We start from the raw sequence: 286,297 nt of genomic DNA, 5'->3' as shown, positions 1-286,297 counted from the left end.
GTGCCTGAGGTAACAGCAAACTTCTTCATATTAATTAGCAGCAGTTAGTACTCCTGCTTCAAAGCATTAGGAGTTTAAACAAAAAAAATCACATTAGCAATGCAATCTTTTTCTATTACAGTCCCCCCTGCTGACAAATAAAGAAGTAGTAGCATCACCAGAAGCAGAAAAACACTCAAAAAACCCCAAAAAGCAGCCCCCAAGCCCTTGAAATGCTAATGAGTCATGGGGGACAATAAATCAAACTGCTGGTAGGAGAGATACGTGTAGATATATGTGCGGAACTTCTGACTCATCTAGTATCAGACTTAATGACCATAAGTGAGATGTGAAGAAATAGAAAGTTCAGCATTAAATCTAGTGACAGGACCAGTTGTACAGTTAGAGATATATATATTTTTTAATATGAAACTCAGTGAATTGATTTAGGAAGATAATGGAAGACATGAAAAGAAAACTTGACATGCTGAGTGTTTAGCAAAGATCAGTTCTGAATCAGTCTAAGAAAGGAAAGGTATTGAATCAAAGGAGGTCTTAACATGTTGTATAAGTTATTGAATTAAATTATTATAGTTTGAAGATTAAAATTAAAGCTGAATGAGACTTTATGCCTTAAAAGTGAAGACTCTGCCAAAAGAGTGTAGACTTTGTTATTATTATAAAAATAATATTTTGACAAAAAAAAAGTGTAATAGTGCAACACTGACTTTGTTTTGGTGCTGGATGTGTACCCTGGGATTAATACTGGCATAATTATTTCTGTAGTTTTACAAGTGAAAAAACCCAGACCTTGAGAACCCATTAGTGACTTGCTGGGGTTTTTTTAAATCCATTGAATGATGTTCAAGCTCATCTGTCGCCTTTTGTTTTGTTTTCACCCATTGACCTTCATGCAAATTTGATTAGAAAGTAAGAAGGTAAAGGAAGAGAGCTGATCTCATAGATAAGCTACCTCATCTTTATCACTTCGGGCAACATAATAATTCAGTCTCTAATAGGCTGCTAAATTTTTAGTATTTGAACAGATATTGGTGAAGAAATGCTGTGTTTACTTGATCCTTCTGCGCATTTTCTGTCTGCTTAGAAAGGATTCATTATGTTTCTGCGTCTTGGTATGAGTCTAATGAATGTTGCTTTGAAATAAATGACAGAACACGTGTTTACTGGTAATGTGCTAGCTGGCTTGTTACAAGCAGGGGTTTAATTATGAGGAACTTTTTAATTCAGAGATTTTACAAATGGTTTACAGAGTGGGCTATGCATTATTTCCTTGCAGACCTTCTCCTTACCATTTATGTCTGCATCATAGATAGCTCTTTGGCATCTACAGTAATGGCCAGCTGGGAGAAGTTACCTTATTCTACTGTTGCAAATTGTCTTGTCAGAGTTAACTGAGAATGGTGAGGGTTTGGGGTGTGGTGTTGGTTTTTTTGGTTCAGATTTGAGATAAACCCTTCTTCCCTTCTCTAGGCATTAAGAACTTTATCTAGATTTAAAAAATGGTGTTGCTGCATGACTCTGAATTTAGTTTAGAGTAATGTCAGGTCTTTGCATTGTGTCATTGCATTCTGTATGCTACAAGTCATTGCCTGGATGTTTCGGGACAGCTTTGCAAGTCCCATGAGCGAATAGCTAAATGAAAGTATGAAATCCGCAGTCGCTACGCATAGAGAAATGTGTTCAAAGTCATGAGAAAATTTCTGTCTCTCTGCGGCGTGGCATGGGTACAATCAGGAACAGTGCAAAGACGAGCACTTCAGCTGGCTGCTGGAGCAGGACAGGCGAACGGTGCTGCAGTAGCTGGCGTGCGGCTTCCTCCGCTCCCCTGCGGTGCATGCTGCGAGGCTTCTGGTGGTGCCATCTTGTGCACCAGGGAGCTCTCAAAAAGTGCCAACCACCTTCTCGTAATCAACATGCACAGGAAATTCTGTCATACCTCTTCTTCCAGTTGTTACAGGAAAGGCTTTTTTGTTTGAGTATCAGTTAGCTGTTTCTTGTCAGTTAACACAGGCAGATGCAGGGTCCCCTGCCAGGCTGGGAGGCAAGGCTGCTGCTGTGGACCTTCACCTGGTCCAGTTGCCATTTTGCTCTTAAGATTCTTTAGATCCAGGAAGCTATATCTTTGATCTTAGAGCCTTTTGCTAGATTTAATGGCAAAATCAGTGCTTTAGTTAAACCAAAAAGGTAAGGGTGTTCACCTGCAGCTCCTGCTGTTTTGGCAAGGGGGGAAATCTGGCCGTTCTAATGGGTTTTTTTAATCATTTTAAATTAATAAAACTTTTTTTTCTCTTTCTTCTGAATCTGTGAAGACCTGAGTATCTGACAGTTTACATTTCAGAAAGGGTGGGGAAACCGGGCTGTGTCTCTAGAAATGATGTGACATACCAAATGTGAAATTTTAGAAATGAGAGAAATGTCCCTTGATTTGTTCCAGTAGTAATTGGTGGTTCTGACAAGTAGCTGAAAATACTTGTGTTAATTGTGACTTTTATCTAGCTCATGTAAAAATAGCTTTTTGTAAGTAGTTAGTCCAGTTCCTTTACAGTTATACTGAAGTGCAACTTCCAGAGCCAAAGTGATCTAAAAGATCTGTATACATATCTGCCATCATCTCTAATGTCTATTCTTTGGCATACATACCGAATAATGGAATTCGATTACAGGTCTTGCTTATTTTCAAAAGACCTTGTGCACATGTTTTTGACTCTTTCCTGTAGTTTTTGTTACTGTATCATTTAAACACCTGTGTACAACAGAAAAGGGATTATAAAGCTTTCACTTTTCCAGTTGATTTTTCAAACAAAGTTTGGGGACTAAAGACCTCGGGTGCAGAGAGGTGTTGTGTCTATGGCATTAGTTTTGATTGTTGAGCTTGGTTTTGTTTCTTTGTTTCACCTCTTATTCCTCTCCTTGGTTGTTCTTAATTATTTCTGTATGTCTTTGGAGTTGTGGTTGGGGTGTGATTTCCCCCCCCCCCCCCCCCCCCCCCCCCCCCAAATTAAAATAAGTCCCTTTCATGTATTTTACTAAATTATAATTCAATATATTTAACCTTTTGTTTTTAAGGTGAAAAAGAAAACTGTCTAATCAAAGAGCAAAGATGCAGAGCACTTCAAATTACCTCTGGCTGTTGTCTGACATTCTAGGACAGGGAGCTACTGCAAATGTTTTCAGGGGACGACATAAGGTTTGTGAGAAATTACTAATCTGAGTAACATATAAAATTGAAATTTTTTCATATGTGAGTAGTGTCATCAATCAACGAAAAACCGTTCAAGATTTAGGCCTAAAGCAAATATATCTTTGTAACTATTCATCTTTAGTTTTTAATTTTTAATAAACATCCATTGAATTAGAGTTCTATACAGTTATTTCTGAGGATTTGTTTTTAATATTGTATTATTTGTCCTTGTAAAATATTAACTGTTATTGATTCTTCATTCCTCCATTCTTCAGTTTGATAGAAAAAATACTCCTTGCTTAAGAATTTAAATAGGAATAAAAGTCTTATCAGATTTTATTACATGATACGTTATTTTTGTCTTTGTTAAATTCACTTTTCATAGTTTTTCCCTGTTCTTTTAAAACCTGTTTTTTGTGATTTCTATGATTTTGTACCATAAGTGAAATATTATTAACATATTATCGTATTGGATGAAGTTGCTGTTAGTGTTTGTCTGTAAGTCAATGCTTCATACATGTCTAGGACACCATCTTCTTGGTGACATGCCTTGAGTAATCAGTACAAAATAGTACACCTTTGAGCAGTTTTGCCATGTAAATGATTTACTGATGTGTATGTTGTAACCTGAGTGAAGGGCTAAAATGAGCTTACTTGTGTAGGTCATTCTGTTCCTATGAATTTCACGGTATATCTCACAAATGAAGATAAGCCTAGTTGTGAAAGTAATGTTCCCTTATAGTAATGACAGTCTGTGTGAAATCAATATGAAATTATATATAAGCTACAGTGTTTTCTATGTTTCACGTTTAACTGTGAAGCAACACTAAGCAATAATTTAGCAGTTCATGTGCTTTTCTGGGTGAGTGAATTTCAACACGGAACGATTCCCCTGTAAAGCTTATGGTTTCATGGTTGCACCTCTCATCACCCTCACTAGTCTGAGTGCATGACCTGCAGCTCATTGTCAACGGGAGAAAACTTTTACCTGGGCACCAGTAGTGCATGTAAGTGTGCCGTACAACACACCTAGTCTAAGCACAGGAAGGCTTTGTCCTTAGAAAGAATCTGTCACACACAAGACTGCTAATGTAAGCTTATTCCTAGAGTGGGCGCAGGGAAGTACTTTGCGGTAAGAGGGACAGAAGTTGCACTCTCAGCTGGTGCTGTGGGCGCCTGAGCATGTTGGGGCTTAGTCCCACTTGAGAATTTAAGTTTCTGATTAAGCTCATGACTGTGCTCCTGTCACTTCTTATGTGGGTTTGATTTGCTTCAGGATTTTGCATGAGTGGTATATAGTGCTCGACACTGCGTTCTTTGAAAAAAACAAAATACTGCTTTATCAGTATAAACAGAACAATAAAGAAAGAGAGAGCAATGTTCAGCTTCCAAAAGTTGTCTCTTAACTTAAGCAAGCCAAGATTTTCAACTGTAGTATGTGCGTGTCTCTTACTGATTTGTGCAAGTGGCTTGCCTCTTACTGAAAAATTATTTTTCAGCTAAGTTTATGGGTCATTCTTACATGTGTAGCCCTTGTTATACTAACTACTCGTTTTTTTAAAAGCACTTAGATTTTGTGGGCTAATGAGTTTCCATTCTGCTAGTCTGTTTGCTTCTAGCCTATATTAAACTAAACCAATCTATACATAATTTTTTCTAGTAGAATCTTAATTTCCACCTTAATACAAAATACTAGTTTGAACTATTTCTGATCTGGGTATGCTTGTATGCACAACAAAGGATCTCAAAATGCTTGGATAATGGGTATGTGTACATTTACAATCTTATGCTTCTGTTTGATTAGTAATTTGTTCGTTTGTTTTGAACAGAAAACTGGGGATTTATATGCTGTCAAAGTATTTAACAGTATAAGTTTCCTTCGTCCTGTGGATGTTCAGATGCGAGAGTTTGAAGTATTGAAGAAACTAAATCATAAGAACATTGTCAAATTGTTTGCCATTGAAGAAGAGGTAATGAATTGTTGTAGTTGTGATTTGAGATGCATGGTGGTAACCACAGTAACTGTCTTTTTGCTTTGTCCTTAACTATAGAGGATAAAGTTACATTTTTAAAGAATGGTAGCACATATGATGATATGAATACTCTGACCCAACCACCACCATTTTTTGTTTTTCTTTCTTCTTTGTTGTTGAAAGAATATGCTTGCTTTCAGTGTTTAGGCACAGGTTATGATTCTTCAAAGCCATCTTGAGAAGCCGCTGTCCTAAGCTTTATCTTGAATTAGGATTTTTAAGCTATCTACATGTATGAATATTTAATATGAATATGAATAAATATGATAAATGTAAATATATAAAAATAAATATGATAAATATATTTTATTATAAAATATAAATAAATATGAATGAAAATGATAATACACACTGATAGTTGGAGATGTTTCAATAATCCTGACAATTTTATGCTTTTGCTTTGCAACCAACTAAAATAATGGCATAGGACATATAGAACTGTATGTTAGTATGAATTGCTGTAGGTGTGCTGAAATTGAGACTGATCAGTTGAAGTGACCCAGATGCTGAGATTAGTAAAGAGGAAGGAAGGACAATTGCTGCGCTCTGCTCTTCTGTGCTGTAGTTTCTCATTTGTCCACCTATCAATGCTGCTGCTGTCTACCCTGTAAGTGCCTAGAACTTGAGGCTTTCTTAATTTTTTCCCCCTCTCCAAGTTAGAATACATGAAGCAATATAAAAGTTCACCTGTGTTTCTTTTGAAGAAGATCACCAGAATGGGATTTATGATATAGCTACAGATTTTATTTTTCTTCTTTTTTTTTGAAAGTAAGATCCTGTGATTATATGTAATAGCTGACATTTTTTTCACAATAATCACAGACTTATCTTTTTTAATTTTTTTCCAGACAACGACTAGACACAAAGTACTAGTTATGGAATTTTGTCCATGTGGGAGTTTATATACAGTTTTAGAGGAGCCGTCTAATGCCTTTGGTTTGCCAGAGTCTGAGTTCTTAATTGTTTTGAGAGATGTGGGTATGTAGACTTTGCTCTTTAGTCTAATTTGTTGACTGAAATTAACTCATACTTGTTTTGTTTATCTTGAAACAGCAAGAGATGAGGAATTTGAATGACTGTCAGCTAATTGAACAAATTAATATGGTCATATGGAGTCACATCTTTTATTTAATGTCTATATTGGTATAGATAGCTGCATTAAGAAGCCATTTCTTTTTAAAGCATTGCTATAATTCTTTTTATTTGTTTGTTTCAAGATTATTTGTCACATGTTGGACTGATTCCTAGTGATAACTTATCTCAGAAGAGTAAATTAGAAAAAAAAGAGGATTACCTGTGTCTGCCTGTTATAAATTTTCCTCCATTACTTTATGGGAAAGGTGTTGCTGAGAGCAAGAAATACTGTAATTTAGCTGTTTGAAAGAAAAAAAGGCAAAAATGCTCAGAATATTCTCTGGTCCTGGTCTTTTTGTTAATTGAGTGTCACTTCTCATTCCCATTTCCCAAAGAGAAAGTAAACACGTCTGTCTTCCTAGCCTGTTACAGTTCAGTGCTTGTGCAGTCTGTGTCAAGACGTATACAGAAATTCTGTTTTGTTTTGTGTTTGTTTTTTTTTTTTTTTATTGAAGTGGCTGGGATGAATCATCTCCGGGAGAATGGAATAGTGCACCGTGACATCAAACCAGGCAATATAATGCGTGTTATAGGTGAAGATGGTCAGTCTGTTTACAAACTTACAGACTTTGGTGCTGCAAGAGAACTTGAAGATGATGAACAATTTGTTTCTCTCTATGGCACAGAAGAGTATTTAGTAAGCCCATATGATTTCACTTTCTGTTGAAGAAGTGTTTGAAGCCTGGGGCCTTTTGTGATGAGAGTTGAATAGGTGAAGGTCAAACTGTTGGGAATTAGTATTTAAACCTTTGTATTATAATTGTTTTTATAACTTCCCCCTTTTTCACCTTGGGTCATGCCAGTTGTTCTTCTGATCTGACCACAGTAGCCTTTAAATAATTTCCAGGTCCAACTTCCACTGTTGCCTTGTGTGAAAGGAAGAACAACAGTATTTTGGTTATGAATGTCTTTGCCTTTATTTCTGTAGATATTTTTCAGTTTGTATTTGAGCTACTTGGATGATGTTAGGTGTAGTTAAGATTCACTTGACATCTTAGTTAACCAAAGAGAGGCAGGCAGAGAAGCATCAATACAAGCATCTTAGGCATCATTTTCTTCCTGCCATGTTTTCCACGTGTAGTATCATAACTGATGTTCTCCTCTGTTATGGATCTTTTTCCAATTTGGTTTCTGTTGTTTCAAAATCATCTGGAGGAATACTGGCTTTCTCCTCTTCTTCAGTGGTGTTTTATTCTATTTATTTAGCTATCTATTCTATTAATTTAGCTAAATTTTAATGTATTTTTTGCAAACCTTTAAAAAAGTGGCTATCATACCTAGGAACACTTTCGTGATATTCTGTCAGAATAACTTAAGCAAATTCTATGATACAAGCTAACTTTGCTTTTTGATTAAAGAGCTGGAAGTTTAGAATGACAAATTATCTTGCTGTGAAATGATAGATTGGGGTTTTGTTCTTTATATTGTTTGTAAAGCAATTCTAACTTCTTTTTTTCTGTTTTTTTTCTCTTTAGCATCCTGATATGTATGAGCGAGCAGTTTTGAGGAAAGAGCATCAGAAAAAGTACGGAGCAACAGTTGATCTGTGGAGCATAGGGGTGACCTTTTACCATGCTGCAACAGGGAGTTTGCCTTTCCGACCTTTTGAAGGACCTCGTAGAAACAAGGAAGTGATGTAGGTAATTTAGAAGGAGAATTTTATCTGTTCATAAATTAAGTCAGTCCATGAAATGCTTTTTATCAGGAAATCCTACACACATATAGTAAATGTTAAAATAGTGAAAGTATTTAAGGAAAAACATTCTTTAACTTTGTTGTGGTTTAACCCCAGTAGGCAGCTGAGCACCACACAGCTGTTCGCTCACCCCGCTGCAGTGGGATGGGGAAGAGAATTGGAAGAGTAAAAGTGTGAAAACTCGTGGTTGAGATAAAGACAGTTTAATAAGTAAAAAAAAAAAAAAGAGAAAAAAAGACAACAACCCCCACCCACCCCTAAACCCAAAGGAAAAACAAAACCAACAAAAATCAGTGATGCAAAAAAAACCCAAATTGCTCACCACCAGTCAGCTGATGTCCGGTCAGTCCCTGACCAACTGCCGCCCTGGCAAATTTCCCCCTCCAGGTTTTATTGCTGAGCATGATGTCATATGGTGTGGAATATCCCTTGGGGTCAGCTGTCCTGGCTGTGTCCCCTTCCAGCTTCTTGCCTGCCCCCAGCCTACTCGCTGGTGGGGCAGTATGAGAAGTAGAAAAGGCCTTGACGCTGTGTAAGCACTGCTCAGCAATGGCTAAAACACCCTTGTGTTATCAACACTGTTTTGGTCACAAATCCAAAACACAGCACCATATGAACTACTATGAAGAAAATTAACTCTATCCCAGCCAAAACCAGTACAAACATTCTGCTTCAACAAGGATTTTACTGTGTGGCACCTTAAGACCTGAATTAAGCATCAGAGCTCCCCCAAAATACTGACGTTTTTCCACACATCTTTCCTTCACCATGGCACTAGGCTGGTCTGTTGCAGTGTGGTGTATATAACTTGGATATTCAGGCAAAATTATGATATTCTGAAATGGGTTTTCAGTGCTGCAAATTTTTGTTGTCCTTTAAATGATTGTCTTCCCAGGCAGTCTTGAAATGCATGCCCGACCCATGAGACTGACATTTTTGAGTAGCATAGTTGTGGACTGTGGCTGAAGATAACAGAGGTAGCTCCTGAATGGAAAACAGAAGTTGTGTCTATGACGTGCTGGTTGGAATTGATTCCTGTTTCATCTTAGTCTAGTTCTATTTTGTTGTTGTTCTGTGTGTTGCATTTAAAAAATAAAGCAAGGTGGTACTTGGGAACTCTAATAGGCCAATAACATCTCTGTTCTGGTACTCCTTGCAAAGCTGACTCCAGTTTTCTTGGTTTAAGGAACTGCCCATCCTGTCATTATTCCACAGGCATTCTTGTTGTATCTGCTTGAGAAATAAGCAAGGAACATATGTTTTGTATGTACCTCGTCCTCCAAAAAGAGAAAGCACAACTGAAATTTTTCTGTTGCAAAAAGCCTAGTGCTCCTGATCCGTTTAATGAGAAATTTGAGAAATACTAGCCTGTTCAGTACAAAGTTAGACAATGCCAAATTGTATCCAAATTGCTAGATGTTTCCAAGTTAATTTCTCAAAGCCCACCTCCTGTTCCTTCTTTATCCCCAAGTGAGACTGTGGTGGCTAAATGTCTTCTCTTGCCATGGAACATGCTAGAAGTTAGTCAAGTAAATGCCTAAATTGAACTGCCTTGGAAATCTGACTTTGATTTATTAGCACTTGTGCAAAAACTTCAGCTTCCTTCAGTGATGCCTGAAATCTCCCCTAAATTTTTCCCAAATCTGAGGTAGACAAAGTTGCTTCTCTAACATAGCCCAAAGTGTTTCCTTTTCATTGTTTACTATTTTAGCACCACTGTCTGTCAGCTTGTAAGTGAAGCTTCCTAATTATTGCACCACCTACAAATCTAGGCCAACCTGTTGTTTAGATTTATATTATTGATATCCCTTTGAGGATTAGTTACTAGACCTATGTATGTATAAGAGGTAGTAGCTGAAGTCTCTATTATTTTTATAATGTCTCGCAGGTATAAAATCATCACTGGGAAGCCTTCTGGTGCTATTTCTGGAATACAGAAAGCAGAAAATGGACCAATTGAGTGGAGTTGGGAGATGCCTGTTTCTTGTAGTCTTTCAAAGTAAGTTTGAACTTCTCACAAAATGTTTCAATGCTACTTGATTGGGCTTTTCCAGTTATTCTCTCAGGACTGGGTCTTTGGAACAGAGATCTGACTGTTGCAGTTGTTTTCTTTGAACTCTTCAGTAGATCGGTACAGTCTACTATTAGGTTATCAAGCGGTTTTTCTTCCCATCTGTCCAAATAGTTTTACAATTGCTAATTTACAAATGAGCACCTGAGAATCTGAAGTGGTATGAGTAGAAGAAAGATTATTACTATATTTTCTCCACCCTCAGGAAAGAGTATGAAGATTTTATAAACTTTGAATTGATGGCCCCCCTTTCTTGCAAGAATCTGACTTCAGACATTACAAAGATTAGGCAGTAGGAAGGAAATTATAAGAAAAGACAGTTCAGAGACTTGCATTTTTGCCAGAAAAAAATTCACGTCAGCACATTTTAACATATTCTCATAGTATCTTTTAATTTTTTTTATCATCATATTTTTGCTTCATACGTCATAATACTTAGTAGAAAGAGCCATGGAAGATCTAATTCAATATGATCTTAAAAACACCTCCCATAACCCATTTACCTATTTATCTTCCCGAGACTTCTTCAGTACTTTAAAGTTACTACTCTTTCATGGTAAAGGGAGAAAGAAATTGTTCTGTGAACAGACTCTAGAAAAAAACTTTTCTGAAAGCCAAATATGTAGATCCATAAGGGGTGTAGAGTGAAAGTCTGGTTTATATCAATTCATTAGTTTATAGCATGCAGAACTTGCAATTTATATATATTTTTCATGATACTGCTCAGTTGTTTCGTCCGCTTCTTCCATATAATTGAAGTGCTTGAAATAATGAAGCAGATTTTTTTCATTAAACATCTATTTACAGTAATATTTTCAAGTTGCATTTAAACAGTATTTACTGTTATAAGTTTAGTACTAAATTGAGTTTGAGCACAGCATCCACTGACCTCTAATGGGGCTGTCAGTGTGCTTGTAAGCCACTGGAGCTTGCTTCAAAATGTTACCAGTTTTACCACTGGATTCAGGTTTGACGTGTACAAAATGTTAAAACTTTGAAGAAGTTGTTCATGATAACATGTGAGTAGGATCCATAAAATTCCTTGCAATTCAGATTCTCAAAGTAGAAATACAAGAAATTTAAGCTGGCCTTTCTCCTGGAATAGTAATGACTGTAAGGCAGTAGTTGCACGTTCTTCTTTGCAGCAGTTGAGCTGCATGCGTGGAATACTTATTTAGCCCCATCTCAATCAGGATGAATTCTGTTAGTGTTGACAATTTAAATAATGAGGCTTTGCTAACCCAGCTGATTTTGATTGAAAGCAACATAGTGTGCTCACACAAGCAGCTCAGCCAGCAAACCATAAATGGTAGTAGCTTCCTTCAAAGTGATAAACTGTGGTAAGTGTGTGGGGTGAGCTGGGTAAAATACTACTGCCCAGCAGTGGTAGAGGGTGACCTTTGCTCTACAATGTAGACTTTTTAAATTGCATGCCAGTTTCCAATGTCCATGAAATTTGTCAAATACCAAGGAAAAAATATTTGATAGTTGAGCCTAAAAAGGCAAGAGATAAAGTATGTGTATTAATGAAAAACAGTGGACGTTACCATTGAACATTTTGTTGTTCAGTAGAGAGGAAGAAAAAAAGCACTGGAGTATTCTTCAAAGGATAATGGATTTGCATTCATGAGACAAGTCAAATGAAGTATTGCAATTGGTTACAAGGTGAAAAGATCCAAGTTGATCCAAGTTGTCTTATCTCTTCCTGGTGTCCTCTAGGGGTCTGCAAGTACTGCTCACACCTGTCCTTGCGAATATTCTTGAAGCAGACCAGGAAAAATGCTGGGGGTTTGACCAGTTCTTTGCAGAGACAAGTGACATACTGCACCGAATAATAATCCACATCTTTTCACTACAGCAGATGACCTTGCACAAAGTTTATATTCACAGCTATAATACGTAAGTGTTCTCTCTCTCTCTCTATTTTCATTACTTTGCTGTTATTCGGGCAAACAGTACTGTGACCTCAGATCACCAGTGTTACAAATTCAGTAGCCTTTCCTTGGCAGTTTATCTGAGAAAGTGAAAGCTTGTAATTCTCCTATGTAGTCACAGTGTGTAGAAGCATGTTGACCAAAAATAAAAATAAAATCATCGAAGGTCAAATCAACTGATCTTAAAGTTGGTCTTAAACAGTGACAGAACACAGACTTAATCCTTGATGTGTTACAATGTGTCTGTGTTCTTAATGGATACCAACTCATCCCACATTTGCATATGTTACTTATTTACAAAGTAATTTTCCAGAAACTGTGTTCAACTCTCGCTTTTCTTATCTTGTCCTCAAGAATACAAAATGTGCACATCATCTGTGTCTGACATAAAACTCTCACAAGGGTTCTGAAATTGTAATTGGTACAATTTAGGATCATGAGTTACGTGGAGTTCACTTTATGGTCATTAAGTGCTGATGTTAAAAGCTGTAAAGTCAGGTTTACAGTTTGATACAAAAATAAGTGCCTTTTCTCTGCCTTATTACAGACAATACAGAGCATGTATTATTCTCTAATATGCAAACAGATACAGTTATTTCATCAAATGTGTAAATACTGTTCTGGCCTTTTCCAATTTTTCTATTTTGTCATTTGTATTTTGAGAGAGCCCAAATACTATTTTTGCAGAGAAGTCTTGCTTGTAGCTCAAACCGCTATTTGTACTTCAGTTTTTTAATTTATTTTATTATTATTTACCTTTATGATGGTTTATATACTAGCTTTAGTCTTAAGAAGTGACAGTGTGCTAGTGCTGCACAGGAGGCAAATCGGTCCTTCCTGTTAGTGTGCTTAAGGTTTTTCTTCTTTGTGGGAGGTTTTGTTTGTTGGTTGGTTGGTTTTTTTTTTTTTGGTGGGTGGGTGGGGTGTTATGCTTTGTATTCATTAGTTGCTGGAAATAAAATACCAAAGTGTCTTTGGTCTTCCTTATCACTGCTGTTTTAGGAGATAATCTGGCTGTCTGTTAGCTTACGGGCTGAATTTAAGGTGTGTGCTTTTTGACATGTAAAACACTAGACTTTTCTCTTCGAGAGACCATCCATCTCCTTTGAAGAAATGGGTGTGCCTGAAAAAACTAAAGTGTGCTTCCTTCCTCTCATCTGGTGTTGCCTGTTTTTACTGACCTTCAGACTTCAGGCCAAAGCAAGTTTGTTTACACAGACGTGCTTTGGTGGAAAATCAGAGGTAGAAAGGGAAGTTTGATATTTTGCAGGAAATAGCATTTATTTTTGTAACAGAGCAACCTGGAGCCTTAGGCAGGGTGCTGCTCTTTGTTCTGCATATAAGTCAAATGCTTTATGTGTAAAATCAGTTCTTAATTAATCAGAAATAAAAGGGATTTTTATTTAAGTAATACAAAATCTGAGTTGTTGAACTCTTGTAATGAGTCTAACTACTACTGAATATATTGTTTGTATTATAGAGCTGCTATATTTCATGAGTTGGTCTACAAACAGACAAAAATACCATCTCAGAATCAGGAACTGATATATGAAGGTCGGCGTTTAATACTAGAGCCTGGCAGACTGGCACAGCACTTCCCCAGAACAACTGAGGAGAATCCTATCTTTGTAGTAAGCAGGGAGGCTGTGAACATTGTCGGATTAATCTATGAAGAAGGTATACGAAAGTCACTTCCCCTTTCTTATAGCTATCTTTTGTAAATAGTTTGGGTTATTTAATTATTGTTTTATGTCTGTTATGTCTTAGAAATAATGTTTGAAAATTTTTTCTGCTGATACCTGAAGTTTTAAGCATGCAGTCCAGTTTTTTTCAAAAACGCTGAGTATCCAGCATATTTTTACAGAAACAGTAGCTGCTTGTAATGTTCCTAGTGCTGTGAACCTGAGCATTTGTGTGTTAAGATGTAGTGGTACATATGGGGTTCTGAAATTTTTTGAAGCATGACACTTTTAACGAGTAGAAAGGAACATTCTAGAACGTAATTCAAAGCTGGTTCTTTTGTTCCATTACTTACTAAGTGGAAATTCAAGTTTTGCTTTTTTTTATTTGTCATGAATGTGGTTAGCCTTTCAGTTAACAGAGGAGGTCTTAAAAACTTACCTGTGCTTAGAAGATAAGGTAATGCCATAACAGGGAAAAAGGAAATTAAGTTTTTTCATTTCCATTTATCATTGAGAGGCGCTTAGGGGGCCCTATGCCAGAGCCCTTTTTTATAAGAGATGAGCTGGAGGACATGCCTCCAGTTGAGAGGTCAGTGTTGCTTTTGTCAGTGTGTCCTACATACTGACTGCTCCGGCCAGGTGGCACTCACACAGAGGTGCTGAAGAGCGTGGGTAGGTGAGCTGTTTGTGGAAGAATCAACAGGGCCTTTATATTGTGTCAGAGCTTTCTGAAGGAGTCAATGAGCATGAGAACAAAGGAGATTCAGCTGATAGAGGCTACCCTAGGTTTTAAAAAGCTATTTGGTGAAGTCCTGCCCTTAAGAGTCTCAGTGAAACTAAGCAGCCATGAGATAAGAGGGAATGGTCTCCCATGCGGGCAAACATAGGGCTGAAGAACAGAAATAAATGGTTGGCTTTCTCAGTGGAGAGAGATCGCTAGTGGGGACCTGCATGAAATCTGTGCTGTGCAGCATGTTCAAAGGCGAGACTGGAAAAGGAAGTGAAGTTTGCTGAAGATACCAAGTTATTTAAAGTGTTTAAGACAAAGGCTGGTTTTGCAGGTGTGCATGAGAACCACACGATATTAAAAGGCTTGGCAGCAACAGATTAGATGAAAATCCATGTAGATACACATAAAAACGGTGTACGGGGAAACAGTCTGAACTTGTGAAGTCTCTTATGGAAAATAAGAAAATACAGATGTTTTGTTTTATGTTTCAGTTTTACTTCCTAAAGTACATCAACGTTATGATTTGGATGGGGATGCCAGTATGGCTAAAGTGAGTAACTATGATTTTAATTTTTATACCTGTCTCAGATAATGGTACTGAAATGAAAGCTACTTGATTTTCAGATGAATAATGTTAATGAAACTATTTTTAATATGCTAGTCAGGATTCTGATTGACAGAAATGTATTTGTTAACAAGGGCTCCAAAAGTGTATTAAAGCCATACTTTGTATACAAAATATGTTTGTATATTTTAAAAAAAAAGAACAACCCCCCAAAACAGCCTTCTGAAGTTGATTACTGCGTAATTCAGTGATGGGAGGAAAGGAGCCTGCCACTTTGGAGTCCTGAAGTTAGCTAGAAGAGTCGTAACATCCCCTGTGATGGTGCAAAACTTAACATAAGAAAAATAACTTCCATCTTTCTTTCAATAGAGAGGAGTCTCTAGGACTCTACAGAAGAGTGGAATTTCTGTTGCCTCTCTTGCAAATTTTCAGAATCTGTGTGTCCTGGTTTCGGCTGGGATAGAGTTAATTTTCTTCTTAGTAGCTGGTACGGTTTTGGATTTAGTGTGAGAATAATGTTGATAACACACTGATGTTTTAGCTGTTGCTAAGTAGCGCTTATCTTAAGCCAAGGACTGTTCAGTTTCCCGTGCTCTGCCAGCAAGCAGGTGTGCAAGAAGCTGGGAGGGAGCAGAGCCGGGGCAGCTGACCTGAACTAGCCAAAGGGGTATTCCATACCATGGAACGTCATGCCCAGTATATAAACTGGGGGGAGTTGGCCGGGAGGGGCGGATCGCTGCTTGGGCATTGGTCAGTGGGTGGTGAGCAATTGCATTGTGCACCACTTGCCTTTTCTTGGGTTTTATTTCTTTTTTTTTTTTGTTATATTCCTTTTTATTACAATTATTATTTTATTATTATTATTATTAGTTAGTAGTATATTTTATTTTACTTATTAAACTGTTTTTATCTCAACCCATGAGTTTTACCTTTTTTTTTCCGATCCTCCTCCCCACCCCACTGGGAGTGGCTTTGTGGTGCTTAGTTGCTGGCTGGGGTTAAACCACAACACTGTGGGAGACAAGTAGAGGACGTTTCATTATTTTGGTCATTTTTCTAAAATTACTGAATGTATGCATTGCCATGCTTTCACTTTGTGACCAGCATTTATAGTATGCCTATAAAATACTGGCTGCTGAGGAGCCGTGTATTCAGGCACGGTAGTCCTAAAAGCGTATGTCTCTCTGAATACCAGCAGTCTTTAAACTAATAAACAGAAAGTCATCAGTTGATATTATTTATTTATTTAAAATATTGTAAATTATAATTTCTGAAACTTTGTTCACAATTCTAAATAATGCAGCAAACTTGTAAGTGGAATTAGGTGAATGAAGAGAGTCCCTAGCCTTAGAATTAAAAAATGTCTCATTTTTTACAAGTTTCTTTTAATGTATGTGTTTAATTCCTAAACTACTGAAGAAATGTACTTGTGACTTCCCAGAAATTAAAGTAAATCCAGAGAGTAAGTGATGTCATTTTTGTTTATAAGAGACTTATTTTCATCCCTAACAGATATTTCAGCATAACTGGAAAAACTCACTACCATGTTTAGCTCTGCCTCCATAATGAGTGCAAAGTTATGCATTTTAAACTACCATCTTCATGTTGCTCTTTCTTTTATTAATCTGTGTTGCTTTATTGTGATTAATTGACTCGAAACAATTGTTAAGAGAATGCCAGATTAGTACTAATGTTGTTTGTTTTTTCCACCAGGCAGTAACAGGTATCGTATGTTATGCCTGTAGAGTGGCCAGTTCTTTGCTACTTTACCAGGAGCTGATGCGAAAAGGAATACGATGGCTAATGTAAGCAATTGATTGAATTTCATTGTGCCTTTTTTTTTTTTTAATTGAGATATGCCTTGATTATCAATACATAATTCTGTGATCTCCCAGTATCTTGGGAGGTTTTCTTTACTCCTTGAATATGAATAGGCTTTCTGAATTTTTTCTTTCTTTCTGTCATTAAGGAAACAAAAATCATTTTTTCTGACAATAAGGTTTAGGTATTTGCAATTTCACTTTCTTCTGTGGCTAATTTAAGTCTAACCTCTGGTAACATGCAGGTACAATTGAGCAGCTTGCACAAGATAGTTTTATATGAGGATTATACTAATGCATCTCTAACTGAAAGCAATTCTTACTAGCAGTTATTACTGTAGGTATATTATTGTATTACTGATTGCTGGTAAGATGGCAGTTGAATACTTTTGTTATAGACTAATGCTTCACTTTTTTAGTGAAATAATCAAGGATGATTACAATGAAATGGTTCATAAAAAGACAGAGGTTGTCATCAGGCTGGATTTCTGCAGCAGAAACATTGAGAAAGCTGAGAAAATGTGAGTAGAAGTGCTACACTGAATGCATTGATTTTTCATTATCTTTAATGACAGCGGTATTTTAAAGTTATGTTTATTTACAGGGCTTTTGCTTACAAAAATTAAATTTGAATCGGCATGGATTTGCTGATGGCAGTGACTTAAGCAGATTTAGTAATATGCTTTATTCAAATTAGGGTGTTAATTTTGCTGCTTAACCTAGTGGGAACAAGTAATTACTATTGGGTAGTAATTGTATGTGTTCTTTTTGTCCTTTCTTCTCTGACTCAGCTCATTTGCTGTTGTTGACTTTAGAAGCTCTAGTAAAGCCCGGACAAAGAATCGAGTAGCTTTCCTTTCATTAGTGCTTTAGTACTTTTGTCACTGAGTTTGCGTGTGTGTGTTTATTAAGGATGACTTTAAATACTGCCCCTTTCACAGCTTTAAGACTGTAGCATTTTCTGCATGGAGGGAGTTTTAATGTTGAAATATAACATAGAGCAGCTGCAAAAAACAAAACAAAACCAAAAAAACCCGAAAAAACCCTCCAAAACCACCAAAAAACAAAGCTGCATTAGGATATCACTAGATCACGGTGCATGCATATAGGGATGCCAAAAGTAAACTACACAGGAAATTCTACTTTTTGTCATTTTTTTAAAGTGCCTGACTATTATGTTATTTTTGTCTATTTTGGTTAATTCAAATGGCAGAGGCCTGTATCACAGAATCTCACTGTTGCCCATATGGACCCATTTAGATCTATATGGTAGAAGGTGTTTTAGAGTTTCTTTAAAACTGACAAAATTTATATTAAGGAACAACTAAAGAATTGTTATTTTTTAGCATAAGAGACTTCCAAGTTTCAAAGACCACAGGAGACACTTATTTCTCTTGTTTTTCATTCCAAGGAAGCAAATGTTTTCCAGTGGTCAGACTCTTCTGCCCTGCCTCTTTCAGTCAAGTGCTGTCTGTAGGAGATGAGATTGCACCATTGAATTCTCCCTCCAAGTTTCATTTTTTCTCTCTCCTGATCTTTGTTTCATCTCCGAGTCCCACTCAGTGTCCAATTCTCAGTCATATTCTTTTCCACTTTTAAAGTGTCCTTGCAGTGTTTTGTTCAGTCTTTCCACAAACTAGCGTTAGCTCCGTCTTTAAGGTGTGTTATGCAGTCTGATACAAACTTTAAACCCCAGCTCTTCATAGGATTCTCCTATGGGTAGTTGTTTTCCTATTCAGCCTACTGCTAGTCTCCCCCAATTGCTGTCTTGGCCATAGGATTCTCTAAACTTGCTTCTAGGCTGCTCTGAAAATGCAGATGCCCGCAAGATGACTAACACACACATGTAGAGCCATTGGGTTTGCAGAGTAGACTTCAGCCATGTTGGAGCTGCTATGCATGTGCGAATTGAACAGTTTGTATGTAGTAATTACGGATACCCAAGGATTTGTCAGATTTGCTGTGTGCATGCCAAACGTACAAACCGACACACCTGGGCTTCAAGGTACTTGCTTTAAAAAATAAAAAAAGCTCAGCAGTGAAACTGGCAAAGTTGATAGCTAGCAAGATAACAGTATACCTGTGTAGCCTAATTACAAATCATCAGGGCTGTAATCCAAACTCTTCTTCAAGCCAGTTTACACTAGTTGACAGAACTGGTTCTCGTTCACTCTGTATTTGGTTCAGATAGCTTCTTCCTGCATTCTGCCAGGTCCCCACAGAAGAAAGCCACTTAGAGCTCAAAAGAAACCACTGAAGGTTCTGATTTGTGACTCTAGTGCATTCAGCAGTATCTCAGAGCAGCAATTTGAAAAAAATATGTTTACTTGCAAACTGGATTAGTTCTCATGTGAACAGAAATTTGCTATGTGTTTGCACATGGTCTTTTGGCCTCTTACAAAGGGGCAGGATTTTCAGTTTATTTGATTCAGAAGACTTTTATGGAGTTAGCAAAGGACATGTCCTCTTGTTTGTCCTCCCTTTTCAAGGCTGTGCTTCAAAGCATGACAATGTAAAGCTTTTATTTGAAAAAGTAAACAAAGTATTGAACTTGAGCAGAGTATGTATTTTTTGAAAGCAGCTGAGCTGGTTTTGATGGTGTTTTTAAAAATAAACTGTGCCTGAGACTGAACAGGAAAAATATCGTCCCGAATGATTTATTTGGCACCTGAGCTATGGTCATATGGAAAGTATCAATATGAACAGATGGTGCTACCAACCCAGACTTTAAGGTTTTGGTAACACAACTAACCCAAGTGTCATGGTTTAAGCCCAGTGGGCCACAAAGCACCACGCAGCCGCTCGCTCACTCCTTCTCCCCGGCGGGATGGGGGGGAGAAAATACAACAAAAGGCTCGAGGGTGGAGACAAGGACAGGGCGGGATCACTCACCACTTATGGTCATAGGCAAAACAGACTCAATTTGGGGAAATATAAATCAATTTGTTACCAATCGAATCAGAGTAAGATGATGAGAAAGAGAACCATATCTTAAAAACACACCTTCCCCCCACCCCTCCCTTCTTCCTGGGCTCAGCTTTGCTCCCAATTCCTCTACCTCCTTCCGCCCCCCAGTGGCACAGGGGGGCAGGAATGGGGGTTGTGGTCAGTTCATCACACCTGTTTCTGCCACTCCTTCCTCCTCAGGGGGAGGGCTCCTCACAGTCTTCCCCTGCTCCAGCGTGGGGTCCCTCCCATGGGGGTCAGCCCTCCATGAGTTTCTCCAACTCAAGTCCTTTCCACGCACTGCAGTCCTCCACGAACTGCTCCAGCATGGGCTTTCCCACAGAGTCACGGCCTTCTCCAGGCCCAGCCACCTGCTCTGGCGTGGGGTCCTTCATGGGCTGCAGGGGAATCTCTGCTCCACCGTTAACCTCCATGGGCTGCAGGGGGACAGCCTGCCGTCTCACCACGGGCTGCAGGGGAATCTCTGCTCGGGCGCACCTCCTCCCTCCTTCTTCACTGACCTCGGCGTGTGCGTGTGGTTGTTCCTCTCACATCCCACTCCTCTCCTCACTATAGCTCCTCTTTTTCTTCTTCCTCGTCCATCATCATCTTCCTCCATCCTGTTACTCTCAGCAGTCTTTTTCCCCTTCTTCAATATGCTATCACAGAGGCGCAGCCGCCATTGCTGATGGGCTCGGCCTTGGCCAGAGGTGGGTCCTGGTTGGAGCCAGAGAAGCTTCTAGCAGCTTCTGACAGGAGCCACCCCTGTAGCCCCTCCCCTGCTACACAAACCCAACACACCAAGGTTTTGGTAACTCAGCCTTTCCAGTAAGTTTCCACAGAAGAGCATTTTGGTGCACTGGAGTATTAGTTTGTTGTGTGTCATTGACTACTTGAAGTAACTTTAGTTTGGTAACCTTTCAAAAACGATTTGATGAGAGGAAATAATAGTTTTCCACTGCATGTCGAGTACAAGTAATGAGAATAGAATAAAGAAGTCAGGAATGGAAGTTTTAAACTTCTTTTTAACAGTTCAAATGTAGGAAAAAAATTCAAGGAATTTTTTTTCATGACTAAAATATTTCCATTATTAATGGCCACTTAAGGTTGTCAGTGTTTCATGGTTGCTGCTTGACAGATACTGCATTTCATATAAAAGAAAAGATGGTTATTGTTACACTCTAGATTCAAGGAATATTTTGAGTGTATTCACTGCTTGTTTATTTTCTTTTTTAATTGTGCTTTTTTTTTGTGGTCAGATATGAGAATTTGATGCAGATCAACTTGGAAGCATCAGAAGTGGATGAAATTTCAGAGATACACACAAAATTGTTGCGTGTAAGTATCTTACAAAGCCTGTGTCATTCTCAAAATGGTGTTTCTAAAGAAAAAGCCAAATACACGATAATACAGGTTTTTCTGTGAATAACAACTCTGAATTTTCAAAGTCATTTCTAGACTGCCAAAGGTTGTTAAAATGCCCATACTGAGATGTGGATATCTTTCTGAAAACAGAGTAAATCCTTTTATTAGCCCAATGTAGTGAAAATAATAAGTAGTTCCTGAAAATACATTCTCATTTTCTAAAATACTCAAGTAAAAAATTATAACCACAAAATATATTTTACTTTGCAGTTTTTCCCTTTCCTTAAAGAATTTTAAACTACTTCATTGGCTTTCTAAAATGATACATACACAAACACCCTTCAGAGTGATCTGCTTTGAAATTTGCATCATGTTTCCAGACAAGTAAGGAAAAATTGAAAATAACTACACACTGGTGTCCTGGGAGCAGGTATAAAGTTCTCCATTCTAAAAGCAAAAGGTGATTAGTGCATTTTTATTTTGAAGGTTGTATGAACTGCGGAGAAAGAAAGGTATGAATTATGTGGATAGTCATTATATGAATTCTTAACAAACCAAAAGAACAAGTGTAGAATTAAATAGGGAATATATGAAAGGTAGAAACTTATTGTTGAAAGAAAATAAATATTAACTAACAGAAATGCCAGCATCAAAGATGATTCTTTCGTTAATAATACCATGCTTTATCTGCTTTTAGCGAAGCCTAGGCAGATAATTTGGCATATTTCTTCAATGGAGGTCAGTGAAACAAATGGGTCTATAGTATTAATGTGCTCAGTCTGTTTTCAGCCTCAAGTAATTTTTAACTTTACCCAGTGGTAAGATTGAACTTTCTTGCTCTTATGTAGCTCTCCAGCTCTCAGGGCACAATAGAAACTAGTCTTCAAGATATCAAAACCAAACTTTCTCCTGGTGGTTTACTGGCTGACACCTGGGCAAATCAGGAAGGCATGCATCCAAAAGACAGAAAGTGAGTAACTGCATTAATTGTTTTAATACGTATTGAATTCTACATTGAGTTGTAGTTCATAAAACTCATTAATAGGTACTTAAGTTTGTATATAAAATACCTCATTTTGTTCCTTTTGTCACTCTAGTCCAGAAAGGCTGCAGGCGCTGCTATGTTCCATCACAGATATTTATTATCAGTTCAAAAAAGACAAAGCAGAACGAAGTAAGTAACTTATTTGATTCACTTTTAACATAAACTGTAATGTAAAGGACAGGTCAGTCCTTGTTCCACTAGGATATTTGTGATAGGAATGGAGAGTTAGTCAGCAACAGTGAATATGTCCGTAGGTCTTTCTTAGTGAAATACTGTCTTAAAGCCCATATGAATGAAACACCACTATTAATCTAATAAATTTGAATTGCAAGACTGGAGAGGAGGGGAAAAAAAGTAAATTACCACTTTTACCTGTCAGGATAGGAGAAGGAAACCATATAGGAAGTGGGTAAACTTAGTGGAGTTTTACATAAATACAACTAACAGAATTAAACTGGTAATGTCTGTCATCTGCTCTGATCCTAGGGCTTCCTTATAATGAAGAACAAATTCACAAGTTTGACAAGTAAGTTTTGAAGTTACCTTTGGGAAATACCATGATTGCTTTCAGGTCCTTCAGGTGCTCTTGCCAATAACCTCTTCTGTTGATTTTTATTGTAAATTATAACCTCTTTAGGATTGCTTTGTAAAAAATTTCCTTTAAATATCTTAAATACGTAGGGGTGCCAGCATATGATAATGAGGTGCTTTTTGGCAGTGGAGTTTCTTCACTGATAGACCTTCTAAATGTAGGTGTGAAATACCTGTTAGTTATCTGGGCATAACTATCTTACAGGAAGTACATTTTTTTTCCTGTTTTTTTTAGGGAGGAAAAAGCCCTCAGTAAGAGTGAAGTGACTTTGTAACTAACGTGGAGATAATTTTCTACAGATGAATAAACTATGGGCTAGCTGAATGAAATTCTAGAATGATTTAATCTTCCAGGAAATATAGCACGCGAAATAAATTTTAATGCAGTTCTCCATGCCTGTTTAAAATTGTCACTTATGAGAGGTGGCCACATTAAGTGTCTGTATGTAACCTGGGTATCTAGACTCCCATTAGGCTCCACTGACTCTACTGACTAACTTGAGCAACTGTAAACAGCTGCTCTGCTCATGCTGCTGTACTTGTTTCAGGATCGATTCAGTTCCTCATATGCAGATGCCTAATACTGTTTAAGTTGCCCTAAGGTATCTGAGACATGCTTTGAGACTGGGAGGTAGGACACAACACAAATGGGAAACCTACACCTTTCTGGATAGACAGTCGGAAGCAGGGCAGGATATCCTTGTGCATCTCAAATGATGCTAGATGCTTATGTTTAAGTCATTAAGTTATTATCCTAGTGGCTGAGCATTTGAGTGGTTCGCTAGACTTTGCCAAGTGCTATATGAATTTAGACACCACTTCTGTAATTTTCTAAAAATTCTTGCTGTTGCTACCACTAGTGTGGCTTCACTGACAATTACAGATAGAAAGCTAACATGCAGAAGGCACTGGTATTCTCACAGCCATGCCACTTGATTTTCCCATAGTGAAAGCTAAATGGGGTAACTGCCAAGTGGAGGAGAGGTTGCCTTAAGATAAAGGACAGTCGGGGCAGGAAACCTGTAAGACAGATCTTGATACCCTGAGAGAGACTTGGACGCATCATTGCCCTGCAACAGCAAGGGACTGAACTTAATGTGAGAGATAATGTGAGCGATAATTTTGTCATATGTTCTTGAGGATATGGTTGGCAAACAGGCAAACATTGGGACACAATCCATAGCTCATTTTAAAACTGCACTCCCTTGGGCAGATTAAAGAAATTTTAGGGCTTTTTCTACTACTCAAACTGTGTCCTTGCATTAATAAGTGAATAACTTCAAATAAACAGGCTTCATTTTCATGGTTTTCAGTACTGGTATATTTTCTACCACAAGTGTCTCCTTGGGATTGTCCAGGTATCTTTGAGATCCTGACTACATCTTATTTTACCTGATTCACCCCCGAGAGAAATGGCAGCGTTTTTTGTTAAGAACTGTGTGCCATTAGCAACAGAGGCTGGCCTTTGTAATATTTACCACTAGATAGACAAGGGAGCAGCACTCAATTCAGATTTTTTTTCTGGTTGAATGATAGGTATGCATGCCTGATGGCAATCCAGCTACACTCTAGCCAGATTGGATTAACCAATAGCTATCATGCAAGACTTAATGAAATACCAGAAGCAAGTGTTAGACTGCAGTGTCCCAATATCCCTTAGTTTCGCTTACTGGTGCAATGCATAGCATGGTAAGGCAGTTACACTGGGATTACTGTATGCAACACTAACCAGAACTGGGTTTTTGTTTTGCTTTCCTGTCCTTATCTGCTTCCTTTTTTTCTTGTCATAAATTTAAGCTGTCATTAAAATCCTGGTTTTTTTCTTGAGTGTATATGACTCAGCACAAAGGATTATTCATATATGCTGGAAGTTCCAAGTATCTGCAGAAGGCAAATAAGAAATAATAAGGATTTCTGTCCTTTCCATTTAGAATCCCTTTTCCTTAAATATACCTGCTCAGATAAATACTGACTCAGAGAAGACATTTGACCATTTGTTCATATACAAATAATTGCAACTAAATGCTTCAAATAAATTTTTTTCCCTCCCTGCTAGGGAATATTTTTGAAACATAAACTGTCAGTTCATGCAGTGTGTTGAATTCTTACACATTACAACAGCATGAATAAAGGTGGCTGAAGGGATTTTAAGTCCACGTACGTCTTCTCCAAGTTTCAGAAAGTAAGTTAGAGGAACGGGGTTTTGAAAGCAGTATAACACTGTTCCGGTTGTTTCTGTGTTGCAGGCAGAAGCTGTATTTGCATGCTACAAAAGCCATAGCTCTATTCAAAGATGAATGCGTCAGCAAGTATGATACATTTTTGGACAAGGCTGAGGACTGGACAAGGCAAGCTATTGATTTCTTCAATATTTGGTAATGTTCATTGCACCACTTTTATAAAGGAAGCTCTTAAAAGAAAACTTTTTTTCTTTTAGGAAAATGCTTCACACAAGGAAGCAGTTACTGGCTCTCACCAACCAGTGTTTTGATATTGAAGAAGAGGTATCCAAATACCAGGATTATATAAATGAGGTAGAATGCTTCAAAATTATGTAGTGCTTGCATAGATAAAAGACTATTCCACATTGTTTAATGTCAGTAGTGTTGTTTATAATGAGTCTTACATTAATGCAGTCATATTAAAATATAGGGCTGCATGGATATAGTATTTGGTCTATAGTAGCTTCATTGCTGATGTCGGAGTGGCATAGAAAGTGGTGTGATTTTTTTGAATCCTGACTTGATTTTGGAGTTTGGTGGGGTTTTTTTTGGTTTTGGGGTTTTTTGGTAGCATTAGCATTCCCCCCAAAGAATCTGTGCAAATGGATGTGGGTTCATTGAGAAGCGTTCTGTGTAACTGTTATCATAATGGTATCTGAGCACCTAGAGGATTATCTTAATGCTGTTATGAAGCATAAAAACACTACTCCCGTATTCATGATTAGGGGATACGTGCTTAAGGATACATGCTAAACTAATGCTGCTGGTGACGTGAAAGAAAACGTTTTGTTAAAATTTGGACAGTGACTCTGCAAGATGCAAACTTATCAGAATTACCTCAAAATTGAGAGAATGACAACACTGTCATGCAGTAAAATTATTATTCTTTATAAAGGAAATATAAATGAAAGAAAAGCACTTGATAGGTGTAAAAGGAATTAAGGAATGGTGGAGAGCAGCATTTTACTTGTTATTTGTTTGTATTTTAGTGGCACTACCAAAGTCAGTTATTGATTAGGATCCTGTTGCCTTAGGATATCTACAAACATAACAAATAGATAATTTGTCCTTTTGAGAGTTTATTATGAAAGTATAAGACAGTTAAGAAGATGGAACAAATGAAGGAACTATAGGTCGTGTCAATACAAAACTTGCCATGATGACCTCGACTTGGGGAATATCAGCCGCCTTACTACTGTAATGATTTTATGAGGCATCACAGCAATGGAGAATTTAAAGAAGGATTTTAAGGTGGACATCAAGATACATACGACAACTTATATTGTAACTTGCATTTCCTTTTTATCTATTACAGTTACAAGATGCTCTGCCGCAGAAAATGTTTGCAGCTTCCAGTGGGATGAAACATACAATGAATACAGTCTATCCAAGCTCAAACACATTAGTGGAAATGACTCTTGGGTGAGAATTTCTTAATTGGATTGATGTAATATCCTATACCTGTTATACAGGCGAATTGAAAAAAAAATAATTTACAGTTGACTTAGTGATTGCTGTATTAAGATCAAGATTTTTATATTGCAGAAATAACTTTATATTGCTAAAGTGGTGGTACAGATTTGGAAGCAAGTAGGGGACAACACTAATATATCATCTGTCACTTTTAGCAAATAACCAACCTGTTATCTGTCCCTTATTTTGTATGTAATGACAAGTTGCTGAAAGCTGTGTGGTGATGGGTGATCATAGCAGATAACTGTCCCTATAAAAATTGTAACCTTTCTTTCGCTTCTTGTTACTACAGTATGAAGAAACTAAAGGAGGAAATGGAAGGGGTTGTTAAAGAGCTGGCTGAGAACAATCACATTTTGGAAAGGCAAGCAATTGTTTTCCCTTTTTGGGCTGATACTAGGAATGGGCTTAATTTGGTACATTTTGTAGATCCAGAACTTAAACTAAGGGGCAATTCTATAATCTCTTTAACTGTTAAATATATTTTGAACTGTTGATCTGAGGTGTAACCAAAAAAAAAAATGTATTCAAAACCTTGAAACATTACTGTGAAATCATTCTGACCCAACAATCGTGGCATTTTTGTTTCATGTTACTTATGTTTAGCTAATAAAAATATCTGTTGCACAGACAGATTAATTCTGAATTTAAACACAATACTGTTGCAGCAATCCAGTGGTGTCTTTTAAGTCCTCACTTGTAGACATAATTTTTAACAACTGTGGAATTATACCAATCTGAATGAATGATTTAGCAGTTCTCAGATTGCGTAAATCAAGTGAAGAGAATGAGGCCAACATATTCCTTACAATCCTGAGAGGGTATTGTCATTACCACATACAGACTGACTTTGCTTTTTTTCCTATGATGTTGATAAAATATATAAAAATAATGATCTCCTGAAAGCTTCAGGGTAAATCGCTGGTAGAGCTGAGTTTAGCTTTAAGCTGAATTGGTTTTGTTTTGTTCCCCACCCCGAGTCCCATCCTTGGGGCATAGTATCCTCTCATCTATTGTTTTTTCACATGCAAAAGTTAGATACAAATGCATGTGTTGGCATGTAGCAAGGGAAGGGAAAAACCCATAGATAAATTATAACGAATTAAGGATTGATTCTATAATCTAGTCAATCAGCTAAGAGTATACTGTTCTTTCATTTTAGATTTGGTGCTTTGACTATGGATGGTGGCCTGCGGAACATGGACTGTATTTAGCTTTCAAAGGACCTGAAGAGGATTTGTAAATTTTTTCAAAGGGAAAAAAATACTGTTGGGACATTTAAAGGCAGAGAATAAATCTGTATCCAGGTTTTTTTCCCCTCTACAACTGTAGTATTAAAAAAATGTAAATATGTATAATATGTAAATATAAAAGAAATATATATCTTTTTTTTGGTCAATGTTAGGATAGAATTACTCCTGGCAGGGAATTTAGACCCTTGGAGGATCTCTGACGAAATCCTAAAGGAAAAAGTGTTGTTGATGAAATTGACGTTTTTTTGCTTTGAATATTGCCCTTTTTTTCCCCGAATGCAGTTTAGTCTTTATTGCAAGAGGACTTGCAGAACTCTAAACATTATGAATCGTCTTTAAAAGGTGTTTTGGATTTCCTTTAACCACCACTGTTATTTTGGAGTCTAGCTGAATGACTGTGATCATCACAGAACATGACAACTGTTTTAAATTAGATCTTTTTGAATAAGTGTGAATAGGGCCTAAAAGTGCAGATAGGACAGAGTGGAAATGCATTTCTCTTTCCTTCACATTCAAACTGTTAGTTCTCTTCTACTTGAGAAAACAAATTCACGATATTTTTTTTAAGTTTCTCTCCATATTTGGTGCCATGTTGTCTGTAATCATTTGACTGCTCTGTATATGGAAGTTTTGCACTCCAGGTTGTCAGACTGAACGTAAAAATTCCTTTTTTAGAGTACAGCATTTTCAGAATTTCCCTGAAATCTTGTTGCTCACCACAAGAGAAGCGGGTTCTTAAAATAAAATAGCTTTTTCATAATCCTGTTTGCAGGCATAATTTTTAAAAAAGGTTAAAAATTGGTATTAGGAGAATTTGTGGGCAGTCAGTAGACTAGATAGCATCATGCCTTAGTAGTAACTGATTATTGGAAAGATAAGTTACAGGTCTAGATCTTGAAAAGGGACCACACCCACTGCTGACTTACGACTGAGATATCAAACTTAGGTGGAAAATTTAGTAAGACTGTGTATTTATTTTCCAGTATCAGTAGTTACTACTTTCAGTACTACGCGAGTTGCAGAGATGCAGAATGAAACAGTCTGCTCCAAAATACGTAGGAGAGGAGAAAGAGGAGAGGAAAACAAACAACAAAAACTCAGAAAATATCCCTTGCTTTGTTTGGATACTACAGATGTACTTATTTGTTTCAGATGAAGAGCATGCAACTATTGCAGGACTCATTCTTTCCTTGTGGAAACCTGGCCATGGATGTTCAATGGTGTCCAATATCACTTCTAAATGCTATATTACATCTGTAAGAAGAGCTGGACCAACTATATTTAGAATTTTCCATAATTAATGGTGAAACATTTAGGTATAAACTAAACAGCGGTAACCTGTGATAGCATCTGATAGTTTTGTGATGCTTATTCCGTGCTTATCTGTCCAGGTCAGAATACAAAACGTTTCCATTGCTTTTTTTTTTTTTTTTAAATATTTGAATAGAAACTTATGAAATTTATAATTGATTCTTTCATTGTTAAAAGAAGAGGAAATTCACTGCCTTGATGTCCGAGACCTGCTTTCCAGTGTTCTTGGTGAGAATCAAATATTAAAAGGGAATTCAGATATTTTTACACCCACATGAGCAGCTTCTTTCTTTGCAAGCTTTGTCCCCCAAAAAATCTAGCTATGCAAAAGGAGTGCAACAGTTTGTTACATGTTTTTCCTTGGTTAGCCATGGCATTCTTAACTGTTCGTTTTAAAATACTGGAATCATGTCTAACTGGAATGTTTTAATGCCTGCTTGTGGATTTGTTCATTCACGTCCGCAGTCTCACTGAGTGTCAGTAAAACACATGCATAAGTGTTAAAAGGATTGGGCTCTCAAACTGTGCATAAATTGTATTTTTTTCCCAATATTATGTCTGTAACACTTTGTTGTTTCAAAGGTTCTTAATTTTGAAAGAAATCAAGTGTTAGCTGGGATATATCATTTTCAACTTCTTTATACTGAAGCAGTCTGAAAAGAAAGTTAATTGTAATGACAACATAGTCTGTATATTGAAGTGTGTGCAGCATTCTTTTACATGGTTGAAAATGTTTTGTTATATTTTATGTTAATTTTAAACATTGCTGGTTTTAGTGTTGCTAGATACATCAGTAATCTTGTTAAAATTTCTTTTTCTAAAGCAATTTTAATTAAGCAGTAGCTAAGGAACTTGAAGTAATCAGTTCGTAATCTACTAATTACATTCTTATGAAGCAAATATATTTTTCAAGTCAAAGCGTAGCGTATAGTACCATGAATTTTTGGCTCAACCTAAGTGTCCTAATGCTATCAGTCATGCTACTGATTTGCCAAAAGAAGTAATAGAAAGTAATATATGGTTCTTCCTCCTGAAGCTGGTTTACTGTTTTGGGGGGTTTAGCTTAGTATATTAATTATCTGTTACTTGAACAAACCTGTCTTCATATGAATTACGAAAATGCATGAGTGAATGACTTAATGGCATAAATACATCATCAGCCACTTACTCTATGGTGTGTACTTACTTCTGTGTCTTTCCATAATTTCACTTTCTGTTCATTTCAGTATTACCTAATAATCTTTATTTCCTCCTAAGTACAATACAAAGCCTGAAATCTGAAGTAGCAAATTGCAGCTTAGCTTGCATTAGCCAGCTGTCCGGAAAACGTGTCCTGTACAATGGAGTCGCTGGCATAGGCTGTACAGTAGAGCCACTAATCCTTTTTTTTTTATTTTTTTAACCACTCTGCTGACGTGTGTTCTGAACAGTATTAGTTCCCTGTAACGGTGGCAAAATTCCTAGTCTCTGCTCGGTGTGAAACAGGCCACTGGTGGAGCTCAATCAGTACTAATTTAGTTAATCACTAATTAGTGTTCAAGGCCAGGTTGGATGGGGCTTTGAGCAATCTGGTCTAGTGGAAGGTATCCCTGCCCATGGCGGGGGGGTTGGAACTAGATGATCTTTAAGGTCTCTTCCAACCCAAACCATTCTATGATTCTGGATATAATACTATGGCAAGGATTAAAAAAGGCTGAATGGAAAAGATTACTTTTTGGTTTTTTTAAGCTTGAAGCCTAGAAGAGGGGAGATGTGAAATAAACTGTAGTTGCATAAACTTGTTTGGGTAAAATTAAACACAGAACTATTACTAAGTAGTTGCATAGCCTGCTGTTACTGTGAAGACCCTTCCAGGGAGAGCATGGTATTTGGTTTGGCTAGCCACATTTGGTTAGCTAAACCAGTGATGGCTTCTAGCTAGGGACCTGAAAATCAGTGGGATGGACGCCAACCCCAGTCTGTGCAGAGGAAAACTTGGTTTACCTGTGACCAGCCTGATGACGAGCACTTTTAAACTGGCTTATAAAAATTAAAAAAGATACTGGACACCTGAAGATAAGTTAGGGGAGAAAAAAAAGAATGGCTAGGGTCTGGAAAACTCACCTGAGGGGGACTGGGAAAAAATGGGAGTTGGCTGGCTGAAAGAAGAGAAGATTGGAAGAAGGGGGGAGCAAAAGTCTTCGGTTATTTAAAGGCTGTTAGAGAAGATCAGCGTTCATCACCATGGCTGTGCTGAAAGGGTTAGAGATTATGAATATAAACTGTGCACAAAACAAACAAATCCAGACTATGAGTTTGGAAAAATCTTTCTAATAGTGAAGAGAGTGATGTGCCAGAACAGGTTGTTCTGGGAGCTGAGCAATATCGGTTGAAGAGGGGTTTTAGGAACCGGTGAACTGTTGGGAGCTCGTGTGGCCAATTCTGCCATTGGCAAGGCTGCATGACCTTTTAATTTTCTGTGCTCTAAACAGCTTTTTTTCTGTTATTTTGTTCCATTGATTGCAAAAAAAAATGTGGTAGGGGTAGTATCCCTCAGCGGAGTTTGCTATTTTGACACTGGTACAAGCCCGGCCAGTGGTAGTTGTACTTGTAGATGCGCATCTGTTGTGGTTTAACCCCAGCCGGCAACTAAGCACCACGCAGCCGCTCGCTCACTCCCCCCCACCCAGTGGGATGGGGGAGAGAATCGGAAAAGAACCTTGTGGGTTGAGATAAAGACAGTTTACTAGGACAGAAAGGAATGAAAAATAATGATAATAATAATAATATGACAATACTGAAAGAATTAGACTATTGTCGTGGTTTAACCCCAGACAGCAACTAAGCACCATGCAGCCGCTCGCTCACTCCCCCCCACCCAGTGGGATGGGGGAGAGAATCAGAAAAAAAAGAACCTCGTGGGTTGAGATAAGGACAGTTTAATAGGACAGAAAGGAAGGAAAAATAATGATAATAATAATATGACAATAGTAATACTAAAAGAATTAGACTATACGAAGCAAGTGATGCACAATGCAATTGCTCACCACTCGCCGACCGATGCCCAGTTAGCTCCCGAGCCGTGATCCCCCCTCCCAGCCAACTACCCCAGTTTATATACTGGGCATGATGTCTTATGGTATGGAATATCCTTTTGGCCAGTTTGGGTCAGCTGTCCTGGCTGTGTCCCCTCCCAGCTTCTTGTGCCCCCTCCAGCCTTCTGGCTGGCTGGGCATGAGAAGCTGAAAAATCCTTGACTTAGTATAAACACTACTTAGCAACAACTAAAAACACCAGTGTGTTATCAACATTATTTTCCTACTAAATCCAAAACACTGCACTATAGCAGCTACTAGGAAGAAAATTAACTCTGTCCTAGCCGAAACCAGGACAGCATCTTTTGCAGAACTTTGCTTCCTGTTGACAAGGAGGACTGACAGCAACAGGTAGAGCTGCTGGCGTGCTACAAACACGGGCATACTGCAGTTGTTCAGAGTTGTGTTCTGCTCCTGAAAACTTAGACGAGCGTCGAATGCGGTCTGTGACTACCCAGGCTTCCACAGCCTTCCCATCGAGGCACGGGTTGTGTCACCGCTGCCTAACCGCGTGAAACATTTCCCGGACCAGCTGCTTTAAGTAACTCAGGCAGATCGTTTTAATCAGAACCTACTGAAGTGCATCACCAGCTCTTGCCAGCTCCCCCTGTGCCAGCGTGAGGGTTGCTTCAGCACCCTCCGGTACATTTACGCGGCACGATGCGGGGTTTGTTGGCAATTGCAGAGCCGGTTGTGAGCAAGCGCGTCCGGCGGCGTAGCCCTGCGCCGTGCTGGGGAGAGCCGAGCTTGGCACCTCGGTACGCGAGCCGTTCGCTTTGCTTGGCAGGCCCATTTGCTAACTCACGGTGAAAGAAGATGACGCTGGCACAATCCTGCTGCTGCTCCCGTGGTGACGGCCACGGGAGCCCTACAGCAGTTTCAGATTTAAGCCGACAGGAGCAGTTTACAATCTTTAAAGAGAGAGGTGAAAAGACTTCACTTTTTTTTTTTGGCACTTTCATCCCTTGGAACCCTCTGCATGAATGTGCAGGTGAATTGTTCATAAATCCTGTATCTCCACATCCTGAAAACGCTGGGCTACATCCCACTTTATACCACTTAAAATCTGTGCAAGGCTGCATTAAAATAGACGATGTTTCTAATGCCTAGGAGACGTAACAGTCAAACGTACCAGTAAGCTCACTGACAATGTTTTCTGAAGCTGTAGGTTTGATTGATCCGGGCTTTACCTTGCTTACAGTGCTGTGACTTGCTGCCAGCTTGCTACAAAAAGGAAGGCTGGGCTCGGGGGAGCGATCGGCGGGGCCGGGGCCCGCCCCGCGCCCGCCCCTGCCTCCCCTCCGCGGCCGCCGCTCGCTGCGTTCCCGGCGCGGAGCGGCTGCCGGCGGCAGCGGCGGAGCTTACGGTTCTTGCCTCCCGCGAAAGCGACTCCCTAAAACGCTTCCCGTGGCAACTTCAGCATGGGAAGCAAAAAACCAAAATCGCCAAGCAGTGTATTATTAGGTCTTAATTGTTTTATCTACGGTAGTAAAACGTGCCTCCTGGAAACGCTTCGCATCTTCTGTTTGTAATATACATTGTTAGTGAAAGCCTTGAGAACGGCAGATAAAAGTGCTAGTGACATCAGCTACTTTCTGCGGCGGCGGGCCAAGGGAACGGGGCCGGCAGACCGGGAGGGCTTCAGAGCCCCCGGCTGTGGCTGTTCCTCCCCGAGACGTTTCATGGTGAGAGGACTCGGGAAGCGACGCGGCGACAAAGCGGCGCTGAGGGGAGCCGCCGGCGGCCACGCCGCGCTCCCCGGTCCCTACCCTCCCCGGCGCGGCGCTGAGCCGAGCCGAGCGGTGGCCGCCAGGTCGGGGGAGGACGCGGGCGCGGTGCGGTGCGGTGCGGAGCGGCGTCCCCCCCTCCTCTCCCCCCGCCGCCACCGCCGCCGCCTCCCCGCTCCCCTCGCCCGCGGGTGTCATGTGCGTGAGGCGTCAACCGCCGCCCGCCCCGGCCGCTCCGCGGGGAGAGGCAGGCAGCGGCCGGCGCACCCCGCTCCGCATGGCGGCGGCCCCGGGCGACGGGCGGGGGAAGCCGCCGCGGGGCCGGGCGGCGCGGGCGATGTTCCCGCAGCCGGACGCGCCCGCCGGCGTCCCGGGCCCCGCGTACGGCGGCCACCGCCGCCGCCCGGCGCCGCCGCGGCCCCGCCACGTCCGCACCATCTTCGAGGCGCCGCCGCCGCCGGAGCCGCCGCACCGCTTCGGGCCGGCGGCGGCGGGAACATGGTGCGACCTCTGCTGCCGCTTCGTCCTCTCGCAGGGCCTGCGCTGCGCGGGTGAGCGCCCCGGCGGGCCCGCCCGACACCTCTGGCGGGAAACGGGCGTCGGGGGTGGGGAGCGGCGGGGCCGCGCTCCCTCGCTGGCGGCGGGTTCGGGGGAGCGGGGAGATCCCGGCTTTCACAAAACTGAGGGTTATGCGGCTTGGGGGGGGCTCGGCCGGGTGTCTCCCGATCCGCGCCAGTGGCGCTGGAAACGTGTTCCTCACCCGGCCCGAACGGGAGCCCGGGTTTCTCCACATGAAGCGTGGGAGCATGAGGGCTGCCGAGTGGGTGCTGTGAGCCGTGCCCTTCCTGCTGTATGGCTGGGGCGACGGCGTAGCGTGGGGTGACAGCATAGCATGGGGCGACGGCGCAGCATGGGTGCAGGTGTGATCCAGGTGAAAGCGCTCCATCTCCACCCAACGGGAAGGTCATACATGTTACAGGGGGGTGTGGGTCGTGCTGCTCCGAAGGGTTCTTGTGGGCTCCCACCCCTGGCAAAAACCATGCGGTCTTCGCCCTGGTCCTTGAGGTAGGAGGAGGAGGCTGTGTCTTGGAGTATCGCACGCCCCACGTACACACCACGTACATGTCCGTTCGCTCTCTGGGCTCTGATTCATAGTAGGCAAAGGTGCATTTTCCTTTCCCTGCGTAGAAAACAACTTTCCTGCTTTCCAGCCCTTTCATTACCATTGCTATACTCTAAAATACCATGATTTCATTCACCTGCTAGCTCCTGTCCTTTACGGTAGGAGAACGTACATAATCTAGTGCTGGTGAAAAGTCCTCTTTTGCCATCCCTTGGTTTGAGAAGCATTTGGCCACATTGTTGGGTTTCATGGTGACCCCGAGAGTGGCTTCAGCGTGGAACCCTGCAGGCGTGCTCGCTTCTCTGGCTGTTCCTGACCCACGGCTGAAGTGCTGCTGTGCTTTTTAGGACAACCTAGTGCTATCCCTAGTGGAGTGAAGTGTTAAGGTGTGTGGTTTGCTTTTGATTTACGTCACTGAGCCTTTGTTTAACAGATGATATTTGAAACCCAAGGTGGGACAGAAAGGTCAATCTTTTCCTATTGTTTTGTTCTGGCTTAAGGAAATGTAATAACCTCATACTGTCCTCTGCTGAGACATAAAATTTCTGTTATGATATAATGTTGTCACAATTACGCTCACTTTCAATAGCTCTATTTTTGCAGTTACTTTTGGAATGGAAATACTTTGGCTGTGAAAATAAAATATTTCTTATTTATCATTTAAGTTAGTGCACCGTTTGTTCTGACAGGGTGTATAGTGCACTGATGAGAAAACAGACCTTAAAAATAATATTTTTTCTTTTATGATCAAATGCTTCGTGCAAGAACTTCAAGTGTCATGTTGGATTATATATCTTCCAGCAATGTTTTCTCAGAACGGTTACAGCTTACAATGTTTTTCCTTCTCCTCCACGACAAGCTCCATTTTTATAAGGCATAGTACTTCAAGCTGCTCTCTTAAATTGCTGTTTTAGTAGCAGAGGAAGCGTTCAACATTTATGACCTAGCATGAATATAGTATTTAAAAGCTGTAAAGTGCTATGGAGATGAAAGGAAACAATAGCTAAAGCACACAAGGATTGCTGCAAGAACCTCTGTTCTTTCCCAGTTTGCAGGCACACCAGTGAGCCAGACTGATGAGCAGATCTGGCTGAAAAATTGGCTGAGGGCAACAAAAGCAGTGGCTGTGTCAGGACAGCTCAGAGGCATGGAGGAACGTGTGGCTGGCTGCCCTCACAGCCCAGAGCTGCTAAATCCGCTCTGTGGCCAGACATCAGTCTGCACCCATAGTCATCGGCTCTTCTGTGAGTAAGTGAATACAGAAGAAAAAGATGTCCCTCGGTTTGGAAAGCCGGCAGACACAGCTGTGCTCAACGTCTAAAGCGTGTCTAAACTGGCCTTGAAAGCTGCAGCAGGACTGCATCCAGGACTACAGCTGAATTTGTGGCCACTGTGGTAGCCTCCGTGAAAATGCCATGGTCTCCTTTGGGTATCCCTTGTGAAGCAGAGATTACAACTGAGGTTAAAATTGCAAGTACCTTTCAAAGATTTTAATCTGCCTGGCAAGGTGTGACAGTGCCAAAAGGTTCCCAAATAGCTCTGTGTTTTCCAGAGGCCACAAGTGGTAGGGACATCCATTTTATGTCATCTAAAAAGCAAAACACAACAGCATCTTCCAGATGGTCCACTGCTGATAAAGAGGGAGCTACGTACTAAATTGTCATGATTCTGAGTCACAAAGACATAGATATTCTGTTTATTTAAGTTACCCTGTTTGAGTATTGGTTGAAGTCGGTTCTTACTAGATCGTTGCCCTCAGACAAGATCAGAGTCAGAGGTGCTGAATTTGGTGATAAGAATTAAAAGGCATGAGAAATTCCCTCTGGGATAGGAACGTAGTCAAAGGGCACATCAAAGGAGTAATTTTAAAGTATTTAGGTGCAGGCTTTTTTCTAAGAGAAAAGATCTGTGACGTCTTTATCGGAGCGGAGGTTTCTTTTGAGTGTCTCTGTCCTGCCTTCCCCACAGGGATGGGGAAGATACCCGAGCTGAGCTTCAGCAGAGGCTAGACTTTCTGTTCGTCATTTCGCAGTGGGGCCGTGGTCGTCTTTGGGTTTTTGTACATTCCTTGGTACACATCATAAAGGGAGGCGGGATCCCTGGAGTGAATAAAGAACTACTGAGAAAGGGTCTTTCTGCCTTTTGTGAGATTTTTGTTTGTAATTCACAAGTTTGTTTTCAGGCTTCTGCTAAAAATTTAAAAAATACTTTCATATAACTCAGGGAAGAAAGATCAGAATGGAAAAAAAAATTCAAGGAGATGAATGATCTTCTGTTTCAATGCAGTGCACAAGGTGCACATTATTCAAGCAACTTATTTCTTGGAAAAAAAATAAGGTAGCGCTGATATTTCTGGACCGCAGTCCAGGAAGAAAGCCAAGTGTAATGAAATACCTCTGAAAAGGATGCTTTGTAGTATCTAAGCTGTTGCTGGTTTTTTTGATTCCTTTTCAAGAGAGACTTAATTGGTTTAGCAGTCCAGACTTGCTCTGCTATTCACCTTTTCACCTCTGTTATTTGGGGTAAAAACCTGATGATACCGTGCAGATGCAGAATGCCATTGCCTGGCCTGACTTCTCTGCACAAGGTCGTTTGAAACAGAAGCGGTTGGGATTATTCCAGTTTATACCAATGAAATTATGTACAGTAAAGCGTGGTTTTTGTTTTCTAGCATTCAATTTTTCTTTCAATCTGAGAGTGCTCTGGAGTGAAAATTCTCAGTTTCTTATATCATATTGATGGTTTCATGGTGTGTACCATTATGTAGTGTAGGAGCCCTGGAGTTGTTGTTTCACCGTATCATTTGGTATTTGAAAAATGGGGCATTTCTCATGATTTTAGATGAAAGTCTATGCTGCCAGGCTTTGGAATATGGTTTCTGAACAGTTTTACTTTCCCCATAGTCAGGTCAACGGACTGGGTGTACATAGGTGGCAGGGGCATGAAACGAATTATTTTGTGGACTACTTGCTCTGCACTTCCTAGTCCATTTCTGTAGCTTTTCTTTTACCTTGCATTTTGACACTTTCATTTCTGATGCACTTTTTCATTGAACAAAATGGAAATGTTGCTAGGCCTTTTCAGAAGTTTTACTCTTCATTTAAGAGAATATAGAGAAATGATAGATCCTACATGACTTTTGGTTCAAACTTTCTGAAGATATTTAAGCAGATGGTATTTAGAGGTACCATGAAAAACAGGTTATCCCTTTCCAGTATTTAGTGATGGGACACGGCTGGGAATTCATGGATGCTTTTTTTAAAAGCATGACCTTGATGAACTGATATTTATTACTCTTACCAACTGTACATTGCCTGTGCAACAACATATGTATTGGTGTATGTATTGGATTTACGTGGCAAGGTTGGTGGGGCTGGAGGAGTGAGAAGACCAGTACATTGTAATACTGTAAGGACCTTGTGAAGCAAAGATTCACAAGTATTTGTTAAGTTGCCTGTAAAAAGTTGCCTGCTAAAGGACAAAACAGAATATTTCTGTCAGATTTCTGGTGGTTGGAGTCCTTTATGAAGGTGCAATCGATGAGCATCGAGTCAGTGAGTATCCTTTAAATACTAGTTGGAAGTGATGTCCCTCAGCCTGTTTCCTCCTTGCCTACAGTGTTACTTTCTATACCTGCGGCATTGCGCCTGTCATGTTATCTGGGTGTAGTGTGATCTGTGCGCAGGCAGACACCCCTGTCCCGGCATAGAAGCCTCTCCAGTTGCAAGGTGCTCTGCAGAGGTGCAGAAGCCCATGGGAGCAGATAAGACTGCAAGTGTCCTCTTCCTCTCAAATCTACCGGGCAGTCCTTTCAGCTTTGTTCACTGAATCTTCTCTACATCTTTTTTACCCATTTTTCAGACTTTGTTTTTTGAGCGACCTTCCCTTGTGAAGCGTGTAGCACAGTTTCAGGGCCTAACAGGGCCTTCTAGTTTTTTTCTCTGCTGAAATAGGTATTTTCGTGGGGGCCTTGTTCAACCTCTAACTTTTTTTTTATATTGGCTCTGAATATTCAATAGCTGACTCCTACTTTAGTGCAGTTGAAGGACAGAGGCGTTACGTTTTAATGTGTGGTATAGCTCTCTCACTACAGGGCTTTTTAAGTATCTGTAAAACCAAGCAAACCCCAAAACAAAAACCCAAGCCCTTATCCCCTTAGAACAAATTAGGATGTATTATCTAAATGCCTCCTAACTGTCAGGAATAGTAAAGAAATAGATTCCCCCTTACAGAAATGAGGGTAAAATGTGGAGGGAAGGAGCAAATGCAGGGATAAGTGATTTTTTTTTCTTTCAGAAGGATATTTTTTTGACCATCAAATTTGTGTAACTTACTTTTTCATGTTTTTAAAGAAGAGGATAAACATTGTCCGCTATCTCTGCAGTAGGAGTACGTTCATATTTAATCACATGTAATGAGGGGGTTAAGTTGCTAAAGCTACTTCTAGAGTTACGACTTGAATTACCAAAACTGTTCAGGGTCAAAGGAGCCTCTGAAAGTTTTATCTGAAGAGTGAGAACTAGGGGGCAGATTAGAAATAGCAGCGGTGGGAGCCTGCTTCCCTTTCCCGTTCTTTCTGCGGAGAGTTGTTTAACAATGCGCAGTTCCCAAAATTTTCTTTATTTTCTTTTAAATCCAAAATTACCAAATTTTCTCAGAATCCATAGGGGCTGGAGCAGCAGGAGGCAACAGGGTTTGGGTTGTGCCGGTGGAGCTCGGCTCAGAGAAAGCCCTGGGTTCCTCCCTGTTGTGTTTGAAGGAGCGCGGGCGATCTGCTGCCCCAGCGGGGCATTTGCTGGAGCTCACAAGGCTGGTGGAGCTGGAGGCTGCTGTGCCTGGTGCAGGGAGGAAGGAAGAGGTGTGGGAATGGAGAGCAAGAAGCAGGTTTGATGGAGCTTGCTCTTCAAGAGTAATGCTTGCTGTCTTCCTCTGTTTCTCTCCGCCTCCTGGGGCATTTCTGTGGTCTCCACAGCCACAGCAAGGCTCCCACTGCTGCAGAGCTGAGCCCTTTTCCCCACTGTTTGCAGAGAACAGTAACTCCTCACCGAGTTCCTTGGTTACTGTGGGTCCTGTTTTCTTGGCCTCTGACATTTCTCTTCCTGTGTGAGTCCCATCTTCCACCCCTAAGCCATACACTGTCGTACATAGAGGCTTTCACCCATTCTCTGAGCATCTCTTTCTTTGTTCTTGTTTTCATCATCTCATGAACGGTTAATTATTAATTATGGTGTCCTTCAGAGTTTGGGTGTCTCAGATACAACCCTAAGAGACTACAGAGAATACAAGCAGTTGTTGTTCAGGTTGCGTAGCAGTGAAGAGAAAAATGTAAAAAATTACCCTATGACATTCAGATGCCAACACTGAAAGGCTCTGAAATTGCTGCGTGGTTTTTCCCGCTTGTCTTCCTCATGTGCTTTGGAGGAGCTCTGTAGGGAGCCTCTGCAGAGACTGTTGTGAGTGGGCAGGAGCCCTCTCTGCCCAGGGCATCTTGATGTGGAGATACCCTGTGTTTCTTTTCACATGCAGGGTGGAAGGAGACCAGATGCCGTAAGGCTTGGTTTCAGACAAACCGGTATTTGAGAGCTGATACGGGAGTAGAAAGGAGTCTGCTAATGAAAAAGTGATAGAACAGGTGAGGCAGTGTTCATAACCTAGGATGTCTTCAAGATGTGTAATAAAACGTTGAAGCAATGATCTATTTACAAAAATAAGAAGAAGATCTTAGTAATAAAAATGTCGCCATTACTCGCCAGCATGATACCTCCTGGTGGTCTGCTTGCTGAGAAAGCCTTGGGGAACCAAGGAGAAACTTGACCTTGTCACGTGAAAGCTTGGGAGAGCTTGCTGTGTCTTGATGCCTGTTTTATACAGCCCTACCATGCTCAAAGTTCAACAGATGGTTAGCACTGCTTGGCCAGGAGTTTGGAGCATTGTGGGAAGTAACGATACAGGTGCCTTTTAAATTACATTGTGCCTGCATACTATTTACATATTGCTAGTATCTGTGCTTTTAACACACTGGGGAAAAAGGTAAAACTGAAGTTTTTACTGGATCATGTATTTTTTGATAAATTGATAACATAGTTCATTGCTAAGGTTTTTTGGGGTTTTTTTTTTGCATTTGCTGTTAGCAATAGGAGCTGTCGGCCACGCTAAGTCCTTAATAGACAGTATGCTTGCACAAGAAGCAGCAGCCCCCACTCTTAAGTGCTATAAGCAAAACAGACACAGATGAAAGCACTGAGAGGTGAAGTGACTTTTTCAGGGTTACGTGGGAGGTCACTGGCCAAGCCAGTGTTAGAGCTCAGCTTTTGTCCAGGGACCATAGTCATCTCTTCTTTCTGTTTCTAAGTAGCATTGACCAGAACCTCTAGCCTGCTTGGATGGATCTCTTTATCTAGACACTTAAATGCAGGTCAGCAGTGTGCACAACAGAAAGAAAATAACAATGCTGTTTTTGGCCAGGTGGCTTTATGAGCTGCTAGACATGTCTGTTTTCTCCACGCTGTACTGAGTACTGACGAATGCCTTTTTGATGTTGCTTGGTAAAGGAAGAGCACATCATGTCTAGTAGCTTGGGTACAATAGCCTGACAGTGAGTGTAGGAGCTTGGAAGAAAGTATGAAGGGCTACAATGAAAGTTGAGCTCTGCAATAACTCTTCTGTGTATTTTTCTCTTATACTCCAATTCTAAATATTCGCCTATTATCTAGTAGCTGCCATGGCTGAAGTAAGAAACATCCTACTCTTCTAAGAGAGAATAAATGTACACGGTGCACCCTTGTTAATCTCAAGTGCAAACAGCATGTAATCATTCATACTACATGCAGAGATCTAAAGAAGGATGCTCACAGCTTTCTTATACCCTAAAAAATGATCAGGCTACTTTTGTTTTAAGCAGCCAGATTAGGATGAATAAACTTATTGTTTTAGCAACGTTTAACACATATTTTTACTTTTCTGCCTCTATCTGATTTCCCTTAGTGATAGTTCCATGAAAGCTCTCACTGAGAAGTCTACTAATTTTGGCACAAAGTCACCCAAAGCCCACAGGCAAGTTGGTCTGTCATCCGCTGAGTCAAACCCTATGTGTCAAACCATGTTACAAGGCAACTCAATATCTTCTCTCCAGTTTTAGCCTTGAGTTTTGCTTTCCCTGTACTCTAAAGTGTAGCTGTGTATGTTCAAAAGTGGTTTTCCTAAAGACTGTTCAATCATTTTCCTGAGTTTACTGCTACTAGTATAATATCTACTAGAAAGCTAAAATTAACCGTAATCTGTTATTTTCGCATTGCACTACTGTTCACTGCATTTAGCTTTTTAAACTTATATTCAGCTTTAATTTTGATGCGCAAACCTACCTACATACATACATACAGTAAGCCTGTAACCAAACTACATTAAAAATGACAAGGTGCATCTCATTGTACAGGCAGCAGTCTCTGGGAAGTGGTGCATTATCTTCGCGATGCTCAGCTGGACCAGGACAGCAATGCCCTCTCTCACACACTCACTTCCGTCACAGTACCGTGCCGGTCCTGTCTGCCTCTGCTCATTTCCAGCACCCGGAAAAGAACATAAAGCAAATTACAACAAATTTTACAGGTTGAAGTATTTGAAACGAAACAGGGAACAGCTATACAGTACGACAGACGATACTGAAAAGAATCAAGCAGAAATATTGCTGAAATACACAAAGAGATACTCTTTTTCATGTAACAATGTATGAAAATATTTGATGATAGTGTAATATATTGTAGAGTGAAATGAGAACTAACCGAATGTGAACAAATGTGCTTTGGTACTGTGATTTTCTTCCTCAAAATCCAGGATGTGTTTCATTGGAGCTATTGCTCAGAAGAAACCTTCCTACTCCTTACTTCTTAAGGGGAGAAATCCAGCTATTCCCCAATAGATAGCCTGTAGAAGAAGTAAGCAATTATCTCAGAGGACTATGAGACATGATTGATAGGCTGAATTTGTGTTACATATTTTATTTTGAATAAACAGCACTTAAGGCCTGAAGAAAATGAACCGAAATCCCACTGTATTTGGAGAGTGCTTCTGTGTGTTTATGTCAGAGCTCTGAAATGAGACCTGCAGTTGTTGGTTGTCTGCTCTGGGTTCAGTCATTCTGGGTTCTGTCCTCCATCCCTGACAGAGATGGCATGCCTGAAAAACCCCAGGGATTTCCATTTAAGATGCGCTCAGTGTGCCATAGAAGAGTCAGGACACCACTTCTTGTCCCTACTGATGCTCAGAGCGAGCACCGAGAAGGACTAATACTCTCCCAGCCTCCGATCTGCTTTCCACGGTGGCATCCTGGCTTCTCCAGAAACTGTGCAGGGCACAGTTCATCTCATGGGTTTTACAGCTTTACTGCAGGATGGGAATAAATGCGCCCAAGAGGCACTGGGCTTTCTCTACTGACTGTACAGGGAGCCATGACAACCAGCTCAGCTGCGGACATCTGTATTCCATTAGACGAAGCCCAACTACCTGCTCGTACAGAGAGGCTTCCGTAGGCCCATGAAAAAGGGTTGAAACTGCTCATGCTCGTTTAACGTTCATTTGCTTCCTCTCCATTTTGGATGAGTTTTGTCCAAATTTCATGCCAGTTTACTTAAAAAGTCATTCTAATCATAGGAATGTGTCTGGACTAGAAGCACTTTTTGCAGAAAAAAGTGTTGGATGGGAATTTCTAGTGATATAGATCTGGTAGTGGTTCAGTTTGACATGCAGCAAGGTTTGGGTTGTGTGATCTTTTTACGGTATTTTTGTCTCTTAGCATAACTGTCATCCGTAGTGAATTGTGTAAGGTTTTCAACAGTTTTCCCCTTCTCTTTTGTCAGTTTTCTTTACTGTCATATCACATTTATTACCTATCAGTGTATAAATTATTGGGAGCCTTGATAACAGAGGATTGAACAAGTGAAATACTTTTGATGTCACAGCCAAAAAGGTGTCTATACAATTCTATTTTAACCTTATTTATTTATCTGCTAAGTAATAGATCATTAAATCTGATGACAAATGTGTTTTACATCAGTTTGAGTACTACAGTTCTTCAATTTCCGTCTTTCAAATGGAGGCAAGGTTTTGGAAGTTGCAGATTGCCAATCACTGGTTAATTTTTAATCCCTTCTTTTTGTGTAAGTGCAGCTGCTGAGAATCAAAAGTTTTTTTAGAAAGCTCACAAATATAGCTACTTACATGGATTAGGGAGGGATGAACAGCTGAGCTGGAAATCGGAAGTATTATGCTAGTTTTGCTGAACTAAGCTCAAATGCAGCAGTTTTTTGTTTCTTTACTTTTAGTAGCTGTATTGTGTTCTTTGTAAGCTTCCTAGCAACTGCATAGCTTTGTCACACATGATGATGTTATAAATTGTGTTTTGGTATGAAATCTGTGATACTGTGCCTTGACAGTGTCATGCAAATGCAGAAGTGCTGAATCCCAGGGACTAGTTAGGCAGGACCCCTCTCTTGCTACTTGCATAAAATTTACTCTGACACACAGCTGTACAGGGTTTAAGGAAGGTCACAGCTTTTGTTTGTAATTTCTAGATAAATATGTTTCACACATTCAGTTCTGTCCAGTGCATAGTTACAGTGTTTCTCTGTGTAAGTCAGTTCTGAATTGCTAAAATCTTGTAGTCCATTTCAGATCTCTGTCAGGCAAAAAGTGAAGGGAAACAGTCCATGGAGGTCTGCAAGTCTCTTCCTCCTTCTTTGAAAGTTCAAGCTCCATCAATACAGAAAATATCCATGTGAAGACTGGCTTGTGAATACCTCTGCACACTGAACTCTGCCTGTCGGTGTGGCATATAGCAGTGTCACATACCCACACTGTGACACGTTGGAAAGACACCACCTCATTTTCCAAGTACATTATTGTTTACAAAGAAAGCAACAACTCATTTTGAGCCCAGCTAATAGGGACATTTGCTAATGCAGGCAGGCAGATATTCCTTAATACATTTAGCTTTTCCTACACACAGTTCCCACTGTGAATAGGTGTGTGGTGATCTTTGTTCCTGAAACCAGACTAAATGGAGAAGTTCCAGTTAAGTCAAAGCAAATGAAATCCTTTCCTCATCCCAGTTATTTGCTACCTAAGAGCTGGGAGGAATGGAAATGGCAGTAACTCCTCACTGAGGAAAAATGCTCTTCTGCCCCAGAGCAGAGAAAATTCTGCAGCTGCCCCCCATCTGGTACCACTGTCTGTGCTCCTCCTCATTGTTAGACTTCATTTTTATGGTACCTCAGCACTGCTGCGTTGCTCTAACAAATGCTTATCAGCAAGGAATTTGCTTTAAAACTGTATAAACTCAGCACACTCCAAGAGAATATTCCCAGTCAGACACCGCTGGTTGTTTACAGTTCATCGTTTAAGAGTATTTTACGTAACAGCGGGGGTTTGTTTGGGTTTTTTTAGTTTTCTCAGCTCCGGCAGTGGGCATGGGAGGGCTACAGTAAGGCAGCCGCTGCGTCATTGTGTAGCTCTGCTCAGAGCTGATCTGCCTCGCCCTGTAGGTCGGGGTAGACAGCGATGTGTCTAAACTGCTGGATGTTTCGTGAGCACCCCTTTGCTTTCCAACTGGTGTGCACAGGTTTTCATGTGGAAAGCGGGTTGCGGAGCAGATGCTGAGAGCAGCGTGGCGTGCCCGGCTCTCCTGCCAAGGCGGTGACTTGCCACACATCCCAGCCCGTGGCTGGAGAGCACGTGGGATGGGCAGCACACGCGTGGAGCCTGTGCGTGTGTCGTGGTTTAACCCCAGTCAGCAACTCAGCACCACGCAGCCGCTTCCCCCTTCCCCCTCCCAGTGGGGTGGGGAGGAGGAAAGAGGAAAAAAAAGTAAAACTCGTGGGTTGAGATAAGAACAGTTTAATAACTAAAGTAAAATATAATACTAACAATAGTAATAATGAAATATAATAATAATAATAGTAATGAAAAGGAATATAACAAAAAAGGAGGGGGAGGAAGGGAAAAAAAAAACAAAGCAGTGATGCACAATGCAATTGCTCACGACCCACTGACCGATGCCCAGTTAGTTCCCGAGCCACGATCTGCGCCACCCGGCCAACTCCCCCCAGTTTATATACTGGGCATGACGTTCCATGGTATGGAATACCCCTTTGGCTAGTTCGGGTCAGCTGCCCTGGCTCTGCTCCCTCCCAGCTTCTTGCACACCTGCTTGCTGGCAGAGCACGGGAAACTGAACAGTCCTTGGCTTAAGATAAGCGCTACTTAGCAACAACTAAAACATCAGTGTGTTATCAACATCATTCTCACACTAAATCCAAAACACAGCACTGTACCAGCTACTAAAAAGAAAGTTAACTCTGTCCCAGCTGAAACCAGAACAGTGTGCCGTTTCTGCCCTTCGCAGAGGCCTGCTGAGATCTGACCTTTGCACCGTTGCGGGGAGGCAGGAGGTCAAAGGCTGCCCGCATAGCAGAGGGGACAGCTGCTCACCTCCCTTCCCAGGCAGGTGGGACGGCAGCGCGGGCAGCAATCATTCCCTCCCCTCCTCCAGCACACTGCTTAGATGAGCGGAGGATGACCTGGGGGTTGAAATCTGCTGCAGGAAAAAGCCTTGAAATCTGCTGCAGGAAAAAGCCTTACAAGGGAGGCAGGGATCAGGAGTGTGACTCTGCTCACATTTCAGGTCCTTCTGTCCTCCTTGGAAAGCACCTCCATGCGCTGTCTCTTTATTAGGGTAGATTGAAAGGTACACATGTAGCCCTGTGTAGTACCTTTTTAATACAGTGAATTCTTAACTTTAGTAATGCTTCAGTGTAATGTAAGCAATCGGAGTTGTCTTAGGAGGGGTGTGTGAACTCTCCCTAGCCCAGCTGATGCAGCTGATGCAGGCTGACAGCGGTTTGTTGCTGTGCAGAGCACAGTGGCTCATATTCTAAAGCTGACAGCTCAGGTTGAGAGAAAACTCCGTCATCATCACAGACCCCTCATCCGTGAGCTGTGGGGGACAGGCTGTCATCCATTAGCTCTACATTTTGGCCTAACTAGAGCCTAGAAATCTAAAGTGGTGGAGGAGTCATGAAATTATTGCAAAGCTAACTACCAATGCTGTTCAGTTCAGCTTGAATTCAGGTCCATGTTCTCATCTGTATTAGCTGGTTTGTTGCATAGCATAATTGTCAGATTCATCCAACTGACTTTTTTTGTATAAAATGAGTTCTGTTTGCCTCAAAATAATATGCAACGTTTTATGCTCTTGCCTATTTTTTGTTCCAGTAAGGCACTAAACACTGTAAGGTGTAAACCTCCACAGGTTTGTTATTCTCATCAGCAAGGTCAGTTTACCCTTTTATATTGTTATATTCTGATGTGTTTTACTGAATATTTTTTTAAGCCTCATAAAATACCAGTATAACAAAAATACTGTATCAGCATTTTCTGCTAAGTGAAAAAAAAATATTTCTCTGCCCTTCATATCCTGCAAAAGATCATACATATCTATATGGATTCTATGGATCACATTATAAAACTAGACATCTTAACATGTATTCACTTATGGTCTGAAATAGTATGGTGTTTTTTTAATGCCACTTTGATTTTCATTAGATTTTTATATGTATAAATTTCAGGAAAAAAAGTCATTGTTTGATTCAGTGTTTGGCAGATGCTCTTAAACATTCAAACCCATGCTATTTCCTGAGAGAAGCAAGTTGGCTGTTGGGCCTTTAACTCTGCTCCTTGCATGTGCTGAATTGGGTGGCAGACCTCCTACTTGTGCTAAAACTGTCACTTTGCTACTAAATTCCTGCTGGTATGGCAGGGTGGAGCTTGAACAGGAGACAAATCTGGCGGCCTGAGTCCTGCCTTCTGCTCTTTCATTGACACTGGCTGAAGAATTGTGGCAGATACAGTAAAAATGGAAATGTTTATTTGTTTTCAGAGACATATTGACCAGAGGAAATGCAATCTATCTAGCTTGGTCCTGAGAAGCAGCAGTATGTTAAAAATGTCGGATGTGTAAAATGGGGTTAAATACTTCACATATTTCAGTGTAGAAAAATACATTGTGAATTCTAGAAGAGTTATTAACTGCATGCTGTGAACGTAGCTGGTGTAACAAAGCCCTTACTTTCTGTAGTTTAAAGGTTGATATAAAAGGATCTTTGTTTTGTAATGACATTAGTCTTGATTTTCAGTGTTTTCTACTGATTTGACTCTTATGTTTGCCTTAAAATCCATTAAGAGTAAAGTCGCATTTTTAACACTGTGTGTCTATAGAAATCTCTGTTAAATTTGCTGCTAAGAATGTTCATAAGAAGGTCTTTGAGAAACACTCTCTCTAGAGAAAATCCTGTTGATTTAAATCAAGGGCTTTTGAAAGGAGACTTGTCCCTGTCAGTTTGGGGGTTTATTTGTTTACAGCCTAGAAGAGGTAGCTAGAGATGAACAAATGAGCCCTTCGAAACCTTTCTGTGGAAAACATGTCTTGTTTTAACATCATTGGAAACACAGTACCAGGTTAAGACTCACTGGTCTTTCTTTAGCCAAAGCATCTATTAATATAGCTGCTTCTTGTAATAAAGAGGAAGGTCTGGAGGGCTCGGAGCGGAGTGACGGAGAGGGAGGGGATTTAGGACTAACAGGTGGTCCTGAGCCGTGCTGGCTGACGCTGAGCTCAGAGCGAGCGCACTCTATGTGGGTATTCATGGGCTTTCCTCTCTCCGTCTGGATACATGTGTCTGTTGTTCCTGGTGTAGCTGTGCAGCCCTTTCAGCTATGGCAATAAGAAATGACTTGAGGAAAACCATCAGGAGGATAGCACGGTTTTTTTACTGGTTTCCTAAGTCATTGAGCAGTTCGAGGAGGAGGACAGTAAAACTTCTCTGGAAGTCTGCTGGTAAGTCTGCTGCTATGTTTCTTAAGACATTTTTTCCTGCTAAAAAGAAATTCAAAGGGAAAAATAATTTATTTCCATTCAGCTGGTTAACTTTTCCAGGCCAGCATTGTTTGCATTTTTCCATTCTCTGAGGCTCATTAGGCAAAACTGTAAAAATATTCTGGAAATGCAATAGAAGGTTCGTTAGGCTTGCTTGGATGAAGAATTCTCTTGCAGCCGTATAATTTATTCTAATTAATATTCATGTCAGTGACATTTGGTGTCTTGTTTTTGTAGACCTTGCTTCTCCCTTAGGTATGTATATAGGAGCTCTAATATGATCCAAATACCTGCTAGAAAATTATTTGGAATTGCCTTAACCTGTTCATTGGAAGTTAGAAGGCTGTGTGAAGACTGAACTGACTAAAGACCTTAACCCATTGTGCCAGTGTTCACACAAAGTGATGAGCGGCTTAGAGAGGGCTTGTGTTCAGCAGTGATGCACTGTCCTTCACTTCCATTTTATCAGCTGAAATGCAGCACCGCTCAGCTCACCAGTTAGTAAAAGGCATTGCTCTAACAACAACTCTGTGCTCTGATCCTTGTCCAGTCCTGGCAGAGAAGCGTTTGCATCTCTCAGATTAACATTCTCATAAACACCCTTAAAGCCCAAAGATTGTTTTGACCCTTTAGCATGGTCTGTTAAAGCTGGGGCTGAGGCATATTCTCAGGGGTTTGAAGGAACGTGCACTGCCATAGCTTAGGAAGCTGAGTTCTTTCTGTTTTTCTTAAAGGACTGATTGTACAAGATCAGTTTTCTTTTGATGAGGACTCTTTTGACCAAAATGGTGAACTTGTCAATTCTGCAAGTTTTACAATGTTAATACCAAATTTCTATTTGTATGGGATGGGATTTGGGTCAGTTCTGCAGTTGAGCAATTTAGTGTTGTACTTCAAATAACAGATTTGTGACTCTGAGAGGGGAAGGACAAGTTGTACCATCTGAAATCTGTCGCAGAAACGTTGTTGGGCCACATGTCTAAATGACATGTGACTTCTTCCCATGTGAAGGAGTTCAAGGATTTCAAATATCCAGAGGGAAATCCCATCTCATTGAAGTCTGTAGCAAAACTTCCCTTGACTAAAACTAGAGCTTTGATTAACCTCTGTTTGAATATTGTTAGTCTCAAGTCCTCCTAACACATCAAGTCATCATGAGTCCTCATAACACATCAGATCATTCCTGCATCTCTTATGTTGCTGTAAAAGCATAAGTGGCTAAAAAGTATCAATTAATGTTATTGAGAGCTTTAATTGCTAGCTGTTACACACATGTGAAAATGTTTACATGCCAGTTATCTTTTCCCTCAGTACTACAAAAGAATAATTGCATCCATGACTTGTAACAAGAAACAACGTGAACTTTGAGTGCTTTAAAAATAATACTTTTTGTGTTTTTTCTCCCATCTCCCTCTACATCTAGTGGTTTGAATAAGATTTGCCTTTCTGCCATCATTTTAATATATGTATTAGCATCTCTTTTGAACTGATTTTGTGAGTAGTGTCAGAAGTGCCCTACGTGTCCCATTCTACCTGTGCAATGAGATGATTATCATGAAATTGTGTTTTTGGTGGAAATGTGACATTCTGGCAGTAAGTTGCATCCAAGCAGAAAAAATCTCAGTGTGAAAATTCAACTCAAACTTCTCATAACTTTACAGGAACCAATCTCATTGAGTACATCTGTAATAAACTGGAAGCTGAAGCCCTGGTGCTCCTGTCACAGGGGAGGGGATACAGCTCCTATTTGCACTGATGATTGCTGTTTAGTCTTTACAAAGACAGCAACTGGCATGAAACCTTAGCTACACTGAAGTCCATGAACATTTCTGCCTTTTCCTTGAGTGGCCAGAATTTTCCTTGGGTTCTTGAGGAATTACCAAATTATTCACATGCTTCCTTAACTCTGAAACACCATGTTTTGGTAACTCTTAACCAAGTTGCCCTTCTGTCCTTCTGAGAGAGTGCTCCAACACATAAGCCTAGTCTAAGCAGTACTGACCATCTAGTTACCTTGGTAACTTTCATGATTTGGATGTGTTAGGAAGAGGAGAGATTACATTCTCTAATATGCTTTGTCATAGATTTTGTGTGATATCATACATCATTTGAACCAAGAGAAGGGCACTGTGTCTCTGCATAGTACCCTCAGGCTTGTTGCTTTCGTTCTGCTTCTGTCACTCTGTGTCTCAAGATGCCCTGTCCTCTTTGCCTGACCCAGAAACAAAATCTGCCAAAGCACAAAATGAGTTTTCAAGTATGACAATGAATTTAGTACTGTTGTAGGTCACTGTGTTCAGAAAGTTGCATTTGATGCAATTTTGGAAAGAGCTAGCAAAGCATAATTAGGTTGCTGTTCCTAAAAATCCTTAGTTTTCCAGCGTGTCCTTGGATCGATACTTTGGGATTGTTGGCCACAGACTATTGCCTACAGCGAACATGCTCCTTTCAAAGCTCTAAAAGAAGGAAGAAAATTCAAGGGTGCTCCTCAGTAACTGGTTTTGATTAAATTACTTACTGAAGGACTGAAAAAATATCTTAGACATGGTTCAGAATATACTAAATGTAGCTGATAACGTTTTAAGTGCATTTAGTTTAATCAAGGGTACATAACATTTTATAAGAGGCTTAAACTGAGGGATATAGTATTTAAGGTTCTGGAGCCTTTATTTCTTTGAAATATGTTTGGTTTTTTTCCTACGTCATCTTCATAGAATTTGTGTTGACACATCATGTGACTAGAAGTTTTACCGTGATAAAGTACATACGTACAGGGAGGGGTATTGAAACACAAAGGAATTAGAAAAAAATATCATAGAGGGCCATGATAAGACTATAGAAAGCAATGATAAAAAAAATCAAAATAGACAAGTAGCTCCTCTTTTCTCTGTCTTATAGCAGAGGAATAAGTTGAGAGGTGACAAATGTACAGCAGATAAAAGGAATTTTTCTTTTTTTTAAATCCAGCATGTAATTAAATTGTAGAACTCATTACCAGAGGATGCTGCTGAGGTCAGGAATGTAACAAGATTTAAAGAGGGTCTGGAAGAATAAGAATATTCAATATTATGACAATTGAAGCTACAAGAAAAGCTTTGAAAGAGACACAAATCTTCTTGCTTCAGGGTTTAAGCTAACAATTAGGGATTTGTTTGAGATAATTTTGTGGCTCAGATCCCACAACTGTTATTGTCTCTTGCAGTTTCTTCCGAAGCAACTAATGCTCACCCCTGGCAGAGATGATCTTATGATCTGCATTGATTTAAACCTTTATGACATTTTTCAGGCTTATACAGGAGAAAAACAGATTTTAGACCTGTTCAGAAAAGCATCCCATAATATCCTGTGGAAAACATGAAAAGCATAAAGCTTGCTGTCATTTTTTTTACTTTGACTAAACTGCCCCAGTGGCAAACGCTGCTTGCTCTGAAGCCATTATAATAAATAAATAAATACAGCGAATTAAGTCAGTCTGAGGTGGGCGATTTTGTATAGTCGTGTTTCTTGCCAAATCCTACTGGGTCGTAAAGAGCTTTATTCTCAGCTCTCTGCTGGGGAGAGTTCTCATCAGTTTGAGCTACTGTGCTGCTGGGCATGTAGGAAGGCTCTTTTGGAGGGCAGAAAGTGAGAATTTATTGACAAAATCTTAAACTAACTGTATTTCACACAGCCTGAGGTTGATTTTTATCCTTTGCTGTTGGTTGGGGTTTTTTGCGACTTTTCTGCTCTAGTCAGTTACCCCTTTAGTACTTCTCTAACATTAAAGTTAGTATTTTTATTGATTTTGAAGGATTTTTGGTCAGAATGGTCAAGCGTCCACTATAAAATCATGTTTATGTAAGAATATGTGATATGCAAAATAAATGGAAACCTGTACAGAGTTATGGTGGTATCCCTTAAACTTCCTGCCTCCTAAAAGAATTCACATATAAAGGTTTAACTGATCAGACAAAGAGAAAAGTCAACCTTTGAACTCTCTCCCCAAAATATATCCAGCTGACAAAATAAATCTATAACACATATGGGAAGGGAGAACATAATTTTAGTGTCATATGTCAATTTAGAGTGGCTTAGTTTAAAATATTTGTGAATTGATTTCTTACTTTCATATTTGGCCAGCTAACATATGATGGCTTATGCTGTAAACGCCTGTGTCCTTACATGACCTGTTTAATCAGGTTATTCTGGGAAGAATTTGGGTATGTAGAGGTAGCATACCTAGCATTTATGAGACTACGTAGCTGGGTAATGAACAGATGATGTCACTGTATTTCTGTGTTCTTGTCAAAACCCAGTTGGTGAAAGCCACTGCGTCCCCTGCTCTCTCAGGCCAGTGGCATGTCACACCTCTGCAGTCCCTATAGTTGGGTCCGTGTCTTCTGCGCAGATACCTGCAACTGTCCAGTGAGCACCTATACCTGTCTTCTGGGGTTTTAGTTAAAAAAGTTCACCTGGCCATCCCCACAGTTCACTGGGACCCCAGTTCTCTTCTGAGGATCAGCTGCGCTGTGCATAGGTGCAGTGCTCTGTGGTGTGATGGATACAGCAGGCCAAGCGAGGGCTTGCAGAGCTTGCAGAGGGGTACTCAGAAGGAGAGTGTCCATCTCTGGGAATGATGGAGAGAGTTTTGGCCCAACACAGATGATAAATGGAGTGTAGGGGCTTTTGGGAACTGTGGCGCTGGAGCATTCAAGCTCACATGGGTGGACAAGATGGTTGCCTCCAAGGGAATATCATTTGAAGGATTAATTAGCTGTGTTTAGGAGAGAGAGCAGAAGGACACTGTCTTAGTGGAAGTCAGCTTGGATGTAAATCAGTTATATTTAAACCTAATGTGGTAGCAGATGAGGTGAGCTTATGACTGCAGGTGGCTGTTCTGGAGCATGGATCCAGCAACCCAAGGTCGCATCTCGCTGGGACCTGCTGGGGTGGGTAACCAAGGCTTCTGATCCAACTTTTTCAGACTGCTGAATCTGTTTATTTCCTGAATGTCTAGTTTATGGCTATGATTTATATAGTGCTGGAGATGAGTAGGATACTGCAGCAGATTGGAAGCAGGTAGGAGATGATGGCCTTTTACATCAGACCATACATACAGGTTTTCTGCCTGCATTAGGACTGGGTGCAGTCCTTTCAGTTCATACTTGTTCATCTACTTCGGACATCTCAGCTCATTTGATTTGAATGTTCTTAATCATCATGTAATATCCCGTGTCCAATGTTCATTTAAGAATACATAGATTATTAATGGAAGTGTGCCATTTAAAGATCCTTTGTATTGTGAAAGCATGATTTTAGTTTCTAGTCTCCTTTTCAAAAAACATCTCTATATGTGCATTTCCTATCTCTTTTCATTTTAAGCATATATATATATTTAATTTTTCTGGTATTTGCTTAGAAGTGCATTTACGTAGTTCTAGAGGAAGCTGTGCTGGCATCTGTAATAAAAAAGCATTTATTAACAAAATGAAAAAGAAGATGGGTGTGGGATGTCAGCGTAAACAGGTCATCAGGGTAGTTTAAAGTTAATTGTAGAAGGCTGTAGAAGAAACACATCATACTGAGTGACTGGACAGTAAAACATAATTCAGTGTTGATAAATAGGAACTAAACCATATGGGGGAAAAGCTGACTGCACATATAGAGCAGTGGCTTCTATAGCTTTTATCACTTGGAAAACAGAATTAGTCATGTGGACAGTTCTCTGAAGAGACTCTTCTCAATGTTCAAGCTAAAAGGGAACTGAATATATGGAAGCATTAGGAAAGAAAGAAAGTGAAAACCCAGAAAACCGTGCTGTGCCCACATGTCATATGAAGCAGTTTGATCACCCTGCCCTCTTAAAAAGGGTGTAGTAGTATTTGAAGATACAAGAGAAGACTTTGGATTATCAAAGAGATTAGTAAACTCCTACAGACCAGGGCTTTTCCACTTGGTAGGAGGCAGCTGCAAGAGAATATGCTTCTGTACTAGTAAGAGCAGTGTGGAGAATTGAAAACAGCATAGTTATTTACCATTTCTCATAGCATGAAAGTCAGGGCCACGCCATGAAATGGCCAAACAAGGGGCTTAAAACAAACTACTCTTTCACATACATACGCATGCACGTAATTCAGTTGTGGGACTGGCTGACACAGGATGTTTAGGAGACTAGGAGTATAAATGTATTCAAGAAGGGATTAGATAAATTCATAGAGGAAAGAGCCATCAAAGGATATTAAATAAAAAGATGCAGATACAGCCTCTGGCTCATTTGCTTGTTTTAAGTTGCAGATTGCCAGAGAGCAGAAAAGCATAAGGGGGAAATATCACTCAAAATTCACTTTTTTTTCTCATACGTGTTCCCTAAGCATCTGCTGGCAGGCTCTTCCCAAGACAGGCTACTGGCCTAGATAGATCTTTGGTCTAACCCAGTCCATCTGTTGTTGTGTTTTCCAAGTGCAATACTGACAAAGGCTAGGGAGTATGAAAGCCTCTCTCACTATTGTTGATTTCTGTGTAATTCTCCACCCATTAAATAACTGTTTAGTTTTTCTGTTATTTGTGAGTCTGTATTTTTCCAAGGGAGATGCATTCTGTTAGTGTCCGGATAATCCATGGTATGTTTTTCTCTATAGTGGTTATCATTCACAGCTCTTACTAGTCGTGTGGTTTTTGCAAATTGCATCATGTGTTGTCTTATTCCATTTCTCAGACAAGTAGATGAGACGAATGTGGCATCCCACTAAATTCCTTTTTCCTTGGCTCTACCAGTTTTAAATGAGACAAGACGAATCTCTTTGCCTACTCTGCCTCCCTTCCAAAAGAAAATCCTGATTTGTACCTGGAGAGTTATTAAGATTTTCATAAGTCTGTAATAAATGTAAGAAAAAAAATCTGTTCAGAGACTGAACTTTATCTCACAGGCCCAATTGCTGCTTGGATCAGGATTACCGAAGTGAATGTCCACAACACGAGAGATGTCAGCATCACCAGGAATTGCTAGTACTATGCCTGTTGTGGGCTGCTTCTTCTGAAGTGCTTTGGAAGATTTAATTTTACTGTCCATTTTTCTGCTGCCACATTTTTTCTTTCCTTTGCCAATGTCAAACAATAGCTGTTGGAAGATGCTGTTTCTCTCCACTGCATCTCTTTGCTGCCCTGGGACCTCGTAGGAAGACAAGACGAAGAAAAGATGACCAACTGTGTGCATTAAACTAGGCACCTCCCCAATATATCTCCTTCAAGGTCCACTATCAGGGTGGGAATGATGACCTATAACATCTGAAATAAAAGCTGTGGATTGGTCATTTATGAAGAGGAACATTAATAAATCAGTAGTGTGGAATTACCTGTTTTAAAGAGGTAATGTAACATTAGAGCCTGGTATGTAAACATAGACCGAGCTTGGATGCAGCATGCTCAGAATTGAGCTGTACTCAGCATCAGAGATGATCAATACAGAATACTCTGCACAAGCACAACTATTTTTGTATTAAGCTTCATTTAATTTGATGGGTTTAATTCAACTTTTTTCTCATCTCACATTTAAACATAGCAGACTGCAGGTTTTGTTTGGCAGAAGGTTCAATTTTTTAAATTTCATGTGATCTGTCAGTTAAACGTCTGGCATCTGTCCTGCTAGGATATAATTGCTGTTTTTATCTCCCCTAATAGAGTGATCATTGGTCCTTCAGCACCAATTCAGAATGAACTCCCAGTGTTGCGGCCAGGTAAAGCAGGTAAATCAGGTCTCTTCTGAGCTCTCGGGACCACTTTTCTATAATCCATCCCCTCCGTGAACTGAAAGTGGTACCTCTTGTCCGCTATTAATTCCAGCGAGAAGAGGGAGTTTATTAACTCAGGTCCGGTCAGGAACTCACAGCTCCTCGCCAGCGCAAGCAGCTAGACCTAAACCATACTTTTCTTTCCAGTTCTTACTTTTTGGCCAGGTTTCTTTTAAAGGAAAACCAAAAAGTGCCAATTTGTGAGTTAACTTTATGTTGGCTGTTTTGGGGGTTCAGCAACAGAGGGCACTAGTGTAAACGCTTTCAAAAAGCAGTATTTTTACTGGGTTTGCATACAGAAGAGAGCGCTTACTGTTTTTTTTTTTACGTGGAAGGGTTTTTCTCCCCATTTGTTTAGTTTTTTAATGTTGGAAAGAGGCTAACAGTCAGAGCAAGTGGAAGTCCCAAAATACCAGCGTGACACATAGTGGAACTGTGTAAATACTTTGGACCAATTTTTGACTTTTTAAACAGAAATTCTTCTGTTACTTTCCATCACATTTGCAGTGCAGAAATGTATGCAGCCGTGAGTTTACTGAAGATAAAATCTGATGCCTTTAATTCTGTCAAAGGTGGATTTCAAATGCATTTTCTGATGCCGCCACAAAAGGAAAACCAGGCGTGAGGAGCTGGTGCACCCACGTCCCTGTCCTCGTTCAGGCTCTGTTCCCTTGGAGGTCGGGAATTCAGCATGTGCTCTGGGCTGCTGCGTTTTGTGGTTTCCGTATGAAAACTTAATTTAATTTAAAGACAACCTAGGCTGCTTTTAAGCGATTGGTAGAATGTACTGGGTCCGGTGGATTAGGTTGGTAGTTAGGGTCCAAATGCCAGTGGGCAGATTTGCCAGAGGGAAGGAGCTGTAGCTCCTATTTTAGCATCGTAGCCACTCTGCTGCCACATCGCTGCTGCAAGCGTAGCTCAGTACAGCTCCATGGCTCCTCTCCAGCTGCTTGGCCTTATGGAGCAGGTGGGAAAAGGCAGAGAGAAGCACCCAGCACTCGTTGGGCAGCCGCTGGTGTCCGTCCCTCTGCCCGCTTCCAGCCCGGCTCTGGGGGCTGCGTGTGGGACAGTGCAAGGCTGCGAGCCGGCCGCTGGCCAGGGGCTCGGCCCTGTGCTCTTCCCCCGTGCTGCTCAGTGATTTGTAGAGATACCTAACGACTACTGCAGTCTTACACAAATAAGCATAAAAGGAAGAATTACTAGTTCCATGGGAAATCAAATGTAAATAAATTATTGTAAGTTGCTTTCCAGGGCACGTCGAATCTAGGATTTTATCTACAGGGCACTTTTTTCTTTTTGTGGCATAACTTCACTGCAGTTTGTTAACATCAGAAATGGAGAATAAGGTTTGTTTTCTGTTCCAGAAAAGTAATCCTTTTGCTCTTGAACTGAAGAAGAAATACAGCTGCTTTGTGGTACCTTGGTTTTGTCACTGCCACACGTGGTCAGTAAAGCCTGTCACTCTCCACGTCCATCAGATTTTCGCTGGCCTTTTCTCCCGTGAGCCTGTATGTGATGGGTGCATGGTTCGCTGTGTCAGCAGTACAAAAGCATTCTCTGAAGTCTGTCATGAAAGGACAGACAAGGTAATACATCAAGATATCTGCCGAGTTTTATTTCTAATCCCTTGTTTGAAGTTAATGCACAGAGGAATTTGGCCTCCTCACCCCTATCTGGTGTGGAGAAGTAGGAGCTGTAGGCTCTGTCTGCTGGCTGGAATGAGCAGTTGTCTCTCTGAGGTCTCGTCTCTGGAAAGGTGCTAGCAGGGGCTGAGCGCTTAGTCATTCCCTTTGGGTTTGCTGTGAAGCGTGGGTATGATTTGCTAGTCTTTACATTTATTAACAGGTTGAGTCTTACCAGGTCTCGCCGTTTTCATGTGTGGAGCTTTGGAAGACAGTAGGAATTGCAGTGCTACAGGGTGTTTAAAAAATCTACTAAATTTTAAGGTTATCTTAAGGTTTTTGGCAGAGTGTGACAGTGTCCCTAGAAGGGGACCTCAGAAAACTAGCCAGGAACATGGGGAGGAGAAGTTTGCTTGATTGAAACCCCCCTTTCCCAGTTTCATCATTTCATGTTTGGTCTCAAAGCTCAGGGCAGAAGGAATGTTATCAGCCTGAGGAGCTCGTTTCTCAAGGCGTGCATTGCAATTCAGACCATTTTTTGGAAGGCTGTACAATCAGAGTCAGCTTAAAGCTGCGGCCTGGAAGTTAAACTAACTAAAGAATGCCATAGATATGTGTATATCAAGAGGACCTAAGGAGGAAGGAGAAATGAGGTATCTCCTCTCCTTCACACACTGGCATTACTGTGTGGTGTTCCCATGCCCAGTTAACTCCAGGGGAGCCCTTACAGGGAGGAGGCATTTCAGGCTGGGGAAGGAGAGCTCAGCCCTGTACCCCTCAGTCTGCCTCCCAGAAACAGGCAGATCCAAGAGCTCCCAAAGGCACGATAGCCCTGGGGTAGCCTCAGGAGGAGATGTGGCCCGGCTTTCCAGCTAGTTGTGATGCTGAAACAGATAAAGGAGATGACTGTGAGAAGTAAATATAATCTAAACTTGTATTTTCTTGTCTTGTGCTTTTTTTTTTTAAAGTGTTTCCACTATTGCAAATTTAAGTTTTAACCCTTACCTCAGTTGAATGAAGTAAACATTTTCAGCCTTGTCTGCAAACAGATTTTGTGATTACTTCAGGGTGGTCTGGCAAACACTGGGTGTTCTGTTTCTGTGGGAGTGGTGACTGTAAACAGGACTGCACACAGAGCGTTATCTGCCCAAAAGAGGTGTAGTAGTTTTCAGGAGCCCCGGCCTGTTTATAGGCTGGTTGTATAGGATCCCAGGTTTGTGCAAGAGTCTCCTGTGATAAGTCTTAGCTGGAGCCTGTTGGCAAGCACGGGAAGGAGGGAGAAGAGCTGAGACTGTTGTCATGTTGATAAAAATACAAACGAGCTTTACAAACAGATTAAATTGACTTTAATTCTTCAATAGCTCCAGTGCAAATCAATGGGATTTATGTTCCTACGTCACTTAGGGCCAGGTGCTCAGAGACATTTAAGCATCTGAGAACCACGGTAGATTTTAGTAGCTGAAGATAGGCATTAACCCTTCCTCACGCATGGTTTTTACAGTCGCTGGCATGAAGAGTGGACAATCCTCTCTCAGCAGTCAGGGACCTTCTCTGTGGCCGCTGCCAGCAAGCTTACCTGGCTAACAGTGGTCTCTCGAAGATGCTTCATCCATGCCAACTCCTACATCCCAGTTCTTCAGCGTGCAGCTAGATGGCAATGTCTCCTTCCACTCTTCGGGTAGGCTGGTGAGCTGCCCTGGCATGTCAGTCCTGGTGAGCCTGTCTCACTGCCCCCCCGGCTAAGGGTGACCATGTCCACAGAACGCATGTGTCTTGGTGTTTACCAGTTATCTAGCAAACCCTCTGGCACAAACCAGGTTAAGATAAGCTCATACAAAAATAAGTATTTAAAAGCTCCAAAATAGACTACAGGATTGTAGAGGTTTATAAAAGTACCAGCGGCAGAAACTGAAAAAAATCTGGTTTAGGCTGTTTAATCTAAAATGCCTGTCATTCCATCCTGTTTTGCTCTTTTTCTCCTCATAGAAACCAATTGAACTGAGGATGTTTTAAAGTGCCATGTCTGCATTTGATTTATATTGTAATATAAAACCGGCTCCTGTACCCAGTATATCCTCTTTCATCAAGGACAATATTGGTACAGTCAGTAACTGGTCTCATTTTAGTTTTTCAGTATGACTTTATCTGTTCAAAATTATTCTGTTCACTAAATCAGTATTAAAGAGTAGTGTATAATTTGATGACTTTTCATGGACTAGTATTAAAAAAGCTGCAGTTCTTTAAAGTCACTGATAGATCATGGTTTAACTCTTCTTGATAAACCACCTATCTGTAATTATATTTCTTTGATTTTTAGCTTCAGTTTTAGGGTTTTGTCACAAATAACATTTTATAGACTATTATTTAACTAGTAAAATGTGTGAATATATTAGATGTAGTGATAGATGAGCGTTTGAGAGGCTTTTGTTTGTTTTTTACTAATTGAAGATTGTAATCCAAATTATATTTGCCAGCTGCGTGAAAACAGAAGATGAGGATTTTAGCAAAACTGAATAAAAAATGCATTTATACAATGAAGGCTGTTCTATCAGCTGACCTCCTTCCACTTTCATTTGCTTCTTTTGCATTCTTGTTCAAAGCGTCATGGATTTCTGTGCTCTTTCTTCTGCTTTATGAGTCTACCATCCTTTTGATACTAAGATGCTACAAATGTTAATAATCTTTGAAGTTTGGTGTAGTACTTCTCTAAGAGTGAACATCACTTACGTTTCTGAAAAGCAGTATATCAGATATTCTGTTCTTTGTTGTTATTCTGCAAGGAAAGGATGAATAGGGATACTTCACCTATGGTCGCTTATCCATGGCAGTTCATGTATTTGCATAAGGAAGGGAACTGAGGCTGATTTTGTAGCTTCCCATGCTCTGCAGTGCAGGAGGAGAACAGGCGACGGAAAATTTGACACAATGGCTGCAACTTTCCAACCATGGCACTTCCATAATAATGGCTTCATTTTTCCGAGATATTGAGCACCCAAAATTTCTTTTGAGTGCTCTGTAAGCAGTGAGTGTCACTGCCTCTGATGATGACTCCAGTGCTGTGTGGGTGTTTAAATTATGCATCTGGAAGCCTAGTTTTAGCACCAGCACTTCGAAAGTCTTCATCCTTTGCTGTTTCTATCCCTGCTTGCCTGGTAATATTTTCAAGTGGGTTACGACAGCTGTAGGAAGCAGGAATTCAATGAGAGAGACCACCTGCTTTCCAGCAGACAGTAGTCATCTGCTTGAAAGAGAAGGCACATCTGGTTACATCTTCTGGTCTAATTCAGCCCCTCCAGTGCCACTCCAGAAACAAGATGGTTTCACTCTCTGTTTAGAGATACTTGTAGCAGGCTTCTTGGAGCATTTCCCTAGGAAGGAAATTAAGCCAGTTCTGTGGTCTTTCTGTGCTTGGGAAAATGGTAGAGGATCCTGTCTATGGGAAGTGTGTATCGCATATAGGGCCCCATGGCCAGTGGACACGGCAATGGCCAGTGTACCTGTTGAAAGGCGAGTCTAGAGAGAAACAGCAGATTAGAAGACCTTAAGTGGCAAAGTGGTACTTGTGGATAGGCACAGCTTTACAGGGGTTTGGAAGATGTGGGCTTTGCTGGACTACAATCTGATCTAAGCCTTGCCTAGCTCCACAGCGGGGAAAGAGCACAAAATGTGCACAGAGATCCCTTGGGGAAAAGGATGGCCATAAGGAGCTCGGAAAGTCTGTCTCATCTGTAATGATTGTGATCCCTTAAAAATCCACCATGACTCACTAATTGGGAAATATGGTTACAATGAGCTTTATTTTAATCTCAGACTGATGTTAAGTGAGATTAATAAATAAACAAATAATCAGAAATAAAGAGAATTGCATAGAGATAAAACTGATGTTACAGCAGATGTCCACCCCCTAGCAGCTGTGCTTAACGCTTTCTGAAGGCTGTTTACCCAAATAGGTTTCTTGTTCCATTACAGCTTCTAGTGAAACTGCTAAAAAAGATCTTGGTAGCAGCTTTAGCATCAAACTAGAATGTAGACATTTGAGCATCAGCAAAAAGAAGAACAACACAACATACATTAAGTACAAACCGAAATGTGAGATGTTGCTATCAATGTACTGTAGAAATACAATGTAATTCTGCCTTGCAGGAGAAATATTGCTGAACTTTATTCACCTTCTGTTTGTGACCTGCTGGCTGAAAATGGATTAAGAATTAAAGCATTAAGCACCTGACGTAGTTTGAATATTTTTCCAAGAAGCTTTACAGGCATACTTTCCGTAGAGCAAGGACAGCAGTTATCTCTCTTCTGATTGCTGGGAACCGAGCCACAGGCTCTCAAGTAAAGATGATTTTACTTGCTAACTTCCTAACATACACAGTAGCAGGACGAAGTTGTATACCCTCCTCATGCTTTCTAATAAAGACTTCTTCAATCTTACTGCGGTTGATAAATAATGCAAACATAATACAAATTTGGCTTTGAACTTGCCATGTGCTTCAGTTGCTCAGGCACAACATACATTTTGCATATGCATTTGCAAGTTAAATTTGTCTGGGCCATCACAAAAATGAACACACATATTTCCTAGGCAGGGAAGACCACAGCAGGATAGAGAGACTTTGCTGTTGAGCCTCTGCCTGCCTCAGCCTGATTCAGTAATGCTCAATTACTGGGGTCTGATGTTGGAGCATCCATTGGGTTGCCTTGCCTGTTCACTTGCTTGCTTTCTGCTGCGCCACCCTGGAGCAAATCAGTTATGGGAACAGCTATTTACAAGCTATCACGCAAAATCAAGTTTTGAGTGAAGAAAACCCAAACATCAGGTAGGGACTATTCATGTAAAATGAATGTGTTGAAGTCTTACAGTTCACCCTTGTGAAGGCAGCATAGGAGTAGTCTTGATTTCATGTAATTGCAAAATTTGCGAAGTTATTTTTTTCTATGACTCTAGTCAAGCCATTGTTGCAATAGAATAATGAATAATAAGGTGTTACATTATGTCTCAGTAGTTGACAATGCAACTTTTAAAGCATAATATTTGTATGTTTAATAAATACATACTTTGCATTTCCTAACGATGCAGGACAATTATGCATATTCAATGTGCATTGATGCATCACTTTCATAAATAACTTCAGTCTACAGGACAGTCTGAGCGTTAGTAAAATAAACCTGTTAGCTTTTCTAGATGTCAGTGAATGCTTTTATCAACGGTGCCCAGTTAAAGCCCCCAGATCTTTGAATTCAAAGGACAGCATTCATTTCAGACCACATCAGGAAAGAGCACCTGGTTCTGATTGCTTTCCAAGCAGAAATAATATGGCAATCCACAATCTGATGACCAAAACAGTCTTTCTAGAATAATAGCTACTTTTTGAACTCATGGCAATTTTGGGAGTGGTCCAGTAGAGGATCACCAGAAAAAGATAGTATTTTTAATTTGATGCTACCTGGACCTTTGTGAAACATTGTATGCCATGAATGGAATAAAATAATGTGTTTAAAGCTAAAACACATAGGAAAAAAAGTTTAAGTATTACTGTTCTAGAAAAAAATCATCCTTTTTTCTTTTCTTGCTCATTAAACTTATAATCAGTATGTTAAAATCTAGTTTATGATCGAAAGAGTTTCAGAGATGAAGCTTTTACATTTTTTGCAATTATGCCTATAATAGCCAGGCAGAAATTATGGGCTTGTCTTACAAATGACATTACGGACTCGCAAATTAAAATGAATATAAATGACAAACAAAATAGCATTGAGAGATAATGTTTCCTAACTTAATTAGTAATCCTGTTTCAGAACACTGTTTAGCTAACAGATTTTTTCCTAATATTATTTGTGAAAATGCATCTTTAGAATTGGTGCATGCTCGATATATATGTTTGCATAAGCCTAGAAGGTTGGGGAATTAGTGAAGCCTGGTTTCCTGCAGATTTGTTCCCCATTCCCCATAACCTCCTCACCACAGAGGTGATGTGCCGTAGCGGGTTGTCCAGACATTGTCAGACAATGGCGTAACGGCTGAGTTTTGCCTGCCTTGCCCTGAGCGTGGGTATTGGTTTGGGTCTCCCTCCTTCAGCCAGGAGATAAATTTTATAAAGCTCATATGAACTTAATTAGCTTTTAGACCATTTGTGGTTGAAATTGGTCAGGTCTCTCGGAATTACGGGGGGAGAATAGAAAGGTAGACATGCAGTGCGATCTCATAAGCATTTTTTCTTAAGAAGAAGAAAACTCAACTTGCAAAGTAAAGAATTCAGAAATTAAGAAAAATAAGCAATTCAAGTATTACTTTAATTTGACCTTCTTTTGTGTATGCATTACAATGTCATTTTAATTAAGTGCTCCCATCCTGGTTTTCCCATGGAGCTGCCCTGCTCCCTCACCCGATGAGCAACGGCTCTGAATTTTATTTAATCCTGTCAGGTATGGGTGAAGCTTTTCAACTGCGTCTTATGGGGTCCCTTCCCAAATACAACATTATTCTCTTCTCAAGGGCTCCACAAACGCGAGTGTCCTTTCTTCTCCAGAACTCCTCCGTGAGGTGCGTGAGTTGTCTGAAAAATAATCCCAGCTGCATAAGCATAAAACAGAGCCTTGGAAAAAACCTCATTTGGGTTAAAAGCACAGTTCTCCCTGACTTCGGTTGTGGTTGTGAATGCTCCATGTTTCCTGCAAATCGGATAAAGTAGCTCAAACGTGGCACCCAGGAGAAACTGGGCAGCAACTGGGGAAAGTCTGGCATGGCTTGCCAGCATCACACAAGGGTGCAGGGACAACTATTGTTTCTCCTGGGCACCACTCAGCTGCCTTAACCATCCTTTTTTTCCCCCTGTAGTCTTCTGCCTATTTTGCTTCATGTTTTCCAAATTCTGCATTAAATACAGTGATGGTTTTAGAGAGTTAGAGCCTTTTTTCAGTGTTTTGATTTATACTGCAACAAGGTCCTTCTTGCTGCATAATTAGCTGGAGGCTATTTGCGGATGTCCCAAGAGGAGTGTGACTTGAGACATATTGTAGTGATATCAGTCAGTCTGGTTTAAGATCAGAAACATCCTAGTTATCTGATCCAGAGTGCTGATCCAGTACGGACTCACTCTGCTGGGTCACTGGTGTTGGAAGAGTTTTGACTGCTTGACTTTGTATTGGCAGACTTTGTGCCAAATAAAATATGTTGAATCTTGCCTTAATGCAAGTATAGCATAAATTCTGTACAGGCACAGAAATGCGATTGCATGTTTACACCTTATCCACATTCTAATTTTTACTTTTGGATGATCTGCCTGTGCAGGGATTTTACATTAAAGATCCAGTCCCTAGCCAAGAGGAGCAGCATTTCCGGGAACACTCTGCTGCCTTGCCCCATAACACCGCTGATGAGTATGGATTGAAAATGGGAACCTTCAAGAATTTATTCTTCAGGAACTGTAATGGGAATCTAATCAAACATGAGGGAAACTGAGATTTTTGAGAGGCTGACAAGGGAACAAAAAAAAGCCCATCCAGAATTCAGCTTTTGCTGTAAATCTGGAAAGTGTGAAGCTTTGTAGCAAAAAAATATTTTTCAGTCTAGTTTAGTTAGGGAAAATGAAAGCATTTCCTCCAAAAGTCATTCTTGGAAATGGCTGAATTGTTTTAGCCGAAATGTTCTAAAACAAACAGCATGATGTTCCCCAGCATGGAAACTTGAAGTACAAGTGGTTGCCCTTTGGCAAAATTATAAACAATTTAAAACCTAAAAATAGAAAGTGACATTCAGTGCTAGACAAAGGTGGTATCATGAACTCTGCCCAGCTTACATAGAAAAACAGCAAATGCAACAAGGCTTCAGAGCAAATACAGGTTGTTTTTGCAAACACTGTTAAAGTGATTCTCTCTCTGAGATTAGAGGCCATATGAATCACCTGATTTCTTTCTAGAGATGGGGCCATCTGCCTCTGTTACCATGAATTTACGTTTCTAATGGCCATCTTAGTTGACTTAGCTAGCCAGCAAGTGAAATTTCTGAATTGTTCCTGAAGGCAATTTTGTGATTTACCAGGTTAATTACAGCTTCAGATAAGCTTCTCATTCTGTTTTCAATATTCATGTGCATATTAAGAGAATCTAGAGCTTAAAACACATAGAACCATGTAGCAGTGATAGTAGGTGCGTAGAATTTTTTATCTGTAAATCATAAACGTGTCTTTTCTGAGAACAGCCCCTTTCGTGTTTACATTACAACAGCTAATACCTGGTTTGTGGCACAGACCTTTTGCAAAAACATCTCACTGAGGCAGCCCCAATCTAACTAGCGAACTGCATCACTGCAGCCGTGTCAGTGTGACACTGGGAGGTGTGCTGCACTGTCACCTTCGCTCCAGTGAATTTACATCTCTAATAATATGTAACTATTATTATCTTTACGTACGGACGGGGAGATTCAGTCGAGAGGTGGTAGTTTCTCTGAGGTCACGTAGCAAATGAGGATGTGTCTCACTCCTAGGTTCTGCCTGCAACAACTTCATTTCTAAACACCACTTCTATTTCTTTTTTTCTCTTTGGTGTCTGTGTGCATTTTTCAGATTGCAAGTACACCTGCCATGCTCACTGCCGAGATCTGGTGCACCTGGGCTGCCGGCGGAATGGGAAATTAATGGACTGCCTCGCTCCACATGACACCTTAGATCCATCTTACAACAATGGTCAGGTAATAGATCTCGTGTTCATGTAATTACTGCTTTCTCTTGTCAGCTCTGTAATGAAGTGTGGTCTGCCTGCCTCACCTGGCTGCTTGGGAAGAATGTCTCACTTACTTAGGCATGGCCAGCAAAGCTAAATTTCCCACCCGGTGCTGTGATTTTACAGTACGGCTGGGTCAAGCTGCAACTGGTTGCTGCCAGCTGGGTTGCTCCTGCTCCAATTAGTTTTCAGCTAAACTGACTGAAAAGTAGTCCCACAAAAAGGTATTTTTGCTGTTGGTTTGGGTCACTGTGGGGTCAGAGCAGGCACGTACGGCAAGGGATGAGAACATGAGGACAGAGCTCCTCTTCAGATAGACTCCGCCATACCACGAAGCAGCTCACAAAGTGAGCTTGATGACCCAGGTGCCCTGTGCTGCTGGGTGTAGTGCCACAGGGAGGCAAATAAAACTAAGGGCTTGGCTATTTGTAACCATTAAAGATCCTACTGGGTTTGGTGTTAATCCCCCAGTTCTCATCAAATCCCTCTTAGGGTAATTTCAAATTTCCTCGCCTGGATTCCCCAGCAGCTTCAATGGGTCACAATGTGCCTCCTCATTTCCTTCCTTAAACCACCACAGAGCGTCACTCCTTGCATTTCACCCCTGACATGAGGGCCTTTCTCTTTGTTCAGGGAACACATCAAAGCAACACATTTCTGCAGACAGAGCGGGGGTCCTCTGAGAAGGAGGTTCATACAGTGATAATGAGCCCTGCGGACCTTTAGTGCTGTGATAAAGGTTGTATTGTGCTAATTAGCTCATGCCTCTTTGCATTTCCACATACATTTACCTTTTGTCCTCCACAAAAGTCCACCCAAACATAATCAGATGTTAAGCCCTTGAACATTTACACTTAACCAGTGGAAACTTCTGAGAGGGCACCAAAATTTCTCTGTGCCCTTGCTGAACTTGCTGCATGTGCTCCAGGTCAGTGCTGAATTTTCTCTGCAAGTGCAACATTTATGTGGTAGGGGAGATGCTTGCTCCAGCCACCCAAACTGCGACTGAGGACACAGTGTCTTTTGTGAGCTCCTCATGACCTGCTGTTGGGAAGAGCGAAGGGGGATAACTCAGATGCTGAAAGGAAGAGTAGCCAAGGTAGGGAGGAGGAAGGACATGGCAACACAGGTTTTGGAAGTGTGAGGACTATTAGCAAGAAAATACCTCAGGAGCAGGAAGAGAAGGCCATTAAAAGCCATTTATACTCAAAAAGGCATATACAGCTTGGCCATGAGAGATCTAAGAAAGAGCTAGTGCTGTCTTGGGTAAAGTGGCTATGAATACTGAGCAAGGAAACTGTTTCTTGCCGTTTGAGCCTTACAGTACTCCGGGAAGCCAAATTTCGTGTCTGTGTCCAACAAAATTGCATCGAAGAAGTACTGTTTTTTTCCTACTGATTCCTTCCTCTTGGAAGAAGTCACAATTTGGCTGGTTGCTGTGGATGGCAGTTGTTGCAAATCTCCATTTTCCTCACTAGCTGTCTGGGTCAGTGTGTGTCTGCCAACTGATACATGTAAGATGAGGATTCAAATGCTATTTTCAGCATCCGTCATCCATTGGTTTTGAAGCAACAGTCATTTATATGCACAAAACCTGGAATGTTTCCTACTGGGTGAAGTTGTTTTCTTTGTGCACGGCTGTCCCGCATGCACAGCACAGACACAGCTACTGCTGGAGGCTGCAAGGTTGGAGTTCACTCCTTCCCCTGCTACTTACCTGCTCGTACCGCTTTGTCTTTCTAGGACTTACCTACTTTTCTTGTAGGTAAAAAACGAATTAGAATTTTTTAAAATAATTTTAAGATCTCTGAATGGAAACATTGTTACAAGAGCTGGCATTTACAGGTTACTATTTAATGAAATACAACTCTCAGCTCAGCTACCTTTTCAAAATTACATTTCCCTTCCATGCTAAAATTTTATGGACTTAGTCTCAGCCTTAAGGTGATTTTTCCCTTCTGTTTAAAGTTTGAACTTCCATCTCACATATACAACTGAGTGTTTAGTGTAAGATAGTGAAGGAGTCAGAGGATGGGAAAAAGGCTGAATCTATTTCCTTTACAAAATTATTCTTGCATTCTTATTCTGTGGATGGCGTCTAGTCTGCAGAGTTTTAGTTAGACACAGGAGTGTGCTTTTCAAGCAAATCTTCCAATTGTCCTCACTTCCCTTGTTTTGGTTGATATCAGCGAGCAGTCTTAGAGCACATAAACTTAATTCCCTTTCAGATGAAAATTAAGCTGTTTCCTGAAACCTCTGAGAAGAGGCCTCCATGGGCATTCAGTCCACAGGATCAAAACAGAGATTGTCTTAAGTAAAACCTGTGAAGTGTTTCTATTGAGGACTTCAGGTTCTCAGCACCACTTGCTTTGCTTTACAGAGCTGCCTGTGTTACACCACAGTATTTGCTAACGTAGTAGTCAGATATTTGGCACAGAACAATCCCCAGCGAGAAGCAAACCGATAAGTGTTCCAGTGATGCCTGCTTTTGCTTTATCTACATCATGACTTTGAAAATCACATGGTATGAAAAACCAGTTAGTAAAATGCATAGCTGCAAAGATGACGCATGTATTTGGGGATGTCTTACCCATACAGTGAGTGTTGACCTAAAATGTGAAGGGATTTTGCAGAACTACTCAAACTTTATAGTATTTATGGAGAAGAATGACTTGCTAACAAGCTTTAGTCCTGGGCTTTGTGCATTTTCTTCCTACTGGGATAACCATTTTGTTTTGAAGTGTAATTTTTTTTTTTTTTAACAAAATAATTTTATGTGGGCAAAGCACTAGTTTGAAGTTGTTATATTGGCATTCTAATGCTGGTACAGCTTAGATCTTTTCTTGTAAAGGGACATGGCACCTTTATACTTGCGTAACTTCCTCCACACAGGGAGATGATTGCTCTGAGTATGATGGTAGACAAATGCTTTGAGACCTAACTCTGTACGGCCTAAGACCATTTTAGACTGGTCAGGCAGTGTGAATATACCTCCTACTTGATCCGGGTGATATAAACGGCACTTTGTCCTGCTGCAATGACCTTGCGGCGCCTTGAGTGCAGCAGAGCTTGCGGCTCGGCTGTAGTTCCCGGTCCTGGATGCTCATTCGTGCCCGTACACTGCTGCATGTTCCCCCCTGCCCTTCCACTCCCAGCGGTGCCAGTACTGCTGCTTTTGGACAATGCTGTTTTAATACGGGTCAGGGAAATGTTGTGGCTTCTAATGTTTGCTCTTGCAAAGCCCGATCAGCTCTTTAGTTCGCAACACAGCTTGTGAACAGCGCTGTCAGCCCAACAGGGGCTGGGTGTCGTGGTGTGGCTGGAACACCTCAAACTCCAAATAACCCTGAACAAACCTCTTGTTGAACCACAGTTTGAGAACCTGGGCTTAGGATTTCCCTTATGGGGAAGAGAAATTTCTTACAGGCTCTTAACTGCTGATTTTGCAAAAGCATTCAACAGATTTCCAAGGGATTTCCATCCTATGCAATTCTGCCAGTGACTGGAGCACTTTGGTGCACCCATGAGTGGTCAGATAGAATCTGGAATATGGACACGCTGCTTGACTTTGTTAACAAGTCACTGGAGCTCAAAAGGCCTGAACTTTGAGCTCCTTTCTGTGTGTGTGTGTGTATATATATATATACATACACATACATATTTCATTATAAAAAGGTCTAGGATCACTAGGGCTGCAGGGTTAAATACTTGTAAATGAAACTCACAATTTCAAACGTACTGCAAGTACCCGATGGCAGAAATATATGGCTCAGGTGAAAAGGGGATGGTGTTTTGCTAATTGTGTGGCCTTAAATGTTTCTCTCCTGAAAAGGCTTCCTATAGAGATTAAAGAGGAAATGATGGATATAGGTTCTCTGTGATCTTGCAACAGAGCACTCAGAAAGAGCTGCGGAAAAAGCTGCCAGTTTCCTCCAGAAACGAGCAGAGGGGGATGAATAGAGCCCCTTTCCAGCAGTCCTCTCCTGTGCTACCACATTTCCCATTACAGGAACAACACCTTCTGACTGACACTGCCAAGGGCTTCTCAAAGTCTAAGGAGCATCAAAGCCGTTATGTGGACTTCCATTTTTTCATGGTTTTTTTCACCACAGATGGATCAAAATGTTAAAATTTCTTATGTATGAGCCACAGATACAATTTTTTTTCTCCTTCAAGATGGCATGCCTTCCCAAAGAGGTCTCACTGCACTCAGATTTTCCCAAAGACAGAGGGTGGTCAGAGATGAGGTTTGTACAAGACCTGAGGCACTTGGTAAAGTATAGAAAGGGATATAGGCTGTCCCAAATGGCTTGGATAATAACACCCCCCAGACTGCTTCAAAATGCGTGAATCTCCTGTGGAGAAGACTGAGAGGATCTCACAGTGCAAATACAGAAACTTCTGGACCTGGATGGGCACTGAGGTTATCATCTAAATGTAACTGGAACTGAAAGTAGTTTCAGTTCTTCCCACTCAGAGGTGAGGTGGTTTGACATCTCTTTTCAAAAATAACCCCTTTGGGAAAAAATTGACAATACAGAGCAAAATATCACGATGGAGATGTGTACAGCTCTTTAATAATGAAAGCTACTGTTGAGTGATTGATTGCTCTCCTCTACTAACTCTTGGTAGTTGTGTGTACTCAGTACAACAGGCATGGTTTTTACAGCTTGTGTATTTCAAATCTCTGTTAAACCTGGTTATGCTTGGTAGTAGTTGAAAGGAAAAGAGGAAAGCTGAATTATGTTTGTTTTGGCAGGTGGAGCATGATTTCATTTTTGCCAGTGATAGGGAAAACTTTTAAACCAAACCTGAAGCTAATTTCAGTTCTAATTGTGTATATTGCTCAGGCTACTTTCAGGGAAATCCATTTGGCAAAAAAAAAAGCCTTGACAGATTATATAAACTAGAAATTAGTCCCAAGTTTTCAGAAAATAATTTGAGAGTATCCACAACAGTTCTTGGGGCACTACCGTCTGCAGCCTTCCTTCACAGGGGTATTGTTAACATGGGCTTTGCACAATACTGACTTAAGATCTTTAAATTATAAATTAATTGCAACATTTTTAAGAAGTCTAGTTTACTATATCAGATATTTGGACTTCTTCAGTATTCTCTGGCATAGGCATCATGGAATAGTCTGTCGGGTTTGCTAGAGCAGACCGAATAAACGCTTGGGCCAATGGTGACTGAGGCAGTAGTTGAATATTGCAAGCAGGACGAATCCAAAAGATGCATTTAAACAAGGTGGGCTTTTTAAAATTAAAAGTGGATCTCAAAGCCCAATAAGTAAAGACTGGAGGAGGCACGTGGTGAAGGCACCTGTGTCATCATACCACCAAATAACGTAATACTAGAATTAATATTTTTAATGGAGTGGACTTCAGCTTGTTGGCACCTGGCGGGAATCTTCAGCCCATAGAAGCAATGAGAGTCATGTTGTTACACCACTGTGGTTTTTAAACGTTATTTAAAACCCACACATTTTGATCAGTAAATCTATCTTTAAACTTTTTTTCTTAAGTTGGGGTTGTTGGGTTTTTTTTCCATTTAAAGTACTTGGATACAGGCCTGACCTTTCAAACAGACAGGTAGCAAGCTCACTGCTTAAAGAACACATTGCTGAAACCCAGAGAATATCAATTATCAGTTGTTTAGCAACCAGATCAACTCCAGTCAAACAGCTCTGATTTTCTAGTTACGTAGAAGAAGGAGACAAGACTTCAAAGTACAGGAAAATACTGCTATTAGACAAGGGGAACATTTAAAATGTACTTTTGATTTTTGCACAGTTACGTGTTTTCATATTCAAGAAGTTTGTATAGTCTCCCTAGAAAACAATACGTGTTTCCCTAGTAATGTGGCCAGCTTCAACCTGCCATTTTGTCAGCTGTCATTATAAGATCAATGTTCTTCTTCCACCACCATTTATTTCTAATACAGACTATTCTTACCACACACATTTTTCCACAATCCTTTCCAGTTCCTGCTGTCAGTGTTGTGCCAGGTGTAGGATGTACAATACCAACTGCATTTTTTTATTGTGGCAGTTTTCTTCCTAATTCAAAGTTATTAATATCTTCCCAGTATCTCAGCAGGCTCAGCAGAGCACAGATGATCACATTACAAAGTTAATACAAGTAATATAGGCTTGCACATCCTGTGCGTTCCAGGTGGTTCTACGATACTCAAACAGCATTGCCTAATCGTGTTGGAGAAAAAGTTCAAGGAGAACCGATCCTCTAAATCGTTAAGTTTTGTGTGTTGTGTATGTTCTATAGCATGATATAGCTGCACACTGATGTGAGGGGTGGCCAGGCTCTGCCTGAGCAAGTGGAGGGGGGGCTGGCAACAAGCCAGGATCCTGAGGGTTGGGCTTGTGATAGTTTGCAGCAAAGAGAACAGGGCACCGTTTCTTTCTTATCTTTAGGGTAGATTTTCAACATGCAGATCAGGACAACGATCCCTAGGACGATTGTTTTTGATGGGGTGTGTGTAGGCAAATGGATGTTGGCTGCCTGCCATCAAAACGTGCATGCTTGAAGAGGGGTATTTTGCTGGTATATGTTGGAGATTATGATTGTACATGGAAGTTGCCCAGTTGGTGGGTGATAAATCACTAACTGTGATAGTGTCTTGAGTGCCTTACTCAACCCTCAAAACATGCAAAGAAAATGAGGACTGGCTGGGAAACTGGTAAGTGGGGGGTGAACGCCGGCCCCTGCGAGTCTGTCCCGGTGCAGTCCTAACACTGACTTTTCTCAAAAGTCCATGTGCCATAGATGACAGATGGACAACTAAACTTCACCTTTCTGTTAGAGATAGGCTGGTAAACAGGGTGACAGTGGCTTTCGTTCCCCCCTTCACAGGCTGCCTGATTATTTACTTTATATCCATAAAACACCTCAACCTAAATGGAATTACCAGCAGCCGCGTCAGGCCTGTCCTAATCTATTAATCCACAGGGGTGACTGGTTTCCAAGCAGGACGAGGGTCCAAAGAAATATTTAATATCACTCACTTTCTAGTGCGCTTATTCACGAGGCTGATTTTATTTTGCATTTGAATGTTCAGGAAGGTAGCTGGGCTGGTGACATGACTGCAGACTACTTAATTCACCCCACGTAGACCTGACCTAAGCAAATAACAAGATGGCAGCGAGAGCTGATTAGAAGAGAGAGTCATAACTGTTGTGAAACTCGCATCCTATTTTCTCATCCAGATCGCCTAAAATATTCTTGGAGCTTCACACTCTCTCTCTCTTTTTTTTTTTTTAACAGTATCAGGCTTCTTTTGTTGACTTATGGCATTAGCAGCTGTTGGAAATGTACAGAGAAGAGATTGCTGCTGCCTTTTGACTCACTGCAGGAAGGGCATGATGCAAAACCTTCCCTGGTGGGGAAGGAAGGTGGAGAGCGGTTTTTGATTATTTTTAATGATAACACTGCTGGGTGAAGATATGAAAATATTTGTTCCCAGTCTTTGATCCAAGTAGCTTGCCAACCAGTACCTCCACAGACAGCTGTTAGGAAAACAGGTAGAGAACAGAGCCCTGTGTTTTTCTGATGAAGTCCTGTTTATCTTACAGGAATGTAAAGCCTTGTTTCCCAGAGAGTAGGAATCAAATGACAAGAGGTAGCGTTTTTCCTTACTGATTTGTGGCTTCCTCTAACTGGGGACGCTGCCTAAAAGCTGCCCTCCTGACTCTTCCTCAATGCAGAGGAGCCTGCCTGTGTGCATGAACCTGGTTTCTCCCCAGCTCCACATGTGCTGCGTGGCGGTTCCTCTTCTCCCAGGGATCTCGTTCTACAGTGAAGCTCCATTCTTCTATGTGTTGTCTCACGTTGGTCTGCTCCATGGGAAGTGTGGGTAAGAACTTACATATTCCCCATTTGCTCTGCAAATAGTGTGTGTAAGTGCATAAAAATTCAGCGATGGAGTAAGTGTTAATGCTTCACTATACTTACTGGGAAGGAGGAAACTGTCACCAGTCATATGTCATTTAAAAGCAATGGCAATGAAGTCATATTAGTCATACTTCTGGGGAGTAGTCCTCTTGTTCCTACCCAAAGCGTAAATAAGTAGCTGGCTTTCCAGGATCAAAACATACTGGGTTCTCATAGCACTTGTGGGAGATCTCAAGCAATAGTCACTTTGTCATGTTTCCTTCTCCCTTTTTATTTAAGCTATTGTAAGCCTCCATTTCTGCAGCATAGGTCCCAGTGGGGACCTTGCATCTCTGGTTCCTGTGACCTTCTGATCCTTTACTGCCGAGCAAAAGAAGCTTCCCAGATACAAAAGGCTGTTGTGTTGTTTCTTCTGAACACAGAGACAGAGCTACAAAATGTAGATTCCTACAAGCTTTTTAGATCTGCTTTGTTCTACAAAGAATATGCTGGTGATCAGTTATTAATTTTTTTATTTCCATGAATGTTTATTTCACAAGTGATGTAACAACCCTTTCAAAAATGAGATTAAGTCCCTTCATCACTTCATTCAAGATATACACCTTACATTATGGTTGTGATATTCCAGATGAGATTTTTTTCCAGAGGTAGTTTTGCATCTTGATCCCCTTTTACCTGTGACCTTTAGATTTCTTATGACTCTTGTTTATTTTGTATCTATCTACATCTGTTTTGTCTTGCCAAGAAAAGAAATTCACATATTATGTGGAAGAAAAAAGGAAGAAAATATGTTTGAGAGGTTTGACATACTTAGCAAGTAAAGTAGTTCTTCACTGAAACCTCTTTTATTAAGCATATCTTCTGTATATTGTCTCAGCAAACATTTTGCATGTAATCTGCAAGCATGTTTCAGTCAGACTGACACAGAGAAGCCTACATGACTGTTTCCTCTGTGTGTGTACAGACTGGGGGATGCAGCCACTTCCACTTCACTTCCCATCTCGATTCAGGTTTGGACCACCTGCAAAGTCAGGATCCTCGTCATAAAGTGAGGAGGCTGCAAGGTGGAGCGGTGTGTTGTTTCCCCTATAAAATATATACAGCATCCTGAATCCTCCAGCCACTTCTCTTTTCTGTGACCCAGTTCTTAATCAAGAGGCCTCTCCTAAGGATGAGTTTTGGATAATCTCCTGGCCCAGATGATCATGGAGCCATGCTGCTTGGATGCTGGATGGTGCCCGGAGAAGATAAACCCAGTAGGTCTTTGCATGCCTGCCCTTTGTGGCTATTCCCTAGAGAAAATTGAAAAAATCATCTTCCCTTTACCTTCAAGAGGAAAACTTTCATCATGGGACCCCAAGAGGTCTTCAAGCACATACATTACAACTAGTCCTGTGGACCAATGGAGAGCTGCAGATGCCCATCTCAGGTATTTTGCCTACTGATGTGCTGCAGTCAGCTGGATAACTGGATAAAATTATTTGCTTTGCCTAAATCATGTCCTGTGCTTCTCCATCTCTTTCTCTGCCAGTGCTTCCAAGTGTGTACGTAGCCATGGTCAGTCCCCTTTTAAGGCTTTGTCTTCTCTGACAGAGTGTGTGTTTACAGCAAGATAAATACCATCGTTGATTATTTTGCTTTACAATCCTAAGTGAGAACAAAGCCGTGGTGATACTTACCATGGTGTCCTGGTTTCAGCTGGGATAGAGTTAATTTTCTTCTTAGTAGCTGGTACAGTGCTGTGTTTTGGATTCAGTGTGAGAATAATGTTGATAACACACTGATGTTTTAGCTGTTGCTAAGTAGCACTTATCTTCAGCCAAGGATTTTTCAGTTTCCCATGCTCTGCCAGCAAGCAGGTGTGCAAGGAGCTGGGAGGGAGCAGAGCCAGGGCAGCTGACCCGAACTAGCCAAAACGGTATTCCATACCATGGAACGTCATGCCCAGTATATAAACTGGGGGGAGTTGGCCAGGAGGGGTGGATTGCTGCTCAGGCATCAGTCAGCAGGTGGTGAGCAATTGCATTGTGCATGACTTGTCTTTTCTTGGGTTTTAGTTCTGTTTTTTTTGTTATATTCCTTTTTATTACAATTATTATTATTATATTATTAGTAGTAGTAGTTAGTAGTGTATTTTATTTTACTTTAGTTATTAAAGTGTTCTTATCTCAACCCATGAGTTTTACCTTCTTTTTCCTCCTCCCCACCCCACTGGGGGAGGGGTGAGTGGCTGCGTGGTGCTGAGTTGCTGACTGGGGTTAAACCATGACACATGGGGCAGCAGGATGAGGTCAGCACCATGCATCCTGCCTGGGGCTGACCTCACCTAGCTGACTTCAGGATAAAACTATGTTGTCTTGATTTCACTAAGCTTTTCTATCACAACGATCTTATCAGACAATTCTGCAACATTATTCTCTGGGGAAGGAAGACCTGGGTATAGCAAGGCTGACCACTACTTTTACATTTCCCAATACTCCTAAACTTCTGTTTAGAGGAACATTGCTCAGTCCATGCTCCACTCTGAGTTTTCCATTTGCACTGTCCTCTCCCCTCGACCTTCCTTTTGCCATCCTGACTAATATTTTCCTTTACAATAACCTTGGAGAGAGATTTCCTTATCTGCATATATGACTAATCAGTAAGGTCTTACGATTAGTATAAAGCAATTTGTTGGAGGTAGGAATTAGAGCGTGAAACTGGGACTGAGGAAGCCAGATTTGCAGTCCTTGCTCTACTAATGACTGATTAGATATGGCCTTCAGCAAGTCAATTTGGCCTTGGTTTTCAGATGTGCTGATTTAATTTTTAGTCTCTTGCCTCCAGCTTCCTTTTCTTCCTTCTAGGGGGAGGGAGGTGCCCACGGTATGCAAACCTGCTATTTCGTTCTATCTCAAATATGTCTCAGTCTGGGGAGTCAGAAATGGAAGAAGTTTTTGGAAATGGTGACACTGTGAATAATGTTCCTTGCTTATCTGCTGCTCATAGTCACACTGAGGATGAGCTCTTTGTTGCAAAGTATTATAGGTGAATAAATGCACTGTGTGGCACAGAGTTACGTTCTGAGAACTTGATTGTTTCTTCTTTATGCTTTACCCATAACTTCTATGAGTATTCCTGAATTTGTTACAGAATCTGTAATCTGGGGAAGGAAAGCAGGGGTGAATTCTTAAAATTGAGGATTACAAATAGGGTAAATTCAGAGGTAACTCAGTATGAGAGAGTGGAAGGAGTAATATCTCTGACAGCTGCATTTGTGAACTATGATTTTACTGAGTTCTTTATATTCTTTCCCCCACAATTAACAGATACAGCTAGAGACAGGAACAATTTATTGGAGTGAATGAATACAAGAAGTGTTTTGCAAATACATAGAATCTATATTTCCAGTTGTAATTAGGCAGCTGCTGTCTGTCTGAGAAGTGTCCTTCACATTACTTTTTGGGGGTAGATCAGGGGTCCTTTCCTTTGGCTGAACCATCTTTCTGAGATCCTGCGCTCTGTCTCCCAGCAGGAACCTCCCGAGCTGTGCTGGGCTGCACAGCTCCCACAGCTTCCCCTGGATCAACCTGCACCCCCCGAGCTGCTGGGCTTCACCCCCTTGCTGCCAGGTTCTTCTGCCCCACGCGGGAGTAGCTCATCCCATGTGCGCATCCCCCATGGTGGGGCTGGAGAGAGGAGCGACCTTCACTGGTAGAGAAAGAGGAAGAGAGAAAAGGGACAAGAGGGGCTGACACGAGCCATCTGGATTTTTTATTCTTGTCTCCCTCTGTCTCCCGTCGTGCAGTCTGGGCCTCCCAGGGCAGCCCTACTCTTGGGTTTGAGAATCATTGCATTAGGTTAGACATTGAAAAAGGAGATGTAGGGTCCAGCGGAGTCAGTGAGAGCAGTTTTGCCGCAACAGATCCAGTTTCACTAACAGTTTGTAAACATCTATTAACCATCTTCTTTTTTCTTTAAAGTGTCCTCAACTTGCAGTTTGGAGCCTTCTTTGGACTGAGATTGTCTGCTGGGGAGTCAGCACAGTGTGTCCCAGAGCTGGGGACAGGAACTGCCTCGCATCCCAAGCCAGAAAGAGACGTTAGCAGACACGGGCCTCTGATGCGAGGGAAGTGTGCGTGCCTCCATCCCACCCATCCCCAGGCTACCCGAATTTTAAGATGAGTTGGCCGTGGTCCAACGGTTGGCAGCATTTCATAGACAAGTCCTCTAGACTGTGCTAAAGCACTGTGCGTAAGAGCAGTCTTTCCTGGTCATTCCACGCTCTTCCCCACACTTTCATTTCTTTTAAGTCACCTGTGGTTTTTGGCTGCAAGTAAGAAGGAAAAAAATTCTGGCAGTTCTGCTGTAGTCGGATTTGGCAGTTTCACCGGTTACTTCCAGTAATTATCTCCATGTCACAGATATGCCCTCGGTGCCAGTTTTAGGAAAACCTTCTACCTTTCTGGTGTTTGAGTAAGGAAATGGATTCTTTAGCAAAATTGCTTTCCTCTGAGAACAGCCCCTTCTTTACAAACACTCTTGCTGTGGTCTTTTGGAAAAGGCTGCATATGAAATTTGAAATATGCTGATGTGCAAATCATTTCAATAGCTGACCTGCAGAATCTCTTGGCAGGGCTGATGGAGGCAGTTTGCTCTGCTTCCAGCCGCCTGCTTCGTTTTGGCAGCCGCACACCTTCTGGCCCAGATGCCTGCAGCCTCTTGTCCAAGTTAGGAGCTAGACGATTTTTACACGCTGTCCTGTAAATGCACCTCAGCTTATTATCTATGCGAAGAATTAGACCTAAAGCTCAGGCTGCCTTTTGCCTCCTAAAGTTATTGTAAATGGACCCAGTAAAGCTGGATTACGGATTTACAGTGGTGGATGTGCCTACCGGACTCCCACCGAGGAGGGGGGCGAATCATTGCATTTCCTTGTAAGGGTATCTGCTCGACCGCAGAGCGGTGGTGAACACTGCCAGCCGGCCTGAGCAATAGCAGGCAGGCTTTTGAAAGCAGCAAAGCGCATAGAGGCAGATCCTCCCGAAAGAGCAGATGCCGAAGCAGATGTTAAGGCCACATCGAGGACCACTGAGCGCAGCGTGGGGGGGTTGTGGCAGGAGATTGCTTCCAGGACGTGTATGTGAAATTCTTAGGTACGACTCACAGCATTGGTGTGCCTCTCTGTTTCAAATCCTCACAGCCCTGCCACAAGCCTCTTTTAAAAAGTTTTGCAGAGTTTTCCTAAGTTTATTTAAAAACAGGTCTTTGAAACAGTTTTTAAAAAGACTTTCAGACCCAAACGAAATGAAGGTAGATGCCCTAATGCATATAGCAAAGAGCATAAGCTTTTTAGCACTGTTCTGCTGTGATGATACATGCAGTGACGTTTCTGACACATTTTGAGGTCTGCAAGTAGGCTGCAAGTTCACTGATTACTTTCTGACCTTGAGGTACAACCCATCTTTCAATTATCCTGTGATTCTGCTAATTTGGTTGCATGTCAGGGGAGGGGAGGAGCACCCGCAGTGTTAAATTACCTGCACATATGGACATATGGACACGTCTGTACATCTGTTGAGTCACACGAACATAACCTCTCTTTGGCAATGCATTGCTGTGGTTTCTCTCCAGGTCTGGCACTCCAGACACTGAGTGCAGGCGGGAAGACGTGGTGCTGCCCCACGATTATGTGGGGGTCTGGTACTGCCCCTGCAGGAGACAAGAGGTAGAGGGTAAATGATGGAGACAGCGTACAAATGATGGGAATAAGCACTGATCAGCAGAACTCGAAGACAAGGTGTGAGGAACAAAGACTGTCCCTTTTAAAACAAAAGTCATGCACTGTTTTTGCCAGATGCAGTTTTTTAACAGTTGGCGTTGGTGGGATTGCCTTTGTAATGGCAGCTACCCGGACAGATCTGGGATCCAGCTGGTGTATAGCACAAAAGAAAGTGCTTGTGGCTCACGCAGGCTGGTGCTTTGTGCCCCAGTGTACTTAGTGTTGCTCTCCTACATGGAGCTTTCCAGCCTCTGACCAGTGACATCTTACCTTGGTATCGCTACGGTAGTCCCCCCCTGCCCTGGTGCCCAGCCTGTTTTCCTCTTGGGGAGCTCTATTTCGCCTGGAGGGATGGCTCAGCTGATGAAGCAGCTGCTCTACTGTGGCAGATTTCAGCCTGGTGCTATTAAAAAAAAAAAAAAAATCAAAATTGGTTCTAGTTTATCCTAACCATCTAAGCCCTAAATTGAGGCAGTTCAGCAGCTGCTTCACGAACAGCTGAGCTGCCTGTGCAGAGGGGCCGGGAACCTCTGGGAGAGGGGCACCTCAGACTGATAGCTAAGGGCAAAAGTAACTACTTGTGTCAGACCTCAGTCTCTAGGTGCAGCGGTTGTGTGGCACATCTCAACATAGCAAAGAAAATCAGAGTTGCGGGAGATGTCTCTGTGAGTCTGTAAGAGAGCGTTTTTATGTCAGTGACAGAAAAGAGAACATGTTGAAACAAAGTGTTCAAATGTTGTAGGAAAACAGCTATATTTAGCTGCTCTAAAAATTGCTTAGTACCAGACATGAAGGAAATGGCTGTGGCAACCTACGCTCCTCCAGTTTCACCTGTTGCGGTGTTTCTTAAGCCTAGAAATATCTATAAAATAAGTAACAAAACAGTTAAACCTTCCTCAGAAGAGGCGTAAACAAACTAAATTCACTTGCTGAAGCAGCTATTGCTGAACTATGAATTGACCTTGAGCTGTGTCGATTTGCTGTAATGCAAACCATCTGCACGCTGAAACAATTAAAGCCTTCAGATCTCCTAGGAGTTTCCTTCCTCCGATTATAACTTATGTGCTGCGGTAGAAGCATAGAGGTAAACAGCTAGTTAGCATGGACCTCTGTGTCTGTAATTTTATGGTGCAGCACATACAAAACCATTTTCATTTGAAGTGGCAGTCGGCTTTCAAGTAGAAAATATAGCATATGCTTGGTACCGAATGCTGGAGTCATAGCTTGTAAAACAGCCTGAGTTGAGACACATCTGCTTCGCCTCCTCTGCTTCCCTTCCCCCAGCTTCTCCTTTGGATGTACCATTTTCTGTGATTTTTAACCAAGTTTCCATAAAGCGCAGGTCTTGCTGGAAAGGCAGTGCTCAAATACAGACCGTTCTTGTGTAACACCCCTGTGCACGTGCCTAACTTAAACCCGCCTGTCTTCTCAAACAGCGGTATGCTTCTGTGCGGTGAGTCTGTGGCCGTATCTGAAGAAAAAGGATTGGATAACAACTACAAGCGATTTTATAAAAATCTTGCTTACTTTACAACTAGTTAGGTTTCCAGAAGCTCAGAGTTTACACCTCTTTACAGCCTTAAAAAATCAATCTACAGCCCTGGCATCAGAGTTTGGACATTGCTGCGGTGGGAAAATACCAGAGACGTTGCTTCTGTAGGATCTCTGTACAATTTGCTATGTCCCGCAATTGGCAAAATTTCATATTAAAAGCTCTGCAGTGTAAAATCTCTTTTTACACGTTCTTCCACCATTTCTGTCCATCCAGATGATAACAGCATTAAAATCTCAGATCCTCCCTTTTCAAATCACAGGGAAGAGTAATCGTGCAAGCTTAGTAAAATAAGAAAAGAATTTTATTTTGTAAGAATAGGAGGGTTTTTTCTGATTTTAGAAACCAAGTTTAGACACAAGTTTTAGAAACTTGTTTTTAGAAAACAAGCTTAACATTATAAACAATGTAAACATAAGCAATGACTGTAAAATTAAATTAATTAAATATTTTGCTTTTAAAGTTAAGACTGAAAAATAATGAGTAGATGCAGCACAGCTTCTGAGCCAGCCGTGACTATTCATCTCTGTGGCCAAAGGCCTCCATCCCAGGGAGTGACCCCTGGCCTCGGGCCACGTAGTGCAAAGCAGCTCAGGTCCACATTTCTAGGAGCCGGCTATGTCCTACACCCCCGTACCTGTGGACTCAAGATACAGCATGTGTGTTTTATCAGTTCAAATTGCCTGGAAAACGTGAGGGGAGGCTGAGGGGGCGACGCTGGCTGGGACAGTGTAAGAAAGAGGATGGTGAAGAGCAGAGGAAGGCTGGGGAGTCCACGCTGCCAGGATGGCGTGATTTCTGGTGCTAACTACCTCTGGAAGCACCTCTGGGGTTTGTTTTGAAGGAAATGCACTGATTTGCTGTAAAAGAGGGCCCGCAAATGAACTAACGTGTAAAATAAGACTATCACAGCACCAGACCCTGAGACCAAGCTGCGAAGCTGAATTATTTGGCAGTGTAGGTCCAAGTTCTATAAATTCTAGGTCATATATATGTTATGTATAAAAGGTTATCTATAACAAAGAGACAAAAGTGTATCAAATGCCAGATTTACAGTTTCCTTTGTGACCCAAATACTGACCCATGTCTGACCTATGCTGTAGGCTATAGAAGTAATGAGGGTCTTGGTCATGCCCTGCATGCAGGGCTGGGGGGACATGTTAAGCTCCAGGCAGTCAGTCATGAAAGAGGCATTACCCAGCTTACAAGTACATGCCTTTGAGACCCAAATATATCCCCTTTGTGTTTTAGTTTTTATAACATCAGGGGGTTTTCGTTAATGAAACAGATAAAAATAAGTAATGTCCACTTCCCTGCATCAGCCCAGGGCTCAGGCTCTGACCTCCTCACCCATCGTAGGACCAGACATGGCAGCAGGCGGAGGCATAAATAGCTTCTTTCCCTCAGGGTGGGATGGTGCTCCTACTGCATCTAAGTGCAAATGTTGCTTTTTTCCCCTCTGATCATCTTTTTTTTTTCCCCAAAGTGCTGTCTCTACAACTGATTGTTAAAATGTAGGCAGACGAGAGCAAGAGCTGTATGGAAGCAGGACGCCTCTGACAAGGCTACAGCCCCGTGCGGTCTGCAGCTCTGCTGGACTTCTCATTGATGTAAGGCGTCCGCACCCTCCCTTCCTCTTTCCTCCATATGTGAAGCCATGAGACCGACTAAATCTCCTAAACTGAGGATTTGAGATGCTGCGTGTACATCATTCCACAATTTGGAAAAAAAAAAAAAGCAGCACCATATTTTTCTTTTTTTGTTTTCTCTTTTCTAGTTCTCCAGTCTCTTCTCAGTCCTGATACATATGCTTTCTTTAGCTGCCCTTTCATGTAGAGTACTTTTCCCATCATTTTCCTTCCTAATTTTTCAGCAAATTTTTTCTCTAAATCTTCCTTCAAAATTAGAAACATTCATCTCAGCTTTCCTAGACGTGTGCTCTTTTTCCGCCCAGAAATCTCCCTGGTTATTTGTTTTGGGATTTTCAGGAATTCTGGAGAGAAAAATCTGATTCTTATTTCAAAATATCACCTTTTTTCTTTGGTTTTTACTTTGACGATTTGCCTATTTCTCACTTCTGATTTTTTCCACTCCCTGCACTCCTGTCTCTTCTTTAAACTGCCCTACTTTTTTTTCCCCCTGCACCAGTGCTCTTGCAGTGGGGGAGGAAAAGCATGACAGCAAAGGTGGGAATCAGGAAGCTCTTGGGCCAGTGAATGGGACACGGACCAAACGTGAAAGGAGTTAGTGAGATTTAGCTAAAAGAAAGCCTGATTCAGGGCAAAATTTTCAAAGGCAGTCACATCCTACTGAAAATGTGAAAAATGTTCATCTTGTGCAGCACTGCAGAAGTACAGGGGGAAAAAAATTAATTACCTTGCATTAGCAGCTGGCAGCTCCTCCGTTGCCTGCTGGGCTTGCAAGCTGGGGAGCAAGTGGGCAGGCACGAACACGCAAGCGGGGCTGCCCTGCTGCAACCCCCAGCATTTCAGCTGGCAAGGCTGGCTCAGCAGGCGTAGGGCACTGCACTTCGAGGCTAATTTTTTCAGATTTTTCCAGCTAAGGGTGGACTGGATGGATTAGACAGGCATTTCAGCAACAAGTTGTCTGATCTGTTGTCCTGTCAAACAGCACTGTCTTTCTGAGATGCTTGTCTTCACGGACTGTTGCCAAGATGATTTAGTAGAAAGTCCTAAACTTGTGCAGACAGTTTCTAGTAGTTTCTACTATCTATCGCAATCAGACTTACTAAACAGGCAAAATGTCCTCTTGTACACAGTATGACAGGACAATTTCTTGTTCTTTGTCTGGGAAATGACAATGTGGACGTGATTCCCTGACCAGAAGGTCCCTTCCCCCACCAATTCAGCAGTTTGAGGACAGATGCTGGGAATCAGATTGCAGCTACAGTGCATTAGGGCTCACATTTTCGTGTATCCACAAAGCATGCTGAGCTTCCACAGTTGTGGTTTCTATAGTTAAAACAGAAGGTCCTAGTTAATTTTACCGCCCGGAGTATTTTTACATACTGTTAGCAATTAGGAACAGAATTAAAAGTAGGAGAATGTCTGTTTTCTGTACACTTTATTATATAACATTTCCTTAAGATTATATTTTCTCGTATAGTAGCTCTACTGCTTACCCTGGCAAGGCGTGGGTGCTTACAGAGAATTAGATGACAGCACTCCCAGGTCTCTGAGGTTCCCTTATGCCAACCTTAGCTTATACTTATATCTGACTATTTGCATCAATGGGACTGTGCGAGTAAGGATGAATTCTTCACCTGTTTATTGAGTCGGGGCTTCTGGGCTACATCTGGGTGCTGACAGACTTGTGATCTGACATCGTTAGGGCTGGCTACAGTATAAGCTAAAAAGGCCATTGCTGCAGGGAACGGATTGCCAGATGTAACATGGCTCTCAGCTTTGAACTCTTACTACTACTGGCACATCCACTGATCTGTCTGTGCCACAGAAATCCAGCCTTTGAAACAAGAGTGAGGGGCAGGGCAAGACTCACTTCGGTACATTTGCACAGCTCTCTGAAACCCTCTGATTAAACATATGACAGACATACAAAATATTTGTTCATCATTTGTAATATAAAATCTACCTTTTCATATCTGTGACAAGAAAGTACCTGTTTAATAATGCAGTTTATAGTCAACAGGAGAGGAAGAAAGGAAAATTACTAGCAAATGTATCTGTTTTGGAGAGCACTTCTGCCTAGCTGGGATGCAAATAACCGGAAAGAAAAATGCACACAAGTAGAGCAGAGCATTGCTTTATGAGCTTTATCAAAATCCTTTCAAAGGCAATGGGAGTCTTTCAGTTGGTCCCGGTGGGTTTTGGGGCAGGGCAGGATGTGGGAGGGTTGGTGCTCGCACCCCATGATGAGGCCAGACTCCAGGGCAGTGTCTTCAAACTGCAGAAATACTCCCTTGGTGAAGGTTGTACTTGTAGTCTTACACTGGCCAATCTTGAGTCACCTTGCTAAGCTGGATCGACAACACACATATTTTTGAGGTAAAAAGGGGTATTTCTTGAGTATTCTGGGAAACCGTCAAACTCTAACCTGAGGATGATGGTAATTCCAAAACTGTCAGGAAGGTACAGTTTTATCTTTATAGCTTTAGGTAGCAACCAAGATAAAGTCCCCAGTCCTCCAAGCTATGTGCATGTTTAAAATTATGAGTAGCTCTATTGATTTCAGTAAGACTGTGCCTGTGGGTAGGTGGCCACATGTATGCAGCATCGTAAAAAAGGAGACAAGTGCAGTCTCCTCGTTCCATCCCCTTTCTATCCCCCTTCAAAATAATGTAGGTCTGAGTGCTCCGAGCACAACCCCTAGATGGGATGGGGGAGGTGAACTTGCTCTGAGTTCTGTTGTCTTCTGGCCAGTCCAGGTATGGTAGATGAAGACCACAGATTTGGTGCGTGACTGCAAGTGTGTGAACATGTTAGTAAGAAAGCGATTACATGGGTTATTTTTAGTTTCCAGGTATCCCTTTTGTTTTGAGGATTTTGGATGAAAGAGTTGCACCAAGGGTGCTTAAGGGTTGGGCAGAATTAAGAACGTTAGGAGCCAGAAAAGGATTCCTGACAATGCTGTCTAAGGTTGTATCTGCCATAGCAAGTACATGTCCCCATGGCATTTCTTCACCAGGAGATGGAGAGAGGCTGTTTAGCTGGCTCCTGTTTGTTTTTAGTCTGCACTCTTGTGCCTGTGTGGCTGGAATGACCTTGTTTGAAACAAGTCGCTGAGCATGAATCAAAGGGTAATTGTCATTGCTGCCAGTGGTACTAAACAGACCTGAGCTATTAATTCAAGACAAATGGGAGAAATGAGTACACAGAAAGTTTACTGGTGTAAGGAAACTACAGGCCTGAGTGGATGTTCTGTTGGTTGTATTTCAACTTTATTGCTTTGCTTTGATCATTTGAAATTACTACTGTTTTCAGCTGAAATGTAGAAAAAACTAAACCCACACGATTTCTGAATTATTTATTCTGATTTTAAAGGGACAGTCTGTTACAAACTGTCTTTCTTCCTCTGCAACTTGTTTTTTGGTAGTCTTTGTTATACAGCCATAATTTACGTAATGAACATCATGGAATAATTAATTATATTTCCCTGTAAATATGTTACCAAGAAGCCAAATCCAACACGCTATTAGGTAGGAACCCTTTTGAATTTCAGTTCGAAGCATATCTTAAGATTTAGTATGTCCCATAGGGACTAATCATCGATAAAGCTTGACCATCCATGGTCAAGCCTTTACAGGATCAGGGCCAGGGCTTGCAAAGACATGTGAAGGCAGAAAATGAGAGGGAGAGAGAGACCCGCAGGAGTCCAGAAGTGACCAAAAGGGTTCCTGAAGCAGCCAGGGTCTGGGGGCATCTTGCAAATTCATAGCAATTATAAATACTGCTAGGGTCGTTAATGAAACTCTTCCTGCAAAACAGTGGTGAAAGCGGGGGGGGATACTAATGCAGGTTTAGAGGGGGGTAAGGAAGTTTAGTCCCTGCGCTGACCCTTTCCCTCCCACAGCCCCTGTCCTGCTTCCCTTCACTGCTCCCACCCCGCCAGAGGCTGCTGGGGGCCACCACAGGTCCTGCTTGCCGGAGCATGTAAGCACCCTTGCAGGGTTTCACCCAGGGGGGGGCTGAAGTCAGGACAGATAGGAAAGGAGGAATCTGTAGACTCTTCGCTTGAGATCTCCACATTACTGTTTTTATTTTAATAGAAATGTAGTCTTAAATGCTACAGGACTCTCCAAGCCCATGCCCTGTCTTGCTTTTAGCTTTCCTGCTCCTTTGACCCAGTGCCTTTTGATGTAGTCTGGCAAAAATCTGGAGAAAAGACCAAGGCTTGGGTGCAGAAGTGAGCATCTTGGTCCCGGGGCTCAAAGCAGCATTACTGGCTGAGTGAATGTTTAGTAGCTTTCCCATTTTAATGAGTCCTCCCAGTTTCTATGTCAGAGGGCTGAGGGGATGTTTTAGAAACATGTAAACATCATGCAGTTGCTGATGGAGTTAATGTAAACTCTATAGGATGTTTTATCAGTTGTCCCTTTGTTTAGTCTGGGAAGCAGAAGAATGGGGGGAACAAAAAGAGTCCTCAAATACCCAAAAGGTTGCTATAAAAAACAGGGATAGACTGTTCGCCCTCTCTTTCTTTTGCTAAGGAGCGAATGGGCAAGGTTAAGGATTTAAAATGGGATGTTAAGAAAAACCTTCTAACTCAATAAATACCATAAACACTGGAAGGGATGACCTACAGGGGAGGTGCTACACTACTGTACTGTGTTTCAAGAATGGGTTAGCTAAAGGTCTATTAGGAATGGTGTAAAGTCCTTGGTTTTTCTTCAGAGCGGGGGATGAATTTACTGAACTACCCCTTGTAATCCTGTTCAACCATACTTTCCTGTGGTATTGTGATCACTTCAATAAAGTGATATTTTAATACAAATAAACAAATGAAGCTGCAGGACCTTGTGAAGCAGTCCACCTTTATGCAATTCGATGTCTGGTTCTAAGGGTTATTTCAGTTATGGTAGTTGAAAGTCCTAACCCTTGCCAGATTCATAAAATTATTCACACCTGTTTTGCCATTTAGGCAGTTCAGCTTTCATTTCCACTTTTCTGGAAGCTATGCTTGATGTTTCATTTCTCTGAACTGACTCTCCAAAACCACAAAGTGATTTAAAGCTGAATTTTATCCTTGAATGTAACAGTGATTTTAAATATTGTTTTTCCCCCTACACAACAAATAACTGTATATCACACAGGTTATCTTTGCCTGTGATTGCTTTTTTTAATATTTTATTCATGAGACTCTTGCGTTGGAACACAAAGTGCCCATTACTATTTTTGGTTGTGTTACTTGAGTCACCACTTTTAACTGGCTTGAATGGGCTATAGTTTAAAAATATTCTGAAATTCTATCTGCATCGTCAAGCTTTAATAAAAAACAAAAAAAGTTTATTCTTTTCTTCACAGGTGCATTTGTAGCACCACTTGCTACTCGAACTTAATTATTCATTTTAAAAAAACCCATCTCCCTCTTCTTGCCAGCTGCCTGTGTGATCCTATGATAACTGATTGCTGGCTTAATTTCTCACTGGATTGAATTATTTTTTGGAAGGACTGATTGAGAGCCTCATAGTACTCGTCTATGTTTTAAATCTCTCTCCTGTGCCACATTCCTTGGCTTTTAACTTCATTATTTTTACCTAATGCTTCAATAATTCTCCTTAAGAACAAGTATGCTTTCAGAAAGCTTATTACTAACTTTATCTTGAGACATGGCTGTCTCAACATGAAATGTTGTTTTCATTATGCAGTGTTACTTTTTTTTGGCTGACTATTTAAGAGGCCTGTCAGAGTGAACAAAAAATAATGCAAGGCTGGTAGCATAGAGGTTTCAATGCAGCACCTAACAAAGAGCCTTGGATGAATCTTAGCTAGGTAAGATCAAGAAGTCAATTTGAGAAGGTGGAAAAGTACTTGTCTGGGGACAGAGACCTTCTTAAAAATATTAACAGAGAGTAGCCTGGGAACAGTGAAATCCACAGGGGTACCAATTAATCTTTAAGTATCGGCCATGCAAAATACTTGATAGGATTTGGATATGTTATTTGCAAGCACCAAGCAAATCAAAATCGAAAGGCATCACATCTGTTCGTACCTTCATGTGAATTGTTTGATTCAGTGTCATGTCTGAAAAAAACTGAAGTAAAAAAATCACTGTCAGATTAAAAATTAAAAATCAAAGAAAAAACCACTGTCAAAATTAGTAGGCTTAAAAACAGAGCTATAGCTGAAAAGTGAACTCATATTGGAAGATATATCACAGGGAACTTAGACCTATTTTCTCCATCGTTCTTTGTTGCAGCAGGAGAAAATGATACTGTAAATCTTTCAGTGTTATCAATATAAATGATGCTTCACAGACAAGGTGAATGCAATGCCTTGCTGCCAGAGAACATATAAACTCGAGCCCAGGACTTGCAACTGATCTTGCACAGATGGACTCAAGCTCCCTTGCAGCAGCTTATTGTCTCAATGATCCTCTTTACCGGCTCGATCGTCCACCCACGCACTATCAGGTTTGAGGCTGCAGCCAAGCAAACAAGCTATACACACAGTGCCTTTTGTTGCTGGGGAGTCCATCAAGTGTGCCAGCGGATAACATTTAAAACACCTTTGTAGTCTGAAAACACAAATCCCATTTTGTAGCACACCCGAGTCACTTACTTAAAATCCTTCACCTTAATCATGATCATGGGTAGGGGCGTTTTATCCAAAAGCTTTGTAAACTGAAGTGACTGGGTCTTGGACAGGTTTAGAGGCAAGCCCAGCAGATCTCTGGTGGGACTTCCTTTTGGCACGGGGCTGGTCTTGGCGAGCCAGGTACCACAAAGCTCATTTGTCTAAAGCAAGCATTTTAGTACGTTTTAGTCGCATTCAAGTAACTTGGCATTCAACTTAAAGCTATCTTGAATACCATGGGGCTTTACAGTGCCAACAAGTAGGTTCAAGATCTGACACATTTGCATCTACGCTGTTAGACTCAATTATTTGTTTTTAAAAGCTATGCAACCTTCTAATCTGCCCAATGCCGAACTCCATACAAAAATCTGGGAGAATCAGAGTTGATGGGAAAGTAAGACTTTAACACCTCCCGAACTGATTAACTTGTTTTTTGTTCTCAGTGCAAATTGTTTTGCTGGCGTTGGGGTGTCTTTATCAATATGCACAGCATACTGGTGTGGGAAGAGCACCTAACTGGCAGAAACAGACCCAGTCCCCACTTGGGTGGGGGGATAGGAACGGACGCACACAGCAGATGAGGAGTTTGTGAGGGGCCAGCGAGATGGGGATGGGGAAGAGGGAAAGGAGACATCAGCTAACGGTGTCCCAGATAGATCTGTGGCTGAGTACTGAGACCACGGGAACTGATGTATTGGCTTAGACCGCGGCTTGGTAAGCACGCAGCTTCAAATCTGTTTAATCTAAGGCTGTGCTGTTGCTGAAAGGTGTAGCCTGCCCTCCTTCCTGATCCCCACAGCCCCGTCTCCGGGGGTTTGCTCCGGCAGCGAGCGGCTGGTGTGACTCACTTCCCCCCGCGGGACCACTGCCGTGGCACAGGGGACGGCAGGAATGCTGGGCTGAGGGCGTGCAGGAAAGGCAAGTCTGCTTTTTCGGGCAGCTGCGTAGCCTTAGGAAGCCGTACCTTAAACCCAGTATCCTGTCTGTGACAGTGACCAGCCCTAGATAAATTAAGGGAAGACATGAGAAACTCTGAAGCAGGTAATTACGGAGTGACTTGGCCTTCAGGCATTGTCTGTCATTTCCCCCATTAATGACGAGTTTGATGTACGCCCTGCATCTTATCAGAACTTTTGTGCTTTTAAATATGTTTCCCAGTTGCAGCTCTAGATATTCTTGCTATCTGTACACATATCTAATCTCTGCTGAGTCTTCACAAGCCTCGCTCCTTGCTACCTCCTCGGGCAATGAATTCCATTGACTTAATAGTCCGTGGGCCTGATCGTGGGAGGAGAGACCAGGGCCAGCCATCCACAGCAGCTGCGGGAATTCAAGGTTGTTATTGCTCAGCACGATTGGGTCTGCTGCCGGTTGCAAAGCTTAAATTCAAGGATTAGAAGAACAATACAGGAAAGGCTTGCAATTATTTTGCCATTGGTTATTTTTTAATAACTTTGTTCTTACAGGCGCATAGGAGAGTGAGATCGGGTAATTATTAGGGAGAAGTTTGGGAACTTCTTTCTTTAGCAAGGCGCCCCGCAAACTGCCTCGTTTCTTGTAATTACTGAGGGGGGAGGGGGTGCTGAGGTATCAGCACAGGGCCGGGAGGAGGATCAGTAACTCCAGCCCACGCCTGTGCTTTCAACCTCCGCCTCCCCCCTCGCCGCCCCACGGCACTCGGGCTCCGGCACCCGGCTGCTGGGCTCGCCGTGCTGGCGGGACCCGCTCCCCCCGCCTCACGCCGGGCCGGTGTTTCGGGGCCCGGAGGGCGGGAAGCGGTCGGCCCCCGCCCCCTCACCTGCTGCCCGGGGCGGGCGTCCCGCGGGGCGGGCGGGGCTCGGAGCGGCGCTGCCCGCGGAAACTTGTGCGGCAGGAAGGGAGCGGAGGGCGGGAGCGGAGCCGCCAGAGCGGCAGCTCCTCCTCCTCCTCCTGCGCCCCGGGCCCGGCGGCGCTGGGAGAGGAGCGGCAGCGGCGGGGCCCCATGCGGCGGCCGGGACGGCACTCTCCGCCGCCCGGCTCCAGCAGCACCCACAGCCGCCGCCGCCGCCGATGACCTGGACCAGCAGCATGAGCAGCGGCTACAGCAGCCTGGAGGAGGAGGAGTCCGAGGAGTTCTTCTTCACCGCCCGCACCTCCTTCTTCAGGAGGCCGGCGGGCAAGACCCGGGCCGCCCCGCAAGTAAGTGCCGTGCGCCGGGCTGAGGGGCGGCCTCGCCCCGGGGACAGCTGCCGCCGGGCCGGGCCGCCTCCCTCCCTCCCTCCGGCCTCGGCCTCCACGTGTCCGCCGCGCCCTCCCCCACGGGGAAGGACGCGCGGGGGCCGCCCGGCCGCACGGGCCCCGGGACGGAGCGGGGAGGAGGCGGCGGGAAAGGGCTTCCCTCCCCGGGCTTCGAGCGGGGCTCCTGCGCGGGCCGAGGGTCTCTCTGGAGGGACCCCCGCCAGCTCCGAGAGCCCACCGGGGTGGCCCGCTTGGAAGCCGGCCGGAGGGAGCCATACTGCGAGTCTGACCCCCCGGAGTCCGGCGGGCTGGGGATGTGATCAAAAATCACATGTTTCTGTGGTGAGTAACCGTGCTATCAGCCCTGCTGTCGGCTCTGCTGTCGGCTCTCTGCTGGGGTACGGCAGGGTCTGCCTCTTCACTCCTCTCAGAGCTCATTCGAGATGAATGACAGCCTCTTCAGCTGTTTTGTTGGCCGAGAAAGGCCCTCAGAAGTGTTTAAGTGTCTTGGTTTAAGCATTCAGGCTCAGGAAATCAACTGCAAGTGGGCTTTGAAGTGAAGAACTGATTAAGAACAAAGCAAAAACCCAAAACCAACCCGTTTTGTGGTCAGCATTGAAATTTCAGTGGAGGACCTACAGGGCTGCAGGCAGAGTGAGAAGTGTTGGTGTGTTGAGGAAGCCTTGCCATAACAAAACCGGTCCCTCTCCTAGGAGCAAAGCTCATGTCAGGGATACAAAATGGAACAGTCCCTGTCCGATTCAGAGCGGTTGTTAAACCATATAGGGTAAATGTCATGTTTCTTTAGCTAAGCACTCCAGCCCCTCTCATTTTTCTCTTCCCAAAGCGCAGGGTCTCTTTCTAGAGGTGGTTTGTATCTTTGGAAACTAAGCTAGTGAGCCTGTTTTGTTCATGCTAGCTCTTCTTCCCCTGCTGCCACCAGCGTCTGTGGTTTCTCTCTGTTCAGCGCCTGTTTCTTTGTACAAACTTCTGGTGTTTTTTCCTCACTGGACTTTGGTGTCAATACTGCTGCTATGGAGACCTAGTTATAAACTTGCTTGTCAAAGCCTGGATACCTCGGGTGCCCTCTGGTCCACCTGTGGGGCTTGTCAAGACCCATCGTTCGTTGCCCACAGCCATTGCTCTAGGCTATGTTGTGCTGCAGAAAGCCAACCTTGGTTTCTGTTTCTCCGAGGTTCTCCATCTGTTATGCCCTGTTTGTGATTTCCTTAAAACTTAAGCCCTCTAACTGCCCCTCGGGAAACTGCTGCTCCCATTCGAGGAAGTGCACAGAGCTTTCTTGAGCTTTAGCTTCCTTTGCAGAGTTTGGCAGGGAGCCTGGGCGCACCCTCTCCCTGCACCTGAGCTCGGGCACCTTGTGCAAATAGGCCGGGACCAGCTTTTTATCAGGTCATGGCTGCTTCCTCAGGGTGCTTCTCGCTGCACCCCTCCTCAGAGGTCGCCTTTTTCTTATCCATCTTGAGTTTCAGCCTCCTACTAACCTGAGGGACTCTGTGGAAGTTGGCAAGTCCTGCTGAGTGTCCTTGAACTTCATCTGCTAACCTGTTTGGCCGGCGTTGGCTGCCACCTGGCCATTGCAGAGAGGACCATGGCGTGACAGTACTGTGCCAACAGATACCTAGCTACTGTCAGGCTGTGTGTAGCTGCTGTGTCACGAGATGCAAGAAGGCCCAGGTCTTGATTCAGATCCTAAAAACATATGTGTGTCTTTATAACGCTGTTGTACAAGTTGTCTTACTAAATACTAGTTGTGTAAGTAGTAAATTGTGCAAACAGTGAATCGCTGTATGTGATGTTAACGTTTCCAAGCAAGGGGGGATGGAAAAAACCCCTAAAACTTGATATTGTGCTCTAGTAATGTTTCCCAAAAGAATACTGCAGTGAGGTGCTGCAGGGTACATGTTTAAGTATGTATTGAGTAGCCTGGAACAAATTCATCTGTATTGCTGACTCTGCAGCATCAGAAATGCTCAGCTAAATGTTTCTAGTCATAAAGTTATTACCAGTTGCTCTGAGCTGCTGAGTTACAGAGGAAGGGGGGAAAAAAAAATCTCCAAACAATGCTGAATGTAGATTTCAACAGTCATGTGGCCAGTAAGAGTGAGTTTCCCCTTCCAGCAATAACAATCATAATAAGCCTCTTTGTACGGATGAGGATGTTACTTTTGGTTTGTATTTGAGGTTTAGTCAAAAAATGCATACTATGTCCCCTTGAGCAAAGAGAAAAGAGGGGAGCTGTTAGTTATTGTGTCTGTGTCTTTCTCAACTATACAGATACTAAGTTTTGCAGTGTGGTGGTTTTTTTTCTTGTAGAAGACTTAAGTGCTGGCAATTACTTTTATCCCTCTGTCTTAGCTCCCTCTGCCTGCCTTTCTCGTGGGGAAGAAGTGGGTTAGAGCGTTTGGCTTGCAGCTGTGCCTGCAGAAAAACTCAGTAGTAGTGTTTGGACTTGTTTTGTATGGATTTCCAAAGAAAAGAAGGAAAAAAGGAAATTAAGTAGCTGGGTGAACTTTTGTCTTCCATTTAATGGGGCAGGGATGGACTTTCTTACGTATCTCAGTTTCTGCAGCTAAGACAGGATTAATGGATTGATACCAATTCTGGTGTAAAAATCTTGACAGTACCTTCGGGCTTTGCCTAAGACAGCTCATTTGAGTATCGGAGGCTAGATTAAGCTCAGTGTGGCCCTGTTGCATGTTTGCAGTGACTCATTTAATAAATGAAAAAGGAGGAACTGTAAATATTTTTGTCCTGCCAGTGTGACTACTCATGTGAGGTAAAGTTATCCATGTGCATAGGCTTTTGCAAGATCAGACCCGTGCTTCTGTATGATCGAGCTTTTGGAAATTGTCCATTCCCTGTAGAGAAAAATACCAAAAGATGTTTTGCAAACTTTTGAAAGCTGACCCCTTTCTCTCCCTCTTTCCTCCCACCCACCCCCATCCTTTCCGGAAAAGTAAGAACAGTCATGCTTGTTCCTCCAAGCCCTACCATATGTTGGAGGGATACGCATCTTCCTGCGTATGTTTTCTGCGCTTCCCTTCCCTGTGCTAGTTCCCCGTATTCTCCCACTTTGAACAGGGTTGATGTAAATCCTCGTAATACTTCTCCTTTCTCAGGTGGCTTGATGGACAGTGGCTTTTCAAGCGTTGTGGTTGGTGTGTGGGTTAGTTCCCAGCCTTGCTAAGCTCCTGTTTTCTGTGAGGATCACTGCAAACACTTGGGGACATCCGTGTGCTTGATTTTGCCTGCTCTGCGTTTCAGTGTCCCCTGTCCCTGCAGCTATAACGGTTAGAAACATGAGATATCTCTCTAACTGTGCTTACACGTGAGGGGTCTGCAAGAGAGGACACCACTGTGCTTTGGGAAACACTGCTTCAGAAGCTGGTGGTGCTGTGAAGATCATGGATCCCAGCTGTTGGAAGAGGGCAAATGCTGCAGCTTGTATTCAGCATCCGATTGTGAATAGTTTGCATGCAAAATGTGAGAGAGCTCTGCTTGAAGTCTAGTGTAAAATAGCTTGGAGGTATGAAGGTTAGCACTTGGATACTGCTCTTCTCTTTAAAGGAAAAAGCAACTGTGTGTTATGCTCTGTTTTTCACCATTTCATACAGGGCTTTCCAAAAGTGCTTGCAAGAAAAATGCACTCGCTTCTGTTGGCAGTTTCCAGAAGTGCGCGCTTTCCTCCTGCACCCGAGAACATGCTCGTTGCCTTGCCATCGACACTGGTCCTTCCCCGTCTGATTCCTCCCTCTCTCTTCCCCTTACTGGTCTCAGTCTTCATGGCTTCCAGACCCGCCGTCTTAGTTCCTTCCCCTGCACCCACACCCGGTGCCCCCTGCCATGACATTGTTTTTGTGGCCGTCTTTTCTGTGCATCAGTGGAATTTGCAGGTGTGGTAATGGGGGTGGGAAAGGAAATTCATAAAAAAGCTGGAAATGGAAAGCGTATATAACAGAACAGGGGTGGTATCAAGGGGAGAGGCAAAAGGCAGAGGGTGAAAGTCTCATCCGTAACTAGTCCTGGCAAGGTAACTAGCCATCTCTCATTCCACTGTCAGAAGAGGAGGTTTGCAGGGAAAGGTGTAGCAATTTTTTTTTTTTTTTTTTTTTTTTTTGAGTGAGCTGGTGCAAGTGTGAAAAAGCAGATGAACTTCTGGGTGCAGAAGCCCTTTTTTAGGTCTGTTCCATGTGAATTTGCACAGTGGGTCGAGGCATTTCATTGAGAGGAAGAGAGACAAAAAAAGCATTTTGTTTGGGAAGAAAACGGTTTCTAGGGGTAAAATGCAGTTTGTAACTGCTCAGGTCTAGTTAGGATGGCTTTGTGTTACCAGTGTCCGTTATTAATAAGTTTCACGTTGTTTGGCCATTACAACTTTTCCTGGGTTTCCTTTCAGTAACATTCCCTAGGGAAAATGGCTCTCCTGACTACCAGAACAAATGAGGTTTCTAATTATAGGCTTGCTTTGGAGCCAAAAAGTTTAGGTTTGTGTTTGACGTGTAGTCATGAAACTTATTTAAAAAAAAACAACTAAAAATATCCAGTAATGTTTCATTCTTTTTTTTTTTTTTAATCCATTTGGCAGTCGGTGAATATTATGGGATAAACATTGTCGCAACTGAAATACTTGAAAGTTAAGAGTAGAAGGAATGAGCGGGGTAGAGATTGTGTCTATTTTAAGCCCACGTCACTGTTGCAGCAAACTAGCAGTCTTTATTTATTTTGTGTTTCTGCCTAACTCTTCTCTTGGAGTGCTTGATGTGGTGTGTGTGCGTCAGTAGCTTGGAGGAGCGTGGTGGCCGTTTTGGGGTGAATTCCGAGTCCCCTTCTGGTGTGTGACAGCCTCTGGAGGTGAGATGAGGTTTATGCTCTTTGCAGAGGACGCTGATTGCTGTACACTGGTTTATCGTTGCAGCTGGTTCTTAGAATAATCAGTTTAAATTTTGGCGACTTAACTATATGAAATGGTAACTAAACTTAACACACAAAAACTTAAGAAACAAGTTTGAAAGAGATGGATTAACGTACTGTCCCAAGAAGAGTTCAAGTCACTAAAACATCTAATGAGTGCTGTTACATTCAGCAGTTTGTGTCATGAGTGCAGCAACAGTGGCAGGTAATATTCAGACTAAGTGACTAACTCTTTTCTTTCCACTTTTTTCTTTAGTCTATTGTATTAATACTATATTAGGTGCATCTTGGGCAGTTGCCTCTCTGTTAACATAAACTTTTGGAGCACCAGCAATGTGTTACTAGCTTTGTTATTGACATTTGTTTGAATATCACCAGATAAACACTGCATTTTTTTCCTTTTATTTGGACAAAAAAAGACTTTTTGATTCACCTATCTGAGTGTTGGAGTACAGTAGCTAGGCTTCTCACTGGTAAGATCAGGAGTACTTAGTATGTGTGAGTGTTTTGTGATTTAAGTGATGTAATTGAGTTGGGATAATCCTGTGGCTTTATCTAAGTGCAAAGGCAGAAGGGCAGAACTGCTGGAGCTTTGTACTTTCACTGAAGTCAGAAAGTATTGGGCACCTGTAGCTTTATGGTCCAACATCTTTAGACTTAGGCTTCTTTAGACACGTGTGAATAGACATGCAGACACAAGGAGTTTTGTTTTAACTGAAGAGTCTGGTGAATTCAGGGCAGTGCTCTGCAGAGCAACTGAGCTCAGAATCGTCTGAATATATTAAAGAGATTTAAAAAAACCCCCGTAAACAGTTACTTAAGGAAGGAGAGAATTTGGTACGCAATTTTCATGATCTCTTATTTCAACTGTAGACCTGTATGTAAGAACAATATCAGAATAACCATTTTGGAAGAGGTTCTTGCTGGCTAACATTTAGCCACTGCAAGAGCAAAATTATGAAGAAAAACTGAAGTAAAAACTGATACTGCAGTTTGTCCCTTGTGTAAAAAGCCAGTGGCACCAGTGTTGGATTAAGTTGCAAATAAACCGATTAACAGAGGATTTTAGATGAAGTGGTAGATCTGTAATGCAGCGTTTGCCTGTGACAGTATACTTGTGAGCCAAGCCAAGCAACGTAAGCGTCTGGAAGAGAGAAGTGAGAGTGACAGGTCTCCGTTGTTCAGCTCTCCTCACAGACAGACAGCTAAGGCCCTGGGGACTTCTACAGGCAGCACGCTGGGCCAGGCTGTTCAATATGTACTGCACTTTCCTACCAAGTAGAAATAGTAGGGGTTTTATGTATGTATGCATATATACACTCACATTAAAAAAATTATATATATTTTATATATATATATATTAAAAATATACATATAAAATACAGCACACAGATTTGTACCTTTTCAGACCAACATTCAGGAAAGGTCTTAAAACCAGCACGTCCCACAGACTTTAGGGGTGTGCCTCAGTGGGACTGAAGCTAGCACAGCATGCTGTCATCCCCTCCAGTTTCGGTGCAGCGCTTACCTGGCTACAATATTGTCAAGCTTTTGTATGTGTTTAGGTGCCTGTAACAAAGCGCGCACGTTTCTCTAGGCAGGTATGAATTGACTTGGGATGAGTAATTGCTGCTTTCCTTCTGTTTTTTTGGCGCACTTGCTCTTTTGCGAGGTTGATGAAATACTGCAGACAGTTTTGAGGAGAGTGCTTCCTATGCAGACATGTATTTGGCTGTGCTAAGTAGCCACATGTGATTTATGTAGCAATTAAGATCACTTTCTAGTTACTCATCTGTGTGTGTGTGCTGGAGAGGAATTTGTGTTCCCGTATACGGAGGAATCTATGCTGTGCTGAAAATAATAGTAAAAGCAGCAGTGGTTCATCTGCCTCAGAGGAAGCATCGAGTGTTAATGTTGGGTATGTAGGAGTACTTGGTGTGCTGGTTGTCAGCCTCTCCGTCTCGTTCTTTACCCACTAAGTAATTGTGGAAAATGCTGTTTGCAAGTGCGTTTCTTTTAGAAATTATGTACACTAATACAGTAGGGGCAAATTACAAATGCAGTTGTCTGTAATCTTTTATAGTTATCCCTGTTGTCCATAACTAGGACTGCTTGGCTTGTGCTCTGTCTCCTAATTGATCTGAGGTGTGATCAAGTGCATGGATGCACAGTCTAACCATGCTGTACTCTCCCTCATAGTGCACAGTCCTTGTATCTTGTGTTTCCAGTACTCAACCAGAATGGTCTCTCTAAAGCCTGATTAGCAATAATAAAAACTGAAGATCAAGTTCTGCTCTGACTGAAGATGATAGTTTGCTAAATAATTAAGTGCTTAATCTAATTTCCACTGAAGCAGGGATCCCATGATTTGGCTTGTCCCCCCGAAGAAATGTTTGGGATAGATCAAATTTGTTAATACTGCAAAAGTAGCTTAATGCCTTTATTGATGGCTAATAACCTCTATTGTAGAGGACTTCCTCTCAGTGACTTCTTATACATAGTTGTGCCTAGGATCACACTAGCCTGTAAACTTGGAAGAGTTTAGCTCAGATGTTTTATTTAGAGCATTACTTTACTGGGTTGCTCTCTTTGAAGAATTCTGCTCCTCAGGAACAAAACCTGCTCATCTTGCTGTTTGATCCATGAGCAGCTTGATTTACTGTGTTCACTTATAGATACATAAGCTAAGATTATGGAAGACTTTTTGTTCAGAGCTACTAATTTCATTGCAAAATATCTTCATGGTTCATCTGAGAAGCATCTGGTAAAACTGTATAAACTCTAGCAACTGCTCTAGGGATTTCAGCATCACCCATAGTGCTTATGTATACAGAAACTGGCATATTCTTTGGCACTGCTTAAAAGATGAAGAATATGCTGGTTGCGTGTTGCATAATGGGAGAATTGACCTGCATTGTTTGTCCTAATGTCTGAAATGAGTAAGTTCAAGGTTCAGTGCTGTTGTGAGATCAGCACAAGTCAGTGCAATTTTTTTCACAATAGATGTAATTTGAACTACTATATTATGATTTTTTTATTATGTTGTTATTGATGGGCACAAAGATTATGTAGGGTAGGCATAGACAGGCATCTTGTGTTACCCTTTATGAAGTAAAGGGTAGAACAAAAATTGTTTTTTTGTGTCTCTGGGTAGCTTACTAGTAGTAGAAAAGTTGACGTGTGGCAAGTGACCTAGGCTGTGCCTTAAGTGCACAGCAGGTATGTGCTGTAGCCAGCTGTGGGAGCTGATCCCCCAACTATCCAGACTGGTGACTTAAAGATGGGTCAGCCCCTTTTTTTTGTTACTGTGCATGTGTGTTTAACTTTGAAAAGCAGTGTGGGGAGAGGGTTTCTGCAGAAGTGTTTCTGGATCTGTCAGACTAGACTGTTTAACCGAAGTGTTGAAGACCAAGGAACAGAAATACGAGCAGGAGAAAAGTTCGCTTTAATCCTGTCAAACATGCAGGCTCCTCATTTCCAGCAGCAGGAGTACCTGTGATCCAAAAATTAGGCCCAGGTGATGGCTCTTGTTTCGTGATGTAGTACAGGGGTAAATGCCTCAACAGGTGGTGCTCCTGAAAACTGCTGAAATCCTTAACTCTCCATGAGGCGTGGACCTGGCAGCTGAAGGCTTGAAGTAGGTGTTGCTTTCATATTTGGTAGTTAAGGAATGGAGGAGGAGAAGGAAGGAATCTTTGCGTAGAAGATGTGCTCCATCTGTTGCAGGATGATAAATAGGAACACTTCTCTGCTGCTGAGAGCAAATTGGAGCAAATTATCCTGGTTGCATGTGAGGCATGGTAGAAGTCTCATTTGAGATGGGGAGTTGATTTGTGACTTGGTTGTCTTTCAGGAGCTTCGACTGAAAGAAGGAAGAAAAAGTATTATATCTGTCCTGCTGTAAGTGTAGGCTGAAAAATAGCCTGTTCATATTTCTGCACCAGGGAGCAATGTCTTGTGTCTTGTACGGTTGTGTCTTGTACGAAAAATGGACGGTTTCATCAAATGCTCATACTTGGAGCAGTTGCTGTGTCGGGTGCCTGTATACACCAGATGCAGAGTCAGGGGAATATCACTTATGTAGGCAGCCTGATGCAAGCAGTAACCAGACTCCCATGTAATCTGCACAAGAGAAGTCTGCTTTATTAAGGAGAACTTGATCTTTCATTAAAGAAATCTTCCTCTGGTCATGATACTCCCAGCTTTCATGGAGCCTAACTTAGCACAGCATTACTTTTCTTATGCAGTGTCCACATAAACTGTAGCCATGTAACTCTAAAATTTTGTTCTCTGTATTTAGAAGTATTCCTAAATCTTTGAGCTAATTTTGATGTAAAATCTAATATTAAGGACAGTTTGCAGTTTTTGCATGAATTAGCAAGTCAGGTTAAAATAAACCAAATCCTGGGAGTATTTAACTTGATATTCAGGGGCCCTTTAGTTGTTGAATTAAGGGAACACCTTTTTCTCCTTCAAAGAATATGCAATGTGGGGTGATGACTAATGACAGGAGTCTTAATCAACTCTTTCTGTAATGAAAACCATTTAGCTGCTCTTAGAGAGCCCAGTAAGTGGATCTCAGGATCTAAGTGGATGGATTCACAGTAGCTAGATAAGATATTCTCATGGAGTGGGACCATTGTAGAGTTCAAAGACTGGACTATCTTTTTCTGTTTGCTAATATAGTTTAGTTATTTCCCTGGGGAAGTGACTCTTAAAATATCATTGAATTACTTTAGTTTCCTACCACTACAATGAATTAAAAGGTGACTACTGCATGTACCTATGGCTGTCTGAGGAGACAGCAAGTGCTTCTGGACATCAGTCAGATAAACCTCTGAATTGGATCATCACATTATTTTCAACTGCATCTTTCTGTTCTCATTGAATCTAAAGTAAATTAATTTACGTAAAGAGTTGCCTGCCTTAAGTTTGTTTCTTTGGGCTCCATAACTGACAGTATGTAAAGAATTATTCCTGAACAGAATGATTCCCCCCCCCCCTTTTTTCTTCAAGGTCCTAGCCAAGTAAGAACCTGTTTTATTCTTTGGGTACAAATTACTTTCCCTTCTTTTAGTCTGAGACTGACTTGCACTGCTGTGGTTTATAACAGAATTGTTGACAAATCTAAATACTTTCTCTCAGCATTCTCTGTATTAGCTGCAGAGTATTGCTTTGGGATCTGATTTGGCCTTCATGGGAACAAGTTTGTTTTCATAGAATTTGAAAAATGGTATTAGTGTTCAGCTGACCATGTGATCCACTTCTCTGAACTTCTGTTGGTCCCTTGCTTGCTTAGGAGGTATTTTTACCGCTTTTTAAAAAGTATAATGTTGGCAAAATAAAATTCAACTTACCTAAACCCACCATGTTTTAATTAAAGTATACTAAAGAAAATATCTTCTACAAGATTTTTAATTCTTTGCTGTAAGTTACAACTTTATTCTTGAGAAAATACTCAGTAGACTGTGTTATCAAAGAGTAGAATAATCGGGAGAATGCCCTTATTGCTAGCTCAAGCCTATGTGCAAGGGGACTTGATGAGGTGGATTTGGCTGTGGGATTTCTGGTGCTTTGTCACCCTGGTCAGAATTCTTGATCTTCTGTAAAATGAAGCACACAGCTCGTGCTTAGTATGGTGAGAGTTTTATATTCTGGATCAGGCTGGGTGCCAATTAACCAGCATACAGTGTAGACAGGTCTTATATCTTAGACCTGATCACAGCATACATAACGCTATCCCAAATAAATGCCAAGTATTTAGGTGAGGAGGAGAACCAGTGATGCTTCTTAAGTCGATGGATGTCAAATCAAAGTGGTTCTGTTGCTAGTGGAGCATATTCCATCAGGATTTCCTCTTTGGTTTATTAAACCATAGGACACCTGTGGTTGCCTTGATGTTGTGATGGCAGGTTTGTTACACAGGAGAAATAATTCCTGGTATACACCTTTCTTGAGTTCTGAATAAGAATGGAACTATCTGTAAAACAATAACCCTATAGAAGTGCCCAGCCGTCAGAAAATCAGATAAGTTGGCTTGAAACATGGCAGACAGTGTAATGCAAGTTGGTTTGACTTCTCTTTGATCACCAAATTGCAGTGAGGTTTCTGGGAGGTTAATCCTGCATTTTGTCACAAAAAACCCGCTTTGTGCTCACCTGTGCCTGCAATGAACTTGTGAAGTGTGTTTTCAGTTGAAGTTATTGGCAGCACCCTCTTGTTTTGGCTCGCTCCTCTTGGGTGTTCTTGGTTCTCCAGTTGCCATTACCGTGTCCTCCAATGGCAGCAGTGGGCATGGAAGCTTTTGGGAGGAGCGTTGCATCTGCTGAGCTGAATCCTAGGAAAGAAATAATTTTCTTCTCTTAATATGCTACCCTGGAAGGGGTTGTCCCACTTGTGGGGGCTTCAGGGACTCTTCTAGTGAAGACCTTTGCTATGATGGTCGTAGGAAGACTTTTGGCGTTTCGGATATCCAAACTGTTATTCCATTGCTTCTCATACAACTGAGAGGTTATAAGATGTGCCTTAATATGTATGTCAAGGGATTTAAATAAGTTACAGATTATTCCAATAGAACAGAAGTTACAAAACACCTGTAGTATCTTTCTGAATGTCTTCTGCTTATAGCATGCATTTGCCCAGTCATGGGCAAAAATGATTAATAGTTATATCACAGGCTATTTTGTTTTATGGGTAGAGTTGATGGGTTTGTCTAAGTTGACAGCTGCTTTTGATTTGGTTACATGTTCACATGATGTGAAGCTTATCTCAAGATGCGGGAACATGATTGTTTATACTGTGCTAAAAGGTTGATATTATGTGAAGTGAAACATCAAAGCAGTTTCTAATGCTCTGAACTTTAAAACTCACAGCTGATTTAATTAAAAAATAATTAAAAGGTACATCTTTCCCCACCCCTAAATACAGACCCCAAATATTCTTCAAAGCATATTTGATTTTAACAATTTGGTGATTTCCTCCCTGAGGCACTTTTTTAAGTTACCACTGGAATATGAGGATGCAGCTTTGAGTTGTGATGATAATAGACCATTAGTGAAGTAGGTGTTTGCCTCATAAGACGATAAAATGATATGTTCTGTGAAAATAGCCTGGTATTGCAAAAAAAAAAAGTCATAAACCTACTGATTTTTACTGCAACAGCCAAAGTTGATGGCAGACTTCTTTTTTAGCGATTTATAGCTCAAAACAGCTCCTGAAGCAGCTTGATGAACCACATGGTAAGGATGCTAGTATGCCATCCTTGCTTTTTTATTTTTTTCCTTCTTTCTTTCTTGCTGCGTGCCCCCCCCCCCCCCTCCCATTTTAATCAAGGGTCCTGTATTCAAATGAGTTTGGTTTTAGCTAGGCCTTTATGGCCAATGCTGGAAAAATCTTGTAATATGTAATACAGCTTTTACTGCACTATCTAGTTGTGAAAACGCTATGTGGAGAATTCAAGATGGGAGCTCCATGCTGCGTGTCTGGATTTAACCTCTTATACAAGTAGTAACCTGTATGTTTTCATCTTCAGAGATAGATCTGGAAGATACAGGGAAAAAAACATCTTTCAGAAGGCGTTTCACATTTGGTAGTGATTGTGTCAGAAACAAAAGGCAGTGGAGGAGTATTTATTATAAGGATTATAGAAGCAACATTGTTAGTACTAGCATTGGTATTTTCATTATCTTGTAGGTTATGAGCATTACAGTGTGCCAAGCACAATCATTAGAAACGTGGTGCCATTCACTGGATGTGCGAATGAACTGCTTTTTTTAGGTACTTCCAGAGATCCTTCCTCATTCTTCCCTGTCCCCTCGCTATATGCTGCCAAATGAACCTCAATACTGCCCTCCCAGAGAAATCCAAACTTTGATCTGACTGTTCCCAGGAAAGGCGAGCAAAAGAGTTTGAAATACTGTGGGGATGCCCTACTGAAACTCTGAGCTGGAATTGGATCCCATTCTCTTTCAGACGTGTACCAGGACATACTTCCCTGGGCAGCGCATGCTTTGTTCCCTCTTTGTTCTTCTCGCAGTCGCTGTGCGGTTTCATGACAGCAAGCTTGCAAAGAAGTCTTCTAACTCTGGTATAAGTTGTTACCCACATTAGTTATTGGATTGCTGATCCACACAGGTTACCTGTAAATAGGTAGGTAGTATTTTCTTTCGGGTTTATAACTTCACCGTAGTCCACTTTTGTTGAAGCATATGTATACAAAACATTTTGGTGAAAACATGGTAAACTAAATATTAAACACAAGTTGGTTCACAGGATGTAACTTATGTCAAAACACAAGCCTGGTACAACTCTCAGTACTCTTTTTGTTTGGACATTCTGTAGAGGGTGCTGAGCACAGCCAGGTTTCCAGTCACCTGGATTTATCCTATGAACCAAGAAAAAAAAAAGCGATGTCTTGCAAGGTAGAACACAAAGGGATTATCATGGAGCAGTTCATCCTACTTCCGTTGGTCATGCCCTGTAACATCTCAGCCATACACCTACAAGGTGGATGCTGCAGGTCTAAGGCTGTTTTAGAGCGCGGCTGCCATCACTTGAGCAGAGGGTGTGGTTCCACTGCAGCTTCAGTTTAAACTAATTTAGTTTTTTGCCAGATGCCTTCCTTGAACCAGATCTCTGTGTGGTTGCAAGAGGAGCAGTTCTGGCACTAGAGCAGATGTAGGAATGTGCAGGTGGAGAGGCTGACAGGGAGGGTGGGACCTCAAGAAGCCCTGTCTGGGCTTGGCTTACCTTGTAGAGCTGTGCTTTGGGAGGAAGAGCCTCAGTAGACGGTGCAGTGGAGATGTGCCTTAGAGTGTTTGGACAGATTTCTTAACTGGATAGAGATGCTACAGGTAAGCAAAAAGTGGGAAAGTCTGGGCTCTTTGGTTTTGTACGGTTTTGGTTTGTCTTTTTTTTAATGAATAATGCTTCTGCAAGGAGAAAGCAGTAGAACTTGCTGAATGGAAAAAATGGTTTGTGCTTTAGTATCTGACAAAGTAGTGCAGCAGATAGGATTGCAATGTAAACCTTGGATTTACTTGCAGATGCCTGATTTTAAAAATACATGCATTTGTGTATTTCTATCTCCTCATATTTTCTGTGGCTTTAGAATCCTCCCTTAATGGTTTCCTGTAACAGGTTTAACAGGCCAGTTCATCCATTTAGAGAATAAAGTTGAGGGCACTATTTTAAACATATTGACATGTATTTTAAATGTTATGCCACACCAACAGGTAACTGTACTCTTTCCTGTGCCTTGACTAACTTCAGTCTCAAGCAGTTATAAGAATTTTCCACTGCAAGTGTGAGCCTGTTAATGGAAATTGAGTCTTAGTTCTTTACTTGCTTTTTAAAACTGCAGGTAAGTTCCCTTGTCCGTTTTGAGAGAAGGTTGTAAGGGATTTATTAATCTGGTTGACAAATGTATCATCAGTATCTATTTTCATGCCACTTCATAAAAAGTTTCACAGCTGAAACTGTCTGCCTGTAGTAATTATTGCAGTAATCAACCTTGTGCCATGATTTTACTTTGTTATTTTGGGCTTTATTGATCATGGCATGACAGTTACTGCTGTTTTCACAAGTGTAAATATAGGCAGCTTTTTGAACACCACGACCGCTTGAGAGGAATAAAGTGTCTTTTACTGGATGGAAGACAGAGAAATACAGGTGAAAAAGAAGCTACAGCATGAGAAGAGGCAGCTCCTCTTGGCAGGAGGTCTTGCTCTGCCGTTGGATCACTGGAAGGAGAGAAGGCTGGGCTGTGCACTCCTGCCTTTCTCTAATTATGAAATGGGAACATTTGAGCGTCTTGACTCCTGACCATTTAGTAATTTATTTGCTCATTTCAAAGCGGGAGAGCATCACCTGATAAGCTTCTGGACAAACTGGAAGGCAACATCACCATTCCTTTTTTCCTCCGCCTCCCACCCCCCCCCCTTCTTTTTTTTCTTTCTTCTCCCCCACAAGACCAACAATGAAAAATAGGACAGGACTCATCTGAGTAAGGCACTAGTATAGTCAGGATCATGGTAAATAGCAGAGCTGTGTATGCTATTAATGTAAGAAAAGTACCAAGTTTAAAAAAAATATGTAAAATTATTATTTGGCAGATTAGATCTGGTTTTTACCTTGGTTATTTTTATTGTATGAGATATGAGACGTTCCCTCCCTTCCTTGTTCTCTTAGATCTTTCTCTTACAAATGTGTGAATCTGCTTTGGGTACTTTGTTAAAACAAACAAGGAACAAGAATGGATGGCTACCAGTGGACTGGGTAGCACCAGCAGGAGAAGAAGGACCAAAGCCTCGCTGACATTGCTGAGACCTGAAAGCACTTGGCAGTTTGAAGGCAATCTCTTTTTGTAATAGTCTCTGAACTCAGCCCTTAGGTGAATGCAATGCAGTGGGATGCTGAGAAACAGGTATAAATATTTAGATTTATGTACAATGAATTTTGGTTCTGCAAATTAGTAATATCCCTTAGGAATTAATTGTGAAGTCCCTTGCATTTTATTGAGAGCTGAAAAAGGGAGCAATGCCCATCAGCAGCCATCGGACTGGGAGAGCATGTGTGCGTCTGGCCCTCCAGGGACATGGCATGCCCTGGTCAGGGGGAGGAGACCAGGGGAAATTGCGTGGCCTCTGTCTCTTTTTCTTCCCTGGCTCAAAGCTTCTCTGTGAAGCACCTACGTGAAGAGTTAAAACATCTACCCTGAGCAAAGGGGTTGATGTGAGCAGAGGTAAGAACCCCCCTTGTGTGCTCCAGCCGGCCTTTGTGGCTGTGGCTGAGCCTCCGCTCCTGATAGGCTCTTCCCCCATGCCGGTGCAGTGTGCCAGCATTAACAGGGAGAGAGGCTGGGACAGGGGGTTGCTGCCACGGCCTTGGGGAAAAGGCCACTCTCCCTGCTCTCCAGAGAGCTCTGCCATGAGCTGGGTGGGGGATAAAGCATCTGTGCGACCAAGCCGCCTGGAAAGAAGGGGCGAGCCCCGGGTTGGCTTCTGTGTGGGCAAAGGGATGCTGGGGCTGGGAGGAGGTCGTGAGCCCTGTAGTTCGGGTGTTCAATGCACTCTGGTTAGCGGTGTGGGGAGCTGGGCAGGCAGTGTGCCGGGCCCCGTCTCCTGGGTGAGAGGAATCCAGAGAGCTGAACAGCAAGGAGAAGGATGGCTCGGGGAGCTCCCGCTGGGAACTGGAGCAGAGACTTGCATGGAAACTGGGTGCTGTGGGTAGTTAACCTCAACGGGGCTTGTGGCCAGGTGGAGGTGGTGGTGTATGTTGCAATGGTGCAGGTGGCGGGTTGGTGGGAGCTCTGAAGATGAACAGTGACCTGATCTGGAAGGAACCATGAGTCTGTGCTGTACAAACAGTGATGCTTATGAGAGCAGCTTATGTATGGGGAAAGGTGTGCCTTTTTTTGTCATCTTTTATTCCACCACCTGTTTTGTTTTCTTTGTCTGCTGGAACTGGCTGGACTGGCTTTGAGCTGATACCATCAATTCAACCTTCAGTATTTTGTGTGTTCTTTTAAACCTCTTCCTTCATGGCTATGATGCCTGAAGAGGTCACAAAACAATACCTGGCTGCATACAAATGCTTTTCAGATGATGTTTATCAATACCACTTACCAGACATCTGTTAAGCAAACCTACTTGTAAACACCGATATGTTGGGTAATTATTAACTGTAAATCCCTCGTTTTTGGCTGCTGTTCTCTTGGAGATTTGAAGATGGTTGCTGATAACGGACAAGTGGTTAAAATACTTGTCCATGCTGGTGTCTAGCAACCACAGCCTAATGCTAGTCCCTTGACTTTCTTTGCAGGATGAAGTGGATATACTTTAGAGTTTAGAAGTAGTTTGAGACTGAATTGGAAGCTCCTTTTATCAGAGTGTGACTGCGCTGGGAATCCAACTGACTTTCTCCAGCAGGTTTCAGGATGCTTTGGCTGTTCTCCAGAGAACTTGTTTGAAAGTAAATGTAGAAAGCAAGACTTTTTTTCTTCTTTGGAATTAACTCAACAGATACATGAAGTATATACTAAGTGTAACAGTATTTAAAATTTGGGTGTTGACATACAGTGATATTGTGTGAAAGTGAGAAACTGAAATTTGTAAAGCTGCTGTCCACTTATTGCACTTTTGTGTTGCGAGTTTGCCAATAAAAAGAAAAAAGTGCATCATTTAATTTTTGGCTAGACAGGCAAATGCAGACCAGTTGCATAGAAGTGTTTGCTCTGGCACCCTCCATTGCTTATGAGAATCTTTGGTTATGACCTGAATTCTGGGAAGGTGTCCAAGCCTTATGCAGGCTGAAGTGCTTATCTCTTGAGGGTTTTTTTTTTTATTTTGCACAACAGAATACACAGATCTACTTAGCAAATGCAGACCTACTTAGCAAATGCCCGTGCAATTATAGCTCTGTGTCCCGTTTCAAATTCTTCCCCCTCTCCCTGCTGCAAAGGCTGTGTAATTAAAGCTCTCCTTCCAAGGAGAAGCTCTTGTTCTTCAGTTCCACTTTGTTCTTTTGCCTTGAATCTTGATGGTGTCTCTTTTTTCCTCTTAATTTGAAAATGTTCTGTGTTAATGATATGACTTATTTTCAAGGTGACCTGTCATTTTACATTCATCTCTGGAGAAAAAAATAATTCTCTGAGTAAAATAAGTTGTCTTCTGTTTTCATTTGAATATTTGCACAATTTACAAAAGTGCACGAGGAATTTTTGCTTTGTGCTTTTGTGTCCATGTTACCAATGTAACAGTAGCCTCTTGCAAGAAGCAGCTACAAGGGTGGTGTTTCTGAAACTCTTAAACTCCCTTTTCATTGCTGTAAGAGTCATGTGGCATTAACAGATCTGCAGCGTTTGTGCAGAGCCCTTGGCTGGTGCCTGCGGAGGCTGAAACCTGTTTGTGCATGGCAGAAATACAAGTGGGTTTGTGCTGTCTCTCAACGTAGTGTGTGGCTATTTCAAAATCAGCCATTGCTCTAGTGGAGGTATAACTTAACATGAACCCTATTCTGACTTGCTGCTGGTGGTAGGATCTCAAAACTATGCTGGCTGCCCGTTTTTAGCTCTGCCGCAGAAATGAGACTTCTTGCAATCTTTCCACTCCCTCTCCTAAGCTTAGATAACAAGTTGACTAGATCTCACAAAGGGATGGAAACGTACAGGTACTGAAGCTTCTACAGATCTTTAGTTAAGCTGTAAGCAGGTTTTGCAGTGAGACCCTGGTGGTACTCCGGCCAAAAGAAAGGCAGCAGAGGGAGCAGATGCCATTTGAGGGATCAGGGCATCTGCTCGAAAGAGAAGCTGTATAATCCATACAAGGGAAAAGAACTTCAGTCACAACTTGCCCCTTCGTAGCCATCCATGTGGAAGTCTTTTGCAGTTGAGTTTACAAGTAGGTTGTACGCAAGACCGTAGCAAGCCAGGCTTCATTAGTTCCTTTGCATGCAAACTGTTGAGGGTTTTTTGTTGCCCTTTCAGAGGCTACTGGAACAATTTCCAGTATTAAATGGAGCTGATACTGTCCCTGACCTTGGGTCATTTGAGTCAGAAAATCTTTTTAGAACAGCCTTGCTTTTTCAGAACAAAGGAGGACCTGGAAGTTTTGAAAAGTTGTGTAAATAAGACACTGTTTGTATGGCCTGCAGCAGCTTGGACTCTTTATGGCAGGGACTATAGCAGGAGCATTGTTTTACATTTGTGTTCTGGCTTGCATCTCCAGCCCCCTTCCTCTGTTTTCCCTCTGGCCTTGGTGGCACCCTGAGTGCTCCGCGTGGGGAAGGGAAATGGGTTGTGTCCATTGCTGCTGACTGAGGCTGTGCTGTTGTCAGTTCTGTGTGTTTATGTAGAGAAGACTAAGTGTCCTATGCGTGTTTACTTTCTTACACAGTTGTTTGGCATAGTTCAGTTCTTGCCCTAGACAGTCCAGGGTCTGCCTTGTTAGAGAAGGCCATCTGCTTTTAACTCGAAACAGTGGAGAGCTGTGAATGCTCCCAGTGAAGGAGACTTGGCGTTACCTTTTCCCTGGACTTCTGTGTATTTATTGCAGTACAGAGGTTACCCCTTTACCCTCTTTCCCTTTGGAGTGGCAGATGCTCAAGCTTCCTTCCCATCCCCAAGTTATGCCTCTCAGCACTTGCTCTCCTGGGATGAAGTGCTGCAGGACTTCCTTCAAAGAGCTTTTTTGGCCAGGAAGCTCCTGGACTAGCTGTCCTCAGCAGCAGGCCCGTTCTGGATTCTGGCAGGATTATGAATGCCTGCTTTCCACTAACCATTCCTATCACAAGACACAGATAAAAATGGACAGATACATCTAATGAATTTATAAACCTCAAAGGATTCGGCTTTCTTTTAAAGCAGACATCTGGCTTTCCATCCTGTGCTTTGGCTTCCCTTGGTTACTTCAGAATCGCTGCACGCTCCTTCCACTGACTCTCACAGCACAAACGTTTTGCATGGTATTTGGAGATGATTTCCAATGAGGAGTGGGATTTAGGGATGATTTTTAGAAGCAAGGTAGTTTGTTTCTACAGAACTAATTTTCTGGAACAGCTTAATCTGTTAGTCATCAGTACCTTAACCTACGATACCTTTTGTGAAAAATCTGTGTGTAGGTCCATTTCGCAGTGTATGGCAGAGACCAAAGGGCTCTTCATCAGACTAGTTACCTCGAGATGGAGCAAACCATGGAAAATCCTTTGTTAGGAAGAACAGATCAAATCTGTCTTCATCCTATTCACATCAGTCTTTTCTAGAATAAAACAAAGGGAAGAGCATGTCTTGGTTTTTGCGATTATCTGACCTGAATAAGCTTTATTTTTTTTTTTAAAGCAGCAATTGATGTAAGAGGGACGAGTTTGAGAACTTTGTGGTTTATAAGCAAATATACAAAATGTCTTTCCATTTGATGCAATCTTTTGTATTTCAAAAGGGAGAAAAAAGTTTTCATTTCAAAGGTTACGTATGACCTAGGGTTTAATTATACGCGATAGAGACTACATGTCAGAGCAAAGGATGCTATTTTTTTCTCCTCTCTGCTGCTTTGCCACTTCAATCTTTGGAAAACAGGATTCCTTTTGAGTTCTTTGCTATTGTAAGCAGCTGATTACATGTCTTAGCTGGATCATGCAAATGACAATGTTTGTCCTTAGCAGCGAGTTGATACGAAGCATGTTAAATTCTTACCCCAGAGTACAATTAAAAATAAGGTATCAGTAAAGTGAGAGGCTGTTGAGGAAAGCTGGAGTATTTGTAGTTTCAGTAAAAATACCTTAAAGCAGGAAAGTAGTTTTGAATAAAATAACAGAATATTCAAGTTTGTCATCCGGCTCAATTTCAGTATCTTCTGCATGCCTGCCTTTTATAGCCATACTTCCTTTCCCATTGCGGATGTGTTGCTTCATTGTCACATCTCATCAACCGCATAAGATGACTCTGATGCTTTAAAGAAAGATGGCTCATTCTGCAGGGTGGATTATAAACAAATGATTTATAGGCAAATCATGAAGCACAGTAGGAAACTTTTTAAACATTAAGTCTGATTAGAAAGATTAATAAAGGAAATAATTCTTCTGAATGTGAAAGGACAGTATGACATTTGCAGTTCTGTAATTTTAAAATACTTTCTGGATAAGCGTTTCCCATTATTTGTTTCCAGTAGCAGTTGTTTTTAATGTTAATAGTCAACTACTGGAGATGTGAGATTTGCATTTAAATTCATTAAGCATATAGCTTTCTAAGTAAGTGTGTGAAAGTTTTGGAATGCATGAAACTTAGCGACCCTGTAATATCATAAAGGGCATGTGGTGATTTGCGTCATTTCAAGTAGCATTTTCCCATACTAATTCTCTTCGCTGCAGGCCCCAAGTCAAAATTTGAATGGTGCTTATCTAATAGACTTCACAGCTGTCCCTTGCTGGAGAGCTGGCAGTTCATTCTGGTTGCAGAGGAAATGTATTGTCTGACTGAAGAAGTGTTACGGACTAGAGTGGGCAAAACCACACAGGCTTGACTCTGTTCTGGTGCAGAGGTAACCTGTGAGGTTGTCCATTAGCTCCCGGTGAAAAAAATTCAACTGGGGGGGACTTGCCAAGTTTGAAGGTGCGTGTTGAATTTCTAAGGCTGTGGTTTGTCTGCTTAGGCATGCCTAATAGCTCTGGCCTCAGTAGTTACAAGTTCTCGTGCTGTTTCGGGCTTTCAAATGTGGATGAGGATTGTCCATACACAGGGGCTGTTGCAGTTGATGTCGTCTTCCGTTATTGTTTGGGCTCTTGGGCTGTCTCCTGTTGACGAGACAAGCAGCTCCAGTCCTGGTGTCTGTTGTACTTTCCTACTAGAGCTGCTCTTTGAGACCGTCAATCTCTCAAGTTGAGAAGAATAAAATAAAACTAGGAAGGAAAGAAATCTGCATGTGTAGTCAATATGATGCACTTTCCCAAATGGCTTCACTGGTGGTGAACAAATTGTCTTTCGAAACCCGCATTAGTATGCCTGAAGTCTGAATTCCTTTCTGGATCTGATGGGTCCAGATCCTTAGATTTAAACTTGCACATACTGAGTTTTTGCCATACTGATTTGCTCAGATAGCATTTCAAACTCTTCTCCAGGAGGGGAATAGACTCTTTGAAGAGTAAGGTAAAGGATTCCAGTGAAGACTAGGGCGTGTTATCTCCAGTTTTGCATGGAAATGCCTTTAATTTCTTGCTTTTAAGAAGCGACCAACCCAAACCCTAGAAACCTTGTTATAGGACATTTGGCTCGCATGGTGTAAGTGGGTCAGGAAGTCGTTGACTGGGTAGAGCAGCTGGAAGCTGCTGAAGAAAAATCTTATATGCTCGGTCCATGCACTGCCTCCTGTACTGCTTGGACCTTGTTTTGCTAGCTTAGGTTTTCTTCCAGAGTTAATTTCCTGACAGGTTAGTGAGCTGAGTTTCCCTCACCAAGGACTTGAATACATGCTGAGAGCCAGGGAGGAGGGGAGACGTCACAGTTGTTGGGAAGGGGAGTGAAATACCCCATTTGTCCTTGAGAGAAGCAAGTCGTTGGGTTGTGTCACATCTAGGAAAACTTAACACTCATTTTTTGACCAAGTCTGGGCGATCATGCTTTAGTGTTTGCTCCCTAGAGCAAATAAAAGCCATTAAGAGTATGGTGTGATGTGAATTGGTGGCTGTGTTGCTCAGTGTAACACTGGTTCCTTCTGTCCCTCACTTACACCAATACAGCTTTTGGTAGTGCTGTAGTATATAAGATCAGGGAACTCCAGTAAGATGACTCATCTAGGAAGAAAGAGGGAGTGGGGCTGCTTGAGTACATCTGCCAGCAGAAAAGAGTATATCTCCATTTGGAGCTTTAACCTTGCCAGTCAAGATGCCTGGGATGTGAGAGGGCCGGTTGGGGTGTGGAGAGTTTTGCAATGTGTAGACTAGATCCTGCACTGTAGCCCTTGGCAGTGACGTGTTGCAGGGATGTCTTGGCAGTGATGTGTGTTGCAGGGATGCCTTGGTGTCTGTGGAGGAGCTGACTTAGGTTCAGCAGAGCTTACTGACAGTAGCTCAGTACCAGCCATGTCAGACCATAGAGACAACTTATGTGTTTTTTTTTTTTTTTGCATCATACTGTTCACTGCTTGTGCTTTGCCTGTCCCCACATTCTCCTCCCAGCTCCCCACAGTAGAGGATTGACTATACAATGTTTAAAAAACAAACAAAAAAAAATCTAATTTCTTTCTTAATGGTGTTTTAAAGTGATGCACTACACCATGTAGTGCTGCCTACTGCTCGTAAGTCTTGAGCATTAAGAAAATAAATGGTAGCTTCAATTTTGAATTACTTGCTGTTGGGAAATCTTAAATTGGATGCACAGCTTCAAGTCTGAAGGTGTTATCTATCTTCTGGAGAGATCTAATGGAAAGTTGTCTCTTTTCCAGAAGTAACTTCCACTGCTAGTCTGAATTGATATTCTAATACATACCTAATAGGTCCTTCGAAGCATTTATCAGCTCGTAAACAGCTCTTGTAAGTGCTTTCCATCTTCTCTCTTGGCTAGTCAAAGTGACAGACTGAAGAGGAATCTTCTCTTAGCAAAATGAAACTAGCAATTGATAACATGTTAAAAATGGCAAGAAATCTATCTTTTTATTGTAAAGCACAAAAAATTGAGGCAAACCTACCATGTAGTCTTTTTCCATATGTTTGTTTCACTTTTGCCACTGCAAATGGCAGCTAATCAGAAAGAAACCGTATTTCATTGTTGAAGTCTAACCATTCATTGCTTATTACTTAGAAAATATGTATCAGCAGCTAATCTACACTATGCAGAAGTAATCTGTAAACATACTGAGTCTGTCTGCCAAAGCTAGCTTAAATATGTTTTGAGAAATATGAAATATACACTAATATCAAGCTTGCAGCAAGTGATGAGGGATGTTTCGTTTTCAGTGTTATTGCAGGCACACCATGGTATTAAACGTAAAGACAAGACTAAGTATTAATTTTTAAATTCATAGTCCTTTTGGACTTTACTGTGCAAATAAGTTTTGTTACTGTTTTGTCTTCTATGGAAAGGGTTAAAGGTTTTTTTTTTTTCTTCAGTGCAACTGACAGCTCTTTGTCCTACACCTTCAGAAAAGTTGATGACAACTGCAAGCACTTGACACCTGTGAAAATCAGGCTTCAAACTCTTGAAGTTTGGAAAAGCCTTTTCATACTCTGACCTGTTGAATGTGATATTGAAAGGTAATTTGGAAGAAGCACTTGAGGTCTGTAAGTCTCAAGTTTTGCACTGTGTTTAGCTTATTCTTTTTTCTAAGCCATTTCCTAAAATAGCTGTTGTGACAGGTACTTTTTAAAAAAATGGACTTGACAGCAGTGCTTTCTTAGAAGCTTGCTTTACATGTAGCGATAGGAACAGCCTTGCTTTTTGACTTGTCATGCTTTAATTTGAAGTTAGTCAGTGACACCCAGCAGCTTCCTCCAAGACACTTAGTAGGTGCAGTATGTGCATGCTAGAAGTGATGGCTGCCTCTAGGTATTTGAGGACATTGGGTGAATTAAAGTGCACCTCTGTAGGAAAAGAATTGGCTTTCCATTTCTTCTTTAACATGCGCTTTAAATCCCTTCAGCTCTTTAACTGTCAAAGTGAAGTGCTGCTTTTTTTCCCTTGGCTTTCACAGAGAGGAGAGACAGACTCATCTCCATCGTTATTAGTTAGCGGCAACTGACTTTGCTGTTACTTTTGTTGTTGCAGTCAGCTGTTGACTAGTTGCCGTCAGTTCTTTATCTCCATTTCCTTTTTTGCTTGTTATGCAGTGTGAATAGTATCTTTAAAGAAAGGAGGATTGAAGTGGTGTTTTTGCAGGCCAGACTGCTATAGCTACCTTCTTCTGTGCCCTCTGAGTGGGCCAGGAAGGTCAGGAAGACAGCAGCTGCTGCAGGGAGATCAAACCACATTTGTTATGCTAAACCAGACAGCAAGGTAAGCTACTAGCCAAGGCAGAGCCTTCCCTGGGATGGGGTTGGCTTCTGGAGAGCTGGAAGTCAGAAGTGTAGCACTCAGTTTCCTGGCATTCTATAGCAAATCCTTAACCTGAGTTGAGGAGAAGTTATCTGTATGTCCTGGACCAGTGAGCATTTATACTGGGATACAATATAAATGGCTTCCCAAATGTTTCTTTAAAGTGTTTCCTCCCCTGGGCATGGAGGCTGTGGTGATGTGACTTTGCTAGAAGACAGTTTTGTTTGATGTGGTGGACCATTGCCATGTCCAAAGAGCACCCTGATGCTGAGACATTTGTGGTGCTGGGAAGTGCTTGTGATGTAGGAACAGTGACTGTGTTTGCCTTCCGCTCGCACCAGTGGCTTGTATCTTTTCTTGGTTCATCTTCCCCAGCCCTGCCTTGGCTGGTTTTTTGCTCCCTGTGATGATTTCTGCTCACATGTCTCTTGGGTGCAGCAGGACTCCCTTTTCCACCAGGGCTTGAACTCTCCCTGGTCTTTTCCGTGCTGTTGTACTGACTCAGCCTGGGTTGGGTGGGTGTCTGCAGCTCAGCCCTTTAATCTCCTCCCTGCTCTACTTACTGTATCTTTGATCTCTGGTACCTCCTACAGCCACTCATTTCCCTTGTCAGATAACAGCTATTTACCTGCTCTCCATGCAGGTACTTGCTGCCCTGAGTACTTACTCTCTGTAGCTGCTTCCTTTCCCCAAATGCCAGTCTTAATCCCTGATAGGTCAGATGATTATCTGCACTTTCTTTCTAACCCGCCCTCTTTTGGGACAACCAACTAATTTACATTCATAAAGTCTGTGTCTTTCAGAAGCTCTGCGTAGGAGACCACTGTTTTTTCAACCAGATGAATTTGCAGGAGCCTTTGCTCCCTTACTGTGTCAGTACAGCCACATCACAGGTTGACACACCTGCACTTGGGCTTCCTGGCTTCCCCAGATCTGCTCTGAGGAGGTGGGCACAGAGCCAATTGCTCTGTGGGTGGCTATGAGAGGTCCTTCAGAGCTCTGCTGGTAAAAACAAGATGCGGCAGGAGAAGCCTCTCATGCGGGGAGGCTGTCAAAGAGACTTCCACTCCCCTTCCTGCTGTGGGAGAGGAGAGGTGTTAGGCATTCCCCATCCATGTCTTTCTGTAGCTGCCATCACTGGGGGCGGGGGGTTCAGTTTACCCTGTCTCCAGGTAGTATATATTGCCCTTCTGACCTGCTGGCAGCTGCTTGGAGCAGCACCATCCTGATGCATAGCCTGCTGTTTACTTCAGGAAAAGTTAATGTTCCGTCGTCTCTCCACGCATGCCTCAGCCCAAGGGTTTTCTGTGGGGAAAGTTGCAAAATCGGGGCAGTAGCAGAATTTACAAAATGCTGAGAGACACTCACTGACTTCAGATAAAATGGAACATGTTTGTCTTCCTATATCTTCTAATTCCCTGGGATGTAGCTATGTGTTGGTGCTACTCAAGGCAGAATTCTCGGAATCGTACAAGAGGGGCCAGTGAGAGGAGCAGCATGCCTCGGGGGATTGTATGGTTTAAAATACATCTCTGCTATAAATTGCAACAGATGGTGGTGGGATTCTTTGAGGTGGATTTTTATTCAAACAGTACTTTCAAACAACTTCCCCCCCTCCAGCTTCCTCATCAATGCGAATTTCTGGAAAAAGTGTGAAAATGAACAAAGGAAGGTTGACTTTGTTTTTTGTTTTGCAGCTTCAAGGGAGAGGCCATAGGACCTTCAGTTACCTCTTTCTGTGGTGCTAGACGTAGCTTTTTCGCCTTTACCAGTACTGCTCTGCTGTATTACCCAATGAGGGAAATGTAAACAAGTGTGCAAGTGGGGTTTTATACAGAGTCTCTGTGTATTTTTGACGTGTACAATGTATGTTGTAGGATCTGCATTCATTTCTCTCATTAGTGTTCCTTTCAGTTATGAAAAGGTCTGTCTTGCAAGAAAGGTATTGACTCTGCTGATTAGCTGCAGGCTGTGTTTGAGGAATTGGCTGAGGGTTACCTTGCAAACTGGGTTTTGGTCCTCCCAGTACCCAGGAACACAGAAGCTGTCCTGTTAGTTTCCAGCCAATAATTTTTTGTTTACTCAGGAAGGGCATCCTGTTATGTTGGCTTCCACGCAGTATCCGATTACCCCATGAAACTTGAATGTGGTCTTGAACTTTTGACCAGATACCCTATCTGCTCATACTTTTCTCTATTATCCTTTTAAGTGGGGTTTTTTTGGTTTTTTTTTTTTAATATCCTTTGCAGCAAGATGGATGGTAGTTCAACCAATTTTTCTTTTGGGTCACTCTTTATTTGGTATCCCTACTTAGATAAGGTCATATATGTTATGGGCTTAACTTCCCACATTTCTCCTTGTTTCTTTCTCTGCCTGTACTCAGGCAGAAATGGTGCCCTTTTTTTTTTTTTCTTTGTCCTTTATAGAAGGCTGTTAACACTTGCTGCAATTGAAAGACAGATCTTAGGAAATATGAGTCTCTGTCCTCCTTGAAAGTTGTAAACAGAGGGGGTAATTCTTGCTTTTCATTTTGCCCTGGCCGGATAGGTTAATTCTCGTATGCCGTGAATGTGTAGGATTTGCAGATCTCTCTTGACCTGTCAAAATGAAAGCCAGCTGTAACAATTTTGTATCTGCCTCTTGGGTTGAAACAAGAGCTGGCTTCTGTGAAGCTTGTCCTGTTATTTGGAGTGCCAGGCTTTCTTTGGGAGAGTGGAGGTCTCTTTGGCAGACTTTTTTTTTTTTTTTTAATTCAACAGAGACCTCTGAACAGCTACTCTCTAAAATGTCTTCTGTATGTGTGGTGGGTTGACTGTACTTTCTCCAGACAGGGCAACAGAAAACTTGTACCACTGCTTTCTCTGTGGGCTTCAAATAGAGCTCTGAAATAAGCCAAGGGTCTTTTTAGTAGTAAAACACTGACTTCAGATTCAAGACTTGTGCTTGAAAATTGTTCATGCAACTCCAGCAGGAGAGGGAAGAATGTTACGGTCTTGCTCAACTTGTAGCTCCCATCTTGTCTGGTGGCTGGACAATGCACTAATGCACTGCTGAGAAGGAACAGAGGAGAGCATTAGTAACAAGAAGAAATCAATTACTATAACAGTGTTTCATCAGAAGCAACTATGTAACTAATAACTAAATAAAACATCTATAGTAAAGCAATAAACTGTTTTGAAGACAATTAGTGCAGAAAGCTAAATAAACTCTTCCCCCAAGAGGGGAGCTCTTGAAAAAAGTCTGCTTAAGAGTTACGTATGCTGCAGTCTATTTTAATAAGGAGGGAAGCGAGACAACATGATCACTTTTTGCAGTGTGTCATCTGTTCTTGTGGTTATTTTTTCATTCAAGCCCAACTCCCGTGTCTTTTAGTTTATCATAAATCTTTTAAAAATAAATAGTAGTTTAGCAGAATTCTTGTTGAGGTATGAGAATATATATATGCGTGCCAGGGCTTAGTCATGTAAAGTTAAGTGTAACTGTTCTCATCTGAAAACATCTCATTGTCCTTAAGTGTAAAGTCTCATCATAGTCTTCCTATTTTTTTGATGAATCCTAGCTCCATGGTACTCTAATTCTGGATTGTGCTTTCTAGGTAATAAAATAATTCTTTTCTAAATGACCACATTAAAGTGTGTGTTTGTTTATTTTTAAAAACACTGGATAACTAAGTCAAGTTGTCTCTAGTTTGGAAAAGCCAGCGTTATTTCTCCTTGTTTCTCTGGGTTAGGTTACAATTTTTAATTACATTATTGCTTGCCAGCATCCCTCCCACAGACTCTTTGCCTCATCCAGCACACAGAATATATGGTGCTAATCTTGATGAGTCTTTCCCCTTCTCCTTTTTGTGGAATATGTGGCATAAGGCCATAAATTTCCTGCACGGTACTCAAAGCTTGCTTTAAAAGAAGAATTAATCATTTCAACATGGATTTTTTTTTTCCCTATGATATTTCACAAATGTTTGTGAACGTGCCTTCCAACAATAACATATTAACAACAGCTTCTTCCCATCTGCAAGTGCACCACTACTCATGTTTCTGGCTTTAAGAAGTCCGCTTTCTGTTAGGGTTGAATTGAGTGATCCCTAGCTGTTCACCTCGGGCTCTGTGCAGGTCTTGTCTGGCAGTCACCTTGGTTAGCCAGGCCTCAGTTTGGGACCCGCTGTTTGTTTCTCTTTCTCTCATGCAGTGGCAATAGTCCCATTCCATAGTGAATGCTGAAACATAAGGGATGTTTGAATACCTGTGCAAAGTCAAAAGCAAGATCTGTCTAGACCAGTATCCCATCTGGCAGTTGCTAATGGTAGGTGCCGGGGAAGAGTAGAGAAACAGGGCAAATACACAGTGGTGTTTTGCCAGAACATTTTTCTAGCTTCTTTGATTTGCAGGCTAGTTTATTTTCTTCTGTGAGTTGTCTAGTTGCTTTTGCACCCATGTAAACTTGTAGCATCCCCAGAGTCCTGTGACATGGAATTCCACAGATTAACTGTTACTTGTAAAAACCACCCTGTCTTTCTGTGTTTGAGTCTGCCTCTTGCTGGTGTCATTGGGGTAGGAGTCGGCCCTGGACTAAAACACCTACATGCAGGTGTGTGAATGCAAGTGTCTCACTGGCAATGCTGGCAGTGGAGCTGAGAGCAATTCAGCTCACCACCAAGTCAACATATAGATTGGGACTCAGTTGCTGAAACCAGAGGTATCTGGTGTCATTTTGGGCACTGTGGTAATGTGTATCCTGCCCGGTCTCCCGTTGCCACTTGATGGGTTGCAGGTGTCCCGCTAAACCTCTGGCACATTTGCCAGCCCTGTGCAGGCATCTTGGATGTGCTAGGGTTTCTCAAATGTGGTGTTTGGGTTTATCTGGTGGAATTGGCGGCTCCTGTCTGGCTGTATCACCTGGCATGAGAATGAAACTGTTCAGGTGTTTTGATCCAGATCAGTGTTTCGTGTCTCATCCTGTCCCCCTCTTTGCTCCCTCCTCTGTGTAGTAAGAAATGTCTTCTGCTTCTGATCTGGTTAGATCTATAGCTGCGACAGACTTCTGCGCCTACCTCACATTGCAGAGAATGCACGGATCGTGCGTGTGCTTGCTTTGCTTGCAGATGTGAATGTTCATGACCCAGCAAATCCTAATTACTATCAGGTCTCAAGTCAGCTCCACTAAAAGGAAAGAACCTGCCATTAGCTATCATCTGTGGATATTTTTGTACTTAAAACTCCTTTTCAGGGCAGGGGTGGGACCTGTTCCTGCCAAGCCAAATTCACTCAAGAGGTTCCTCCTGCTGTTCCTGCCTCCTTTGCTGGGCTCTTTCCAGTTTCTGCAGCAAAAGATCTTGCAGACCCAGCCTCACAGTTACAGTTGCTTGATGAAAATATTGCCACAGAACACCTAAAAATGCTCGTGTTTGCAAGTGTGTGAGGAAAATAGTGCTGTGTGGAGAAAAATATACTGATGATAAACCATGAATGAATTAGTTTGTTCTAAGGTTTTATTTGGTTGTTGATAAGAACGAGTATAACGATGCTGCTCAAAAAGAAGGATGCATTTATTTAAACAGTAGGTGGTCCTTGAATTGAGCAACAATTCTGAAACACAGCTAAACGCATCTCCTTCAGCACATGGTCCTGACTTGCTGTGCCTGCGCTACCTTTCCCCGCTGGTTCCCTGTCATCCTCCTGGACTCCACAGCTCTCCCTTTGCAGTTGCAGCTGCTCCAGAGACACTCAGATGAATTTCTGTCATGGACAAACCCACCATTTCCCTGCAGCTTCTCCCTCTGCTGCAATGGAGCAGTTTTGGCTGGAGTTTTGAGAGGAGAGTAATATCTTCTTGATACATAATATTGTGAACCTCGGCTCAGGCTTTTTAACATTTGTCAAAGTTGTGATCAACTAAAAAATGACTGAAGTTGTGGCAGACAGCAACAGCCAATACATACTTGGGTGTCATAGAGGTAATAATCTGTTTGCAAATTATTGTTGCATATTTGACACTTGGATGTGTGCTGTATTTGTTTCCTGAAGGCATTTTCAATACCTTTCCATAGCCTTATTTCCAATGAAATGTACTTAAACCCATTACTTAGTGGTCATGTTCAAGTTCATAGTAAAGCTTATAACCTACGCTTTGCTCAGCACTTCACTTCCAAGGCACACAATTAAAGACTCCTAGATTAAACCTCATGTCCTTAAAACTACATGTGTATTCATGGTAAAATCTGAACTGGCTCTTCATTCCTGGTTTGAGTGCAGGAGTGAAAAATAGTGACTTTCCCCATTATCCAGCTGCAGAGAAAGTAAATGAGAGGCCTCTTAAGGGGCCAGGTGTCCCTTGGCAGCATTTTGATGGCTCTTGTTTCTAATAAGCAAGCTGGATGTTGGGAGTTTCTAAGTCTGTCTGGGTGTGGGGGAGAGTTGTGTTCTGTTATTTATAAATCTAAATGAGGATTGCTGTGCTCTTTTGGCTCCTCTTATGTTAATTCTTAGTTTTTAATCTTACTGTACTGGGTTTGTTCAGTGCTTTTTCTACTCTAGAGCTACCAGCCACATGCAGTCACTTAAACAGCTTGGATCAAGACAGCAAATATCAGTGGGGTTTTGGATGCACACAGAGATCACGTTTTGCAAACAGCTGTCGTGGTGGAAGGCAGCAGTAGCGCTTTCAGCGGGAGTATTCTTTCTGAACCGAGGCAGTCAGATCTGGAAGATCTTGTAATGTTAGAAAAGTTTATGTGAAAATCTAGTATCCTATTGCCAGCATTCCTGATAACTTGGTATTTCAAAACGTCCTGTTAAACAGATATATGGGACTTACTGTAAACTGACATGCAAGAATACTGAGGTTATGTGCGCAGAGATAATGTTTCCTTGTTACGTGTAATATTTAGAAAGGGTTTGCTAAGCCTACTGTTTACAGCTGATTTGCAAAATATTCTCAGGAATCTCCAGTTGTGCTGGCAAATTATTCTCTTAACTGGTAGTAGTTTGCAAAGAGATCCCAGAGGGAGTAGGAGTGCAGGTTATGAGCAGTCCTAATACACAGAAGTGTGTTTGATGCCCCCAGTTTGTGGGCAAGACCCCGCAAAGGGCTGGTACTCCAGTGCCTGCTGGCAGGGAGCCGCTCTCCACCCACCAGCTCTGAGCGTATCACCAGTTAATAGCAGTCACTTGGTCATCTACCTATCATATGTTACTAATATATAAAAGAATCTACTTCTGTGGTGAAAATTATTCTGTTACCCGTTTTATTGGCAACATCTGAACTAACAACAACAAGAGCATGACTCCTTGACGGCATTACACCTGCCTGTTTACACGCACATGAACTCCCTTCAAAGCGTTTTGAAATCAGGTTGGATGCAGGTGTCCTGCGTGGGCAGGAAAAACAAATAGTGGTGGCTGATGGACTCCCGAGATGTGGTGAGCAGGAAAGGAGTACAGCTCTGTACCTGGCACTCAGTAGGGTTAATTCTGTTGGAAAATGTAAATATTTCTTGCCCTGCTTCATTCTTCATGGCTTGGGGCACAGAGCTGGGAGTCCGGTGGTAGGAGGGGACCGCGGTGCAGGGTCTGCACAGTGCCTGCCCTTCTGTTGGGTGCAGAGGGTGTTTTGGGAAGCCATATCCCAGAGCAGGCTCCTTGGCTGTCCTGTGTATGGGCTGTATGACCCGAAACACTGCGTGTCCATGTGGGAGGATGGCTGGAAGCAGGTGTGCTTCATTACTAGTATAATTATGCGGCCATGTAAAACTGCTTAGGAGTATGAAGAGGGGAGAGCACACTCTCCTTACATTGCCAGTAACATCAAGATGTTGCTGGGTTTGATCAGTGTCTTTCCTTAGGATAGGACTAAGCTTCTTATGACTTACTAGAAATATGGTATTTCCTAGTCTGGTTAAGCCTGTAAGATGTTTGGAGCTCTTGTTAATTTTCCAATAATGTAAATTAGTAAGATGTACTAGATTGAGAAATTACAAACAAAAATGCAGCTTACTGAAGCAAAACTGGGAGGTGTGGTGGCATCTCAAGTTGTACACCCCACAGCATTATCTTTTCTTAGGATCACTTGCATCCTTTGTAGTTTGCTTGTTTAGATTGCCTCTGCTCTTTTTCTGAAACGCTGATTTTATAATACGACAGCCAGCTGTGGCTGGCTTCTTCCCACTTTGCGTCACAAAAACCATTTGATTAAAAGCATGTAGTAAGCTCCCTTTAAGTCCTTGTGTTTCCACACTTTGATGTTGCCGTGTTATTTTTCTAAAAACATATCTTTCCTGTGTGTGTGCACGCATGGGCATCAGTGTGTGTCACCTTGGTATGTTTATAGAGCCGACGTAACTAACTACACTGATTTTCATTAAGATTTACTAACTAATTACTCTAATAAATGACTGCATGAATAACCCTACTGGTTTCATTAGGACTTACTAATGAATGGTCCTAAAAATCAAGGACCAGGCTCTGCCATCTTGAGAGAACTTTCTTAGGCTCAGGGATGCCTTGTAGTTTATGTGCAAAGGTGATGCTTTTTACTATGCTACTGTAACTTTTGGCATTTGTAATACAAGTCGGTGAAATGGAAATGATTGTTTGGATGCCAGATGAATGCCTTTTAAAAAATGGAACACTGAATACCTTCTCTGCCCTGTTCTGTTGTCTGCAGTTTGCAGGTCTGCTCCTTGTGTCTTGCATTATGATATGGTATTGCCTGGCCAGGATGCTGTATAGGAAACAACCGTGTGTTCCTCTCCCCCTTCCCTACCCCATGCACTAGGCATTACAGAAGAGTTTTTTACATGAACCTATGACGTTTGTTAATTTGAAGAGTTTTTGTAATAAGGTTACACAAAAGAGCTACTGATAGAAATTTGGTTGAATTTCAGTGTTCTGGCCTGTACAGGTTTCGAACAGAAGAAAAAACCCCAACTTTTTAATTCATTACATGTTCGGTTGAGGTGTGTACAGCTGAGGTCCTTCACACACGGCAAGTCTGCAGTTAGAGAGGTCTTGTTAGTGGACCTATGTTATATATGCTCGGTGGAAGAGTAGATGTGAACTGACTGGTCTGTTTACAGGACTAATGCTTTTGTGTTTGTCAGAAGTTCCAGGTATGTTCTTATTTTTTCCAGCTCTTGAAGAGATTCCCCTTGACTATGTAGTTTTAGGTGTGCATGTGTATATTTGTAAGCTAAGAATGGCTCCTGAGATTGATAAACTTCTAATAAGATCAGTTAGTGGTATAATTTAGTAACTTAACAAGTTTAAGTTTATAGGCATAGATAAACGCTGTGTTCCCAGTTGTGTGATGGTCTTTTTTTTTTTTTTAAACTTTCATTTTGATCCCCTGTCAAAATGGAGTTGATACCAGGTTCCTTGCTTTATTTTGCCCCCTAAAAATGTGTATTAAACTTAAAGTACAGGGAATGTTAATGGAAGTATTTCAGGGACTTTTATTAAAAGGCAATTAATTTGTGGTTTTGCTTTGCAGAATTTGTTGTTTATTTGAGGAAACTTTGATTCTACTGTTTTCAGCTTATCCCATGCTTGTCCATAAGGTGACCCATCCTTTTTCATGTGTCATGTCTTCTGAGAGTGTTTTTTCAGAGAGTGTGGTGGGTACCAATTCTCCCTATTCTCTTTAACAAGGGTGGGATTTTTTTATGAAAAATTCTAGTAGGCTCTCTTCTCCTTCCACCTGAAATGCGTATCAGCTCTAATGCCTTCATGAGCTTCATAATTACATTTCCTGAAGCAGAAGTTGGGCGTAAGGAAAGGTGGAGTAGCAGCAGCGTTTCCTTGTGCCTGTAACATCCTGCCCATAAAAGCATGGAAATAGATGTTTGGAAAGAAAAAAAGAGCAACTTTTGAACTTTTTGTTGTAAAATCAACACATTCTCCCATTTGCTGCTTAAGAACAAAGCATGTAATCTTTTTTCCCCTTCTCTGGTTTCCTGGTGGCCATTCTCCAGCATGGCAAAGTAACTTGTGTTTGGAGTCTGGCCATAGCATCAGGTTGTAAGCAAGCAAGCCCTGTTCTCCAGTGCAGCCTAATTGCTGTTCTCCTGACCTTTTCTCAGAAGAAAAGTTTGTTTATCCAGCTTTTCCAGTGGGATATTCATTAACCATGTTCTAAAGTCTTCTGTTCACACCTCCCTTGAAAGCCTACCCATTGTGACCTCCTACTTGGTTCTTCTTTCTCCGCTGTGTCCTGCCAGCGTTGATCTAAATAGCACTGGTATCACCCCACTCTTTTATTGATGTCATTAAAAAAAAAAAAAAAAAAAAGTCTGATTGTAACAATTGCCCTGTAATTCTGAAGTGACTCACTACTACAGAATTGTCTGCCCTGAGACAGAAATTGTGAGTTGATCGGGAGGGAGCGGCATGCTCATATCACCACTGGAGATGTTAGTGGTGTAAACTGTCTGCTGATGCATGGCACCAGGCTAGCACAGTGTTTGGGTAAGTTGAGACCTGTGTGGTAAAGTGTTTATTGCACTGTAGTTCTCTATGCTGCAGACTTGTTTAATGGTTGTTTATATAATCTGTGGGCTTTTTTTTTTTCACCTGTACAAAAATAAAACAAAACCCCCACTTTCCTTTGCCAGTTCTTTTGTTTTCAATTTGTTTGTCCTGTTCTTTTTCACCTGTAAAAAGAAAAAAATACTATGTTTATCCTAATTAAGAAAGGAGCCTCCTGGATTTGTGGAGGTTGTCTGCAGCCTGGTAGTGGGTCTGTTACTGGATGAGGACTGTGACAGCTGACACTGGTTTCTGAGGCAGCGGCAGCATCTAGCAGAAAGCAGGCATACAGCTAAAAGCAGTAATCTTTTAAATTGTCCCAGCATGGATGTCTACAACTTGAGGCATCTGGATTCATTTGTAAGAAATAAATGTGTGTGTGTGTGTTCTGGAAAACAAATTCATACTGAAACTAGGCAGCACGTGTATTTTTGCAAAAAGGGTTGAGTCAGTAAGTGGGTGGCAGTTTTCCATTTTCATAATGGTGGTGGTAGTAATAGTAGTTTGTAGTAGCGTTTTGTCTTTCTTTTTAGAGAACATAAGAGTTTCTTCAAAACTTGTCCTTTTGTCAGTCCCACTCTGCTTGCAGCTGAAGTGCTTGGTAGCCTGTTTAAATGTATGTGTAAGTAATAAAAACAGGGTGTAGAAAAACAAGGGATTAAAACCCCTCAGAAAGCAGGTTATGTTTACCTGATATTAATGAGTTTATTCAAGGCGTAATCTTGCAGAATCAATTGGTCAGTTTCCTCACAATGCAGAGATCTGAGGATCGAGTACCGCCTTACCAATGTGAGCTTGAGGTCACTAGGACGTGGACTTTAGTGGGTGGTGGCATGGGGCTGGATGGCTGCAGTCCAGCAGCCCACTGCCTTTGCCAGTTTCTTCTCATCTAAGCTGCTCAACTATTCATCATCTGCAAGATGAGAAGAATAACTTAAACCAGGGAGTTGCAGCAAAGCTGGATCCAAGACTGGTTCAAGCCTTTTCTCTCTTTATTTTCCTTCTTACTGGAACAGCAGTCACATCTGAGCTCTGAAGCTTTACTAAGCTCAAACTGGAACTTGGGTAAAATTGAATGAAGGTGGGTGTCCTGGTTTCGGCTGGGACAGAGTTAACTCTCTTCTTAGTAGCTGGTATAGTGCTGTGTTTTGGATTTAGTGTGAGAATGATGCTGATGGCATGCTGATGTTTTAGTTGTTGCTAAGTAGCGCTTATCTTAAGCCAAGGACTTTTCAGTTTCCCATGCTCTGCCAGCAAGCAGGTGTGCAAGAAGCTGGGAGGGAGCAGAGCCGGGGCAGCTGACCTGAACTAGCCAAAGGGGTATTCCATACCATGGAACATCATGCCCAGTATATAAACTGGGGGGAGTTGGCGGGGAGGCGCGGATCGCGGCTTGGGAACTAACTAGGCATCAGTCAGCGGGTGGTGAGCAATTGCATTGTGCATCACTGGGTTTTTTCCTTCCCCCCCCCTTCCTTTTTTTTGTTATGTTCCTTTTCATTACTATTATTATTATATTTCATTATTACTATTGTTAGTATTATATTTTACTTTAGTTATTAAACTGTTCTTATCTCAACCCACGAGTTTTACTTTTTTTTTTCCTTTCCTCCTCCTCACCCCACTGGGAGGGGGAAATGGCTGCGTGGTGCTGAGTTGCTGACTGGGGTTAAACCACGACAGTGGGGAAAGAACTAAAAAATTCCTGTTTGCTGCAGCCTTGAGATAGATAATTGACTAAAGGGTTCTGGTATTTATTTTTCAGCATTTGACCTCTTAAGGCTGGGGATATAAAAGAGAGGTAAAATCCTATCATTAAGGTCAATGTAAGTTTACACTGTAGTAGGACATGGTGGTGGTGCTGAGATGGTCACCTAGTTTGCCCCCTCTCCATTTTTCTTTCCTGAAACACTGAACTGAATTTTTGCCAGATCAGATCTGGCAGTAGTAGGTAAAGCTAATGATTGTAGTGTGCTGCTTCAGAAATGTCTTTTGGATACTACCCTATTTTTAATAAAACATGCTAATATAAAGGCTGTACAGGAGGGTGCATTCATTACAGTATTAGCTGTTAATGAAATGTGCCAGGTGATATAAATTTTCTGGAGTGTAAAAGAAGAAAGAAATCCTTCATGCAGGCTAGACTGCAGGGGTGCATTCTTTTGTCTAATTTGGATGCCTCTTTGAAGAGACTGGTTCCTTTTTTAATATTTCTGTGGAAGCTGTGTAGAGTGTTAATTACACAAAGTGCAGTGAGAGAGGTAGTGTTGGTGTAAAAATATTTCCTACAGGCTTATTTCATGAAAACCTAGCTTGCTCTGTTCAAGGAGAGCTGCAGTCACTGAAAACTTTATTAGTTTTTAGATGGAGTTAGTTATTAGCTCTTACCATTTGATATGTGTACATATATAAAGCAGCAGTTATATAAGTTGACTGTACATGCATATGACGGTTTTATCGTGATCATATTCAACAGACTAAGAAGATACTTCAGCTTCTTTGGCTTAGAGGATGTGTACTTTACTAAAGGTACCAGTGATTGCTTATAACTTTTAACATCCTGCCTGTTCCCCCCCAAGGTTATTTTTATGGGCTTTTGAGGCCTTTAAAATGCAGATTTTATTTGAAAAGTAGGTAGTTGTACTTCCTAAATTTTGTGGGGTTTTGAGATGCATGTGTGGTAGAGGAAGGATTTTTCCCTTCAGAAGTTTCAAATATGAGATGAGCACCAGGTTGACCAAGAGAGAGACAGTAACAGTAACTTCTTGAATTTTTTAGGGAACTGTGTGTTCCTCAAACAAGGAACTTCCCCCCGTGACCAGTATTTGCTTGAGAAGACCATGCATCTTTTTGAACAACATTGTTTTCATTGTAGTGTCTGTGATAAGGGGGAAAATTGTCAGGGTTGTGCTATATCCGAAGAGCCAATGCGTTACATGATGTTTCCTAGATGAGGGTTGTTACTGTGCAATTTTTAAGAGGTTTGGTTTTTTCTTTTTCTTTCAAGTAGAACAAATCCAAACAAAAATGACTTGGTTGGTGGGACCGTGACCATGTGCAGGCTCACCATTTCTGTCTAACACCAGCCCTGAAGCTGGGCCTGGTTAGGAGGTTGTTGCCTTTTCTCGATACAGGCAGGTTTTGTCAGGAGGCTTAAAAAATAATTTGATGACACAATCTTTGAACTACCCAGCCAAACCTGGGAAGGGAACATTGCTCTAAAGATAAAATGGTGTTTGACACCCATGGCGAAAGCCGGCACATCACCCAGCTTCTGCTGAGACAAGGCCCATGACTGAGCTTGCCTCAGACTTGAGAAGTGCTGGCAGTAACCATGGGGAGAAGACTGCGCACCTTGGCCTGGCACGGGGCTTGGTGTTCCCACACTATGCTTCCCCAGGAACGGCTGGTTGGTTTCCAATATCAGTGTTAATGTAAAATTTAGATAGCTGCATTTGAAGACCTGGGAGGTTGTCGTTGCAAACAACCTCTTCCTGCCTTCTGTTAGATGGAGCGTGTTGGATTCTTGCATTGCAGGGTCAAATGCAAATACTGTGGTGTAATGACCTAGGGTCCTAATATTACTTAATTGTCTGATTGCTAACTGTATTAATAGCTCAGGTTCCAGACCATACTTAACCTTCTCTTCAAGATATACTAATTAGTTTTCTATACGATATCTTGTATAAGGTTGTTTCCTAACTGTCTGCTGAAAGCTAGACTTTGTTGTACAGGTCACAAAGAGGCTGGTAATCCATTTTACTTCATTAAACCCCTTATCTGCTTAAATAGTCAGCAGTCAAAACTCACACACTTTCTGGAGAGGAGACCTGAAGGAGGTTATTTACTGTTTGTGATGTTTCTTACATCTAGTCTTACTGAAATTTGCAAAATTGAAACAGCTATGAAATGTTACTTAAATCATGTAACGTATTGTTTTAAAAATATTTCATAATATGGAAGAAAAAAAGTACAAATCTGCATAAAACTTGCTGTGTCTTTGGGGCCAGAATCTAATGCCAAGCCTCAGATACTATTCTTCATACAGTTAGTTTTCACTTTAAACAGATGACTGGCTTTTTAAAACTGGGTTGCATGCCAGTAGTTAAAAGTACAGCCATATAGGGTATGACAGGGTTTGTAAGTAGGGGTTTTCAGAGGTGAGGTCATGATAAACTTAAATGAAACTTAAGCAGCAATGTTAATGTCACCAACAAATAGATTCCTTTTTCTAGCCTTCCTTTCACAATGCCTGAACATTAACTGTGTTTATATTGCCTCTGTTTGAAGGAAAATAATTTGTTAAAAGGAATAAAGGGAAGTTAGAGTTCTTGGTTTGTTTCTCTGCTGCTTAAAAATATTCACCATATAAACATCTGAGTGTTTACATCAGAGCGGTCAGACAGGAGCCATAATGCTTTACTTTACCCTTTGTCATTCAGTGCTTTCATTAGCATGCCAAGCCACACGGTGTGGTGGTACTTGGGAAAAACTGAAAATAGTGTGAAACTAACAAGTCTTTACTTACTAACTGGAATGCCTGTACCTTGTAAAATTATTCTAAAATTATAAGCTGTGGTAGTTGCACGGGGATTTCTTTAACCACTATGGAAGTGCCCTGGAGGAGAGACCACGTTGTGTCACAGATATCTTACGTAAAGATTTTTCATAGACCTGTAGTGTACAAATTAATAAACAAAGAGCACCTAAGCTTTGGTGCGCCGATGTCATGAGTTCTGCATGCAGCTGTGGTCACCGTATCTCAGGAAGGGCTTACTGCAGTTAGTCGCCTTTCTCTAAAATGATTCAGAGGATGGAGCAGCTACCTTAGGAGAGACTAAGGAGTCCAGGGCTCCTCACTTTGGAGAGGGAAAAAAGGAGGTGTGTGATCATGGTTTACAAAATCACAAAGGTGATGTATAAGCTGAATGTGAAACTCAGGTTCACCAGGTCCTGCCATATTAGGATTAAGGGGCACTCAATGTATTTAGCAGAAGTTGTCTTCTGTCTTAATAGAAGATGAGCTTAAAGTAGACAGCAGTACTTCTTCACACTGTAGTCATGAATTTCTGGAACTTGCTGCCACAGGAGGTGTAGAGACGGGCAGTATCGGCAGGTTCAAAAAGGGTTTATGTGCATGCATAGGCACCAGGTCCATAAATGGACACTAAACAGACTCGGAAGGGAGGTGCCCTCTGAATTCCTGCTACACCACTTGTGGATGCCAGCAGAGAGGCTGCAGAAAAGGCCCACGTGCTCACTCGAAATAGCCTTTATTTTTGCTGCTGTCAGGGGCAGAATACCAGGTTGGATGCACCATACACCTGACCTGGGAGGGCGCTGCTTCTCTTCCTAGCTCAGGAGGGCATGGTGCGACTGTCAGGATAATTATGTAAGACTCAGGTCAGCCAAACCTGCTTAGAAAAACAAAATCTTTTTCTAAAAAACAGACTGCTTCCTTGCCCTGTGTGCCACTGGCAGGGGTGGGAACTGGATCACACTGAGTGCAGAGAGCAAAAGGTACTGAAGAGGATCCAGAGATTATTCTGCCCACATCCATTCTGTCAGAAAATTCCCCTTTCCCTGACCCAGAGAGCAACCTCATCCCATTCGAGAGGACGCAAACATTTCAATGTGCAGCTATGTGAGAAGGTGCAGTACTTGGAGCTGCTTGGATGCTAATACTTCTCCCTGGCCACCCTGCCCCCATTTGGTCTTCTCCATACCTTTCTGGCTACTGGTGTCTCTGACTGTTTGTGGATGGACATGACCAATAGCTCTACCTGGTGATTCTCAGGCTTTCAAATGAAGGAAGAGCACATCTTCTGTGTGCGGGCTTGCCCCAGGATGGAAGGAGAAATTGCTGTTGCTGGCAAAGCTGCTCTGCTCTCAGGAGAGTTAGGATGAGGAAGAAGCAAGATGTTTGTTTCAAAATAATTTAATTGCAAGGTTTCAGTTTCTTTCTTTCCTGTGGGAGTGCTGGCAGGCTGTAGGAAAGAGAGTGTTCTTGCTTGTAGAAGTAGCAACAACTGAGATCAGAAGTCCCTTTCTCTGTTTTCCTTCCTGTATTCTCTGCTGGGCTTTTTTGTTGTATGATAGCACAGTTAGTTAAATCCTTTCTTTAATGCAAACATGATGTAAGTAGGATGCATTAGCTGCAATTTTTATGACTAAACAAGACTTAGATTTTTTTTTTTTCCTTTAATATAGATTAGGCTGCATTTCTCATTTGTCAAAGCCTCAGTGCTTTACTTCAAAAATGATTCCTGGCCACAGTTTACAGCAAGATCAGGGCATCTTCATTCATCTGACTGAATCAAGGGTCACTGTATGTGTGGGATTAATATGAAATGTGCCGGCAGGGGATAGGGACTGACATGGCTTAAGTTGGCTTGAGCTCCCACAGGTCTTTGGTTCTTTAGATTTCTTACGAAAATACTTTAATATGTTGCTGGGGATAGGTTAACCTTTCTCCATTGTATTTTCCTTTGTCTGTCAAGCTGAAATGTTAAGAGGAGCTTGGTTCCCCATTCCTCAAGAGACGCTAATTTCTAGAAGTTTTGTGAAAATAGGAGATTAGATAGAAGAGGGAGACTTTCTTGTATCCCTCCATAAATAGAAGCCTATAGTAGCAGTTTGGGGAAGCCATGCATCTGTCTCAAGGCAAGGATCCTGAGGAAACAGGCATCAAGGTTTGTGGAACTTTTTCTCAGCCTCATCCCATAGCAGCTTGCTAGCTGTTGATCTTAGCACTTTCTTACTGCATGCAGGACTAGGGTTTGGTAGTAACCGTGAGACTTGGACTTTATGAAAGTCCCAGATGTGATGCGATTCTTCTTTTTGGGGACCACAACTTGATTTGCAGTTCATTTTAATTGTAATCTGTGCAGTTTTAATTGTGTTCCTTGAGGATTCATGTTGAGCTAGTCTCTGGGGGGCTTTGCATTGAGCATAAATGTTAGAGAGTGCTGCTTCTCTAAACATCTGCGATACAATAAATGAAATGTGCATGGGGGGTGGAGGCAATAAAGAAAAAACATTTTCTGCCCTTTTTGTTGAGAGGAAGCTCAACTGTGAAGAGGCATTGCATCATGATGAGCTCTAATGAAAGACCAGCTATTCCCCTTGGGAAAATGAAAGCACTTGCCTCATTTCCTTCTCACTGGCAGGTGTTGCTTAGGAATTTCATTTGAGAATGAAATGCTGCTTTTGTTGACCTGAGGAATGGCTTTAATACAAGTGACCGCCAATGGTGTGCGCTGTAAGTGTTGGGAAGGACAGCATGATTTTCATAGAAGTTAATAGCTCGGACTAGAAGTAGTGTTTTGCACCCGCATGTATCATCTATATGGATTCTGATGTATTCAGCTGTCTCCTTGAGATTAGTTTTTATCTTTCACATCTGTGCTGGGCTGAGGAAGTAGCAGATAAGATGAGAAGAAGGGAATGGAAGGAGACCAGGAGCTCTGATGAGGAAAACACACTTAATTAGGCTGGGAGGAGGAAGGGGTGATGACATGGCAGCTATTACTGAGAATATCATTTGGCTCAGTGATGGAGGAGCCACACTTAACTCAGGTTTGATTTTTTTTTTTAATGAAAATAACATTGAAATGTTTGTGCATTGTTTTGTAGAGAAAATTCCTTTTTTGAACACTAGCACTCAGAAGTGCTGTTGTTAAGCCCAGCAACATCTAGGTCTTGGCTGACAGAAGACGACACAGTGTGAACTGCTCTGCTGACTGTGCTTATACTTCACTCTGCTGCTGTGACATACGCAAGGATCTGTGGTTAGGAAACTCATCACCAGGCCTAACTTTTGAAGAAAGGCAGTTTCACAATTCCTAGCATACAGATTTTGCGAGGCGTGCATGCTGGGCGTTTTGTAGGGAGCTGGACATGAATCAGCTGCATCTGAATTGGCCTAGAGATGAATTGGCTGGCTGGAGCATGCCGCCCCTCGCCCCTCAGCAGTGTGCTGGCTCTGAGGAGCTGTGCCAGGGGTTGCAGAGCACGCATGGGAGGGCCACGGTGGACAAAGCAGCTTTTGTCCTGGGCTGAGTGAGCCACCAGGTGACAGAGTGGCCTCTCCTCTCACCAGACCAGGCAGTACTGTCACAAGAACCGATGATAGACGTACTTGGCCGTAGCATCTAAATCTCACCTCTGAAACGCCCTTGCTCCTTTGTTTAAAACAGCTGAGGTTGGAGTAATTGCTTTCCCAGTAGTCCCACCCTGACTTGGTGGCCATTTCAGAGCAATGTGATACAAGCATATTGTAAAGCATGGTAGAGATGACTTAATTACTGCTGTTACTCTGCTGTTGTATTGGATGACTCAAGGTCTTCTCCAGGTAATAAATTTACCTGCTGAGATAACAAAGTGGAATTTGATCTGCTGGACCTAAGCAGAGTTAGCAAAGGACTTTTCTTTTAGTGGGCCCTGTTATGAGATGGCATGTACAGAAGGAAATGAGAACTGTGGGAAATGAGTTTGCCAAGTCTTCCTCCACCCACCTAAGTATGCTGGTCAAAGAAGACTAACTTATTTTAACTTAAAGCATGGCTAGACAGAGCTGTATGGCAAAAGTTAAGTGCCACTGTATACTGAGAGCAATTCAGCTCCAGGAAAGTTGGGGGAAAAAACTGTATACCATCTTGTCAGCTTCTCTTTGCGTGTTGGTTAAGTATAATTAGGAAAATGAAAATACACAGATGCCTCAAATCTGTGTGTGCTACTTAGTGATACTCACTGAGAGCAGCTGACCCAGTGAATCATAGTGGGCTGAGGCTTTCTTGTTCATAATAAACTCAGTGAGGTACTACTTTGTTGGCTTTCTCCTGACAGCAGTCATGTGGCATTTACTGTCTCTGCAGTCTGTGTGACAGAAATGTGATTTTCTATAGGCGCTGGTGTCTAGCTAGCAAGGAGTTTTTGTTTGCTTGGTTGAAGTAATGTGCCCTGATGTGTGTGCAGTTGCAGTGTTTTGAGCTTTTGTTTGGGAGCAGGAGGGTATCTCCAGATTAATTCATGAAGGTCTCGGGCTTAGGTTTCCAATGGGATAGTTATGTTTCCTTTCCTGTGACAGGTATCTTCCACTGTTCACTGTCTGTGGTCTTCATGGTCAAGGAGGGTGGACTGGAGTGAAAGTGATGATTGAAGTAAACAGCGTTTCTGTCTGTTGTGTATAGCATTTTTCTTGAATGGGTTTGGGTCTATTCTTTAATGTTTTAATCCTAGTAGTCCTTTTTTGTGTTCAGTTCATAGTTTTGCATAATCCACATAATCTACATTTTAACACGCTGTTAAAATCAGTTGAGGCACAGGCTTTGGTTGTTTAGAAAATGAGTTATAGCTGCATTTGTTGGCAGTATGCTACAGAAGGAGGTTGCCTCAGCTTTTGCGTAAACAGGGCTCTATGTTTTCTGTGTGCTTAATTGAACTTTGGCAAAATTGCCTGGCCTCTAGTGCCAATGCAAGAAGGTGGAAATTCCAGTGGTATGTTCAAGTATGGAATCATGTCTAACTCAGGGAATGACAGCTCCCCTGGTGATGCCTGGTGACCCACAGCCCTGTAGCAGGGCCACACCTGAGAAGGCTGGCATTACTCTGAACATCAGTTGTTTCCCTGTCCCGCTCACCACCAGCCTGATGGAGCTGCTACCTCTAGCTCATCACCAACACGTGCAGCCACCCCTTTCTCTCCCGTTGTTCCCGTCAGTTCCAGCACCCTCAAGCCCACTCTTGCAAACGCATTTGGCTCTATCAAGAGCCTTTTTAGCATTTGGCGCTGTATTCTCCAATACACGTTACAGACCTGACTCGAAGACATCACCAGAGCGAGTCTGTCAGAAATTAGCTTGCTTAGGTGCTGTGCTTGGGTTTCGCTCGTCATGCCCAGTTCCGTGGCAGTCCACAGGACCAGAGCGATCTCGTGGGGTTGTGTCTTTTCTAACCTGACCAAATTTCTATCACTTTGCTAGAAAAATGTGTCGTCTTGGGAGAACAGAAATATATATGAAAACTCTCCTATATGAAAATAGGAGAAAGTTACTTGCTGTCTGTTCATACTTACTGATTTGTTTACCAAGTTTTCTCTCTCTCTTTTTTTTTTTTTAAATAATGCATACAGGTTGCTTTCTAGCTGTCAGCCTTGTGAACTTACCCTGTGCCATTAAAGGCAATAGGTTCTTTTTGTCATCTACAGTTATTAAAAGTCCTTTTTGTGAAATTAACTTCTGTGCACCTCAAGAGTTTTATGTGAAGTGGGTTGGTTTGTTTTAGACAAAGGTTGAGGTTTGAACATAGGAAAGGTGGTGAGTGTTTTCCTCTTTTGTGATTAGTGTTTTCTCTTGATGATAATGGATATTGTAGATTACTTCAGTAATCATGGTGACAATGAGCTCCAACAGGGTAGATGAGAGGTACCTGCTTGTACAACCAGCAATGGAATAATGATATATATTAAAACTGAGGTGTCCATTATTGGAAGTTCAGTGTCAATAATGTTAGCAGATTGGAGAGGTATGAACTCCACAACATGCTCGTCTCTGAGAGATGAGTCTTGGCTGGTATCCATGCGAAGGGGCTTGTCTGCAGCTACACAGGCTAGGAATGTTCCAAGCTAAAGCTTGGGTTCTTGAAATCAGTCGTATAGATGGCAAATGCTCTGCCAGACCTTTATGGCCAGAGGCCTGCAGACTGCTCCCTGTCCCTTCGGTATCCACTGCTAAGGTTGTGTCGGCCCACTCCCACAACATTATTTGAAGGCAATATTTAGAGTGCCCATATTTCCAGACTCTGACTGTGGGCCGTTGCTTTTGATATTTATTTTAAGCATGAAAACAGCAGTAACATTTACTTTGATTTCAGAGAAAAAAAATTACTACTTGGATTTTTTTTTTTCCTCCTGTGCCTGCTTTGTTTTATATGTATTCATTTGCCCCCAAATAGAACACTACAAAGCTGTCAGAGCCTCTGGGGAGATGAAGTGAGCAGTTTAGATGAAGCTGTGTCTGTCATTATTATGGCAGTTCGGGGGAGGGGGAAGATGAAAAATAGAAGGGCAAGAAAGCTTAATTTCTCTAGTGAGAACAGAGACTTGAATTCTGAAAACATTTAGTAATTTGGTATTTTGTAATAGATTAGGTGGGGTCTGGCAACTGTGCAAGATGCTACATGATCTTAGCGTTGTGCCTAAGGAACTAATAGGAGAGTTGTATTTTAGTGGTGTTCCTTTTTGCCTCAGTTTCCTGATCTGTGAAATAAAGGTGTGTTCTCTGTGTTATGCAGGAAATCAGTATCTGAGCCCAGATCAGCACTCAAGGTTTCTGGCTTCCAGTTCTCCATTCAGACCACACCTTTCTTTTTATAGCTATGGGAAAAAAGTCCGCTCCAGCATGTCATTTAGTAAAATACCATATAAGAAAAGCAAAACTAAGCCCAAAAGAGCTAAAACTAGCTGGTTTTAAATTAGGAGAGAGAAAAAGTTCTGCAGATTCTGGCAAATGGAGACTTACAGTTCCACACCAGATGTGCTCGTCTTTGGGGTCGTTTCTGGCAAACTGAAGTGCCTGCAAAGGTGTGTGCTGAGTGGTGTCCAAACCGCTGTGATACAGGACTGGCCACTGAAGTCAGGGAAATCCTTTCTTAGCATAAGCTCCGCTGTGCTTGTGAGGACAGATTGGAGCACTGTGACTTGACGGTTTGTCCATACAGTGAATGTATATCTCTGTGTGCAGATGTACCCTGAAAGCTTCAAGCTTCTTCAAAGCTTCTCCCTTTCTAAGTGAAGTCTTAAATCATTAAAGCTGGGAGCTTAAACTCTTTCATACTATATATGGCGTTTGTGCTAGTGGTAGAAACCGGAGTGTATTTATAACGCTAGTTTGCTGCAGGAATACGGATTGGGAACAAATGTTCGTTTGGATAAAATCCAGCTCCAGGGATTGGTTTTACTGCTGCATGTAAAATCCGTAGCAAGCTCGTAAAAGCAGCAGTTGAAAAATCTAATAGAGTCTTCCCCATGGAAAAAACATGAATTTGGTGTCACGTTACATAGCTAGAGAGTTACTTGTGGTGGTTCATGTCGTAGTCTGTGACCCTGTGCGTAACATGCTGTCTGTCACGCTGGAATGCAGGGATGCTCTTATGTTGTTGGCACACACGGGGATTGTTGGTGTTACTTCCTAGTATGTGCTGCTGTTCTCATATATATTCTTCATTTGTTTAGAAATACCCATTTGTGCCCTAAGTAATATTTCATGAAAACTGCAACTGTATTCTTAACTGTATTCTTAACAACATTGCATAGCACTGACATGAGCAAATCAAGCCATAAAATTAGCTGAGCTGTTTTACATACTGCTGATAAATATTTGAATGAAAACAGTTGGCAAAGGACACAAGTGTCTTTGGGTGTGTGGATTTATCCGTCTCCATTCAGTTCAAGTGTTCTGTTTGATTTGCCTAACATGTTAATCCTTTCTGTTGCTGTACAGCTAATTACTGTATGTTGAGCCTCTGTGGAATAATTACCATTTGGACTAAGAATGGTCATATCCAAAGTCATAAAATAATTGGTTTTTATTTTGTTTTCTAAAACTGCTGTCTCTTGTTGTTGAAGGATGTTCAGAAGGAGGGAGAACCTCATGTTTATCTCAGTAAAGAAGAAGTTAAAGAGAAGATACAAAGCTATAATTCATCTGTTACTGATAAATTAAAGATGACCTTGGTAAGTTTTGCATAGGATTCCTGTAATTTTTAACAGGAGCAATTGAACTGTAACTTTGTAGTGCATTGTGAATCATTTTGTTCTCAGCATCTTACATATGAAACTCTCTCTGCTTTAATGACTTTGTAAGAGGCTCTTAGATCTGGAAATTAAATCTCACGTCTGAAATGTTTTTATCCACTAGCTCTTTTATATGGATTGAAACAAACTGTAGTAGAAACAAACACATGTCATTTGAAATGTGTTTAAGATAAACTCTCAGTTGACACTAAGATGTAAATTTGTCAGATGAAAACCCTCAGCTGGTAAACATGAAGATATCTTCATCTGATTTGTGTAGATAAAATTTTGTCAGGTATCTCTCTGATAAAGATGCTCAACCAATGAGAAGTTAAAACACGCAATATTTATTATAGGAGACTTAACTTTCAGAGTAGTAATACAGGTCTGCAGCATGAGGAGACTTCCTTCCCCCCACCCCATAACACAGACAATACAGACAATGGAACACATATAGACTTTTTTTATTTCCAAGGATTGTGGACGAGGTCTAAGACTCAGTCCGGCCTACTGCAGACCATACTAATAAAATTCACATCTACCTGCCTAGCAAGCTGTTATTCGGTCGTTGCGTTGTCCAGATTTTCTGATATGTGACGTTTTCCTGTGAGTGTATCGTATATGGAAATTTTGAAATTCCATTATATCCTAAACCATGTAAGTACAACTATGTACTAAAAAGATTTTTGTTATGTATTTGTATGTGGGTCAGGACTTACTATGCCTAAAACCAGATTGCCTGAAGTTTTCTAGATCAGTACGGTTTGATCAATTTTGCTATTTTGTCTTTCAGAAGCAACTGGAATAAATAATTTGAAATGTTGATTAGATTGGCAATTATTCTGGTTCTTTTTTAATTGCAACACAATTTGAGCCTTAGGCTAATTTGACAAGCACAGCTGAAATGTAGGAGATAATTTCTGTATTTCTACATAAAAATCTGTTATTAAAGATGTGTTAGTGGACTTTTTCACTTCATAGTTGTCTCCTAATGTGAAAACTTATCACTAGTTTGTAGTACCTTTTGCTTTGAGATCCTAATACCCTTAGAATTCAGTAGGTATTAAGAAAAAAATTAATATTCAGCAGATACACCAGCAAGAATAAATGTCTGAATTACTGAAACAGTATGTTTCCTACGAGATGTCACGTATTACAGTGGCATTTAAATTGTGTTCACTATGACCGTTTTAATCTGCCTACTCCACTGATATGTCACAACTGGTCATTACTAATTTTAACAGTTCGATACTTTCCTCCTGTTGCAGAATGCGAATGGGATTTACACTGGCTTCATCAAAGTTCAGATGGAACTATGCAGACCGATCACTGTGCAGTCTTCCCAGAGCCAGGGGAGGTGTGCTCACAGCAATAATGAAACTGCTTTTTACTTGCCGGACGGCTGCGTGAATACCCTTCACATCAGCAGCACCAATACTGTTCGTGAAGTTATTGAGGCCTTGCTCAAAAAGTTTTTCGTGGCTGACAACCCTGCGAAGTTTGCACTTTATAAACGCTGTCACAAGGAAGACCAAGGTATAAGTTAGGCTTGTGGCATTTTGGTAGCAAAGGGGTTTGGGGAGGGACTTGTGCTATAGGAATACTTGAAATAAGCAAGGTGGAAGAACTCGGATAAATGGAGGTGACAATCCTGCTCTCTTGTCTTTTTTCCTTATGAGAAGTAGCATGTGTAAGAGAGTAAATGATTTGGGGATATTTCGGGATAATTCACGAAAGACAAAGTAACCCACTGAACCATCTACACAGATCTCCTGTGCCTTGCAGTTCATTATATTTGATTTGACATGCTCCCTTATCAGACTCTAAATTGACCTGCATTGTATTTTTTTTCTTGTGCTTTTTCCCCTGCGTGTATTGAGATGGTGTACTGTGTTGACTAGAGGCCATTTCATTCCTATGTGAATGTAGTGTTGCACTGTTACCATTAGTCATCTGCTCAGCTTCTCCCTACAACTCATTTGCTCAAAACCAGTATGTAGACTATTATGTAGACAGTATGTAGAATGTGTAAATTTTGTGGCTACACATGCATATCTTTGAAATTTTCTAACATTAGCTAGCGTCCATCATTCAAAGCACTTGAAACATCATTAGTAAAGATGATAGTTACTGTGATTTCTTCTCCTGCAGTTTATACATGCAAGCTGTCAGACAGAGAACATCCCCTCTACCTGCGTTTGGTGGCAGGCCCCAGAACAGAAATGCTCAGTTTTGTTCTACGTGAGCATGAAACTGGAGAAGTTATGGTATGTTACACTCATGCTGTTCTTGTGTGTTTGTTTAACTTCATGGATGAGTGGGCTTCTGTTTGATCTGTGCTGACAAGACGATCCATTTTTTTGGAAGCAGATTTTTTTCCCCCTTGTTATATTTACTTTCTGCCTTTTGTAAACACTTCATTTGTGGTTAGACTGACCCGTTGTTACTTGCAGAACAAAAAACAGTTTAAAAGAGTACAATGTTTTCAGATCCCTGAGATTTGCAAGGAGGGTGCCTGGTACTGTTTCAGTTTGAAATTGTTTTGAGTGTCTGAGGTTTTGTTTAAAAATACTGTATATATAAATTATTGGTGTATTTTCTATTCATCTCATCCATCCTTTTCTCTTTCCAGTGGGAAGCTTTTAGTATTCCTGAACTGCAAAACTTCTTGCGTATACTGGACAAAGAGGAAAATGAGCAACTGCAAATCTTAAAGAAGCGTTATGCCGCTTACAGAGACAAACTTGAAGAAGCCCTTGGTGGGGTGTGGAAACCTGGTTAAAAGGGGGCCAAAGGACACTCAGGAAAAATGCACGCTACCAAATGTCAATATAGCATGCCAAACCCAACGTACAAAGAGCAGCAGAGAGTAGTTTTCTTTATTCGGAAGACTGTTTTGTGATGCCAGGGTACCTGAATTTTGCTATAGACTTAGTTCCATAAGCCAGGTCACTTAGCATCTTACACCCACAAGTAAGGGATTCTGCATGTTTGTACATCAGTTTGCAACCATCTGTGTGCCTAGAGAGTTTTCCAAGTTATCTTGGTGCAAGCTGTGAAACTGTAATCAATTTTCTATGATGCTATGAAATAAGATTTTATTTTTTTTTCTTCTTTGCTTTAATGGTAGCTTTACAAGTAAGGATGTGCAAATTGATGGGTTAAAAAAAAGAATAAAACCGTCTGGACAAGAATTAGTTGGAGCACTATCTTTGAGATGAAATTGATTTGCACTACCTTTCTGTTTTCAAATAGTTACTGTATAATTTGTGAGAGAACTGTTATAGATGGAAGGCATATGAGATCTTGTGGTTTGTTCTGTGAAATTTGTGGAAGGCTTTAAAGTGGTCTTTCTGGAGAAGGTAAAGAGAAAGTTGAAAAGAAGGTGAGAGTTGAGGGAGGAGAACTCTAACAGCTGACAGAGGAGGTCTGGTTTTAAATGGAAATAGTATTTATACAGAGGAAAGTTAAAATACTAATTCTACAAGATTAAAGTTTTAGGATGTTATAATATTGTGAATAAGTTTTTTATGGTTTTTTAAATGCATAAATCCACACTGGAAAAGAAATAAAGATAATAGAAATAATGGGAAGGAATGAGAGGCAAAAGCTAAATAAGAATGGAAATGGAGCTGCACATACAAGTCATTATTGGAGAAGCTGGTTCCATAAATGCATAGTGGGGGTTTGAAAAGTGCAGCAAAGCTTAAAAGCTGCTTACTTGAATTCTGAAAAGTGGTCAATGTCTCAGATAACTCTGTGAGAAGTACCCATCTAGCGAGTGTTTAGACATAAGCTATAACTACAGATGCTTTTGGTCTTTATTGTAAGTCAGATCTTTCCTCTGGCTCAGTGATTCATTTTTAGGCTGGATAATTTTGAATTACCATATCTGAAAGACAGACATAGCTTCCTCCGCTTCTTTGTTAAAGGCTCAGTCGGGCAAAGAAAGTAGAATTTCTTACTCGTGTTTCCAGCTTAGCAGAAAGTTAACATTTATTGGCTGTGTTGGTGACTGAGCTTAGAAACTCTTGCTTTTAGTAATTCAGAAGGTTTTTTCCTTATGGTTTTTAAATTCTTAATTGAAAAACTGATTACCAAATTCTGCAGACTGCTGATTTACTTGATTTAAAAGTAGGAAAAATGTAGCAAGAAAACTTTTTACTTTACTGTAAATATAATTGTAGTTCTTTCAGAGTTATTTATCTAAAAAAGCACGTTCAAAAGAAACCAAAGAAGTGGGTGTGCAATAGAAGCATGAGGCAAATTTGAATAACTGATACTTTAGTCATTATCACGCCAGAGAGGAAATGAGTTATATATTGGGGGGAGGTGGAGGAGTGCTTACGATTTAAGAGCAGCAGAAGTTGGTGGGGGTTTTTCCCCTCCATTCTTAGGGTGCTCGTTTTAAATTCCCAAGGAATTGTTAAAACTTTGGTGACATCTAATGGATACTCTGTGAAACTCCCAAGATGCTTCTGTTCTTCCCCTTAATTTGATGTAATTGTGCCTTTGTTTCCTTTCCTTACCTTAGTAAGACTTTTTGTTTTTAAACTCTTCACAGGTTTTTTTTGGTAAAAAGAATTTGCAAGCTTAATGAGACAATCATAATGTTTTAAAGTGTTAAGAGAAATTAAGAGTAGGACTAACTATAAAGTATATATAAGGCATATCTTGTTTGTTTTTAAATTTCACATGTAACATTGTAGTGCATGTGTGAGTTAGTAACGTTATCCTCAAGTGAGACACTTTATAATGGTTCAGGGAGTGCTTTTATGTTTTGTTACAATTTGTTTTTCTATGAACGCAGCAGCATGTAGGTGGGCATTCTGTTAATATCTACTTAATTTATGTATCTGCCCATAACTATGTAATCATTACATAATCGCTGTCAATGTTGAACCATTTGTTGCTCAGATTTAAACACTGTTTGAGTTTAAAAAGTTTAAAAGTGGAGTATAAAAATATGTGAATTTTATTTTTACTTGAACTAAACTATCAGTCTTTTGAGTAGGCGCATCTGCATTTACTTTAGCCAAAAACCTCAATCAGTGTTGTATGCACTATGAGTCTTGATTTGGGGTGAAGGGGGTGGGGGTGGGGGACCAAAATAAACTTATATTTTAATTTTGTCTTAGTCCATGGTTAATTATTGTAAGATGTCATGTGTGACGTTAATTTTTTTTTTACACACTGGCAATTACAACAGCTTTAATTTAAAAGAAATGGTCATACCTAGTCAGTTTTTCTCTTTTTTTAATTTTAGCATCAAATTGAACTGTCAAAGCTTTTGTCGCAAAACTGTTTTCATTTCATTATATGATGGTACCAGAATGATTAAATGATATGGGCAAGGGGGGAGGGGCAATGCAGGGAAACATTAAAATGTATGTCTTTAAAAACAAACATTTAAACTATTTATAATTTTGACAAGCTTAGTTTTATTTTTGTAGGGAAGTTTTTATTCCCCTTAAAGTTATTACTGAAATGGCAAAAAAGTGATGGTTCCATTATTAAAGTTGAAGTTGGCAATACTTAGTTATGTGACGTGTGGTTATTTTTTTTTCTGTTACCTGAAGCTTGTGTTGTGATCACTTTGATGCTGAATGAGACTTCGTCATAGCAATAAATCGTGTGGGGAGATGCAGCTTGCATTGAGCATAAATTAAGGTTTGCCTGGAACAAGAGATACATTTTAGTGTATGTATCCCAGTCATACTTGTATACATATTTTAATTTTGTCTCCTGATTTTGGTAAAGAAGAATACAGAAAAACTAAACCAATCGATTTTCTCAAATATACCAAGGGGGAAAAAAAACCCAACAAACTTTGAAATTTACACACACACACCCCCCTTGAAATTTACCTTTTCTTTCCCACATTTACCTCACACTCGGCCTCGCCGGAGGGGCGGAGGAGCTGCCGCTCCCGCCTCCTGTTTCCCGCCCGGGCGGTGCTGAGGCGAGCAATTCCCGCCGCCGGGACTGCCTCCTCCCTGAGGAGGGCGGCCGGCCCCCGCCTCGGAGGACGGCTCGGCCGTGGGCGGGCGAACGCCCGCCCACGGCCGAGCCGTCCTCCGAGGCGGGGGCCGCCCGCCGCGACGCCATGTAAGCGCTGGGCTCTGTGGGAGGGAGGAGGGAGGTGGCGTCCTCCCTCCCCCGTGAGGGCCGGCGGTGGTGCGTGAGGAGAGGTCTCCCCCAGGCGGGCAGTGGTGGGGGATGCGGAGAGAGCGGAGGGCAGCGAGCCCGCCATGTTTTGCCTCACGAAGACAGGTGGGCAGGGCCGGAGCGCGGCTTCCCTCTACCCTCACGGAGCCGACTCCGCCATAGAGGGAGCGCAGCCGCGGGCCCGCAATGGGTGCTGTCCCAGGGTAGTTGGGTGGGAAAGCCCACGGGCGAGTGGTTCCTTCCTGTAAAAAAAAACTCTTGCAGAAACACGAGGTGAATACAGCGAGGTAGTGTCCTGGGCTGGAGGTGATACCCAGGTCCTCCCTCCTCAGGAAACACCTTTTGCCTCTTTTTATCTTTAAAGGCTTTTTAGTGGTTTTCTCTGGATACGTGTATGTTTAATCTTCTGGTTACTTATTTTGTGTTTCTTAAAAGCGGTTTAATCCTCCCTAATTGAATTGGTAGAACGGAGCTACTTTGCTGCTCACTTTGGTCTCTCCGTTGCTCTTCCCTGGGCATTGCAGCCCTGCAGCAGAGGAGATGATAATGGTTTGACCAGTTCCTTGAAGGTTGATTGATGTGAGACCTGATAGCATCATATGTGCAACAACCACATTATGACTATGTATGCACTTGGTAAAACTCCTTAATAGCAAATACTCTAATACTCAGCCGGGGTAAGGTTGGTAAAAGGCCTTAAAGATACTAGAGTCAGCAAAGATGCTCACCACACAAGTAACTGGCCTTGTGTCTCTGCCTACAGCAGTTATGTACTACTAGAAACAACTTGGCAAAAGAAACCTTGTGGGTTTTGGCTGGTTCAGGGGCTGGATCACTCGTCTGGAGACCGGAGGAGCTCCAGTGCGGAGACAGAGCAGGACAGCAGTACTGCCCGTGGAGCAGCCAGGCCACTCCTCTCCATGGCAGGGATCACCAGGTTGTTGTCGTCTGCTTTGTCTTCCTTCAGTCTTAATTTTTAGCACTGAAATTTTTTAACTTTTGAAAAAAAATTGACTCTTCTTACTCCCCTCCTGCCCTCCTGCTGTATGTGCATGAGTATACAACTGTTTTCTTTTCCTCCCAGGTTCCCAGCATGGGGGTTTCCAGCTGCAGTCCTTGCGATTTTTGCTAGCATTTACTTTTTACCATCTCCCATTGATCCAGAACCGTTCATGTATGTTCCCCTGCTTAATTTTAAAGTTCAGTAGCATACTTGTGTTTGTCAGGAAATACCTGTGCTTTCAAAACTTCTCCTATACTTTTCATCCTGCAGGAGCATATAAAGCATGCTACTTAAGTTCATATGCAGGAGAAACTGTGTTTCTCATATAAAATTGGAAAATAGAAACACTTATTTAAACAAGTGAATTTCAAGCAAAACAATGCTGACCAGTGCAGTATTCATACATACATGTAGAGAGATTGTTAGTAGATCTCAGACTAATGATAAGGAATAAAACACTCTAGGATGATGGCAATTTTGTGTTTGTATTGATTTCGGGGGGGGTGGGGGGGTGGGGGAATCTCCTAAAAAGCCTATATTCTTTTTAGCCCAGGCCTGTAAGATCCACAGAATTGTTATTTTAGTTTGAAGTAATAGTTTTAACAAATTATTTTAAAAAAGATAATACACTGTTACTAGTATCTCTGGAATAAAGTCCTATTACTTTCCCTTCAAATAATTTTATAGTCCAATGGTGTCTTGTGTCCTACATCTTATTTATAATTCATTTGATGCAGTTTTGAAAAGCCACCTCCTGCCTTAGTTGGATCATTGCAAGTGAATAAAAAGCTTCAGAGTGGACAAAGAATCTTCACAGGACAACTGAAAGGTCCCGAGTCTTTTACTGTCGATGATGAAGGCAAGTAGATAACTTCCAAATGGATAAAGTTATACATCTGCTACATGTTATACATCTGCTTGGGCAAGTTATTAAGGGAGAAGACTTAAAAAGTTAAATCCCAGACTTAAGAATTAAATCCAAAGAAAGAAAAATAGGAAAGTGTGCTAAATGATTGCTCCAAAAATATTATGATAATTGTATGTTCTTCCGTATCTTCACATTTGTAAACATTTCCATGGAAATATTCCAGAACGTTTTGTTATCTGCTGCTGCCAAGGACACAGTGAATGTCCTACTGCTATATTAAAAAACATAGACCCACAAATTGGTGACATATTAAGTCTTATTAAAATATAATTTTTAAAAGGTATAAAATGGCATACTCTTTAAAAGTAACATGCAAAAACAGCTAAAGATTTTTGTGGGAATTCTTCCAAATGTGAGTCTAAGCTTGGGCTTTTGACACAGAACTAGTGATAAGCTTGCCTTCTTTTTTGTTGTTTTTTCTGTTTCAGGTCTCCAAAAGCAGTGTTAATTTGCTGCTTGAGCTCAGTCACTGAGTTCAGCACGCTCTTATTTCAAAAGCTGTTATTGAACATGGAGCCAAAGAGGGAAGGCAAATGGAGTTGTTTTAAAATTTGCATAGTTCTCAAAAACATATTTTTAGAGTAGCTTGGAATATAAAAGGACTTTTCACTGCAATATAAAACCTCCTCATACCTATCCACGTAATTCATCCTGGTTGTCTGGCAGCTGTAAGGTGGCAAAATGGTAGATGCAGGAACCTTACAGATGGTGGGAAGCAGAGGGCTGAAGCGGTGTCCAGTAGCACGTTTTCTATCTTTCCAACAACTCTCTTACCCAGAGTGTGACCAAAGTAGGGACTGCGATGAAAGTTCAGGCCAAATAGAGGAGAGAGACTGTGATCTCTTTAGGACACAGGTTTAGTGCTGTGGACTCAGGACTTACCTGTTCTGGAGGAATTATTTTCCTCTTGATGTGCAAGTGGAGAAAATAGATTCCTGCAGTAGCCAGTACAGAGAAGTAGGCAACTCCCAGTCCAGAGCAGTTTGAGCCAGGCAGGTCAGACACCCTCCCTTACTGCTGGTGCTAGTTTTCTGGTATTTTTCAAGGAAATCTTGAATAGCCCAGGACACCTTTGTCTGAAAGATACCGTCTTGTGTTGTGTGCTACAGAGGAGAGGTAATCATCTGGAACTTTCTTGTTTGCCATTGTGCAAGCTGAAATTAGAAGCGTTTTCAGTTGTAGCAGCATAGGCCGGGAAGGGACCTAGCTCAACACCTTGCATTGAGGCAGCCATTCCTAGCAAATGTCTTTTCAAAGCTGTCTCCTTCCTGCTTTCCTCAAAGGTGCTATTTTAAATTGTCTTTTTATTGCACTTTTTGTTCTCCACCTCTTCCTCTACAACTTTCAGAAAGGGTAGCGTTCACAACTGGAGTTTTGCAGAGTATATTTTAAATATGAGGACTAATCCCACAAATGCTGTGTGTTGCCAAATTTAACCTCTTTCATGATGCTGTATAAAGTACTGTTTTCATTCTATTTGTCTTGAGTGTGTTAATTCTACCGTGGATTTTCTCTGAATTTAAGGATGTTTTAGGAGACTGGATTCAGTCAGTTGAAATCATACAATATGACCAAGGTTGTAGTAAGTGTTGTGGTGATGTTACCTGATTTAGGTAAATGCTGTTTTCCATATGAGTAAGACAGACTATTACAGGTAATTAGAGTAGTTCTGTTTTGCCTTCACTTTACTACAAATACCCATGAGAGAAGTCTAGTGCAAAACCCACTTGCATTAGCTATATAAATCTAAATATAGCATCATAGCCTAGTGCATAGCATGATAGAAAATAGCATTACAAGTCTAAGATTCTCTCTTTAAATACAGAATCTGGTATGTGATCAGAAGTTTCAGCTGTTTCCAACATGCCTCGGGAGGCATTAGAATGCCAGTATATTTTATGACAGCAAAGTTCAGCCTCTGTTTTTTCCCAGGCAAAGTTGTTGTATTGAACAGTGGCTCTGAAGTTCTCCCTTTGGATAAACAGGTGCTTTCTGTATGCCAGTAATCCCAGACAATTCTTTTAATCTAGATCTGACAGCTGATACTTTGAGAATCTGTCCTATTTGCTCATAACATTTTTCCATAGACGTGAGTGAGCAGATGCTAGGCATTTTTATATCTGTTTATCTGCTCTGGTGTAAGTGCTCATTAGACAAAGTCAGACTCCATGCTTTTTTAGTAATATTGGCACAGAAAGGTGGCATAACTTCTATGGAGTATCTTTTAACACCTGTCACCAAGTGACAGTGCACATTTTTAAATGTAAACAAGGCTAGGATGAAAATGCAGGCCACACGTAAAGAAAACAATGTCTACTTTAGTTCAACCTATGTAAATAAAAGACACATCAGAGGAATGTTTCCAGACAGTTAACAGACTTTACACTAAAAGTGTATTTTGTTGAACAGTAAGTCTAGGATTGGTCATGTGCATTGTACTATTCCAGGGCCTGGACTAGTCAAAAGGTAGGAGGATGCTATTTGTCAAAGGTGGGGCTTAATCACTGCTAGTGTTTTTCCTTTGATGCTCTACACAGAAGTTTTTGGAGTTACAATACAATGTCAAAAGATCTGAAGACTTCCTGTGAGGTTTTTGCCTTGTTAATTTAAACACTTTAAAAGCAGAGGAGAAAGCAACTGCTAAGCAGGTTTCCAATAAAAAAAGTGCTTAGTCCTTTAATGCAAACTTACACATTTTTGGTATTATTCTGGTGGTTCAAAACCAAAGCAAAACATCACAGCTTAAAAAAAACCCCACCACACTTGGTTTTTTTGCTTAGGATTTTAATGTCCTAGGAGAAGGGTTACTTTCTTGTTTTGGATCAGTCATTGCAATGTTTTCCTTTTGTCTACGGAACATTTTAGCTAGTTGATAACATGGCAGAACCCTCAGGATAAAAAGGTAGATTGTGTGAGCTCTGCTAATGCTTTGACTGATTTTCACTGACAGTATGAGAATATCCCTATGAATCTTTAGTCCCGTCCTTGATGCCTTTGTTTGCTGCTAACCCAGAGGAGTCTTAAAATAGCTTTTAATGTATTAGATGTATTTAAAATAAACATATGAAAAATTCGTATTTTCTCTAATCTCCCATTTATTATTGCTCTTTCTGCTTTATAAAAATGTATTTAAAGCAAGCTGTATGGTTTCCTATCTGTTCCGTTGCTTTGTGTGTGCGTAGAATATATAAGTTAGGAGCAAGAAGGGCGGGCTCACAATAATGAGGAATGTCCTTTTATCTAAGTTTTATTTGCCTTGGTCCCTTTTAAAACAGTCTTCTAATATACTTATTTTAAGGTAATATCTACACTGGTACTGTGGATGGGAAACTGTGGATGATCAGTGGCGACCAGCTACATTTCATTACTCAAATGGGGCAGGATATGCCTGAATGTGGTGAGCGACGGTTTTGATGTGAAAAGGACAACAAACTTGTTCATATAAATGTCACTGAATGAGAAATTGAAGTGCTATTTTAGCTACTGTTAACGTTTTCTGATTCTTTTATGCAAATTTGCATAGAGAAGCCTACTGCTATCATGTAGTTTTTCCTAATGTAGGCAGGATTAAGGCATAGTGGCACACTTCTCTAGCTCTGGAGACTGACTAGCCATGGACTGCCATTTAAATAAAGAACAACATTTTACAGAAGTCCTTCTATACAAAGCTTTTTGAGGGTGGTCTAAAGACATGATTTATCCAATTATTTTCCTGCCTCAAGATCAAAATGTATTTTAGAAAAAGTTCAAATCTTACAAAGGAATCAGAGACTCAAGAGTAGCACGTCCTGGTACCATCACCAGTAACTGGACTGCAAGGTTGCCTTTTCTTTCATTACTTGTAAGTCAGGAAGACAAACACTGAAATGTTTACATTTTTATCCTGTTCCTTTTTGATGAATCAAGCAGGCCTGAAAGGCCATTAAAATAGCTGATTGGCTTTAGCCTGGTTTCCTAAACATGTGACAGTTAGGTAGGTGCTTTCCCTATCCCTGAAGTCCCTGTGCTATGGGCTAGTCTCGACTGAATTTGAAAGAATTCTCAAAGATTACTGAACATTTTTGAGTCTTACGTAAATAACTGACCATGTGGAAGTTAAGAAACCAAAAATGAGACCAAAATGATCGATCCATTCAGAGTGCGACTGGAACTCAGCTGTTAACTTTTTGGCAGCTGTCAGTCAGTCAGCTTGTGTTACTGATGTGTTACAGCTCTAGTGAGCTGTAATGGATGTTGTCCCTTGCTTACTGGAGTACTGGGGGAAAATACGTATTTCAAAGTAGAGGGCATCAGGGCACAAAACTGTAGGTTGTCAAGTTTTACTAATTTCACTGCTCTCAAATCTTTCCTGAAAGCGGTTTTCTCCCATCTTTTTCTTGGGGGTATAAAATAAACAGCAGCTAATCCATTTTGTTTTACTGATTTACTAATCCTACCAGTTCTTCAGTCATGTTTAAAGTTGTCTGGGAAAACAGAGTAAAGCTGAATTTCTTTGAAGGTTGGGAGCAAATTTTTTCTTAAGTAATATGGAACAGAGATGACTAGATTGACATTATACTGTCACTTCCTTTGCAAGTTACTTTTAGAGACAGTTTAAGGAAGCTTTTAAGGATCTGGTTTATTCAAGGATGATAGTTTAGTGCTTTTCAGCCTTTGCATTTCATGATCTTCATTTTGTCAACCTCCTGGTCTTACACATCCTCCTATTTGTATCTCAGGAACTCCAGACTATGAACCAATATGTGGCCGGCCCCATGGAGTCCGAATGGATCAGGATGGTAACGTGATTGTGGTGGATTCTTATTTAGGCCTGTACAAAGTCAATCCAAGGACAGGAGAGAAAACCCTCCTGCTATCGAGTGAAAAAGGTGATGCTACAGTTAGTGGGGAAGTAGATTGATCTTGGGTTTGGTCCTCATGCTTATATATAAATTGGAAGATCAAGGCACTTCAATCAGTCGAGATCAGTACTAGCGAGTGTGGGGACTGGGAGTGACTGAAAGCCCACTGGCTTTATATTTTTAAGATTTGTTTAAAAAATAGAAGAAAACAAAAGCAATTATACGTCAGAGGCTTTTGGGTTGGTATGTGTTATGTTGAGCTGCAACCTGAACATATTTCCCTGCAAATGAAAGTAATTTGGAGCTTGGACTTTAGCTTGGGACAAATTAAGGATAGCATTCACTATGAGATTTGGAATTGCAATGTCTGAAATCTTAAGCTTGTGTGGATCTGAATCATTTTGAACACTTCGTGGTTTTGTACTTATTTTAATCAGTAGTCATTTTTATTAACTAGGTGTGGATGGCCTGCCTTTCAAATTCCTAAATGGATTAGAAATATCAAAGAAAAATTTGATTTATTTTACGGATTCAAGTAGCAAGTGGGAAAGGCGACATCACAAATATGAGGTGAGATGAGGTAATCTTTGTAGCCATTTGCTCAGGCAGCTTAAGTGTTAATTTTTGTGCTGGCAGCACCATGTACTAGGCTGCAGAAGAGACAAGCTTTTTTCATGTGCTTGTGTGTTTTAGCCAAGCATGCTATGAATGCAGAGTGCTCGAGCCCTGAGGCAGAGGATGGGTTGTGCTATTCTGTAGCTGCTTTTCAAAAAAAAAAAACAAACCCAAAACCTCTGGGTATGACTACCCAAAGAAATTGTCATGTGCTACACTACAGTCTGGATTTTTACAGCATGTTAGTTTCTCTCTGGTATCTGTCTACAAGCATGCTCTTATACTGCAGTAAATGCAAGGTAGCAAATTGCTGGTGTACTTGAAGGTATCTTTTCTGTGTAGTCATAGCCTTTGAGTAAAACTTTATCTAGAACAAACTGTCTGTTTGTAAAGCTGAAATTCAGTGAGGTTGCAGACATAAAGTTTACACTGAGTCTTGTCTTTACTACCAGAACTGTGGATAAAATTCAAGTGGATAAAATTTCAAGGAGAAAAATCAAATGAAGGGAAATATATTTAATTTAAGGGGTGGGAATCAAGATCCAAGTTATTAAAGGAAAAAAAAAAGAATAGTTGAAATCTTTTATGTGTCGCTTGCTGTTTCTTAAAGCTATTATCAGAATTATTGTTTGGTAGTACATCATCTTTGCCATTTAGTATTTCAGACTTGACAAGGGGTTGCCAGTACAAATGACAAACATAAGGGCAGTTTCCTCTTCACAGGGCTTATATACATATAATTCAAAGCTGCCCTGCAGATTTTTAGCAGAAGAAACTTACTCAAATTATTTCATATCAGAAGTAAAATGTCAGCTGTTTACTTGCTTTAGCAAAATGCTCGTGAATGCTTTCCAGTTTGATTTGAAGAAGTTGTAGTTGTTCACAGAAGCCTGATAGGCCTCAATATTTTGCTAAAGCAGGAACTGCAGAATAACATATTTTGAACTCTGGGCTTCATAGCCCCCACGTTCCTCTGTTTTCACAAGAATGCTGCAATCAGCCTCAGAAATGACATGAACCGAATCCTTTGCTCCTTTAGTGGTGCAAGCATATTGTTTTTATAAAGATGCCATCTGCCATTCTGTAAAGTCTGCTTTTATCTAATTTATGTTAATACAACTTCAGAATATTTTCTGTTCTAATTGAAACCAGGTATTTTGATAGCCTAGTTTTTCATTAGATGTATTGATTAAGGTAATCGAAACAAACCATCTTGGTCGCCTCTTGGCCTATGACCCTGTAACAAGAACAGGAAGAACGGTGCTGAGTGGCTTGTACATGGCAAATGGGATTGCCCTGTCTCCCCATGAAGATTACATATTAATAGCAGAAACCAGCATATGTAGAATCATACGGTATGTTAAACATCATTCTCCTCCTAGATATAAAATATTACATGTTAATTTATATTACATGTTTTTAATCAATTTGTAGACATGATTTTCATGTTCTTACTTTTCCGTTTTTCCTTACTTTTCTAAAAATGTAAACTGAAGATGTGCAGTTAATCGGGTTGCTATTGGAAACTTAGCCTAAATTACTTTTTTCTATTGCAAGAGTCACAGGTTTTAGTTAATTCTAGGTAGAGATTAACAGTTGCTCTTCCCACTGCCGCATGTCTTTTATACCGATTTACTGATACATTGGGCCCTAATTCCCTCAGACTCAATTACAATTATCCTGATGACTCCATTATTACAGTTACAACAGACCTCAGGACAAGTGTCACTGCATGATTATCATGATTAGCGTAACACCCCATTTTTCCCATTTTAAAGGGAGTCAGTGTTTTAACAGTTTTCTATTTCATGGAAGTTCTAAAGCCAAATTTAATATTAGTTTTAATTTAACAAACAGGCACATTTTCTATGAATAGATTTTTTGACTAGAACCAGGGAGGTACTGTTTATGTTACAGGCAGAAACATGAGTTTTTTGACTCATCATCGTTACTCAAGTTTAGTACCTCTTTGCATTTACTACTTCCTGCAGAGTCCTTTTCTGTATTTTGAAAAATTCCTTGCATGAATCAAAACGATGGATCTTCTATGCTATTAAGCTTGCTGTATTTTGCAGGAGCCACTATAACTCATAGGTAAAATTCCCTTTTTGCAGGTATTGGGTGAGCGGAGCTAATGCAGGAAAAAAAGAAGTTTTTGTGGACAACCTGCCTGGGTATCCAGACAACATCAGATTATCAAAAACAGGCTTATACAGAGTTGGAATATCTACTACTCGCTTTCCTAGTTTCTTTTCTCCTTTTCTGGATGCTTTAGGACCATATCCATTCCTGAAGAGATTTATTGCAAAGGTAACTGACACTGTGTAGTATTAACTACCAGAGTCACAAAAATGTTAATTTCTTAAGTACGAAAGAACTTGTTATCCTTCATTAGGAAACACAAGAGACTGCTTTATCTTTACCAGCCAGCATAGCGACACATACTAACTTTGATTTTTCTGGAACATTTGAGGATTGGTTTCTTTTTTACATAGTAAAACACACCACTTTTACTGTTGTGATAATACCAAGAACCCATTTATAAAGTAGAAAAATCAGTATTGACAAAAGTAGTCCATAGTTGCAAGCTCTCAGCCCATTGTTTATAGCAGCATGACATTGTCAAGGCAGGTGAAGAACTCTTTACAGAAAATACGAGGATATTGCTATAGGAATCAAACTCTGCAAAGTCATTCTTGCCAAGCAAGAGTTATGGAGCTGGTCATGATTAACCATGCTACTTTTTCTAGGAACCATGCTGCCTTTTCCCTAGAACTTGCCCAGGAAAAACACTGAAGTGGGTGATTCAGTTGTGTTCCATCAAGTCCCTCTTAGTCCTGTTTTTAGAAAATGGGTGGCTTTTGGCAGCTGGAATAAGTTCAAACAACTTCCACACCTTCTTAAGTAGGCACTGACTGTACTTTAAGATTAGTGAGCAATTACTGGACTGCCAGCTTTAGACACAGTCCAGTGGATATTATCAAAAGATTAAGTGACAGCTGAATCTGACTAGAGCAACATCTGGAAAGCAATATAGTAGCATTGCCATTTCTTTCTAGTCATGGAATTCTGCCCCCCACCCCTTGAATGAAGTCTTAACACTGTGTATTTCTTTTTCTAAAACAGGTGACTCCTTTGTCATTCTACAGCATTTTTCTTCACAAACATGGCTTGTTCTTAGAAATTAACGACAAAGGAGACATTGTGGCAAGCTTCCATGACCCTGATGGTAGTGTCACTTGGGCTGTCAGTGATGTCTTTGAGCACAACGGGAAGGTGTATCTAGGTAATACAGAGCTGCCCTTTCTTGTGGTGCTACAGTAAAGTTTATAGTTTTCATGAGCTGGAGCATCAAAAGAAAGATAGCAGTGTTGTTTCAAGCAGCTGTTAAATATTTTTCTCTACTTAATGGAAGCCTGCTACATCACTGAAGGAGAAACAAAACTGATACCACATGGTTAAGCAGAAATTAAAATACAATGCAGAAATACTTGTTTTAGAAGCTTGTGAAAGCCTCAGACTTAAATAGGTTAAAGGTACCAAATCACCTTGCCCTCTAGTTCAGAAAATAGTTATGTGTATATTTTTAAACAGTTGCAGAGAATCATCCACGGAATTCAACTCTGTAACAGGGATTGAGGTAAGTAGCACATATCTTACTGTTGCTCACAGTTCCCATTTTGGAAAAAGCTTTATGTAGGATTTTATTCTTCCTCTTTCCCAGAGGCAGAACATACTGCTTTTAATTATGAACAGCAGTTTCTCCATTGTCTCTTTTGTTAAAGTTTTCCATCTATTCAACTACATCAGTTTCTGAGGAAATATCAGCAAGTACAGCTTGCATTTAAATTTGTTCTCTCACCTCAGTGTTTCTTCCTGGTGCAAAGTAGTCACGTGTTGTCTTGCTAGACGCTGTACATAAGGTTCCCTGTGACCATAGAAAAGTTCACTAGTGGCCATTGTTAGGTAGCAGGGCAGTAAGCAGAGAACAGGCTTATAAATTAGGAATTCAGTCTTTAGAAGTATGGCACAGCTTGATCCTGTGGAAAGGTTTAACTGGAGTTCAGTAACAGAAAGATAGGAAGTTTGATAGGCAGTTTATTTTTCTTTCCCCAAAAGTGCAGCAGTGAACAGGGTCCTCTGGAAGGGCACTTTCTAAACAAACGTTCAAAACAGCAGAAGTTAAGTATGCTCACAACATGCTACAGCAAAGTATGCTCACATACATACAGAGAAATACAAACAAAATTAATTTTAACTGAATCACAATAAATGACAGCTGTTTCATTATGATGAAATATTGTATTTAGCTTGTAGAATCAGTCTTAAATTTAACTTGATTGAAAAGGTATTATACCTGCTTTGAGTGTGTGTTTGCATGTATGTGTCCCTGTTACAGCTTTATTCCTCAAAATGAAGAAGCCCAGTTTACCAGCCTTATTGCCTTATGCTGAAGCGATGATACTGAATGTTTTTTGATTTAGGATAATGTAATAAAGTTATTAACTGTATTTCTCCCTGTATAGCATCTACTTTACCAGATCAGATCATTAAAGTTCACAGCTCTGCTTTTGATAATTATGATTTAAAAAAAAAAATAAAAAAATCGCGTTTTACCTAAACCCAACTCTGTACCAGTAAGGCCCTTTCATTTAAAACTCTACTGGTAAGGCCCTTTCATTTAACACCAATGCCTTCAGTAACAAGGTACAGATAGAGCCATGGCCAAATAGCATATGAAATGGAATATCCAGGAAGACCATTTAGTTTTAAAATCACTTGGTTGGGAATTACATCTCCATAAAAGTCGAAGTTCCTTCATAGTGGTTTTTTTTAATCATCAGGGCTAAGAATTAACACTGTTCATTCAAGGCTGTAAAAATACTCAGAATTAACTGCTTCATGGAAATAGACACCAGACAAGTGACAAACTCCTGTAAAAGCAACAGCAGGCAGGCAGCTGTTGATTCCTGTTCCTCCTTCAACTACATGCTTTTGCTGAACAGTTCTTAAGTCTTTATCAAAAGTGGGAGTGAAGCAGATATTTTCCTGAACCGCTATTCTGGTTAAGTAAGGACTGACTAATTTCATTCTGAATTTCAATTCAATACAACATTTTCTACCTATGACAGATTTCAGGTATAGTGTGGTTCTCTGACAGTGAGTGTGTAAGTTATTGAGCCTAGTTACAAAATGCTTTACAGGTGTGTGCAGATAGCAAGGGTGTTAATTTGGATAAAACATCTGGTCACACATTGAATAATCTGTATCAATTCTGTCAACTTTCATATTATTATTAGGCAAAAAGTAAATCATTCAAAAGAAAATTGCCTTGTTATGGCTTAAGATCACTTTAAGAAGAGAGAGAGTTAGTTACACATCTGTGTCATAACAAAGTTTCTTTTCTATTAAGAAGCAACATCATAACCCACATTACTTGCACTGACACTTAACTCAAGTAGAAACTTGACATATGACCTAGATTCAATAGAACTGTTGAGGGTTTAATGTGCAGCAATCAATGTATTCACGCTAGCCTCCACACAGCTACCAAAATAAAGTTTAAACAAAAGAACAAGTCTAAGTTCCTAGAATTATCTGAGCAAAACACTATGTAAATGAACATTAGGTTTAGCTCAGTTTGCAAGAAAATGCTTGAGAGCATGAAAACAACTTTGGTTTTGTTTTTAAAGACAAAACAGAGTCTGAAGGATATTGATGGGCAACACTAAGGCTTGAGAAACAAAAAACAGGATAAAGCTACAGTTGCAGTGGAGGAAAAAGTCCTGAGTATTTGAACCAAGTAGTTTGAATATCCAAAAACCTCTGCATTTATACAGATGCTCCAGCTGAAAAGTTACCTTTCAAGCAATTTTTTTTCTCCAAATATTTGGTCACTCTAGAGATCTGAAACAACGAGTTAGATTTGAGACAAAAGCTCTATAAAATCTAACCTGTAGACCACCACAAAAGTTTGCAACTCTAAGCTACAGGAAGGACAACTTCTGTGCTTCAGAATTAAAAGCCAAGAAAGTTCAACTTATCTTATTGTAGCATTGCCTGTATCCAGTTTGTGGATCTGTGCACCGGGGTATGCACCTTCACAGTTTTGAAAGAGTCACACTTTGTTGCCTACTTAATGATTACTTAGTAGAAGGTTTTATGTGACAGAAGTTGAAATCATCATGCTCTCTATTTGGGTAAAAGATCTGAAATAACTAACTGAAAACTAAATAGTTGTGCCACAGTTTGTTTGACAAGGGAACAATTATCTTGCCCGATAAAACAGCTGATTTGCAAGACAAGTTCATGTGGCTTGTGGGCAAAAGATGCACAATTCAGTGTTTCTAGGTGTTTTGCCAATGAATCTATACAGAAGTCATATGCTAATGCAAGTTTGGGTGTTTTTCAAGATTTAGAAAGATACTCAAGTTTGGGTGCAAGTGATGGCTACATTTCAGATAAGCCTAATCAGAAGGTTGAAAAGACATCACCCCCCTTCCAAAGGGAAACCAAGTGATAACGTACTGCAGTCAGACATCTGACATGCAGTCCTTTGGTGTGAAGGCCACTTACTGCAGGTTCTGAGTAGTTATGTCTCAACCAAACAGCAACACTGTATGAAGCACTTAAACTGCCTAAAATGCCCTCTTAGCCTAACTTCTAGTGAGCAATGATTTATTTATTTTTAGCTAGTTTGCCTTCAAAATAATTTACCTTCAAGAATCTAATCAACATAAGATGTTAGACAATTCAAGACATTTGAAGGTTAGAGACAGATGAACTACTGTGGTGCCCTGGTTTTTTTGTATTTTTTTTTTTTAGTATTACTTCTGTTCATGTATTAAAACAGACTTGAGTTAGCTCAAAACACAGGCACACTTATTTGAATACTTGTTAGTCTCACTCTTGTTTAACTCGCTAGGAAGCCTATATTAAACCCTAAGATTTTTTTCAGTAGTACTCAGTAACCCATTCCAGCATTTCAAACTGGAGGAGGTTGAAATTACATTCTTGTTTGCAAGCTACCAAAGCTGTCCTACCAAATTCATTGGTCTCGTTTGAAGTGGTCTCGTTTAAAGAGAATATTTAGCATAAGGATTTTAATTCTGCACAAGACACTTGCTAGTCAGTTCCTACAGTTTTGACTAATGCCTTCCTACACTATTTTGGGCTAGTTTGCTATTGTCATTAACAGCTTTGAGCTTGATACAGGAAACCTATAATTAAACATAGCTTTTAAGAAAGTCTATGACACAATGTGGGTGAGCATTACTGTGCAATAGCACCTGCCTATCTAACCCGACTCAAATATGCATTTATTGATTTTTAGAACAAAATAAACTGTTCAGATTCATAGGCATAGGTTCACCTCTGTGCCTGTGATATGAAAAGGTACTTGAAAGACAAAGGTGGTAATCAACTATCTGAGCAAGACAGATTAGCTGTGTCTAATGATTCAGAGTTAGAGTTCAGCTGTAAAATATACATATTGCACAAGGCAACCAGCTAAAGACAAGGGTTTTTCTTCCAAACAGGGTTTGAATAGCCCATGAAAAGTCTTCCAGCTGCGATCAACGAGAGTTACAGAGACAGACCTGCTGCAGTCACTGGAGAAACTGGTCAGTAGGAGCTGATTGCAAGAGGCTCTGAAGTGCCTTATAGGGACTGTGCAGAAAACCTCCGAGCCCGAACACCATGATTGCTGAACATGAGCCGTGGGTCAAACCTGTACCTATAGAAAGGAACAGAGTCTGTGTGAGCTACAGTTAGCCCACAATGACCCACACTTCTAGAAATAGCTTATGTCTAGAACAGCTCTGGTACAAGGCTACATGAATAGTCACTTTCTTAACAGTATGCAGTAGGGACAATCTCTCCACATATTACAACAGATGAATTATAACGATGCGCAACTAAGGAGTTGATAGTCTCCAAAGAAATAAATACTAGCTACAACATACCGACAGCATATTGGCATGTGTAACATTAAGCATTCAGGAGATGCATTCTAACAGAAAGCTTTGCTGCCTCAAATTACAAACTTATGTAGCACAACTGTAAGGACATTTTAAATAGTGCTTAAAGGCTTCGCTCCAAATGATTACTGACTGAATTTTGAGGTAAGAAAGAAGTGCTATTTACTTACAACAGCTGACTAATACATACAGCTTAGGTCCCACAGGAAACATTCTTTGCTAACAGCATCTCCAGGAACAATCAGAGCAAGTATTTGGAAAATGCCTGCCTACAGACACCTGCAGAGCTTTTCCTTGTTTGTGGGCAAACCTGAGGTCACTCATCTCTGACTACTCAGCACAGCTGTAAGCTTCAGCTATTCTAAGTCAACAGTGGCTGACAAGATTAAAGTAGTAGTATTAATACCATCAAGTTATATTTGGTAGGTTAAATTAAAATAGAGATTAAACATTAAAAAATAGAAGCATCAAGAAAGCATCTCTATTAAACAACAATATGTATGTCAGTAATATTATATTCCATCACAAATACCCTCTATAAAAGCTTAATTTTAAAAATACATAGTTATATTTAAAAGTATTACAATAATGAGTTGAATCAGTGTTTACCCGGGATCGAAGACACCTGGTGTACGGCAAGTTGCTCCTGAACAGGACTGCAGCATCATTAATCGATAGTTCATCTTTTCTAGAATTTCTTGATCAATTGTTTTAGCAATGTTATTGATCTGGTGTGGATCTGCAGTCAAGTTATACACTTCCACAAACACCTGTAGAAGAAAGTTCCTGCACTGTATTAAGTCCTAAATGCTAATTAACATTTAATCATATTATTTGGGAAGAACACTTTATGGCAGCATATGTTATTTTCAACTACACTGCAGCATCCCCACACATAAGCTATATTTAGCCATGCGGCTAAGTGGTCAAAGACAGGACTGTGTAGGTAAAGCTAAAGTTTGCGATAGTACAGTATTGTTGGGAAAGTTTTTACTTCCACCTAAAGTACCTGCTACACCGCAGATTTTTTTCTAATACAGAAATGGAACCTGTCTCGTGACTGTAAGACCACAGCAAGAGGCCATGGCTAAGCTGGCTGTCTTTTCATTAGTGGATCTCAAAATACACAATTTCATGACCATCACACCACCATTACATGCTCATCAGGTACTTCCAGCTGTCAAACTCAGAGAGGTGTCTTGACTACGTGTACAAAATATGCTGAATACAAGTATGCTATATAACCTGAATACAAGAAAGCTTTTTTGTGCGCGCATGCTTTGAGAAGGTTTTTTGTGTGCTTTGAGAAGGTTTGTCTGGAGGATTTTAGGGCAGATTTGTTTTTTGGTACATTAAATCTCTAAACCATTCTGTGGGACAAATACTAGTCAAACATATCTCAAGAATTCAGCTGAGGTTTTGTCTGTGCTAGAGTAGGAGGCCTGATTGCAGATGATGTTGATTAAAACTGGCTGGGTTGTGTCTAACTTAGATAAAGATGCATCCAGACAGACTTTGGTTGCAAGCTTTCTTGTAAGGTTCACTGCAAGGTTTTAAAAGCCACATTGCTGCATCTTCCCAATACTGTTAGTCTTAATTTAGCTGACCCAGGTAAGCTGAGTGACCCAAAAATGCCACAGCCATACCTTCTTTCTGGAAAAAAAAAGTGACATGAAGTGTATTATCAGATCAACTTTGGAGTCTACTTTTACAGAGAAAGGTGCAACACTCATTTAACTTCATCATAAATTGTCAGAAAGTGGAAAAATGAGGGACAGGGTCTGCTAATCAGCATCTTGGTCTCCTACACAGTCTTTCTTACTATCTTGTGGGATTTACTCCCCTGGTTTAAGTTGTTCATTGTAGACTACCAGAAAATGTTTTGTGTGGTGGCATGATAACTGGGGATACTTGCTGTTTATGCATTTATTGCACATCTGCTGACAATGCAGTTTATTAGATTTGTGACCCCGTTGCCTGTCATGGTTTAACCCCAGCCAGCAGCTAAGCACCACGCAGCTGCTCCCTCACTCCCCACTGCTCCCAGTGGGATGGGGAGGAGAATCGGGGAAAAAAGGTAGAACTCGTGGGCTGAGATAAGAACGGTTTAATAACTAAAGTAAAATATAATACTAACAATAGTAATAATGAAATATAATAATAATTGTAATGAAAAGGAATAACAAAAAAATAAGAGAAAAAAAGAAAAAAAACCAGTGATGCACAATGCAATTGCTCACCACCTGCTGACAGATGCCTGAGCAGCGATCCGCCCCTCCCGGCCAACTCCCCCGTTTATATACTGGGCATGACGTTCCATGGTATGGAACACCCCTTTGGCTAGTTCAGGTCAGCTGTCCTGGCTGTGCTCCCTCCCAGCTGGCAGAGCATGGGAAACTGAAAATCCTTAACTTAGTTGTTGCTAAGTAGTGCTTATCCTAAAACATCAGTGTGTTATCAACATTATTCTCACACTAAATCCAAAACATAACACTATACCAGCTACTAAGAAGAAAATTGCCTTTATCCCAGCTGAAACCAGGACACTGCCTCAAACCCAACATGCTCTCTAGAGCAACTGTGTGCAAATGGGCACAAGTAAAGATCAGCCCTGTAACACACCAAGTTTTGTGCATACAGCGGGTGCTCCACTAGTGAGATTTGAACAATTTCTGAAGGGGGGACATTATGTTCCTTATACCCAAACAACTTACGATAAGGTTAGAGACCTTTCTCACAGTTGTAACTTAAATACTTGTTTTGCCAGGTAAACAAGTGAGCAATAGAAATGATTAGCCTGCGATCTCAGTTCTTCCCACGGAAAAGAGTTGCAGCTGAACATAAGAACAGCAGAGGTACAGCGTAACAGAAAATTTGTCTTACAGAAGACTCTGCCCCATGGAATTACGGTACGACAGAGAACTGAACCCAGCCCCAGCACAGCTCCCCATGAGGCTGTTAGGTGATACCAGAAGGGGATAATCATAGTTTAGGCTATTGTCCCTTCCTCACTCCCCTCCCGCCCCCCCTTTTTTTTTTTCTTCCCAGAACCCCACGAGAGTTTTGGTCAAACAGTCTCAGCAGTAGATAAATACTTCACTGCTTATCCTGCAAGCAATGCTAGTCTGATTTTCAGAGTACTTTATGGAAACCTTGAGAGCAGATAAGAGTGCAGACAGTCACTCGCACAGTTGTGAACAGTTGACATCTGCTAGTCAGACAGAGACTTACCTCCCGGTCATCAAATTCACAGTACTGCAGATCCCAGGAAGTTGACAGCGTCCTTACACAAGCATATGTGTTGTTATAGGCATCTTCACAGACACAGTCTGGGAAGCAGTGCTGTGAAGTCAGCAGTGAACAAAACTTCAGAGCAGCAAAAAAAAGATGAACTAGCAATCCTTTTCCTAGAGTCTATACCAGCTCAAGCCAACTGCAGTTAACTGATGAACACCAGGATCTTAGTCTAACACATGCAAGTCTCCAGTAGGGATTTTAAGCAAAAACTCAGCTCTTCTAAATTTGAGAACGTGTTGTTATTAAACTCACTGTGATTAAGTGCATTTTGTCTGGGAAGCTAATGTACATACACTGAAGAGAACAGCACAACACACACTACTAAAACCAACACCAATGGGATGCTTTACTTAAAGCAAACCTTCTTTGATTCAGGAAGTAGCTAGTGACTTAATAGTCCCAGATAAGACTTGTGTGACAAGGTCACTGGAAATTTAGAAAGAACATGATGTCGCTGCCACCCACTTTGCCAAGCCCACACCTTCCTGCATATTTCTGCAGCCCTGAGGCCCTATAGATTCCCACTGGAAGGGTGACTGTGTTCTGTACGGTCATAAGGACACATCAGTTCTGCATGGCTGGATGTCTTCCTCTGATTCTTAAATGCTGCACAGGACCTACAGAGCTAGCTCCTACTTACCAAGACACTGGGAGCTTACTTATAGAACCGAGTTAGTCCATACAGCAAACAGGTTTAATTCATCAGCTATTTTCTAATATTAACAGATCTTGTCTTGCTTACTGTGACTCCAGGTCCTAGGCCAGGACAGGTAGGATCGCTGCCATTGTATCCTTCTCCTTGGTACTCCACCAAGAAGTCTGATCTCCATGTCACTTTTTTGTCTCCTCTCTAGGACAAGAGGTTAACATGACTTAGTATCCACTGCACTGTGAAAGAGAAGAAATTCTCCATGCCTGGTATAACACTAACTCTGCCCACTGCTTACAAGGCAGTTTGAGTCGTGGTCCCTAGTTTGAGTCAGTCTTAAATTTAGCCTTAGGTTAGAATGTCTTGTGTAACTCAAAGACAAGGATCCAACTCCAAAAATATTAGTACACCTTCTTGTGAGGGTTTAAAGTACTATCTTCAATTTATAAAGAATCACGCAGTAATACCAAATAGGAGCCACACGGCCAGATACTGCTATACTACAGACAAGATCTCTTTAATGAGGCAGTTTCTCTTTGGTTTATATCAGACCACTGCAACAGATGGAAAAAGATACCCTTGGCATAAGAAAAGATAAACAGCTTTAAGAAGCAACTAAGTTTTAAGCTTTTCTGTTTGTAGTTGCATTTTAAAACAGAGGGAGAGGGAAGTTTGAAGTTAATATACAGCACCATCACAGGCATATACAGCAAAACAATAAGTTTCACAGTTTTGATTCCATCAGAGTTTAAACTAGATGCCTTTTACCTGCTTCTGTCTAAAGAACAGCTTAACGTTTGGATACAAGGTTTTAAAAGCAAAGCACTGTTTTAAATCTGGATGATCTCCTACATTTCCAAGTAAGCTGCCTTCAATTTATAGACTAAATTTAATTAAACCTAAAAGGATCAACTGCAAGCAGCTTTATTTAAATAGGCTTCTGCTCGCTTATGGGAAAGGTCAGGTTTACTTTATAAAACCACATGCATTTTTTCCAGCGTTTAGGGGGAAACACTAGCTACTGAAAATTGAGGCAAACCAAAGATTTAGGTAAGAACAGTCTGCTCTTCTCCTATGTCTATGCTGAGAAATCCTAAGGAAAAGGGGAGGGAGGATGCAAGGTGGAAACAACATATAGCCTTCAAAACAGGAATTATTACAAAGGGCAAGATTAGCCAAAGGATGACACAACTTTCTATTACAAAATGACCACAAAGTTGTACAGCTTATGAATATACATCTGCATTTAAACAAGATACCTGCTTTTTTCACTAAGCTATGAACATCCCATGTGAAAATGACATCAAGGGAAGAATCTGGGTTATGAGTCGACCTAGTCTATCAAAGGAAGTAGTATTCACTTTGAAGAATTCACTGCAAGAATTACTGGTTACTATCCCTGTCTGTCTACTTACCAACAGCGGCAATAGTGACATCCCATCCATCTGGGTCTTATTCAAGTCATACCCCGCGATATCCAGAATAGTGGGACCCAAATCAATATTTGCAACAAGCATCTGCAGGGTGAGGAAAACTTACTTCAGAAGACCAGAACCTGACAGATTTAATAATGAGACTTCTATATTTTAAGTACTTGTAATTTTAGGTACACCTAAACACTACTTAATTTCATCTTTATAGGCTAATGGACCCTGTAACATTCAAAAGCAATGGTAGGGTCTTTGGAAAGTGAGCTTCACACTTTGTTTACTTTTGTAGCCTGCAATTACTTAAATTTACTGATTCAAGCAAGAGCACACAGCTTTTTAGAATGTCTTTGCACTTTCTATGACTCCAAATATTTCATTTCATTGATACATATATATGCAGGAGGATAAATTATTACCTGAAGTTGATAACTGTGAAACAATATTAAAAGTAAATCCGTACTCTGATTTCACTTCTTTCTTACCTTGTTTGTCTGATTTGGTTTTATCCCTGGTCCTCGAACTAGCAATGGAACTTTGATATCAAACTCATACAGCTGCCGTTTGTCTATTGGCAAAGAAAACTGGCCTATACAATAGAAAAAGGAAAAAACCATAAAACAAGAAGCCATTTAACTTTAAGAGTCTTGTGTTACATAATTTCCAGCAGCCAATTTTTTAAGTCAGAAGAGGTTCTTAACCTGAACTACATGAACAAAGTGGAGGATAGGAAGAGACAGCTTCAAAGCATAAGCTGTATCTTACAAAGTTTAACAGCTTAGATATACTGCATTTTTAGTTGTACAACATGATACAGACAGGTCTTTCTTGGACAGATTTTTACTGGTTAACTCTTTCATGGCAACTCTTCCTACAGAACACAGAGACCCTTCCTCCATTTCTGTCCTAGTTTTATATATATAAGGATACAGTGGTAGAGATTAATGCTAAAAACTGCAGCCAAACAGTAAAATCCCCAAACACCCCACACTGCAACTCCAGACTGTTTTGCAACTCAAATCAGTACTTTTCATGTCTACAGTTTTCCACAGCTGCTGTTCCCATTTTCTGGAGTGGTCATGAGGGTGAAATATTATGCGATTCCTGGATCTTCTACAAATGTTCAGTAAGCAGTGAAAATTTTACCAGTGTGGAAGCCATTGTCTGATGTGTAAAAGATGTACGTGTTGTCTAATTCTCCATTCAGTTCCAGTTTCTTCACTAGTTTCTCTATCAGGTCATCTACTGACAGCAGAGTTTGCCACCTATACAGAAACAAAGTAATTCATATTAGAGTATGAAAAATTTAAAATAATTCTGACTGCACGTAGGGCATTCGTATTCTGCTTCAAGTCAACAGTGTATGCACTGTAAGTGGATTATTTTGCTTGCAAATTCTGAAAACAAACTGCATAGATTACTACACTGTATTTTTTGAGGCTGCAGTTTAAGATAGAAATAGACTGTTTGTCTTCAGTTCTTGTTGATTTTATTCTGTAGTGTCTGAGAAAGACGTCAAAATGCCGATTACTTCTTATCTGGAGACAGTCAAGACCAACTTTGAAGCAACACGGTGGCAAAGAGTCAGAGTTATCTCCTGCAAGGTCACTTGTTATTAGTTCTTTATATGTAGTTTTTAATATTAAAATACAAGACTGCCATGAATATAATTGCCTATATGGGATCCTTTCTGCTTGAAAACTACATCAGGATTTTGTATTACTCATGTAATATCGGGGTCCATTATTCCAGTGTATCTCAAGCCTCGAACAGCTACAAGTTATTCTTTCCTTTGTCATGGGGTTTGCCATTGAGAGAAGTGACTGCTTCTGATAAGTCAATAACAAGCCTCCACAGACTAGTATTATGCTGAATTAACTAGAGTTATTCAATTCTTGGATCCTGTTGTCTCCAGGCTTAATTTAAGATTTTGTTGCATAATTTTACCTTCGTTTTATAAAGCAAGAGCCTGAAAAAAACTTGGTTTCCCATCTCCAAAGTGACAAGCTAATGCCTGACAACCGCTCAAAATGGAGTTTAACACTTAAAGTTAAGCTAACGTTTGTTTCAGAGCTTTTAAAGAAAATACACCTACAGTGTAAACAAATACCCTTCCTTTCTATTAAAAAAAGAGGGAACAAGCTGTATCTTCACATTACTGCCCACATCCCCTTTTATAAAAAGGAATCAAGCACCCGCCTTGGCCAGTCAGGTATTCCCATGTAAAAAAACCACAGACTGAGAGCCAAGGTTAATACATCAGATTAGCTGGCAGATAAATCAATCGCATTTGATGTACATCATCTAAGAATCTGCAATTCAAGTGAAGTAGAAGGTAAGGCCATTTTTTTTTTTATGAAAACCTGCTGTGCACTGAGAAAGAAGCAGTAGAGACACTGAGCATGATTGGTCTTTTTTATGATAAATGATGTCAGCATTTGGGAGCAAAATATTTCTGAAGTTAATAAGAAGTTTCTTTGCAAAAAGTATACAGAAAGTCAGGTCTGCCGAGACAGATGCCACAGAACACAGGTAATTTGACATCTATTGTTGGACTTATTAAAACCCTTTTAAAAAAATACCTGTTTTTTTTTAAAAAACAATAGAAGTTCTGAGTAGAAATCTTAAGCAACAAAAAAATCCTTACCGCTTTCTATAAGCATCATCAAGAAACTGTATTGAAGAGTTAGTCATTGGAGTCTTTGCTTGTCGAATTAGCCAGTGCTTGTTCTAAAGAAAAAAAAAGACAAAAAGATTAGCGTAGGAGGGAAGTACCAGCTTTTAAACCTTTCTTAGACCAATTAAAACAGAAACATTGTTTAGAGTGAAACATCCACGATTCCTGTGAAATAGCCAGGCGATGCTATCAAACTGACCCAACTCCAGTTTTCCCTCTTGGTTCATGTAAAATCTAAGTTGCAAGAGTAGAATATATTACAGCTCCATCATGCTCAGCCCTTGGTGAGAAGAAAATAGCTGTGGATCTTTTCAAAGCAGTTCAGGGAAGCAATTTGTGAAAGGAGCTAGGGAAGGCTCTCCCAGAGATAGAAGTCTGATAGCCCAAGACAGGTCTGATGAAAAAAATCTGAAGGATTGAGCAGCATTGTACAATTGGACTTGGTCGTCAAAGTGAGGTTCTTTTGGGACCAAGATTGGTGAGCATCCTAACATAGTAGAGAGGTCAGGAGAAACTCCTGCATCAAAAGCAATTAGGACTACCTAATGTACGGACAGGTGAGGACAAAGATTTGTAATGGTGCCACTATCAGATTCTTGGTAGCCTATGAACTCAGGGCTGGAGACTACTGAGAGGAGCAGAAACATTACCATTTTATTTGGATTTTTTGACTCCAGAACAAGGGCATTTCTTTAGCTGAAGCGTTATTGATTCTCCCAGCTGCATCCCCAACTTTCAGAAACAGCCCCTCCCTTTCTCCCCTCACCCATCCCCCCCAAAGTAATGGAGATGATCTAACTCATATGAAAAGTGATACTCCCACAGCCTGAAGCACCAGTCTGAACCGGGTCAGCTGCTGTACAAATACAGGGGAAGGTCTGTTGTGAACAACCTGAAGGTTAGTATTAGTGGAGAGCAGAATAAAGGAGAAAGTCATGTCAATGCAGCTTTACAGTTTTTCATTTAGTAGGTCAGAGATGACCCACTCATCACCCTCAGCTTGAGCCTGTATTTAGTTGGTCACTCCCCTCTGTAGAGCCTCTCGTTACGCAGTTTCCCTCCTGTCACAAGTGAATGACTCTGAACGGGCTCAGGCTTTAGGGACTCACAATGAAGTGACTCATATCTCCTGCAATTATTCAGTTCCCCTGGTTTCTGTTCTTGCCGACTGAAGGAAAAATTTTTGGCATAGAGACTTAGTATCATGTCCAGTTTATTTTAATGCAGTTGTATTCTGATTTCTCTTTTTCAATAGTTGTATAACAATTCTCTGGAGAGGCACTCAGTCTATCTCAACAAGAAAACACAGCATAATCAAGACCAAACGTCTAGGACTTGCGTGTTGGTTGAGAGAGGAAAAAGTTAGGAAAAACATCACAAACCCCATCCGTAGCTCAGCAGAAGTTCTTCAGAGAACAAAGGAGCTGGCAATGTCACCTGCGCACCAGCCACCTTTCACAAGAGGTGGGCTTAGCAGAGGCCTTCCGTAAGGCACAACCATGCTGGCTAACTCAGGCAGGTAAGTCACCTAGTGCAGTAGAATCCTTCTCTTTTCTGGAGTATTTTGTTCTTCCTACCCTTCTCTGAAGTTTCAAAAACTTCACGCAGTGCCTAAACACCTTTGTGGATTTCAATAAACTTCACACTGACTCAGAGTCCTCAAATCTGCTTCCCTGTCAAGTCTCTTTCACCGGTTACATACAAAGCTGTCCACCAATTCTGCTGCCTCCCTATGTCCCATTCTTAAAGAAATTTTAGGAGATCTTGAGACAGCATACTATATCTTGCCAGCAGAATCTGAACACAGCTGTGCTCTGATTTTGCAGGAAAAACAATGCATGCAAGAGAAATACCCAACACGTATCTTAATCAGCTTCTCTCTCAGAACAGCTTAGATAAACCACTCATCTGGGCTATCAATAGTCCTGATTGGGAAACCAGACAGCCACCCATCATGTGATATAGTTCATAGCTGAGGATCCTAAGCAGAAGTTAAAGTGCGCATCACTGGCCAGAGTCTGACAACAGCTTAACTCCTATTTTTCATGCAGAGCTTCTGCCTAGATGGCTCCTTTTTAGTACCCCTTGCCCACATACTGTATAAGGAAGCTAGGCAACATTAATTTAGGAATCGAGACTGTACAGTGCAAGACTGTCTAGCAGGCATTACAACACCAATGACTTCAGGGTCTGAACCTACGCACATGTTCATTGCTATTGGAGGAATTGTGCTTGCCCTAGAAAACAGTGAAGCTGAAAGAAGAGTTAGGCTTCAAGACCACAACACTGCCAATTACAGAAATGCACACGGTTAATGATCGTAGCTATTGTGTCTAGGAAGAAGGGTAATGCTAGTCTGTTCCTATTGTGAAACCTAGTAGAACTGCTGTACCCACAGATATTAACTACCAAACATTAAGTAAGTCTGTCCTTTTGCTTTGTGTTATGTAGGCATATGCAGAGCTTTTGCTTTACATAAGGGAACTACTACGCTGTATTTTTTGGCTAGCTGCTGACTTGGCTGGTCAAGTTATTTCTGGCTATTTTAAAAGCATTCAGTTATTACAGTAATGGAGTCTAAGACAACGTTAGGGAGCCTTTTATGGAGGAAAAAAAAACCCAGTCTGATTCCCACTCCCTAGTTCAAAACTTAACAGGTTGGGCTAAAGTATTTATTACTGCCTGCAGCCCTTTTCTCCCCTTATCATTCATGTTTTTATATCACGCTGCTAAGCATATGGTCATTTTGCAAGCTACAATCCTCAGCGAAAAACAAGTTTCACCCTGTACTACATGAGTCACAGTGACCTTAGAAGAGGTATCACTGGGCTCCAGATAAGACTAAGAGATAACATTGCCTAAATGCCTAAGATTAGGAGCAAATCTTGAAGTGAATCAGTTGAACACTGAACGGTAGTGAGTACTGTATTTTAAACTAAATGAATCAAAAATACAAAGCTTCGTAAGTTAAATATCTCACCGGATTAACTGTTTGTGACTTTCACTTTCACTTATTGGCAGAGTAAGTCACAGCGGATTAGTCTGAGCTAGACCATATTTGGCCAAGTTTACTGGCAGTGGAAGGTACTGCCCTGTCACAAGGATGTCTGTGAGTTTGTAACATTAGGCTCAGCAATTCTGGTTACGTGTTTTTTCAACAAATGAAAGGCAAGTTCTCAAAGTCCTTAGCGACCCTGGACCCTGTGGTTCATGATTTCACAAAGTCCTCTGATTAGTCTGATATGCTTGTCACTTAGGGGCAGCTTTGCCACAAGCTCAAGTAATGGACCACCCATCCACACGAGCAGATGTGCGTAGGAAGACAGGGCTCTCGCTGTTCTTCACCTGAGCCTTTGCATAGCACACTACCTGTGTGTGCTCCTGAACATACTGAGAGCAATGAAAGAACATTTTAAGAGCTACAGAACAGTCCGGAAATTGGACAAGGAATTAACTTTTTTCCATTTATCAATCATAATTCCATTGTACTGCCTTATCATTTTTGCCACGACATTTTTTTATTTACAACATATTGGTATGCAAATATCTCAAAGTCACAATAAAGGTGTCTTACCCTGACAGGCTGATTAACATAACTAAACAACCAGTAGTCATGGTATTAGCCTATCCTTCTCACTGTTTAAACTTAACATGCACGTCAGGGTCATTGCCTACTGCTCTCACAAACTAGTAGAATAACCTATACAGATTCTTGCTAGTTAGCTTACCTTTCCATGTATATTAAAATTGCTGTTTCTTGGTGCACTGACATTCTGAAAACTCTTTGTATACTGTGGAGCAGCCGTCCAAGGGGAGTGCGGTGCTGGGGTTGAGATCATCATAAAGAAAGGTTCAAAATTAGATTTACACTCCAAGAAGTCCAATGACATGTTGGCCTGTGAACAGTTTTGTTGGAGAAGAAAAGTCATACCTCCAAAGGAAAACAGCAAGTATTTGAAAAATCCAAACCAGATATCCTTAACTTACTTAGAGCTTGGTAGTACTGGGAACATTTAAACTATTTCAGAAACTTATTGCTTGCTCATCTACAAGTGTCCAGAACAGCAGCTTGTGATAAAAAAATCCCAAGTGTTCATGTTAAACAAATCATTTGTCCCACACCTCTGAACAGCTTTCTACTTGAGACCTTTGCATTATTTAGACCTGGAAAGCTCATCAAAAGTTTGTGCCTGTTCCAAGTATCAACAAAATCCACCTAAACTCAGTTTTCATCAAGTAAAACTGGAGCTTTCTTTAACAGTCTGAGTCTTTCTGAGGCTCTCGGATGCCATCTCCTGCCTAACAGATCCCAGTTTAGCAGTTTCAATTGTCTTCAGAAATAGCAATAGTTCTGAAAAAATTTTTCAGCCCCACTGTCTACAGCGTATGCTTATTCTGTAGCAAGCTCCTAGTTTATAAGGGGTACCATATTTCTGCTGGTGAAGCCAGCAGCTCTAGTGAAGGACAGTGCCAAACTCCACTCACCCACGCCACTTCACGGCACTTTGATTTTCATTTCAACCTATACACAATTTCAAGTAGCAAGTTAGAAGAGGTTGAGTTCCATTTTGGCCTTCCCTTGGTCAGCCTTTGAAATTAAAGCTTCAAAAGGTATTACTCACAGATGAGTTCTTCGCTATTCAAATCTTGCAACATTTTCTTTCCTGTCTGATTAATACACCCCATTTTGGATATCCTTTTCTTTCTCTAGAAGAAACAACACACTAGGAATTCCCTCCTCTTCCTTCCTCCTAAGTTGTACCTCTAAGCAAGTAGGGCTGGACTTCAGTTATATGACAACAGAGTTAAGGGAGGATAAGAACTGTGTGAAGTTCAAAAACCTGGTTCAGAAACCAGTATGATGTAGGTAAACTCACAGAGCTAGTCAACTTAGATTTTATTAGGAGCTTAAACTGCAACATGTCAGGACTGCAGTAGACAGATCCAGATGTTGAGATTCTTAATACCAGTCTTAAGTACCCAGATGTCCCTAGTCAGGACAAGAAAGCTTGTGCATCACATCAAGCAACACAGGAACTTTGCATAAGCAATTTACTCCTGTGCACTGCCCATGAAGTGAATTCAACTCAAACACTAGCTCTGAAATCCTGAATACATATTTGGTAACTACAGGCAGAAGGTGCAATGCAACACATTGAAAATCGTAATACTTGTGGTGTGTTACCTATTGATACAGCAGTGTAAGAGGTTTATGCAGCAATGACCTGTTGGTCAAAATGCTTACGAGCTGCTGAAGGATCAAAAAAGACCAGTACAATGCCTACATGCATCATGTTCCTCATGCACCATAGCAGTCAGTATTAACCTCTCAGTGAGGCTACTGGCTAGCAAATGGGCAGTTGGAATCCCTTTCCTCTCCACAGCTTGTACACACAAACTTGTCATTTCTAAATATACCCAGAATCTTGCTCTGCTGATTAATGCCCACCCACCATCACGACAGCACAATCATGTATTTATGAACTAATACAGCCTAACAAATTATCATCCCCACCGTTCCCCAAGCCCCCAGCATGAGGCATTATCTGGTCATAAGCAGCTTCTGTAACATACGTGTTGCAAAATTTCTTACCAGTACATCTGTCAGATAATCTACACTGTAGTTTTCACCATGCCTTCGTGCTTTGCCATTTACTGAAAGAGTATAGTTGTAGTACTTTGAATTTTTCTCCTGTGAAAAAGAAGAGTCACATGCATATTTATACAAAGTAACATGTACATTGATTACTTGAAATGATCACAACGAGCTGCCAACAAGCATTTGTCAAACAGGTTATAAGCATTTGTCTTAAGGACACGGCAAGAATTCTCAGAACTGGTCTCCACAACAAAACTTATTTTAGTGCTATCTCACACTGCTTTGGCTTTGTAAGTCAGGGTTTTCCCCAGGGACCTTAGGAGGAGCAGCCTTTGTGAAAGGCAAGGATCTGATACGCAATACAGAAAAAAGGGGAAGAAAATTTGCATTAAGTTGTTAGATGTTCTTTGCCTGCTCTTTCATGACCAAAGTTAGAACAGGAGTTGGATTACAAAGCAACTGAAATTAAGTATTTTAAAAAAAGAATGGTCACATACCAAAGCATACCAAAAACTCCATCCAGGAGGGACATGACCTATTCCTCCTGCATCCTCTGCTCCATACTGAAAAAAGACAGACCATGACTCACAGTTTCAATTATGATGAATAAAAGCTAGAAATTATGTTTCATATTCATGTGCTTTATTCAACACTAGTCAGAAACCGCATTAAGCCAAATTCAATTTCAGAATGGAAAAAAACAAGCACATACGCATATAAAAACACATGTATAGCCTGTTAAAGAAACTGGGATTAAATAACTAGAAAGACAGCAACTGAAAGCTTGGCATTCACCAATAAAATTTAAATTTTATTCCCTGTTGTACTCTGCACAAGAAAATACGCAGATATCCTGGAGAACATACAGTACATCATCAGGTAATGAGAGGTGATCAAAACACACATGCAACAAGACACTCTTAGGCTTTGTGATAACAGTTCACAAGATACTAAAGAAAATTTCGCATAGATCAACACCTTCCATCATCCTCCCCCAAAAGGCAGTACGAACTTTAAGCAATGCTAGCCTCTTGTCACCTCAGTGCCAAATAATCTACAACTAGCCTTTAAGCCAGCAAGAAAAGGAAAGTAGCTGCTGAATCAGTGCCAAACTCAAAACAGAGGGTGCCTTAGAGCAACACAACGGGTTTTCTCAGGGCTGCCCTCTCCCATCTACATGGCTCGCCTAACTGCAGGGACAGGAGATGGTGCTGACTCAAGGGATGCTCAGAGGAAGCCAGACAAGTTTCCCTTCCCCTAGCTGCCTCAGTAACATCAGCAGAAACAAATTTCTACCTGGCTATGAAAATTCATGTTCTATTATTCTATTATACCACCAACATTTTCCACCAAGGGATGCAAAGAAAATAATGCTGTTAAGAACCCTGTAACTCATACAACTCCAAATAGAACTCCATCACACAACAGGAACACCTGATCTTAGAGCTGAGTTTTACATCTTACCATAAACGACTACAAACCACAGCTTAGTTAAAAACAGAAAAAAACAAAAGCGCACACACGCAAGTGATACAACAATAAAGTGTTGGGTAACCTCTGTAAAGAGCTCCGATAACCTGTTCTCCCAATGAATTTGCCTCAGTGGACGTTCAATATTTAAAATACCATATTAACTGCTAAAAAGAAAATAGTCCTCTGATTCACGGGGATATATCAGTCAGGAATATTGAGACAAACCAATTTTTTTCTTTAACGTTATTCTAACATCATGCCTGGTGTGGCACTGGCTTGATGGTGTTCTTCAATACCACATGCCAATCATCTATCCATTTCCCCTGGTCATTAATTTTTAGAGATGATGATTTTTAACACATCTGAACATACTAAAAAAGCCTTTGGATTCCATCATCCTTTCAAAATTAACTTTTAAAAATGTTCAGGCACCTACAGAACCTGATTTTAACCAAGTTAAGTTAAAGATTTGAACTTTGCATCGTATTTATCCCATCTCAGGAAAGAGAACTGTTCATCCAAGTAACACCGTTTTAAACATTTCGGGGACCCACCACCAGCTACAAATATAAAAATCACTCAATGTTTTAGAAAGGTGGACAAATGCAAATGAACTGTGTCACAGTAAAAAAATAAGCACAAAATACCTCATTCAAATACTTTCCAGCAAAGAATGTTTGATAACCACACATAGTTTTGAGCAGCGCTGGGAAGGTGTATGGTTCTTGAATCTTCTGCCATAACTTGCTGCTACAGTTTCCCTCCAGAGTGTTATTGACAACATGATGATTATGTGGATATTTTCCTGTTAAAATGCTAGCTCGACTGGGACAGCAAAGTGCACTGGGAACATACTGGAAAGACAGGATGAAGAGATACAAGATTGACGTTATAAAACAATTTTTCCTCAAAATTTACGGTTTTGAAATATCAGCTAATAGGTTGATTAAAATGTTCACCAACATTAAAGCGTACTTCTTTCTGGACACACAGAACTACATCCCAAGTATTTTCACTAGTGAAAAGCTACACATGAAACCGGTTTTAGGTTTCTGCAGCATATGCCCTTCAACCCCCCCAGATTAGATGTGGTTCTTATACAGTAGCAAGTACCCATTAAAATACTGTTTGCCAGTTGATTCACTCCATTGTTTTAGCCACGGCAATACATTAGAATATGAAAAGAGCGAAGCGGGTTTTCAGCATGCATGAAGCTGAAAGTTTTAAATAGCTTCTTCTGATGCTTCTCAGTTTGTAATAAAAATATTCAGATTACTCAGTTTCACTATACAGCTTAAGGAAGTTAGCACAAGTACTTTTAGGAAGTGAAACTTTCCCTCTCAGAGTCTGAGCATGACCTTGAGCTATATTCATTTTGAGACCTAAAAGTAGTTAGAGATTGAATTTTAAAAATCCACACACATATGTACAGACTTCATAAAACTATTACCAGTTTTGAGACCTTAGATGACCTAAGATACAAACTACACAAACGCACACACCTCAGAAGTTCAAAGAGTTGATGTAAACACTTACTGCATTTTGGAAGGTTATTCCCATCTGTGCAATGAGAGCATTAGTCTTCTTTAGGGGGGTCTGGAGAAAAGGTACCAAAAGGAAATCAGCTAAAAACATAAGGATGCTAGGTAAAGTAGGGGAGCATTCATATGACTACCTGAAAGAAGGCCCATCACCACAGTTTTTAGGCATTACCCAGGCAAGCCACTCAGACTGCCTTTTCGCTAGGGCCTCGTGTGACCGCAGCGGTTACGCAAGTCAGCCCAAGAGAGCTGAAGTACGGGAGACTTTTCAGGGACTACCTGCAGCTGCAGAGGCTGCGCTGGAGAAGCCCCAGCCTCGACCCACTTGAGCCTCGGTGGCTTCCCAGAGAAGCTTTGCTCACCCGAGGAAGCCCACCATGACGCTCCCTTAGCGGGGCAACTCGGCCTGAGGCCGCAGAGAGAGAGACCCCGTCCCCGGCTGTAGGCTGGGCCCTGGCTGCGCCGTTTGTCACCCCAGGCCCAGGCCGCCGCTCCTCAGCGGCCGGAGCGACCCTCACCTCACGCCGTGCCCTCTCCACCCTCTCCCGGTCTCCCCAGCCCGCAGCCAGGCTACGCAACCTCGGCGGGCGGGCGGCGAGCACCCCCTCGGGAAGGGCGAGGCCTCTCGCAACGCTCCCACCGGCCCCCACGCACAACCCGGCGCCTCCCGCTTCCCTCACGGACGGGCCCACGGCGGCGCGCCCCGGCCGGCCGGCCTGGCGGCGGGGTGCGCAGGAGGCCGAGGGGAGGCCGGGGGAGCCGCGGGGTTACCATGCCGCCCAGGCAGACGTCCTGGTCGTCGGTGAGGATGAGCACCACGTTGGGCCTCCGCGCCTGCCGGGCTGCCCCCGCCGGGCTCAGCACCAGCAGCGCGGCCAGCGCCAGCCCCCGGACCACCGCAGCGGGGGACATGGCGCAGCGGCGGGGACGAGCGGGCAGGCGAGCCGCCGGACGGAGGGACGAAGTCGGTGCCGCTCGACCCCGCGACGCGACGAGACTCGACGCGGCCGAGAGCGAAGCCCCGAGGAGCTGCACACGAGCCCGCCCCGCCCCCGGCATATGACCCTGGAGAGCGGCGGGGGGGCGGTGTGTCACGTGTCCCGGGCGGCCGCCGCGGCGGGGAGCGGCCCCGCCCCCTCGGCCCCGCCTGCTCCCCGCCCTCCCCGGCGCCGCCGGCTGCCCCCGCCCCCTCCGGCGTTGCCCCGCCCACTGCCCGCGCCTGGGGGAAGCCGTTGCCATGGGGGCGGGAGCGGGGGGCGGTCCCTCGGGCGGGGGTCTCGCCCTCGCCGTCCGTCGCCGCCGTTCTGCCTCATGCCGCCCCTGCTGCTGTCCGTACGAGCTGCCCGCCGCCGCGGGCACCTATGACGGCGGAGAGCACGGCGTTTCGTTCTGAGAGGGTTCTTTTTGGTTGTAAAATAACTGCGTTTTGCTACCGAATTCCTGACGTTAATCAGCCGACGCTGCAAAGCTGGCCCCATCGGTCCGGCAGCGTATGTCGGGCCTGCTGGCAGCGTGTCCATCGCCTCCGTGTGTCCCAGCCAGTTAATCCTCGGCTTGAAGGAAAATGTTTTACCAATATGGAGAAAAAACAGAAGGCAGAAACAGTCAAGGAGCACGGCGGGGGCACGGGGAGCGCTGGGCGCTTCAGACACCCACGACAACCGCAGCCCGGGAGCTGGAGCGGGCTCAGTGGCCGTGGCCGGTGGGTGCGCAGGGCTGTCCTGCTGCAGGCAGGCGGTGCGCCGAGGCAGGTCTGGGGGAGGAGGCCGCCGCAGCAGCGGCGTTACTCAGCGCGGCGCACAGGCTCCGGGCATCACACGGTGCGGTAGCGACACAGCTCCCCCAGCCAAACCGCAGGTGCAGCCAGCTCTGGTGGCCGTACAAACCCTATCATCAACGCTGATTTTCATGTTGTTTTACGGTGACTTACAGCAGCATAACTACAGTCTCACGGTTACATCACTGAAGCTATGCCCTACGTTTCCGTGCGCCCTTGTCTCGGCCTTCCTCTGAGAAGGCGCAGGGCGTTAACAGAACCAGACGGCCGCTCGGGGCTGCCCCGCGCACCAGCGAGGGAGCGGGAGCGGGACAGACGGCAGGACGGGGGTGACCTTTGTGGCAGCCGCACCGCGCCGGTGACCGGCCCCGGGGCTTACCGTGGCGAGGCGAGGCGAGGCCGCCCTCCCCGCCCCTCAGCAGGTGCAACTCCCGCCCCGCCGCCCCCCGCCGCCGGCCTCTACCACGCCGCGCGGTGCGCGGGGAGGGAGTGGAGCCGGGCGCGGCATTCCTGCCTGTGGGGGAGCGTCCCGCCGGCCTGGGCTCTCCCGCCCTCTTCCCCTGCCCGCCCCCCCCTCCCCCCCCGCATCTCTCTGTGGAACGGGCCGAGCCCGGAACTCGGCGCTACCGGGCGGCTGCGGAAGATGGAGGTGGGGGAGCCTGGCCCGGGCGGCAGGGCGGGCAGCAGCGCCGACAGCCTGGCCGAGGAGGAAGAGGAGGATGAGGACGGTCCTGGCAGCGGCCGGTCCAGCCGCACCTCGTCGCTGGTGAGCGGGCTGCTCACCGAGCTCTACAGCGCCGCTGAGGCGGCCGCCCCCTCGGGCAGCGCCCGCTCCCGCGTCCTCCGGGAGCTGCAGCAGCGGCCGAGCCAGGTCAAGTACCTGCGGCTGAAAGGTACAGCCCGCCCCGCCTGCCCTGCTCTGCTCTGCCTTGCCCTGCCCTGCGCTGCCCTGCCCGCCGCCCCGGGCTGCAGCCAGCGGGGCTGCGCCTCCCCGCTGCCACCGCTCCGCCTGGGCTGGGAGCTGCCCCTGTCGCCTCGCTTTCCTCCTCTGTGCCTGCAGGGAAGTCCCGCTTAAAGGTTATAGTCCCCTCTCTCCTGCCTCCGTGCCTACGCGCACCTACACGCGCATGTATATGTATGTGTGTATCCTCCTTCATTTGTTATAGCAGCCTTTATGCATGGCCATCTCTCCCAGAAGCTTCCCGTGCATAGTTAGGTGGTATCTCCTTCAAACCAAGGCCTCGTGTGCTGTTCCCTCCCTCCTTCGTTTTAGGTGCCGTAGGAACAAAAATGGGGTCACCTGCTACTCGAGTTTCTGTGACAGACTGCACAAGCTTTTGTAATTGAGTGCTTTTCTTCACTTACAGTAATGAATCAATGACCAGTTTTCTTTTCCTTTTCTTTCCTTTTTTTTTAAGCTAAGTCCCTTTTTTTCTTATGCTACACATACTGTGTCATAAGAGGTAGTTGGTTTTTTCAGGTCTTTTTAGTTCTAGTGGACTTAAACTAAACCTGACAATTGTAAAGCTTATTTGCAGGTAAGCATGTCTTCCACAAAAAAAAAAGGTGTAATAAAAAAATGTAAATGCAATAGTCAACTAACCAAAATCTAAATGAAACTATCAAAGAATTCTTATGAAAGCTAGGTAGCCACAACACTGCCTGTTTGTGAAAGAACGAGACTTGCAACTCCAAGTTGACCCAATGAGGCGGGCTGTACAAAGGCCTCTTGTCTCCTGATGTTAAATCATTCTTGTTTTTGACAAGGAAAAAAAGCAAGAGGTGAATAACCGTGCCTGTTTTTCAGACCTATGCAAACAGCTTTCTGCTTCCGTGTTTGGCTTCTTAATGAGACCATATGCCTTCTGATGTTACAGGATGTAGCTCAAGTTCTTTTCTGTGTCCTGTGGCAATCTGGGACTCAACAAGAAATTTGCTTGTTTGGGAATGTATTTTGTAGAATTTAAGCTCATTAATTTTGCTGCAAAGTTAATTGTTTTTACAGGGACAGCTAACTGGCATGAGTGGGAAAGAATAAAATTCAACTCAGTGCTTCTATGGTGACTATACAAGTCAGTAGGAATACAACTTAATTTTTGTGCTCTCAAAATCCATAGATGTAGTTTTAAATCACCTTGCCTGGTACCAGTGATTGGGAGTTCCAGCTGAGCAACACGTGCTGAAACAGGGTAGTGTCTATAAAATACAGAACTGTTTTACCAGTGGCTCCCCTCCCTTGCAGTCATACCTTGCTCTTCACTATCCCATGATTGATTGTCATAATTTGTCCTTTTCTTTAAGCTCTCTAGAATTACTGGAAAAGTTTTGCTGTATGAGCTGAGCTGTTTACCATCCCACTAATAGTAGCTTTTCCTGAATGCATAAATATTTTTCTCATTGGATCAGGTTACCAAAGTATGGATTTTTTTTGATCGATTTTTCTTCTAGCATCAGGGAGGCATGGTTGGATTAAAAGTGATAGGATTTGAAAACTTGGCAGCAGGGAACAGACAGCTGTTTAGATGCTGGTGGCAAGCTGTACCAGCCTATTACAGGGAAGAGCTGAAGAGGTCAGCATGTGATAGGCAAGACCCAAGCTTTCACTGGTGGGGTGTGCCTCTGAGAACAGAGCAGAGGACTCAAAAAAACCTAATGGACTTAAGACATCTCCCCAACAACTCTTTTCTCCTTGACCTGAAGATCACCACATGGGGGACAACAGGAATATTAGAAGTAAGCTGAGACATTTTGGTGAACTAAGGGGGTCTGGTGGCACTGTGACTGACCAGTGGAAATAGTTGAGGCCATGACTGAAGCCACCTAGTTTGCATCTTAGTGGAAAGAGTTTCCCACTTAGAGCTCATCCTCCAGTTGCATTCTAGCTTTGCAGGCAGCTTCTTGAACATATTCCTTTGTCTGTTACCATTTGCTCATTCCCCATGCACATTTTCCACAGGCAGCTTCTGGAAGGTACTGTATTTAAAATTTACCCCCTGGTTGCACTACTATAGGTATATTCTGGCTACATCTGTCACGATGTTTCCAATTTATAACTGTACAATTATTAAGATTCATATGCTGTGCAATAAGTTGAAGTACTTAGCCTAAAAGAAAATTAAAGACTTTGGCTCAGATCCTGAGAATATTTATAATTGGGAATTATCCCAGTCAATAGAACTTGCAGTTTATTGAAAGTTTGTATATGTAAATGTCCATGGGGCAAGTCCCTTTGCATGTCAACTACAATAAGCTGTTTGTGAATGTTTTGTCCTGTACTGAAGTTATTTTCTCTGCTTATTGGCAGATGTTGATGAATTAACAACTATAAAACGAGAACTGAATTACAGAATTTCTGTTCAATCAGCAAAGTTGCTTCGTCTTCTGAAGCAGAAAGACAGGCTTGTACATAAAGTCCAGAAGAACTGCGATATTGTCACAGCTTGTTTACAGGCGGTTTCCCAGAAACGATGTAAGTACTTTCTGTATACATTAAGTACTTTCTGTGTACATGTGTGCTAGTATAAGTAGTGTATTTCATTAATGTGGGCAGCATTTCAATTAAGCCCTTGCACTTGATTTAAAATCAAGAGGCCAGGCTATGCTATTCCTTAGATATGACTGGCTTCCAGTGATGTCAGTGGCACCTGGAAACAGGCAAAGTTCAACTAGCTCGACTAGGTATGCTGCCATAGCCTCAGCTTTGTGTATTGGTGTGGCACCGTTACTGTAGGTTGTCTGCCAGGCTTTTTCAGCTTTAATTCACAGAAAGCCCGAGTTAAATTTTTTGGTGTGAATGCTGTGTTTAACTGTGTGCCTTCATATGGTTATAAGGGAGATGGCTAGAAGTGGAAATTCTTCTCACTGGAAACTGTAGACGGCATATGCAGTTGTCTTCCCAGAGCACTGTTAGTAGTGCGTAACTCCTTTCTATCAAGTCGATTCCAGATGAGGACTATTAGTAAAAACAAACCTATTTCCCTCAGACCTCTTTATCAGCACCTGTGTTTTTGAGGTTTCAGAGAGGGTGCACGGGAAAGAGGAGAAATGTTGCTCTTTAGTTGTTTACTCTTTTCTTCCAGCTCAGTGAAAACTTTTTATTTGACTTGGCAAAGTTGTCATCTAAGGATAGGCTGAAGTGCTTTTGTTAGTTCTGCTAAACTGAAACTGCATGTAATGTTGTATGTAAAAATAAATAGAAATTATACCTTTAGAAAGGACATGTGAAAATAACCTAATGTTCCCTGTCTTGTTTTTTCATTAACATGCAGCGTGACAGGTACAGAAATGTTCAGGTACAGTAAATAAAGCATGGTCTTTTCACAAAAATGCCTGTAGGAGCGTTGAGGTGCATGTAAAAATTTTATTGGAAGAATTTTACTGTAGTGTCATGTGCTAATGCAGTCTAGTTAAGGGTTTGTCTATTACTGTGAAACTTAATTTTTAAGCATTTAGAAGTGTTCCTTTGTTTTACTTAAACCTAGCATGAAAGTTCTTGGCTGTCATGCAGTGCGTAGGCATATTTCTTCTTCTCACCTACTCTTTTTCTTTCTCAACATCAGCTTGATAATTGAGTCCTCAGTGCCATTAACACTTAAGCATATATACTGTAGTCTCCTTTTAAATGAGACTACTTGAATTTTGCACGTGTTTAAGTATTTAGAGGATTTGACTATAAGTTCTGAAGCTCTGAGCATCCTGACCTCATTTGTTAGGTAAAAACCTATTGACTGAAAGGGATATAGGATTTCATCCTAAATATGAATGTGTTTTTACAAATTTCAGGTACCATTTTACACTTAAATTAATGGAGCGTTATGTTTAAAATATGCTAGTAACAGCTGAGATAGCTGAAGTTTTAAAGTAATGCAGTTTATTGCCTAATATCCATGCATGTGCATGCAGGTTTTTGAAGACTGTGTGTAGGTTTGTATATTACATCTCTTCAAGTGAGATATTTTTATTATAAATATAGCATGTTTACCTAGTGTTAATTTTCAGCTTATATTTCTGAAAATCCAGATGTATGTATTCCAGAGCACCAAAAACTTAGTTATTTCTTGCTCTAAGATCTAATCCAAAGCCACTGGGATTTGTTGAGTGACTCCTGGTAACTTCAGTTGCTTTGGAATAGATAGAGACTGTATTTTTATTGCTCAGTATAAATGTACTAGCACTATACAGAGAATGCAGGAATAAGCTTTTGTTGTATGATATACAACTTTAAATTTCCTGGTAATCGTGCCTTTGAGGCAATATTTGATCAACAGCTGTCCAAAGGCAGGCACAACTGGTTGTCTTTCCTCCAACTGTTTATTCTTGCCTTTGTACTATTTCCTGTGTAGTAGTAGGAACCCCTGTGTGGGATATAATGAATCAAACTGGAGAGGTGATCCGGTAAGATAATTCCTTTTTTCTTTTCTGTAACAGTTTCCAGTTTCTGCAGAGGGTGGTAGAAGTGGGTGCCCAGGAGAAGATGATTGCTTAGAGTAGCTTGAGAGGTGCAGCTGCTGAGTATGTAGTTAAGTCCTGAAGTCTGAGCAAAATTGTTATGTTAACAGTGGAATGATCTATTTTCTCCTTTTTTAACTTTAAAAAAAGAACAGTTAATGTGATGGAACATTAAAAAACACGCACCTCCCCCTCCACCCCAAAACATGAGAGAGTTTTTCTGCTCACTAAAGCCCTTGGAAACTAGATTTTCTGTAGACTACCCTCTCATTTTTAAATATTCAAAACATTATTATTAATTTGTAGAAGTTTCCGTTGTTCCGGGTTTTTCTGATGAAAGTATATACTTTCATCAATATAATGTTCTGTGCCATAAAGCTTTATAATGTGCTTTCATGTACAGCATTAACATTATGATATCCTGTAGTACTAAAATCAAGTAAGTATGGAAAAGTTGTTAAAATATTTTTCCTTTTAAAGTGTGTTTTTAGTGCAAATTAAAATGTCTTGGAGTTGCATTATCATTGATTCTAACATTTCAAAATATAAGTGATTCTTCAACTAATTATAGAGTTTCATGGTATGTTTATACTATTGCGCACTGAGAATCTTTTTCCTCCACATATAGTGAAATCTCTATGTAGAGGTAGAACTATAGTTTTAAATTAACCTTAAGTTCACATTCAGGTGTTTGAATGCTACCTTTAAGCAGTCTGTACAGACCAATTGCAAACAAATACTGTTTCAGGAAAAGATGGAAATTCTGTCTTGATGCTTAATTCTGGCTTTGTGAATACTTTGAATACCACCTGGCAAATTCACTCCTAGTGGTAACTTCAGTTAGGAAATTACAGGGCTGATAAATTTGATCCCTTATTTTCTGATGAAATGTCTATCATGCTTTAGTCTGCTTCTACAGAGGAAAAAACAGGTACTGCTTAAAAAACCTGTATGCTTAAAACTGTATATGTTCAGTATCTGAAAGTTCAGCATCTGCAAGTTTTGCAGACCACACAGGGAGCCATCCACTGATCAGTCTTTGACCTGTGCTGGCTCTTGGTCTCTGCTCAATGCACAGAAGAGGCATGGCCCTCTGGCAGCTTTGGAAGCCCATGTCTGGCTTGCTTGTGATTCAGGACCACCAATACCTAGCACAGCGCCTGCAGCATTTGAGCTCCAGAGTGGATAGAGTAGATGTGGAGGAACAGTCGCCAGGGACAACTTCATAGCTTACTGCGTTTCTCATGCTGTTGGCCCTTATCCCTGGTAGATGATGTATGTTTTGCATACAAATAGTGTCGTGGTTTAAGCCCAGCAGGCCACAAAGCACCACGCAGCCGCTTGCTCACTCCTCCCCACAGTGGGATGGGGAGGAGAAAATACAACAAAAAGCTTGTGGGTTGAGACAAGGACAGGGAGGGATCACTCACTGCTTATGGTCACAGGCAAAACAGACTCGATCTGGGGAAAAATAAACCAGTTTAATTTGTTAACAACCAAATCGGAGTAGGATGATGAGAAATAGAACCATATCTTAGAAACACACCTTCCCCCCACCCCTGCCTTCTTCCTGGGCTCAGCTTTGCTCCCCATTCCTCTACCTCCTCCCCCTAGTGGCACAGGGGGACAAGAATGGGGGTTGCAGTCAGTTCATCCCACATTGTCTCTGCTGCTCCTTCCTCCTCAGGGGGAGGGCTCCTCACAGTCTTCCCCTGCTCCAGCGTGGGGTCCCTCCCATGGGGGTCAGCCCTCCATGAGTTTCTCCAACTCAAGTCCTTTCCACGCACTGCAGTCCTCCATGAACTGCTCCAGCGTGGGCTTTCCCACAGAGTCACGGCCTTCTCCAGGCCCAGCCACCTGCTCTGGCGTGGGGTCCTTCATGGGCTGCAGGGGAATCTCTGCTCCACCGTTAACCTCCATGGGCTGCCGGGGGACAGCCTGCCGTCTCACCACGGGCTGCAGGGGAATCTGCTCCGGCGCACCTCCTCCCTCTCCTTCTTCACTGACCTCAGTGTGTGCGTGTAGTTGTTCCTCTCACATCCCAATCCTCTCGTCACTGGAACTCCTCTTCTTCTTCTTTTGTCGTCGTCTTCCTCTCCTGCTCTTTTTTTACTGTAGCTCCTCTTCTTCTTCCTCCTCCATCTTACACTCACACCACAGGAGTCTTTCCCCCCCTGCTTCTTAAATATGCTGTCACGGAGGCGCTACCACCGTCGCTGATGGACTCGGCCTTGATCAGAGGCGGGTCTGAGTTTGGAGCCGGGGAAGCTTCTAGCACCTTCTCATAGGAGCCACCCCTTGAGCCCCTCCCCTGCTACACAAACCCAACACAAATGGGTATTACCATAAAAACCAAAATTGACTGCAGAGTGAAATGCATTTTGGTCAGAAGCGTGAATGGCTATGGCTCTGTTGAGGGAGGATAAATTGTTCTGTTGGATACATGCTAAAAGCAGTACACTGTGCTGTACTTCTAGTTTGTAAGATATATGACTGACCAGTTTCATTTTAATAACACTTTTTTACCCGAATTTAAATAAAATACGCCAGTGAAGAAGAGCAGTAAGAGAGAAATCACAGTGATGGCCTGATGGCAAACATGGCTTCTAGGCACACGTTTCTCTTGTGATTTTGACTTATTTGGAGTAACAAGATATAAGTTTGTTCTGTAGCATTGTGAACTATTTCAAATCCATCTTAGAAAGCAGAGTGCTTTATGCGCTTAATTATATCATTTGAGAAAAGCAGAATTCAGTAAAAAATAAATCAAGGTTTTGCAGTTATCATCTAAAGAATATGCAAAAGACATCTCATTCTTTTCTCTCTTCTTGTATTTTATATAGTGACAGCTTGCTTATATTGCTAAATGTATTTTGACCAATCAAATTGCAAACCAGAAGTTCCTTGAATCCCAAATTTTGATTGCCTGTCACTTTAATTTGGGGGGGGAAAAAAAAAGCATGTATTATCTATAAATTATTTATAAGTAAAATCATCCAGCTCAATTGTAACTCAGTCTGGCTGGAAGCAAGCAGGAATGCTTAAATCTGATTCAATATAAAATAAGCTGAAGTTATATTAACAGAAAGTTCATTAATATTCTGTTGTATTTTTAATGGAGAAATAATTTTAGTAGAAAATTTCACAAAGAGATCATTAATTTGGTGCTATGTAGCTATGGTGCTATGTACCTATAATAACTTTAAATGGGTCTTGTGCTGTGTTCAGAAAGACTCTTTAGTATTCTCCGTTACAATACTTGTTTAGAAACTACGATTAAAGATAAGTAGTAGTATTCTGCTATTTCAGCATTGACTCCTGTATAGAATTCTCTAAGATAACAATAAACATTCGCTTTCTAGTTTTTCTCCTCCTGGTTTGATTTAATGCAGAGCCAGTAGAGGGAGACAGAATATTTTATTTTGTGCAGAGATAGAGGTGTATCTCTGGTTTTCATGGGTTGATGGCTTTCATATCCTTTCCTTAAACATGAAGGGGAGTGCTTTATAAATGTGGTCAGGCAATTATTGGACGAAAAGATTTAAAGTCAGGCTGTCAAATAAATGTTGTTCACAAAGGAAGTATTAGGTTCCATATATGAAGTAGTTGAAAAATGGTGACAAATGGTGGCTTAATTATAACTGAGATCATTAATTCCCACATGGCTGTGGAGGTTATTCAGAAGCTCCTGACTGAGTGAGCAGAATGTTTTGGAGTCCAACTACAGAAATTCAGAGGTTTATGTGTGTATTTATTAGCAACACTTGTGATCTCTGAGTGCATCTTAACTGGATAGAAAGCCAACACAAACTGGCATCATCTGGGCACAGATTGGTACCCTGTGTGTTCCCAGGGGATGGACAGAGTTTCCTGGTAGAAGACTGGGCTATGAAGTCTCCTCAGCTTCTGAGAATGTGTTACTGTCTCTGTAGCATCAACTCTCCCCACAGGGTATGGAACTCTCTCACAGGAAAGTGGGAAAGCCTTGCCTGATGTTGTAGTTTTATGAGTTGGTTAGGAGAGGACTGGGCAAGATCACCATTATCAGGTGTCTCTGGATAAGTGCAACTTAGATATGCAAAAGTACTCACACATCTAGATGAAACTTCTGTTTTCTCTCTCCTTACTCCCTCCCTCCCAAGTTTCTCTTTAGCTTCAGTTCTGCTGCATCTGTGTGTCCTGTCCCATCTTCCACTTTTTTTTCCCCTTCCTAACTCTTTATTAGCTTTCCTCACTTGATCCTAGTCTTTAAATATTGGACTTCTCAGCCCTGTTCCATTTTTCCCCTCTCTACGTCTTGTCTATCCTGCAGTGTCTACCACTGGCTCTCAGTCAGACTACTCCCTGACTCTGAGTTTTCTTCACGTTGTTTTTGGTCTCTTTCATATCGTCTTCCTTGTCTTTTTCCTGCATGCACTAATTATCTACTCACCTGTTTTCTCCATCCCTCCTCTTCCCTCAACATTTGTTGTAAAACCAAGGCAGACATTCACAAATTTTAGTTCATAGGATGAAAGTTTGATTAAAGGTGTAAGAACAGCTTTAATACAATATACTGTGGACTGTTAACACAGCTAATATTGATTTGATTGAACTTGAACTTCATAAAGTTCTTGGAGGAGAGGAAAATTTTTCACAATAAGAACAATCAGCCATTGGAATAATCTCCCGAGGGAAGTGGTGGATTCCCCAACATTGGACACTTTTAAGATTCAGCGGGACAGGGTGCTGGGCCATCTTGTCTAGACCGTGCTTTTGCGAAGAAAGGTTGGACCAGATGATCCTTGAGGTCCCTTCCAACCTGGTATTCTATGATTCTATGATTGTCACTCTGGATCAGATGTCTCGTAACACGGGGCAAACACTTGCGTACATGTGTAATAATTCATGCAGGTCAAATGATCCATGTGGCTTATCTGTATTTTCCCACTCACTTCCCAGTAGTTTGATGTACTCTTGCAGTTGTATAAATATGCTTTAACGTGGAACACCTCAGTTGCTCTTGTTTAATTTTTTCTTCTTTATGAAGAATTGAGTTAATCAGTGAATGCTGCTACTGTGGAAATTTTGCCCTCCCCCCCCCCCCCCCCCCATCTGCATTGTTATAAATTAGGGGCCAAATCTTAAGCTTGTATTTGCTTTTCATGTTCGTCACTTTAACGTCTGAAATACATATTAGAGGAGGATGTTCTGTATTAAAAATATTAATGTCTGTGCAATTTCCAGTGTTGCATTTGCAATTAAAAGAGAGACTATCATGTACTTGCTGTGTTCACCTCCAACTCTAATTTAGATTTCCAAGTGGATGTGAAACAGGTCATTCATTTAGAAAACCATGTCTCATTTTCGAGGTGTTGGTCTAATACATTTTAGATTTAACTCAGTAGCTCTGATGTTTGAAGCCAGATGAATCTGCTTCAGTAACTTTTTATAGCAATAACTATTTAATTGATCTATCAAAAGTACATTCCTCCTTTGGTGTGGTTAAAATAGGAGGTTTACTTCTTATGGAGTCTGATTTCATGTGAGTCATCCTCAAATGACTCAATTGGCTGCATGTTTCAGCTCAGTAGCTCTCCTGTTACCTCATCTGTATTTGTGTGCTTGGTTACATGACTAGTCTCTACCCTTGGTGGGTGCTAATGAATTTGATCCTTTAAATTGATGCTGTGGCTTTTTTGAAATGCAAGAGTTGTTGAACTAAGAAAAGTTGCTTGTGGCTACTTGTTTTTCGTAATGAATCGTTCTTAATTTAGTTCTACCTGCTCTTTTGTCCTTTGAAGCCTTTTGATGGGGAGAGGGAAATGGAACGAAACAGAATCATGAGCTTGAAAATGTCATAGTCATCTTAAGTTGTTTGTTTAAACTGTTGCCAAAGGCTGAATTTTCTTTACAGTCAGTTGCCTACTTGTAGCAATACATGTGTAAATAAATAGAATATTGCTATTGATTTTTAATTACTGCTGTTAGCTATGCTGCATGGAGTGAAGGCTTTCTCTGTTACTTATGACTCAAGATGTGGAGGTGGGCTGAGGGTTGGTTAGCAAGGATTTTGTAATCCATTCTATGTCCTGTGCTGGTTTGCAAGGAGTGAAGTAATGGGACAGTTAGAAAAGGAGAGAATCTGTATTTAGGGATTCTGGAGCTTGGCTCAGTGGGGATGGTCGCTGTGTGCTTGGCCCATAAGCTGCATTGGGCCACTCGGCAGCAGTTCTTTTGATCTGGATGGTGAAGTTCACCTGCCAGTCCCTTGGGTATGGGCTGTGCACAAGGTAAAATGACTGTAGATGTAAGTGTGATCTTAACTGACTTGTTCATTGTTATCCAGCATTATTAATAAATTGTGTGATGCTTAAAAATATTACTGGAGAACCCTTCAAAAGAGCCACCTATACTGGTGAATATAAAATTAAATGCCGTTTGATTATCATATTTCATTCAGCTTCAGCCAGCCAAGATTCTGGGAAATCTGAAAGCTTATTCCATTGCAATGGGACTGAGAAGGTTTACTTTCCTTTTACACTAGGCTTGGAGGAGAAGGACTGCCAACAGCATCATTCATTGCTGTGCACCAGGTCATGAAGATATGTTTCAATGAGTACGTGTGTGTCGTGTTTAGTATTTGTTAATGTAAATTAGATTGTGTATTCTGGATATCTGTTAGTGAGTCTGGGAGAAAGAAGAGAAAAGTGAGTGTTATCACCAGCAGTGTGGAACACTGAACAAGATGTTGATGCTTTGCAAGGGCAACGATTTTTGTTTTTAAATGCCATTGTGAGTTTACTGTCATAATATTTTATGCAGCTTTGGAAGTTATCCACATGAAAAGTGCCATCTCTGTGTTAAAGCCTGACAACTAATCACTAACTGAATAATCCTGGGGAGTTTTTAGGTAGTGAATTCCATGGTTACTTTCTTTTGATGAGAATATGTTCTTGGAAGTGGTCTTTGAGCGGTGCAGCCAGAATGCTGAGACTCAAGGAAGCAGTGTGAGGTGAAGTAGTTTAACAGAGCAGCAAGGCAGTAAAAATCTGGTACAGCACTGTGCTGCTCCATTGCCTCTCATGGGATATTCTTCTAGAGAACTATCAACTAAGTTCCCAGACTTAAAGTGTAATTGTGCTGATGGGATGTGCATACAGAGCATGGATCTTATAGGTAATGAATTTTGACATCTTTGGTCACTTGATGAGCAGTAGCATTGGTAAGCCCTACAGGGAGAGACCACCCCACTTCATTGTCTCCAGCAAGCTCTTCAGGATGGTCTGTGCTAGCCCCAGAAAGCTGACTGGTGTGTGAGTCCACAGAAGCCCTTGGCTGGCTAATTCAAAATATTTCAGCTGACTGCCATCTTCTCTTGCTGATATTCTCAGCTGTAAAAACAAAGCTGTAATATAAATTCTAAATTGGCAAACTGTCCAATCAGTTTCCTTACAAACTTGGCAAATTGTGTGATTGTACAGATTTGGTATCTCTCAGAGGCCACTTTGGGGCTAATTTCAGTTTCTCGACTCCCAAAATGAAGTAAAATTTCTTTCCTTTTCTGGTGTTAAAAAGGAGATAATATTTTTTTTCTTTTTCCTAAAAAGAAAGAGGCTGGATTTGCTCTCTGATTTGGTCATATCTCGACTGAAAAGTTCTTGTGGTCCATGCCACTGCAGAATATCAGATTCAAAAGATGGCAAGAACTTGTGCTTAGAGCAGTACAGAACCTGGAATCCTCACTTTGAGGGAAATTCTGCTTTGAGAATACAGCAACTAAAATATCTTGTTCCAGCATGAAATAAAACACCCACTCACAAAAGTCAACTGCTTATGAAGCAAGATTCTGAAAGCTTACATTTTGAACTAAAAATGCTTTGTTCAGATTTTGACACCTCACCCTTTTTCATGTTATGTAATGAGCCATTTTCAAGTAAGATGTTAAAATGTTTAATCCTAAAAAGAGTCAAAATTATGCTTATAGCATTTGGAAATATGTTTTCATCAAAGATAACATTCTGCTGTGAAGGACTTTGCTCTCCACAAGCTGGTATTTTATGGCAGAGCTCTCCATTAAAGTTGTTCCAACCACCTTTGTTACTGAGATCTTATTGGGAACATGCAGCCAGCCATCTCTGCAGCTCACTCCCTGGCGGCTCAACACTGGGATTGCCAGGCTGATCTAGGGAGCTGAGGAGCCAACATGCATTCCTAAGCCATATATTTTCATTCTGCATCTCAAGGGATTATATGAATCCTTACTTTTCTGTGTCACATACTTCATACTATGCTGCTTTGTCCCTAACTCTCACTGCTGAAGTGTCTTACCTCCATCGAAAATACCTCCCTGCCCCCTCCGAACAAATGCCATCTCATATTCCATCATTGGCTAAAACTTGTGCAGTTCTCGAAAATGGCTTTTATCATGGGCTCCTTCAGCTATGTTCTTCAGGATTTAACTAAGCAAACTGTCTTGGCAGCTGTTTCGACTAGTGGCAGGATCCAGAGGTAGGATTGCTTTTGTTACAAACCCTGGGAGTCTGTTCAGGATCTAGGTACTTACAGTTTCAAGCAACACTGGGCAGTGCTCAATATCAGCAGGGGGTATAAGAATATACCTGACTGACAATTTTTTCTTTTAATTATCATTCCACTGCTACTCCTAATAGGAAATTGGCTGCATTCAGAGTTGGGGTCACTGCTGTTGGTAAATTCCTGGGGACAGCGTGGAGCCTGCTGACTAAGGGACCATTAGCTCCTTGAGGGAGCTGCTACCTCTTGGCTCACTGCTGCTGCTCCTTTTCCAGTTCAGTGAGCTGCTGTCTCTGGAGGGGTGGGATTTTCCCAGGAAAAAGAGATGCCAGGGGTTCAGGGGTAGGTGGAAGCTGAGCAAAATGAGCAGCTGACCTCAGGCACCTCTCTCTGAGAGGAGAGCGCCTTCAGCTGCCTGTTCTCCTCTGCCTGTTGAGCCTCAAACGTAGCCCCAAATGTGCCTCACACAGAAGCAAGTGGCTGCTGAGTACAGTGATTTACTGTTTGGGAGATACCAGGCCTTCCACCCAAAGGAGTGTGGTGAGACCTGGGAGACCCTGATCAACCAGCTGTGGTGTCCCACTTCTGCATAAGCTGTGGGCCCTGTGAAATTCAGAGCCATACCCCTGCATCCTTCCTTCTCCCCCTGCTTTGAATACTTGTCCTGGGAAATGACAGACATCTGGGGTGAGGGTGAAGTGGGGCTGAGTTAACCTGTCTAAATTGTGTCCTGTAGGCATGTTCTGTAGTTGGCCTCAGCTGCTAAGGTGAAAGGGGCACCCTGTAATGGTCACCTGAGGTGGTGAGAGCATTGGTCACTGCTGATGTAACTACAACTAGTTTTCTTTCTTCCTTTCCCTCCCTCCCTCCCAAATAAATAGTTCTACAGTATTTTTTTTATTATGTAGAAACTTGATGGGATAGTAACAGCTGAATGTAGTTACAATATAAACAATTATTCTTGCAGAATAAGTACTTCATTGCTTATCATGGAACTGAACAGTAAATTCTGTAAATCCTTCTGTAAGCAATAATCTGGCTGCTGAATCTAGGCCCAGTTTGCAACAGAAAATGCAGATTGTTCAGTATAGGAATGTATAGATTGCAGAATGGCTACCAAATTCTTGTCCTGCAACATTTGGTATAGGATGTTGTGAATATTCTTTGTCAGCATGCTAGCAGCTGTGACAACAGTGAAATGGTTGAGTTAGGGCTACACCTGAGATTGTTTATTTTGGGTATGCATACAACTTGGAGGTTGACTGCTTGGCTTCTTCTCTGTATTCTTCTGTGTAACTGTAATCTTGTTGCTGTTGCAAAGTGGTAGCTGACCTCGCAGGATTAGTTTTGTGATGCATGTAGAGTTTTGAGTGCACTGAATTACACTTTTCACAACAGCTGTGCCATGAAAAGTTGCTGTATTGGAAAGTACTTGTTACATAAAATACTTCCCAAGTATTAGAAATAGGGATTAATGTGATAGATTATTGTGATAGATTATTGTGTGTGTGGTTTTTTTGGATTACTTATCAAGTAATACTTGTAGTACTTATATACTAATTTGCCTGAGCAAAGTGGTTCTCAAACCAGTGCTATTTTATTTCTCTGTACTGCAGTAACTTTGGAAGGTGGGATTTGATCAGCTCGAACTGAGGAGGCATGCAGTTACCCGAAGGAAGGATGCTGCTGTTTGCTGACAGCAACAGTCAGAACAGCCGGTTCTCCGTCTACAGTCCCTGTCAGTCATGACATCAGAAATAGCTGTCAGACACCACTGTTCCCTCTGCTCATTTGCAGCTATTCAGATGGATACCTGATCAGTGGTAAAGTTTGATCGGTCTAATAGTTCCCTGAAAAACTGGAAAAGCAAGGCTTTTATTTAGTCACCCTGGGATTATTGTGGTTAAATGAGGTGAGGTGCTGATTTCCGCATAGGTTCAGGAAAAGTGTGAAACTGAGCTCATCCTGCTCCAGCCCAGTGCGTCTGCCTGGGGCAGGGCGAATGTTGGCCGGGGAGGGAGGAGTGGGGTGCACGGCCCAGCTGAGCAAAGGGCTCAGCCCGCAGGTCTGCGTGCGAAAGTAGTCATGCACTTTGCTGTGAGGTTTTGTCAGCATCCAGGGTATAACCTAGGAGTTCATTGCGTTAACTGGGAATTTGCGAGGAAGCTGGCTGTACAGCCAGTGCTGCCAAAAGCCACATGTGAAGGAGTGATGTGCGAGAAGTGCACCTGAGTGCATTTGTATTTCACAAATCCTTTAGACACTTCTGAACCGATGGCAGATCCTGCTCTGACTCCTGCAGGTAGTGAAAAGCCATGACATGTATGGCAAATGTGGGACAATCAAGATGTAAGGGTTTATTTGTGTGTATAAGCTCACAGCAGGGGTGGCTGTGTGAGCTGCATAACTATAATACCATGTCATTGCAATCTTTAATCTTTCTCTGACAAGCTCTTGGATGTGGAAACAGCCTGAGAGAAAAAGTTGTGCAATTAGATTGTATGCATAGTCTTTCACACTTGTCTACCTCCTCTTATTCTTCTGGGGATTACATTTCAGTACAAGTAACTGTGGTGTTCTTTTTCCTAATGAAATGCTGCTTTTTTTTTTTTTTTACCATTTTGAACTTGTAGGAGGGTTAATGGGGCTTCACTGAAAATGCCCAACGGGGTACATGGCCTTTAAGTAACATAGATGCATTTTATCTCCGAATATGGCACATGCTAAACATTCTTCGGTTGAGTTAGTCTTTGAAGAAAAGATTTCCCGGATACTGAAGATCAAATGGAGGATAACAGCTGCTTGGGATAATTAGTGCTAGGAATAGACTGATTTATGGAGCATCAGGCAGGGCTAGCAGCTATGTTTCTGCAGCTTCGTGAGATAAGCTTGACATTTAAAAACAAGATGCTAGAAGACTGGGCTGTGAACTTAGCCTGTTTGGATCAATAGTCCTGCTTATAATTCTATGCTGGAGCAGCTCTGGAGGAAGAGTTAAACGAGAACCTCAGATTTTAAAATGGTTTTCTCCTTGAAGCTGTTAATAACCTGAATTTGACTTACTGAGCAGTAAATGAGTGCTCCTCACATACCCTTGAAATTTGCCGAGGAAGTCAAGTCCATGTTCCATCTCCACGTTACATCATCTTACTAGAACACTTCTAAAAAGAAGGTGACACAAACCTATCATTTATATCTCTTTCTTAGTAAAAATTGGAAACCTTTTGCTATGTTTTGCCAGCAATGAAACAGCTTCTAAATTTAGTTCCCTATAAATTATAGTTACCACCCTTAAATCACAGCAACCTGGTACTGATCAATATGTTTTCCCTGCCATCCATACAATACATATGGCCAAAATACAGAGCATCAACTGTTTTTGGTTCTTGGGTTGGATTGGGCATCATTGATAGCTAACAGTTTAATGTGGGGTTTTGGGGTTTTTTTTGGGGGGGGGTTCAGTATGATACTGCTAATTTCTTATCTCATCCAATGGTCGTTGACAGCAATAGCTATTGGGCCTTAGATTCTGAAGGAAAAATAGTTATCCAGTGAGACTAAAGGAAGTCAGAATGGGGAGGTAATCAATGTGCATAGCTGATCTTTTTTAAAAAAGAATACTAATTTAAGGAATTAAATATTACTAATATTTATAGTAATGCCTAGAGAGGCCCAGTGAAGTCAGGAACCTAAAGAGCTGGTCACTGGACAAACACATGGTACAAGGCTCTCTGAAAAACAAACTTTTAATGAGGCAAGACTACTTGAAGGCTGGTAGAAGCAGCACATGTTCAGAGGACTGAAGTGAGTTGTCCCAAGCTACGCAGTAGTAAATAAACAATCGGAGCTTTGCTGTTACCAAAACCCATGCTTGTGTGGTGGTGTACCTGTTGAAAATCAATTTTAATGGCTCAGGGCTTCACTACTAAATGAGCCTTTGATTAATCCTAAACACGTTCAGTTCAATAAACTTGTCCTGTTAGAGTGGGTTATGAACTTAAATTTTGTCATTTAACTGTTGAGTAAAAAAGCTTGGAGTAGTAATGTTGTCGTGACTGATACCTATTTTCTCCTCTTCATCTTACTCACGAACTTCAGCATAAAAACTGTCTCTGTGTCAAACTTGCTTAAATGACTAACGTACGTACTTTTTTTCAGGAAGGGGAGGTGGTAGTTTGAGCTTCGTTTGCTTTGTTAGCTGCTTCCTTTTCCAACACTTGCAGAATGTGCTCTGTGAAGCTATGGCCCACATGGGAGATGAAGGGAATTGTGTGGTCTGGAGGACTTGGGGTTGCAGTAGCTTCTCGTACATGCAAAACTTCATGGGGAAGTTTCCGTTTCTTGACAGAACTAGTGGCATCTGCAAATGGGAACCAATGTATAAGTGATCAAAGAACTGGAGTGGTGGTGGAGGACTTCTGTATTGACTGATCAAGATGTGTGGTTCCAAGAGCAATATGGGGCTTATATGAGCTTCTCTTGGAGTGAACCCCATTCCCCTCCCCAACCCTAGAAAGGGTTTTGTTTCCATTCCTGTGTAACAGAGCTCTGTCCGCAGAGGCCATGCCTACTGGGAGAGGGAGGATCCGTGCTGAAAGCAGGACTCTCGTATCCTTGGGCAGTGCAGGAACAACCTGTCTCTTTGCTACGTGTCTAATGAAAGCCTTGTACAGCCTGAGCTTAGTCTTTGATGGATGTCCTTAGCATTACTGCAAATAAGTACTAAACAACATATAAAAACTTTTATGTATAAACATGGTCCCATTTCCATAGTGCTTCCTGGCCCAAAGCAAAGGTGTTTGGTGTTTAGTCATTTTTCTAACTTTGGCAATTACTTTTTAGTCTAAGATCTTTGAAAGTGTTCTGTCTGTGGAAAAATCTTGTCTTGGGGACATAGGGTGGTTTTGCTTTCTTTAATTATGTTGGGGAGATTAATATCTTGCTGTTTCTGAAATAGCAGTTCAGACCAATGAAGCTGGCAATCCACATTGTAAAATTCAATTTCTATGCTAGGTGCTAAGCAAATAATCAGATTCTAATAAAGGAAGAGCAGCTCAGTTTTAGAGCTGGGAGACTGCAATCTGCTATGACCTCTGTTCTTCTGCAAATATTATCTTAAGCATGCCTACAAATCATACCTGTCAGAATTCTTTTTTCATATATTGCATTAGTTTTTCTGCTGACTTGGCAATTTGGTTTTTTTAAAATGACCATGTAGCATTTAAGCAGGATTCTGGGGTGTGAATACTGGCCAGGTCATGCATTTACTTCATATTGTTTAGCAAGGTTAGGGAACATTTCTTAATTTTTATAATCATGCTTTTCAGCAATATTTTTATGTAGGCCTCTTCAGCGATTTTTCTTCTTAATATGTTCCTTACCAAAAAATATTTTTAATTCTGTGCTTCAGTAGAGACAGTTAATTTCTCTGACAAAAAAAGGGCATTTGCTCTCTGAGACATCGTTTCAGTTCGTTACTTTGTATTTAATTTAAAAGGTCCTCTCTGTATATTTTATCGAGCATGTAAGCATTGCTATGACTTTTATTCCAGTTGTTAACTCTAGACTTCATGCTACTGGTTACTACAGCAGTTAAAATATATTTTTACTTTCACAGTCCTTGCATGACATGTCTTTTACCTTGCTCATGAGATGCAACTATCTGCTTAATGTAACTGTGTATGATCTGCTTTATTGTTATAGTCGGCACATGAAGGCAACAAGTAGAATAAATTGACTCCTTGCCCCCCGCCTTTCTTTTATTTTCTTCATCAGGACAATACAGATCACGGTGCTCCTCAAATGGCAACTATAATGTTAGAGTTTGTTTATACGGGTGAACCAAATTAGAAAAAAAAAAAAAGTAAGAAACTTGGATGCTGTTGTTGAATTCCACCCCCCCACCCCCCCAATTTCACAACATGAGAAGATCCATCCACATACTTATCTATCATTTTTCTCTGATTAAGAGCTTGTTGGAAGCACTTGGGACAGAGAAAGCTTCTGCAAACTCTTTTTTTGCTGGGTGTGCTTTTGTCCTTTTGGAAGACAACATATATATGTACAAAGAATTAAATGTAGCAGTGGACTTCAGCTTGCAATTAACACACATGTTTTAATGTTTGTACATAGGTGTTCACATGAGCGCTAGGTGCCTATGCTTCCCTTATGGTCATTGTAGATCTAGTCAATGCCTTGCTCTTATTGCTTTAATATCCAAAGCTCTTCACAACCTACTCTTCTCTGTTGTCACATCCTTGTCATTTCATACTCAGTATTCAAGGTTAGCTCATGCCTCCTACCTCCATCCCACACTTATTTTAAAACAAGCACCTTCTCAATTTCCCCCCATGTTGGTATTCCTTGTAGATGTTTAGCCATGTTGAACTTGAGTTGATTAAAACCTAATCCCTCAGCCCTCTTACTGACCTTATGCCTTCATGTGTGTCCCTTGGTACTCATCTTTGCCATGAAGCCTACAGAAACACAATAGTTGTTCTTATATTAAGACTACTGTCCACCATGCTTTCCAATATCATCTCCCTGTGCTCCTCCGTATGCTAATGTGTTTTCTTTTCTCTTGTTTCTTTCTTTTAAAGCAGGCAGTCTGTTTTTTGCTGTGCTTGTACAGCACCTACTGCAATAATGCTGCAGCCTAGAATTAGGATTTATGGGCACTGCAGTGAATACAAATAGCTTTAATAGAATATCAGGCGTACTTAGTTGTGCGAGTTTTTTGTTCTCTCTTACTGGCATAATAAGGGGAACTAACTTACTTCTGTCTTGTGATCAAGCAATATTATATTTAAGCCCCTTTTTGTTTCCTGCATGGATAGTTCCGAGTTAAATCTCTGCCTTGTCCTTTCAGTGCAGCCATCGAAGCCTATGTTAAGATAAAGGTTTCCACATCGCATGTTTTGTAATGTCAGAGTAGATTTTTTTTTTTTCCTTCGGAAATATTTGAGGTGCCTCTGATCTGTGGTGCATGATGTTTAAAAAACGTGAGTCGGTTTCTACTTTTCAGGAATTCTTTCAATTCTCTCCTGTTAAGCTCTGTGAACAGTCAATTCCCAGTGATGGGCCTGGAGTGAAATAGGCCACCCTTTGTACCCAGCCCATTGGCACTGGTTGCTGTGACTTGTGTGCTCAGTGTTGCTGAATTATCAGCAAATTTAATTCTTCTATCCCCAAAACCAGTTTGACCTAGAAGCTCCAGATGCTGCAGAATATTAGCTTTTTAATGGTGTGATAGTGAGAGTTGGTGACAGAGAGTTAATAATTTGTGATGTAAAGCATTTGAATATTAACGTATTCCTAGCTTTCAATGTGATTGTGTTGTAGAGAGAGGTTTAAGAAAAGCGTGTAGCTTACTGCTGAGTGGTTTTCTAAAGAACTCAGGAAAATAGGGGCTTCATGCTCTACTGGATTGAGTGTAGGTCTGGGAGACAGGTACATGCAGTTCTGCTGTTGCTAGCCTTAGCCCTGGTACTGTACAGATGTCAAGTCTTTCTACACCTCCCTCGTTCATGGAAATAGCTATGTATTTACAAATGGAGAGGGGTTATAGGCAGGTTCAAGGGAGTTACAGGCACGTCTGTACTTCTGTTTTAGCAACCTGTGATGCTTTTGAGGGCTTTCATATTCTCACCTACGTGATCCGATTGCATAAGCATCTTGTGCCATTCTAAGAACAACCTACAAATTGAGGGACTGCAGTCAGCCTTACTTGCACTGATTCACTGCCTACAAATGTGGTGCCTCCCTAGATGGGAAACTGGTCATCACAGCTCCACCCCATTGTGCTGTAAACTGCTAGAAACTGCTTTCACAACTGATTTACAGATGCCTTCATTACAGATGTATGATATTTCAAGTGTTTTCACTGATGCTGGAAACGTTTGGCATACTTCTCAGGGTGTATTGTATCTGCCAAAAGTTTCAAGAAGCAATATGATTATGAATATTATTCAACTTGTAAATACACTTACTAGGTGTAACTGTCCATCACTCCCAAAAGATAAATTACAACACACGTTTGTGGGCAGGTGATGTTGGGGTCAAGGAGACCTGGCTCTATTGAAGGCACCTTCTCTTTTCTCTTTTCTCATCAATCCTGTCCTAACATGTGTAGTACGGAAGGCAGGAGTGGATAGTGTGTATGGGAGGGAAGGGGGAGAATGACAAAAAAAAACCCTGAAGATCATAACAAAGAATCTTGAGTCTGAAGTTCTCTCTTGGCTGAATCTGATTGTGATAAGCTGAAGGATCGTGTAGTGTATATACAGTTGTGAGCTTCTTACAGGAATAATAGTCTTGTAGCTTAATTTGCTGTGGAAAGCTATACACTACACTAAGCAGTGCTATTTTAACGATGTTCTCTAGATTAGTGCTCAATAGATGCAGCTAAACAATGTGCAGGCAATATTCTCTTTCAGACATCTTGGCTATAAACAAAGCCCCATGGCCAGAGAGCACTCTCTAGTGAGAGAATTCCCCAGATCCTCTGTTTATCTTAAACCCTGCAAGAACAAGTGTACTGTTTTAGGGCTTCCTTCAAGAAGAGGTTGTGTTAAAGACTACTTACTGTGTTGTCATTTTTTGAAGGGGGAAGTAAGAAAGAAGGCTATGTGCCTGAAGTCTAAAGGAAGAGGAAGCATTGGACTAGAATTGAGCTTGTTTGGATTTGTTTCTCAGCTCTGCTGCACGCTTCCTGAGACTAATCATTTAAATCTTGATTCTCTGTTTCTGAAAATCATAGATGTTATTTCCTGTCCATTGTGTTGTTATATTTGTGCTGAATACCTTTGTAGGCAAGGATTGGCTCTGCTCTTTTTGTCTGTGATATCTAATATAGGACACAGTGAGGTCCTGACCTCTTTTGTGACATTTATGTACAAAGTGATACAAATGATGACTAATGCAATGGAAAAGTTTAAAATATTCATGCTGTGTTGATGAGACTGTGGTGTGTCAACACACTGCACCATTTTCCTGAGCGCTTCTTGTTGAAAGTGCGTAAAATGAACCTTCTCTAGGCACAAATACAGTAGAAAAGCTTCATTTTTGTGTTGGTTCTGGAACTATCCCTTGTCCAATAAAGACAACCCTGGATTACTTGTCTGAGAACAGAGACCAGCTTGGTGGCAGAACTGAATCTGTTAGTCCAAAATCATGTTTCTCCTGTGTAACACAGATCTGTCCACTCTTACCCATAGACTCCCTCCTCATGTGCTCATGCAACTGTGACTATGCGAAACAGTGCTACAGGCCCTGTGCTTGGTGGTGCGCACAATAGTTACAGCTAGCTGGTAGATCAGAGCATCTGCTCGCCTGCAGCGTCTGAGCTAGCAAGTCAGTAACAGAGCCTGTAGAGCAGTACTGGCAATGCGGGAGGTGATGCTCTACTTGCAGGCTGAGGTGGGAGGAGTGCTGGGCTGTGCCACCTTGCGGGCACCTGTGCCTCTTCGGTGTCAAAGACCCAACAAGCCAGAGGCCTCTTTTCAAGCTCTCAGAGGTGGCTCCATCTTGTGCGTTGGAGGAGTGTGAAACTCCAGGTGGGTCATGCTTGGTTTTAGGCTTTTAGGATCAAGCAGAAGGAAGTGGGGCTGGTTTTGGCGGAGGGGATGTTTAATAATAGAACACACGTAGAACTGGGTAGGATAGGAATTTTGTGCTCCGGTGGTCAAGATGGTTTAATGGGCTAAATGTATTTAAAATAGTTTTGCCTCCTGGGAGAATCTCAAACTGCCTTATCCTTTCTTCCTTCCAAAGTGGACATATTTCATTCCATGTGTTTTCTCTTATACACTACAATTTGAAAGTGAAATCTTTTGAAGCTCATGATGAACTAGAATGCACATCAGAACATGTGTTGGTACAGATTTAAAATGTCTTGATTTGCTAATTTCTGTAGAGCTGTTTGAAGCCAAGTAGTAATGGGGTTACATTTTCTGGTTACATTTTGTGGGCTCTTAAAGGTAGGATATGGAACTCTGGGGCTTAGCAGACAATGGCCCTATGATGTAGTCGATACAGTAGGCTTTGCCTTGTGGTTGCAATACGCTTTTTCCCCTCATCCTGTTGATATATATTTCTTTCTGATATTTGCTGTATCCGCAGCCGGTGTAGTGATGCTGCCTAAAAGTAATTTCTAAAATTCTTTGTGATGAAACATATTACAATATTATCATACAATATGTTTATTACAATATATTTTTTCATGGGTACATGTTGCTTTAAGTATTTTTGCTAACACAGGTGTCCAGAAGCGTGGCAAACAAGCTTTCTCCCCAAACTTTCACCATTTTACTGGATGTTGTGATGTGAATCAGAATTACAGGAGGTCTGTACACTTTTCTGTGAAATAAAGAGGAGGATGTGGAGTTCATGAAATAGTGACCCAACTGAAGATGTCTTACCATTTTTAGTCTTTTGATTACATTCAGTCTTCTTTGCACACATCAGAAGAGAACCAGTGAACTGTGCCTTCCAGTAATCCTGGGTTTGGGTGGTTAAAGCTCCATTCAAACAAATGTGTCCTCCTCTTTGAAAGCGAGATCGATCGGTCTGTGGCCCCATTTCTGCTGCTGTTCCCGTCACTGCCCCATCTGCTTGTGCTCATTCTCCCTGTCTAGCTGCCTTTATTTCACCTCATTGTCCCAGTGCAGACAGAAGCGGGCTGATGAACGGGGAGGTTTAAGGTAAACGGAGTTGGTTTCTGTATGTCAAAACCTGACAGTGATCATAGGATCGATCACCATAAAGCCGATTGTAACAATTGAGCAAGTTATACATGTGAACTAGTATTTCTTACGAAGTATGCTCTGGCCTTAAAAAGGCATGGTTAGCAGGTGGTGGTAAGACTGCAAAGAGATACCAAATGAGGAGGTAAAGTTTTTCAGAAAGTGACTCTGTTGTGTGGGAGGGAATAAATGAACTATGAGGGGGGGAAAGCGAAGCCTCAGGTTGATTATTACAAAATATCTGGAGCTGAAATATTTGGGCTAGCAAAAATGCTTTGATTTTATTTTTATTTTTATTTTTTCAAATCCTTTCTGAGCGTCATCTGTCTTGTCAGTAATTGCAGGTGAGGACTTGTGGACATGGTCAGACCTCTCTGCGCTGGTGGATCAAATTAGATTCATGATGGCTGGTGACATCTTTGAGTTCAAATTTGTTGCGTTTTTACCAGCTTGGAACTATGGTGATTTGTCTGAAACTTCCCCGTTGCTGAAGACTATTTACAGCTTAACAGTGGTGAATACGGCAAATTTATGCAAGCTGCTGACATGCAGTGTCATGCTTAGATGTCTGCAAGTCCAGGGAGTGTTGCAGAACACGTCTTGCCACAGGCAAATTGGAGGCTTTGCCTGATCAGTGGTTAAAACCCAATGCCATCCACTTTTTTAGAAGCTAGGTTCTTGCCCTTAAGATATGTATATGTATGCTTAATGGGAGGCTTATCCGTGTCTCTAAAATCCATTTGTGCTAATGATCCAGTGAGTCATCAAGCGCATTAGTATGGCTTGGCTGCTTCATTTTGTCTCCAGAAGTTCACTTTTGCATTTTTTTCTTAAGAGTAATGTTGCGCTAATTGGCTGGCATGCGGGAAAGCTCCTTAATGGTATGCTGGTCCTTGGAAGTAGCCATGTCCCAAACCACAGAATGATTGTCCTGATTGTTTCCAGTTTTCTTATAGAGTGACAAGATGACAAGTAGGAGAAATAGCAATAATGAGGACACCAAATTCTCACTTCAAGAGCTGGTTATCCTCATCAGTTAAAGTGATGTCTTAGAGCTGATTTCTAATTGTTTAAAAATTGAAGGTAACATATGATTATGTTCAATTTAGTGGGATGACTGATTCTCACTGTATGGATAATGAGTGGTTCCTGAAACTTTGGCTATGGCTCCTGAGACTCTAGGCAATGGCATGTGGTGTTGGGTTAGCCAGTCTTGAAATGACCCAAGAACAATGCGGTGCTATTTGTGTATGGTGCTCAAGGAAGAGGAGAATAATATTAGAGAGATGACATGGTTATTTCTGTATTTAAATGTTTCTGTTACAGTCCCATTGGTACAATCTGTACACCTAGGGAGATTAATTCATTTCAAATTTGATGCTTTAACCACTAAATCATCATCTCCAGCTGGCACTGAAATAAAGTGATTTGCATCATCTACATCAGCAGGGAAGTGTCACCTTTGTTAAAAAAAGAACCACCGACACACAGACTTAATTATCTATTCATAGTGCAAGCTAGCAGCTCAAATGTAGTGACTTTTCTCCAAAACCGAAGAGGCATGATCAAAATCACACTTCTCTGAAAACTTAACAGTAACTTCTAAAGATAGCAATAACTGATCTTAAAAAAAGGCTTGCTTCTGTGTTTTATATTGTGTATCTTTTATATAATTGGCTTCACTGCTTATGTGTTGCCAGTTTTCTCCTATCTTTGTAATGTGGCTGAGAAAAACATCCTTTTAATAAAGGAGCAAATTGTTGTTTCAAAGCTACAGGTGTTGGCAGGTAGACTCAGACTTCTGGTAGCTTAGTCTTTGAGCCTGACTAATGTGGTGTGATAAATCTGCTCTCCTTCCACAGAAACGCTGAGTGGTTTAGATCGTAAAAGCTATCATTATTTCCAAATACTTTTCCTTCTTGTCAGTCAAACCACTAGTTTGAAATTCTGTATCAAACCCTTTTAAGATGCTGTTAGGTCAAATAGCACTGGAAAATGCATCTAATAAAATGCTGTTGAATAGCTTCTTTTAACTATTTAGTGCATGGCACGTCATTAGTAATAAGTGCAGTTGCAGTTTAGATTCATAGAAAAGGCTGTTATTTTAGTTGAGGATGTTCAAAGTCTCTGTGCTGGAGAGTCAGAAACACAGAAACCGTGCAGCCCACTTGCTCTTGCTGCTGCTGGGGCTGTCCCTGAGCAGCTCTGGCCACAGGACCTGACCCCAGCCCACTCTAGCATTGAAGTGCTGTAACATTCTTCGCTCTCCCCTTGCTCCATGGTCCAGTAGTGCTTGTGGGACTCCTTCCCAGGACAGCTTTCTGAAAGGGGCAGCAGGACTATCTATACATGTCCAGCTGTAGGCCAGAATCCCACGTGAGAAGTCTCTTTGCTGCATGTTTAGCTCATTTCATTCTCGGCAGAAATTTCAGTATTGCACCCTCTTAACAGGCATCAAGTGAGATGCGTCAGTATTGCATGTGTTGGGTGATCTCTGTGCAGCCTGGGGGCTGTGCTGCTGTCCTGGAGCCCTTTGCCACCGCTGAGCCGCACTACTTCTGCCCGGGCTCCCTTTATTTCTAACCAGAGCTCCTGCTCCCCTTCGCCTGCTGCATCCCAGGTGGTGCTGGAGGAGGAGGAGGAGAGGCTGCTGGTTTATTCAGGCAGTGATGCTAGGATTGTGGGCGGGAGCAACTCCTTTTTTCTTTTTTTTTTTTTTTTCCTCCTCTCTTTTCTCCCCCCCCCCCCCCTTTTTTTTTTTCATTTCTCCTCTCCTTGTCCTCCCTCTTCTCTCCCGCACTTCGACTTTGCTGTCTCTGCAGTGCAGATCCCCGCTAGCCAGGAGAGCCGCTGCCGCGCAGCCCGGCCGGGGGCACCCCGCCCGGCCATGCCCCCCGCCCCGCCGCCCTAGGGCGAGCTTTCGGGTACTGCTGGCAGCGAGCGCCCGGCGGGGCGGCGGGCCGGGGCTGCCATGCGGCAGGACAGGCTGACGGGCTCGCTGCGGCGCGGGGGGCGATGCCTGAAGCGGCAGAGCTCGGGCGGCGGCGTGGGCACCATCCTCAGCAACGTCCTCAAGAAGCGCAGCTGCATCTCCCGGACGGCGCCGCGCCTGCTCTGCACCTTGGAGCCAGGTAACCCGCTCCCCCCCCGGCTGGGCGGCGAGGTGGCGGCTGCAATCCCGTAAGCGGCTTAGCGGGGAGCGGGGGAGCGACCGGGGCCCGGGCCGCCCCCTCCCCGCGGGGGTGGCTCGGCGAGGAGGACGCGGCCCCGGAGGGCGATGAGGGCCGCGGGTAGGCGCGGCGGGGGTCGGAGGGGCTGCGCCCCGGGGGCGGCGGCCGGCACCGACCCGAGGCAAATGGCCGCGCTTCGTCGGCCGGCGCTGCGGCGCGGGCAGCCTCGGTGGGGCCCGGCCTGCGTGAGGCGCCGTGGTCGCGGCCTGAGGCGCGGCGGGGCGTACGGAGCGCGGCGGCCGAGGCGGCGAGGGTCCCGCCCGGGCTGGGCCGGCGTCGCGGGGGTGGGCTGGCGAGCGGGGCCTGCGAGGTCGCCTCGGGCTGGCGAGCGGGCGGAGGCACCAGCGGCGGGGGCGAGGCTGCCCCGGCGGGGAGCCAGGCCGGCTCCAGGCGGGAGGCCGGAGGCGTCCGCGGGCCCTGCGGGGAGGCAGCGCGCTGCCCTCTTCAGCGGGGGGTTCCTCCTGCTTTCCCCACCCGGCGGATCCCGGCTGCGCTCTTTAGCTCTCCCGTCTCCTTTCCCCGCTCCTCCCGCCCGGCGTCGCCGCCTCGCAGCGCTTTTGTGCCGTTTGGCTGTGCCCGGTCCCTGCTGTCTCCCTCCCCTCCCCTCTCCCCTCGGGCCGCGGCGCCGCTGCTTTCCGCCAGCCTCTCCCCGTCACCCCCCGCATGGCCGAGCCGCCGGGGCCCTGCGGTCTCCCCTCGGCCCCACCAGACCTTTCCCGCGAAACCTGCTAACTCTTGACTTGCTGGAGACCCCTCCTCCCGCCCAGCCTTTGTCTGCGGTAGGGTGTTGTCTAAATTCGCAACCATGCCTTTCCTACGAGGGAAGGCATCGGCTCTGCGGCTATTTTTTTCTGGATCCTGCTTCAGCACCAAAGTCTTTTAAGGACCTGGTGGTCAGCCAACAACGTGTGTTTGCTCCAGGGAGGTGGGCTCTCAGCAGAAGCACTGATGGGTGATCATTACTGAATGCTAGATTCTAGTTGCCTGCCATCAAAATTTTGGATAATTTGGGTTTTTTTATGAAGTATTGGAAATTTAAATTCAATTTACAATGTTAGAACTGTCACTTGCAGCTGAAATGTTGTTGATCTGTTGCCTAATCCTAGGCATTTACAAAACATGCAAGCCTGAGGTCTGCTGAAACGTAGAGTGCATAGAAATCTGTAAGATTCAGTTTCCCATTGTACTAGCTGTCTGTGCATCAAGCACACAATGCTGACTGCTTCTGTGTTTGACGTGAGTTTCGGATGCTATTATTAATAAGGTCTCAGATATATTCTGGTATAGGTTTATGGGGTTGCTGTTATCAAGGAGATTTCCTGACTTGTAATTCTCACAGACCCCGCTCCTACAGTAGTCTTCTAGTATCCCAGGTACTGATGTTATCTGAATAATGACATTCTTTTACTTGCACTCCCACAAAGACCAGGGGAGACGATTGGAGGTGTAACCACGAATGCCATAGTCTTAAAGCTAGGAAATCCCACTGGGTTGGGGTTTCCATATTGTTCATATGTAAGTAAATACAATAAGGTCATTCAGGATGTATGCTTTCATAGAGTAATAGAGACAAGGCACCTAATGAGCCCTTAAAAAATAAGCTGAATGAAGTTTCCTTCAGATTTTCTTAGTGTCTGTATCAGCTGTCTGTTTGTATTGAGAAGTTTCTGTAGACTGTGGATTTTCGATGCCCTTTGATACATCCCAGTGAGCTCTGGCTCCTGACAAAAGTGATTTCATGCAGAGTTACTGAGAATGTTACTTTTATTTCTCATTTTGCAGATGAAAACCTACATTTAGAGATAAATTACAAAGCAAGGCTAAGAATCTTCCTGAAACAACAAGCAACAATAAGGTGGTAGTTTACGTTGCCACTTTTTTCCCCAAGTTTGGACTCCCACTGCACACAAAGCTGCTTTAGGCCTTTTTCCTCGTTCGTTTTCGATAAAATATTTATTGACCTTCCATGGGAGAGGTTTCAACAGCTGCTTTTAAGTACAGCCAAGAACCTACCATGATGTGCTTTCTAAGTTTGAAGCTATGGCTTTATAGCTCACCTATGTGCATCAGAACAGATCATCTTCCTATGTTTTTTTTCTGGTTTAGTATTTCTGAAAGAAATCCCAGACTTTGCCCCATCCTTTTGTTTAATGTTGCTGAGGAGTGGGGATTTGATTCCTTCACCCAGGTACTTGGCTGACCACAATGTTTTTCTCCCCTCTTGTGCCTCTTTATGTGGTCCTGTGCTACGTTTTGGTCATGCAGTGGAAGACTGCTAGGGTTTGGGAATCCTAGGGGTATAATCTTCCCTCTTACAGCCTTTTGTTGTCAGGAGTTGTTGTGTATTTTACATGGAAAAGCTAACGGGACTGGGTTATGTGTGGTTTCAGGTTTCTTTTTTTTTCTTCTCTTTTTAAAATAGCTTTTCTGCAGTGGCTTTTGATGACCTGGTTGCAAGGGCATTGAACAGGCCTTATTTTGGCATTCCCCTACCCTTCAGAAATTTGACTGGTCCCAAACTTATGTACCTTTGTGTGTGCTTGTATTTGTGGAGCTAATAATTCATATGTGTTCCGAACACATTGCCGCTTACATGAGTTAATATGCTTTTTAGGTGTGAAGCATCAGTTGAAGGTCTATGAACTGGAGGTGATACTTAATATGTCAAATGACACTATAGCCTGGCTGGCTTGATGTAAAAGGGCTGAGTTGTACTGACAGCGCTTACAGTCCCTGAGAGTAGAAACTATTGCTGTGTATATGGTACATTTCTGCCAGGCTCTCCATGCGGAGGAGCTGGGAAGAAAAGTTCTGATAAGGCCCCAAGGGGTCTTTTCTGCAAAGAGCATGTGTTTACGTAATGGAGAGGAATGTGGCTCAGAGATGGAGGATTGACAAAAAAGGGAAAATCCAGTGAAAATGGGTGCAGAAGGTCTGTGGTAGGGTTGGATGGGTGTGGGGTACTGAGGGGGGGAAGAAGCTATCGGGAAATCTAAGTAAGTTTGTGGGGAGAAGGCAACTGAATGCAGAATTAAAGGGAGTTGCTGGTAAGATGTAGCAGACGATGGAAGTGTAAGGGAGAAAAGACTGTATGTGGAAGAAGGCCCTGGGGAAAGGCTGGTCATGATCCAGGCAAAAGTGGACAGGATGAAAATGACAGGACTGAGTGCAAAAAAAAAAAAAGTAGTATGTGCAGGGGTGGGAGATTTGTTAGGAAAAGCGGAATGATGGAGATAGGAAGGTTTGGGAAACCAAGAGGGGCTGGAATAGGGATAGGCATTAATTTCCTTGAAGCTCTGAAGTCCAAGGACAAATTCGGTGAAGAGTGCAGAAACTGCACATAGCAAGATAGTTCTTGTGCCAGAAATAAGTAACAGGCAATGAGATGCTGCTCCCAGCTTGCTGGTGGCCTTCCTGCAGGTGCCCCGCGAAGTTCCTGGGTGGGTATAGCCTTTCCTTGTTCTGTCCGTACTGTTTGTGTTGCAGCTTTTTTTTACTTGCTTACTTGCTCTATTTTTATTGAATGAGGCTGTAATTTTTTTGGTCATTCCCCATGGCTCTTCCCCTCCCCTGTGACAAAACCATCACATAATTTGATTTTGGGAATATTTCTAACTGGGAACAAATAAAGGAACACAGGGTCCATGGCTTCTACAAGAGGTTACAGTGCATGGCCTGACAGAGAGGTTCCTTGCCATACTGAAGAGAGCGTGCCATGTAGTGTGGTGTTACCACATGATGTTATTCTAATTTCTAGTAATTTTCACACTTGTCTTAATTGTCTGCCATGATTTAATAAACTTTTGTAGATGGAGGTTCAAGGGTATTGTGGTTTAACCCCAGCCAGCAACTAAGCACCACGCAGCCAGTCACTCACTCCCCCCACCCAGTGGGATGGGGGAGAGAATAGAAAAAAAAATCCCAAAACTCGTGGGCTGAGATAAAGACAGTTTAATAGGACAGAAAGGAAGAAAAATAATAATAATGATAATAATAATATGACAATAATAATACTAAAAAAATTAAAATATACCAAACAAGTGATGGACAATGCAGTTGCTCACCACTCGCTGACGAATGCCCAGTTAGCTCCTGAGCAGTGATCCGCCCCTCCCGGCCAACTCCCCCCAGTTTATATACTGGGCATGATGTTATATGGTATGGAATATTCCTTTGGCCAGTTTGGGTCAGCTGTCCTGGCTGTGTCCCCTCCCAGCTTCTTGTGCCCCTCCAGCCTTCTTGCTGGCTGGGCAAGAGAAGCTGAAAAATCCTTGACTTAGTATAAACACTACTTAGCAACAACTAAGAACATCAGTGTGTTGTCGACATTCTTTTCCTACTAAATCCAAACCACTGCACTATACCAGCTACTAGGAAGAAAATTAACTCTATCCCAGCCGAAACCAGGACAAAGGGTCTCATTTCAGTCTCATTTAATCAAGAGAGACAGCTAGCTGGGCCCCTGTGTGAGCTCACTGATCATGATGTTCATGTAAATGATAGGTACATTTTGCCTTACTCTGAGGTTATATTTTACTGTGCTTGATCTTTTGCAGGCTTAGCTGTCTTTCTTGCATCTTTCTTAGAAAGCTTATAAGACAAAGAGAAGTTGTTACTGGGATCTTTTAAGTCTTAGAAAATTGTGAGGTGATTAATATTTGGCTGCTGAGTTGGAAATGAATACGTGATTATTTTGGAAGGCTATTGCTTCTTTGCTATAAGGCAGTGTTAGATAATATGTCAATATCTGTTATCTTAACAAAAGGACTTCTTGGTCATGATATCTTTTTGTATGTATTAGGGTTTTCCAGTACTTACCACTAGATTGCTTGGGAATAAGACTCACTTTTTTGCATTTACAGCAAATGTGATACAATTTCATCTTAGTAGGTTACTGGCATTGTTACATTGCTTTGAATTATTATGAAGAGATTTATCTATTAGGAGTCCCTGCTGAGTGACGTGGAGTTATGGGGAAGAATACTAATAAACAGTTACTTCCAGGAATAACTGTTAATCCTTTAATGTTTTTCAAGAGATTTCTATTATGGTTTGAAGCTTTTATTTTTCTAGATCTGACAAGCATGTCTTTTAAATCTGAAGCAGGGAAATGAAAGCACCGATCCCCAGGTCTCAGTGATGCAATTCTAAAATGCTAAAATTCTAAACAATACTGTGTTTTGTGTGAATTTTCTTTCTTTCTCTTCCCTCTCCCCTCACCAAAGGGCGGGGGGGGAAGCCTTGAAGGAGAAGGTTTTGATATTTATCAGGCAGTAAGGCTTTTAAATTACTTATCACCACTTCAGTATGTGAATGCTGAAAGGCATTTTACATTCCATAACTAGCAAATGCCACTACAGTCTGGGTTTCTGTCAGACTCGCAGGCTTAGTCCTCCAAAGCACTGAGTATTACTGGTGAGTTGATTAGCATGGATTTTGTATACTTAAAACCTTGCAGGATTAAAACCTGTTTCTTTTAATATATATATGGCTGTTAAAATATATATTTAAAAAATGTTTGGCTTGATATTCTAGAAAGACAAGAAGCTATGCATAACATAGTTTTAAATATGGGGCAAAACATCGTATTGAATTATGGAGGAAAAATAAAGAAAGGCTTTATTCTTTATGCCAGAAGACTTGAGGGAGGGAATGTGCTGCGGTGTTCAGCACCTGAGCTCTGGACAGCGGCATTTGAAGGACCGAAGACTTGTACGTTCAAAACGTGGGATATGAAGCAAATTAAAAGTGTTACTGTTCTTCGTGTTATGGCATACTCCAGTGCCACAATCAGGATACAGCGTAGGCCAAACTTGAGATCCTAGTATTTTATGTAATATTGTATTTCATAGACTATTAGCAGGCGTGCTTTATAACAAAATAATTTGCTTATATGGCCAAAATAAGATCTAAGCTTGAATGAGGATACTGACCAAATGTGCTTTATGTTCTGAGGAATTATAAAAAATGTGAGATTCTGAGCAGGAAAATAATTTTAGCACTCCAAACTTAGAAATGAGTTTTGAGTGACTTAATGTCAAGAAATAGATGGAAAGAAACTATTTGTATATTTTTTTTTTCCTGTGGATGCATATGATAGTTTGCAATGTACAAATATAGTTTGTAGAATAGTGAACTACATGATTTTTAGTGAAATGAGTTGTGCTGAACTACATCATTGGAGTAAAGAGGGTATTACTGCATTTTAAAAACATTTTGTCCATGTACTTCTTAACAAGTGCCTTGAATCCACTGTGAAGACAAGAATTCACAGAAACAGGTTGAAATGTAGTTGTTGAAACATGTAGCTGAAATCTTGTGTTTTTATTTCAGTTGTGTGCGGTTTGTTTTTTTTCCTTCTGAGCTAAATGAAACTAATGACCATGATTATTTTTTTTCTTTTTGTTTCTAGGGGTTGATACAAAATTGAAGTTCACTCTTGAACCATCTTTAGGTCAAAATGGTTTTCAGCAGGTAATTGGATTCATTTTTCTCTTGAGTTTATGAAGGACGGGGTTCTCTTCAATCAAGGTACTTGCCCTAGTTCAAAAGTGCGTCTGTCATCATAATATCAGCATATTATTTGCAATTACATCAAGAGCTGTTCCATTAGTATTTCGAAAATGCAGTAGGCTTTCATTGTTTACTCAGATATCTCATAAGTCTTTGTGCCCTAGAATATTACATTCTTGTTATATCATTAGTCTATATTTTCCCTGTGAGTGGATTAAGCAGTTAAACTCTGAAATGTGTGCAGTAAAATGAAATTAATGTGCACGTCTGCAGTGTTGTAAATGTTGCATTAAACCAATGGTGGATTTTATACGTTTTTGGATGCTTTTGCTTTTAGTGGCATGATGCACTCAAAGCAGTGGCCAGATTGCCAACAGGCATACCGAAAGAATGGCGGAGAAAGGTAGGTAGACCTGTACACTTTGTGGGACATTTTGCCTGGGGGTTTGTCAGAAGAGGTGAATGCCATCAATATTATCAGTGTTTTTTAACAAATGCTTGGAAGTTTTAAGTTTAAGTTGTACCGGGGATTTTTCCTAGTTTACATTCTTCAGTGATAACCTCACAGGGCAGCTGGAGAGACTGAGGAGACAGGTAAAGATGGTGTTTTCGATAGCTGGGCTCTTTCTGCTTGAGAATTAGGTAACTTATTCTGGTGCACGTTATTGCTTCATTCTGTCAGTCTCAAGGAATTGCACTGGTGAAGCTGCCCCCGCAGCTGAAGATCAACTGAAAGGAGAGCAAATCTCCAGTGTAGGCTGTCATACTTACGAAGGTGGAGTTGATAGATGCTAGTGCTGACAAGAACGCTCATAGAAACGTTTGATGGGGGAAAGGCAGATTGCCTAAATTAGGGAAGTTCAGAGTCAGGAGTGATGTAGAATGGTGGAGTGCGCTATTAATGGGAAATTGCACTGAGTTAGTGTTGTAGGAAAGGGTCCAGTGGGATTTTGCTGAACTTACTTTATTGCTTTCTTCAACAACGTTTGAAGTTCCCTAGCCTAAGAAAAGGCATGTCTATTCATCTTTTCTATAAAACTGAGTCACACGATCTCAGCTTTAAAAAAAGAATATTTTCAAAGCTTTATAAAATATATGTAGTTCCATATATTTTTGATGCATCAGATGAATTTCCTTTTCCTGTTTTCTTTTTGCTATCTTTCCAAACCGAACTGTTCCTCTTTACAAATCAGAGGGGAAGGAAACGGAAGACTTGCAGTGGCATCGTTTTCCTCACACCACTATGATTTTATTCTTAATCTACAGCTCCAGTGAGTCGTCATATCCATCTGACAGCCTTTTTTCTTTCCTGAAATGTTCTTTTCCCACACTCCAGTAAGTCTCTCCAACACTTCTCTGTGGTACATAAGTGGCAGAGATCACAGAATCATAGAATGGTTGAGGTTGGAAGGGACCTCTGGAGGCCATCTGGTCCAAGCTCCCTGCCCAAGCAGGGCCACCTACAGCTGGTTGCCCAGGACTGTGTCCAGATGGCTTTTGAGTATCTCCAAGGAAAGAGACTCCACAACCTCTCTGGGCAATCTGTGTTAGTGCTCTGTCACCCTCACAGTAAAAAAGTGTTTCCTGATATTCAGATGGAACCTCCTGTGTTTCAGTTTGTGCCCATTGTCGCTGGTCCTGTCAGTGGGCACCACTGAAAAGAGCCTGGCTCCGTCCTCTTTGTACCCTCCCTTCAGGTATTTATATAAATTGATAAGATCCCCTATGAGCCTTCTCTTCTCCAGGCTGAACAGTCCCAGCTCTCTCAGCCTGTCCTCATAGGAGAGATGCTCCAGTCCCTTAATCCTCTTAGTGGCCCCTTGCTGGACTCTCTTTAGTAGCTCTGTATCTCTCTTGTACTGGGGAGCCTAGGACTGGACCCAGCACTCCAGGTGTGTCTCACCAGTGCTGAGCAGAGGGGATCACCTCCTTCAGCCTGCGGGCAGTGCTCTGCCTGATGCAGCCCAGGAGGCTGTTGGCCACCTTTGCCACAAGGGCACATTGCTGCCTCATGGTGAACTTGGTGTCCACCAGGACCTCCAGCTCCTTCTCTGCAAAGCTGTTTTCCAACTGGGTGGTCCCCAGCATATACTGGTGCCTGGGGTTGTTCCTCCCCAGGTGCAGGACTTTGCACTTCTCCTTGTTGAACTTCATGAGGTTCTTGTCAGCCCATTTCTCCAGCCTGTCAAGGTGCCCTTGGGCTTATCAGCCACTCCTCCCCGTTTTGTGTCATCAGCAGACTTGCTGGGGGTATGCTCTGCCACATCATCCAACTCAGATCTCTGTCTTTTCCTTCTCATTCTGCCCATTTCTGTGTTTGCTCACACTTGACCACGTGATGCTAACCAAAGAAGTAGTGTTTAGAAAAGGGATGTGGTCTTTTCCCTGCCATTCCCTGGTTTCCCAATGATTTTAAGATTGATAACAAAATAAAGGAAGCATTTTGTGTTGGCAGCATGCTGATTCCCTCCTTTGCTGGCAGCATAAGGAGCAGGGTGACATCTGCATTATTGCTGTGGCATGTGACATTTGTTTTCTGGGGCTGGCAGAGATAAAGAATCCAGTCAAACAACATCAGTAGGATGTCAGCAGTGCCAAAGGCGGCCAGGAGGCAGAACAGCGGTATTCCTCTGCATGGGTGGCTTTGCAAAAGTGTGGGAAGGGACATTTAAATGCAGAAAACATGAGATTCTGGGAGCTGTCTATAAATTCCTTCATCATGCAACTATCTAAGTGTTTAAATCTGTGGGAAGTGTCTGAATTGCTTTTCTCGCTTGAGTGAGTTAACGGCTGATATAAAACTCAACCAATTTGCTTTCATGATTTCTTTCAGTTTCCTGAAGAGAAAGATCCTTTATTGTTACTTGTTGTCATTGTATGATCTGTCACGTGTCTTTCATGGTTCAGGAACTTTTCAAATGTTTAGTAAAGGTCCAGCCTTTGTCATAGATACACATGCATAACTCTGCTCTGGTAATTATTAGGCTTTAAAAATAGTCAAAATGTTTGTTTTCAGAACTCCTGGTAGCACCAACAGTTTAGGAAGCTCTCTTGTAAGAGTAAGTTACTCTGATCCAAGTGATACTTTCAGATCAATCCCAAATGGTAAATACTAGATGTTATTTCTTCTGCAAAGTCGATCAGAAGAGACCTCTGGTAGAGAAGCACCACTAGATTTCTTTTGTTGGGTTTCCAGGATCCATGGTTGAGTTTGAGGAAAGCCTGCAGCAATGTTACCTTTTTATAAAACTCCTTGTTGGTTATGAGGTTAGAAGGGCTGAACTGACAAGGAGCGTCCTTGCAGGAGAGTGTGCTTCTGTCTTGGAGGGCCCCTGTGGATTCTGTTTCTGACAATGGACTTGAATCTTTGTAAGCAGTTCTGGACACTTAATGCTGTTTCCTTCCTTTCTGTTTTAGGGAGCAAAGTATTACTTTAATTGTGCAAAAATTGTTTTAGATATAGTCCTCTTCTGCATATTTCAAATCTGACAGCAGATCACGTATGGGTGAAGCTGATGAGGTTCATCTAACGGTATATATCAAAACTGTTCATATTTTATCTGAGAAATAATTCATTTTGTTGACTTGCTTTGTGTATTTCTAGGTTTGGCTGACCCTAGCTGATCAGTACTTACACAGTATAGCCATTGACTGGGATAAAACCATGCGTTTCACATTCAATGAAAGAAGTAATCCAGATGATGACTCTATGGGCATCCAGATAGTAAAGGTAGCCAGCTAATTTGTTATTTTATTTTAATTCTTTAATGAAAAGTTGAATTTTTTTTTTAATAGATGGAGTTTGGATTTATTGTTCTCTGCAACTGCTTTGGCAAAAATTACATCTTAATTCCCTTTGGCCCACCAAAATTATTTCTTTGGCTTCTTTGGTCCTCCTTCTGCACTGGTCTGGTTAGTGTTAGCTGGGAAAAAAATTGCTATTACTGATTTTTTTGCTCAATTTCTACTTTTTTATATTAAAAGAAATACTGGAGTTTACTGGAGAAAAAGGAACATAAGTGGGGTTGTTTTTTTTTTTGGTCTTCTCTATAAATAAACACAAATGTTTGCTGGGATTAAAAAGTATGTTTTATAATATAGCAACTGAGCATTTTTCAGTTATTTTACAGGAGTGAAACACCTTTGTCTATGTATATTTCTCAGCTAATTAACGTTTAATATTTAAAGCAGTGGGCAGTTTTAGGGAAGAGCTTAATAGATTTGTATTGCTGTGGTGACTTAAATATTAGTCTACCTATTTAGGAGGTATTAATCTATTTAGGAGAGATTGTGTTCTATAGTCACCTTAATTAGAGTATGCGGAGCAAAATACTTTGTGTTCCTGATTATTACAATTGTCATCTGTACCTGGTAATTTAAGCTTATAGATACTGCTTCTGAAATATTAAACATTGTCATACATGTTTTGCCTTTCACTTATAAATCGCGTGAATCTCAAGGACACTGTTTCTGGTTTTTTTTGTTTTGAAAACTTAGTTGCCTAGTAGTTCTTTTATACTTCGATAAAAACTGTTGCTCTTCTTTGTTCAATTAAGCAGCTGTCATGGCTTGCCTCTTTGAAACCTAGATATCTGTTAATATCTTCTGTGACAACTTCATATGAACATCTTTTTAGGTAACTTGTTTACTTAAAAGCTTACTGAACCTACTTCTCTTCAGTAAGCTAAAGGTTTACAGATTAAAAAAGAAACATTGTCATCAACTTTGGGAGTATGTATTGGGAGGGTGGAGGTGGAAGGAAAACTGGGACAGGCAGAAGAACTAAAGGGGGAAGGAAAATGCACATCTTTTCTGTCTGACCTTGTCTTTTTTTTTTTTTTTTTTTCCCTTCTTCAAAGGACCTTCATCGAACTGGTTGCAGTTCTTACTGTGGCCAGGAGGCAGAGCAAGATCGAGTGGTATTAAAACGTGTTTTGCTGGCTTATGCCAGGTGGAATAAATCTGTTGGCTATTGTCAAGGATTTAACATACTAGCTGCACTTATTCTGGAAGTAATGGAGGGCAATGAAGGGGATGCCCTGAAAGTGAGTAAAATATTTTTTTTTCCAAATGTTCAAGATTGCTTTTAGTTAGTGAACTTTAGAATAAACCAGTGTGTGAATTTTGTAGACAGCCTAAAAGAGCAGGACTCAAAGGAGTTAACCAATTTATATCTGCAGATTGTTTGTTATCCTGTCTGAGCTAAAATTAACAGTTTAAATGTTATCACTGTTAAATTTTTTTTCAAACAGAAACAAATGAGGGCTTGGCCGTAATAAAAATAAATGGGAACACTGCTACTGACTTTAGAATATCTTATCCCATAATTCCAAATCTGCTTTCAAACACCATAGGTAGCTGAAACCTTCAGATTCCATTATCAACCTCGTGTGGCAGTAGCATGCAAGGCAGTTAATAAATCTGCTGCACTTTAAAGCAAATTCTAGGAAAACACAGAATAAATATTTTAAATGAAAGTAAATTCCTTTGAAGCTACTTTCTGGGCTACATTAGTCATACAGTGTTTTATTTTTTTAGACCTTTTCTATTCTAATTAAAAGAAAGCTTCATGAAATGTATAATATGCCAGAAAATGGAAATACAGTTTACTACAGGAAGTGATTTAAGGTTTGCCAAGGTCATGTGCAAATTTCCTTAAGTGAACTTGCTCATATGTGTGAGTTGGGGTCAAATTAGTAAAAGGTGACCGTGACTCTTGAGATACTGAGCTGTTTGTTTTGCCTTAGACAATGATTTAAATATGGTAAATATTTAAATTCACTCATTGCTCCTAAAATATAAAGCTTGTGGTAGTAGAGTCCATCTAGCTGGTATTTAATACTTCATTCTAGAGAGCTGCCTGTAATAGGAAGAAAATATCATATTATACCTACTTTATATCAGAGTAAAATTTCCTTTCAATAATTCTTGCTAAAAATTTCCTCAGTATTTTTAACTGTAGTTTGTCATATTTTATTGTGATCTTATACTGTCCAGAAGCTCCTAAACACATTATGATAATATAGGAAATACAATTGCCCAAGGTTTATTAAGTCCAAATTGATTATAAGAACTGTGTGCATCCTTACATTATTGGATTGTCTTTTACTGTGAGCAGTGTCAGGCACCTTGTGCTAAGGATACAATGGAATGGCACCAGACTGCCCTGGGGAGGTAAAGCACTTAAGGCTGTTAGCACCAAAATGGGTCTTACCTGGCAAAAATAAGAATGGAAAATAAAGTAATTTCTTTTCCAAGCTTAGTGCATGGGCTTTGCAGGGTTGGAATTTCCCCAGAAGAGAGAGGGAAAAGGGAAGGGGGGGGGGGGGGGGACACCAAAACAAAACAGGGAAAAAACCAAAAAGAATTGGGGGTTAGGATGTGGCTGTTTCATTGTTGTAGTCATTGTGCTGTCTAAAGCAAGTGATGAGTAACTTTGGAACAGCTGCAGAGGCTGTTGCCTGTAAAGTTGCCCTCAGGATTGGAGCTATGGGGAACCTATGTTTGGATTATTGCAGAGTCTAGGAGTTAAGAGAGCAAGGGCATTCTCAGGGCTCACCAGTCAGGTGCCCTTTCTGGGAAGGATGTTCTAAACAAAAGCTCTGTGTCTGGGAAGTGTCTCCCAGAGGCTGGGAAACAGCTGGTACTACTGATACCATGGGGCTTTAACAGCACAGGACCCAACATGGTAGCGTCAGTGAATGCCCAGCCAGGGATGCTTGAGTCCCTTCACTAGTTAAGGTAAGCATGTTTAAGTTAAATCCCTGAAGACACCTCAAAGTTAGCCGACTGAAGTTATGGTAAGCAAGAAAATCACAGCTTGCATGTGTAGAAGCTATCAAAGTACGCATAAAAGTCTCATAGGTACTGAAACGTAAACAATTTTTCCTGCATATTATTGTGGGGAAATATTACAAAATCAAATAATAAACGTAAATATGTAGAGACGTGTCATGAAGAAAGTATCTACTGCAAACTGGTAAATATGTGAAGCTGCTTTTTTAAAAAAGCATTCTCAAAACAATTCACGTCAGTGAAACAGAATGGACTTCAGTGTTGCAAAAAGATTTCTGTTCTTTCCTATGCTCTCACATATCTGAGATTTCTGAAGTAATACCACTCAGTGGGAAGGGAGCAAAAGCCTTTATGAAATGGTTTCTTTAAGGTAGAGATTTATGGCTTATGTCATAAGAAATTAATGAAATAGCATGGTTGTAAGTTAATGTTGCTATATTAAGTTATTCTTCCTTTGGTTGAAATATATCTGAACAAAAGAAAGCATATTTTTATAAGACAATGAAGTGTCCCAGTATTCAGCAAAGGACAGGGAATGCATCTGACAAAATATGAGACTCCAACTTACTTGAGTGCCATGTTTTGATCACCTATTTCCTTTCAATCCTTAAAACTTAACAAAAACAAACAACAAAAAAAAATCGAAAATGTATAAAAGCTATTGATTTGCCTGTATTGACTACTGATCTACATGCTCTAAAACATGGAACAGAAGACTGTTATTACCCGAAAAAACCTTGCAAGGACAAGTGGTAGTATGCGGTCACAAGCAGCTGGGAGAGAAAAGGAAGCAGTAAGACTATGTAAGGTGGTGCTCTTGGAAGTCCAGTGTCTGCCAAGCTATTTTTGTGGGCATCTTATGAAAAGAGAGGGATTGGAAGGAGGATTGTCTCCTGTGTATGAAGGTGCCATGCTCCTCTCAAGCATTAGAGGCTGTATGAAAGAGATGATAAGGGTGCTTGTTTGAAGTTTTAACAAAGGAGTAATGGAGAGTTGAAACAGACGGGATGACTGCGTGCAGGCTCTCTGGATATGGTTTGTAGAGTGGCCGTAGAGATTGTAAAAGATCCTGAAGTGAAGGTCAGCATCTTCTGTTGGGCTGATGATATACATCAACTTCTGCCTATTTCTTTGTTGCATTTGTTCATTCTCAAAAGTTTGACAGTATCCAGTTAATACATTACCACCCATGTCGTTGAGCTATCTCACTTGAAACAGATGTCTATTTAAAATGTCTCATGCTGCTTAATTTAGCACCTTTTAAAGTGACAAGATGAAGTGCAGCACACGGTAACACATCACAGTAAAACGTGTGGAGAATGTTTTTTAAAGAACGGTATCTTGCATCTTGGAGAGGGGAAAAAAGATGATTTGGAAGATCAGTCTTCTAGTTGTGGCAGTTAACAACCAGAGAAGGGACAGTGGAACTTTCCAACAGTGTGGAGAATCTCATAAACACGTACAGCATCAGAAGTGCCAAAAGTTGCCTTTTGAGTAATGCTTCCAATTTGGGCATAGCTTACTGTGACATTGATTTCGGTCATTAATGGTTCATAAATTCTGGACAGCTTCAAGAGGCCTTTGCACCTTGATTGCTTGTGGATACCTAGAGTACCTGTGGATGCTTAAAATGATAATGTTTTCTCCCCATATAAATGGAGATACCAGAGGCATGTGTTGCCACTGGCTCCAAGCCATTCTTTAGTGAACAGGGAACTTTAAAAATCCTATATTTTTTTTCTGTTATTCCTAGAAAATAACTGGCTCTGTAAGTCCTACATGATTATATTTTGTTTTCCCCACAGATCATGATTTACCTAATTGATAAGGTGCTTCCTGATAGCTATTTTGTCAATAATCTCCGCGCTCTCTCTGTGGATATGGCTGTTTTCCGAGATCTTTTACGAATGAAGCTTCCTGAACTGTCCCAGCACTTAGACACCTTACAAAGAGCTGCTAACAGAGAAACTGGAGGTAGATTCAACAGAAAATGCTATTAAATTCCTTTTTGCTATTGTTTCATCTGAGCACTGGTCTAAAAATACAGTCTTTTAAGTGTTTACATGAGTTTATTGCTTAGAATATGTATTTTAAATTGTTAAGGTGAAAGATGACAGTTTCCATTATTGATAACCTTAAACATAAATAGGTGGCGCTTTGCGGAAAATAAGGGGAAATAATTTGGTCCCACCACTAACTGCAGCAGAATCGTGTTGACAAGGATATCAAATGTATGGAGTGACAACGCTGTAACACACAGCTTAGTACAAAGGCTACCTTGAAAAGGTTGTTTCTTGCCTGAGCTCAAGATACCTGTCCTACTGTTGCTTCTTGTAGTTGCTAGCTTACATAGCTGTTCTGGGCAGTTACAATGTGAGAGCCAATGGTGGCTGGTTAGTATTGCTTCACCTGGATCCTTAGCAATACACCCGTGCAAAACTCAGAAGAACTTCTTGGGTTGCTACCTGAAAACTGGCTTTGCAGTGTGATTTCCGCCCCCCCCCCCCTTTTCCCCCTGGTATAGCATTCCCTCCAGACTTTTCCTTTTTTTTTAAACAAGATACAGCTCTTCTGTTTGGGAGTGTTTTGAGGAGGGTGGGTTTTTTGTTGTTGGTTGGTTGAGGTTTTGTTCAGTCTGGAAGCTAAGTGCACCCTGAGTTCCATCTTAGAAAAGATCTGCTACCATGTTCCATGTAAATAGACTGTGACTGTACCCAAACTGTATGAAAACAAAGAAAGGGTAGCAAGGAAGTATTTGCTGTTTGAAAGTGTTTTCTCAGGCAGCAGCCTCTTTGGTCATGGCCTTCAGTGCATCAGTTGATACTAGGATGCACAAAGTCTTCTCTGAGCATAACAAGAAAGCTAAACTTCAGTGTTTCAGGCTGAAATACTAAATCTTGTTTGAAACTTAACAAGCCAAAAGGAAAACTGAATGTGTCACAGTCACTTTGCTAAGCTGGCAGTGCATCAGGATATTAAAACAATAGATAAGACTTTACAGAGACAGTCATCTTCACCTTCATGTAGGTAAAGACTTCTTATGCTATTAGTTTCTGAAGAAATGAAGTTTTTGGGGGTTTTTTAGTTTGTGGTTTGGTTTTTTGGTTTTTTTTTTTAATAAAAGTTTTTAGCTCATATGGCTTTGGGGAAGGAAAAGCAATCTTTCTGATACAAGGGAAAAAAAAAAGTGTGGTGGTGTTTTCCAAGGTTTATACAGTCCAAAACCAATGCTGCTGCTTAGAGCTTTTTGCAGTGCAGCAGAATGAAGGGTGACTAAGTATGTCATTTTTTCCATCGGTCTTTTTCTCAGCTTATCTTTGGACAGCTGCAGGCTAAGTAAGTTTTGAGCAATAACAAAGGTACTAGAATGTCTGGTGGATTTCAGTATGCAGTTTATACTCCTTGTAAAATAACAGTAAATTACAATTACTTTAAGCTTTTTTTTTTTTTTTTTTTTTTTTAATTCCAGGAGGCTACGAACCCCCACTTACAAATGTCTTCACAATGCAGTGGTTTCTGACCCTCTTTGCCACTTGCCTGCCTAATCATACAGTTCTGAAGATCTGGGATTCAGTATTCTTTGAAGGCTCTGAAATTATACTGAGAGTAGCTTTGGCTATCTGGGCAAAGTTGGGAGAGTAAGTGGTCATTTTTGTCTGATTTTTCTTTTCAGTATGAGCAATGTGTGTAACTTACGTTGTTCTGAAGAGCGTGTTCTCAATTCTAAACAAGATGCGATCTTTCAGGAGAATGATTCTGCTTTGAAAAAGCTACACAAAGTGTCTCTGTGGCTTCCCCAAAAACATGTGCTTCTGACATGGTGTCAGAATGGGTGTGATAATTAATGGACCCTTGCTGCAGGAAATGTCTCAACTTGTTTGTGTTGTCTGTGTATTATGTCTTCATGCTATGCTAAAAGGTTGGTTGGACTTTCCAGAACATAGACCTCTGAGGGAGCTGGTAAATACTCTGTGGAAAGACAAACAGAGAGGCTTGAGGGTGACTAGCTAATTTAATTTGATAGCTGAAGCTGGGGATGTTAATTCCCTTATTTTCACTTAAGGAGACTTAAGGATTTGAGCCCATTGGCTATACCTAAGAAAAGATTTCAGTATTACTAAGAGAATGATTTAGTGTTACATGGTTCTTTTCTGTTAAGGCCTGCAAACAAATTTTCCTGAAATTCTCTGCTTCTAGCCAAGTTTCTATTATAGTCCTTTATGGCCTTGGAAACTCACCACATAGGACAAACCACAAGAGATGATTAGTTCTTCTGAACTCCTCTGTTGTCATAGCAAATATTTGCATTCCAAAGAGTGTATAGTGCTCCTGGAGAAACGAGTTTTGTCACTGACTTCAGTGGGAGGTGTGAGCTCTGACAGGTCGAGCAGATGTTAGTTCAGCTGGCATCAGCAGCTGCATCAAACTTTTCTTGTGATGCCTATCAACACTCACCTTCCTTTTTTCCCTGAGACTGAACCACTGGGATTTATGTTCAGCTCTGTCCTTGGAGGTTTCACTTCTTTTTTCTTTCTGAATAAATTAGCACTGCAGGCCAGTAGCATTGTAAGAGATTTTGTTTAGTATATTTAATTTTTAATCTGAAGAATAATAATTAGAATAATAATTTCCTAAGAGCTTTTTTTGTTCAGTTCATGAATGAAACTTGCATGAATCATTTGCATTAGGATTAAGCTATGTGTAGTCCCATTGTGCTTTGTTATTTTGTACCATACCTTTAGATAAAAGGTCCTATTGCAGTGGGTCTCTGTGCACTTAAAAGCTGTAATTACAAATGTTCCAACTCATAACATGATAAAAAAGAAAGTCACTGCTTTGAAGATGTCCTGGTTTCTGACCGAAAACCCGAAACCAGGACAGAAGATTTTACTATAAAACTTAAAGAAAAAATGAAATGTGTTTTATAAAAACTGGAAGGAACAGAATGAAGAAATCTATAAGAATATGTCCAAAAGAATAATCTGATCACACTGTACACCTGTAACTGTTGTTTGTGGGGAATGGGAGAAGATCTGGCAGATTTGGGGGCAATTAACAGAAAGGGACACTGGTGGGATAACCAGACATCCAGAAGACAATGAGTCACTAAAACTGAACAAGAATTGAAATACAGTAAGTTTGTGATTAATGATATCAAATGAGATGAGGAAGTAAAAGATCGGGCACTATGTTTTTGCTGGGAGAAGACTGTGATCTTTGTTCCTCTTCCTTCTCCACTAGAAATAGAACAGGAGGGATTTAAAGAAGTGGGGCCTGAAACACGGTGATCATAGTCTCATGATCTTCATACTTCTCGAGACTATCTTTCTAGACATGAAAATGGGGTGAGAAGTGCTTTTCCTAAAATGTGGGTGGTTCAATCACACTTCTGTTTTGCGGGAGACTGAAGAAATAGGGAGGTTAAAAATAGGTGCAGTAGAGAAAGCAGTATGTGGAGGTCATGAGAGACTGAAGGTATCAGGGAAGGTAAGCAGTAAGTTTGTGATAATTGGCTACATACCCATTGTTTCTACTTTTTTTTTTTTTTTTTTTTTTAAACTACTTAATCATTCTTTTAGGTAACCTGTGTTAAGATTTCAGTAGGAGTTTCATAGTTCAATGGTTGTTCCCTATAGACACTGAAGATTAAGGGAAGCTTCCTCTTCTAATCCTTAAGAAAAAAGGCAGTGTACTTTTTTGATCATTCCAGCAGCTGTATTTTACAGGGGAGGCTACAACATGTAGCCAGCAGTGCACTTGTTTGGGATAGAAGTAAAACACATTTTTCACTTGACGGGAGAGGATGTTTAGCGGCTGACCCTGATGTATGTAGAACAGTAACTCACAAAAGCATATTACTCATATTTCTCTTCCTCTAGCTCACACTCTGTGGGTGATTCTGTGTTTTTAGAAATTTAAAGAAAAGTGGGGAAAAAAAACCAAGTGACCCCCCCAACCCAAAACAAAACAAAAAACCCCACACCACCAAAACAAAAAACCCCAAAACAAACAAAAAAGTCTGCATCTCTGATTTAGAAGTAGCATTCGCAAATATGCAGGATATGAGTGAATTTGCCTTCATTCTGTATTATGTGAGCTCAGCTTTTTTGAATACAATGACATATATAAATACACCTATACTTAGTTTACTCTACCAGAATGTTTTCTGGCCAGCGAATATGTTCCCGTCTGACAAAAAGACAGTTCAACCAGTGAATTCAGCTGTTCGGTGCATAGTGAAGAATGGGTGATGAGGCAGTCAAGAAATCTTTATGCTCCCTTTTTGAGCTGATGGGAGATGTCCCTTATGCTAGTAGGAGGCAGGATTTATTGATTGTCATGTTGTAGAAGTGAAAGGGGCAGAGGGAATAACCTGTCTGGACATGCATGAATCCTTTATTGTGAGCAGCCAGGACAGTAAGCTGTGCTCAGTACATCCTTTTACTGCACCAGAATTTCCAATGTGATGTGCACAGTTTTATTATTCGGAAGTGTAAGGAGGATTGCAATAAACTTAAGATTAAGGTGACTAATGGAAGCACATACTTTATGATGACGGAAAGTTCAGTTTTGGTTTGGAGGTGTATAATCATATGTAAAATAAAAAAAATAACATGTATTTTGATGTAGGCAAATAGAATGTTGTGAAACTGCAGATGAGTTTTACAGTACCATGGGCAAGCTGACCCAGGAGATGCTGGAAGACAGTCTGATTGACAGCAATGAACTCATGCAGGTGAGTAATTGTGATATAGTTATTGTTTGTGTTTTCTGTGCATCCTTCAGGTGCTGATTTCTAACAAATTACATTTTTGTTCAGATACTGCAGAAACCTGAACTCTCCCAAGAATAAAAGTTTAAGATAACTGAGTTGAGCTAGCATGTCAATGAAACAAATAGATGACCTGCAGTTAAAGCTAAGATCTTATCTTATATGTTAAGTATAGAGAACCACTAGGCTCCATTTGATAAAAATTGGTTGTATGTTGACAGCTGCAAGTTTGTTGTGATATAATGCCGAATTGGATTTATGCAAGTAAGACGTAGAATCTTTTAGTAGTCATAATTTTTAGGGTGTTCTTTTGTTTTATTTTTATGTTTTGGTCAGTTATTTATTACACTGTGTCCTTTTCATTCTGCAGACACTGTGGGAGACGAGTTTATCAAGTGAGAAGGGAAAAAAAATATCCTTCATAATTTAAAAAAAAGCCATGAACAGTCATCAGTAAACTATAAACAAAGACATTTGTAGATAACTGCAGTCCCTGAATTCTTAAAGCATACGTCATTGTATGAGAACAAAGGTCCACATTGTTCTGGAAAAGGAAAGGGCCTTTAGTATTGCAGATACAATTTTATTGATTTGCACTTCCACTTCTTTTTGTGATATCCTTGAGGTGTTGTCTACTTAGATGTTTTACAAAGACTTCATGCTACAGTTCTGCAACTTTGCTTCTGATGAGTTAGAGCATGGTGATTAAATGGGTGCAAATACAGAGCACGTAATTCACCTGAAATTTTTTACCTGTGTTAGGGGAAGGAAAAAAGTCAGTCTCAGTCTATGAAGTTGCATGAGTTTATTAACAGTAGTTAGCAGGTGACTTCTGTTACCCATTATTGGAAGCAAAACTTACTGACTGTCTGGGATAATACACTTCCCTAGTCTGGTAAAATACTGCCCTGAAGTAAAGGATTAATTTCAGATTTTTTATTTTTGTTATTGTTGTTGTTTGATCTGATGAGGGAGCTCTAGGAATGGGAGAAGTGAGCACTGTGGCTTTGTTTTGCTTCAAAAATGGAAATGCAGCTGGTCAGAGGTACTCGCACGCTTTTTGAATAAGTGTTACGGTTTCTCACAAGACAGTTCAAATATTGAGGATTCGTGAGGAGGGTGGCACAAGCTGACGCCTTCTCATATTCATTGTGTTTCAGTTCCTGGTCTCAAGTGTAGTACAAAATCAAGATGTGGCATTTGTGACAAAGAATAATGTTGGGAAGGCTGAAGTGGGCTTTAGTGACTGTGGATTTCTTTCTTCACCGTTGTGTGTAATAGAAAATAAAGTATAGGTAACTTACTGGTTGGAGGGATGGAAAAATCTGCTTGGTTTTTTAACTGTTGGAATTACAAGTATACTAAATTAGCAGTCTTTTAGAGCTTCAGCAAAAAATAAGCACTTGGTGCAAAGTATACGTGTATTCATAGTGTACACGTGTATTTTGTGACACTGACAGGAGCATTCAGGTAGGATAGCATTGCTATTGATATGGAGAATGGGACAGGTTTAAGTTTTCTGCATAGAGAAGCAGTGTGTTTGGTTTATGTGTGTCCTCTCAGTTGAAGAAACCGCGCTATAGTTTAGATAGCATTCTTCAAGTCAAAGGCAGGCACTGGCAGTGTAGCTGTCTCCATCTAAGGTGTTCGCTCTAGGCTCTCTTTACCATAAGTGGACAGAATTAGGCACCACAAAAGTTTACCGTTGGGGTATATGAATGCCACCATGTTTCTGGCTGCTACATTTGAACAATTTTCTCTGTGTTGGAGAAAAAACTAAAGAAATATGAACCATTGCATTAATAAAAGGTTCCAGGCTGCTTGAAGACACTTTTTAAAATTGCTTTAGGCTTTTTCAGAGGAGTCGGCCAGAGATGAATGTTTAGACTGCTTTGTTTTCAAAATGTTCTTTTTTTTTTCTTTTCTCTTTTTTTCCCCTAATCAAAATCGGAACGGTGAATTTACATCTAATACTTTTTACAAGGTGCCTCAAGGACTAGTATCATACTGCAGGAAAGGATTAATATCCTACTCTGCCTTCCCTACACATTTCAGTAAAGGTTGCTGGTGGCAATCATCTCACTTTTCTTTAGACTTGCACGACACTTACATTTACATCTGTACTACCTGTCTAGGCTCACTTAAGCCAGTGAAGAGTAACAGGCACTTCTCCGCCCCTAGAAAACAAATTGTGCTCTAAAAGGCCTGCATCCTTTGGGAATTCGAGGAGGGAGGTGCTGCTGATCCTTCAGGGGCAGGTGTTGACAGAGCAGATGTCTAAAGTAGATCAGAGGACTCTTGTCCTCATTCTCTCCACCAGCATGTATAGTTGGTGCAAGTTTATAATTAAAAATGCCTCCCTCCCTCCCATGTAGACAGTACATATACCTAGGATTGAGGGCTTAAAGCTTTTGCAGATTTAGCCCTTGCATGGCAAGAGTTCTTAAAATGTTGTGCTGAGGAGAGCATGGAGGGATTGGAGGAGCAAGCAAGCCTACAGCTTCCTCCTTTTTCAGATTGAACAGTTTAGGTAGATAAAGGGTGAGTGCTGTACACATCAGATGCTAGACTGGGTATGTATTCAGGACTAGAAGTTAAACAAGTATGTTATTCAGTAATGTCATTTTATTGGCCTATTAATAAACTTTGGTTCTAACACAGAGACAGAAGGCTGTACGCCAGGTATCTGCAGATGTTCTAAACAGCATGTGCTAGATTGAGTACATGCTTTCATGCCTTCTCAGAAAGCGAGCATTTTTATAAGCAGCTAAACTAATTCTGTTTGTATTGCAGCGTAGGGGAGATGAGAAGCAAACAGGAAAAGGAGGGGCATCCCTGTGTGTTTACTGTAGTGGAGGGGAACAGGGATTAATCCCTCTGTAGTACCCTGGCATTTTAGACTATCTTCCATAGACAGTTACCCTGATTTGATGGTATTCACTGTTAACTTTCTACTTGAGTAGCACTTTGTCTGTTTTCTTTTGGGTTTGTTTTTGCTTTTGCTTTTTGTTTGTTTTTTTTCTTAGTGAAAGTAAAAAGAGAAAAGAGCCTCAAACCAGTGTGGGGCGGCTCTTGAGATAAGTGTGTTTGAGCTGTCTGCAAAACTGCTTACACTCTTTTGGAAGCCACAGCCCATCACCTTCTGTATGGTGTTCTGCTGAGGGTGTAGATGGCTTTGCATTTTTAGGGTAAGGCAAAGGATTGACAAATGCTACTGATTTAAGGTGAGAAGAGAGGGGGTTTTTTTCTTATCTCTTTTCTTGATCCCAGAATCTGTCCCTTATGGCCATAAATAAGAAGTGTGGCTGCATCATGCTTTGTATGTGTAGGCTGTTTCCCTTTGGCACAGTTTCACCAGAATTAACCAAATGGCATGCAAGGCTGTGTACAAACTAGGAACAGGATGCTTTGACTCTGAAGCATTGCTGTGAGAAGATCACAGGTGTTGATTGACAATATTTTTTTAATTTCCAGTGGAACTTGCATCAGTATAAAATTTGTTTGTGGATCTCTTAGCAAGGTGGCAAGCGAGGCCTCCAGTTATAATCTGATAACGAGTAATTAAGCTAAAAATGTGTATGCTAAATGAAAGAAATTGCACAGGATCTGGAAGAGACACAGATTGGAGACAGGCGAAAGCTAAAAGCATAATCTAAAACAGTAGGTGCAAGGAGTAAATGGAGGACTCTGAGTCGACTGCTTCACTTAAAGGGTAACTAGCATATGGAACAAGTTACCTGAAAAGGCTGTTGACATAAAGAGTAGAAATAAATTCCAGACACACCTCCTTCTCTGTGAAGGGAGAGAGTTGAGACATATGGGGAAAAAAAACCCAGGAAAGTGTGGTGGAGATCAAACAAACAGGCAGACACGTTGGGCCGGAGGTAGGTCTTTCTCCAGATCATAAAATTCCTTCGTCTGGTAGACTGCCGGGATATCGCTGTTCAGGCCCTAGAGAATACTTGTCTTCCACAGTAGCATTGTAGTTTCATGGAGTGGCAAAGCTTCAGTTCATGCTCTGGGTTTTTGTGGGCATCCTTCTTGCCTTAGAGTCTGTGCATGGCTCGAACTGTAAAAGCATTTTCACGCAGAAGCCTGCTGAGCTGCGCTATTACCCTGTGCCTGATCCAGCCGGGAGTCTCCTTCCTGCTCCTCATTGCTTGCATCATTGCCGTTAGTGAAAGATTTTTTTTTTCCTTCTTCTTCTGTCAGGAAAGGTTTAGTACTGAATTCACGTTTGCAGTTTTCCTTAGTGTATTTAGCACAGACAAGGCATGGTTCAAGAATGGATTATGTAGAAATTGTTCAAAATTTCCTTTTATCTTAATTGAGGCCGTTGGCCTTCAGATGAAAATGTCACTTACTTAATAGCACAGGAAAAAAAATATATAAGTGAAGATTTCCTGTCATAGCTAATGAGAAATTTTTATGTTGCTGTCTTTCAGAAGGCATTTAATTTTCAAGATGGGGAAAAGCTATAATATTTCAGAGAAACTATGAGAAATGATATTTTGCCTATTTTTTCTTTTTACTTCTGACATTGAGACTCCCAATGAATTGTATGTCAGTTATTTGAAAGTCCTGATCAGTTGTAAGTGTACAAAACCAGGGGAAAAAAAGGCAACTAAAATAGATAGGAACAAATCAGCAGTGATACTGCAATGAATATGATGTGTCTTTATGCCAGATTGGCTGGTGACACACATTCTGTTATTACAAAATGACTTAAAGCAAAAATAATGCTGAAAGCAAATGCATTTGCAACTATTTATCTTTGAGTATTGAAGTAAATAAAATGTATTAGAGTTTTTTTTATGGCCTTGTTTTAAGTTCTAGGGACTACATCTTGAGTTCAGAGAGTTGCAGAGAGGTTTCTTTGTTTGCCATAGAACAAATTTCTTCAAAAAAACCACCCCCACCCCCCAGAAAAAACCCACAAAAAACCAATCAAAACCAGAAACTGAGAGGAGAAAAGTTAGCTGGGTAATGTTGGCTCCTTCCTCTTTGGCTGTAACTTTTGTGTTGAAGTAATTTCCTTCACACAAGCTCTTGGGGCTGCTCAGGTGAAGTAACAGATCTGTTAACAGTCCACATCAAGTGAGGATCTGCTCCTTCCTATCTATGCTAGTGTCAATACCTTGTTGGATACTTGAGCAGAAATGTAGGTCTTCTGGAAGATCCCCAAAACCTCAATGATGCATTCATCTAAGTGAAATCATAATTGGAGGAGGAGGATTTCCGGTGTGCAAGGAGAGGATTGACAATGATTATTAAATAGGTATAGGAGTGGAAAAGGACCCTGCATCTCATGTTATCAGTTCAATTTTTTTTTTTTTTTTTCTCTGAACCATGTATTTTTCTAGTGAGTCAGTCTTTATTTTTCTTACAGGAAATACTGACTGAATCATAAAACTAGACCATTTCCATTTTCTTACAGCGCATGAGAATGTGCAGCCTTTAATCCTTCAAGACTGTGAAAGTCTGTTCATGGAGAAATCTTTTGTGGGACTGTTAGTTAAAGCGAAAAATTTAAAAGCTGCTTTTTTCCCCCCCCAGACTGTTTATACCATGGCTCAGTTTCCCTTCCCGCAACTGGCAGAATTAAGGGAGAAATACACGTACAACATTACTCCTTTCCCTGCAGCAGTAAAATCAACTTCACTTTCAGGGTAAGTTTGAAATGCACTGCTTATGGCATATAGGGTTATTTTTTACCCTACACAGATAGTGAAAAGGCAGGTGGCATCCTTCCTTGTATGCTCTTAAAGATGATGAAGATGTTTGGTAATGATCATATTTAAGAATGTCTCTTTCTTATTTCTCTTATGTTCTCATTTGACAGAAGGCTAGGCAGAACCAGAGACAGTGATGAGGAGAATGACCTAGATGATGAAGACTCAATTGCCAATGCAATTGGCTGTCTTGGACCATTAAGTGGGTTTTTGGCACCAGAGCTCCAAAAATACCAAAAACAGATGAAAGGTAAAAGTGCTTTTGTTCATTTTGGAAAATGTAGTTAAATCTGCATGACCTTGCAGAAATAGTCTGTAGCTTCCTCTGTGAAAGCTGCTATGAAAATTGTATTTTATATTCACGTAGAGATTACAGCAGGTACCACGTGACTTGCTCTGTGGTCCATGAAGATATCTTCAAAGTGAAGTTTGAAGGCTGTATGTATACAATAAATGACAGTGTGAGTTACGGATTTGGCTACAGTAATGGTTAAAAAACCAACCCCATAGTGTTGCCCACCCACAAAAAAAAAAGCACATGTGTGGAAAAAAGTCCACCCTAAATCCGTGCTTATTTCCAAGAAAGCTGTTAGGTAGGCAGCATTTTCTGAAGAGTGTACCTGTAATAAATAATCTTGACCTTCATTAGCATATGCATGGTTCTAATATTGGAACCTATCAGCAGTGAGTGAATTCTGCAGGTCATTTCACCGCCCTTTTGGCCAAACCTTCAGACTGTTGTATGTTTTTGAGTATATTCACATTCTTTAAAAAATTCGGTATGGTTTAGGGTGTTCTGACAAAATGTCTCTGTTTTTCAAATCCCTCCACATTGAAATAAACTTTCTGACAGAATTGTATGTTCACCTGTACAAGCTCTACAAGCAGAACAAAATTCTGATCCATACAGGAAAAGCAGATCATTTGTTAACTTGCAGCAGCCTTTACAAAATGGTACTGGATCAACAGTGATTTTATGATATTCTGGGAGAGGCTATAGTTATTTGTCCCCAAACCACCCCTACCTTCCCCCCAAAAAAACCCAGACTGATGTAGCAGTCACTGTTATCTGATTACACATCATCATTCCTGTGGCTTGGTTTTGCTGAGACCTATAAGCTGCAATTTTCCTCCTGATTGCTGTGGTGTTTTGTTTTTTCCTTTCCTGAGGGACTGTAAGTCTCTACCTGCTGCTTCAAGCTAGCACTTAGTCGGAACATCAAACTGCTGTTGCAAACTAAGCCAAAGACAAACAAACATCCCTTGAAAAAGAATTATCCCCTTGACCCTGGAGTGCCAGTTTGGTGGTGCATCAGAAACAGCTGTGAAAATAAATGGCACTGCTGCTGTTGCTCTGCAGCTGTTGATCAGAGACGCTCTCAAGTTGCCTGATCCTCAGCTGCTCTGCGCCTATCCCTTTTGTTGCTACTAGCAGCTTTCTCCCTGTGGTGCTATAACTGTTTCTTGATGCTTCTTGCGGGTATCACTTGGTCGGTTGTTTAATTTCATGACTGCTCGACTGTAATGTATTTTGTAACTTGCATTGTTAGCCTCCTCTTTGACCAACTGGGTGTCTTTAATAGTCAGTTTCTGAATTACTTTAGTGATGGCTTCATGTACTTTTAGGTAATTGAAGAACTGTGCTTGTAACTTTGCGTTGTTATGTTAATTCACTTTTGTACTCTTTAAACTCCCCTCAAACTCTTGCTGCTTTTAAGCAGTAGTTCTAGAAATGTAATACTACTTCTTATAAGTAGTGCAGCTTTGTTAAATATGCATATTATAATAAATTTTTAATTGAAGACTACAACTAAATAAGATGATAGGAATCAGACATAGACTTCCCTTGTAGATTATCTGCGGAACTCTTGAGTATGCCAATTTACTCCTCATCTCCACTTTATTCCCGCTCTGTGCAGATCAGAATGAAGAACAAAGTCTGGGTTCCAGTAACATTGCAGAATTAAGTCCAGGAGCAATAGACTCTTGCCGAAGCGAGTATCATGCTGCTTTTAACAGCATGATGATGGAGCGTATGACCACTGATATTAATGCACTGAAAAAGCAATATTCCAGAATAAAGAAGAAGCAGCAACAGCAGGTTCACCATGTGTATATCAGAGCAGGTAACATATCAAAACATGCTTCATTTACTGATTTATTACAAGCTAACTTCATCATAGGAGACAAGGCAAATAACATTCTTTTACATTTAACCAAATAGACAAAACAAGAGAGACTGATGGAATATAAAACACGTTAGTAGTAAAGTGGGTACCACTTCGTACAGACAGATTGTAAATGAGAAGGTGATGTTTTTTCTTCTTTTGTCAGGATCTGAAGATGACGACCCTGGGATTTTTTTAGGTCCCAGGGACCAGCTGAACAATGGTATTTAAAAGTGTCTTTGCTATCTGGGTGCATTGTGTTGATATCTCTGATTAAAAACTTTAAATCTTTGGCACTCTTGGAGTTGACATACTGATGCACTGGAAAAAGTGAGATGAGGAGATGAGTACACTTCAGACCAAGTGGCAGGTAGATTCCTAGCTGGTCCATATTATCCTAACTCCTCTGAGTTCATCTGGGCATGGCAAATTACGCAGCTGAAGAGCTAGCTTAGGTGTTCCATTGTGGCTGACAGTTTACCTAGCCATAATGATACTGCTGTGAGGATTGAGCTGGACATCAGTCCGTTATTTAGCAATCCGTGTCACGGAGTGTATTTCCCCAATTGGCAAACTCGACAACGTGGGGGTTAGCGTGAACAGCGCAGCTGAAGGTTTTAGTGGGTGTGCAAGCTGAACACAGCCCACCCCACTCATTCCTCCCCACTTAAGTGTCATCTTTCTAAGTCAGCATTGAACCATGCAGATGGGTCACTGTGGAGAATTTTTATTCCTCTTCTAGATTGTCTGAACTTGTCCTAGCAGGAGCATTTGAATACATAGAGCTGCAATTTTGCATTAACATTAACATCATTTGTAAGGAAATTTTTTTTTTCTAAAATATTGCCAAAGTATGTGCTTTGAACAAAGGCTGTAGCCAGCAGAAACAGTGCAAACAGTAAAATGTTGACTCCCAAGGATTGCCAACCCCCACCCCTCAAACACAAACCTTTCTAATCTTACTAATCATGATGCGGGGCTGGGTTTGTGGTTTAATCAAACTGTCATCTAATTACCTAATTCTGAGTCTACTGCTCTGGTTTAATAAGAGGACCTAATAGAAAAGAGTTGGTGTGGTGTGTCCATTAAAAATACATTGGTTCATTTTCCAGTCACATGAGCATCATAGAGAGGCTTGGCTGACCTCGTATAGGGACTGAATTGCCTCTCATGGTTGGAAGAGAAGTGAAGGAGAGGGGAAAGATCAGAAACCAATATTAATGTTAAACTATCAGTTACAGTGCAGTTCCAAAAATCGAGAAGCTATTTTTGTTATGACTTATTTTCATGGTATTCCTGGCTCAGGACTTACCCATAGGTAAGGAGGCAGGGAGGGAGGACAGGAAATCTTTATTATAGAAGTTACAGCTCTGTGTTCGACTCCAAGATGTAACAGAAATTCAGTGATTTTTTTTTTTTTTTTTTTTTTTTTTTTTTTTAAATAGCAGTCCTACAAACCTTTGCTATACCTCAAGAAAGGCATCAAATTTCATGGTGGATCCTTAGAACATTAATTTGTTTTGTTCTTTAACAATACTGTATTTCTTTTAAACTTTTTCAGACAAAGGGCCAGTTACCAGCCTCCTCCCTTCTCAGGTAAACCATTCCCCAGTGATAAACCACCTCCTTTTAGGAAAGAAGATGAAATTGAATAACAGGTCTCTCAAAAATGCTGTTATTCACATCCCAAGTCATGCTACAGGGAAGATGTCTCCCATTCCCCAAGAAGATCTTAAAACAAAACTGAACTCTCCGTGGCGCACTCACATACGAGTTCATCGAAAGAATATTGCTAGGGCCAAAGGCCAGCTGGGCTACGGGGATACCATAGGACTAATAGATGAGCAGAGCGAGAGCTGTAAAACAAATAGTCCTGCTGCAAAGGAGGAGACTTCCAAACATTCTGACTTTGGAGAAGGAGAAGGGGGTGGTTTGGATGACAGGACTACTCGAAAAGCTGACCGGCAGTCATCTGAGCCAGTCTCTACAGACAGCAGTACAAACATGTCAGTGGTTCAGCTAAAACTGGAAGCACTGGAACTCACCTCAGATAACAAAACCGATGCTGAGTCAACAACCCATCAGTCTGGCCAGCCACGTTTATCAGAGTCCTCCAGTTCATCCAGTGACAGCGGAAACCTGGCTAAATCTCCCCAGCCTGGGAACCCGAAGCCGCAGGTCTTCAATCCTTTTCCCAGCGTCAAGCCTCTTCGAAAGTCAGCTACAGCCAGGAATTTAGGGCTGTATGGCCCCACTGAAAGAACGCCAACTGTACACTTCCCACAAATGAGCAGAAGTTTCAGTAAGTCTGCCAGTGGCAACAGTGGGACCAGGAAACGATGATGTACTACCTGGCACTTTCTATTTCTGATAGCAACAAAAAATTTGTATTGCTCTTTTTTTTTTTTTTTATTGTGTGCATGTGTATGTGTGTCCCAAAGTGTTTCTAATCTTTAAAGTGATGGGGACAAAAGTGGTTACCAGATATATAAATATGTGTCTTTGAAAATTGTGCTCCCATGTTGTTATGGGATAGATTAGTGAAGATGCACTCTGGCACCCTATTGTCGATTCTGATGGTTCTGTGGTAAAATAAACATTGATTTGCAGTGTGAAGCATACTGTTTCTTTTAAATCTAACTCAGACGTAAAATCACCAGCTGCCTTTAACCCCTCAGCCCCCCATGGCTGCCTCCTGTCTCTTTCAAAGCTCGAAGGACAAATTGTCTGGTGCAGCAGACAGGTATAACAGTTTTTATGACTGTTACACAGCTTCCCCGTTAGACCTCATCATCATGCTCTGTGCGTAGCTGGAGGAGCCATGACTAACAGAAGCACAAGCAGCTCTAGCAATCAAAAATATCACTTTGGGTCCGACATTACCACTTACCTACCAGCCATCTGGCTTCAGACATTCTTGAGCAGCATTTTGTGCTTCTCTTCCCACAGCAGTCCTCTGCTGATACTGTTTTTAATATAAATGTAATCAGTGAGCATGAGAATAGCAGACATCAGTCTGTCCACAACACTGCTTTGCTCCTTTTCTGTTACATATGTACATACATACGTTTCTGTTACTTACTGCTGGAGAGTTGCAGCACTGCAAAATTAGGAATTAGGTACAACTATATGTGTAGTTGTATGAATATTATGGCACATCTTGGCTTCAGTGGATTTAAAAGCTATTACCTAGATTACAGACTTGTAATTAAATCATATTTAATGAAGTAAAAAAAAATAGGTAAAGTATATGAATGTTCCAAAGCAGTTTAGGGTTTTAAATTCTATAAATAGAGTGATTAGATACTTAGGGTGCCACTTACCATTAAAAGCCTACACATCAGCCACTATGTAAGTGGGATAGACCCATGGGACTGCCATGGGCTTCCATGGCTTGGTTCTGGTTTGGTGTGAAAGAGCAGTGGCAAAGCGATAAGCTGAGTATTTACTTCCAAATCAAAAAGCAAAGCTGGTGAATACCGTAAGAGAAGTACGGGGTTTTTTTCCTCTATATATTAAACAGGCAGGCAGAGAAACTAAATGTGGATAATTCAACTTCAGGGTTGCAAAATCAAGCACTCAAACTCCAAGAAATTCAGGTTGCTCTTAAAACGTTACAGCTCTGCCGAATTGTTTGTATTGACTGCGATTCATTACCTTACTGCTTCTAAGTTTCCCATGACGTGAAGGTGCCATTATTTTAAACTGGCGTAAAAGCAGTAATGATGAATCAGCCCCATTGTATGTAATATCTTACTTGCTCTTTTAAAATTCTTTGTTAAATTTGCGAATTAATATATCATTGTCTATTTATTAATGTATCCCATAACCTATAGGATGTGATATCAATTTTACTGTATACCATAACTTATAAGCTGTACAATATACCCTGTTTATTGTTGTGGGGACAGTTTTATTTCATTGTTGTTTTATACAAGCATATGCATATAAAATAATATACAAGTATGAACACTACAAATATAAAACAGATGTAGATCAGATCTTGCCCCTGCCTTATTTTCAGGTTATAGTGGTATTGTCATGAATGATTATTTATAGCGCTAATTTAAAATAATGTAGAATTTGGTCACTGATCGTGGACTGTATGAGAATCGTTTCTGCCTTGATTTAGAAGAAATGGACTTCTCAAAATTTTACTGTGAATCATTTTCCCCAATTTTTCTTAGCTTCAGTGTATCACACGGCTGTGTACTGAACCAGTGAAAATAAAAGGACTATCATTCTGCAAAAACTGCTAAAATGTTGCAAGTGCATGAATTTTCAGCACGTTAAGATGTGATTAAGGAAAGGAAAGTTAGCAAGCTTTGCGTGGATATTGGTCTAGGGAAAGAAATGCCAATAAAATACTAGTTCTAGCCATTCAGACGTAATCAATAATTGATGAGCATGCTCCGAGGGTCTTGTACTCTACTTGGACTGTTAGGATTGAGATGAAGGAACCACAGCAACTCAGTGCATTAGTTTGATTGCTGCAGGAAATTTTCTTTAAGTACTGCTAGATGAGAAAATTGAATGTCATTTTAGCTGTTCAGTACCTCAAAGGATGTCCGCTCTCTACCTGAAATCTGCCTGTTGAACATACAGCAAAAGCAACTTCATCACTTGGTACTGAGGTGGAACATTAAGACGAGGTCCAGAGAACCAGGAAACTCCAGAGGAGTTTCCAATTTTTTTTCCCTAAAGAATCCCTTCAGCAAATGGGGTCTGGTGATGGAGCTGTGCTTGGAAGAGTGGCATTGCACACTGGGGACGTTGGGAAGCATGATGGTGGGAGTCTCTGCTCCATAAACCTCTGCATTTTGTTCTCCTTGAGGCCTCCTTGTACTAATGCTCTCTTCTACACGACTAAATGACCTTTCTGTTTGTTGGGGTTTTTGTAAACTCCTCGAGTCTTTTTTTGAGAAAGTATTTTATTAGGATCAGATTGACTTTTATTTCTGAGAATGTGTTTCACCATCATCAAATGGAAGCTTTCAAGGGATGGGCATTTGATTCCCTTTTGAGGACACTTACAGTCCTGCAAGTGGAAACAGGTCCAAAGCTATTCTGAGATTATTCAAAATTGCCTACACTTTGGGGGTTAAAATGGTAGATGGTAGAAATCAGTTTTTCAGAATTGCAGGCAGCAAACAGTTGATTTCATCCACAAATGCAGCTAGGGAAAATATAATTTTGTATACTTAACAAAAATCCTACCAGAATCTGTTCAAAAGAACATAAGCTGTTGCTAGAAAGGCAACAAAAAGTTATTTCAAGCAAAAATAAAATGCAGCCCTTTACCTGAATTGGAAATACCAGTGTAAAAGTTCATGTTCAAAATTCAAGAGAGACTTCAAATCTTTTCAAACCTCCACAACATGTGTTTTAAACCATGTGAAATTGTTCATACAGAAATAAGGTGGGTGGTTTCACTGCTCTGTAGTTTTCCTTGACCTTCTTGCAGTGAGTTACCCGGTGCCCGTCCACAGGCAGCAGTCACACCTGGCTGAGTGGCAGGGAGCCAATGTCATCATCTGACACCAGCTCCACTGAAGCATGAAGAGACAAAAATCCATCCTGATGGATCCCTGTCCTTGTCAATGCTTTGCTTGCTCCAGTTTTACTCGCTTTTTGTTGGCGGAAGATTCGTTCAAGGCAGGGGGTCGTCATGGAGCCCTGCGAGTGATTTGAGATGAGCAGTTGTCCCAGATGAGCACCTTCAGCCCATGTGTCATCAGCCAGCAGGGACCGATCGGGTGACTGGTTTCTCAAGCAGCCGGGAACTGCTGTGTTTGGACACCTCTGCGTTGGTGACAGCATCCTTGGGAACATGTACTCTGGGAGGGTCATGTGTGGGAAGGGTGGATCTAGCGCACTGCAGGAAAGCACACGTGTGAAGGGTATCTTCTGCACATCCTTCCCCACTGAAGAGCCTTCAGGGCCTGCACAAGCTGACTTGACTGACACGAGATACTGAACACGATTTAGGACACAGAAGTGGTTTGCAGCGTAAGACCATGTCAGGCTAGCCAATGCTTGGGCCCAGCCTCCCCCAGGCTGGAGGATGCTGTTTCAGCTGTGCTTCATCCTACAAGCGGCATACAGCACTTACTGGCTCACCGCAGGTTTAAAAAGAACCACAAATGTTTCCAAGTCTTTTTCTGATAAAACTGTATCAAACCACACTGGCTTACCACAAATAAGCAGACAGGCGTGGTGGTGGCGTGGGAGGCGATGCGTGTGGATGGAGAGGTTGGGAGGAGGGAAGGAGCAACCCATCCAGGCAAAAGGTGCAAGAAGTTTTGAGGGAAAGCAAAGTCCTCTGTGCCTGTGCTTCTTTTTAGGTTGGTTGTTTATAAACAATAAATCAAAGAATCAGATCCATGACATGCTGCTCCCTGCCCATCCTTCGTGTGTTCAAAGTGATCATGGACTTGCCTGATGCCAGCGAGGAGCCACATCCCGTGATGTCATTGTCCACCCACTTGGTAGCCCAGTGGTTGCTCCCAGCCTACCCCGGCAGGGGGGAGACGCCAGCGGAGAGCCCTCCGATGCGGTTCACTGCGGCTCGGTTCGCACAGTGAGCCATCGAAAAGGGAGCGAACGCTCGAATCCCAGCCAGGGTAAAATACGTGCTGTCATTTCTGGCACACCTGACTTCTCTTGGCCTGTGCTCTGAGCCAGCTCTGCAAGGAGGGTGTAGCTATGATGACACTGCCCCAAAACTAGGCTAGTAAGTGTTGCTAACTGGCAGGTGTGCCAGGCCATTGCTGGACGGACGTGGCCGTGCAAGCCAGGGTGAAGCTCAGCGTGCTATCTGCAGCTCCGCAATGCGGAGCTGGCTTGCTAGCTCAGCCCAAAGGCTTTGTAAGGCTGTGTGTGCTCAGAGCACAGCTTGCACCAGTTTGCAGGGGATCTGGTGGATGTACGCACCGCTCAACCCACAGCAGCGCTTGGGCTGTAATCCTCCGCGTCTGGCTTGTCAGCAGCAGCCCTACTGGTCTGGTAAAGGGCTGCTACTTGATATGTTGCTCGCTCTCTCCTTCTCTCAAGGGTGTGTACAGTTTTTCATTATCACTTGTTGGTTTTCTGATATTTTATAATTGTTGGTGACACGGGGCAATTTTTTGAGCCACGCCTCATTTTTTGAATACTGGAGCGGGAGAGACAGGGGTGCTTTCTGCATCGCAGCACTCAATAGTTTCTGCAACTGTTCCTTTCTACATTTGGCTTGTGCTTTCCCTTTGTGGACTCCCAACTCTTGCTTGCGTTCATTGACTGTGTGTTTGACGAGAGTTTTCAGGAAGATGATAAGGATAGCCATGCTGGTCGGCTGAGCCCAGCATCTTTTCTTTGACCACTAATGGTTGGAAACGCGTAAGAAAGGAGTCCTGTAGGAACACAGCGCATCCAGAGACAGCCTTGCCTTGGGGCAGTCATCTGATTTTGTCTGGGTTGTGCACATCACACAGAGGTGAGGTGGATGGCCAGGCCAGTGGCTCAGGCCAGCAGCTCATCCACAGCAAACCAGCGGCATGCTGATCTGGGCAGCTGCATGCACAGCAGGGACCACAAACAGTGGTTCAGTAGCAAAATTTCCTCCTTCACATGAAAAGAATAATAATGGCCAGGAATGAAAAGAATAATAAACATCAGAAAATGTGAGCCTGAAACAGTAGCTGTCGCTGTGATTCCTGCTGCGGGCTCCGCTTGCACTTCAAGCCACATGGTGGTTCCTCCCCCCCAGGCTGACTGGCCTCCCCTTGCCGGGGAGACGCCACAGGACTGGCCTGGAGGGATCCTCCAAAGGGGCAGGAGGTGGGAACAGGCTGGAAAGCCTCACAGGCCTTCAGAGAGTCAGACATGGCTGAAAACCTGGGTCCAGCGCTTCACACAGCCCAGGCAGTGATGAAGGACACACAGGCAGTAGTTCCTGACCAGTTTTTCAGCCCTATTTGGACACACACAATGGTGTTGCTCTGCTCCTGCTACTCACTGCCCATAATGGCTCCTCTGCTGCATGCATGCACATACCTTGCTTTCCCTTCCTAACGGCTCCGGTGGCTTCTCCAAATGACACACAGGTACGAACACCAGCCCAGAGTTCAGGGCAGGAGCCAGTCAGTGCAGATACACCGTAAGGACATCTGTGGAGGGAAGGGGGTTGGCCAGCAAAAAGGAAGCAAGTTTATTCTTAGGAAAGTAAGTAAGGTCTCTAGCAACCATCCAGCATAGGTATAGGAGTCCAATGTTAAAACTTTGAAAGGCCAGTGATTTACAGCTCGCCTGCAATCAGTCACGCGCGCTCAGGGAGAGGAGAGCTGAGCAAAGCCTTACGAGGTGTGAACTTGTAGTTCCAGGCACCAAAAGTGGTGTCAGAAATCTTACAATTGTTTCATAACTGGGACTTATAATTGCAGCTTTCCTTACTATCCTAATGGCATCTTTTCATGAAACTGGGTTTCTTTTTTTTTAAATAAATGTGGGTCTATTGCTGTTTTACCTGTACCAAAATACAGCTGTAAACCTGCTCGTCTTCTGCCTGTTCTCACACTACCAGTCAGTTGCATTAGACATCATGCCCTTTTGAACTCCAGATTACTGTGTATGATAATTTTTTATACTGTTTCCCCTGCACTAGTAAACTTTTCACCCAGCTGCAACAATACTGCTCACTGTCTGGTCCCCAGCGCTCTTGGAGAAGAGGCCTTTCTCCAGCGGGAACAGAAGGACTATTGTCTGCTTGGCAGAGGGACAGATGACTTGTGTTGCCTGACACGTTCTCCATCTCCACTAGCCAGCACTGGGTCACTGGTTTCCATCCAGACTGGAAAGTGTTTGTTCCACTCATGCCAAAGAGACGCTTCTTCTGCCATCGTGTGAGAGGCAAGCTGTCCCACACTGCTGCTGAATCTCCAGGCTGGTGTGACGGACAGAGGGTTGGTGGGGAGATTTCACTGTTGCAGTTTGCAAGACATGATAGCATCTTCTGCAAAAGTGCTAAAATATCTGACCACGAAGATGCAATATTGCTAACTGCTAGAGGTTAGACCGGGTTGGCAGCCATCACCACCAGCAGGTCAGTGATGTATCCCCTGGCCTCAGTCTGCGCCGTGTCTGTCTGTGTCCGTATCAATTCGTGGTGATCTTCCAGATGCAGTCACTAGATGCCACTGGTGCTCCATGCAAACACAATTATGCTGCAATTCCTGTGAAGGGGAATACAGGCGTAGCTTAGTGTTTCCTTTTTTTTTTTCATTTTCGATCAGACGTGGAGCAGTTTCCAGGCCATTCACCTTTAATTTCACATTGCAGTCTGTCTGCTCTATTTGACTCCTCTTAGTAAGCTTGCTAACCTTGAGCAGTGATCCCAATGTACAGAGACAGCCTAACGGTGTATCTTTGGAAACAGTGCCCATAGCAGTACACTGAAACACTCTAAAGGCTCTTTCTTAGTTAGTGGTATAATACATTTTCTCTCCGGAGGACGAACTGGCAAACACAATTCAGGTGGCAGGCAGGTGAAGGAAGCTTGGTAGAGTGCCTACAAGGCTGGGTGCCTTGTAGAGACTTGTTTTGTTTAAGAGTGGGTCAGCAATGACAACTGGATACTGCCAGTTATGAATCAGCTGAGATATTTCTGTCATAAATACTGGAGCTGAGCTGTTCCGTGCTGACGGTTGAAAGAAAAAAAATCTTTTTGTCAAACTTCTGTAAAAACAAAACATAGCTAAACTAATGAGTACCTCCTCTCAGGTACTTGCCAGCTTGCTGCCCTGCCCTGGAGACCTTGCTATTGAACCCGTGAGTGTTTCAAGTTTCTGGACTTTGAAGAAAAACCACGATCAGGTCTCTCACATGTGGATCCTGTGCCTTGAAGAATTACTTGCCTCTGCTGAAAGCTGGAATTTGCAGTCCACCTGCCTGTCCTCAGCAATCAGTACTGACTTCTCAGGTCTGTGCGTGTCCCAGACACAGCCATTGCCAGCATCCTAGCAAAATGAGATGAGCCTTAGATTTACAGTTCAATTTTTCAGGAGCGTGCTCTCCAAATCTTCGTGACCAGACACATGCAGCAACACACAGGCTTGACACAGCCTGACTGAATGTGCACCAGCTGCCAAGAAAAAAGCACCAGTTGAGTGCAGGTCAGTTGAAAAACAAACATCCTAGATCCATTTAAGGACTTAGGCTCTTAAAACAGGACCAAGATGTTATTAAGATGCTTAAAAAGAAACACAACCCTTGCTCAGCTACTGCACAGCAACAGAGGCCCTTGGTGCTCTGTGAAATTTCCCTGTTTGGCTTCAGCACGCCCAGAGCACCTAGAGCTCTGCCTTTGCTTATGTCATCTCTGTGTCCCTTGACTAATTCAAATGTGAGCAAAAATGTAGTCAAATCAAGCTGAAAAACTGACTCTAATTAACCCTGAGATTTGGCTGGCACACCTGCAGCTGCTACTTGCCATTTGATGATGAATTTCAGCACAGGACAAATCTTGATGTGCCTGGGCAGAGCCAGAAATGGACTAATTTTGGTCATGAAATCAAGATGTGCCTAGATACCGTGGTCATTTCCAGCTCTGACCAAGTGTGGTTAGTCCAACAATGTCTGGGGAAATTCAGCAACTGATTGCTTTTAATCTCCATTTCAAGATATGCTTCAAAGAAAGGCATTACTTTTATCCTCAGAATTTGTTTTTTCCTTGTATGGCCAGTGATGGCCATGACCAGAGTCCTTGAGCCTGAACAGTTCCAACCAACAGTTCTCCTCTTGATGAACGAGTGTCTTCACTGTTGGGTGTTGTCTATTTTAGGGCACATGGGGGCATTTTCTGTGCCTCCTGTTGAGGTGGTGACACCGCAGATGCAAAGTCAAGTTCCAGGATGTGGGGACATGGCTCTGTGCCATCTACATAGGATGCATGGGTTTCGTCCTATGGGCTGTGGCTTCATAAGGATGAACGGGGAGGAAGGCATTGACCTCTTCTAAAGTTACAGGCAATAGTCCTGTTTAAAAAATAGCTATAGATGGGTCTGTGCATTCACTGGAAAGGCTGCAAATCATGAAGAGTGGAAAAACTCTGTCCTAGAGATTTGGCCACTCATACGGACGAGGGAGACCTGGAGCCCAGCACCTGCGTGCGGTTAGATTTTACATTATGCAGTAATTATGTAAAAAGAGGATGGAGCCCTGTGCAGGGAATAATCTCAACCTGGGGCTTATTTCCTTAGATTAATGAAAACAGGTTGAAAGATACCAATGATGTAATTTAAATATACATTCTATATTAAGGATAACCCGTAATAATCTCCTGTGTCATTTCCCAACTTGCTTCTCTGTTTCTATTTGCCAGTGAGTACAGAAATGACAGCTGGGCACCTTTGGCTAAGGGAAAGACTGACTGTACTTTGAGCTGAAGTCAGTACTGATTCCGAGATGGGACTTGGGAAGGACAGCATGGATAGATAAGAGAGGGAGTACAAGAAGATATTTTTTTTTTCTAGTCTATATTTTGAATATACAGATTTTTGTATACCTTTTTTCTTCAAGGACACACAGTGCATCAGGCATTTAGCTGTTATATTCGTTATATTACAGCCATTGCCAATCTGTATGGTGAGCATTGACTGCTAGTTGAATTCAAGTAATAATAAGCTTGCTTTAACCATTCCCCTCTCGGTGTACAAAGTGACGACACCTCAAGCAGCAGCCTGCAGAGAAAGCGATGGTCTCTGGTCTCTGAAGCAGTGTGCAGCCCTCGATGATACGTTAGAGGGACCAGAGCACTACAAGCACATGCAAGGTTGGTATTTGCTGAAGTTCAGTATCAGGAAAAAAGTGAATCGGAACAGTTTGTATGGGCAGGTGATTTTTTTTTTTACCATGCTCACCTGCTAGCAGGTTACCATACAGTGTCGTTGGTGCTGACTATTGATGCCATAAGCTGTTATTGGTCTCCCAGAAAAGAGTTACCTCATAAACAAATGTCCTGGGTTTGACTTACGCTCTCCCGCAGTGTCTCCATGGCAAACAGGTTGGTGCCACCACCAGTTAAAGCTGGCAAACTGAAAATTTTCTATTCCTTCTTTCCTTCCCTCCTTCCATCCTTCCTTCCTTCCTTCCCTCTTGTATGCCTACCTGCCTGCCTCATCTTGTCTCCCTTCCTCCCTGCCTTTTTCCCTCCTTCTTTCATCCCCAAATAGATCAAGAGCATTTTCTAGAGCTGGTAAAATGGTACCTGACCTGGATGTGATGTTTCATTTATCCAGCTTTCCGTTTCATATTTATTTCTTCTTACTCTTGCACAAGATCTGTGATGTGTCTCCAGGCTTCCAGGCGAAATTACAGAAAGAGCTGAATGATTTATCTCTGTTCCAGTACGCTGCGGGGACCTGAGTGCACCATCTGGTGATGAACAAGGCCGTTTTTGACACCTACACTCCTGTTACGAACCAGCCACAACTTTCCTTTTTTTTTCTTCATGTCTATTTTTCTCCTCATCGATTTTTTTTTTTTTTTTGGGTCTTTCTCCTGTGTTACAAGCTCTCCCAGCTAGATATTGAGTCAGTGGGGGATTTCTCTGGTCTTTTTTTTGGAGGCTTAGCTGCTAATATCAGGCTATACAGAAAAAAACCCCAAACCCCTCCCTGAGTTTTCTTTACAAAACTAAAAGGAGAACACTGTGTTTCTAGCTCTCTTAGGTTTAAGAAGGTTTTTGCCAGAAGTTTGGACATCAGAAGGGAAAAAGTTCTCCCAAAGTTGTTATCTCTATTTTGAATCTGGGTGCTTTTGGAGGCTCGATGTGTGATTTCTTAGCATTTTGACATGAAAAACGCTGCTGTCCTTCAGAATAGAGAGAGTAGTGGTTATTCAAATTCACAGCAGCAAATAAATGACCTGCCTCGTGAAGCCAACTTTTCTCAGAGTAAGATGAGCCAGAAACTGCAGAAGCTTGAAGGAAGGTGGGAGCAAGGCTCCAGCTTGGGGAGGCTTGGGGTGGGCATGGCTTTTCTTTTCCTCTCCTGTACAGTGACCTGCGCTCTGCCTCCCTATCTTAGAAAACAGGTGAAGTACATACCTGAGACTATATTTTGGCACTCGCTGGAACGCCTCCAGTAAAATACAAGTCATACGAGGGAATTACTACACAGCTAACACTGCTGCAGAACTAGTTGCAAGTTAAAATCACTCACTGTCAGTGTATTTCACCACTGCTGTTTCACTGCTGCTCAGAGAAGATGGAGGCACTGGGACTTTGCTGCAGGCAAAACTGACTATGCGAATAGTGAGTGAGTGAAATACAGTTATTTTTCTTTCAGAAGTGTGTTTTGCTTTGAGGTCCTGTTGGAGAATATGGAAAGCTTTGATGAAGGTACTTCGATGATGGTGAAAAGAGCCATCACATAAGTGTAGAACTAAAATGGAATTCCTTCTTTTATCTTCTCATTTTCTTGCACAATGGACTGACTAATTGGAAATGGGATTGCTAAGTTGCATCTTGATTATTCACCAGCTTTTAAACTCCATCCAGGGTCACAGAACAGAGAGTAAGTCCTGCTTGCTTTTCTGTCAGACGGAACATGTGCCCACATGATTTTCAAGCTCTGCCATTCACATATGTAGATCATTACAGATGAAATGTATTCTTCATGTTGTTTTTCTCACTACTCCCATGCAGAGAAGGACTGGGGTGGAGAATGCCTTGTACGCTCTAACCCTTAAGTTATTACTCTCAGAATAAGTGTTGCAATATGAGTATGTTGTCTGGGACATATTGCCAGGCTCTCTTTTTGGCTTTTGAAAACGCATGCAATGTTGCCACGACGCAGATTTTTAGTTTGCTTGCACCACAGGCTCTTGTTTTAAGTTAAGGCCACCTCAGGATGGGAAGAGAATGTCACCTTAGGTCCTTAGCTGCCTTCAAATGGTGGTCTCAGCTGAATAAGGATGGATTCCTTCTTCCCTTAGTGTTTGGAAGATCCTTGGGCCTATTGAAAGGAGCTGAGACATGAGAGCAAGGTGCCCCTTGCCCATCCTCCCTGTGCATAGTGTACCTCTAAATCAGGCCAAGTTTCCAGCTTGAGCTGTGGGTTCTGCCCAGCTCTTCAGCTATGACAACTGGGCTGTGGGATGCCTTCATCTACGCCGCTGCTGTTCTCTTTGGAGGAGGTGGGGAGCTGCTCCTGAGGCTGGGAACGCTGCCCTAGCAGGAAAGTGCCTCCTTTTCCTGCATTTTCTGTATGTTCTCACCAGAGAATATGTTTTGAAGGCTGAAGTACAGGAAATCTGCCTCCCTGGCTTTATCCTGACAACATCCTGTAGTGGCTTAGACCCATGACCTAGACAGCACAGCAGCAGCTGTGGGAGGCTGAACAGGACAACGGGGAAAGGCAGAGGATTTGTGGGGAAGGAGCATCCCATCGGCAGCCAGCCAGCCAGGAACCGCCACCATTAATAACATAGCCTGTGGAGAGCGGGTGTCCCAAAACTGGCATCCAGCCCCAGTGGCAGCTGCCGTTGGGCCACCCTGATTCACCACATCAGGTTTAAGTCTGTGACCAGAGTGCTAAACAGGAGAAAGTTAAGAAGAAATTTGACTATCGTGTGCTGCTGTTGAGAGCTAAATGGAAAAACATAACCGAGCTGACGAGCAAAATCCCTTTATCTGGCAGTCACAGAGCTCTGTGTAGGAAAGCTGAAGAGCTACACGGGGGAAGGTCTCCGTACGGCTGCACAGAGCTCTAATACTTGTAAAAAAAAAAGGGGAGCTGGCAGTATGATTTTGCAATTACAAATGGCTTTTCCCAAGGTTAAGTCAGGCCCCCCGAGCAAACCTTTTTTTTGGAGAGGGTGTTGTTCTCTGATTCCCATTGTAATTCCCATCACGCACATTTGATTCAAAAGCTCAGATTCAGATAAAAACTTAGTGTTTCTATCCCTTACAAAACAGATATCTTCTGAAAGTTTTATTCTTTCTAGGAGTACAATGCTATTAAAATCTCTATAACAGAGCCTGTAGGTAGGCTCACTTTCTCTAGCTGGAAGACATCACCTTTGTCTCCAGGGCTGCTGGTCACTTGGAGAATACACCAGGAGAATATCACTGTATTTACCCTGTTCTTAAACTCTTTCCTCAGCATCTCTGGCCAGTGTCATAGGCTGGGCCAGGGGAACCCCTGGGTTAACGCAATACGGCTGTTCTAATGAATTTATGTTCTATCATTAAATCTCTTCCCTCTGACCCTGAATCATTCAAAAATTCGCTATTTTCCACTCCTTTCTCTTCCTGTTTCTCCTGTTGCATCCTGGCAGGGGTGGAGCTCTCGTTCTTGGTTGAACCCCTAAAGGCGTCCGCTGCGTTTGCAGCAAACTCCACGTTCTCTGGAGCTCTCGCTTTCATGTTTTCTACCCATGAGCTTTTCTCCCAGTTCTCTGTTTCTAGCTCTTCTCTTCCGTGTCCATCTCAGCTCCTCCACAACCTTGTGTCATTCTTTGGCATTATCATTAGTGGTAGCTGTGGGTAGAAACCTATAATTAAATACTTAATTAAATATTGCATAACTAGTGTATAACAGAACAATAGATAGGATAAAAACATTGAAGGAAATAGCTCCTGACAGATGGAGGAAGGTCACTCACCCTGTTAACACTATTACTTAGTCAGTCGTCTCATTAATCAGCTGCTATAACTAGTCTTTACCAGAATGTTTTATGGGCTGTTGTATTTTAATCCATGCCTCTTGTAGAGATAGATATTCCTGGAGGGTTATCTGCTAGAAAGGTTGTTTCAGGGTCTTTTTAATCACCAGCAGTCATCACCAAGTGGGTTACTCATGGTTATTAGTATTACCTCAGCTACTCTAAAAGTAAAAAAAAAAAAAATAAAAAAATTGAACAGTCTTTTTTTGTTTTGTTAACGAATGAATTGCACAGCTGGAGAGCGTATAGATCTCTGTATACCATGATTGCTATCCTTACTGTTATTGCTCTAGCTATAGTATACTATGGCATCAAAAAGGATTAACAAAATTGGCGTCTCATTATGGCAAGCCTGATATTGATAGTAAATTACAACCAAAGAATTTGCAGTACAGTCTGAAGGCTGCACAGCTAGAAGTTACTGATGTTTTATCATTTGAGAGACGCAGGCATAGTGAAGTTAATTGACTTGCTTAGTACAGCACAGTATGCCAAAGCCAACAAGAAGCTGAACCCAGCCACCGTCATCTCCAGGCTCACATACAACCATAAAAATTGTTTCTTTTCTTTAAAAACAACCAATTCAAAACAAAAAAGATTCCTCTTGGGTACAAGCTGGTAACCTCTAGTGTCCATAAGTGGCACTGTCTTTTAGAGACTTTTACAATTCTGTAATAACTGTGGGATTTTGTTCCTTCCAGTGTCTGATTAATTATACATTTTGTTGCTCGGGTACTAAAGCTGGAACTATCAATTTTATATATGTTTATTTACTTTTGAAAAACACATAATTTAGTTTATGGTAAGATGTGCCCCATCTCTGAGAGTTCTGCATTCAGTCATGCTTCTGGCATGTTAGTTATAATCTTCTGCCATTTCACAGTATCTGGATGGACCTGTATCTTATGTGAATAAACTTACTTCTCCTGAGCACGTCTTGGCACAGATCTGTTGTTCTAATCCCTGCCCTTTGACATGTACCTTGTGTGCAGTTTTCTAAAAATGGAATGTTGCAGGTTTATTTCTTTTCTAGCTTTAACTCATTTCCCTCAGCTTAGATAGTTTCTCATCCCCATAGTGCTTTTTTTTGTAATGTTTCCACTTTTTCTTTAAAATGCAGTTGAAAGTTCTTCATTGGAACAAATGAAGATCCTTCCTTGTCATAAAACTGTTGTAGTCATAGGAAGACCAGGATATTTGAGGACTTAAGGGCAAAATTGTCTCTGGTGAATTATCCACCAGAGGATGCAGATTTTGTCATGAGATTTTGACTATGTCTCTTATGAGGCAGATATTCCCTGCTGATTTCAAGGGGAGTTTCAGGCACGGTAGAAAAGGAAAGTACTTGAGTAGGGATCATCATATGAAATGAAGACGAGAATTTTGCTTCATGCTTTCAATGTCCTTGAGACTACGGAAATGATGCCAGCGGCATGAATGAAGTATTCTTTACTCTTTGTTAAACGTTAATGAGCATTGTGGCTGTTATGTAGTCACGACATTTCCACATGAGTAAGTCCATCTGTAACTGAAAAGGGAGGTCAGGCTTAGTCATGCAGCTTATTGACCCACTTCTGTTACTCTCCATCCCTAAGGTTTTAAAAACCAGCCAAATTTTTCATTCTTGAGAGAGAACTTCCGCTGCAGCAAACAACAGTTGTGAAGGTGCCAGAAGTGTAGAATGCCATTAAAAATCTCTCCCCCACCAAAAAAGACCCTAGTGACTGTCAGCCCAAGAAGACCCTTTTCAAGGAAGGGTCTTTACTGGGTCACTGCTACGTGTCAGCAGAGTTTATATAGTCCATGTATTTCTGGGATGGTGCTTACCATTCTCTTACTATTCTGTTCATAGCATGTCTGATTTGGATTTTGTCCGTGGGCTGTGGTTTTGTGAGTTTAAAGCAATGATTGTTTTGTGTGTTTAATCCAGGTTAACTGCTTTGAACCCCTTTGGTGTTGTGAAAGTGTAAATAATTAACTTGTCTTGACAGTTCTCCTTCCCTTATTCCCTCCAAAATTTCAGAAATGCTTTCTTTATAATTTGGTGACTTACAAATCCAACTTAAAGAACTGAAAAGGAGAGAGACAGCCATGTTATTTACCTTTCTTGTCACCCTGCGCCTCCAGCTAGGTCATCTATTTAAATTGTCCAATATTCCTGGCAAAGCTCTGTTCAGTTTTCTGGTTGGTTTAGTCCAAACTCAAGGATATTTTTTCTTTTATCTGCTCTTTCCAAATTTCAAAGCTTTAACAAAAAAATGGATGAAGGACATTTTCCTTGGAAGAACAAGTGGGGAAGCCAGAGAGAGAAGGGAAGGGAGATTGCCTGGGGAAGCTGAGAATAGCTGGGAATATTTCTGAGTGTAAAATATGTAGGAGCTTGCAAATCTACAAATCTAAAAAATGTTAAAAAAAATGTGGGGAGTTACTTCAGTGCGAGGTAACACTAGGTGAATTGTTTGTTATCCTCCACCATATGTGATAAGACTAGAATAGACCACTGTGATAATCTTGTCTGATTCTCTGTCTAACATAGTCATAGGGCCTCTCCCTTTGAACTACAGCAGACCACAGGGGGAAATCCAGCCAGCGCTGTTCTTCTGCAAAGCCTGATTTGCAGAGATGGACAATCGTTTCAGATGACGGCAGTCATGCTAATAGGATAGTGGGCCTTATTTTCTGTATTTATTTAAATGGAAATCCCTAACATCGTCTCAGAAGAGAAGCACCTTCCAATAGCAGATGTACCTATGGAGGTACGTACATACAATTTCAGCTTTCCCTGCCTTAATCTAACTGCAGATAGCCTTTAGTTGTTCTCACAGCTCATCTCTGAATCTCCATGCTTTCAGTCCTGTCTGAACAAATACATAATTAACTTAAGCAAATAGAAACTCTTTCAACAGGAGAGGCTGAGAGAAGCCCACTTCAGAGCAGCCTGTGCCCCAGCTGTAGGGCGCAATCTTATAAGGTGCAAGAAACTGGGGTCAAACCTGTGTTCTCTGCCAAGGGAGCATGAGAAGCCCTGTGGCTGAGCTCTGCGTGAGGTCCAGCCCTGCGGATGTGTCCTGGGGAGGTCCTGTCCCGTCAGCCGAACAGGCTTTTTTTCCCCTCATCTGCCCTGTGAATTGTGCTGTGCCACATAAATGAGGAACTCGGGGTTTAGGAGATTTGGAAACCCAGATTCCTACAGGATTTTACGGGAAGGAACAGTACCCACAACACTGACTGGCAGAGGAGATAAGATCTAGCTACTGCCTGCGGGACTCAGATAATGCCTCTTGGTGTCTGTGTGGTTTCTGAGACTCTCTGTCTCCCATTTTCTTTCCTTTAGTCATCGCTGAAAAAGCGTTAACTAGAGCAGGGTTGAGTACAGGACCTTGTAGTACTGGAGAGTCATTTGAGAGTGATCCTTCCACCTTCATTTACATCTAATTTATCCAGTTTCCAATTCACTTATGCACTGCCATGTTCCCTTGGCACTGGTACGACACCTTAACCAGTCATTAGTAATATAAAGCAACATAGTGGCCTTACAGCCTTGAGGTCTAAAAAATTGCAGCAGGATCTGTTTTCTGCTAGCCTATCTGGATCAGTATTAATTAAAGTACCTTCTCCAAAGGGGGATATACATCCCACATGGTCAGGGAAAGGACAAATGGATCCGGGGAACTCTAGTGGCTCTCCTGGCATCACTTGAAGCTGGGCAAGAAATGGTGTCAGCAGCCACTTGCCGAGGGCTTAAGCTTTCTTTCGGAAGGGTGCTGGCTAAACTCAGCCGAGTCGTCTGAAGGCAGGAAAGCTATATGAAGGCTGCATGAGTAAGGCAAGGAGTTAGCCTTGTGTTTTGCTTTCCTGTCAGCAGCCTATGTCATGAGACTGAGGTAGAAAGCGGAAAAGAATCGAGCATGACTGGTTAAGTGTAGAAAGGGAAAACAGAGACAAGAAAAGATATGGGAGGATTAAAGTCTAGATAGGGGAGGATTTAAGTCTTCAAGGTCAAATGTGTTTTGTGAAGGCGTTGGGAAACTGTTGCTTTCCACGGGCTCTCTTCCCAAATACAGAATAAATCACTGTTCTCTACAGCAGCAACACCACCACTTCTCTTCAGTAATAAACCAGCACCATCGTAAGGCTTCTCCTCTGTTTTGATCTATTAAGGAAAGTCCTTTTTTTGTTCTTAGACATGCCAGCCATAAAATTCTACCTGTGTGTCTTTGTTTCTTTTATTAGCTTTTTACAGTTCATAGTTCCTAATCTGTATTCATTGTTATCAACTCATCCTTTCATTCATTTCTTCTTTTTTTTTTTTTTTTAAATGTTTTTAGCTTATTTTGCTCTCCTTCTAAGTCAGGTTATTTTGTAACCAGCACAGCCTTCTTTCCCAGTTGTGGTATTGTGGCTTTCTTAGCATCTAGTGAAATATTCTTAAATATCTCCTAATTAACATTTTTCTTTTTAGAGTCATCTCCCAACTGACTTCAGTCAATTGTTTTCAGCTTGGTAGAAAGTTGGCCCTTTTCAAGCCCCAAGGATGTATATAGTTTACTGGTTTGGACTCTGTTCTAGTTACACAGAACAAAGGTAATGAAATCATGATCGCTGGCTCCTAAGCTACCACTACCTCCTACTTCTGTGAATGGCCTCTGTGTCAACAGGAGGGCTAAATATAAGTCCTTCCCATGTTGAATGTAATACTTGAACTCAGATGTTGCTTATGATTCTCAGAAATGAAGGAAAAACTCATATTTGCAGCATAAGATCCTTGAAACCCTTGTTTTCTCCTTCCTGAATATTGCAGATAGGTCCTGTAGGAGTCAACCACCATTCAAACCTCTGACTTCACCAAAACTTGAGTTCTTTTGCCATGGACATAGCATCAATTAGACACAATATAAAACATTTTCTAACCATCCACACCTCATGAAAATCAGGCATGAAGTTTTTCAATAGCCAGCAAAGCCTGATATACTTTTGTAGGTGTCTGGATTAGCTTGTACAAAGCAAAACATGCTAGACACAAAGAGATTGACTTTCAGGATCTCTAACTGGCAAAAATCCTCTGAAGTTATTGAAAGAGAGAGAACCTTAGTGCTACTGGTAGGTTGAATCCTCTGTGGACACAGTGTCTAGCCAGGAGCTATAAGTCTGCTCTCTACATCCCTGACAGAAATTGTGAATAAGTTTCCATTTTAAACACAGTCACCATCTCCTCATATGCAGAAAGTATCCAGCAAGGTATCTGGGACAGTTATTTTTTTTCTTTTGTTTAAAAATTATGAGCCCTCCCGCTCCCACTAGAGGAATAACTGCAGTACCGTGTCTCTCGTTAGGCCACCTTGGGTGGCTGTTTTACAAACCCCAGGCACTGGTATGTGCTGGGGGCTGACCAGCTGGAAAACAGCTTTGCAGAGAAGTACCTGGGGGTCCTGGTGGACACCAAGTTGACCATGAGGCAGCAATGTGCCCTTGTGGCAGAGAAGGCCAACAGCCTCCTGGGCTGCATCAGGCAAAGCGTTGCCAGCAGGTCGAGGGAGGTGATCCTTCCCCTCTGCTCAGCCCTGGTGAGACACACCTGGAGTGCTGGGTCCAGTCCTGGGCTCCCCAGTACAAGAGAGACATGGACATACTGGAGCAGGTTCAGCAAAGGGCCATGAAGATGTTTTGAGCATCTCTCCTATGAGGAAAGGCTGAGAGAGCTGAGACTGTTTAGCTGTACTGGGTCTGGCTGGGATGGAGTTAATTTTCTTCATAGCAGCCCGTATACTGCTGTGTGTTGGATTTGTGACTAAATCAGTGTTGATAATACAGCAGTGTTTTGGCTACTGCTCAGCAGTGCTTGCCCAGTGTCAAGGCTTTCTTTTTTTCCCACTCTGCCCCCACAGCCAGTAGGCTGGGGGTGGGCAAGACATTGGGAGATGACACAGCTGGGACAGGACAGCAGGGAGAGATCCCCAAACTGGCCACAGGAATATTTCCTGCCATACAATGTCATGCTCAGCAATAAGATGTCAAAGAAAGGAGGAGGAGCAGGGACGTTCATGGTTACGGTGTTTGTCTTCCCAAGTAACCATCACGCATGCTGAGGCCCTGCTTATCAGGAGGAGGCTGGCGGGATGTAGTGAATACAGTCCTTATTTTGCTTTGCTTGGGTGTGCAGCGTGTGCTTCACTTATTAAACCATCTTTATCTCGATCCACAAGTCTTCTTGTCTTCCTTCTATTTTCTCCCCATCCCTTGGGAGAGGGGAGTGACCAAGTGGCTGTGTGGGTGCTTGGCTGCCGGCTGGGGTCAACCCAACACATTAGCCTAGAGAAGAGAAAGACCACGGGGGATCACAACAATGTATATAAATACCTGAAGGGAGGGTGCATAGAGGACAGAGCCAGGCTCTTTTCAATGGTGCCCAGGGACAGGACAAGAGGCCATGGGCACAAACTGAAGCGGAGGGGGCTCCATCTGAACATCACGAAACACTTTTTTACTGCAAGGGTGACCAAGCACTGGCACAGGTTGCCCAGGGAGGTTGTGGAGTTCTTGTCCTTAGAGATAATCAGAAGCCATTTGGACGTGGTCCTGGACAACCAGCTGTAGGTGGCCCTGCTTGAGCAGGGGCTTGGACCAGATGGCCTCCACAGGTCCCTTCCAACCTCAGCCCTTCTGTGATTCTGTGAGTCTGTCTCATTATTTTCTTGTCCATCCGTTTACCCCTCTTTAACACCCACCCTGGAATCTGACAGACACATCTGTGAATTGCAACAACTCACTAACCCAGCAAACACACTGTTTTTTAGCTGCATTAGTAAGTTAACTAAGATCACAGATCAGTGCAACAAGCACCAAACCTAGTGACAATCGGGAAGTGCAGCATCTGTTCGGGGACAGCAGAAGAGTGGGGAAAAAATGGGAAAGAGCTGCTTCTTTTTCTGAAACACTGAGCTGTTTGGCTGTGGGCCCATGGGGTGGGGAGAACCAGTCTAAGTGATCTTTGGCAGAGTGTCTGAGTTAATTTTCTCTCCTGGGTTTTCAGAAACCAAGCTTTCTATATATCCACTTCAGAAAAGGGTGGGGAGTAGTTGCACATCCAGGGTGACACCTGCCCTGTCCGAGGTGTCAGTGTCCAAACAATCACAAAATAACCTCTTGTCTCCCTTGAGCTGGCATCCCACTCTTCTGGCTTTTCTATAGGGTATTTTCCATAAAGTCCATGCCCCCCATAAAGTCCATGCCCCCCAAAGATCCTAAGAGCACCTTTCACTCAAGGGGGATCTTAAGACTACCTAGTGCTTCTCAGGCTTCTATCTCCTTTACTTCCCTGACCTCGTTCTGTCGTTCCCTTCCTGCCCACCTCAGACTGCATGAAGGGTGAGTTTCTCACATGGCAGTGAAATCTGAGCTGCAACCAGTGGACCTCCTCCTCTCATGGCAAAAAGGAGAGAACAAAAAATTTATAACCTTCTTAACATTAAACACTGAAGTTAAAAATATTAAAGTCCTGAAAAAGGAAGGACTGTTATGTCTCAGTGAGCAAGAGAGCACTAAAGAATCGATGCATGATTTGTACCAGTGTTTGGGTTCCACCTACAGCATCTAACCTTGGCCTTGCTCAAATGCATTTTACCTGTTACAGTTTCCACCCAGCTATGGCTGATTGCTCCTGCTGCAAGCACTCCACTGCTTCACGGGCTCCTTGTTTATTAACTCAAACATTGTTTATTCCCCCTTTAATTCTAAATTTTTACTATTTTATCTTTTACAGAACATCAGAGGATGTAGTCCATTCTTTTTACAATTACTCGTACATATCCATGTTTTTAGTAGTGGGAACTAGAGAACTTGCTGAAGGACTTGCTTTTCTAGCAAGTTCTTTGTTTTCAGCAAGACAAGTTCTGAACTGCCAGCTGAACGCCACTAGTGCATATAGCTTTTCTATTTAAAACCAAAAAAGAGTCCTGTAGAATAGGAGGCATTTTAAAGCAGCAAGTTGTTTTTTTTTAAATTCAGTCTGCTGCTGAAGGATATGTTTGTATGCTCTAGTGAAAGTCTATCTGGATTTATAACATGCATTCTGAAGAGGAAGGTATCTGTTTTCTAGGAATGTGTGTGGTTGATACAGTCTTCCTGGGTTTCTAAAACTGAAATTATTACTTCCTAGGCTATGAAACACTGCTCAGCACACACAGGTTATTGTGGGCTTCAGTTACGATAGAAATGTGTGTATTTAAGTCTCTCCTGGAGACATGGAAGAATTTTTTTACTTTGCTTTGCTTTATGAGCGCTTCCAAAATGTGGTCTCCACTTCAGAGACACTGTTATAATGAAATATTTTCTAATATCCCATGCAAATATGAGCCTTTATATACTGAGGCCAAAATAAATACAGACTAAAGACTACATCTACACTCTCCTCAGGAGCAGGCTAGAGGGCTGTATTTCGAGACCCTGTTCTGCGTGCCCACACCATCATGATGCCTCTGTGTTCTGCATTGCCTTTTGGAGCACAGTGTTGGATTCAGCATTAGCCACGTACCGCCATCACCAAGCACTGTGGTAGGTCTTGTAGGCACTGGCTGAACAGATATAGACCCAGCTATGCCTCTCCTGGCCATAGTCTAGGGATATACCAGCTTGGGTTATCTCTAAGAGATGCACGTGGGGGGTGGAGGGGGGTGTCTCGCTTCCAGGCAGCATGAAAGAGGGGTAAATTTTGGGGCAAATGCAGGCCCATTCAGATATTCAGAAATTCAGCATAGAAGTACCTAAGAAGATCTATCTTGGATTTGGGGTGTCTCAGCAGCTAAATAAAAAGACAAACACGCTTGAAAATGCCCCTGCCATCCTTTGGCAGTCCATCAGGAACAGCCAACTCCCCTTCTACCCAAGACTTCTGCGAACTGTCCTGCTCCTTCCCCCAAACAAAAAATGCCCCCATGGAATACATTCCCAGTAGCTTCTGTAATGAAGTGTCCCTGTTTCCCAGGAGTGCATCTTTCCGAATGCAGTGCTTGAGACAAAGTTCGAGATATTCAGTTCACCTAAAGGATAGAACTGAAACCATTTTTGAATGTGTTAAATATGTTGCATTAAGCATCCCTTTGCCAACCCTGTTTTGAAAGCCTGGGGAGAGGAGAAGAGGAGCACAGTGTTCCTTCCTGATAAGTAAATGTTGTTGGATGTTTGTTTGAAGTATGTGGCTCCCTGTAATTGCAGTTCTGACTTTAGGACTAAAGATGTGTATTTGTTTACTTTAGATTTCTAATCCTGTTCATTCTGTCATGGAATTGCACACATTATTCCAATCATAGCAGGGCAGTCCATAGCTTCTTTACTTACCATGTAGCCAGACCAGTTTCTCTGAAATCAAAGGCTTGGGGATGATTTTGTTTCTTTTGCTTCTTTTACATAAAGAGACTTTCCAAACAAAAAGCCAAACAAATTTTCCTGTGGCCTTCCTAGATTTGTTCTGCTTCAGTTAAAGAAAGACGTAGGATGAGTCAAAGTATATTAAGGAACAATGGAAAAACAGGGAGTAATCCACTTTTTTTTCTGTGTTGAAGAGCTCCCTAAACAAAAGCAGCAACCTTTCAGGGTCTGAATCTGGGTGTCCTTGAAACCTGCGCCTGACCTCACCTCTCGGAACAATGAGCCTCCTCACAAAGAAAGTGCCAACTGTTAGCCCAGTGTTCATTTGAACTTCCTCCAGCTCCAGAAGAAAGGGAAGCAAGAAATTCCACTTAGGATGCCAGCGGGTCTCGTTCATGTGACTGGCAGCTCTGAGGGATTCCAGATGGCTTAAGCCCTTCTTTTGAATGTATCTTTTGATCTCATTTAAATTTCCTCCTGATTTCACCTGCTCTGTGTTTACCGACTGGAGAATACGCAGGTGGACGTATTAACTCCGCCATAGGGTACAAATGGATTAAAGGGAATTTATGTGCAGGAGGGAGGTTGTGTACTACAGCTGATACAGCTCCAGCTCCACTCCATGATTTATGATTCAGAAACTACAGTATAATTTTAACAGACAGAACAAACAAATGGAAAACCTTCTCCATCCCCAGTGTGTGTTTTCTAAATGTTACAACATGTATTCTTAATCTGGTGGTCACCTAGAAAGTCAAGCAAGAGCAAGAAACCTTTTCAGAATTAACTTTTGTGATCACATATTTTATCCCGTTCTTTGTTTACATATTTACATTTCTCTCTATTCACAAACAAGTTGTTCTTCAAACTTTCAAGCTATGTTTAGCTATGAGACTTTTTCCATAACAAGTAGCAACAAATAACTTGTGCTAACGACAGTAGTCTCATTACATTTACATTGTAGCTGAACCCTGGGTGTTGTGGAAGGAGGGAGAGCCATCAGGATCATGCACCGGTATGGCACAGATGCAAGAAGACATCAGAATGCAGCAGAAAAATAAGACTGATGAGCTGGGTCCTCATGGAGGAGGACATGAAGTGGGTCAATCTGCAGAGACAAAGACCTTCGCTGGTTGAGTTAGTGCGTACCTTCATCTGAGAAGGGATTTTCTTGCTCCATTTAAACTGATGAGTGTAGACCGCTTCTTAACTTCAGTTTAGGTAGGTACCTCATCTGCATGTTGGCTGTGTCAAGATGAGACCCAGGTGTAGAATTTTCTCCATAGTGTGGTTTCTGTGAGGTGCATGAGCTAGAAGAAAGCTGTTTCACATTTTTTCCAGGTTCATGGCGTGCTGCCATGGACTTCAGACATCAGTTCTTTGACTATGTGTTTGTACATCACTTAACAAAGTCTCAGTCTCAGCTGGGGCACTACAGCTAAAATAGATATTTTAATCTTAAACCTGCAATGATACCCTTGGATGGGCTCAGATACCTGTCTGTCAAGACTGCACAAGATACGGGCACAAGTACACTAATGTGAATGGCAAGATCAGAGTTACATTTGAGGCTAACCATGTCATCTGCTTAGCAGTGTCCAGTCTTGCTGACAGACATAGACTTTCACTGACATCAGTGGGAATTGTTTTTATATTAAGAATATCCAGTCAGGGCTCAGATTTATGTGCGTTTGGTTACCACTTAGTCTTAAAAAAGTACTTGCAACTGAGAAGATAAGCGTTGGAGTTTTTCTACTGGGAATACGAAAATTTCAAGGTTTAGTGTCATCAAAAAACACTAGAAAGAAGTACAACAGCTGACATTACTCATAGCAAATAGATCTGAAAAACCTGTACAGGTGAGGTTTGCATCTTCTGTACCCCATGCTGTAGTAGACTTCTCTGTGATGCAACATTAGAGCTAAGAGAAATTTAAGCCCCTGAGAAACAACTCTGGATATGTCCTGGTTTTGCCTCCTAAAAAAATGCAGCTTTAGTGAACCCTGTCGCTCTACATTCATATTGCTCTGGCTGATGTTCTCTCTAGAAAGCAAGAATGGCTTAGCAGTTAAGGTGCTGCCTAATGCTGGTGAACACATAGGCTGAGTGATTTGCCACAGAATCTGGCCTGAATGAAATTCAACAGAGGAGAAGCCGAACCCATTAGATTTCTAGTGCTAATTCGAGCGGTTCCTTGTCCACCCCCAGCATTACTGATGAAGGGAGACAGGTACTTCCAAACACCGAGGCAAGATCAGTTCAGGTGCTCTGCTGTTCACTGACTACAGAGGGTGCCAAGGGGGACCAGGATCTTCACATGCTGCCTCAAGAGTCAGTATTTCAGGAAATCACTTTGCCTTGCCTTGTCTGCATAAATGGAAATAATAAGGTTCTTTTCAACTTCAGAAGGGCTGTTGTAAGAATAAATGTGTTAGACGGCATACAGAGGTTGCTCCAGTGGAGGTATCTGACTTAGGTTCCTCGGGTTTGCTTTTATGGCTTGTAATATCTTCAGACTTTGTTTGTCACATCTTGCCAGTCAGAAGGACACTTGTCCTCTCTGTTTAGGAAGCGGTGGCAACACCCTTGCCTTAAAGTTTCCTGGTGGTGGGGTTGAGTAAAGGCCAGTGCAGTGCACAGCATCAGCCTGGAAGCCTGAGGCTGCTTTTTAATCTACTGGAGACCCTCAGGATTTTTACCCAGATAAAGAAATTCTTCATATATCTCTGTGCCGGGTCCACATATGTGTTCAGATGTTTAACTGCACTGATTTCTACAGGAAATTAAATGCCCAATTGTCTCTAGAACTTGGCTATATCTATTTAGGGGTGAAAAACTGTCCTCCCAGACTAGGCAGCAAAGTCTTGTCATAACACCCACGAATGCTACTTCTTGATTTTAGTTTACTGTGACTCCGCGTAGTGTTAACCGGGTTCCAGGTAGCTGCCTCTGAGGTTTAGGGGATAAACATGTCCAGATTTTCAAAAAGGTTGATTACCTTCATCTGCCATGAACTTCAGAGAGGGTTGTGAGGGCTCCATCAGCCCTCAATAATTGAGCTGCAGTTGTGTGGCTATCTATAAATAACTAGGATCAGGTGTGTTTATCCTACTGGAAACCTGCCATGTTTTTTGTTCAAGAGGGTCTCTGATCGAAAAATTATGCCTGAAAGAGCAGAGGGTGTTCTGCAGCAGGACAGAACTTTTTCTGCCCTTCTGGACTTTTCCTGAGTTCCAGCTTTGGATGACAGATAGATTTCAGTGCCACGACTCCTTTGAAAAAAAATCATCTCCTTAACTTGTCATTTAACTTCTTGGCTTCAATATTGTCACAGCTCTGGGCACATGAGTTAGTATCAAATGATTCCATCTAGCAGACTGGCAAGATATTAAGCCCTAAAAAAAAGATTTAATTCCTGTGGGGTCAGGTTTTTAAAGATGCTATGAAGCTAAGTATGCAGGCAGGCAGTGGAAAATAAACGCCTAGGTAGATTTGCAAAATGTACCTTCCTGTGTCCTGAGGAATCCACACCTTTGCAAGGCCAGAGCTTTTGTTGTCTGAGCAGGTGAAAGCATAAGAGGGCACCTGCAGGATGCAACCCTTGTGCGATCCTTGTCTCAAAGATGAGAAGAGAAACCCTCCCAGCTATAGGGCTGGTAGGAGAAAAGGAAAGTCCTCTCCCTCCGTATTTGATCTTAATCCCATCATCCTGTAGCTCCTCTTTCCTCCTCTCCACAGTGCAGTGCTTCAGAAAAACGCCATCAAGCAGGATGCTTTATCTCCACCCTGCCTCTCACCTAGCTGTTTTTAAGTGAAATGTACTGCAGAGAAATGTAGTTTAGGCAGTTGCTGGGAAGAAGTGGAAGCCCCCCTGCTCCAGGACCCTATCCAAGAGTACTCTGCCTCCTCAGCTAACACGCACACCAGCAGCTCCCAGGCCTGTCCTTCCATCAGTCCCTTTGCCTTAATTTTGCACCTCCTCCACTACTTATACCATTCAGTGTCTCCGTTGTATTGGGTTTGCATGGCAAGGTTTTGGTAGCGGGGGGGGCTACAGGGGTGGCTTCTGTGAGAAGCTGCTAGAAGCTTCCCCTATGTCCGACAGAGCCAATGCCAGCCGGCTCCAAGACGGACCCGCTGCTGGCCAAGGCTGAGCCCATCAGCGACGGTGGTAGTGCCTCTGGGATAGCATATTTAAGAAGGGGAAAAAGTTACTGCACGGCAGCAATTGCAGCCGGGGAGACGAGTGAGAATATGTGAGAACAACAACTCCCCAGACACCAAGGTCAGTGAAGAAGGAGGGGGAGGAGGTGCTCCAGGCACTGGAGCAGAGATTCCCCTGCAGCCCGTGGTGAAGACCATGGTGAGGCAGGCTGTCCCCCTGCAGCCCATGGAGGTCCACGGTGGAGCAGATATCCACATGCAGACCCTGAAGGACCCCACGCCGGAGCAGATGGATGCCCAAAGGAGGCTGCGACCCTGTGGGAAGCCCATGCTGGAGCAGGCTCCTGGCAGGACCTGTGGCCCCATGGAGAGAGGAGCCCACGCTGGAGCAGGTTTGCTGGCAGGACTTGTGACCCTGCAGGGGACCCACGCTGGAGCAGTCTGTTCTTGAAGGACCGCACCCCGTGGAAAGGACCCACGCTGGAGCAGTTCGTGAAGAACTGCAGCCTGTGGGAAGGACTCACGTTGGAGAAGTTCGAGGAGGACTGTCTCCTGTGGGAGGGACCCCATGCTGGAGCAGGGGAAGAGTGTGAGGAGTCCTGCCCCTGAGGAGGAAGGAGCGGCAGAGATTATGATGTGTGATGAACTGATCGCAACCCCCGTTCCCTGTCCCCCTGTGCTGCTGGCGGGGAAGAGGTAGAGAAAATCGGGAGTAAAGTTGAGCCTGGGAAGAAAGGAGGGGTGGGGGGAAGCTGTTTTAAAATTTGGTTTTATTTCTCATTACCCTACTCTGATTTTGATTCGTAATAAATTAAATTAATTTTCCCAAGCCAAGTCTTTTTTGCCCATGACAGTAATTGCTGAGTGATCTCTCCCTGTCCTTTATCTTGACCCATGAGCCTTCTGTTATACTTTCTCTGCCCTGTCCAGCTTAGGAGGGGAGTGATAGAGCAGCTTTGGTGGGACCCTGGCACCCAGCCAGGGTCAGCCCACCACAGTCCATTAGAAAATGGGACTGCTGGGGTGAATGCCATGATACACACCAGTGATGATGCAGACCAGAGAATAAGCATTGCATAATGACTCTTTTGCTACTTGTTTTTAAGTAAAACCCCAAACCTGTGGTTTCCCAGAAATATTTGAGCCCTCCCCAGCCACATGATTCATACCTGCTAGAAAGGTATGGTTAGGTTCCTAGCCGAGTCACCCAAACACTCTGAGCTTGCCCTTCCTGACCATTTGCTTCAGAAGGATCTCATCTACCCAGTGTAGATGTTTGTAGATGAGAGAGTCTTCTAGACGCTATCTCTAACTAAAGGAGAGAAACAGGGACTTCCACAGCATGACTCTCCCCATCCTAAACAAACAAACAAACAAACAAACAAACAAACAAAGCAGTCATTCCAGCAACAGGCTCCACTGATGAGAGAGGGAACATGTGGTGGCCAGCATAAATTTAACTCACTGCCTAACATCGAACGAGATGAGACCTACCATCTATTGATGGCAGTCACACTTGTTCCTTGTCCTCTCCCCAGGGATAAGTCAGTAGGGATGCCGCTATTTTCTTATTTTCAGTGCGGTGCCCAAACCGACCTGGCACGGGGCACCGAGCTGCGGAGAGCCCTGCCTGCAGCCATTCCTGTGGCTGGCGGCTGGAAGGGCCTCCCCTGGCCGCAGCATCTACTCACCCATTCACATCGCTGTTGAGCAACACGAGGCACCTCCTCCTCCTCCTGCCTCCAGGACTAAACATGTTGCTTTTCCTACGTTCCCAGCTCCCACAGCTGCTGAAGAGCTACTGCAGGTTTCTCTTCTGAACAGCACAGTATCTTAATCCTAATGCAGCCTAAATACCTCCAGCTGAAATCAAGAATGGTCGGTAAAGGGATCGAGTAATATTTGCAAAGGGCGATTTCCCTACAGTTTGTTTGTGTTTTGTTTGTTTGTTTGTGTTTTGTTTGTTTGTTTTTAATTTAAAGACACCACAATTACACCCGCCAGATAGATAGCTCCAAGTTCTCGACCTAATTATGGGAAGGAAAAGCCCTACTTGGGCTTTGCTCTATTTTCCAGGTTTTAGTGGGGCTTGTCAGATTAATTAGAGTTTTGAACCTACCATCACCATCACAGAAGGTGACAAGAGCATTTGCTAGTATGGACATTTAAACCCTTGGTCTTCAGATATGCAACCCAGTGACAATGTCTATCCTGTGCACATCCTGGCTGGTCACTTTTGCCTGCAATCAATGTGTGCTGTTGATTTTCAGCCTTAGAGAGCCAGGTCTGGAAGCAAATGTTTCTCATAATTTTTCCATCGTAGACAATATTCCAAAGGTTACAGACAACTTGGAATGGTTTAAAGAATAGCCTTTTGAAGCGCAGACATGAAAATGAAGCTCTGTTTACCTACGTTGTGTGGCAGACATATCTCTCAGCTCTGGAGTAGATTGTTGGTGGTAAAACCACATGAACTTTCATGCGATGTCCCAGGAAAATGCTCACACATTGACTTTATGTGCATGCAGATTGAACACGGCATGGAGATGCTTTCATGACCCAGTATTCAAAACATTTTGTTAGAAGAAAAGTGGGAAAATAAATGTCTGAGAGGAATAAGCAGATGTTTGCTGTTAAAGATCAGCATGTTATACAATCGAGTTTACAATAACTGCTTTTAAATATAAACTAACTTCTGACCAGTGTTTTCCAATGTACTGCGAAATCTGCATGTCGTTCCTTTTGTCATTTACAAGTAAACACCCACTGGAGTGTTTTATGGTTTGTAAAATCTGAAAAGGGCTTTGTTCATGAGAGACTCCTTTGATTTACTGTAAGATGAAAACCTATATGCCAGAAGGTTTTTGGTTCTCTTAATCAGAACTGAGCAAACTTTTCTTCGGCTTGACCACTCTGATCTCATTGCCTAAACATACTAGTAAATACCTAACAATTGTGGTGGCTTTTTCTTCTTCCCTCTGGACAGGGCAGATGTTGGAGACTGGCTTCAGCAGCCAGGAAAGGCCTCTTTATCTCCTGACAGGCCTACAGTACTTGAACCCACAAAAACAATAATAATGAGGAAGGTTTCAAAATAAACAGACCAAATGGGTGCATCTTCTTGTTCCCAGTGCCTCCACGCCGGACACTAATGCTTAGCTACTCTGCCGAGTCAGCAGCTGCGGCTATAAAAAGTAATGTTAGGTTCGCAAAGGTGGGACACCCCCCCCCACAATTGTTGACAAAAAGGTAGAGCTGCCACACCTTCCAATTTTGATCATTACTTATAAAAGAAGCACTGCTGCCACTATTAGATGTTCCAACCTCACTATAGCCCGAGGCAAGGAACATGTCTTCTCTCTGCTGTGTGCTATCAGCAAGAGCCCCTGCTGCAGGTAACAAGGTCTTGTCCCTTCCCTTCCCTTCCCTTCCCTTCCCTTCCTTCCCTTCCCTTCCCTTCCCTTCACTTTCCCCTGATTACAAAATTAATTCAAAAAATCAGGGATGATTTGAACACAAACCAAGGATCTGCAATTGCTGGTTTCTCAAATATTTCCTGCCTTGTCCTGAAGCAGGTTTGAACATTTCACGCACAGCCACTTCCCTAATTCCTACTGCATGGCCGTCCACATAGCATCATTTTGCTCCCCTTGCAAACACTCTGCCTCTTAGCCGTGACCTTGTTTCTTCCACGTCTTAATCACAAAGCCAAAGCAGGGTTTGTTGCATTGGCTTTGAAGTTGGAAAGATTTTTATAGAATTGTTACCTCTCATAAAGAAAAAAAAAATTGAAAAACTCTAGTATCTGTTGCTATGTTCTCCACTGAGAATGGGAGTAGTTTGGACATAGCTAGTTTAACAGAGAAAAAAAATATCTTGCCTACATGTAAGCTGCTGTCATGGTACTTCAGGAATGCCTCTTCCTCTCTCCCCAGGCAGGCCACCTGGCCACCTCTGATTTCTTCTGCCCTTTCCCAGTTCAGAGACGTATCCCACCTCAGCTGATGTCACCGACTGAAAATGGTCGCAGGGAGCCAACGTTAAGTCTCTTTTTCACCCAAACCCCATGCAGGCAGCGGAGGGCAGAATCTGCTCTACAGCTTTGGTGCCTAAGGGACCACTCGTTTATTTTTGAACAGTCTTATTCTCAAACACTCTTGTGGTAGGAGAGCGGGCTACAGTAAACCCCGGGTGCAGCTGGGTGTGTTGTAGAGCACAGCAGTCAGGAACGATTCCCGTCAAGCCGCCGTAACTCCTTTGGTTGGTTATTAGTTCTGAATTGGCCACAGCTGGGCCAGGTGGCCTTTTGCAAGGCAGTTGTCAGGAAATAGCTGACAGGACCCGGATCAAGCGGGAAGCAAGAACAACCAAATAAAAGTCTTGGTATTTTCCGGGACTGAATAATTGGTATAGATTGGAAAGGGTGGGGGAGAGATGGAAGAAAACCACTATGTGCAAAAGCTTTCTTCTCCACAGAGAAACCCCTTCCACCAATTTTTTAGCAAAGCTGCATCTTGCATGATGTCCCACTGGATTTGAGTTTTAAAGGGGAGATAAAAATAAACTTCTTTATGTTCTGTGAAAAGATGACTGAAAAAGTGATTTAAGAGGAAGGAAAGCTAAGCCCTTTTCCCTAGCCATCCATGTGTTTATCATATGCACATATGAGCAGAGAGGGACTTCTCACCCTAGAGGAAGAACTAAATTACAGGAGAAATTCCCAGGGACCTGGAGAAAATTTGGAGCTTCTGCTCTTTCTTTTCTAGAAGCATTATTCTCAGGAGTCCCCAGATAGACACAAAAAGGCGTGGCAAAAGATGAATTATGTGCTGGAACAATAGCTGGGTTTTAAAAGGAGTTTATGTGTGGCTCAGCAGGACTTTGCATTGGATCATTCCCGGAGAACCTGCTGGGACTTCCAGCCTGGCACCAGGCAGTTCTGGGTGTATGACTACATCCATGAACAAAGCTAAGCTTTGATCTAAACATCTGAGAAGATGTCCAGGACCCTCAGAAGAAGAGCTACAGTAGCTAGCATGCGGGCCAGGAGGCTAAATGCAGCAAACATAAACCTCCTCATCACTTCGGGTTTTGTGAAGTAGTTTCATTCACATACATAGGGTAAAAAGTCATTTCTTTCAGTTGAGGTGCCAGAGCTGCTTAAACCCATGGTTTCCAAAAAACGCTTGCTGCTGTCTTTCCTCATTACTATAAAATGTGATGGTTAGAGTGCTTACCTGAAGATTAGAGATCTGCGAAGCCAGGTCACGATACAACAAGTAATTCAAGAAACAATGATGTAGGAAAAGCGTGGGTAGGCTGGTGACCTGGGCCTTCACTGGGAGGAGACAGTCCCAGGGCTTGCGTATCTTTCCTAACCCCGGTCCTGTATTTTATGTGAAACATTCGCTGGATAGGAGTCCTTAGAAAAGGCACTGGAAAAGGCATCCGCAGGTGTCTGTGTTAGCCACAGAGCTGGAGACCAGCTGCCCCACAGAAGGCATGAACACCTAGTGCAGCCTGCTGAACTCTGCGGCTTGGGTGGCTGCAAGCCTCAGAACTGGATGCATACAGGTGAAATCCATAAAAACAATCCAAGTGCTTTTCCAAGCACTTACGATTTACCTGGGGATCAGTAAAGCATCTCCTCTCATCTTTCTGATGTCCTGAGGTACTCAGTTTTAGGCTCAGGAAGGAATACATAGAGCTCCATGAATCCTACTCAGTTAGGAAGGTGCTTGAGTCTTGGGTGCCAAGCACTATATTCACTTCACAGATCCCATCCTAAATCTGTTATGCATCTAGCCTTTAACCCCAAATTTAGGTGCTCAGTTAATTCCTTCCTCAGCAGCTGAAATTAAGTGTCTCATCCTGAAATTAAGTGTCTCGTCCTGTAGTCTCTGGTCCCAAGGCTGTTTGTATGGCACTGAGCAGCCACCAGCGCTCATTCCACATGCTGTGGGACCCCTGCACAGCCTGGGCGCCCACCACCCCTCCCCTGCCCCTTTTAGACTTTCTGGGCTTTGGCTGGATCTCGGAGCTCTGTGCAGCTGTGAAGCTGAGGACAATATCTTGACTGCTTTGCCAGTGCTAACGAGAGGGAATCTAAACGTTTCAGGAGATTTACAGCCATAGGAATAAGGTGGCACACCAATCTGAAGCTGACAATGACTGTGTTTATGCAGTCCCTTGAAAAGTCTACCCAAATAATTTGAGAGCTAAAAATGAATGTTTCTGAGCACTTTCATAGCCGCAGAACAATTTTAGCATCTTGTTAATTGCATATTTTGCAGGAACATTTGCTTTGGCTCAGGAAAAGACCACAGAATGCAGTGTTTGTTATTGACGTTGTAGTCCTGTTGTCCTGGGTGCCTTACTTCAGAAGAGAGGTGCTTCTCAGAACAGTTTTCAGTCAAACTCTGACCTTCCAGCTGTCTAGTGTCTTCATGACTGCCCGCACATAGGATGTCACAGGCTTTGAGGATTTGCTTGTTCAAGACCTGAATGGACAAATCTGAGTCAATTATTACCCTTGTCTTACAGATGGAGATTTACTAAGTTCCTTGCCAAAGCACACTATCCAAGTTTGCATGAGAGCAGAGAACCGAACTCAGTGCTCTTGAGTTCAGTGCCATCACCACAGTCATCCTGTTCTTATTAAAATTTCAGTGCGTGGCGAAGTCAACACGTGCAGAACAATGTTGTTTGATTTTGCTATAACGGACTCAGTTTAGTACATTAACTCCTATGGTGGCTCTTCATTCAGGGGAAAAAGTGAGCTAAAAGCCTATGCTGCTTTTTTTAGCAAGGTTTTTTAGAACAGCAAGGGAAGGGAGACAGGGTTTAAATCATATAGGTGAGACCCATTTGGCAAAGTCTGATGTACACACTTACCTGCTGTCTGTGATGGATGCCTTAAAACCAGCTAATACAAGCACAGCCCTGCTGAGTCTAGACCCACGGTTGTAAAGGGTGCCTTGTAAGATTATGGCTTAAAGGTATATGGTTTCTTCGATCTTGTAAATTCTACATAAGTTTATGGAAGGAAACCTTTGACTTCAGGAATTCTGTTATTAAGGTGTTCAAATTATTTCTTGTTGTTTTGGTTTGTTTGTGGTGTTTTCTTTTTAAACAATTACAAGAAAAGAATGTTCTGAGTGAGGATTGAAATAGATAGAAACCCTACTTACTGCTCCAAAGAACTGAGAGAAGACAGGTTATTGTGCAGTCAGACCTGCTCTGTGAGCTTGACTTGATTGATTTAACTTGAAAACAGTCATGCACGCAAATAAGAACCTGAACTCCTTCCCCTAGGGTTTCCTGCCCTGATCTCTTGCTTGAAGAGACAATTCACATTTTTCATCTCTCTTAAAACAAACTAGGCCCACATGCCAGCATGACTTAGTGATTATGTAGTAATTACCTTGAATATTTATGCAGGATTTCAGTAGATAAGCTTAGGGTGAGTCATCAGAAGGATTTTATACTCCTGCAAAGTTTAGTCCCTAACTCCTGCTTTAAAAAGTCATTTAGTTGCTACTGAAATGTCTTCTGCTCAGCCTGAATTTCATCAAGATTTTTGTGCTATCTGTATTACTTTTCTTACTGCAAATGAGAATTTTATGTACCTTTCAATCAATGTTCAAATGGGTTAAGGCTGTATTTTGTTTGAAAGCCACAGACTTTATCTTTGTGTATTTAAATGTGTATGTTAAATCACAGAAATAAGATTTGAATTAAAAGAAAGAGTAAATCAGAGTTAAGAAGTAAGGTGCTGGCTTTGCATCACTCTCCATGTTAAGGCAAACAGAATTTATCTGTCTATTTTGTTCACTTCAGTCTTTCTGACATAATTGCTCTTTGTTTGTGTTGTTGGCCTAGGGTTCTTTTTTTTTCCTTAAAAAGATGCAAGACCACATTTATATCTTCTAAATCCATTTTTTGGTGTCTCTTCAAATGAGTAAATGGTTTCAGATTACTTTGGTTTTTTTGCAATTAAATGTCAGTTTTTCTTATCCACCTCAGCTCTGTTCTGATATATCAAACAAAAGTTTGGGATGACTTACTTCCTCGCTGACAATAAAAAGGAACCTTTTGTTTTGGCTTGTGACCCTCTCTTGTAACTCTGAAGTGTGCAGAAAAGCTTATGTCTGCTTTTGTGCAGTGAAAAAGTTCTGTTCCTTCGAAATTTTTTTTTCCCCAGACTATAACTGCTACATACCTGTTAATGAAATGTGTGTGCCTGTTTTGCAGCTCTCTAGTGCTGTCACAGGGTACTGCTAAATTACTGACCCTACATTTCTTTTTTCCTAATCGAAGTCTTTTTTCAGTCAGGTTTTTGTGGCAGAGCTTGCACACAAAGCATCTAGGACTAGGTGCCACGTGGCAAGTGCTTTCTCTTCTAGCTGTGCTGAGGAGAGCTCTGCTCTTGAACTCATGCCTGCAGCTGTTTAATATGAGAAATGGGGATTTCACGTGCTTGATTGCAGCAGAAGAAGCCTAAACTGACTCCTTCCAAAAGCTGAAAGCACGTGGTCCAGCTCTTGCCCTAGTGAGCTAGTCTTTGGCAACTGTTCAAGGGAACTATCTTTGGCTAGTCCTTCTTTTTTATTTTTTGACCTCTCTACTCTGTTTTCTTTCTCAATTTCCTTCATTTTCTCACATCTGTTTTTCTCTTTTCCATGCTTGCTTTCTGTGTCCTTATATTCTTTTAACCTCTCTTACTTTCTCCTTTTTCCTTGTCCCTTTCAACTATATTCTCTCTCTCTTTCTCTCGTCTCTCTCTTTCTTTCCTTCCTGTTGTTCCTTGCCATCCCCCAAACCTGTCTTGTTCTGGTTTTCGTACCCCCACACCTACTCCCTCCAGCCTGCTCTGCTGCTGTAGTTGGCAGTCAATTTCTGTTAGGCAGCCCAGCCAAAATTGCAGCTAAAGATGGACTTTTTTTTTTTCTTTTAAACCAACTGGGCTACTAATAATTGCAGTTTGTCGCACATTCTCAGTGGGAAATGTTTTGTGAGTAAATCTCGGTCAATCATAATCTGGCACTGGAATAAGCACCTTGTTTAGTCTAGGGGCACCAAATAAATTGGCCTTACATCTTTGCTTTCAAGCTGTATTTGAGCCCTGTTGTGTAATTGCCATTTGCATGCCAGAGGGATTGCGTAGGGGTGCTACTCAGATCAAAGTTGCATTCATCTGGGCTTGGGAGTATTAGCTGTAATTAGTAATGTAATTTTAGGACACAATGCCACATTTGTAGGATGAACTGAAACTACAGCGGCACTTTAGCAGAAAAGCAATGTTGATGCAGCCTGTTCCTCTCCCAGTAGCAGAGACTAATTGCAGTGGGAGGTATTTATATTATACACACAAAACACCCTGACGTATTTCCAAACTAGCATGAAATACTAACTGAAACTTAGGTATTTTCGTACCGTGGCTCTCACCAGCCGGAAAGAAAGCACTGCAAGGAGAGGATATTTGCTTTGTGTGCTGTGTGGGGAAATGAGAGGTAAGTGGCCACCAGTCAGAGGGAAAGGCAGGAGGGTTTGGGGCGGTGTTTCAGGTTCCTGTCTGTCTTCTCATTAATTCGTTGCTGCTCTTCCCCTTCCAAGGACAGTCCTGCTTGGACATTTCTTTCGGTGCTGAGGGGAAAAAAAATGCCAAGCCAGCAACCCTTGATCGCACCTGTCCCTTTTTTAAACAAAATTTAAGTGTTACACGTTTTGGTAGGCAAATTTTTTTGCTCTACTATCTCACCTTGGTCTTATCTCCATCCACTTTCACCCTTTTCCTGCCCTGACCCAGTGTCCAGCAGGGAAGATGGCAACAGACCCTGAGGAAACTGCCCAAGGATTATGGCCTTTGCAAAGTATGGCTGTGTATGAAGCAGGTCATTAAGGACAGATGAGATTATGACTATTGCAGAGCATGGCAAATCATGGTCAAATTGTGCCTTAAACTTACAATGCTGTTTATAAATGCAAAGGTATCCAATAAAGGATGTCTTTTGGACATGCACATCCGAGGGGCTAAATTGTTTCAAATTCTAGATATATTCAGGTACGGATATGGAAAAAAAGTTTTGGTTTGAGCACTATAGGTCATGTTTGTGTATCCCAAGAACTGAACTGAACTGTGATGTATCTTTAAAAAACAAAACAGCTCTGAGGGAATCGCTCCTGTCGGACTTGTCTGACATGGATGGTTTTATCTGTTGTCTCAAACCTATCTCCACATGATGTGTGGAACTAGCACATAGACAGTAGGTACAGTGCATACCTGTCTGTGATCTTATTACAGATCCCAGACATATCTGTCTGTGTCCCCTCATTAAGGGCCATTACAGAATCATAATTCAGGTTGGGAGGCACCTCAGAAGATCACCTGGTCCAAACCCCTGCTCAGAGCAGGGCCAGCTGGGAGCTGCATCAGGCTGCACAGGGCTGTGTCTGGGCATGTGTGAACACCCTCAAGGATGAAGACTCCATACCTTCCCTGAACATCTGGTCCAGTGTTTGACCATTCCAATGGTCCCATCCTTTTTTCCCCCTTTTACTGAATTGGAATATCCTTTGTTGCGGCTTATGTCTGCTGCTTCTTTTTGTGTTGCTGTGCACCCCCTGGAAGAGTCTGGCTCCATCTTCTCTATACCTTCCCTTTAGGTACACGCATTGTAATGGCAACAAACAAGGAAGAACAAAAGCAAGGAAGGGAAAAAGCTGATGTTGCTTAACATCAGTAGTAATGGAACACACTGCTAAAGCAGGGGCAGTACCAATGACTGTGAAAAGCCCTACAGAGGGGTCCAGATCTCCCTGGATAGCTCCTGTTCTTGTAAAAGACCAGCATGAGAAGGCAGTGGAAATGCCCAGTTTAAAGACATGTAACTGGGATTAGATAGGAAGAGGGAAGGGGAAGTTGCACTGGTTTAATGCACAAACTTTTTTAAAATAGGTATATTTAGTTAGTGCAAAAGTGCTTGTGGACTGGGCTTTTGATCTCTCTTGAATGCACTAAACATAACATAAAGATGAAAATATGTTGGACTGATGTTCTTCCCTGAATCTGGAATAAAGTATGGAAAAAAGAATTAAGAAAAATGATTGTTATTAAAAAGCAGCTTCCCTAAGTAGAAAAAGTTACAATTTATTACCTTTTGTACACAGATGCATTACTATACCAGTGCGAAACTAATTTAATTACAGTAATGTTTTAATCTACTTATTGTTTTGGAATCTGTATTTCCAGTTGTAGGTTTTCAATTCAAAAGTCTGACACTTGGCTTTTTAAAAATGTATTGTATCTCATGATTGTCACTTAGTAAGGTTTACTACTCAATTATAAACATTTTCCTTCTGCAAAGGCCCACTGATGGTAGAGGTATTTATGTAAGCCAGGCAATTTGCAACTTGCTCAGGGTCTGCAGTAAAATGCTCAGCCAAATGGTTTTGACAGCAAAAGGAACCTTTCTTTTATATATATATATATATATATTTTTTTTTTTTTTTTTTTTTTAAAATGGGTAGATCACAATGGTAGCTGAGAAATCTTTGTTGTTCCATTCTCTCCCATCAGCAACACTCATATCCAGGCTGAATAAATCCTTCGACGGCATTCTTTGCTCGTGGCTGTTTGATGTGGTTCCAGCAGCTTCAAACACAGGAGGCATCCAAACTGCCGGGAGTTGAAAAGGCTGAAACTCCACCATCACGGGAGCCCCGAACGGCGGCGGGGTGGCCTGGCAGTGCCTTGCGGGACCAAAGACACACACACACTGAGTCCTTCTGCTCTTCTGCTCTGCAATGTGGCAGCACTTGGAGTGTCTTTCCTAGGGGTCGGGACTGCTGGAGAACCCAGCAAGGGTGGCAGGGTGCTGTGGGCAATGCTGCTGCAGCCGTCACCCAGTGAGCGTTGGGAGCGTGGTGGGACCGACCGTCTGTCCGTCGGAGGGTAGCTGCTGGAAGGAACAATAGCGATACGCATGCCCTGGCTCTGGTGAAATGAGTAGTAATGTGGAACCAAGGCCTCTGCTTACTCTGCTGTACTAATGGGTCCAGCTGCAAGAAGAAGGTGGAGAAGGTGAAGGTGACGGCAGAGACTCGGGGCCCCTGGAGCAGGGTCACATTGGCTCTGTTGTGCCCATGAGACTCTCTCCTCAGGTGGTGTCTTGGGGACATATGGTTTCTGTGGGTTTTGTTGTAGTTTGGGAGTTGGTTCCTAATGTCACTAAGCCCAGCGGTTTGGTATCCTGGTGACTGTGAACAGGCTCTGTCTGCTCAGAAGCTAGTAGAAATGCAGCCAAGAAATGGACAGATGGCCGGAGAGGGCAAGGCCAGCAGAGGAGACAGGCAGCCTGGTGGCTGTGAGCACCTTTCCTGGACAGACAGGCATACCTCTGCACAGCGCTGGCCATTTGTGAGTGCGGTATCTCCTCCTGCGGCAGGAGGTCCTGGGGAGTCCAGCTTGGTGGGCAAGCGGGTGGCTGGATGCTCCAGCATCGATGCCATCACCTCTTTCCAAGCCCTAGGCTGGCTACAGCACACCGATGTCCCCACAAAGCAAGGCTTTCTCTCTGATGGCTGTGCAAGTGAAAAGCTGGGCTGAATTTGGGTGCAAAGCTGTTAGTGGCTATAATAACTAATTGGCGTTTCAGTGCCAGGGTAAATCAGCAAGTGCCTGTTGTCCCTCCTGCCAGCAGCGATGTCCGCTCGCAGCTCCCAGGATGGCCCCAGCAGGTCTCCCTTTAACAGCTGTCTTCTGCCTGCACAGAGCTCGCTTTCCTTCAGCCTTGGGCTTTCTCCTTGGCTTGGTCCCCTTCTTTGACTTCAGAATATGGCTTATATTTTTGAGTTTATACTAGGCCAAACAGACTGGATGCTGGATGAGGATACTTTCTGAATAGAGTGACTTCGGAGTTTTCGATGAAATGGCTCTTGCAGAAAATGCTGATTTGTCAAACCCAACTTTTTTTCCCCATAAGAATGTATTTTTATTTAAATAAAACTGTCAAAAGGAAGTACATCTTGGGACCCAGAAGGAAAAAAAGCAGACTCTCCCCAAGATGTGGAGAATTCAAGTACGAGCGTGAGGAGTGTCACAGGTTTTTTGCTGTTCATCCCAGATTGTCTTTCTTCATCCTTCATTCCTGCACTGTGGGATCAGGGGAAGTGTGCAAGGTTTGCTCCTGCCCCTGCTGAACTGTGGTATGGGCAGACTTTGTCTTCCCCAGCTAGCATTCTGCCACCTTTCAAGAGAAGAAAATTCATTTTAACAACAAAATTCCCAAGTAAGAAACCTCAAATAATTAGAGGAAACCACCACAGAGGTATACAATATCCCGTTGAAGACCTTGCTGAAAACTGAACAGATTATGCTTGTTATATGTGGTTAAACCAGGCCATTAATGTTAAAACTGTTCAAAACACAAAATAAATTCTGATTTTCTTCTGTCAGAGCTTGTGGTTCGATGTTCACACATTCTAGGCTCCAGTTAAATGATTTACTGTACAGTTTAATGCCTTTCAGCTGTCACTCGCACAAAAAGATCCCTTGAACAATCTGCCAGCAAATGAAGGCAACACTTGTCCAGGGTGGAGTTTGGCCAGCGCTGCAAAACCAAATGTGCAAAGATACGCAGGAGCAATCACATAACCCACTGTGACCCACACTTGGTACCCAGAAAAGTGAAGGCCACATGGCTGTGACTGTATCTGTAAAAACACTTCATTTGAAATGTACCGAGACGTTCATTCTGCTGTGGGGCTTTTGTGAGTAGCTGCTTCTACAAAGGCTCGTATCACAGGCATGCTGCTATTCTTTGTCCTTCTTATGAACTTTTCTCTGTTCCTGATCTTTAAATGGTGTGAATTTTTGAAGTTTTTCTCAAAACTCCTTCACAACAGCTTTTAAAAACCCCAATTCTCACATAACAACAGGGTGAGGAGAAACAGTTGCCATGGGACAATTAAAAATGTACTTCAGGAGCAAGGAAGGAAATAAAAAAGCCGCAGATCTTCTGAAATTATACATTTTAGGGTTTGACATGGCCTTGAATTCTTTGCTTTGTCACTAGCTAAAGTCGTAATGTGCCTCTTACAGACCAAATATCGGTGTATGAACAGCACCTAGCTGTGACTTCTGTCACTAATAAGCTTCATCCACCTCTGGAGTGAAGCTGTAGGAAGGCACTCAGGAATGCAATACCTGCAGGAGGATTTGGCCTTAGTTCTGGGGTTATTCACCATTTTGTATGTTTAAGACCAGAATAAGCTATTAGATAAAAGCTTAGACTAGGTGATCATAGTGTGGAAGGAACCAGAACCTTGTCTTGCCATTTCTGCATGAAGCCTGTAACTTCATTTTTAGCTAATAGTGTATCTTTTAGAAGGTCCTGCTTTTAAGACTCAGGTGATGAAGAACCTGCTGCAGTCACAGGTAAAACCTAACAGTAACTTAATGCACTGTTAATAATGGGTACCCTGGATTCAGTCTGAAATTTCTTCAGATTCAATTTTTCAGCCCCAGTGGGCATTTTTGTAAAAGGGAGTTGGTTCTGCAAGTAGCTGAAGACTGTGGCTGGGATACCTTTTAAAGATCTCCTCCCTTCTGCTGATCTGCTGGAGAGCTGGTTGAGCTCACTTATCCAGCAGAAAACTGCTTTTTTTCTGGTGAGGATGGTGCATGGGGTGAAGGAAAGATCTCTCTTCTAGCGGCAGTGAGCGATTTGGGCAGCTCAGCCAGTCATCCTGAATTGTGTTCAAAGCCTCTCACTCTGCGACACGCTTTTCCACAATTCTGAATAGCTCTTGCCACTTTCTTCTCAATTCTCATATATTTTCCAAGATCTCTTTTGAAATACGAATACTGGAAGCAGACTCTTTTTTTTCTGGAACTAGTGCTACACCTCTTTAATAACAACATCTGATTAAGATCTTTAATTCTGTCTGTCATAGAAAATTACATCAACATCACTGCAAGGTCCTCTCTTGCCCTTTCATGTGAGTGATGATTCAGTATTGTCTGAAAGGGAAGAGAGCCACTGTCAGCTCCTCATGGCGGCTCCCCTCTGTACTTTGATAGGTAACTCAGCTGGGACAGCTCTGCTAAACTGGGAAAAGCAGGCAGGATCAAACAGCTCAAGATGCCCCTGAGCCTGGGACAATCTCCAGGGCTTGGCTAACACAGCTGACCCAGAATGGCCTGAAAGTCAAACAAACCCTCACGCATTCAGCAGCAGTTACTTCTAGGCTCCAAATACATCCCATGAAAGAGTCAAGTTAAGTTCGTGCCATGTAACTGCGTTTTCAGATCCAAAGCAGTGAGGCAGCAGCTTTATAGCTGCACTCCATTTTCACAGCAAAATTATTTGCCTCTAATAACAACTTCAGAGATATGAAATAACACTGTTGTATCACTGTCTGTTTATAAGAGGAGGAAGCCTGAGTGGAATGTTACACAGTGGGTAGGAAGGTGGCATTAATAACGGATGAGGTTATAACTACTGTAAATCGCTTGCAAGGTTTTTAAAAGATTCTCCCCCCTCTTCATTTCCAAGGGGCATTCACTGGCTTTTCTTTTAGGGACCTTACTTTTTGTGCTGGGTACGATGCACAAAGCATACCTCCCAATTAGCTACTTTTTTCCTTGTAATTCTTCCCTCTCTATTTTCTGGGATGCTGAAGGGGACACATACAAAAGGAATGGTTTTTGCTAGGAGAGAAAGCAGAGTTAAAAAGAAATGTGGGATTTTACATTCCTCTCTCCATCAAGATGTTGTGTTCAGCAGATCTTTTTCTTTTATCTTAAACTCTTCCAGAACAACCTTTGCGATGCATACTAGAGTACTGCAGCGTAGTTAGAGCTGTTGCATGAGGATATGTCAAATCCACTTAAAAAGTGAGCAGGAATCTAAATATTTAACTACTTTCATGGCTCTTTTCAGGTACTTTCTGTACTTAACAGCCCACCCGTTTTACTTAGATGTTTGTGTTACTCATTTGTGTCCGACTGCTCTCTCTCAAGCAGAACAGACTTGTCTGAGTGATCAAAACCTGTTTCAGTCAAAATACTAACCAACAAACTATTGTCTTATTGTCCTCTAAATCCCCAAGGAAACGTTGCATCCAGGGCATTCTGCCAGCCACATGATTGCTGCTCCTCTTGCTTGTGGGTGGTCCACAAGGTGTTCAAAACATTGTAGTACTATTGTACTGCCAGGGACGAGTGCGGAGTTAGACACGGTGTTACCGCAGTATTGAATGGCTCCTCCAAACAGGCCAAAAGTGGGGAATTCTGAACAAATGCAATTCTTGTGGATTTTCAGTTACTTGGAGTCTATTTGACTTTTTGTTTGTTTGCTTGTTTGTTTATTTGAAGTTACTGAGTTTTAACTCAAACCAAAGAAGAGAGTAGTAGTGGAGGGGAAAAACCTAAATCAAATATTTGATGAAAGGCTGGGAGAGCTGGGGTTGTTCGGCCTGGAGAAGAGAAGGCTCCAAGGAGACCTTATTGCGGCCTTTCAATATATAAAGGGGGCTTAGAAGAAAGATGGAGAGAACTTTTTTACCAGGTCCTGTAGTGACAGGACAAGGGGCAATAGTTTTAAGCTGAAAGAGGGTAGGTTTAGATTGGATATAAGGAAGACATTTCTTACAATGAGGGTACGAGGCACTGAAACAGGTTGCCCAGAGAAGTTGTGGATGCCCCATCCCTGGCAGTGTTCAAAGTCAGGTTGGACGGGGCTTTGAGCAACCTGATCTAGCAAAGATGTCCCTGCCCATGGCAGGGGGGTTGGACTAGATGACCTTTAAAGGTCCCTTCCAACCCAAACCATTCTGTGATTCTGTGATTCTATGTTACTAAATCATACATTGTAAGGATGTTCAGGAATAGCTGGAGAGACCCACAGGGCTTATGGTGATCCCAGTTTCAGCTCCTTGGTGGCAACAAAGACGCATTTTCTTCCAGAGGGTCAGCGCACCCACCTCACCTGGGGTTGCTGCCCTTACCCCAGCACCAGCTGGCGGGGTTCCTCTGGGCTTGGGGAAGTTCCTACTCCCACTGATCTCAAAGGTACACAGAAATGAATACAAATCCCAAATCCACCTCTCCCTGGAAAACCCTCACACCTCATTGTTAAGTGGATCGGTATATCTTGTGACATCTGAAATACTCAGGAGCTCTGGTAATTTTTGGAGTGGGGAAAAGCGTCAGACTAGGTCAGCATTTCAGCTGCATTTCAAACACAGTTGATTCCTTCTAAGAATATGCCTTGGAGGTGGAACTATCGCTACTGTATCACTGTCTTATATGTGATAAATAAAGTGGAGCAGGACAGTCAATACCAAGTTTCTGGTTCAGAAAATACCCTCTTTATTGTGTCTGTAACTGTAAAAGGGGAGAAATCTTTACTCCTTTACATAATAAAGTGGTTTAAAAAATTTACATGAATTGTGCTGAGCATTCACTTAACTTTTTTAATAGTGGCACCATCTGGGAGATGTATAGGTGTGGCAGTCACTCTCCAGATAGACCAGGGGAGAGGTGGTACCCACAGCGACCACCCTCTTGCTGAAGCGTGAAATTTTGCATGCTGAAAACAGCCAGGACTTTAATTGAGCACTCTGACTTTCAGCTGGATTAGCCTAATTTGAAGCAAGCCAGTTCACATAGGAGTTCACATAGTAGCCAAGTTTGTCCAAAAAAGTCTGGTAATCAGTACTATGAGGACTAGGGAAAATGCCAGCCCATGGTCATGGCAGGCTCCGTTTGGGCACAGCTCCTGCAAGCTAGGCGTGATGGATAACACAGAAGATGCTGAAATGTGATGCACGAGGTATAAACAGTGTGGGGTGGCCTTTCCAAATACTGCCTGCCGGAGAATTAATGGAGTCCCACTGGTCCTTGCCTATGTGTGAGGCTCGTTGGGGTCGCTGGACAGGCAGGAAGCAGAACAACTGGAGGACACTGATGAAGGGACGTGTATTGGCACATGACTGGCTTAGGAAGAGTGCACCAAGCACTTTGTATGTGATGAGCAAGTTTCTGACTTTTATTGGAACTGCTCATAGGAAGAGCTGTAATGAAATGGAAATGGAATGGAAACTAGGAAACATGAAGTGAAAGGAAGAAACTGGGTATGCTATTGTGGATGGTAAGTCAGCAATAATGAACAGTTGGGCACTCAACAATGATGTCCTTAATTTTTTTCTAGACCCTTATCAGTTTCATGAGATGATTCTCATGAAACTGATGGGGAAGACGGGAGGAGACAAAGAATATGTATCTGTTTGTCCTAGAGTGGTTGTGAACACCCCAGAGAGGGGAGTGTGGACAGCATGCAGGGAAGCCCTGCAGGGCAGGCTGCAGGCAGAAGACCATGGAGAGGCCTGAGGAGCTGCACTGTCACAGTGTGCACAGGCAGAAGTTGGCAGCCTTCAGGGACACAGGGGTCCTCGTATAGCAGGGACAACACTGGGGCATATACCTGCCTGCTGGGGGGAGCTGCGTAGGGTTTAGAGAGCCAACTGGCTCTGGCTGCTCTGAGTGTTTGACTTTACAACGCAACTTATGTTCTTTCAGTGCAAGGTTTTACACAGAAAAAGTTGTAACCCAGGGCACAGCATGGGCAGGGCGATGGGTAGGAGGGCCTTTCTTGCAAGCCAAAGATGCCACCCCAAAAGCGAGGGGTCTGCATGTGTAGAGTGGGCATGGCTAGAAGGAGCCTGGGGAAGAGTGGTGCCTGGGTGCAGTGACTCTGGATCTGTATCCTTAATCCTGCAGATGCAATGGGTGGGCTGTATTAGGAAGCACTCGCTCAAGGACTGTGCTGCAGATGCTGCAGGGTTTGTTTCTGGAAGTGCAGGCAGATAGGATGCCACGTTGGGCAGAGCAGGAGGAGGCAAAGATGGAGGTATGACTCAAATCAAATGTATCTTTGCAAAACCCAGTGGTACAAGAAACATCGACCTGCAGTATGATTTTGCAACCATTTAGCTCTTCAGTACAAGTAGTCAGTGTGCTACTCCCCCGTCATGTCCATTACACACGGGAACTGCATAAGCAGGGACCCAGAAGGAAGGTATCTGAAAACCCATCATTGTGCTGAGTGGGTTTACGGGGCGGTGTACTCACTGGAACTGCTGTTTGCATGACACACTGGTTTCATGTTCTGCTTTTCAGGCACAGTGGGGCGTGTTGAGCCAACAGACAGTGTGAACAGTGTCACTGCAAGTTCAAGCTGGCACCTCATTCACCCAATAAAATCCACTTGGACTTCAAATAGCTGAAACATGTTTTGGAATCACAGCTTCTTTTGAGCACAGTCCTTTTTCCTTCTCCTGGGACATTTAGGCTTTTGATTTAGACACCTTGACAAATATTTAAATGGTTCTAAAGAAAAGCAAGCTATTAAAGAGGTGTTTCTCTTTTGGGGTACTGTGGGGCCCCATTTGCTGCCGGCAGCCTCACCTCCTCCTCTGCCCAGGCTGTCCCCAGGTAGTACCAGCAAGGCCAGGTACTGAAGCCAGCACCAAGTTTCACAGCTCCTCTGTCATTTTGGGGCACATGTGCCCAGAAGCAGCTGGTCACCAAGTGTGCCTGACATTTGAGCTTATCCCTGTAGACCAGGTTGGAGGAGAGGTCCCTTCTGCAAAGTATATGCTTAAAGCACAGACTGGCCTATCCTACCTCCCCAGCCATAAGATCCTCCCAGGATACACCAGGAAAGAAAGTGTTAGAAAGGACTTGTGAGGATGTCCCTCTTAAGCATCTGAACTGCTTATGAGCTGTGGCTTGGCCAGACAGGGTATGTGTGCTAAACCCTCTGAAAAATTCACATTTCCATGGAAAGATTTGTGCAACAAAGCTGTTCCTGTCCTCTGATGGGCTATGTGGAAAGGGATTAAAATGCAATTTCTGTTACTAGTATAAATAATAGAATATGTTGTTCTAAGCCAAAAATATGGGGGGGGGGTTAATGCATTTTCCAAACCCTGCTGTTCTCCTAACCTGTTTGTTCTGTGCCCAGTTCAGCTTTGCATCGCTGTTGAGTGTCGGTGAACTTGCACAGCCGGGCTGGGCAGCTGCCTCCAGCCAGGCACCAAGGAGTGTGCAATTAGCTGTTCTCCAGCAGGAGCTGGGTGCTGGGAGCCACAAACAAATTACTGGCCTGTAGCTCAGCAGCCATCACATCAGAGAGCTGCAAGAAAAAATAAACAACAACAACTGGGACTCACTTCACTTGAGAGTTTTTTTTAACTAGTTGCTTTTTCTTTTAAAGCATCATGTGAGCAAACCTTGCTGGCACAGTTTAGAGCTGGAGAGTGTGTTGCTGGTCTAATCATGACCTAAGGTTTGGGTATGGCTTGGCTGATCGTAGCACCTTGTCACCTCACTGAACATGAAGTCATACTCACACTGCAAGACCTGTGGGATTTAGTAGGATGTGGGATTTTAGCTGTGGCTCCGAGCGATGCCTCGACACCCCCCGATCCAGTGCTGTGAACAGGGCAGGCACCGGAGAAATCCTGGCATAACTTCAGGCCTTTTCAGGCAGCTCCTGCTCTGCTGCTGCCAGATCTCCCCTTAGTATCTACAAGTAGGAATTTTTTCCATAGTGGTCAAACTCGGTAGAACAGGTGATGTAGAGAAGTGAGAGGGAGGGCAAGGTAACAAATCTGTCCACCAGAAACAAA

At 42.0% G+C, this 286,297-nt stretch overlaps 5 protein-coding genes across 8 annotated transcripts; 4 read left to right on the top strand and 1 right to left on the bottom strand.

Moving 5' to 3' along the window:
* The first annotated feature begins 3,085 nt into the window (after positions 1-3,085).
* On the top strand, positions 3,086-29,152 carry TBK1 (TANK binding kinase 1). Its single transcript, XM_050910966.1, has 20 exons — positions 3,086-3,187; positions 5,011-5,151; positions 6,063-6,192; positions 6,804-6,985; positions 7,824-7,984; positions 9,933-10,043; positions 11,835-12,014; positions 13,530-13,726; positions 14,953-15,011; positions 16,740-16,831; positions 17,266-17,367; positions 21,052-21,130; positions 22,006-22,127; positions 22,255-22,331; positions 22,689-22,728; positions 25,040-25,141; positions 25,231-25,327; positions 26,331-26,437; positions 26,781-26,852; positions 27,651-29,152. Exons 1-20 carry the CDS (start codon positions 3,101-3,103, stop codon positions 27,700-27,702), a joined length of 2,190 nt encoding a protein of 729 aa, XP_050766923.1. The 5' UTR covers positions 3,086-3,100; the 3' UTR covers positions 27,703-29,152.
* A 63,363-nt stretch (positions 29,153-92,515) lies between these two features.
* RASSF3 (Ras association domain family member 3) lies at positions 92,516-143,677 on the top strand. The gene is made up of 5 exons (XM_050914574.1): positions 92,516-92,680; positions 140,316-140,423; positions 141,752-142,019; positions 142,635-142,750; positions 143,116-143,677. Exons 1-5 carry the CDS (start codon positions 92,552-92,554, stop codon positions 143,263-143,265), a joined length of 771 nt encoding a protein of 256 aa, XP_050770531.1. The 5' UTR covers positions 92,516-92,551; the 3' UTR covers positions 143,266-143,677.
* Positions 143,678-153,347: 9,670 nt separating this feature from the next.
* Positions 153,348-157,362, top strand: LOC127020412 (adipocyte plasma membrane-associated protein-like). Its single transcript, XM_050902990.1, has 5 exons — positions 153,348-153,450; positions 153,881-153,993; positions 155,233-155,393; positions 156,153-156,348; positions 157,165-157,362. The coding sequence occupies exons 1-5, from the start codon at positions 153,348-153,350 to the stop codon at positions 157,360-157,362; spliced, it is 771 nt and encodes a 256-aa protein (XP_050758947.1).
* A 757-nt stretch (positions 157,363-158,119) lies between these two features.
* GNS (glucosamine (N-acetyl)-6-sulfatase) lies at positions 158,120-179,680 on the bottom strand. Its single transcript, XM_050893686.1, has 14 exons — positions 179,452-179,680; positions 178,676-178,735; positions 177,787-177,993; positions 176,164-176,229; positions 175,661-175,759; positions 173,796-173,963; positions 170,038-170,120; positions 168,537-168,655; positions 167,876-167,979; positions 167,379-167,480; positions 166,057-166,164; positions 165,249-165,359; positions 162,627-162,787; positions 158,120-161,773 (listed from the first exon to the last, which is right to left on the bottom strand). The coding sequence occupies exons 1-14, from the start codon at positions 179,590-179,592 to the stop codon at positions 161,698-161,700; spliced, it is 1,605 nt and encodes a 534-aa protein (XP_050749643.1). The 5' UTR covers positions 179,593-179,680; the 3' UTR covers positions 158,120-161,697.
* A 1,420-nt stretch (positions 179,681-181,100) lies between these two features.
* Positions 181,101-239,079, top strand: TBC1D30 (TBC1 domain family member 30). Of its 4 annotated transcripts, XM_050902737.1 has the most exons (14): positions 181,101-181,350; positions 183,762-183,926; positions 214,804-214,865; positions 215,242-215,307; positions 218,509-218,634; positions 219,764-219,949; positions 223,505-223,673; positions 225,169-225,337; positions 228,330-228,435; positions 234,028-234,140; positions 234,314-234,453; positions 236,123-236,329; positions 236,538-236,594; positions 237,933-239,079. In XM_050902737.1, exons 1-14 carry the CDS (start codon positions 181,101-181,103, stop codon positions 238,712-238,714), a joined length of 2,598 nt encoding a protein of 865 aa, XP_050758694.1. In that variant the 3' UTR covers positions 238,715-239,079. The 4 variants fall into 4 exon arrangements, with proteins under 4 accessions (XP_050758694.1, XP_050758717.1, XP_050758712.1 ...); XM_050902760.1 differs by lacking the exon at positions 236,538-236,594 and having other exon boundaries at positions 181,295-181,350; XM_050902755.1 differs by lacking the exons at positions 181,101-181,350; positions 183,762-183,926; positions 236,538-236,594 and adding an exon at positions 208,133-208,292 and having other exon boundaries at positions 238,005-239,079.
* The last annotated feature ends 47,218 nt before the right edge of the window (positions 239,080-286,297 follow it).

This window comes from Gymnogyps californianus, chromosome 1 (genome assembly GCF_018139145.2).
Source record: "Gymnogyps californianus isolate 813 chromosome 1, ASM1813914v2, whole genome shotgun sequence".
Taxonomy (NCBI): Eukaryota; Metazoa; Chordata; class Aves; order Accipitriformes; family Cathartidae; genus Gymnogyps; species Gymnogyps californianus.
This window is presented reverse-complemented; position numbering and strand designations above follow the sequence as displayed.

Bases quoted from the DNA above. Each gene is read 5' to 3' on its own strand.
- TBK1 (XM_050910966.1), top strand. From the start codon at position 3,101: ATGCAGAGCACTTCAAATTACCTCTGGCTGTTGTCTGACATTCTAGGA. The intron at 7,985-9,932 runs GTAGGTAATTTA...AATGTCTCGCAG, and splicing joins CGTAGAAACAAGGAAGTGAT to GTATAAAATCATCACTGGGA. The intron at 26,853-27,650 runs GCAAGCAATTGT...CTTTCATTTTAG, and splicing joins AACAATCACATTTTGGAAAG to ATTTGGTGCTTTGACTATGG.
- RASSF3 (XM_050914574.1), top strand. From the start codon at position 92,552: ATGACCTGGACCAGCAGCATGAGCAGCGGCTACAGCAGCCTGGAGGAG. The intron at 92,681-140,315 runs GTAAGTGCCGTG...TTGTTGTTGAAG, and splicing joins AGACCCGGGCCGCCCCGCAA to GATGTTCAGAAGGAGGGAGA. The intron at 142,751-143,115 runs GTATGTTACACT...TTCTCTTTCCAG, and splicing joins ATGAAACTGGAGAAGTTATG to TGGGAAGCTTTTAGTATTCC.
- LOC127020412 (XM_050902990.1), top strand. From the start codon at position 153,348: ATGGATCAGGATGGTAACGTGATTGTGGTGGATTCTTATTTAGGCCTG. The intron at 153,994-155,232 runs GTGAGATGAGGT...GTATTGATTAAG, and splicing joins GGCGACATCACAAATATGAG to GTAATCGAAACAAACCATCT. The intron at 155,394-156,152 runs GTATGTTAAACA...CCCTTTTTGCAG, and splicing joins AGCATATGTAGAATCATACG to GTATTGGGTGAGCGGAGCTA.
- GNS (XM_050893686.1), bottom strand. From the start codon at position 179,592: ATGTCCCCCGCTGCGGTGGTCCGGGGGCTGGCGCTGGCCGCGCTGCTG. The intron at 177,994-178,675 runs GTAAGTGTTTAC...CTGTCTTTCCAG, and splicing joins GAATAACCTTCCAAAATGCA to TATGTTCCCAGTGCACTTTG. The intron at 176,230-177,786 runs GTATTTTGTGCT...GTCTTTTTTCAG, and splicing joins CTGGAAAGTATTTGAATGAG to TATGGAGCAGAGGATGCAGG.
- TBC1D30 (XM_050902737.1), top strand. From the start codon at position 181,101: ATGGAGGTGGGGGAGCCTGGCCCGGGCGGCAGGGCGGGCAGCAGCGCC. The intron at 181,351-183,761 runs GTACAGCCCGCC...GCTTATTGGCAG, and splicing joins CAAGTACCTGCGGCTGAAAG to ATGTTGATGAATTAACAACT. The intron at 236,330-236,537 runs GTAACATATCAA...TTCTTTTGTCAG, and splicing joins CCATGTGTATATCAGAGCAG to GATCTGAAGATGACGACCCT.